The sequence below is a fragment of the Sciurus vulgaris genome (assembly GCF_902686455.1).
Source record: "Sciurus vulgaris genome assembly, chromosome: 4".
NCBI lineage: Eukaryota > Metazoa > Chordata > Mammalia > Rodentia > Sciuridae > Sciurus > Sciurus vulgaris.
The window spans coordinates 39802866-40091223 of NC_136464.1; the positions used below are offsets into that span (position 1 = coordinate 39802866).

At 37.0% G+C, this 288358-nt stretch overlaps 3 protein-coding genes across 18 annotated transcripts in view; 2 read left to right on the forward strand and 1 right to left on the reverse strand.

The window, feature by feature from the left end:
• Window positions 1–25803: 25803 nt before the first annotated feature.
• On the reverse strand, window positions 25804–95226 carry KIF20B (kinesin family member 20B). Of its 6 annotated transcripts, none has more exons than XM_079137483.1 (32): window positions 95105–95226; window positions 93363–93525; window positions 91130–91216; window positions 90921–91037; window positions 89800–89938; window positions 88752–88936; window positions 86984–87020; window positions 86024–86251; window positions 85011–85122; window positions 83837–83908; window positions 83601–83747; window positions 82778–82940; window positions 81962–82246; window positions 78788–78927; window positions 76969–77107; window positions 75830–75938; window positions 74761–74792; window positions 69064–69214; window positions 63908–65141; window positions 63455–63593; window positions 62442–62561; window positions 59040–59100; window positions 48748–48873; window positions 47385–47512; window positions 45978–46133; window positions 41022–41198; window positions 38724–38834; window positions 36661–36858; window positions 34428–34529; window positions 33868–34018; window positions 27323–27465; window positions 25804–26068 (listed from the first exon to the last, which is right to left on the reverse strand). In XM_079137483.1, exons 2-32 carry the CDS (start codon window positions 93507–93509, stop codon window positions 25991–25993), a joined length of 5214 nt encoding a protein of 1737 aa, XP_078993609.1. In that variant the 5' UTR covers window positions 93510–93525; window positions 95105–95226; the 3' UTR covers window positions 25804–25990. The 6 variants fall into 6 exon arrangements, with proteins under 6 accessions (XP_078993609.1, XP_078993605.1, XP_078993607.1 ...); XM_079137479.1 differs by having other exon boundaries at window positions 75830–76058; XM_079137481.1 differs by having other exon boundaries at window positions 75830–76058; window positions 93363–93510; window positions 95105–95169.
• Window positions 95227–95344: 118 nt separating this feature from the next.
• Window positions 95345–224383, forward strand: PANK1 (pantothenate kinase 1). Of its 8 annotated transcripts, XM_079138236.1 has the most exons (8): window positions 95394–96021; window positions 100422–100571; window positions 196731–197083; window positions 207459–207712; window positions 212888–213064; window positions 213555–213678; window positions 218137–218262; window positions 222916–224383. In XM_079138236.1, the coding sequence occupies exons 3-8, from the start codon at window positions 196748–196750 to the stop codon at window positions 222973–222975; spliced, it is 1077 nt and encodes a 358-aa protein (XP_078994362.1). In that variant the 5' UTR covers window positions 95394–96021; window positions 100422–100571; window positions 196731–196747; the 3' UTR covers window positions 222976–224383. The 8 variants fall into 8 exon arrangements, with proteins under 8 accessions (XP_078994357.1, XP_078994356.1, XP_078994358.1 ...); XM_079138229.1 differs by lacking the exons at window positions 95394–96021; window positions 100422–100571 and adding an exon at window positions 160797–161655; XM_079138235.1 differs by lacking the exons at window positions 95394–96021; window positions 100422–100571 and adding an exon at window positions 161695–162280.
• A 43694-nt stretch (window positions 224384–268077) lies between these two features.
• SLC16A12 (solute carrier family 16 member 12) overlaps window positions 268078–288358 on the forward strand; it is a 90500-nt gene continuing 70219 nt past the window's right edge. For 3 of the 4 annotated variants that reach the window (XM_079138250.1, XM_079138249.1, XM_079138248.1), the window contains exon 1: window positions 268078–269915. The gene's annotated coding sequence lies outside the window, so the exon portion shown is untranslated. The other variant, XM_079138254.1, reaches the window with a different exon arrangement.

The window sequence follows — 288358 nt, forward strand, 5'->3', positions numbered from 1 at the left end:
ATAATATTCAAAACTCACTTAGGCTTTCTTCACTCTTTTTTTTTTTTTTTCCTTTTCGCTCCTCTGACTGGATAATTTCAAATGGTCTGTCTTTGATTCAATGATTCTTTCTTCTGCTTAATCAAATCTACCTGTGAACCTCACTAGTAGATATTTCTGCTTGGTAATTGTGATTCTCAGCTCAAGAATTTGTTTGGTCCTTCTTTTAATAATTTTTCTTTTCGAACTTCTTGTTTTGTTCTTGTATTGTCTTCCTGATTTCACTTATCCATCTGTGTTCTCTTATAACTCGTCTTGCTTCCCTAAAATGAGTATTTCAAATTCTTTGTCAAGTAATTCATAGATCTCCATTTCTTCTGGGTTTCAAATATATTTTCTTCCTTTAATTATTGTTTTCTTGGTGTTCTTCATGTTCCTTGTAGGTTCACATTGTTGTTCTTACACTTAAACAATTACCACTCCCAATGTTTATAGACTAGTTATGACTAGAAGACTCACCAGTCAAAGGTGAGTCTAGATAGAAGCCAACCCCTCAAGGAGTGTACCATAAGACTGGAGCAAGTCCTCCCCTTGCTTCCCTCCCTCACTTCTGGAGAGAAGTCCTCAAATCTGTACTTTCCCTCAACCATGCAGAGCTTTGCTAGTTATAAGGACCTGCTGGCCCTTTTTCTTTGTTGCTGTCCTAGGGATTGAACTCTGTTAGTTATTCAAGGCTTGGTATGAGATGAGATAGAAACCAGCTCCACAGAGCATATCCCAAGATACTGAGGATAAGACCCTTTAACCCTTCTTTCTTCCTTCACATTAGAAAAATGTTGGTTCTATGGCTATTCTTGATCTAACAAAGCAGTACCTGCAGTAAAGGGCTCACTCTCCCCTTTCCGTCATTCCTAACTGTACCAGGGGATCCAGCTATGCAGGTCATCCAAACAAGATAGAAACATGCCCCTGAGCATGCCCTACAAATCCAAGATGGCAGGCAGCCAGATGTGCCCTCCAATCTCACTGACTCCCTTCCACCCACAAATACATAGGAGAAACCACAGACTGAGGCAATCTTCTCAGTGTTGGACTAAGCCAGTAAATGAGGTTAATAAGGTGAAATTTCTCTTCTTACTCATATAAGTGCAACTCTTCTCATTTTATGCTCCTGTAGCATAATTCTGCTCATTAACTCAATTCTGAATTCTCTTAAATGCATTTTTGTACCAATATCATTATTTGACTGGTGTTTCTGTGGAGGAATGAGAGGTTAGGTTTCCTACTCCACCTCCTTGTTGACATCTTCACAAAATAAAAACTTTTTAAACCAAAAGAATGAAAAATAACTGACTTTTGTAGGATATGAAAATGTTGACATTTGTTCAAATGTGTACATGGAAATTGTCAGTAGCAGAACACAAGGATAAAACACCAGATTCAAATAGCTTTGTGTGAGTCTAAGAGTGTTTAAGAAGAACCTTTACTAAATCTTGCAAAATATTAAGGAAAGGGGGAAAAGGACTTGACAAATATATGTATATACCAACGTAGTTGTAAAATAACCAGATCTTCAGTGACAAGTTAGGCATGGCAGAAAAAGAAGAAAGGAAAAGGTGGAAGGATTCTGCAAAGTAAGAAATGGGAAGAGTTGGTGACAACTTCAGCATATGGATGAGTGAAAATGAGAATTATGTCCAAAATGACCTGTTAGACTTCAGACCCACAGACATATCACACTGTTGGAGGTCTGCTCTTATGAATGTTTTTGAGAAAAATATTTTATGAGTTAACCATGCTAAAATTGAGCAAAGGCAGCACTTATAATAAAGAAAAACATCCCAAATCAACTAGACAGATCCAGAGATAAAAAACCAAGAGGTAGAAGATGATATGCTAATAAGTTTTAGAAGAAACTTTGAAATAAAATAAGGCTGCAATGAGACGGATGAAAAGGACCAAGAATTGTGAGTTAGACCAATGTTCACGCTTTTTTTCAAAGTTCCAAGCAATAAAATGCCTAGTATATAGTAAATCTAAATAAAGAGCAGATATAATTATATATAATTACTTGTACTCAAATTTTAGCTCACCTACTAAATTTAGAGGTCCTAATACTATTTCCCTTAGTATTTCCCCTCCCAAGTACATGGTATACTGTCCTATCCTTAATAAGTTCTCAACAAATATGTGTTAAAGAAATAAGTGAAGGTGGTTAATAATTCCATTTTATCCTTTCTAAATACCACCTTTATTAATAATCCTTTTCTTCCCTTCTCTCCCCAGTTTTTTCCACTATAAAAAGAAAAGGACAGGTGATGATTAATCACAGTCTTTATTACTCCCTGTAGAATGAATTCACTTGATCTCATAGGCTGCTGCAGGCAGAAGAATTTTAGAAATCACCAAGTCTAGGAGTTTTCAAACTGTGTTCCATTCTTCCACCTTGGGATGGGAAGTGACCCATACTCAGTCTCAATCAGAGTAATTCAACTGTTATCGGCTTTGCATATTGGGTTTTCTATTATAATGTTATTTGCATAAAGCTTTTGAAGCTAAGCAAACTCTGAAAACCGTTGAATCTAAAGCCCTTTCATTTCACAGATAAGGAGACAGCAGCTAAGAGAGGCAGAGCTGTGGATAGAACACAGTTTTTCTGATACTTTTTCCAAAGATCTTTCTGCCACAACAATCAGCCTCTAATTCAGGGTATTTTTTCATCATTTCCACATAGATTTCCCAGATACAATAGTGGATGTACAATTTAATTTTAATTTCAGATAAATAATGATAAATATTTTGTATAGGTATGTCTCAAATATAGCTGCAGTAGTTGAACTGTCCAAACACATTGGTCCATAAACACTCTCTTTTAGAATCTGCTGCAACAACTATATTTTCAGTGTATTACTATAAAGGTATCATTCCTCAACACTCAGTGTGAACTGTACAAACCCAGCCCATAATCATATTCCTGTGTTATCATGAGTCAGGATCACACAGCCTTTACCACAACTATTCTGATCACCATTAGAGTAAAATAAGAAATTTCCTTTCCAGTGTGGTTGGTGTTTCCTTAAATACAATTCCCTACACATGTTCACAGTTTAGTATTCAAGTGGATGTGCCCATTTGGAATTGATTAAACCATGTGCCTGTTTAAGTTGTAACATCTGTGCTATTGACCTATGGAGCCAATTGGACAATCAAAGCATAACCCATCAATTGTTTCCTTGTCTTAGGCATCAAACTACTCTTCTTTCCAGGTAATCTAATATCTCCTCACTTATATTTCCATTCAGGGATGAGATCCATTTCAAATTTCATTTGCTAAGTGTTTTAGTCAGCTTTTTCACTGCTGTAACTTAAAGACCTGACCAGAACAACTGCAGAGAAAGAAAAGTTTATTTGCTGGCTCACAGTTTCAGAGGTCTCAATCCATAGACAGCTGGCTCCATTCCTCAGGGCTCAAGGTGACAAAGAACATCATGGCAGAAGTGTGTGGCAGAGGGAAGCAGCTCACATGATGATCAGAAAGCAGAGAGATTGCCACCTGCCAGATACAAATATATACCCCAAAGCCACGCCCCCCAATAGCCCATGTCCTCCAGCCACAACTCACCTGCTTTCAGTTAATCCCATCAGGGATTAATTCACTGATTGGGTTAAGACTCTCATAACCCAATCACTTTTCCTTTGAACCTTCTTGCATTGTCTCACATGTGAACTTTTGGGGGACACCTCACATCCAAACCATAACACCAGGGAGATCCAAGATGGCAGACTAGAGAGAGGCTGCGTTCCTTGTCGCTCTGCAATGCCGGATTCAAGCAGAGGATATCTGTTTCTCAGTGAGGCAGTTTTTGCTGCTTATCGATCCCCTGCTCTTTACCTCATTTGTCTGCTATGATCACCTGCAATCTGCCAGCATATCGACGCCTTTTTTGAGAGCAGATTGCTCACTGTCAGGCGTCTATCATCTGCCATTTGCCTGCCTCTCTCCTGTCCATGGACTGCCTTACCCCTATCCATCACCCAACGCTCGAGGTTCACCTCCCGATTGTCCGACAGCTGCCAGCAGACTGACCGCAGACCGCCAGTGGAGAACCAGCTGCCTGCTGCTGCCTGGAAGTTTACTGTTACAGTACCTGCAGGTTTGATTACACGTGGCTGCTGCCATTTTGAGACAGGCCAGGCCCTGTAGGACCCCTGGCCGGATTGACTGCGTCCCGTCTCCAGGATCCCTCAGCCCGACCGATCACTCCCTGCCTCTGGGGCCCTCACATCCACTGACTGCTCCCTGCCGCCAGGACCCCCAGATCAACTGACTGCGCCCTATCACCAGGAACCCTGACCGACTGATTGCACCTGGCCTCCTGGATCCTACAACCACACCAACACACCCGACCTCCAGGACCACTGCCGGACCAACTGCATCCTGTCTCCAGGACCTCCAGCTGACCATGTCCACCCCTGAGCTGAAGCTCCCCATTTGCCAACACATTTGGAAGCCAGAGCAGCCATCTTGGATAATCCTGGAAGCCATAGCTCCGATCTTCGGGTGGGGCAAATCCCATCCTGAGACGCCTGCTGGAGGCTTGAAGCTCATTGTCAGGTACCTCTCATACATCAGGCTACTGAACACTGGGAGGTTTCATTAGTATATGACTGTTATACAGTAGATTTTCTTTTTTCTCCTTTTTTAAAAAAATATTTAAGTTTTTATTTCTTTACATTTCTTGCTTTCTTTCCCTTTTGTTTACCTGTTCCCTCAGAGTTGCTTTCTCCCTCATTTACATGCTGACATCCGATTTCTTTTGATTACACTCTCACCCTTTCTATTTTCTAGAACTTCTGTATATTCTTTTATTATCCCATTAACAGCCATATTCTTCATCCCTCTGCATTCTCTTTGTCCTCCATTAGAAACTGCAGACATTATTGTAAACCTGTTTGTTTTACCAAAGATAACATTTGAACTCATTTTGTTTATTATGACAATTTTGTTATTGTCCCCATAGGGGTTATTTGGTCTAGGATTGCATAGTGTCTGATTTGGGCACTGCTAATATTGATCTCCCCTTAAAGAAAGGGTTTTGGAAACCTATAGGGCCACTATAAGCCTATAGGGGGAAATCTGCAATACCCCAGATCTGCAGCGCTAGAGGGGAAGATACATGAACAACATGAAAAAACAAGGGAAGAAAATGGTCCAAACAAATCTAGATTCTATAGTAATAGGATCCAATGACAGTATGGTACAAGAAATGTCAGAAAAGGACTTCAGATTATACATGATTAAGATGATTCATGAAGCAAAGGATGAGATAAGAGAGCAAATGCAGGCAATGAATGATAATACCAATAAGCTGAAAGAGCACCTGCAGGAAGCAAAAGATCATTTCAACAAAGAGATAGAGATTCTCAAAAAAAAACCAAACGGAAATCCTTGAAATGAAGGAGACAATAAACCATATAAAAAACTCAATGGAAAGCATCACCAACAACCTAGACCACTTGGAAGACAGAACCTCAGACAATGAAGACAAAATATTTAATCTTGAAAATAAAGTCGCCCAAACCATAACACCAAGCATAATGCTGAACATAGAGATGCATAAATTAAGTTCCTGTTCTTGAAGTGCCCGTATTCAGAAAGGAAGGCAAATGCAAAAATATAAAAATAAAATGCAGTGTGCTTAATTGCAGTACATAAGAGCCACTATGAGCTTAGGAGGGAATGTGAGGCAGAAGTAAAATGGGAGTTAGAAAAAGAGAAAGGAAAGTGGGTCTTCAGGAACAAGACAGCATGATCACATTCTCATAGTCATGAGCCATCTTAGATCTATGAACAGGTTGGGAGTACCTGGTGTAAAGTTCAAGAGGAAGAAGAAAACAACCATTAAGTTCAAACCCTGGGTCGACTTTATAACACAAAATAGGAAAGCACTTAAAAAAGCATTAGGGAGGAAAGCAACATCGTCAGATCCAGGTTTTGGATAAAACTGTCTGGAGGCAGCATAGAAAAGGATGGGGTGGAGTGGAATTTATGAAAGGAGAAAATGTAAAAAACAGCATGAAAAGAGTAGTGCATGATCCACATAGAAGATGTTGATAGCCTCAACTAAGGAAGGGAAAGAAGAGATGGGAAATATTTAGGAGGTGAAAACAGGGTGATCAATTCTATATGAAGGTCAAGAAAGAGGGAAAACACCAGTGTTTTGGTGTAGATGATTAGGTGGGTAAAAATACTGCCATATTAGACATGAAGTTCTCCTGTTAGACTCAGGCAAAACCTCATGCCCATTCTTTTAAATCACAGATTGAAATTCCTGAGTATTTATGAGTAAATGTAGCATTGTACTCTAAACAGAAAACAGGGTAGAACCAGGTCTGGTTTTGCTTGTTCTCTTATTTCCAGCACTAGTACAGAGAGTGGCACAGGGTAGACATGCAATAGAGAGTGGTAAAAAAAATTACAGAATGAGAAAGGAATACACAGGAAGAAAAGACACTTCAGTGAATTCCTTTTGGGGCATGATGGGATGGAAATAATGGCAAAATCCAGGTGGAGATAAAGAGACAGCTGATAATGAGTCTGAACCCAGGGAAGAGATTAAGTTTGGGTATAAATATCTTAAAGCTAAGCATCCTGAAATAAAAGCATGAAAATAAGAGCCAGGAATAGACCCTAATGAAGTTCAACATTTAATGGGATTTTATTCCTTCCACTTCTTAGTCAATTGCTTTTGCCCTCTCCAAGTACAACATCACTGTCCCCTGGGCTGCTCAAAGGGCTGGCATGATGCAACCTCAGAAAACACATTTCTATGTTGTGTCCCAGGAAGGACCCTCTTTTGCCTTTATGACCCTTCCAAGGTAACATCATATGCCTCTCATACCTTTTCCATTTGCTAACTAATTCTCTCCAGTTCTTTAAATAGCTCACAAGTTCAGTGAAGTCCTCTTCAATGAAATCCTTCTGAGATGGACCAGAGAATAGTAATTACCCTCAATATCCTGAACATTAAATAGAAAATAACATTCTGCTTAATCAAAATGTGAACCTCTTACTCTTTCCCAGTTATGTCCAATTAGATGTCTTTGGTCTTTGTCATCTACCCTTAAAATAAATCCGGATTATCTTGGGGTTGAGGATACAGCTCAATGGTGGACATTTGCCTAATGTATGTGAAACCATGGGTTTGATCCCCAGCACTGCAAGAATGAATGAATGAATGAATGAATGAATGAATGAATGAATGAATAATTTGGCCTGTCTTAATGTAAATGCTTCATTATCTGTTGCTATCTAGCTTATTGTTTCTGTCCCACTATCTGATTTGACCACAGCAGTGATTCTGTGTGCCTTGACTTTGTGTCTACTCTGAAGAAATCACAGGCTGTGACAGGGAAGACAATGGGACAGCCTGGGTTTTCTAGCATAGTTCTGTCTAAAATATTCACTCTGTAATCAGGTGATATGTCAAACTATAAATTTTGGCTCAGAAAATATCATTAGGGCAGGAACTCTTGGCAAATTGCTTGGTGTTTATAATTAGGAACTTAATACATGCTTTTTAAGAATAACAACAGCAAACAAATAAAAGGAACTTAATGGCTAGAACATAGAATATCTAAAGTCAACATTATAAACACATTTAGAGTCTTTTAGTTTTTGTTTGTTTGTTTTGGGTTTTTGTTTTATTTTGTTTTGTTGGGGTTTTTGTTGTTGTTGTTGTTGTTGTTGTTTTGTTTTTTTTGTTTGTTTGCTGCTGTGACTAAAAGATCTGACCAGAACAATTTTAGGGGAGGAAAAGTTTATCTGGGATCTCACAGTTTCAGAGGTCTCAATCCATGGACAGTAGTCTCCATTCCTCAGGGCTCAAGGTGGGGCTGAACATCATGGTGGAGTGTGCAGTAGAGGAAAGCAGAGATGACCAGGAAGCAGAGATTCCACTCTCTAGATACAAAATATATACCCCTTAGCCGCGTCCCCAATGAACCATTTCCTTCAGTCACACCCTACCTGCCTCCAGTTACCACTCAGTTAATCCCATTAGGGATTAATTAATTGATTAGGTCAAGGATATAACCCAACTATTTCTCCTCCAAACCTTCATGCCCAATTTTGGGGGAACCACATTTAAACCATAAAATAGTGTATATGCCAATATAGTAACTTTTCAGTGATGGATCAGCTAGGAATAAATTTGTACACCAACAATAGGAAGACTGATCAACAGTGGCTTTCTTGCCTCATAACAAATTTAGGGACCGTTCCTGACTAATCATAATGGCTGTTTAGGGTGAACATCTATGGAGGACCTAGGATCCTCCTGCCTGTCCTCTCTGCCATCCTTAGTTCTACTGGCTTCTGTCCTCACACTTGCCATCATGGTGAAGCCTGCTCCAAGTTTTGGGTCCATAGAAAGATAGAGGGGGTCAAGAGGAACAGGGAATAAGAGAGATAAGAAAGTTCTTGTGGTAAGACTTTTCCATTTGATTTAGGAAGATGAGCAAGCCCCAGTGATGTCTGCCTGCATCTCATTGGCCATCTCCACCTACAAGGGGGCAGAGAAATGGAGCCTGCAGCTTTTACAACTTCTATGATAGAGTTGGGCAACAGATTGAATAAATGAAAGTACTTCAAATTTAAGAATAAATCTAAGCCACATTATTTTATCTGCATATTTACTATAATCCTACAAAGCAACATTATCTTAAGGTAATTTACTTGAGCTGATGTTGATTTCTATTTGCATGATTTTTGGAGTGATCTTATTTCAAAATTTTCCACTGTATATTAAAAAGGTTATCCTTTACTTTTATATGGCCTATTTTATCAAAATAAACTAGGAAAAACACTAAAAATATTTCTATATACCAGTTCAGGTATTTGGGTGAACAAGACATATTCTTTAAATTAGTTCCTGGAGTTTTCTCCAGTGGTGACAGGAATTCCTTTGGTTGGCAAGCAACACTATCAAAGAAAATTTTACCTACCCTCCCACATTTTTGCCCGGTTTGGTATATTACATAAATTGGAGTTGTTGCAGATGTTAAAGTCAGAGAATGAGGTTTGTTGTATGGAGCCTTTCCACTGAGAAGTGCTTTGTCTCCATCTGGTGGGCGATCTTAACTTTGCAATGTCAACTGTACTGCAGCCATTGGATGCTCTTAAGATCACCAGGGTGTATGTAAACAATCCCACAGCCAGGCCTCTCCCTAGCCCAATTCAACCAGGAGAGCTGGGAAAGGACCCAGGATTAGCATTTTTAAAGATTCATAGGCAATTTTATTATGAAATCAGGGCTATAAACCAGTGAGTTAGAAGAAACTCTAAACCCAGCAGGGTGGTGCATGCCTATAATCCCAGCTGCTCAGGAGGCTGAATCAGGTGGATAGCAAGTTTGAGACCATAATGATTTTGTCTCAAAATAAAAAATAAAGGGCTAGGAGTGTAGGTCAGATGCCCATCTTTAGTACCAATTAAAAAAAAAAAGCTAGATTAATTATGAATGTTGAACAATCATTCTTCCTATAAGATTGCCAATAAAGTGATCAAAGGATCTATGTAGGCAAATTAGGTTATCTCCCAAAGGTCCTTTTACACCTTCCAGAGTGGAAAACACCAAGGAGTTGCTGGCAAAACTAGAAAACCAAATCTGAATCTAAATCCCTTCCTGTGTGACTCTCCCTATATGAGGCAGAATGTTAAAAAAGCAATGCAAACACACACACACAATCAGACTAATCAGACTTGTCCCTAGGCAAATCTGTCAAGTAGTCAAGTAGTTTCAGTATGACTTTGGTACCTTATGTGTTTAGACAACTTTGTTACATATTTGCAGACTTAATTCTCTCCAGAATCCATTAGGGTGAGTATTCCTTCTTTCCATGTGTGCCATGGCCCTGGAGAGCCCCATGTGCCCACTCAGATACTGCTTTTTCCTTTATTTCACAGTTGGTGAAAACTTACTTTCTGGGATCTGTTTCTTTCTCACTTTTTAATTTCAACCAATTAGAGGTTAGAGGTTTATATAATATAATTAGAGGTTTATATAATATTCATTTGTCAAACACAGTTGATAATATTGAAGGGGAAATGCATCTAAGGCATATAAATAATTATGGAAGTTCTTTTATACATAGCATGAAAGATTCATTTTCTTGCTTTTCATATATTCTGAAAGATTCGTTGAAGTTTCAAACTAGTCACTATCTTCTTAAGTTTCTCAAATCAATTTTCATTGATAATGACTCATTCTTCATCGTGATACATGCATTACTGGTACAAAATGTGTGTGTGTGTGTGTGTGTTAAAAAGGAGACCAAGTTCAACTTGTGGCATTATTAGACTATGTGGTTCTGAACCCTGTCACTGAGAACAACCCGAAAAGTTATACAAACTATATACCATTAAAACAGTGAAATGACAAATCAGTGATAAATATTTGCAACACATAAATGAAAAAGAGTCCTTATCTAGAATACATGTAGTTCCTACTAATCAATAAAAGATCGGTAACACAATTTTTAAATGGGCAATTGACTTATAAGAGGATGTCCTCTTATAGATGTTCAAAAAAAACAGTAAACCTAAGGCTCTTTCATTAATAAATGAAAATTAATACCATAAATCATACACCTAGAACACCTTTCAAATAGCTAACATTTAAAAAAAAAAAAAAAAAAAACCTTACAATACCAAGTTAGGCTGAGCAACTGCAACTCTCATAACCTGCTGGTGACAATGCGATTTGGTACAATCAGTTGGAAAACTGGTGGTATTTTCTAAAGTTGAGCATCATACATATGCTCTGACTTGGCAATTTCAACTCCTAGGTACATCCATAAATATGCATAGAATGTTTATGTGGCAGCATTGTTTGTAGATAATCAAAAGCTAGAAACCTGTCCATCAATAGAATGGATGTAATGTTTAATACCATGTAACAATAAATTTGAAAAGCCATAGCTACACACACAACATAGATAAATCTCACAAGTATAATTTTACACAAATGAAGCCAGGCAATGAATGCATAGTTTTTGTATTCCATGTTGTTAGAAATCAAGATATTGATTACCTTCAGGTATTAGGGAGAAGTAATGACAGGGAAGGGGTGAATGACAATTTTTGCTTTCTGTTAACATTAGATATATTCACTTTGTGATAATTCATTGAGCCATATTAATTTTTTGTGTACTGCAGCTCTTAAAAAGTTAAAGAAAACAGTATAGTCAGAGATAGTTTTGTAAAATTGAAATCTTCCTTGTGTTTTTCACCTTACACAGGGACGTTTAATTGATGAGCACCAGCAGTGCACCTCAAACTTTACTGAACAAATTACTCACCAGAGAATCTTGTTTAAAATCAGATTTTTATTCAATAGTCTAAGATTCCACATTTCTTGAAAGATCCCAGGGGATACCAATGCTGATACTGACCACATTTTGAATGGCAAGGTCCTAAGAGTTTTCCAAGCTGTTTCTTAAGCAACAGCTTTTACAAATTAATAATTTGTGTGTGTGTGTGTGTGTGTGTGTGTGTGTGTGTGTGTGTGTGTGTATAGAGATTTAACACGGGCACTCTACCATAGTTACAACCCCAGCCCTCTTTTTTTTCCAACACGTCTCTATGTGGTTTCCTTCTTTTAACATTTTTTATTGGTTCTTTTGTTATACATGACAATTCATTTTTATATTATTACAAAAGCATGGAATATAATTTGTTTTAATTCAGTTCCCAGTATTTCCCCTCCCACTCCTTTCTTCCCACCCTATTCCCTTTCCTCTACTCTATTGATCTTTCTGCTATTTATAGTTTTTTTTTTAATTACTATCTATGAATGTACATGATGGTGATTCACTGTGGTATATTCATGAATGTACATAGGAATGTTAGGTCAGATTCATTCCACTGCCTTCCCTTCATTCCCCTTTGCCTACTCCACTGATCAAATAGAAACATTAAAAAAAAAAAAAAAAAAAAACCTTACAATACCTTTTTATCCCCCTATCCTTATTTTAGATTAGCCTCAGCATACCAGAGAAAACCATCTTTGACTTTTGGGGACTGGTTTATTTCACTTAGCATTGTATTCTCCAGTTTAACTACTTACCAGCAAATGCCATAAAATCAATTCTTATAGCTAAATAATACGCCATTGTGTATATATACACCACAATTTCTTTATCCATTCATTTACTGAAGAGCACCTAGGTTGGCTCTATTAGCTACTGTGAATTGTACTGCCATAAACATTGATGTGGCTGTGTCACTGTAGTATTCTGCTTTTAAATCCTTTGGCTATATACTCAAGAGTGGGATTGCTGGGTCAAATGGTGGTTCCTTTCCAAGTTTTTTTTAAAGGAATTTCCATAGCGCTTTTCCAGAGTGATTGTACCAATTTGCAGTCCCACCACCAATGTTTGAGTGTACCTTTCCCCCCACATCCTTGCCAACATTTGTTAATACTTATATTCTTGGTAACTACCCTTTTTTATCTTGAAAAGGGGCCTCGTTAAGTTGCTGAGGCTGCCCTTGAACTTGCGATCCTCCTACCTCAGCCTCCCAAGTCACTGGGATTATTATAGGCATGCACAACAGCATGCAACAAATTGTTAATGGCTATTAAATTTTTCATTAAAATTTACTTTTAAAAGTAATATTGTTAGGCCTGTCCTCATTTTGTGAGAATTTGATTTAAAAGTAAGTGTATGACACTTATTTAAAACACACACGGCAAATAAAAATAGTAAATGCTCAATAAATATACTGTTAACAGGTCCTGTTAACATTACCTCTTTTATTTTAGAAGAATAGGTCAGAAAGTGGAAGGAAGGATTGTATGATGATGAACACACCAGCATCTCTATTGTCTGTTGCAGGGACTGGCAAACTTTCTGTGGAGCCAGGTGGTAAATATTTTAGGCCTTGCAGACTATAGGGTTTCTATCACAACTACTCAATGCTGCCAGTAGAGCAGAGATAATATGTAAATGAGTGGGCATGGCTGTGGCCTAATACACCCCCAGTCTACTGGATCATTAGTCAACAATAAGTAGGTTGTTGTAAAATTTCCAAATTTTACTTAAGAAAACATTCTAAATCTCTTGTGTGTTTTTTCATTAAAATTTCAAAAATGAGTTTTAACTTTGACCAATTATCCTTGCATATATTATACCTCAAGAATGTCTTTTTGGTGTTTTGAGTGACCATTCATGGTTATTATTGTCAAACGTTTTAAATGGTCATCTAAGGACAAGTATTCAAAAATAAATGATATATAAAGTGATAACACAGAGAGTTTTCTTAACATAATTTCCATTCTTTGAACACAACTAGGACCCTGGCTTAACTGAGCTATAGTTTCACAGAAGTAGCAATTATCAACCTTCATATTGCTAAGTTGGTATACAAACTGCACAGAAATTATGTATCTGACTGTAGATTCCATACAGAACTGAATCATGTTGTGTTCATACCATGAGACCCATGGATTTTTACATGAATTTGAATTCTTAATACATATGGAAGGTATAACCGAGGAAAATTTAAAAGGTATTTTAAAAACAAAACACACTGATTAAACTTTTAGCTAACTACTGTAAAAAAAAAAAACTGTAATTTATATTACAAACACAATTTTATTATGCATACTAAAATAGGACATGCTAGCTCAGGCCTTAGGCTCAGAAAGTCAAAATGAAAGCTCCTGTTTATGGAAGGTTAGCCTACCTGGCCCTCTAAATTTCCTTAATGTGCTACATGTTTTGAGAAATCAGGAACTTTATTGTGTGCAAAACTCTGAAACAGAGTTCAGATATTGGTTTGAATCTGCTGGTCACCAAGAGCTTTAAACATCTAATTAGCCAGTAAGAAAAATTCTGGTCTAGTGACCAGTCTGATTTCTCTTCGAGATCTGATCAAGCACATAAATGACAACTTCTATACTTGACAAAATATGTGGAGAAGAAGGGAAAGTGCCCATCTTGATTTAACTACAACCACTACAATTACAGCTATGGTGATTGTTGGTAGAAGATGTCAAGTAATAGCTAAATGGTTTCTTTCTAGCTTGCTCCAAAGTAGTGATGGAAGGAAGATCAAAATGAGGGAGGCAGGCACTAGAGAGGTAAACTTTTTTTTCAAGTTCTGAAGGAAAAGTTTATGAAAGTAAGCATTTAGTTTTCAAAAGATTCTCAAAGATTTGAAGTTTTCTAGGCAATGTGAAAAATTATGTGTAATTTATATATGTCATGTTCAATAACAACTGAAACATTATTTCAGTTGTGTTATTTTGTAAAACTGCAAAATGTGAACAAGACATGTCCCCAGGTCACAAAGTTAACTTTCACTGTTTCATCTTCTGGCTGGGATTAAAGGAGACTTGGGCAAGCAAGAACATTTCCTATACTGGAATGCAACTTTATGACAACCAAGTGGACCAAGTGATAAACATACTGAACTTGTTTAACAAGGCCACCAATTAATGTTTTTTCCTGAATTTCTTTGGAGTTGTTCCCTTGACTTTAATATTCTTAACCTCTCTTCAATAGTAAAGACAAAATAAATACTGAAGATTAAAAAAAAAAAAAAACATCATAATGCAAAGTACAAGTTTCTTTCCATTTTAAAGTAGCCACCTCTTGGTTTTCTTCTCTTGTGTTTTTAAAACACTTATCACCACCATATTTTTTGACAAGCATTTGCTAAGTGCCTTGTAATCCTATATAGATGTAACTTCAGATAAGAAAAAATTAAATTTTAAACTTGTAAAGCAGAAAGTGATTATTCTAAGTATTAAAACTTAGACAAAAAGCATCACAGTATTCCTTTGAGTAATAATCTCCTTTAGGACATTTAGAATTAATTGCATTTATCTTACAGATCATTTTGAATACCATCCATAGAATTTCAGATCGTCTCCATAATCTATCCTATCAACCATTCCTCAAGGGCAATTGACGCTTGTATTCTAAAGTGAGTTTTGCCTGGCATGTTGGCACATACCTGTAAGCCCAACAGCTGAGGCAGGAGGACTGCAAGTTCAAAGCCAGTTCAGCAACTTAGTGAGGCCCTAAGCAACTTAGCAAGACCCTGTCTCTAAAAAAGCTGGTGATATGGCTCAGTGCTTGAGTATCCCTGGGTTCAATTCCTGAGAGGCCACACATAGATGACTCGCTTCCAAAGAATATACAAAGAAAACTTAATTTAAACTGGAGAATCCTGCAGACATGACCTTAGGTAAGTGATACGGTTAATGTTAGCAGTGATAAATTGATAACGTGTACTCTTGTGCTATGGAAGGGCACTTCACTCCGCTCTTCCTAAAAACCTGTATTTCTGGTCAAACCATGAAAAAAACATTGAGAAAACTCAAAATGAGAGAGAATACACAAAATACTGGTACCCCCAAAATTGTCTAGGTCATGAAATGCAAAGAAACCTGAGAAATTATCACAAATAGAGAAAACTAAAGAGATGGGATGACTGCTTATAATGGGTTATCCCAAATAGGATACTGGAACAAAAAAGATCATCAGTGGGAAAACTGATAAAACATAAGTTCATAATAATATGCCGATGTTTGGTTTTTAGGTATTTCAAATATACTTTGATAACGTGAAATGTTACAAAAAGAGGAAATTGAGTGAGAGGTACAGGGGAACCATTTTTCCAACTTTTCTGAAAATCTAACAAAATTTTTAAAGTTTTTTAAGAAAGTTTCAACCAAAAATAAATGCCTTGAATTTCTTTCCATTATACAATCTTATTACAATAAAGTGCATTTAACTCCATAGCAAGGAAAATAAACTTTTAAAAATATGGACTAGAGGTCAGTTTTCACTTGGTATTGTCAGATTTTGCAATTTTAGCCATTATAATCTCCATGACCCATTAATGTGTGTGAGTTTTTAACATTTTTCCCCCTGCATGGCTTATGCCTACAATACCCAGCTACTCAGGAGATTGAGGCTGAGGTACAGAACTGAAAGTTCAAGTCCATACTTATAACTTGTGAGACTCTTTTTTTTTTTTTTTTTTTTTTTTTTTTAAGTCTGGGGAATGTAACTCAGTGGTGGAAAGCTTGCCTAACGTGCAAAATCCTGGGTTAAATCCCCAGCACTGAAGAAAAGAAAAATTCCAATTTGTTATTAAGATAAAATTTCATGCAGTAAAATCATTTCAAATGGACAATTTGACTTTTAATATTCGTATACAGATAAACAAAAATCAAGACATAGAATATATCCATTTCTCTAATTTCATATTTTGATCCCATTTTCCAGCCCCAGACTTTAGCCAAACACTGATTTTCCTTTTCCCACTGTAAGTTTTGCCTTTGTTACTTTAACTTGCCTTTCTCTGATGACCAATGACTTTATCTTTTCAAACTTACATATTCAAGTCTTTCACTAGAATTTTATTGGGCTGTGTGGTTATTGCATTATAATTCTAAGAGTTTCTTACATATTCTTATATAGTCATGAATCACATAGTGATGTTTCAATGACAAGTCACATGATAGTGGCCCTATAAGATTATAAGACTGCTGAAAAATGGTTATTAACTTGTAAGGTCTTATCTGTGAATGTCATAGCACAATGCATTATTTACAAGGTTTGTGATAATCACACTGATGTAAACAAACCTTACTATGCTGCTGCCAGTCATATAAAAGTATACCAAATAAAATTATGCATAGTACTTAAAGCTTGATAGTGATGATGAACAATTGTATTACTGGTTTATGTACCTGCTGTAGTTTTTGAGTATATTTCAATATATTTTAAAAAGTTTAAGATAGTGTGCCATGTTATGCCAGCAGCAGCCTCATACACACCTCTTGACTACATTGAGGCCATGTCAAATGATTGACATCTAGGTTTTGATCAGTACTATCTACGGTGTTCATACAGTAAAAAATTGGCCTAATGAGGCATTTCTCTGAATGGATCCACAGTTCATACTTTTGCTTATATGCAATGTATTCATTTTTTTCATGTTGCTTTCAGGATTTTCTCTTTATAGTTGATTTTCAGAAGTGTAACAATAATCTTTCTATGTGTAATTTTATTTGGACTTATCCCAACTGGAATCTGTAGAACTTCTAAGTCATTATTTCTAAATGAGTTGAAAAATTAGGGGCCAATGTTTCTTCAAATGTATTTTTTTCCTGCTCTATTTTCATGCTTTCATCCCTCTAGATCCCAGACAACATCTGTTATTGATCCTTTTGGCACTGTTCCACAGACACTGAGGCTCTGGTTATTGGGTCCTCCCACCCTTCAGATTTTATAATTTAAATTGATCTATTTTTAAGTTTACCGATACTTTCTTCTGAAATCGCTAATCTGTTATTAAAGGTATCCAGGGGATTTTCATTTCAGCTACTTGACCCTTCTGTAGTAACAATTCCATTTGTTTTTCCTCTTCATACTTTCCATTTCTCCACTGAGATTCTTTAAGGTGACACTTCCTATAAATCCTCCAACATATGCATAACAGCTGTTTTAACTTAAGGTTTTGCAAAACTCAACATTTAAGTCATGTCAAGTTTTGTTTCCATGGGACTCATTTTCCTGTTTCTTTCCATATCTAGAAATTTTTTTCACTGCATAACATGCATCATAAAAGATACGTTGCAAAGAATCTGCACTACATGTTTCTCAGATGAATGTTGCTTATTTGCTTGTTTATTTAAAATATTTTGGTCCCAATAGGTATTTCGATTACTGTCTCATTAATTTCAATTTATGCAGGCTTGTTTCATGCTTTGTTAGTGTGCATCTGTAGAAAGTCCAAGGTGTTTCCTGAGTCCTTTTAATTTGTCAGTACTCCCCCTCCGAACTCTTGATTCCGTTGAGGATCTTGTTAAGGCTTGGTTTTAATCTTTATTCTGGATATAGAATGGGCATTTATTTACAGTATGAGGGCTGAGACAAGAACAAAAAATGCTGCATTGCTCAATTTCAGTTGCGAATGTGCACGTTGGTTAACTCAAAATTTTTTGCCACTCTGAACATTTCCACAAATAACCACATGTGTGCTATGAAAGTGCTGATTTTGAGGTTCTAAGCAAATTTTAGTGAGTAAGCAAACGTGCAAAGGTAGAATGCATAATAAATATTAACTATTTTTTTCTTATTTTACTTTTTTTATTTTTTTTATTGTAAACAAATGGGTTACAGGTTGTTTCTCTGTACGTGGCGTAAAGGCAAACCATTTGTGTAATCACAAATTTACATAGGGTTATGTTGTTTGATTCATTGTTATTTTTTCCCTTCCCCCCACCCCTCCCACCCCTCTTTTCCCTCTATACAGTCCATTCTTCCTCCATTCTTGCCCCCCTCCCTAACCCTAACTCTAACCCTAACACTAACCCTACCCTCCCCCCATTATCTGTCCTCATCCACTTATTAGCAATATCATTCGTCCTTTGGTTTTTTGAGATTGGCTTATCTCACTTAGCATGATATTCTCCAATTTCATCCATTTGCCTGCAAATGCCATAATTTTATCATTCTTTATGGCTGAGTAATATTCCATTGTATATATATACCACAGTTTCTTTATCCATTCTTCAATTGAAGGACATCTAGGTTGGTTCCACAATATGGCTATTGTGAATTGAGCAGCTATGAACATTGATGTGGCTGCATCTCTGTAGTATGCTGATTTTAAGTCCTTTGGGTATAGGCCAAGGAGTGGGATAGCTGGGTCAAATGGTGGTTCCATTCCAAGATTTCTAAGGAATCTCCACACTGCTTTCCAGAGTGGCTGCACTAATTTGCAGCCCCACCAGCAATGTATGAGTGTACCTTTTTCTCCACATCATCGCCAACACCTGTTGTTGCTTGTATTCTTGATAATCGCCATTCTAATTGGGGTGAGATGGAATCTTAGGTGGTTTTGATTTGCATTTCTCTTATTACTAGAGACGTTGAACATTTTTCCATATGTTTGTTGATTGCTTGTACATCTTCTTCTGTGAAGTGTCTATTCATTTCCTTAGCCCATTTGTCAATTGGATTATTTGTATTCTTGGTGTAGAGTTTTTTGAGTTCTTTATAGATTCTGGAGGTTAGTGCTCTATCTGAAGTATGATTGGCAAAGATTTTCTCCCACTCTGTAGGCTCTTTCTTCGCATTGCTGATAGTTTCCTTTGCTGAGAGAAAGCTTTTTAGTTTGAATCTTTCCCAGTTATTGATTCTTGCTTTTATTTCTTGTGCTATGGGAGTCCTGTTGAGGAAGTCTGGTCCTAAGTCGATGCGTTGAATATCTGGACCTACTTTTTCTTCTATAATCTGCAGGGTCTCTGGTCTGATTTCAAGGTCCTTAATCTATTTTGAGTTTAGTTTCGTGCATGGTGAGAGATATGGGTTTAGTTTCATTCTATTGCATATGGATTTCCAATTCTCCCAGCACCATTTGTTGAAGAGGCTATCTTTTCTCCACTGCATATTTTTGGCCCCTTTGTCTAGTATGAGAAAGTTGTATTTATTTGGGTTTGTGTCCGTGTCCTCTATTCTGTACCATTGATCTACCTTTCTATTTTGGTACCAATACCATGCCGGTTTTATTACTATTGCTTTGCAATAGAGCTAAAGATCTGGTATTGCGATACCCCCTGTTTCACTCTTCCTGCTAAGGATTGCTTTAGCTATTCTGGGTTTCTTATTCTTCCTGATGAATTTCATAATTGCTTGCTCTATTTCTGTAAGGTACGTCATTGAGATTTTAATTGGAATTGCATTGAATCTGTATAGCACTTTAGGTAGTATGGCCACTTTGACAATATTAATTCTTCCTATCCAAGAACATGGAAGATCTTTCCATCTTCTAAGGTATTCTTTAATTTCTTTCTTTAGTGTTCTGTAGTTCTCATTGTAGAGGTCTTTCACCTCTTTTGTGAGATTGATTCCCAAGTATTTTATTTTTTTCGAGGCTATTGTGAATGGGGTAGTTTTCCTAATTTCTCTTTCTGAAGATTCATCACTTATGTATAAAAACGCATTGGATTTATGAGCATTGATCTTGTAACCTGCTACTTTACTGAATTCACTTATGAGTTCTAAGAGTTTTCTGGTGGAATTTCCAGGTTCCTCTAAATATATAATCATGTCATCAGCAAACAGGGATAGTTTGAGTTTCTCTTTTCCAATTCGTATCCCTTTAATTTCTTTGGTTTGTCTAATTGCTCTGGCTAGAGCCTCAAGAACGATGTTGAATAGAAGTGGTGAAAGAGGGCATCCCAGCCTTGTTCCAGTTTTTAGGGAGAATGCTTTCAGTTTTTCACCACTTAGAATGATATTAGCCATGGGCTTAGCATAAATGGCCTTTACAATGTTAAGGAATGTTCCCACTATCCCTATTTTTTCTAGTGTTTTGAGCATGAAGGGGTGCTCTATTTTATCAAATGCTTTTTCTGCATCTATTGAAATAATCATGTGATTCTTGACTTTAAGCCTATTGATATGGTGAATGACATTTATTGATTTCTGGATGTTGAACCAACCTTGCATCCCTGGGATGAAACCCACTTGATCATGGTGCACTATCTTTTTAATATGTTTTTGTATGCGATTTGCTAAAATTTTGTTGAGAATTTTTGCGTCGATGTTCATTAAGGATATTGATCTGAAATTTTCTTTCCTCAATGTGTCTCTCTCAGGTTTAGGTATCGGGGTGATATTGGCTTCATAGAATGAGTTTGGAAGGGTTCCCTTCTCTTCTATTTTATGGAATACTTTGAGAAGTATTGGAATGAGCTCTTCTTTAAAGGTTTTGTAGAACTCGGCTACAGAACCCATCTGGTCCCGGACTTTTCTTTGTTGGTAGGCTTTTGATGACTTCTTCTATTTCAGTACTTGAAATTGGTCTATTTAAATTGTTTATGTCCTCCTCGTTCAGTTTAGGCAATTCATATGTCTCTAGAAACCTGTTGATGCCTTCAAAATTTTCTATTTTATTGGAGTATAGATTTTCAAAATAGCTTCTAATTATGTTTTGTATTTCAATCCTGTCTGTTGTGATATTTCCTTGTTCATTCTGAATTTTAGTGATTTGGGTTTTCTCTCGTCTTCTCTTTGTTAGTGTGGCTAAAGGTTTATCAATTTTGTTTATTTTTTCGAAGAACCAACTATTTATTTTGTCAATTTTTTTGTATTGTTTCTTTTGTTTCAATTTCATTGATTTCAGCTCTGAGTTTAACTATTTCCTGTCTTCTACTACTTTTGGTGCTGTTCTGTTCTTCTTTTTCTAGGGCTTTGAGCTGTAGTGTTAGGTTGTTTATTTGTTGAGTTTTACTTCTTTTATTAAATGCGCTCCATGAAATAAATTTCCCTCTAAGTACTGCTTTCATAGTGTCCCAGAGATTTTGATATGATGTTTCTTTGTTCTCATTTACCTCTAAGAATTTTTTAATTTCCTTCCTAATATCTTCTGTTATCCATTCATCATATAATAGCATATTGTTTAATCTCCAGGTGTTGGAATAGTTTCTGTTTTTTACTCTTTCATTTATTTCTAACTTTAATCCATTATGATCTGATAAAATACAAGGTAGGGTCTCTATCCTCTTGTATTTGCTAACATTAGCTTTGTGGCATAATATATGGTCTATTTTAGAGAAGGATCCATGTGCTGCTGAGAAGAAAGTGTATTCGCTCTTGGTTGGATGGTATATTCTATAAATGTCCGTTAAGTCTAAATTATTGATTGTGTTATTGAGATCTATGGTTTCTTTGTTCAATTTTTGTCTGGAAGATCTGTCCAGTGGTGAGAGAGGTGTGTTAAAATCACCTAGTATTATTGTGTTATGGTCTATTTGGTTTCTGAAATTGAGAAGGATTTGTTTGACATACATGGATGAGCCACTGTTTGGGGCATAGATGTTTATGATTGTTATATCTTGCTGATTTATGCTTCCCTTAAGCAGTATGAAATGTCCTCCTTTATCCCTTCCTGACTAACTGGCTTGAAGTCCACACTATCTAAAATGAGGATGGATACTCCAGCTTTTTTGCTGAGTCCATGTGCATGGTATGTTTTTCCCCATCCTTTCACCTTTAGTCTATGAGTATCTTTTTCTATGAGGTGAGTCTCTTGCAGGCAACATATTGTTGGATCTTTCTTTTTAATCCAATCTGCCAGTCCATGTCTTTTGATTGATCAATTCAGGCCATTAACAATCAAGGTTATTATTGAGATATGATTTGGTTTCCTGGTCGTCTGGTTCATGTTTTAAATTTTATTTATTTATTTATTTATTTATTTATTTATTTATTTATTTATTTGATATGACTTGTTTCCTCCTTTATTTGACAATTCCTTTAGGATAATTCCTCCCTTTGCTGATTTGCTTCTTTGTTTTTCATCTCTTCCTCATGGAATATTTTGCTGAGAATGTTCTGTAGTGCTGGCTTTCTTTTTGTAAATTCTTTTAGCTTTTGTTTATCATGGAAGGATTTTATTTCATCGTCAAATTTGAAGGTAAGTTTTGCTGGGTATAAGATTCTTGGTTGGCATCCATTTTCTTTCAGGGCTTGAAAAATGTTGTTCCAGGCCCTTCTAGCTTTTAGGGTCTGGATTGAAAAATCTGCTGATATCCGTATTGGTTTCCCCCTGAATGTAATTTGGTTCTTTTCTCTCACAGCCTTTAATATTCTGTCTTTATTTTGTATGTTACGTATTTTCATTATAATGTGCCTTGGTGTGGGTCTGTTGTAATTTTGTGTATTTGGAGTCCTATAAGCCTCTTGAACTTAATTTTCCATTTCATTCTTCAGATTTGGGAAATTTTCTGATATTATTTCGTTGAATAGATTGTTCATTCCTTTGGTTTGTTTCTCTAAGCCTTCCTCAATCCCAATAATTCTTAAATTTGGCCTTTTCATGATATCCCATAGTTCTTGGAGATTCTGTTCATGATTTCTTACCATCTTCTCCGTTTGTTCAACTTTGTTTTCAAGGTTAAACATTTTGTCTTCAATGTCTGAGGTTCTGTCTTCCAGGTGTTCTATCCTATTGGATATGCTTTCTATGGAGTTCTTAATTTGGTTTATTGTTTCCTTCATTTCAAGGATTTCTGTTTGGTTTTTTTTCAGTATCTCTAACTCTTTATTGAAATGATCTTTTGGTTCCTGTATTTGCTCTTTTAACTGTTGATTGGTGCGATCATTCAATGCCTGCATTTGCTCTTTCATCTCATTGTTTGCTTCCCTGATCATTTTAATTATGTACATTCTGAACTCCTTTTCTGTCATTTCTTCTGCCATGCTGTCATTGGGTTTTATTGATGTAACATCTAGATTTGTTTGGGGCATATTCTTCCCTTGTTTTCTCATGTTGTTCAGGTATCAGTGGACCGCTGAGATATTGCAGATTTCCTCTGCTGACTTATAATGTCCCTGAAGATTTCTAGTATATCCCTTCTTAGCCTTCAGTAGGCTGAAGTCTTGGAGGAAGTTGATAATGCAGTGCTCCACAAGGAATCTGCCTCTCTAGGGGTGGTGGCCTTCAGGTGGGGTATATTCCCTGCTAGTGGGCAGAGGTGTCTCCACTTGTTGACCAATGGTCATCCAAAGGGTAACTAGGCTGCAGGCTGAGGCAAGGCCTGTTTGGGCCTGTGTCTCTGGTTTTACCGTTCTTGTGGGAAAACCTCACCCGGCAGGGAAGACTCACCTGGTGGGGAGGTCTCGCTGGTCGGTTCCCCTCCTAGAGGTTCCCCTCAATCTACAACTACTGCCTAGGCTGGGCTGCCTTCCTCTGCAATGTTCCCAGGGGCCCGGCCCTACCTCCTGGGCCTGGGAGACTCACCCTTCGCAGACGAGTATCCTTAGGCTGCCTCTCCTCAGAGAGTCTGCCCACAGTCCTGTAACCTTTGCTCTGCCCCTAAGCTTGTCTCTGTGCGGCTCTTCCACCAAGAAGACTCCTAGGTCCTGGGACCCTGCTCTGCACCTAATCGCCTGGCTATGCGGCCCCTCCTCTGAGCAGCCACCTGGAGCCCCATACAATCGCTCAGAGTCCCAGAGACCCGCCGCACACCTCGTCCTCCAGACAGCCGCCCGGTGTTTCGTTGCGGTCACTAGGAGTCCAAGCAACTCACTGCTAGCCTCCTCCTCCAGCCAACCGCCCGTAGCCCTGGGCAGTCACTGCGAGTCCAAGTGACCCGCCCCATTCCTCCTCCTCCTTCAGGTAGCCCCCTGGGTGTTCTGGTCACTGAGTCACTCTGAACCCGTGAGTCCACGTGACCCGCTGCACGCCTCCTCCGGGCAGCCGCCCGGAGCTCTGGTTCGGCCACTGGAGACCAAGCGACCCACCGCGCTCCTCCTCCAGGCAGCCCCCCCGGTGTTCAGGAGCGGTCGCTTTAAATCCAAACAACTCACCACTCGCCTCCTCCTCTGAGCAGCCGCCTGGAGCTCCAACGCAGTCACTGCAAGTCCAAGCGACCCGCTGCGCTGCTCCTCCTCCTCCTCCTCCTCCTCCTCCTCCTCCGGGCAGGCCCCGGTGTTCAGGAATGGTCGTTTTGAGTCCAAACAGCTTGCCACGCAGCTCCTCCTCCGACAACCGCCCATAGCTCTGGTATAGTCACTCCGAATCCAAGCAGCCATGCTCCTCCTCCTCCTCCTCAGGGCAGGCCCTGGTGTTCAGGAATGGTCACTCCGAGTCCAAACAGCTTGCCGAGCAGCTCCTCCTCTGGCAACTGCCTGTAGCTGTGGTGCAGTTGCTCCAAGTCCAAGCGCCTCACTGCACTGCTCCTCCTCCTCCTCCTCCTCCTCCTCCGGGCAGGACCCGGTGTTCAGAAGTGGTCGCTCTGAGTCCAAACAGCTCTCCTCCCAGCCCCTCCTCTGGGCCGCCGCCCGGAGCCCCAGTGGTTGCTCCGAGTCCTCCTATTTTTTTGATATTGTATAATGAAAACATTTTGATGCCTAAGAGGTTAAGTTTTAAGATACTATTTTGATGGAAATTTTCCCTAAATATGATGTGTCACATAAACAAAACACCAAATAACTTTCCTTACTCAGTGTCATCATTACTATAAACATGTAAGCAATGCTAAAATGTAATGAAACCTTTAAGATTTTAGATGAATGTATGTTTTTAGATTAAAAGCGCCAGTTGGCAAAAATTCTTGAGTTTAGTGCCCTTTTTTTGTATTTTTAATTATTAGTTCACTAAACCTTAGCTGTATGATCTAGCAAAAGTAAAATTCATATGTCTTGGCTTTTCAAGAGCGAATACACTTTCCTCTCAGCAGCATATGAATCCTTCTCTAAAATAGACCATATATTATGCCACAAAGCTAATGTTAGCAAATACAAGAAGATAGAGACACTACCTTGTATTCTATCAGAACAAAGACTATTTCTAAGGTCAAGGTCTAAAATTCTTTTTTTCCCCCCTAATTGTCACTATTTTGGCTCCTAGATGCTATCTTTTCCTCCTTTCTAATTTTTACCTGTAATTTTCTGTGTCCTGGAAAAAATCAGGAAGCCAACATTATTAGATTATTTTTTTAAATTAAAAATATTTTTTCTAATTAAACACTTGAGATCTTTTCAAAATAATGTACACACGTTTTGGCAAAGAAAAAACATGTACATGATTATTCCCTAACTCCTAATTATAATCCAGACAGATATATAAAATCAGCTGTACATCCCAACACAGTAACATCAAACTCCTAAGACACTAAAAACACAAGTAAGCAAGCCCAAAACCTGACTTATGCCATCACATGTAGAAAAATAAACATAAATAATAGCTGCTTTCCTAGTATCTAATGCCTGAGATAATACAGAATACGTAGATTTTAAAAAAGTACACAGGTAAACTGATTATATTTATTGAACTAAAAATTATACTATATATGTAAAACAAATCTCTATACAGAGAGATTTAACACATCATAATATATGCAATTTTTAGAAAGTCAAGATGCAAGTTACAATGATTATGAATATAAAATTTACATTAAAACACTCTCCAAGTGATTTATTTGGCTGTTCTTGTTCGAAGTCGTCGTTTGAGAATCTGGTGATCACTTTCCTTCACTTTCTGATCCATTAAAATCTGAAATCAACAATTTCAGTTTTTCAAAAATTATAGGCAAAAATAAAAACATAAATGTCTATGTACTTAATTACTGACATCAATAGGAACACTAGTCTTTCTGTCCTGTTAGGCTACAGGTATCCCATCTTCCATAAAAACACATGGAAAAGAAAATAGATTTTGTAAAGGACTCTGAAGTCTTTGGTTCTAGAATTAAAATCACCAACAATCTGTACTGAATTCAAAGATAACTTCTTACTGTTTCAGTGTTATCAATACTATTATTGTGTAAACAAATGCTAGAATCTAATGGAACCTTTAAGATTTTAGATAAATAAATGTATGTTTTCAGATTAAAAGCCCTTGGCAATAATTCTACTTTGTGTTTTATGCCTCTTGAAATAATTATTATCATATCTGGAGATAAAGGCCTCAAATCAATGTGATGAAATGAACTTTTACAGCAACAAATATGTAACTTAAAAAGGAAAAAGCACATAATACTGCAACTAAGAAATAATATTCAGCCAAAGAAAGAAATTATGTACTAATAAGACAGATGGTAAAAAGTGACTAAGAGAATAGTACTTTCAACAGCATGTCCTAATTAACCCTAATTCTTTACCACTTGCTTTTTGCATGTCAATCTCATCTCTGATAGCTACTATTGCAAAAAAGGTCTCTCCTAACTCTTCTTGGCCACGTCCAGAAAAAGTCTAATTATTTTTCAACCTTCACTTTCATCCACTAACCAAATGTAAGCATGACAGAAAATTAGAACCTTCCCTGTAATAGCACAGACTGTTCTGAGTGAGGAGAATGAGTCACAGAGTCAGGGTGACAACTACCATCTCTTCTTAATAAAGCCTGGAAGGCTTAGAAGAAGATGGGAGGAAATGGCTAAATGTCAATTTTTTTTTTTTACCAGGCACACTTGGATCCAGATTTGTGCAACTCTGGTGATAAACATAACAAGGAAAAATAGATGTTAGAGGCAAATAAATTGCTAAATAGTGATAATTCTATTGATGAAATATATTCCTTGAATGAGGTTTCAAATGCAAGTGCATGGCACTTACATACAGTAATATAGCATTTGTATTTAATTACTATAAGGTTAACACATCTGATCAAAAGTTAAATATTTTAAGTGATCTGGGGTCTAAAGAATAAAAATTAAAATCAATGAAAAATTCAAATTATAATGAATGCTTCCAAATTAAAAAGAACATGAACAGTTTTATATTGATGAAAATTGAAATACTAGCTTACCACTTGGCCTGATATATCAATAGGAGATGAAATTTCATTTGTGTACAATTTCCGTTTGGCTTTTTTTGGTTGAGACACATTTTCTTTACTTGCTTCTACATTTGAGAGCTTTGAAGAGCTCATTGTTTCAATTATCTTCTTTGCTATATAAATTAAAAAGAAAAACAATGTAAAATATAAATGATGAAAGGATATGAAGAGACACTGATAAAGAAAAATGTTAAATGCTTCAGAAACAATGATCATCAGTAAGGCGGGGGAGAATAAATAAAGTAACATCTGAATAATGTGCAACAAAGTGGAAAGGTCCATAAATTATAGTACCACCAGTAAAACTCAAGTATCTTTTTCTTTCAATGACTTGGAAAAGGTTTATGCTATGTTAAACCAGAGAGGATTATACAAATAGACTGTGTAGCATTAAAAATAAGATAATGGGCCAGAAAACTTCTAGAATTCATAAATAAATTCAGCAAAGTAGCAGGATTTAAAATTAACACCCATAAATCAATTGCATCCCTATACAACAGTGATGAATCACCTATCCCATTCACAATAGCCTCAAAGAAAATAAAATATTTGGGAATCAATCTAACAAAAGAGGTGAAAGACCTCTACAATGAAAACTACAGGGCACTAAAGAAGGAAATTGAAGAAGACTTTAGAAGATGGAAAGATCTTCCATATTCTTGGATAGGCAGAATTAATATTGTCAAACTAGCCAAACTACCAAAAGCACTATACAGATTTAAAGCAATTCCTATTAAAAGTCCAATGATGTTTGCATGGAAAAAAAAAAAAAGCAATCATGAAATTCATTTGGAAAATAAGAGGCCCAGAAGAGCCAAACCAATCCTCAGCAAGAAAAGTGAAGCAGGAGGCATCACAACAACAGACCTAAAATTATACTACAAAAATATAGTAACAAACACAGCATCGTATTGGCATCAAAACAGACATGAAGACCAATGGAATGGAACAGAATACACAGACAAACCCACATGCATATAGTTAGCTCATACTAGACTAAGGCACCATACACATACATTGGAAAAAAAGATAGCCTCTTCAACAAATAGTGCTGGGAAAACTGGAAATCCCATTTCATTGAGATTAAAATTTAACCCCTATCTCTCACCCTGCACGAAATACAACTCTAAGTAGATCAAGGACTGAGGCATTAGACCAGAGACCCTACACCTACTAGAAGAAAATGTAGGCCCAAATCTCCATCATGTCGGCTTAGGAACCAACTTCCTCAATAAGACTCCTAAAGCACAAGAAGTAAAATCAAGAATCAATAAATGGGATGGATTCAAATTCAAAAGCTTCTTCACAGCAAAGGAAACAATTAAGAACATGAAGAGATAGCCTACAGAATGGGAGTAAATCTAACACCTGAACCTCAGATAGACCATTAATCTCCAGGACATAAAAAGAAAACAAAAAACTTAACACCAATTAAACAAATAACCCAATCAATAAATGGGCAAAGGAACTGAAAAGACACTTCACAAAAGAAATATGAATGAAATGAACACAAATATATGAAAAAATGTTCAACATTCCTAGCAATTAGAAAAATGGAAATTAAAATTACACTGAGATTTCATCTCACTCCAGTCAGAATGGCAATTATCAAGAATAGAAGTAAAAATAAATGTTGGCAAGGATGCAGGGGAAAAGGCACACTCATACATTGCTGGTAGGACTGCAAATTGGTGCAACCACTCTGCAAAGCAGTATGGAGAATCCTCAGAAAACCTGGAATGGAACCACTATTTGACCCAGTTATCCCACTCCTTGGGATATACCCAAAGGACTTAAAATCAACTTATTATAGTGATACAGCCACATCAATGTTTACAGCAGCTCAATTCACAATAGTTAAACTATGGAACCAGCCTAGGTGTCCTTCAATAAATGAATGGATAGAGAAAATGTGAGGGTGGCTACTGGCAGCCAAGGTAGAGGCAGCCATACTGGAATTGGTTGGGGGCAGTGGCAGATTTGGAACCTAAGTGGCTTCTTCCAAGGAAGAGTGCTAGTGCAGCCACTACTGCAATCCAAGATCTTCATCTGTATACATAGATTGAATTATTGGTGGGGCAACAATCCTCAGATACCTCACTTAGGACAGATGAGGAAACTGAGGCTTGGTGAAGTTATGAAACTTGTCCAAAGTTACATAGCTTGTAAAGGGCCCAGCCAAGATTCAGATCCAGGTTGTAAAAATTAAGATGAACAAACTATAGCAAAGTTTCAGGAGAAAGAAAGATGTTTATGTTCCAGAGGCCAGTCATCCACCTCAGTGGCAGACAGATGAAGAAGTGGTTTGCACTGGAAAATGTACCTTCTCAGTTAAGTACCATAACCGTGTAGAAGCTGATGAGACAAGAGGAATGCATATCTGTGAAGATGCAATAAAATGATTGAAAGTTGTACGTATCTGATGATTGCCAGTACTGACCTATATGCTGTCAACATCTCCTTAACATATTATGCTCAGTAGACGTTACTGACTCAGTATCCAGGAAGAACAGTGTTTCTTTCCATGAAAGATGTGGGCTTACTAAAAGAGAACTTCTCATGTTGTCCACTCAAAGGTATAAATTATAAACACCAACCTCTTCAATTTAGACCAAACTTTACCCCAAACATACTTCTGAATTATTATAATCCATATTAAACAAGTGATATAAAATTTGATGGAAGAATAATATTCTAAAAGCAAAATAAAAGTGTTCAAAAAAAATGTGGTCCATATACACAATGGACTATTACTCAGTCATAAATAAGAATGAGATTATGTCATTTGCCAGTAAATAGATAGAACTGGAAGTTATTTTGCTAAGTGAAATAAGCCAGTACCAAAAAATCAAAGTCCAATGTTTTCTCTGATATATGGATACCTACTCATAATAGGCTGGGGGTGTGGGATGAATGGTCAAAACCAGATTGGACAGGTGGGGAATGTGGAATGGGAGAAAGGGAGGGGAGATGGGAATGATGTAGAATGAATCAGACCTTAGTTTCCCCATGTTCATATATAATATATATAACCAGTGTAACTCCACATCATGCACAACCACAAGAATGGGAAGTTATATTCAGGTATGTATGATACATCCATGTACATTCTACTGTCGTTTATAACTAAAAAGAACAAATAAAAATTTTAAAAAATAAGGTGGTGGATTTAGTTCAACAGCTATTCATAAAGATGTCCACAATGAATATTTAGTACAAATAATGTGCAACTGTGAAACCTTAACTTAAAATACACACACACACACACACACACAAATAAAGGATAGAAACAAAACTATTCACAGTTGATTTCTTCTAGGAAGTAAAAGAGGAATGTTTTTAAATTTCCCACTTTGTACATAGACTTTGTTTTCTAAATGATTTCTTTTTTTTTAATTTTTAATTACAGATGAACACAATACCTTTATTCTATTTATTTATGTGGTGCTGAGGATCAAACTCAGTGTCTCACATGTGTGAGGCAAGTGCTCTGCCACTGAGCTATAACCCTAGCCCGATACTGATTTCATTAGAAAACATATTTCCATGTGGGAGAATTCCTGAAAATCTCTCTCTCTCTCTCTCTCTCTCTCTCTCTCTCTCCATATATATACTTATATATAGGTACATCTCTATATAAATAAAATATTTAAGGAAATAGATTAAATGAAGAGTTTATTTGTCAGGAGACAAGCTGAGCTTAAGAGGATTGAGATAAGCTTGAAAGAACTGAGCTTCGGGTATCCAAGTAGACATTAAGACAAAAAGCCAAAATGACCCAGGCCTTTAACCACTTGTTGCAATAATAAAAGCAAGAGGCTAGACCTGAGAAAGCACCATCTCCTACTCATTCCCTTCTAGATTATACTACCCCATGAAATGGAAGCATGACCTAGGGTCAGGTGGATCAGCACAGAAGCAGGGGTCATCTAACTGCCTAGAGAGCTCCAAACAAAAGGGTCTTGCAGTTTTATCGACCTCAGGGCTGAAGCTTGGGGTGAGGAGATATGAGTGAAGAAGTACTGAGTCACAGTGCATAAGTTTTTTCAAGGTGCCATGCCCTCTCCCTCCATAAGTTGTTTGGGAGAGGCACCTTAAGAAGCCCCAGGGAAGAGGCTCTACTTAGCAATAGGCTATGAATGCAGGTGTATATCAGAGCATGGTTGGTCAGGGGTCCTGAGTTCTTGACAGTCACTCCCTTACCAGACTATAATACATTTAAAGTACACCAGTTCTGGTACAGGAAAGGACGTTTTCTCTCATGAGATCTACAAGGTTTTTGTGATTGCACTGGTTGGGCTTGGAAAAAAAAAAAAAAAAAATCACGCATATGATTTTGGCCTGGAGCCAAACTCTATTACGTGCAAGCCACTATACCAAGTGCTGAAGATGTGAATTAGACATTTTGTCCTTGTGGAGCTTACACTCTATAGAGGAAAAGATATTAACAAAATAAGTGCAAAGACAGAAAAAAATAGGATTGAGTAATGAAGGCTGAATGAAGATAGTGATGAGGAACTTTAGTGAAAGGTATCTTCCTTCCTTCCCAAAGCAGCAGCTCTGAGTTAAAGGATGAGAAAGCAGTTATAATGAGAACACTTATGTGTACCAGATAAAAGCAAACACAAGATGCCAAAGAATGCAATGATCACAAGGAAAAAGAAGGAGCTGGCATATTTTAGGAAATGTCAGAAGTCGATATGATTGAAGATGGCCTGTCATTAACCACAGAATAACAGGAGATAAGTTGGAGAGAGGGTCAGGAACCAGGTCATGCAGAGGAATGGGAAATCAAAGGAGTAACATAAAACAAAGAAGTGACATAATTCAATTTGCACTTTGAAAATATCACTCTGGCTATCATGTACTGAATGGATAGGAGATGGACTAGACATAAAAGCTAAGAGACCAGAGATACTGATTAATGGATTAGTAGAGGTTATCAGAGCAGCAGATTTTTTTTTCTTTTTTCTCTATATTTCCAAGTGATCTCCCACAACAGATATGTATTGTAGTTATAATCTAAAATAGGGATATCTTATATTCCTAGAAATAATTTTTAAAAATATGTCCATGCCAGGTATATTAGAAGGAAAGCTATTGAAGAACTGAGTCAATCAAGTAAGGAGGTCATTACCTTATAGGTACCTCCCTCTCTTGAAAACATTCCTTTTTAATATATGATGCAAATATAACTTACATAAAAATCTTCTAAAATAAAAAGTCCCTCCTGTTCAAATTTAGATGTTTTTAACAGTTTGCTGTTTATCCCTCCAGATATTTTCTATGTTCAAACTATACATTTTGAAAATATGTATTTTTTTAAAGTCTGAAAGATTCAAATTTCAAAACTGTGCATTAAATAATAATTTGCTATCCCAAATTATAAGAGCATCTTAGAATATTTTTCATCTTCAAGAAAAGCAATAACCTTTAATAGTTTAAGGTAGTTCATGGTTTCAAAATGGTATCACATTACATTTCTTTCAATGATGACATATCTGTGCAACCTGGATTTTCAGAAGCTGTATTTTCAGTGGTTTTTTGGCCTTATGTCTAATGGATGAGGCCATTAGTTTATTCTTGGGGTGTAGAAGCACAATGAAAATAATTACTGAGACACTAAGGGCTCTGAACCAAGAAAATTTAGAAAGCTCTGGAGTAAAATCTTCACAGAATGTATTTTCACACAACATATTTGACTCAACTCAATTGTCCCCTGCTTCTGGCCCCTCTATCTCCCCCACATTCCTCATTTCTGGTCTCTAATTCATCCAACTGCTGCTACTCAAGTGATCACACAAAACCCACACCCTTCTCACCACCAATGGTCCCTCCACATTCTACATGCCAGATACAGATTGCTACCTGAAATCGCAAGAATGTTCTCTATATATTTCTAGTCCTACCTGTATAAAAACTGTTTGATATGCATGTGTGCATTTGTGCATAGGTATGTGTGTGTGTGCAGTATACAATATTAATATATACATAGGTATCAACATGTCCAGATGATAATATAAAGAAAAAAGCATTATGTGTATGATTTTTGTGAATTCAATTAATATTAAAGGAAATGTTTTTGGCAAATTACTTTTGGATAATGTTCACATATGTATAGGCCATACACACATACACAATAAGGATATACATAATAATACTAATAGTAATTATCTCTGAGAGGTATCATCCTGCCAACATTTCAATACCTATTTCCTCCATAAAAATTTTCCCAAAGCTTTCTCCCCTCCAATACCATCATGCCACTTTGCTTGGACCACTATTATATTAAGCAGCCTGCTCTATCTAGATCAATTACTTATATATAACCCTTTCTCTTCCAATACATAATGAATACCTAGACACATAATCCTTTTGTTTCTTCCCACAGTGTCTATCTGTTTAAGCATAATATTCACTCAACAGAACAGGTGCTGAGTCAGTATACCTACCAATAAGATATCAGAAAGCACCACATCTAACAGAAAGGGTCATTTAATTAATTTTCTACAAACCTTTTGATTGAAGAATTGTCGGAGAATGTTGCAAAAAGTCTCCAAATTTCTGCAGTGTGCCTTCTTTTTTCTTAGTGGTCAAGTTTACACTAATTACAGGTGCATGACTCCGCAAAGAATATGTCTTCTTAGATGATGGATGTGTGGAAACCTAATAAACAAACATTTTTGTTATTGTTGATAAGAAATGTTAGAAAGAAACAATTATGGCCAGTTAAATTAGAGACCAGTGATAAGTTATGAATTCTTGGATAAGAAACTTAGGATTAAGAATACTGGAGGAGCAATGAAAGAGCCAGAGAACAGAAAAATGAGTTTGACAGTTTGAGAGTTGAGTCAGAAGTGATGCATTGAAGTACCGCCAGCTAATGGCCAAATGCTAAAGGTTATATTCCAAGCTGATTAGATGTATAGAAAATGGAAGATAAATGAGTTATAATTGGACACATTGGATCTCTGGATAATTACTAATCAGAACTTGACATCTTAATCTCCAGCTTTTATATTTTATAAATGCAAATGATGGAAATGGTCAATTTTGTGCAAATTAAAAGACAAACCTTTTGTTCCTTTTTGACCGAAGAATTTCTATGCTCTGAAGTAGGGAACTTAGAATTAGTTCTAGGTGTAGAATTCTTCTTATTTTCAGATTTCACCAAGTCCTAAAAATAATATATTTCAGCACCGATTAATTTCTTGACAGTATTTTATCTAGACTCCCAAAAAAAAAAAAAAAAAAAAAAAATCTGTAAAACGCCGTATTATCACTTAAAACTGTGGTTCTTATCTGGGGTCAGTTTTGACCACCAGGGGACACTTGCTATGTATGAAGATATTTTTGGTTGTCTTTGCAGGGAGGAAGAGGATAATGGCAACTAGTGGGCAGAGGTCAAGAATACTGCTAAACATCCCTGCAATTTGAAGGTCATTCCCACAACAAAGAAGTATGCAGTCCAAAATGTCAAATGTGCTAAGGTTGACACACTCTGACTGCAGATATGAGTTTTTCATATATATCATAAATAATGAATTACCCAAGCCAAATTATAAACCTGGAAGAGATAACAAGTTTCATTTTAATCTGACTTTTTAAATAAAGCACAGCCAAGTTATACCTAGTTTTCCCCATTCCCAAATCATACAAGCATCTATGTTTAAGACCTCTCACTGAAATCTGTCAACATCAAAAACAAACAAACTTCACACAGGTAAAATATGGAAACTAAAAACTATTATAATCTTTCTTCTTTACTAAATAGGCATGGAATCCTCCCCTATGTTTCCCCACATAACCACACAGGACAAAGTCCTTTCACAGGTCTAGTAATTGAATTTAACTGTTGTACATCCTAGTTGTACCAAAGAATATAAGTAGGAGGGTGGGAGGTAGAGAGAAGCAGAGAAAAAATCATGTCTGAGCATTAGAATCCAAGTTACAAAGTAGAAGGCATAAGAGTCATAAGAAGCTGTCTTCATGAAAGGAGAAAGACAAAAAATCATGGGAGGCAAATAAAGACTAAAGGGCTAGGCCATCACATTCACAGTATTGAGTAAAAAGCTCTCTGCAGTCTTGACTGGATTAGAAAATTGCATTGTATAAATGATTTTTCACAAAGACCCATATACATATTACATACACATATTAAACATATATACATACATATACACACTATATCAGTGAAGCTACAGCAGCATCAGTTCAAAAATTTAAGTTTCTACATGATATATCTAATACAATCTGCAAATCTTTTCTGAAACTCGTGTAAAGATATACACCAACAATAAAATGAACAGACTTATATTTTAACCCTCAAATACTACACTATATTTTTCCTTTTCCCTTGGCGTAAAAAACTGCATCCAAGAAAAATCAACTTAACACAGATTAAAATGATACTCAAACACTAAAGGTATTACATGTGTATCAGGACTACACTTAATAATATAAACTTGGCAAATTTATTATCTAACAGAGGGCTTCAGTAATATGGCTAATACTACCTGCTCTTTCACCAGCTTGAAAATATACTACTCTTTAATGGAGTAAACAAAGCTAGCAAAAAGTAATGTTGCTAGAGTTTATAATTACTTAAATGTAAAACAAATTACTTCAAAAGAAAATGTTACCCTTTTTTATATATCTACCAAACAGAGCAAAAGCTAAGCATTTTAAATTCATTAATACATTATTTTAAAATGGAGGAAACTGAGGATGAGAAAGCTTATGTGACTCACCAGATCTACACGATTAAGATGTAATTAAAGGTTTAACAGCCCTACCATTCAGAAGCTGCAGTAAGAAAAAGTAAATAGTTTAGTCTAGCACTACATGGAGGCCCAACTTTAATACCAGTTGATGGAAAAAGAATTTCTCTTCCAAAACTTCCTAGGACCAGGTAGATCTAAGGTTTTAGTTAAATGACAAAGACTATATACTCAAGCACGTTTAGTTTCTCTAATTTCATTATCTTTTTTTCCTTCCTCTGGATGGAAAGTGATAAGTTTGAAGGAGATTAGTATATGGAAAATGACCTCCAGTAAAATCTACCATCTTGTGACCTATTACAGTTTAAATGAAACAAGGAGCAAGTTTTGTATTTTAATACTCACAGTCTTTTGTCTAAGAACTATTATGCCACAGTATTATTCTTAAAGGGTATAAAATATGCCTTAAAATTATGATTTTGATCTCCATACAAACAGAAAGGTAGCGTAGCAGAGCTTAACTATATATTAAAACATAGCTTAATAATAATATTTACTGTTAAATTTACTCATCGATTAAATATTTACCTCCTCCATTTCATTACTCTTCCTCTTCCGGGCCTTGGAAATCTTAACTGTCACTGATGTGGTACAACCAGGGTGTTTTACTTCCATTTTGTTTGGCTGTAAAGGTGTAAACTGAATCTCTAACTCAGGTTTTGGAAATCGAGTACTCTGTTCATTTTCTGTTGACACTTCACAAGAGTCAAGAACTACAGATCCATCCTATAATAAAATTAAAAATGAAAAAATAATTTGTATAGAATAAGAATTTACAACCACAAAATTCTCTCATGCCTATTAAAGACAACAAATTAGGAAAAATAAAAACTATGCTGGGACACAGAAAGGACAGCAAGACTGAGTTATCATCAACATTCTACTAGGTTTACACATGGTATGTTAAAATTGGAAGAGAGCTTGGGAGTTTAGCTCAGTGGTAAAACACATGCTTAGCATGCATGAGGCCCTGGGTTCAATTCCTATAATCAATAAAAATTAGGTGAAACTTAGAAATCAAACTTAGAAATCAGCATTCTCCAAACTTGTATGATCATGATAATTACCTAGATAGAGACCTTATTAAAGATTATAGGACCTTACCACAAACCTACTTAGTCAAAAATCTCTGAGAGAAGAGTTTGGAATATTTAACACCCAATAATCACAGGCTTAAAGCTGGCTACAAATTCTTTGCTACTCTTCTCATTGAGAAAGGAATTTCTCATTCTCCTCTTATATCTGGACTGTCCTTATGCTCTCTGTGGCAAATAAGATGGGATAGAAATAACATACAGTTGTCTAAAGTTCAATGATAAAAAGCATTCTAACCTCCATACCATCCTCTTGGATCACTAACTTCCAAGTCATTTTCCCCTCCTCAAAATTCATCCTAGAATACAGCCACTGTGTTGTGAAAAGCTCAGGGCATGGGCAGAGGCCACCGATAAGTTCAGAACCAGAATCAACTGCCAGCTATGCAAATGAATCATGTTCGGGCTTTCAGTCTAGCTGAACGTGCTGATTTCATGAAGGCAGGAAAAGTACATAAAAGAGCATGACAATATGATTCACCCAAAACTATGAAATATATAATAACTGCGGGAATAATTAATAGGAAATTGGAACCAGGAGGTTTAGGATAACTCATATAAATATATGGAGAAAGAAAGGTTCTGTTACATGTGATTGCTCATGTAATCAAGAATTAAACCTTATTTCTGGATCAGATTTAAATTTTTCCACAAACTTTTTGATTTGTATTAGTCCCTAAGATCAATACTAATTATCTGAAACTACCAAGAACTATCAAGGAAAGGAATGGATCATGTTATTTTCCCAGATTAAAATAAAATGCCTTTCTTTTCCCATTTGCTTAGAAAGCCTCTACTCACCATTAAGGTCTCTAACCTACTTCCACAATCCCCCAGGCAAATACACTGCATCTTCTGCAGAGTTATTTCCAGCGTTCACTTCATGTTTCTATCACAATACTTAGCCTATTATGTTTGTAGCCTCATGGCTTAGTACATTTCCAAACTCTGAATGCTCTGAATAAATTTGTTTAAAAATAAACTTAAAAAGTAATCTTACCTTCAAAAACAAAATGACAAGAAATTTTTATCTATTTCCTGTCCAATCTGAGAATATCTGTATTATCCAGTTATTTGCCGAAGACTCAACCAATTCACATTATAGGAAAGTCAATGTGCATTATTAATGGCTGGTGACAAAGTTATTATGTGGACGCAATTCCCAAAAACATATTATTTAATACAATGCTTACTAAAGGAACCTCTTATGAGAGCAAATAATGACCCCTATTTTATCAGTTGTGGAATTTTCTATTTCTGATCATTGAGTTTGTGTGTATTAAGAGATCTGTTTTTAAGGAGATTAGCACCATCTGGAGATTTAATCTACCAAAAGAGAAGCCTCCAGTTTTCCTTCACACAGCCCCACACACATGTAGGTAATTATGAAGCAAGGCACCTACAAGTATTGATTACATTACACTTGGAAGTATTATGAGATGACTAATGGTAGAGAAAGAGAACAAAAAGCAAAGAACTGTGTTACTGAATACTCACCTCTACTGCATTCCTGGAAATTTCAAAACTTGTTGACTGAGGTTCAGTTTCAACTCTGTCAGTATCCACTGAGGTAGTATGTCTGGGTTTGATATCCATGCTTTGTTTTTCCTAAAATAAGGAAATATTAAATAAGTCATTATATTCCATGTATGTATTATAGGTCAATTACATTCTACTATCATGTATAACTAAAAAGAACAAATTAAAACTTTTTTTGAAAAAGAAGTAATTTTAACCTGAAAATACATAAAACTGCTCACATAAAGAATACAAAATCTGAAAGACATGGCACATGCCTTTAATCCCAGCTTCTCTTGGGAGATCAAGGCTGGAGGATCCTAAGTTCTAGATCAGCCTGGGCAACTTAATCTAGATCAGACTCTGTCTCATAAAAAATAAAAAGTATTGGGGATATAGCTCAGTGGTAGAGCACTTGTTTAGAATGCAGGAGGACCTGGATTTAATTCCCAGCCAAAAAATAATAATCTCCCCCAAGAAATAGGAATATATATAAAATTAAGATTTGCATGGACCAAACAGTGAAAAATATTAAAGATTTCAATGACCACCTAACCCTCCTTCCACCTCTTTCAACCTCAGAGATTCAGGAGAGGCTCAGCAATACTTTAGCCTCATGTGAATCTAGTCTAAGGAAAATTCGTAAGATGACTTTCGCCGTCCAAAATGTTTCCTGTACACTCTCTCATTTTACTTTCATGGCAACTTTCTAGTTAGGTATAACAAGAATCATTATTCCTACTTTCCATATGAAGAAACAAAGACCTAGCTAGACATGTTAAATGACATGACCAAGGCCTGTACTAAACTGTATTTTAAACACCTCAATTACTTTTGATAACACAATTTTGAAAAACTAGTCTTTTGTGGAATGTGATCACTCAGGTAGAGTTTAGGAATAGAACCTATATTATGGGAAAATGAAATGGAAAGTGCTCAATAAGAAAAGATTTAGCTATCATTATGGCTTTCAGGCCTTAAGGTCAAAGTGATAACCTAAAGTCATAATAATTAAGGTCTTCAGGCCATAGCGATACCTACATCTTTTCTTGCAGCACACTTCTCATCCTATATTCCCATAAAGTAGGTTCACTTCCTAAACCCTATTTAAGTGATCTATAAAGAAATATCAAATAACATTTTTAAACTTGGTAAGTTCCAATGTATATGGTCTTATCACAGTCATCAAAGTTTTTAAAAAAATCAAATACACCTTTTATGTCATCTATCCACTACTGCCAAATAATAAAAACACTCTGTAATTCCTAGAGGGGAAAGCAACCAGCATGTATTAGTGTCCAAATTTTATCAGGAAATGTGATAAAATTTTATAATGCTCTCAATTAATTTCATAACTCTATCAGTTTATAACATTGTTATAAACTGTTTTAGATAAGGTTTAGAAATGTTAAATAGTGTTCCCCAAAGGTACCAGAACAATAGTAACAGCAGTGATACCTAACAGTTTTTGACTTTCAAGTCTGTGTCATTTATACGATACTACCACTTTTTAGAGGGATAGTATTTCTCTCAGAATCATTTCTTTTGATATCTCTTTCTTTTCTCTCTCTCTCAAACACACACACACATTTTTCCCTTATTGCTTAAGGCTTTAGAGAAGTAAGTGCAAATTATTTATTCCAGAAAGACTAGCTTCAGATGTACCCTGATTCCACTTAATGGCACATAGCACTGCAAAACAATTATCAGAGTTCTTACCACAGTGGAAGCCAGCGCCTGCTAGTTGCTTTCCCCATTATGAAAGGCAATCCTCTTCATTTCAGGATTCCCAGCCCCAAATATATTAATACAAGAGTAACTGCTTGAACAACTCATGATGTGCTACACTATTGTGCTTACTTTCAAAATAATTTGTATCATGGATGGCCCAAGTACTCATGGTAAATCATACTTCCATAATTTAAAGATAAGTTAGTAACAAAATCATAAATTATTGATTTTCTAATTATTCTACATGGGAATATTAACAAAACTTTAGAGAAAGTGCTACATCTCAGGCCTTGACAAATTAATCATAATGATAAACTCTCAAAACTCAAAATTCATGACAAATATCCAGATTTTTCAAACTCTGATTTTTCTCGGGTCTACTGCAATAATTTAATTGAGAGTGAATCAATTAATTTTAAATTTTTTCTACATTCAAAAAAGGCATAGAAATAACAAGATTCTAAACCCCATCAATATATACAACTATCATGCACCAATAAAACATGTAGAGGAAAAAAAAAAAAGAAAGAACAAGATTCTACTGACTATTTCAGACACTACTGATGTGATCTTTTTTAACTGTTCAATTTCATTATCTTTCTGTATGTTACTGGAGATCAGAGCTTTCAACTGTATTTCTAAAGCTGCAACCAGTTGATCCCGTTCTTCTCTCCACTTTTGAAGGTCACTATTTTTCTCTGCCAGCTGTGCTGTCAGTATCTCCTACACAATAAATAGAGAAAATACTGAACTAAACCACATGATGAATCTAAGAATGTTTAGAAACTTCTAGAATTTTTAGTATAAGTAACAATATGAATACAATGACAAACAAGATAGATAACAAAATATGTACTCAAGTGTAGATAAAACATTTACCCAGAAAATAAAATGCACGGTACTATTATATACATTTAATGTCCATGTTATAATTATCCCTATTCCATCCTCATTCAAAGAAACTGGTTTATTGGACATTTCTTTCAATATACAATTGTAGCTATGGCCTTTAATCTAATACCAGTATTTCCATCAATATTTGGGAAATGAGAGGATAAAATTATAGTAAAACAAATGACAAACCCAACAGCAATAAACGATAGAAAAGTGAAAATTTTAAAATGCTTCATTTACACTGGGTTCAAAAATTGTGAAATACTTATTAGTAAATTAAGGAAATATGTAAAAAACCTCAACTGAAAAACTATAAAACATTGCTAAAAGAGATTAAAGAACCTCTAAATAAGTGGAGAGTAAATCTGTGTTTAAGGATCAAAACACTAAATATTGTTAAGATGTCATTTCTCTCCCCAAATAAGTCCGAAGAGTCAAGGTAATTTCAATCAAAACCCAGTTGGATGGACATGTGTGAAGAATTAAAAGAGCTGATTCTAAAAGTTAAATGAAAATACAATGATCTAGAATAGTCAAAATTACTTTGAAAAGGAAGAAGAGGAGGAAGCAATCAACTATCATTTCAAGACTACTACCAAAAAAAAACCAGTGTGACAATGACATAAGAATAGACAGAAATCAGTGAAACAGAAGAAAGGGTCCACAAATATGATCAGTTGACACTTTACTGAAATGTCACAGAAATTCAACACTGAAATAACGGTCTTTTAACACATGGTACAGAAAGACTTGAATAATTAAATAAAATTTAACCAACTCTAATCTTCTACCACATACAAAAATTAATCCTTGGACAAAAGATTTATGACAAGCTGGGCACGGTGGCACATTCCTATAATCCCAATGGCTCGGGAGGCTGAGGCAGGAGGATCAGGAGTTCAAAGCCAGCCTCAGCAACTTAGCGAGGTGCTAAGCAACATAGTGAAACCCTGTCCCTAAATAAAATACAAAATAGGGTAGGACATGTGGCTCAGTGGTTGAATGCCTCCGAGTTCAATCCTCAGTACCAAAAAAAAAAGAAAGAAAAAAGATTTATGACCAAAGTAGAAGAGCAGTGGCAAACAGTTGTTCAATACTACCAGGTCACTTGGTAACCCACATTAAAATGAGATGACTCCTATCTCACACACAAAAAACAAGTCTGTCTAAGATCTAAATATGACAGGTAAAAAGATAAAGCCTCAAAACTTTCAAGAAATGATAAAAGAGAACACCTTCGTGTCCTTGAAGTTCATGAAGAGAAGATTAGGGAAATTAGCTACAATGAATTCTAGAACTTCTATTGATAAAAAGGCAATAAGAGAGTGAAAAAGCAAACAGGATACTAAAAGAAGGCCCTTGCATAACATTGGATAGGCTCCTATCCAGAAAAATATAAAGAACTCCTACAGGGGCTGGGGATGTAACTCAGTGGTAGAGTGCTGGCTTAGCATGTATGAGGCACTGGGTTCAATCCTCAGCACCACATAAAAATAAATAAATTAAATAAGGTATTGTGTCCATCTATAACTAAAAAATATTGAAGAAAAAAAAAAAGAATTCCTACAAATCAACAAGGAAAAACTAGACAATCCAACAGAAAGCCAGGCAAGGGGACTTGTATAAGCAAAGTCAATAAATAAATGAAATAATTTCAACTTTACTACTAATCAGGGAAAAGCATATTAAAAGCATAAAAAAAAAATGACAGTATTTTGTGTTGGTGGGAATATATAGCTACTGCAATACTAGTTTGGAGTACAAATGGGTACAACTATTTTGAAAATCAGGCCAGAAATCCACTAGTTTCACATATATACATACATTCTATCATCCAGCAATTCTATTTTATATACATATGCAACAGAAATACATGCACATGTGCACCAAAATACTCATAATGCTGAAATCAGAAAATACCACAAATATCTTCAACATTAAAACAAACAAATGGTGGTTTATTTCACACACTGAAATAATCAGCAGTGAAAATGGACTATCTTCAGTTGCATGTAACATGGATGATTCACTCAAATGTCATTCTGAATGAAAAACAATCAGGCACAAAATGTATTCATATCTGCCCATTTATAAAAAATTCAAAATTAACACAACTGAAGTACAGCATTAAAAGACAGAATAGTTATTCTCACTGCAAAGAGGCAGAAGACAGAGCCTCTGAGATGCTGGCAATATTCTATTTCTTGAAATGGGTATTAGTTAAAAGCGTGCTGGCTTTACAATAATTCACTGAACTAAATGCATTTTTTTTTTTAACTTTCTGTCTTATATGTTACAATCAAAAAGGTTTAAAAATCAAAAATGTACTCCTTAACTGTAAAAGGCACATACACAACTTAAGTATGGTTATAAAGAAAATGGGAGAAATAAGCAAACTGGCTTTCCCTAGGATCAAAAAACCAATGAGCAGTGGCGGGTTTACAGTTCCCAGCTTCAGGAGACTGAGGCAGAACTGCTTAAATTCAAGAGACTGAGGCCAGCCCAAGCAACATAATGAGACACTGCCTCAAAAAACAAAAAGGAAAAATTCAAAATGGGTTTTCCTGCGTATATTATTGCCCAAGGGACCATTTACTAGGAAAAGTAGGCTTTAATAGTCTATAGTTTTGATTTTACTTCTTGTCTCTTATTAATGACCAGCAAGTTTCACTGAGCTATATAGGACAGCAACAAAGAATCAGAAGCAACCTTGGTAGCATCAGAATTCTGTTCAACCCAATACTTCTTTGATATAGTTTGGATCTAAAATGTCTCTCAAAGTCCCATGTGTTGAAAGTGTGGTCTCCAGATTCACTGTTGGGAAGTGGGGAACCTTCAAGTGGGGGAGCCCAGTGGGAGATTATAGGTCATTATTGATAAGCCCTTGAAGAGTATTGTGGGACCATGGTCTCTTCCTCTTCCTTTTGCTTCCCCACCATTAGGTGAAAGGTTTTGCTCTGTCACATATTCCCACTGTGATGTTGCATCACAGACCCAAAGCAATGAGCCAACAGATCATGGATTGAAATCTCTAAACTATGAGCAGAAAATAAACCTGTTCTCTTTATAAGCCGATTATCTTAAGTATTGTTACAGTACAGGAAGCTGCCCAACAGATTCCTAGAGGTACTTCCAAACACATGGATTTGGTACCTGAAATGCAATATATGACCATCTCAGAGATACAGTAATGATCAGTAATACTCTCATGGGATTTCTCATATGACAAAAATAAAGAAAAAAGTTGATACTCTACTGAAATGAGACAATTAAATATAATGTAGTATTCTGGATTAGATCCTGAACCCAAAAAGACAGCAGTCAGAAAAACAGTAAATTTCAAATACAGTCTAAAGTTCAGCTAACAGTATTATAAATACAAATTTGTTGGTTTTGATGATTGTATTGTAATGTAAGATACCAACACCAAAAATTCTTTTTACTAGTTTGTTAACTTTTCTGTAAACAGTAATTTCAAAATAAAAATGTAATGTTTTATTAATAGGATCAAATGAAGTTTATTTTCACCAAACAACACAAAAGCAGAAAACTTCAGAAGAGACCCTGTGCTTGCAGAAAGGACAGATACTTCAAGTGCTTTCTGAGATATGGCTTCTGCTTTTTGAAGACTACATATGGTACACAATTAAATGTAGTCTGTCCACAAATCTACCATTGAGAGCTTGAGGGATGCTGATGCACTTTTGCTCTGCCTTTCTATCTATGTTTGGCAGCCCAGGGACAGAGCCAGTGTACTACTTTGTGTTCCCTTTCCACTTCAGCCCTGGATCAAATCAAAAGCCCTAAAGACCTACAAAAGCAACAAAATCTCCTCAGCATCTTACATAATGAGGGAAAAAGTGACCATTGATTTTTCTGCAGGACCAAGTGATCTTAGGATCAATGACGACTCTTCTTTTTTCTGACTATGTGTCAAATAGACTAAGTGTCAATTAAAACAGGAAAAGAAAAAAGCAGGCTAAGATGGAATCATACAAGCCAGTGAAAAACTAAACATCATTTCTACCTATGTAGTTTTCTAGAAACTATTTAGTTGACTTTTTCCAAAGCTCTGATAAAACTGGGTTCTGAAGTAACGTCCTAGAATCTGCAGTTTAAAATGTGCAAATTTTAAAATATTATAGGGAAAAACTGCAGCAGTCCAAAAGGAAGAGATTTTTAAGTTCAGTACCTACACATTGACAGACAATTTCCAAACTTGCTAAATGAACTGAGAACAGTTAGAACAACATGAGTGAACCAGTCACAGTGGTATAAGCCTGTAATTCCAACAACTAAGGAGCCTGAAGAATCCCTAGTTTGAGACCAGCTTGGGCAACTTAGTAAGACACTGTATCAAAATAAAGAATAAAATGGGTTAGGAATGTATCTCAGTGGTAGAGAACCTCTGGGTTCAACAACCAGTACCAAAGAGGGGGTTCAGGGAGGAACATAAATGAATGTCAAGATAAACAGAAAAGTTATCTTAAAAAATCTGCCTTAAGAAAAAAAGTTAACCATGGAGCGACTAGTAACCCCAGTAATAAATGTAACAAAGCAAATCAAAGAAAGCTGATGAAACATAACAAAGATATAATGGTTACCAACCACTTCATTTTGTTGCTTTAAACAACGCTCCCTATCTTCAGCATATTTTTTCATGTCTTTGTTTCGTAGATTCTCAGCCTCTTTGGCTTGAGCAATAAGCATCATTTTTTCTTCTAACCATTTCTTTCTATCATCTTTATATTTCTTCTCAGATTCCTGTAAGTATAAATGGTACAAGTTACTATCACATGCCTGAGTTGTCAGTAAATATGATTTTATAACATTTTCATGCAACCTATCACTTTGTACCTTCTTAAAAAATACAAAAGTTTTTTTTTAATTTAATAAGATTAGAATTATTATAGATTATTAAAAAATTACCTTTTTTTCCTTTATAAACTTTACTTTTCTATAAAGTCCACTTACGAATTTTATCAGTGAGTTTAATAAGAAATAATATAAATTTCTGAAAGAGTTACAGTGACTCAAGTCTTCTTGAATTCCAAGGGCAAAGGGGGCTTGGTTTGTGGTAGTCACTTCTAAAGGCACAATTTTGAAAATAAAATATTACTGGTATAGGATGCCAAATAAAGAATATTTTGTAGTAACAGGATGTTTATTAAAGGAACATTCAGAACAGCTGAACAGAAATTACAGATTAATAATTCTCCAACAGGGTTCAACAGAGTCTCTGGGTTCACAGGCATCTAAATTTTTACATTCAAATTCAAAGTAAACTCCACTTGAAACAAAAATAATATCACTTTAAAAGCATCTAAAACCATGGTACCGGAAGAACTATGGCAGTCCATTCCACAATTAGAAAGTTTATAAACTAAGATATAGGATTACATCCCAGAATAATGCAAAATACACCAACACTTCTCAACATAAATATCTTAATATGGTAGATGTACTATTTTTTATAATGTCATAGACACTTTATTAAATTCCTGGAAAAAAACTGTCCCTTCATGTTGTTTTCTACATACAGCATGTTAAAGCTGAAAAAGCAAAATATACGTAAGTACAAAATAGAATATCCACTATATAGTATGATATCATATGTATTCCAGTGTTCAGATATATGACTCTATTCTGATTAAATAATTAAACTTTGAAAAGATTAGTAGTAATCAAAATAATGATGATCATCTTCTCCATAGTGGTATTACTGGCTGAGTAAGAAATTTAAAAAGTAGAAAAATAGAAACAAAAATATTAGAAATGAAGACTTGGAAATTAAATGCATAAAATATGAAATGGAGGATCTAATAGCTGCATTTTAAATGACACTTAATGGTTTGTATCCTGGGAAATTTTCTTCCATGTCATTTCAACATGAACTGAAAATTATAGATAAACATTTCCCAAGTATTACTTCACATATATCTAGGTTAATTACAAAATATAAAATACTGAATCCTTCTCTTATTAGAAATAGAAATGAAGAGACAGAAATCATACCTGTAACTCATCTTGAAGCTTACTGAGCTTTCTACTAAGTATGTCTGGGTTATCCTCAAATTGTTTATTTGACTTTTTATTACTTGTGGTTTCCAGGTCTTTGCATTTTTCTTTCCATTTTTCCAATTCTGATTTGAAGACACAAAATTATTTTTAAAAACATACAAAAGATATACCACTTAGAGATAATATGTGGTATGGGATATAGACAAAAACCAGCAGAGTCCCAAAATATACACCAATATGAAATTGAGACTATTTTTATGGTTTTATTGGTATATTATAGTTACACATAACAGTTGGATACATTGTGACATTCAAACATATACACAATACAGTTGAATCAACCTCATTTGCCAGTACCTCGGCTTTTCTTCCCCCTGGTCCCATTCCTCTACTCTACTGAGGAACTGAGACTATTTCTAATGACTGAACTTTTAAGAGTTCTTTCCCAACTCTTAGTGAAAAGAAACTAGGGACCTCTCAGGAATTAAATGACTCATGTTCAGAATACATAGTATAAATTCATTTTACCTTTAATTCTATAAGATGTTTTATGTATTTCTCAAAAAAAACAAAAAGCTATGCCAGGGCTGTGAAAGTGACTATGAAACTACAAAGTGGAATGTACTCATTATCATTGTCACTTCATCCACCAATATGTTGTTTTAGGGTTTACAAAGTGCTCTTATATTAATCATCTTCTCTAATAATAATAATAATTGTATACATGGCATATATCAGCAGCAGCAGCATTTTACAAGAGGACAAATAGACTCAATCAGCTCAAGTATCTTGCCAAGGTCATATACAAAATGGCATGGGTAGTTTCCTCATTCTAAATTTCCTGAGGTCTGAGGTGTAGCTCAGTGGTAGAATGTATGCACAAGGCCCTGAATTTTATCCCTTGCACCACAAAATACATAAAAACAAAATAAATAAATTTCTTGTTTTTTCTGTAAGAAAAAATGTGTTAGTAAGTGTTATTTTTTTTTACATACTTATTCTGAAAGCATAAATACTCTTGAGTATTTATGAGATAAACACATACAATAACGCTAAAGGCCTTGACAGGTATGAAATTCAGTTAAAAGTTTATTCTTAATATCTAAGGATATTACAAGTTACTTGCAACTTAAAACTCCTAAATGATTACAGAGGGTCATTATTCCTTCTTTACTACATGCGAATTTTACTTAAATAAAATGATTTTCATCAAAGTGGAAATGATGAGCAATAGGGCAAAGAACATACCATTTTCCATCATGAATTATTATAAATTCCACAGTACTTTAAAAAGGGAAGAAATCTAAGAAAATAAACTGAAAGACTGTTTTGAGATATGAAAACAATACTGTTTTACCTGTGGCCAGCCATTCAACTTCCTTTAATTTAGCCTCAAGCACTTGATCTTGTTCGACCTGAGTCTGTTCTTGTTCTTCTAGTGTCATTCTCATGTCTTCAATCATTTTCTCTTTAACATTTAGATCTAAATATTTAAGAAAAATGTTACAAATTAATAACATTTTCTAAATTAAAATACTTTTATCAACTATAATAGAATAAAAATTCTATATAGTCAGACACTTTTTCTTGTTCACAGCAGTATCCTCTGCCTAGAATGCTACAGGCATCTGGGATGCATTAAATATATACCTGATTTACAGACCAACGCTTGAATGACTGCAAAATAAATGAACAGAAAAGGAATCTTTTCAGATAAAATTAGCAATTTTCAATATAAAAATATAACTATTAATAAACACAAATCATAAGAATTTAGGGAATATTTTTACTTGGCAAGATACTAATTTTTAGCAGAAATATTCTCAAGCCAAAATTAAAATCTTTACCTTCTAAAGTTAAAAAAGGCTCAATCCCAATTAGGCTTATTTTTTTAAATTTCAAGTAGTTACTTTTTCTAGAAAATTCAAAATTAAATAGTATGTCTAGTATTTTTAAAACCAGTTTCTCAGGAATGAAAGTGCTACTAGCCTTACCAAAATTGTTTCTGGACCTTGAAAAACTATTACAGTAATGACTTGTAAAGAATTCTGTTTTAGCCTGGAGTGGTGGTGTATTCCTGAAATCCCAGCAGTGGGAGGCTGAGATAGGAGGATTACAAGTTTTTAGCCAGCCTCAGCAACAGTGAGGTACTAAGCAACTCAGTGAGACCCTGTCTCTAAATAAAATACAAAATGGGGCTGGGGATGTGGCTCAGTGGTTGAGTGCTCCTCAGTTCAATCCCCAGTTCCACCACCACCACCCCCAAAAAAAAAAAAAAACTTCTATTTTAAGTCACTGGCTTACAGTGGTCCATGCCTGTAATCCTAGCAGCTTGGAAGGATGAGGCAGAAGGATCACAAGTTTAAAGCCAGCCTCTACAGCTTAATAAGGCACTGTCTCAAACTAAAAAATAAAAAGGGATAGGGATGTGGCTCGGTGGTTAAGTGCCCTGTGTTCAATCCCAGTATCAAAAACAAAAACAAAAAAATCTATTTTAACCCTGTCTGCAAGAAACAGATAAAGAAGAAAGATCAGTTCACTGCCTGTAGTGATGACACGGTAGCAGGGCTCCTTTCAAAGAACTAGTGCTGATGTCAGAGGTGGTAAAGCTAGAAATGCAAAATTCAATCTCAGGTTGCTTTCAGTGATATAAGCCCAAGGAATGGCTCCCTCAAAGTGCACATAAAGCAAACTTAAAACAATAAGAAAATTATGTAAGTAATTTTCGGTATTTCTGTCCATTTATATGTAAGTTGCAAGAAATGTCAGTAAACTCTTCCTGAGACCTCATTTTTCTTTCAAAAAGCACAATGTAAAAGTGAAAAACCTCTACAGTGAAAACTACAGAGCACTAAAGAAGGAAATTGAAGAAGACCTTAGAAGATGGAAAGATCTCCCATATTCTTGGATAGGCAGAATTAATATTGTCAAAATGGCCAAACTACCAAAAGTGCTATACAGATTTAAAGCAATTCCTATTAAAAGTCCAATGATGTTTTGCATAGAAAGAGAAAAAGTAGTCATGAAATTCATTTAGAAAATAAGAGGCCCAGAAGAGCCAAACCAATCCTCAGCAAGAAAAGTGAAGCAGGAGGCATCACAACAACAGACCTAAAATTATACTACAAAGCTATAGTAACAAATACAGCATCGTATTGGCATCAAAACAGACATGAAGACCAATGGAATGGAACAGAATACACAGACAAACCCACATGCATATAGTTAGCTCATACTAGACTAAGGCACCATACACATACATTGGAAAAAAAGATAGCCTCTTCAACAAATAGTGCTGGGAAAACTGGAAATCCCATTTCACTGAGATTAAAATTTAACCCCTATCTCTCACCCTGCACAAAACACAACTCTAAGTAGATCAAGGACTGAGGCATTAGACCAGAGACCCTACACCTACTAGAAGAAAATGTAGGCCCTAATCTCCATCATGTTGGCTTAGGAACCGACTTCCTCAACAAGACTCTTAAAGCACAAGAAGTAAAATCAAGAATCAATAAATGGGAAGGATTCAAATTCAAAAGCTTCTTCACAGCAAAGGAAACAATTAAGAACATGAAGAGATAGCCTACAGAATGAGAGAAAATCTTTGCCACCTGAACCTCAGATAGACCATTAATCTCCAGGACATATAAAGAAAACAAAAAACTTAACAATTAAACGAATAAACCCAATTTATAAATGGGCAGAGGAATTGACGCTTCACAGAACAATTCATCAACGAATACATGAAAAAATGTTTGACATTTCTAGCAATTAGAGAAATGCAAATCAAAACTACTCTAAGATTTCATCTCAGTCCAGTCAGAATGGCAATTATCAAGAATAAAATTAATAACAAGTGTTGGTGAGGATATGGGGGAAAAGGTACACTCATACACATTGCTGGTGGACTGCAAATTGGTGCAACCACTCTGAAAAGCAGTATGGAGAATCCTCAGAAAACTTGGAATGGAACCACCATTTGACCTAGTTATCCCACTCCTTGGAATATACCCAAAGGACTTAAAATTGGCATATTATAGTGATGCAGTCACTTCAATATTTTTGGCAGCTCAATTCACAACAGCAAATCTATCAAACTAATCTAGAGGCCCTTCAACAGATGAATGGATAAGAAAATGTGGTATAATACACAATGGAATATTACTCAGTCATAAAGAAGATTAAAATTATGACATCTGACAGTAAATGGAGACTGTCATCCTAAGTGAAATAATCAGTCCCAAAAAACCAAAGGCCAAATGTTCTCTTTGATATGTGGATGCTAACACACAATAAGTGTGTATGTGGAGAGGGGGGCAGAGAGAAGTTCATTGGATTAGATAAAGGGGAATGAAGGGAAGGGAGGAGAAGTGGGATTAGGAAAGACAGTACAATGAATCGGACATAACTTTCCTATGTTCATACATGAATACAATGACCAGTGAAACTCCACATCATGTACATTCACAAGAACAGAATCCTAATTAGGATAAGTTATACTCTATGTATGTATAATATGTCAAAATACACTCTAGAGTCATGTGTATCTAAAAAGAACAAATTTAAAATGTTTTTAAAAAGCACAATGTGCAAATATATTGAGATTGTACCATTAATTTTTATTTTATTCAAAGACTATCTCTCTATTTTAACTTGTAAGCTACAGACTAGGAAGAACGAATTTGCCTATCTATGTATCAATTAAGAAAGTCCCATAACACCCCTGATAACCTCACTAATGACTATCTGTTACTCAAAAGGTAGGCACACTGGAGCGGAAAAGGAAAATAGAGAATTATTATCTCAGTTGCTGCCTCTAAAAATTTAAATTTTATTTCAGGAAAGATTTTAAAAATTTCTAACAAACAAAATAGAAAATAAAGCTAAGGCTGAGATGGGTATATGTCATCATAGCTATTGAAAGATATATCTAAAGGTAACTATTAGCTATCCTAGTGAAATAAACTACTATCAAATTAACAAGCAATCAAGATTTTAACATTCAGAGGAAAGGATTCCTGAGAACTATAATGCCCTTGGAAAGTTTCAAGCAGAAAATGCTTATTAAGTATGACATTTGAGATCAGGAAGTGAAAAGAACACTATTCAAGCTAAGAATGAAAATGACATATAAAATTTTGCATTAAAGATTCTCAATTAGTAATAGTTCCAATTTATTTTAGAGTATCAGTTTAACAGAATTTAGTATAAAGCAAATACAAAAATTTTAAACCACGTGATACCTCACATTTCACTTATCACACTAGTGATATGTTTAGAGTCTGATAACAACTAATTTTGGCAAAAATGCAGAGAAATGAGTAACAGGATATTACTGCTCTGACTAGTATAACCATTTTAGGGAGCAGTTCACTATTTATCAAAATCATAAATATACGTAATTTGGGCCAATAAAAATTATTGATAGGAATATCCCTTACAAATATATTTACATGTGTACACCAAGACTGTGGTACAAAAATATTCATGGTCATGTCTGTAATAACAAAACCTCATGTCTAAAATAACCAAAATACATTTTTATCAGAAGTCATATTAAATAAATTATGATATGTCAATAAAATGAAAAAGCCTTAAAAAGAATGTGGTTTAAAAAAGAGGATTAAAAAAAAGAATAAGGTAGATCTGTGTATTATTATATGGAAAAATTTCTCTAAAGGTCCCAAATATGTAGACATGCTCTCCTGGGATCTTTTCCTGGAAATCAAACAGTTCCAGAGGAAATATGATCTTTTATTTTCTTTCTTTCTCACAGGAATGAAGGCAAAATGAACAGGGCAAGTTGGAGAACAAAACGAATTAGTCTGGATAGAACAGAAGGGTTATACAATATTAGGCTAGAAAAAGGTACGATGAAATGCCAGGCTAGAGGGGGAAAGTTTATTGTGTGGGCACTACAAAGTGAATGAAAGCATTTAATAGAAACATGGCACATGAAAGAAGAGATTTAGAAAAATTTAATCTAGCTGTATGGCTATACGAGAAAGCACATTTGACATAAGACCTGGCAATGGACAGATATGAGAAGACACTGGGAGAAAATAACAGAATTTAGATACTGTTAACTGAGTGGAAGAGTAATCAATAAGATTATTTAAATGGGCAGGCAAACATTTTCTGTGAAGAGTCAAACAGTAATCATTTTAAAGACTGTCCCACCTATTTACCTCTACCATACAGCATGAATACAGCCACAGTCAACCTAAAGACCAATGTGTGTTCCTATGTTCAAAAAAGCTTTATGTACAAAATAAGGCAGAAAGGATTTGATTTGAGGACTGTCATGTACTAATACCCTACCCTAAGCAATGGAAACAAAAGATTTCAGTAGTAGTAACTGATAATCAGAAGGTTAAGATACTATAAGCAGAATTTAACTTTGGGATTCTAAAACCAGACTCGGCACAAGAAAAGAAAGCTATAGGCCAATGTCCCTTATGAACACTGACACAAAAGTTCTCAACAGAATACTAGCAAACTGGAGTCGGGAGTGGTAGTGCACACCTGTAATCTCAGCAGCTCAGGAGTCTGAGGCAGGAGGATCAAGAGTTCAAAGTAAGCCTCAACAAAAACCAAGGAGCTACGCAACTCAGTGAGACGCTGTCTCTAAATAAAATACAAAATAGAGTTGGGGATGTGGCTCAGTGGCTGAGTGCTCCTGAGTTCAATCCCCAACACACAAAAAAAGAAAAAATAAAAAGCAAACTATACAAAACCATTATATACTATGATCTCATAAACTGAAATTTTAAGTTTAGCTCAATATATAAAACTAATCAATACAATATAATGTATTGGTAAGGAACAAAACTACACAATTATCTAAACCGAAAAAAAAAAAAAAAAAAAACATTTGACAAAAATCCAACAATCTTTCATAATAAAAACATTCAACAAAGTAGGAATAGAATGGAATTCTCTCAACCTGATAAAAGAGATCTACAAAACTCATACCTAACATTATCATAAAGTAAGAATGTACACTCTCCCTAATTTCAGGAACAAGACAAGCATGTCTGTTCTCACCACTTCTAGTCAACAGTGTTCTCCAGGGTTTAGCCAGGAAAATTAGGCAAGAAAAAGAAATAGGGCAACTAGATTGGAAATTAAGACATAAAATTATCTCCAACTGCAGATAACAGATATAAAATCCAAGGGAATACACATGAACACACAAACAACACAAATATACATACATTTCATAAGCACCCATAAACCAGTTCAGCAAAGTCATAGAATATAAGATTGATATAATTAAATCAATTTTATGCACTGGCAATGAATAATCCAAAACTGGTATTAACAATTCCAGTTTTAAAAAATGCAGAGAGAATATAGGTAAACTTTAAAAAAAAAAAATCCATCCTCAACAGACAGATGTACAAAATTGGTACACTGAAAACTAAAGACCGTAATCAAAAAAAATTACAGAAGACTTAAATGAAAAGACATCCCATATTTAAAATTAATATGGTTAAATAGTAATCTCTCCAATTAGAACTATAGACAGCATAATCTCTACTAAAATTCTAGATAGTTTTTTTGTAAATTGACAGGCAGACATACAATTCATATAGAAATGCAATACACCCCAAACAACCAAAGAAATCTTACAAAAGAACAACAAAAGTGGGAGAATTCACACTTCCCAATTTCAAAATTTACTATAAAGCTACAGTAACAATAAAGTAAAATATTAGCATAAGGACAGACTTACAGATCAAAGGAATAGTAATGAAAGCCTGGAAATAAACAATTATAAACAACTTATTTTCCACAAAGTTGTAAAGATAATGTAATTTGCGAAAGAACTGTTTTTTTAATAAATGATGCTGGAACAAATGAATATCCATATACAAAATAATGAGGTTGGAAATCTACCTCATAATATAAAACATTATACTCAAATGCATTAACTCTAAATAGGCCCAAGACAAATATAACAGTTAAAACTATAAAAGAAAGAATTTTTTTTTGTATAAAACTAGTCTTTCTATAAAAGAGCACAGGGAAGACTAGTTTCTTGGACATGACACCATTTTGACTGTACAAACAACTAAAAAAAAAATCTAGATAAATTGGACTTCATCAAAATTTTGAAGTGTCTGGGCGCCAAAGAACACTATCAAAAAAGGGGAGCAGGTGGAGCTTGGTGGTAAAGCATTTGCCTTGCATGTAAGCCCTAGGTCGATTCCCTTTCCAACCCCAAAAGAGTCACTATCAAGGAAGTAAAAACAGCACTCCACAGAATAGGAGAAAACATTAGCATATCATTTATCTGATACAGGTGTAGTATTCAAAATGTACAAAGAACCTTCATGACTCCATAGCAAAGGCACACATAACCCAATTTTAAAATGGGAATTACTCCAAAAATATAAAAATAGTAGCATAGGAGATATCCAATATCATTAGGCAAATGCAAATTAAAACCACAATGACATATCACTTTATACCCACTAGGACATCAGGCCAAAATTCATGTCCACCCATTGTGCATATATGAATATGATCTTATTTGGAAACAGGAATTCGGCGAATGCGATCAAATAAAGAATGAGCTCACACTGGATTTGGATGGGCCCTAAATCCAACAAGACTGGTGTGCTTCTAAGAGGAAAATTTGGATGGATAAAACCAACAGAGACACGACACAGATGTATACAGAGGGAAGACACCATGTGAAGACAAGAGACAGAGACTGGACTCAGGCACCACAAGTCAAAGAATACCCACAATTCCCACTAACTATCAAAAGCTAAAAGAGACAAGGAAGGAGTCCTTCCTAGACTCTTTGGACAGAACACACTCATGTCAATACCTATACTTTTGACCTGTTACTGAGAAAAAACAAATTTCTGTTTTAAGTCATCCAGTTTGTGGTACTTTGTTACAAAAGTCTATAAAACTAATAAAATCAGCATAATTTTTTAAAAATAAAAGAGTACTAGTGATAATAAGTAACTGGAACCTTCACCTATTACTGCTAGGAATATAAAAGTGGTAGTTTGTTTAAAAAAAAAAAAAAGCATTTTAGAGGGCTAGGGTTGTAGTTCAGTGAGAGTGCTTGCTTGCCTAGCACACGTGAGGTGCTGGGCTTGATCCTCAGCACCACATAAAAATAAACAAGTAAAATAAAGGTATTGTATCCATATACAACTAAAAAAAAAGTTTGCAATTCCTCAAAGTTACCATGTGACCCAGCAGTTATCCTCGTAGGCATATACCACCCCCAAGAAAATTGAAAACATATGCTTACCCCAAAACTTGCATATAAGTTAAAAAGTAGAAACAACCTAAATGTCCATCAACTGATGCATAAATAAAATGTGGCATATCTATAAAATGGAGTACTATTCATTCACAAAAAGGGATGACACACAATATGGATGAAGCTTGGAAACATTACGTTGAATGAAAAAAGTCAGACACAAAAAAGACATATATTATATAAATCTCCTTAATGTACAACGTCTACAACAGGCAAATCCAAAAAAACAGAAAGTAGATTTGTAACTGCCAGGGGTTGGAGGGTATCAAGGGAGTATGGTTAGTGATAGATGCAGAGTATGGTTAGTGATAGATGCAGAGTTTGTGGTTGGAATAAAATGTTCTGGAATTAGTGGTAATGGTTATAGAACCTTATGAATACACAATGGCCCATTAAACTTTTTAAAGCATATACAATTTTAAAGAGTGAATTTATGCCATAAGTACTATATCTTAACTTAAAAAAAAAAGAATTTAAGAAAATAGCAAAATGGAAGACATTCAGTACTTAAATAGAAATTTAGAAGGTAGGGAAAGACATGATCTAAAGATGCCATTTTTATTTCATTGTCTGTAGGATAATATCTCCTATATAACTCAAGTCATAGGAGTAAATCAAGAGAGTAAATAAAGAGGAAAAAAAAAAAGATGATATGGGCTGGCGATGTAGCTAGTGTTAGGCCATTAGCCTGGTATGTGCTATGCCCTGGGTTAGATCTCCAGTACCACAAAAAAATAAAAAAATAAATTTGAAAAAAGATGATGTATCTATCAGGAAAGTTGTCAGAGTAGTTGTGACCCATTCTGAGAAAGGTAACTAGCAAAGAACAGATCACAAAAGGTAAAGCTAGAGACTTTCAAAAGAGGGGGAGCTATGTAGTACCTTTATATTATACTCACATACCATAAATACTATTTAAAAGTGAAAATGAGGAAAAGGAAAGTGGAAAAATAACATCAAAATAACATAAGAAGTCACATAGGGATTGCAAAAAGCTAACACATTTCAAAGATGTAGGTTATAAGTGACTTGGGAGCAAGCTGCAAGAACTTGGAAAAGATGAAAGGTCATATAGTAGTCACAGTGGACCTATGGCACACTTTTCAATATTTGACAGAAAAGAAAAATTTAAATACAATAAAATTTATAGGCATCCTGCTCCAAAAAACATTTTCAAAACAGCTAATATCTATCCACATTTGCTAATAATGACAAGGAGCTAAAGTAAAAGGAAATCCTAAAATACGGAAATATGTTGAGCATGGTGGTGCATGCCTGCAATCTAAGCAACTCAGGAGGCTAACACAGGTCAGCGTTGGCAATTTAGCATGACTCTCAGCAACTTCAGGATACCCTATATTTAAATAAAAATAAAAAGGAATGGGGATGTAGCTCAGTGGTATAGTGCCCCCAGGTTCAAACCACAGTATTCCCACCCTCCCCCCAAAAAACAATTATTATTACAGAAATAGGGTCTGTTTAGGGACAAAGACCTAGGAAATACAAAAGAAAACAGGACTGTGTGCAGAGATATATTTTCACATCCATATTTACCACATCAATAGATGGCTCATCTAAATAAACAATAATCTGGTTGTCTCACTCCTATTTTTTGATCAAGTATAAATAGCATGAATTAATGAAGAGAGTCTGAGACTTAAGAGCAAAGCCAACCAAGCTTTAAATTCCAGTTCTATCACTCACACAACTAAGAAATTAAAGAATGAGTGACGTAGCAAAGAGAACTCAGGATAATTTTGATATCAGAAATGTTTATATAATCTATAAAATTTTATATTTCAAAAAACAAATCAACACAATTGAAGACAGTAAAATTCAGGACCTATGATTTGAATGAAAATATTGTCATTTTTTAAAACTCTTTAAAATTAGAAACTTTAATTTAAAAGCTATTTTATCTGATGTGTATTCTTTCCGTAATTTTGTCTAAAAATCTATTTCAATCATTGTAAACTATGTAAATTTGACAGACTTTATTTTTCACAAAATACTGATCATTACCAAGAAATCCATGTTACATTTGCATTCACTGAATAATGCATACTGTTTTATTCTACTACCGTTCTAAGAAAAAACCTCCTCCACCCCGTGATCAAACCCAGAGCCTTACAAATGCTAAGCCAGCACTCTACCCACCGAGTATATCCTCAGACCACTAATAATAGTAAACTTTGAATTACTCATCAGAATCAACGCTTTTCTCTTTTAATAAAGGTACATCTTAGGTTGTTTTTACTTCAACATAGTATTTTCAAAGGAAAATGTTAGTCACTGCTATTACAACTAGATTTTTGCAGTTATTTTAGTAGTGAAAATAGAAATTTTTTCCTGACCTTTGCACACACTCTCATATTGTTGTAGAGCTTCTTTCACTTTCTGATTATTTAACTGCTCCTAAAAAATGAAAGAATATAAATTAAATGCAAATGTAACTTCAATCCTTAACAATACTTAACAGTGGATCTTGAAATCAGGGATCAAAATTAAGTCTGAAATCAGTCTCCTAGGCAGCTGAATACTAATCTCAAAAAAAAAATGTAGGGTGAAAAGGATAACTGGAAAACAAACAAAAACACTGTATACTTTTAATTTATGACCGAGTCAACTTGTTCAATACTTTAAGTAAATGTTTTCTTATATACCACAAAACTCAGAAACAAGCAACTAGGCAGTCACTATGGACTTAATAGAAGAAACAAGGAAACCATTAAAAGTAAAGTTCACCCACAGGAAACTCAAAATGAAGGAAAAATAGAGCACTCCACCCCCTCCATTTAGATGCAAGATTTGGAAAAAGTAGTAGGAGTCTTAACAGGCAAGATTTAATTATGGAAATCCTACAATTCTAATCTGTCAGGTAATCCAAACTTCATTCCCAATTTCACCTAACTTCATCACTATCTCCTAACTTTATAAAGTCTTAGGCAGAACCAATATAAAATTTGCAGATCCCAGTCCTATTATGAAAGAACAAACAGCTATATTAAGAATACATTGTGTTAAAAATTAAAAATGTGTTTACACCAAAATAGTCATTAGTATGTTTCATTTAAAAGCAAATACGAAAAAAAAAAAAAGAAAAAGAAAAAAAAATTTTAAAAAAGAAAAAAAAAAAAAAAAAGCAAATACGGTGAAGATTCAGGCCTACTTTTTCTTCTATTTGGTGCAAGGGTCTCTGATCTAATTCCTAGGTCCTTGATCCATTTTGAATTTGGGGCAGGGTAAGAGATAGGGGTTTAATTTCATTCTAGTACATATGGATTTCCAGTTTTTCCAGCACCATTTGTTGAAGAGTCTATATTTTCTCCATTGTATGTTTTTCGTATCTTTGTCTAGTAACTGTACTGATGTGAGTTTGTCTCTGTATCTTCTATTCTGTACCACTGGTATACCTGTCTACTTTGGTGCCAATACCATGCCAATTTTATTACTATTGCTCTATACTACAGTTTAAGGTCTGGTATTGTGATACCTACTGTATCACTCTTCCTGTTCAGGACTGCTTTGGTTATTCGAGGTCTCTTATTCATCCAGATGAATTTCATGATTGCTTTCTCTATTTCTATGAGGAATGCCAATGGGATTTTAATTGGAATTGCATTGAATCTGTATAGCACCTTTGGTAGTATAGCCAATTTGACAATATTAATTCTGCCTATCCAAGAACATGGGAGATCTTTCCATCTTCTAAGGTCTTCTTCAATTTCCTTCTTTAGTGCTCTGTAGTTTTCACTGTAGAGGTCTTTCCCCTCTTTTGTTAGACTGAATTCCAAGTTTTTTTTTTTTTTTTTTTTTAGGTTATTGTGAATGGAGTTTTCCTAAAATCTTTTCTATATGCACTTCAGATAGAGCACTAATCTCCAAAATTCATAAAGAACTTAAAAAACTTTACACCAAAAATACAAAGAACATAATCAATAAATGGCTAAAGAACTGGGCAGACACTTCACAGAAGAAGATATACAGGTGATCAACAAATCTATGAAAAAGTGTTCATCATCTCTAGTAATTAGAGAAATGCAAATCAAAACCACCCTAAGATTTCATCTCACCCCAATTAGAATGGCTACTATCAAAAACACAATAACAGATGTTGGCATGGATGTGGGGGAAAAGGCACAATAATACATTGCTGGTAGAGTTGCAAATTGATGCAGCCACTGTGGAAAGCAGTTTGGAGATGCCTCAGAAAACTTGGAATGGACCCACCATTTGACCCAGTTATCCCACTCCTTGGTTTATACCCAAAGAACTTAAAATCAGCATACTACAGAGATACAGCCACATCAATGTTTATAGCAGCTCAATTCACAATAGCTAGATTGTGGAACCAACCTAGATACCCTTCAACAGATGAATGGATAAAGAAACTGTGGTACATATACACAATGGGATATTATTCAGCCATAAGAAGAATAAAATTAAGGCATTTGCAGGTAAATGGATGGAGTTGAAAAATATCATGCTAAGTGAAATAAGTCAATTCCAAAAAGCCAAAGGCTGAATGATTTCACTGATAAGTGAATGATGATATATAATGGGGTGGGGGTAGGGGGTGAGAGAAGAATGGAGGAACTGTGGATTGTGTAGAGGGAAATGAGCAGGGGAGGAGAGAGAAAAGATAGTGAAATGAGACAGATATCATCCTATGTACAGTATGATTACACAAATGGTATGAATATACATCGTGTACAACCATAGAAATGAAAAATTGTACCCCATCTGTGTACAATGAATCAAAATGCAATTTGTAAAAATGAAATTTAAAAAATAAAAATACAAAAAAAATAAAAGCAAAATGGAATACAAATATGTATTTGTTAATTGTTGCCTATCTTAATTAATATCAAGCAAAATATAACCATTTACAATACAGCAATTTTGCTTTTCAAGTGTCTTTTTAAAAGAATATGTTGTAATACCTCTGTTTCAATTATTTTTAGATTTACAAAAAGTTTACAGGTAGCAGGGAAATTTGTTGTATAACCTTAACTCAGCTTCTTCTAATATTACAACACCTGATACATTCATCAAAAATCAAAAAATTAACACTGGTATAATACTATTAATTATACCACAACCTTCACCACAATTAACCAAATTTCCCACTGTTATCTTTTTTCTGTTCTAGGATCCCCCCAAGATATAACACTGCATATAGTCATCATATCTCCATGGTCTCCTTCAATCTGTGACAGTTCTTCAGTCTTTCCTTGTTTTTAATGACCTTAATACGTTATACTAGGCAGGTATTATGTAGGACATCCTTACCTTGGGTTTGTAAGATGTTTTCTCATGAATAAACTGACAGATTACCAACTTGGGGAAAGAATGCCACAAAGGAGATATACCCTCTCACCACATCATTATCAGAAAGCACATTCACCAATATGACTTACTACTAATGGGTCTTACTCTTGAACACTTGGTTTAAGGTGGTATCTGCTAGGTTTCTTTTCCATATTCTATTTGTTACAAGCAAGTCACTATGGACTTATTTAAGTAAAAAAAAAAAATTTTAAAAATTAAAAAAAAAAAAAAACAATTTTAGGAAAGATCTGGGCTGGGGATATAGCTCAGTGGTAGAACACTTGCCTAGTAAGTACAAAGAACTAAGTCCAATCCCCAGCAAAAAAAAAGACAATTTGTTATTAAAAATGAACTTACACATTTTATCAGAAAAAAATATACCAACAGAATGCACTTAAATCATCATTAAAAAATAAAACTGTTACCTGGAGTTGCTGAATGGTTCGCTGTTTCAGATCTATTTGCTGAGAACACTGGTTTTTCTTTTTCTCCAGTTCGTTAATTTTACTCCTCAGTAATTTTTCCTCGTCACGCATTAGAGACACCTATAAAGTAATGTTTATAAAGCAAATTAAATATTTTTTTCAACTGTTACTTTTTGTTAAATTCATACCCACTTGTTCAAAATTCATGTCCTCAAAACTGCATTAGAAAAATGTATACATTATATTAAAATAATGTATACTATTAATTTTTTTTTAAGGTACCTGGGATTGAATTCAGGAGCATTTAACCACTAAGCCACATCCCCAGCCCTTTACTGTATTTTATTTATAGAGACAAGGTCTGAATTAGGGCCTCAGGAAGTTGCTGAGGCTAACTTGGAAATCACTGATCCTCCTGCCTCAGGCTTCTGAGCTGCAGGGATGTATGCATCACCACCAAATAATGTATATTATTAAGTAGAAAAAGCATCCATATGTTTTCATTTTTTAAGAAGGTAAAAATGACAGAGGGAGGAAGGGAGAAGCATAGTGAATGAAAGTAATTAGTAACATTTGATATCTTGGAGGGAAACAAGTGCTGGGAAGAATGGGAAGGACTTTATGCTCACTAAATATATCTTTGTACATTTTGAATTTAGAATAATTAAATTTTAATAAAAAACTTATTATAAAAGTCACATTACATACTTTCTTAAATATCATCTGCAGAGAAAAGCTACTTCTTAATTTTTTGGAGGGATTTGATTTTTAGCAGTCCCTAAAAGGAAAAAAAATATTCTAATTCTACATAAGACACATACTTTTCTTAATTTTGGCCTTTCTAATTTGTTAAAGTTGGCTACATTTTCCTTTATGAAATAACTGTTCTCATCATTTTAAGAAATATTATAAAGTTGATAAATGTTCTGTTAAATCATAAAATTAGTTTCTACACTTTCTATGTAAGAGAAATGATCTTCATCATTGGTCACACAACTTTTCAAATAACCTACCTCTTTCTGTACTTGCTCAATCTGCTTTTTGGCATCAGTCAGTTTCTCTTTCAGCTCAGCATAATCTTCTTCCTTCCTCTGAAGATCTGCTTTGAGATTCTGGGTAAGAGCAGAGCTTGCAAAGAGTTCCTCTTTCAATCTAAAAAACACAAGCCACTTTTCTATAGTGACACACCATTAACCACCTGGGATATCATATGAACTGGTAATAATCTTTACAAAATTACATATCTTCACAAATTTGGAATATACAAACTATGAATCAGAGAATTTTGTTATTTTTTTAATAAAGTGATCTTTGCAGATAATTTTTGCTTGTAAAGGTTTATAGGAACAGAATTCAAGTCCTTCACTTATCATACACACTATATTTGATCAGATTAAATTATGTCCATCTAATAGAAATATGAATTCTTTGTAAAATTTTCAACAGTTTAAATAATATTTACTTACTTTTCTGTCTCCTGTCTCATGGTTTCTTTTTCTTCTTCCTTTAATTGAAGTGAATGCTTCGTATCTTGCAAATTACTTGTTAATTGTATGATTTCTTCTTTCAACTTGACTTCCTTGGCACTTAAATCTTCGACGTTTTTGATAGAATCTTGAAGATTTGCTTGAAATTCCTTTAGATTTCTTTCTAGCTTTAAGATGATAGATTCCTTTTCTAAAATGTCTTGCTCTAACTTGGGTGAATGCCTACATTCATCTTTCTGAGTCTCTAAGATTGTTTCAAGTTCTTTTATTTTGGCTTCATAGCAAGCAACATCTTGTGTAAGTTCTGAAAGTGCTCTTTTTCCTTCAACTACAAGCTGTACCTGAACATCAAGACTAAAACTCTTTTCTTGCAGTTCTTCTTTCAGTTGCTTTATAAGACTTTCTCTTTCTTTTAGTAGGTCGCCTTGATTCTTCTCCTTCCTCTCCTTCATTTTAAGTTCATTGTTTTCATCCTTATAGCCTTTTACTTCTGCCTGTAATTTTTCAATTTGTTGTTCCAGTTCCTGGATCTGATGGCTTTTTTTGGAGGAGGCCTTCACTATCTCCTTACATTCTTCCCAAATAGCTTCAATACTAGAGTGGAAAGAGCTTTCCCTACTGAGTTCCTGAATACGACATTCTTTAACCTGTTTATCTAACAAAAACTCATTATCTAAAAGGTGTAACTCTGTGTTTGGCAAATTATATTCCTGAGAGCCATCTGACAGATCCCTTAGATTGAGTAAATCTATGTTTGAGATCTGGGAAATGGAATCAAATGAACGGAGTTCATCTATTTTTGTTTGCATTAATTTTATTTGTGAAACGTTGTTTGTGATGCTCCTTGTTGCAGTTTCTATCTCCTTTGATAGTTTCATGATCTTTTCCTCCTGTTCTTGATTTATTCCTTTCTGCTTATGTAATTCAGCAATTGCATTTTCATAATCTGACTGAATTTGCTGAACTTCTGTACTCAAAGTTAAACTCTTTTTTTCAGAAAAAGAAAGTTCTTGCTGCAAACTAACAATCTGTTTATTTAATTCTGTTTTTTCCTCCTTTTCATGTTTAAGTTCATTCTCAACAGTAAGTAAAAGTGTTTTCAGCTCTTCATTATTTTCTTGTAAAACTCTAATACTTTCCCCATCTCCTGAAATGGTCTGCTGCATTTCTTCACTTTTCTTTTGGTCTTCAGGGATAACTAAACCAGTAAGTCCTTTAAAAATAAGAAAATTATTATTAATCTAGCAAACTTTAACTAAAATATTACCATATAAGCCAATATTCAAACATGAAACTTATGAAAGTTAATGTTTAATGAAAACCTAAAACTATTGAAAAAAAAGGCTATATACTATAAACACATTTATAGAAAAAAATATAGTTACACAAGTTAATGCAGAGTTAGCAAAAGAGGGACAGCAAACTGATGATGGCTACCTCTAAGTAGTTACTACCAGTTTTTTTTCAGGTAACTCACCTTGTATAAGTTTCATTATTATTTAAAGTTTATACCACAAACTGTGTTACCATTATATAAGGCAGAGAAGAGGGGATCACAATGAAACACCCTAGGCAGATATCCACATCCAACTGCTTTGAAGTCATAAAGTACGATTATATCATGTAATCTACAATATTAGTGATTTACAAATTGAGTATCTTATATTTTCATAGCCAAAATCAGTGGAGAAACAGCTGAAATTCTCAGAAGTCATTTAATATAGGCTTACCCTTCACTAGCTCACCAATAAACTGCTTAATCCTATTACCATTTCTTCAGATACAAAATGGAAATAGTAATACCACCACCTAAACAAGAGTTGTTATGGAGAACGAGAAAACAATGAGATTACAACACTGTGCTTTGGATATAGTTAGCTATTAAAAGAACATGAAAATCTGCACAGAAGGGTTTGGCAAGTAAAAAATGAAAAATTTTGGGGCTGGAGAATATAGCTTAGTTGGTACAGTGCTTGCCTCCAAAGCACAAGGCCCTGGATTCAATCCCCTGCACCACCACCAAAAAAAAAAAGAGAGAGAGAGAGAGAGAGAGAGGGAGGGAGAGAAGTGTTTTGGGCCATGTACATTTCTACAATAAGGATATCTCTGTTTGCTCTACTTACTCTAAAATTAGTGCTAGGAGGTTCAAATGCAGTAATATATAAAGTAGTTAAACCTTTTTGTAAATGTTGTTCAATATTTACAGTTGGCATAGATTAAACTTTGCCCACAGTAAATGCACTACTAGCTGAAGTTTTAATTCATTACACTCATTTTGACAAATAAACCCACCTCACACAACTGTCCAATTATATATATTCCTCTAAATTTTTTGCACAGATTTTATGATTAAATCTTAAATAATACTCAATCTTTTAGACATATATTTTAGATATATAAATTTATCTGTATATTTTAATGCTTCCATACTATTTCTATTATAATAATAAGGGTCAGAAGAGTGTGTCACATCCAAGGAACTTTATTTCAAAACAGACAAGAATTTAACTCTTCCTTTTTATTTTTTTCATGCTACTTTCCTTCATGGTTTAATGTTTACATGTAAATTTTCTTCACAACATTGCTCTGTCAGACAATTCTGTATTATGCTTTTGACCTTCAATCACACCCTCACTGATCATTTATTTGCCTGTGGAATTCACCTATATTTTTATATGGTACCCTCACTAAGTAACTAGGAGACAAATTCCTCATAAAGGTCCCAGATATAACAGTAAGCACAACAGGTGCTTATCCATAAAGGCAAAAGACAGTTTTAAGGGAAACATGGCTTAAAATCTTCCTCCTTAAGAAACCTTTTACTTTCAGTTGGTAGCTGCCCACTGAATCTAAAGAGGGTATTTTTTATTTTATTTTTCTTTATAATGAGCACCTCTCCACCCCATTATTCTACACATCTCAGCTCCTTAGACTTTATTGAAACGTGTTTGTCTCTCTTAGTTATTAGACTCCAAAATTCCCTGATGGCAGACTCTCTGTATCTGATTAATCCTAAATAATAAACCTAAATGAAACAATAATCAATAAACCTAAATATTTTAAACTTAACTACATAATGTATATTCTCCTTTTCTAACTCTGAAACATATCTGCCAAAATAATCTTTGAAAATAATGTTTATATATCCTTATAAATATATGTATATATCTTTATAAACATGTTTATAAATATGTTTACAAATATATGTTTATAATCAGTAGCCTATTCTGGTTCTAGATATATGCAAAAATTCATAAATCTGACATACCCCAATTATAGTAATTTAGTTACTTTCTTATAACGGCATGTTTAAAAATTTGAGGTCCTCTCTTTAAACACTTATATACAATAGTGACTTCTAGTTTGATTGGAAAGAATTACAGAGGGTCCTTATTAAATGCAGATTCCTGGGACCACACCCCAAAGATACTGATTTGTTAAGTCTGGGGTATATTTTATATGCAATACTATGAGATCAGTACTCTAGGCATTATTTCTGGAAATTTCTTGGAAGCTGATAATCACCAATACATCTGGGATCTAAACATCAGTTGCTTCATTACAAAGCACCTATCTTGCAGCACTGCTATATGTAATTGCCCATTAAGAGCCAAATATGAAATGTCAGGTAGTTATGAGACTCAAAATTTTTAAGTTTTAGCCTGTGTCTGGCTGGGTCTTGTGCACCCTACTTGAGAGATGATATCAGCCCGTGGATGCCAAATCTGTTCCATAGAGGCAGTGGCACTTTTGAGATCATAAACACTTATTAAATTTAAATCTGCCATACTATCTGCAAATTAAAGGTTCTATCTTCCTGTAAGCTAACCACAATTGAAGTTGTGAGCTAAATAAAGGAAACATATAAGCATTTCTGAGGGTTTTCAAACACTATTATACACAGTGGAGGAAAACAAGTAGTTATTCTTAAGATTTTTTCAATCCTATAACTCCTTTTGATAAATTAAAATTCCCTAGCCCTCTCAATATACTGATTTGTAGCTGGGCCCCAGTGGTGCACACCTGCAATTTCTGGGTTCAATCCCTGATACCAAAAAAAAAAAAAAAAAAAAAAAATACTGATTTGGCCCCAGTGAGAGAATGCCCTCAGTGAAGAATCATTGCATAATGTAGGAATTTCACCTCCCTATCACATCCAAGAATTTATCCAGTTTCACTTTCAGGAGTGTATCCACCAAAAATAAACTTTAATTTTTAATTTTTCAAATATAATTCATATTCTTTTTGTTTATCCAATTGTCTAAATGTTCTTGGGCAGCGATAATCATATAATCCCATTATGAGAACCCAAGAATACTTTTCTTTAATATAGACTAATTTTAAAAGTTCATTGAACAAAGTTTTATTATAATTTACATTGTCTCTCCAGCCTCAAAGAGGAAGGGGAAAAATGTAGCATTACCCTCAGCTGAGATACACAGGATAATAGACGGGGACTCATTATAAAGAAAACAAATTTAAAAATACACTATTTGGATTGAGTGGGCAGCTACCAACTACAAGTAAAAGGTTTCTTAAAGAGGAGAATTCCAAGTCAAGCCTCCCTTGTAACTGTCTTTTGTCCTTATGAATAAGCACTTCTGGAGTACTTATCCATAAAAGAATTGAGAATTATCTTCCAAAATTCAACCACAACTTTGTGGTATAGCCTCACTTTCTTAAAAACAACTGTTAACTATTTTTTCATCAGACTGTCTCCTAGCATCTTAGTAAAATACATTTGTTTGGCAATATTTAGTTCAAAGTTTTACTGTCAAGTATCCTTTTTCTCCAAATGAATAAAGAATGCAAAGAAAGAAAACAATGTAAAGAGATTTGGGGAGAAATAGGGACTGTATTTATGAAAGTAATTTTTAATATTATGAACAGTGAAAAAGTTACAGGTGTGCAAAACAAAGTGATAAAAACATAGTATCTAAAAACATTAATTTAAAGAAAAGATAGCATTAAATATACTTATCCTCTAGTTTATGTTTACATAAAAATTCATGATATTTAGATTTTCTTGAGATTTTTCTTTAGACAAGTAAATTTTCCACTTATAGCTTTTCTATCTACTGATTTAGGAATTAGATTTCTTAAAAGCCTCCTGCTGACATTTAAAGTAGCAGTACCTTTCTTTGCTGGTGGTTCATCTTGTTGAAGTTGGTTTTCACGTAATCTTTTTCTTTGTGCACAGGTTTTAGCTGCAGTGTCCTTAGGCATTTCAACTGCTTCATTACAAGTCAATTTATTGTTTATTAAAAAAGATGTACCAGCCTCATCCTAAAGCAAAATTAATTAAATATAATTCACATACAGAAAGCGAAAATAAATATTAAAACTACATAAATTACCTCTTAAGAGTGTGCCATAAAAATTTTATTTTCAATTTTGTTGAAACATTTTCTATATTATTTCTTGTTTCACCCTAAAATAACTTATGGCTCTGGCAAACAAGTAACATTTGGGGATGACCAGAGGACTCTACGAACACTTATTCCTAAAGTCACATTTGAAATGTACTGTGAAAAGAAAAATATGAAAGCACTGAAAAAGTTGTTTCTTATACTTTAATTCAAACCTCAAGGTTTCACTCTTGAAATTCAACAATTATTTTGTTTTATAACCAAAACCTCTTAAGTAATATTGTCCTAACTTGGAGAACTCCCAGAAAAATAGTTTTAACCTAAGCTTTTAGCCTATGTATAGTCATAAGATACACAGTCTACACACAGTTTTAAAACTGCACTTCGAGATCACTTAGGTTTTTATGTATTTTACGGCAAAGAATACACTCCCTAAAAAAGACTAACAGAAAGAGTATAATATGGACTCATCCAGAAAGAGGAAGAATATCTCAGCAGTGTTGAGCAAGTCTAAAAAGTAATCAAGGGATTGAAATGGCAAAGAATCATACCAATCTACTTTGGGAAAAAGTGTAATAAAACAGAATATGCCATCTTACATCATTAAAATCAGCAAATGTCTTATTCCCAGGAGAGACAAAATAACCTCCAAGCTTTTTTAACTAGTCCATTGGTGTTACCAACACATGACAAAATCCTGGGACAGAAAACTGAACCTTTGAAAGAGTTCCATTAATAGGTCTAAGTTGTCTCCTCCCCAACTCAAGGTACCTATAATAACGTGGTCACCCTCCCTGCCCCCACTTTAGACTGCACAATTTACAACAAAAATCTATCTTCCAAAAGTCAGTTATTGAAAGGGGGGGTTTTCTGCTCATGAGATATGCTTAGAGAGAAAAAACTATGAAGAAACATTTTTTAAAGGAATCTATCCATCCATACATCTACCTACCTACCTATTTATTTATTTATTCATTCATTCATTGCAGTATTGAGGATTGAACCCAGGGTATCAGACATGCTAGGTAGGTGCTCTAGCACTGAGCTATATCCTCGGCTCTCAGAACCATCATTCAGAACAAAATAATCCTTTTCATTAATGAAGTCTACTTCACAACAAGCTCTGGTATAGTGACCCCTGATCAACAGTTAATTAGTACAGTCAGGTAAGTTTCAAATTACTTTGCATTTGTTTATATATTTATGTAAAAACTGAGCACATTGGGAGCTGGGGTTGTAGCTCAGTCGTAGAGTACTTGTTTAGCACCTGTGAGGCACTGGGTTCAATCCTCAGCATCATATAAAAATAAATTTCAAAAATAAAGGTATTGTATTCATCTACAACTAAAAAATATTTTTAAAAAACTGAGCACACTGTTTGAAATTAGTTGATAAAACAAGGTTAGAACCTATCTTATTAAGTATTTATAAGCAGGGACAAATTAAACTAGGAATAATGATTATCATTTTTCACCATTACTTATTTAAATATTGCTAACACATTGTGGTATACAAATATACTACAGAAATAAACATAATTCCATGTGAAATTACCAACAATTTTTTTTTAAGCTGTGGCCACCATAAGTAATCTATCTCTGGCATTCCTTTCTCTTATTTTTTATTTTCCTTCACTGAATCAAAGAGCAGACTTTAAAATACATAAAAACCAAGATGAAAAAAATCAGAGCAAAATCATGTAGTAAGGAACCAAATAAAATTGGTAAGTGCCTGGAGTCCCAGCAATTAAGTTACCAGAAAAGATCAGACCCCAAGTCCCAAATGCCTTACTTCCCTTATTTCACCAATCAATTTTCTTTTCCTTAATCTCTACCACCACTACCCTAAACCAAAATCCTCATCAACTATCATTTGAACTCTTCCAACAGGTAGCTAAATGATCTCTGTCTCCAATCTTAAACTCATCTCAATCCATCTGCCACATTTCCAAAAATATATTTTAAAAATAATAAATAATGCTTAAAATAACCCCTCACTGCCTAGAAAATAAAACCGAAATCCTTTAATGCACTACTCAAGGTCTTCTACTGCACACTGCACTATTGTGTTTATACTTTATCTCTCTTACGGGAGGGGAAATCATTAAGAGGAGTAATTTTCATTAATCTGTATATTTCCCATAATCTAGCACAGTACCTGGTATACAATAGATAACAAGTATTCTTGCCTGAATTAAATCATTTTTTGTCTCTCATCCCTATTCCTCCACCTTATTAAAAGGGCTATTTTTCCCAGTTCACATTCAGAAAAGTTAACACACTGAATAATGTATCTAACTACCAATAGAAAGGACTGCCACTAGAGATAAGACAATATTCATCTAGAATGCTCCCATTTGCCAGATGTGCCTATAATTCCAGTGACCCAGGAGGCTAGGGCAGGAGGATGGTTAAGTTATAGGCCAGCCTCAATAACTTAGTGAGATGCTCAACAACTTATCAAGACCCTGTCTCAAAATATAAAATGAAAAGGACTAGGGTGTAGCTCAGTGATAATGGGTTCCTGGGTTTAACCCCTCGTACAAAAAAGAAGGAAGGAAGGCAGACGGGAAGGAAGGAGAAAGGAAAGAGCGGAGGGAGAAGGGGAAAGAAAAGAAGAATGCTCCCCATTTATCCCTGCAATATCAAAATCCAACTGGACTGGGTGTGCAGTTCAGTGACAGAGCACTTGTCTAGCATGCATATAGCTCTGGGTTCAAGCCCAGCACCATAAAAAAGAAAACAAAAAAATTTTAAAGCCCATTTAATTTCCAGATGATTCAAAGAATGTTGGTGGGTTTAGGAGTCTGACAGGATACAAAGGAGCATCAACTGTTAGATCTTACAAGCTACCACTCTTACCTCTTCTGGTCACAGAACAAACATACAAAAACATATTGAAACAAAGAGGAAATGGTTAGCTATTAATTTATTCAACCACCTGGGATAATATGAGATCTGAAGTCATTAAGGTGCTAGGGACCCTACAGAAGTATCCTTTGTTCACATACTGTACACTGGTTGAGTCATAGCCCATATTTTAAAACATTAAATAATTTCTGATATACACTTATATGGTATGATTATTACATATATCTTACCATTTCTACATCTAAAAATAATTTGAAGAACCTTATAATATGGAAAAAAGGAAACAGGGAAAGAAGGAGAGGGAGAAAAAGAAAGTCAAAAGTCATTTTTCTTAAAAAAAAAAAAATTAAAGGACGGGCTGATTATCTTAGACTGAATCAAATGAATATGGAATCACATAAATTTCTATTTATGAAAGGCTAAAAACCTTTAAAGGCTTTACATGTCACAGTATATAATGTAACTTTTTAAAGAAAATATTCTTGGTAATAAGCATATGAAAAACAATGCATATTAAAACAAACTTTTAAGGGGAAAAAAAAAAACAACCTAATCCTACTGAATTTCATGTTATAGTTCCCTGATCATTAAAATCTGTTATCTAAGTACATTCAAGTTCCTTTTGTCTCAGAGTTCCCCTTTCAACTATCTGAGGTTTAAATTTCCAAGGTTTTCATATTCTTTTCCTCTTCGGTGCAAAACACTGTTAGCAGTTATGAGATGTTATGTTCAAAAAGATCAAATGCCCTCCTCTAAATTCTCAAAAATTTGAATTTACACAATAGTAAATTTAATTCAATCTCAGCATAAGCAATTCAACATTGTTAATACAAGAGTCTTGGTTGCATAAATTTTTTTAAATTATTTTACCTTCAACAAAAACATGAGCTTTTAATCTAATAACAGCTATTTTTATAAAGCAAAGTTAAATTCTTACACTGCCGTTAAATATATTTTCCTTATAAGGAAAATTTGTTGGTAGTATCTCTTTTTGATTAATTTTATATACCAATTCTTCTTTGATTCTGCACAATTTTTTTGTTTGCAAAGAAGAAAAATAGCAATGTTTAGTGAAAAAAATGTTAGGGTATCTAGAATGCAAACATGATACAGTTTTAAAATTTCTTGAAGTTAAAGGATTAAATAAAAATAATAGCAACACACTATAACATAATTGTCATTATGATCTTGTTTTTGTATCCAAAGAAAAGAGAAGTAATATGGCATATTAGGTAAGAGGAATCTGGAACCAGATTATCTGGTTCCTAGATTCTTCACCTTCAGTTTGATCACCCTAGGCAAGTCATTTACTCTCTCTATAAAAATAAGCAGTGCAGTGGCACACACCTATAATCCCAGGAGCTTGGGAGGCTGAGTCAGGAAAATCAAAGTTCAAAGTCAGCCTCAGCAACTTCGTAATGCCCTAAGCAATTCAATGGGACACTGTCTCAAAATAAAAAATTAAAAATGGCTGAGGATATGGCTTAGTGGTTAGGCACCACTGGGTTCAACCCCTAGTACCAAAATAAATAAATAAATACATAAATAAATAACATATCTACCTCAGAATTCTGAGATTTGAATGAGTTAATATATATTTTTTAAAAGATGTCCAGAAAATAGTTAAGTGCCCTATAAATTTAAATACATATAAAACAAAAGTTTGTAAGAGCTACCAATCTACTTGCTGATTTTGTTTTGTTTTAATTTAGAAGAAAGATTATGGGAACTCCTTTCTTTGCTATTTTACACACTTTAATATGATTTAACTTTTACAACTAGAATCTACTATTTCATAACTAGAAAAATAAAGAAAAAGATAAAGAATTGTCTAGATAGCTATAATGTCTTCCCCTACATTATTGTGGTTATTTCTTTAAATTTTAAATTTTGAACCATTTATATTCAATATCTTAAAATATTCAGCTCTTTAGAAGAATAAATTTAAGTTAAAATAAGAAGATGTGTGCCAAAGAAGAGTAAGAAAAGTAACAGGTTTAGAGTTCTAAATTCACAACACTTCCATAGACACCTGAAATTTCATTTTATAGATCTGAAAAAGTCAAATCCACCCTCAACCACTTGGGGTGAATATGTGATGTATAGTCATTACAGTGCAGAGGACCCTCCAGAAGTAACTTTCATTCATATTCTGTATACTGGTCAGGCTTTATCCTATATTTTAAAATAGTAATTTTAGAGAAAAATAAACACAATTTAAATATATCTAAGCAATGTCATATGCCTAATGAATGACACCTATACATGCAATATAGAATTATTTCAAGATATCTTTTAAGGAAAGAAACAAGACAAAGAACTATAATCCCATTTGTATAAAAATTTTTAAAAGGAGTAAATTTGTGTGTGTGTACTCTACATATGTATAAATCTTCTAGAACATTTGAACAAACTTTTTACTGACCATCACTGAAAAGAGGCAGAAAGGCGAAGGCACTTACACTTTTCATTTTTTTCCTCAACTACATTTACTCCTTTTTAAAAATTATTTTTATAATAAACATACAAGGTCCTAATTCATGGTCCTTCATTTACTTTAAGTTCCTTATCAAAACAAAGATTAAAATATTACCTTATTAGACATCTCAAGTTCTTGAACCAATTCTGAAAAAATAAAGAATATTTAAACATCTAAGCATCTAAAAAACTATTAAACATTCTGAACAACTATGAAACATGAGCTGCTATAGTGTATTATATTCAGGAAAAAGAACTTTTGACAGCATTAGAAGGGCATAATACTCATCTGATAATTCAACCACAAGAGGTTAATATATTAAAAAAGCCACTTGGAAAACTTTGAGCAGTCAGGTGTGGTGGTGCACACTTGTAATCCCAGCAACTTGGGAGGCTGAGACAAGAGGATTGAAAATTCAAAGTTAGCCTCTGCAACTTAGCAAGACCTGTGTCAAAATAAAAAAGAGCTGGGGATGTAGCTCAGTGGTTGAGTAACCGTGCATTTAATTTCCAGTAATACAAGAAGAAAAATAAAATAAACAAAAAAACACCTGAGTGCGAAATTTAGTGACACGTGCTAAAGAGTAAAGGAATAGCAAAACATCAGAGAAATGGAGCAAGTTCCTTTTTGGTCCACGTCAAAAAGCAGAGGCACCACTGACCTGCTATCTCCTATCTACCTTGTTTTACACAGAAAATGGTGGAGTATTTGATCTCTAGTAAAACTCAGATGGCATCAACAATAATACATACATATAAATACATATAATCCTTCAAAGATAAAGCATGAATCTAAAAGACTACTTTAAACCACTCTACCAAATTTTTAAGCCCATAGCAGAATCTTCCTAACAGAAGAATAAAATTTACACCTTTACAATTTCCTAAGGGATTTCTTTAATGTATTTATAAAATGAGTACTTTGTTTTTCTTTTAGGGCTTTTTTTTTTTTTTACTTGTTTTGTTTTCAGAAGTTTTTTCTAATACTATTAGTCTAAAAATAAATGAAAGCAAAGCTCATTTTTAACCACAGCAATACAAATGGTAAAAATATTAAAATATGCTACCTTCATCAAATAATTTTCTGGTCACTATGGTAAATAAGCTGCATAAATAGCATACTGACCAACTATACTTTTTATGTGTTTATACTGTCTAAATAGAGGTAAAATACATCCACTTACCATTTTCTCTTTTTAATAGCTCTTCTTGGGCTTTGATTAATTCTTCCTTGGTTTTAGCTAATTCAGCTTTAACTTGATTAAACTTTAGCTGCAAACAAGCAATAGCTTCCTGGGGATCAGCAAGAGATGCAATGTATAAGTGAGCGATTTCAGCCTGTTTCTTAATATCAGTGACATCATCTTGAAGAGAATCAATAATATCTTCAAGTCTTACAGAATTATGTGCTTCCTAAAAATAGCAAAAACCACATGTCTAACATTAACAGCGAGTTTAACCTTTACATGTGGTACTATTTGACTTAGTTTTAAAAACAGCAAAAAATTCACAACCTGAAATTACTTAAAACAAATTATATGGAAGCATCCCCAATTATGAAAAATTGGAGTTTCAGAATTCATTTTCTATCATATAGAATATGAATCATATTTCCTCATAGAAATGTCATTAACTGCATTAAGAGAACAATTATGATTACCTAGCTCAGAAAGTTTCACTTACAAAATCAGTTTTCTTACAAAATGTTTTTATCCTCCATTTTCACAACTCACCCCCCATCCCACCATGTCTAATATAGTGGTTTGATAATATAGTGATTTGAAAACAAGAGCCTGGACATCACTGTCCCAGGCTCTTGAACTGAGTAAGGGTGGGGTTGAGGTACAGGGTGTCAATCAATTTCAACTTCAGAGGAAGCAGCAGAAAAGGATAATTTTCCTTAAAAGTACAGAATGGTGGTTACCTACAAAGGGCCACCCTTTTTACATATAAATTTTTTTTAAATCAAAGCAATGAATAAATGATCCCTTAGTTGTTCCCTTACACCTTTCTAGGAGTATTCCATAATCAGTCGAAAAAGAATCTTACCTACTTACAATCAATACAATGATTCAAGTAAAAAAAAAAAAAAAAAAAAAAAATGGTAGATTTAATAGATATAAATTCTTCCTAATTCAAACGGTATATTTAAAGTATTGTGCTTACATTTCTAATAAAACATGCCTAATTACAATAAAGCTATATTACTGTAAATATTGTCTTAATTCTAAACTACATTAACAGTCTTCATCATTGATGTGGTTTACTAAATCTTTGCACCAAAACCTCAATAGATAATTTTAATATATATCAAGTAACATACTTCAGTTTCAACTTTCATGACACAAACTCCATTCGTTGGTTCATCATGGATATCACATTTACCAATCAAATCCTTGAAGATAGCCAAACGACATTCAGCATTTTCTTCTAATATCTCTCTTTCCTGAAGGAGTGTTTCCCTTCATAACACAAATTAATTCCATTAAGAAACAAAAAGGCAATACTTTGTCTTAAACTTCTAAAGTTAAGTATATTACACATTAAAAGCAAATTTAAATAATCATGTGTTGGAATTAGTAACACCAACTTCGAACTTTGTATAAAGAAAACTAAAATTTTTACAACTGTGGTATTTTTTTTACATCTGTTCCTATGAGAACTACTGGTCTATGATTTTGCATTCTTATAACTGCTTTGCCATTTTTAAAAAGGAAGATTTTGTGGCTGGCCACAGTGATGCAATCCTTTGTAATGACTTGGGAGGCTGAGGTAGGAGGTCAAAAGTTCCAGTCCAGCCTCAGTAATTTAGTAAAACACTCAGGAATTTAGTAAGACCCTATCTCAAAATAAAAAATAAGTAGGGCTGGGGATGTAGCTTAGTGGTAATCCCACTCCACCCTCCCAGTTTCAATACCATGTACCAAAAACCAAAAAAAAAACAACAACAAAAATCAAGATTTTGTGTTTATAATATGAACCAGGAACACATCTTCTATGTGCTGGAAAAGCTTCCATAAACATCAGTATCATTCTTCCCAGAACATTAGTAGATTCACTAGTAAAGGCATCTGGGCTTAATAATTTCTCTGTGGGAAGGTTTTGAACGCATAGTTTTATATTCCTTATTGGTCTAGAACTGTTTGGATGTTCTGTTTTATTATCTTTTGGTGGGTTATATTTTCTGAGGAATTTATGCAGTCTGTCTAAATTTTAAAATTCACTGACAAAGTTGTACTGTTCTCTTAATGTATGTAATGGCTCTAATGATACTTATTCTAATTTCCTCACATTGACCATTTTTCTACCTCTTATCTCTTGATCAAGACCTTGCCAAGAATTATCACATTTCATTAGTCTTTTAAAAGACCAATGTTAACTTTATTGATACTACATTGTAATTTGTTTTCCAACTCATTAATTTCTACCTTTAGAGTTAACAAAGTCTTCCTCATATTTTAGCCTTAACATGATCTTTTAATCTAATTTCCATGAGAGTTATTATTAGTTCCTTGATTTGAGGACTTTTTATGGTCTAATACATACATTTAAGTTTCAGAGCATAACTGGGTAAGTTTAACTATTCACTGAGATTTTCTCTTTATTTGCATTTAATCTAAAATTTGAGATTTTTTAGTTATCTTATCATCATGAATTTATACCTTTAAACATTAAAAGCAAAACAAATTTCTACATTGTCTCCATATTTTGGAGTTCACTGATGTTTACTTCAGTGCAATCGAAAGTGTGTATTCTGCAGTGATTTGTCCTATGTTGTATATAGCTCAAATAAAGTTTACTAGTTGGGCCCAACAGCACATGCCTGTAATCCCAGTGACTGGGGAGGCTGAGGCAGGAGAACTGCAAGTTCAAAGGCAACCTCAGCAACTTAGCAAGGCCCTCCGCAACTTAGTGAGAACCTGTCTCAAGATAAAAAATAAAAAGGGCTAGGGATGTGGCTCAGTGGCTAAGCACCCTTGGGTTCACTCCCTGTTACCAAAAACATAAAATTTACTAATCATGGTGTTCAGACAAAAAATATTCAGAAACCGCCCATTATAAAACAAGAAAATAAGTTTAAAAAACTAAACAAGTAAATAAAATCTTCAATTTTGTGCCAAGTCATGAAAGAAATAACTTACTTAAAGTCAGCTTCCCGTTGAGCCCAATATTGAGTAAACTCCTGGGTAACTTCTTCTCGAATTTTAAATTCCAATGTTAGCTTTTCTTTTTTTTCACTTATTAGCCTTTTTTTCAAGTCTTCTATTAAATCCAAAAGTTTCTAAAACATTTAAATATTGAAATTCTTAGAAAAGCATATCAAGAGAAATACCTTCAAAATGTTCAAAGATAAAATTATTTTCATTTAGTCAATTATAAATATACATCCTTCTAATAGTGCTAATATTCTCACTGAAAATTGTACATTTGCAGGAATTCATTAATCTGAAAAATCAAGTGGACTTCTCTGCATTTCAGAAACAGATTTATGGAAAAAATAAAATTATGATAACTCAAAGGTCTCTCTAGTTGTACTAAGAGAAAAAGTAATGCAAGATCTGAGCATGTATTATCCTTCAGGAACTATGTTGGAGAGTTCTATTTCATCCACATTTCACAGGTGGGGAAAGGACTAGATCTATCGTAAATGCTAAAGTTGCGTTTGTTATATTGTGTGGACATACAAATATGTAATAGTTAATTACACCAATATGTATAATTATAATGCATCAATTAAAATTTTAAATAAAAAGGTAAAAAATTTTTAATAATAAAATGGAAGTATCCTATCAAAGTCTAAAGACCAAGTGCTATACAGAATAAAGAAATTGTGGGCTGAGATTGTAGCTCAGTGGTAGAGTGCTTGCCTAGTATGTGTGAGGAGCTGGGTTAAATTCTCAGCACCACATACAAAAAAATAAATAAAGACTCATCAACAATAAAATATTTTAAAAAAAGAAACTGCTAAAAATACCCACTTTCCAAACATAAAAAGACATTACAAAACATCATCTTCCTAGGTTTTTAGACTATCCAGATATAAGTAACAACTCTGTAGCCTTTGAAAACACATATAATCATGTAATAAACAGTGAACAAAATGAAGTAGTCATCACTTAATATGGCAGGTATAGATTAATAAAATAAGTTACAGAACTAAGAAAAACACCTGATACTCTTTTTTAACATTTCTGATTAAATTTCTCAGTAACAAATTAACCAATAAACTCTCTTAGAGCTTACAGATCTTTCATTGTCTCAACTTTATATTTCAAAGCATTTCTACAGACATACTGACTTTGAAATTCTACTCCTAAGAACTTACACTGAGCAAATAATGATATAGCCCAGTGTTTTAGCCTGTAAGAAGGCTCATCCCACTGGTGGTGTTTGTAGTAATTCAGTTTTATTTAAATGAAGTGAAACCCAAGTCAAGAGCCAAACTTGAAGGATTAATTCAATTATGCTACTGTCATACAGAAATACCATAATTAGTAATAAAGGCCTATAGTAGTAATTTATACTTTTCAATTTTTATTTTTGGTACTGGGGATTGAACCCAGGGGTACTTTACTACTGAGATATATTCAAGAACCTCCAAACCAATTTTTTGAGAAAGGGTCTTGCTAAGTTGCCCCGGCTGGCCATAAACTTGTGATTCTCCTGTCTCAACATCCAGGGTTACTGGGATTGCAGGTGTGACTACCACTTCTGGCCACTTTTTTAATTTCTGATAATTGATCCCAGAGCCTCAGGCATGTTAGAGAAACACTCTACCACTGAGATACATCCCCAGTCCAGCCATAACTTTTTTATATATATATATATATTTTTTTTTTTTCAGTTATAGATGGACCTTTATTTTATTTATTTTTATGCGGTGCCAAGGATCAAATGCAGTGCCTCATGCATGCTAGGCAAGTGCCCTACCACTGAGCTACAACCCCAGTCTCACAACTTATTTTTAAATGAAGAAAATCAGGTTACAAAACAGTAATGTATACCACTATTCACATGAGTAGCAGATTAGAGAACTTTATACATAATTTTCTTTTATTACATTCTCCTATTAATATACTAGTACTTTAAAATGTTTAAATAACCACACACTGTCCCACTGTTTAAAACAATAAACTCTAAGGAAAAAAATGCTAAGAATTGGGGAACAAATGTGGGCATACTTAAATTATTTTAATAATTTCCAACAATTGTCAATGCTATTTTAGAAATGACTAAAGAAACATAACTCAAAGGGCTGGGGGGAGATAGCTCAGCTGGTAGAGTGCTTGCCTTGCAAGCACAAGGCCCTGAGTTTGATCCCCAGTACTGCAAAAATGAAAAAAAAGAAAGAAAGAAAAAAAGAAAGAAACATAACTCAAAAGTTATATTCTAAGTTAAGTCATAGATAAAAACAAAGTGGCTATAAAGGACATATTCATTTACCACTGGAAAAATGTCAAGATGGATGGTATGATAGATTATTTTACTACCTTAATGTTAAATTTCTTGGTCATGTAAATGGTCTTATCATCATGAGGAAATGTCTATGTTCTCAGGAAATACCTTATTTAATGTCTATGTTCTCAGGAAATACCTCATGAAATCTGAAATATTTAGTTTTAAGGTATCTTTATGGATGTATATTATTTTCAAACAGTATAAGTCAACAAAAAATTTTTAATCAAATTGCATTCTACTGTCTTAAAACAAATAATTTTTTTTAAAAAAAAGGAAAGAAAATGTGTATCTACATACCCAAAACAAATGGCAAATTCAGGTATTAAGCATTACATCAGTGTTTCTATAGGTTTGAAGTTTTTCAAAAAATAAAATGGAGATATAAAAATTTTAGTGTATTCCTGAAAAAGAAATGGAAGAATGGCACACACCTATCGACCGAGATACCCATATGGCTGAGGCAGAAGGATCACTTGAATCCAGGAATTCACAGCCAGCCTGGGCAACATAGAGACTCTGTCTCCAAAAGAAAAAAAAACCTAGCATGGTGGCTCACACCTGCAATCCCACCTACTGTAAGTAATTCCAGCTATTCAAGAAGCTGAGTCAGGACCATCACAATTTCAAGGCCATTTAGAGAGATACCCAACACTCTCCTGACCCCATCTCAAAATTAAAAATTAAAATGTGGATTCAGGATACAGCTCAGTAGCACAGCACTTCTGAGTTCAATATCCAGTATCAAACAGATAGATTTTAAAAAAGAAACCGAATAAATAAGGAAAAAAAAAAAAAAAAAAGGGAAGAGAGACTTAAGAACTGTTAACATTAGATTCATAGAAATTCTTAATACATACACTTTTCTCCTCATGGCTAATGAGAACCGTGTCTTCCTCTAATGTTTTATCTAGATTTTCATCAATAAGTTCAGTTTCAACATTTTGTTTTTCTTCAGTTTTTTCTAGATCCTCAAGTAAGTCTTCATCTTCAACTAGATCTTCTAGACTATTGTCCCAGGAAATGGTGGTTCTTTTTACATTTGATATTTTATTATCCAAATTTTTGTCTAATGATTCATCTTGAGATTTGATGGGTCCAAAAGATTTCTCTTGAGAAGAATTCAAAACATCTGGAACACAAACCTGTTAAAATATCCAATGTGACTTTAACAAAAAAAAAAAGCAAGAAATATCCACTAAAAATTAATTTTATAAATTCAAATCAAATGATAACTTGTTACAGCTCCGCAAACAAATAAAAAGAAATCAGCATCCTTAAATGAAGATTCTATTTAGAAAAACCAACTTACACGTGAAAACTACAGGTAAATCTACCTTTCTAAGTTCTGAGCAATATTTCTAACAAAAGCATTTCTGATTACCTAGCACTAAGTGAACAAGATGAATGGCAGAATAGATAACTAATTCCAACAATACTCATTAATTTATGCTTATAATTAACACTTATTACTAAAGGTCATTTTAGTTTTTACAAGGACAACTTTAAATCTTTTCCCATGTCTTCATACTGGGTCAAATATTTACATTTTTACTTTCAAGTTATGTCCTAGGCTTAAAGTAATAAATGCAAAATATTTATTTCAAAGAAAATTGTTCATATTCTAATAGTAAGAGATGGCTTCATAAATTTTACAGCAATCTGAATATATTTACCTTTTGTGCAATGGCTGAGAACTTCAATACATTGAGTGTTTCATCATAGGCAAAACAACACTGGCTGATATTGACAATCATACATATTTTCCCTTTACCATTAAAAAAACTTTGAAAATAGTGGGTCAGTTTACTTTCCCGGAAAGGCACATGCTGTTGAAACCTATGGAAAATTTTTTCAAAGAACTAAATTAAAATAAATCTCATAAAGTCAGGATGTTGATGAATTTTACAAAGAAATAACTAAGCCACCTACCATGGATATAAACTTCAGGTCAGTGAATAATTCTACCAGTAACACTGTAATAGTTCTTCTGTTTTCTTTAAATAATACTACTAACAAAAAATACTAACAATAACTGACTAGCCAAAAAGTAAATAAAACCATATTTAACTGAGTTACATCCTCCAATGTAGTTCTACAATAGATGTCATAAAACACCTTTCTAGATGGTGAGGAGACTGATTTACCATTGACTCATTTTCAAAATGCTAATTAAAGCAAAAATCTATCATATCTAGTGGAACACAACAACACGTTAGTAAGATCAAAGTGGTAAAATGATGCCAAACCAGCATCAAGAAAAACTTATCTAAATAAAAAGTATCTGCTAGTAAATATTTGCTATGGAAAATACTGAGTTTACTTGATGAGTCCCTGCATCAATTAACATTTTTTTTATTTCTATCATTTTTTTAATCCAAGATCTCTAAGTACTTCAATCATAAAGCATACATAAGAAATTTTAAAAATAGTACTTTCATAAAATAGCAAAGTTGAGTTTAAATATAACACTTAATATGCTCTTTCAATACCACTTACTTAGATTTTTCACTGTTCTTCAAAACATTAATACACTTTCCCAGAGTCAATAAAGAAGTATTTATGTTCCCAGTCTCTCTTAACCTTTCACCTTCATTCTGTGTCTTCATGCTGCGTTCTGAACCAGCAAGATCACATAGAGACAATCTGAATCAACCAAAAACACACAAAAAAGATTACTTTAAAATTCTTCAAAAAATTAAAAATAATTGCAGTTTAAAGAATGTTCAACTTACTCACTAACTCGAATAACACGAGACATTTCAGGGTCTTCAATTTGTAATATTCTAATAGTGAATATGCTGTGACTAAAAGAAATATACAAAGATCAAATATTATTTTTCCATTTTTAATAATCAAATAATATCTTTCCAAATAGTATATTTCCATTTTTGCAGTCTAAATAAAAGAGATAAGAATCATAAATGGGCCTGTATTTATACTCAAGTATTAGAGGTAGTCCAACCTGGGCATTTTCCAAATAGTTACCATATATGTTAACCCAGTGTTCCACAGATACCTATATATCCACTAAAATCATCTTATCTTTTGCCTAGCCCCAAATCCCTCGAATCTTCTCCTCTTGACATTCCAACTTCTATTAAGGAAATCATTTATAATACTGAATTTTCTTGCAAAGATCATATTAGTTAAAATATTATATATATTTTACAGCTAATATTCTTCATGTATATACCTAAAGCCAAACATACATTTGACCTTATATGGATTTATTATATAAATCATGTATCATGTATCAACCCACCCAGAACTGAATACGAGACCATGGCTCCTAAGAGAAAGTCTTTCCCCTTAAGAGAAAAATCTGTTTTAAATAACTCACTTCTGAAACATCTTTACTTTGTCTCCCATCCCCTAGCCCTTTCATCAAAAACATCCTTAACCCCTTGAAATATGGCCTAATGCAGCATATATATAGTATCCACGGGGTAAGTGAGAAAGAGAAAAGATCACCATTCTAGGCTACTTCAAAAATGAGCTAGGGTATTGACGTAAAGAAAGAGTAAAAAGACTCAGGAGGCAAGAGAATTCCAAGTTCAAGGCCAGCCTCAAAAATTAGTGAGACCCTCAGCAAGACAATGTCTCAAAATTTAAAAAGAACTGGAAATACAGTTCAATGATAAACCCTGGGTTTAACCACCAGTACCAATAAAAAGTAAAAAAGTTTGAGACTTCCTTCAAATTAGTGAACCTAATGTTAAGACAACAAATAGTGCTGATAATATTACGTGTTTTGTGCTCTTCACTCTACAGAAGTCTTTTATGCCTATGAATTAGTTTAACATATCAGAGAACTTACTGACCACTTTAATCTAAAATTAGTTGCATTTAAATTAGCACAGAATACTATGAGTGCTTCAGGATTACTCCATAAGGTTTACTCCTTACCTTCTACTGGAAGCATTGTTCAGTTTTGTGAAGGCAACACTCTGATGCTTTATCCCCAGTTTTAAAAGTCTATATGCTTCTTTGGAATCAGATACTTGAATCCACTGTAGATCTTAAAGAAATAAAGAGGATACATAGCATTTTATGAAAACACAGGACCTGCCTAAAGTTTAATCTCTTTGAAGGTATTTTCCCAGTAATATATAATGAAATCTTTCTTCTAATAAAATATTCTAGTTGGAGTGAACTCAGTTTTCCATATTCCTCAACATAAATGTTTCAGAAGAGAGATTATAATGTTATAGCATTTAAATTACACAAACATACAAAATAAATGTTCTTCAATAGAGCCTGCCCATGGGAAAACTAAAAATAGATAAATGCCTTAGAATCTGACACTCAAGAGGAAGAAAAAAAAAAAAAAGGACAATACAATACAGATTAAACCTATAAATTATGGAGTCATGGAACATTACAGATTATAATTCATCAATGAATAATGCAATAAAAATTTTTTGTTACAACCAGAATTTTATAAAATGAAACAATACAGAAAACATAATAGGACATACTTGCAGTAAGATACGCATGATTACTGAAACTTCTGAATTCTGCATATATATACATATGTAAGTACTGGGTCATGATGTTATTAATATGTATTTCTTACTGTAATGGTTTTAAAAGGTGTGAAAAATACCACTATGGTATTAGTTACAAAATTTGGTCAGTGTTACAAAATAGCAGAATAATGTAAATAACAACACATCCAGTTTTTCCCATCACTAAAAACCCAATTAAAGATACTCAAGCAAACACACTGTAGGTCTAGACCTTTTTACATTCAAGTGTAACAAACACACCAAAACATATTTCCAAAACACAAAATTCTCTTATTTTCTTAATGGTTATAATGAGTATAAAAATTCCTAATTTGGTTTGCTTTTCTGTACCTATCACAAAACCTAGGAGACAACTATGGAGCAATAAAATAAAAATACTCATTAGTATACCTTTTATAAAAGAATAGCCCTTTACATCTTGAGAAAGTCGTAGCATCTTTCTCTTTTGGAACTTTGATGATACAGGAACAAACAAGTCATAAATACATTCATTGTAAATTTCAAAAAAAGAAACCCACACAGAAAATTTTGTATTATTATCCATATTCAAACTAGCTTGTTCACAATCTTTCATGGATTCTTCAAACTCTGGGATATTCAAAGAGTTTGTTAAGCTTCCTACAAAATAACAGAAATAAAAAAGGATGAGCACAAAATTAATCAATGGACTAAAAGTGAGAAAAAGAACAACTCATGACTCCTGGACTTGAAAAAACAAGTATCCTTAATCTTCTGATCATCTACTTTCAATATTTTTTGAATTAGAGTTAGGAATAAATAATCTTTGGAATAAGTATGATTTCTTATCCTTCCTTTATTTTTGAAAATATGCTAGTGAACTAAATACAAATTAATTGCAGCAAGTATGGTGATACACACCTGTAATCTTGGTGAATCAAGAAGCTGAGACAGAAGGATCTTAAGTACAAGGTCAGCCTCAGCAACTTGGCAAGACCTTTAGCAACTCAATAAGACCTCAACTCAAGATTAAAAAAAAAAAAAAAAAGCGGGGGGCCTAAAGACATAACTCAGTGGTTAAGTGGTTAAGTACCCTTAGGTCCAATCCCCAGTAATACACTCCCCGCGAAAAAGAGAGCAATTAAATGCAAAAACAAAGAAAATTCAGAGAATCTCTTGAATTTTAATATTAAAGTTATAGCCAGTGAAAGGGACATCTGTGACAGTTAATCTAAATCAAACTTTATAGTCACTGATAACTCATAGTTATCATTTTTCAAGTACTGCTATATCAACAATTAAATTATCAGGAGTGGTTTAAAAATTAAAAGCTTTTAAAAATGTATTTCACATAATCAAAAAATAAAAGATAAGTGAGGAAGAAAATCTTACCATAGAAAGTATCATAACTGTCATTATGCATAGCAACCTAAAAAAGAAAGATTTGAAAGAGTTTAAAGACATTTTTAGTTAAGGTTAAAAAACCAAGCTATCAATCACCTACCCAAAAAGTCACTGACCAAACCACAATCTTCCATCCACTCTCTGTTCAGTGATTTGTGTTTATTATTTTTTTTCCTAGTTAAATAATAGAGTCATATAATAAATTTGAGAAACTAAAGAAAAGTATTAAACAGAATATCATCATGTATAATCCCTGTCGGCCAGAGATAATTACTACTGTACCACTAAGCTACATCACCAGCCCTCCTCTCAATGTTTCAAAGAACAAAATTTCAGCCAGGCATGGTGACACACACCTATAATCCCAGAAACGCAGGAGGATCACAAGTTTAAAGCCAGCCTCAACAACTTAGCAAGACCCTAAGCAACTTAGCAAGACCCTGTCTCAAAGTAAAACATTAAAAACAAAAAAAAGGGGGGGTGGGGATGTGACACAGTGGTTAAGCATCACGGAGTTCAATTCCTGGTATCAAAAAAACAAGAAAATTCCCATTAATATTTTGAAAATATTTATAAAAACTGCTAATAGTTCTTAACCATAAACAGAATAAATTGTCTGAAAACACCACAAAACCCAGGAGGCACAAATAGAATAAACAGACAAGTATAACTTCATAAAAAATTTTAAAATAACATCCTCTCGTGGCATATCGTATCTTTATTTCTCTATTAATTTATTATCAGTCTCTGCTATGGTCTGAAATGTTCCCACTAAAATTCTTGTTGAAATTTAATTCCCATTCTGAGGTATTAAGAGGTAGGGCCTTTAAGAGGTAATTGGCCATGACAACTCATATGGATTAATCCTTTCATGGATCAATGGACTAAAAGGTTTTCTTGAAAGTGGATCTATCATGAAAGCCAATTTAGCTCTGCCTCACAGATACACCCCTCTTGCCATGTGAAGGTCTGAATCACCTCTAGACTCTACAGTCTCCACCAGTAAGAAGGCCCTCACCAGATACAGCCCTGTGACCTTGAATCTTCCATTCTACAAAACTGTGGACTGACTAAGCCTTTGTTCTTTACAAATGACCAGTTTGAGGTATTTAGTTGTAACAACTAAAATAGTCTCCATGATGGTAGTACTATTTGTCCTCAACAGTTGAGATGGGTGCAGTGGCGCATACTTGCAATCTCAGCAGCTTAGGGGGGCTAAGGCAGAAGGATCGCAAGTTCAAAGCCAGCCTCAGAACTAGAGGCCTTAAGCAACTTAGCAAGACCCCTGTCTCAAAATTAAAAATTAAAAAAGGGCTGGGGATGTGGCTCAGTGGTAAAGCACCCCTGGCGCACACACACACACACAAAAAAAATTGAAATATTGCTGGACCAAGTAAGTGCCTTAATAAAAATTTACCAAATTAATACAAAAAAACAAGAACTGGGCACAATGGCACACACCTATAATCCCAGTTACTCAGGAGGCTAAAGCAGGAGGATCTCAAGTTTGAGGCCAGCTCAGCAACTTAGCAAGACTTTATCTCAAAATAAATAAAAAGGGCTGGGGATGTAGCTCAGTGGTAGAGAGCTCCTCAGTTAAATTCCCAGTTCCATAAAAAATAAGCAGAAGAGATTTCTACAAGGAAGATCTAAATATTTTTCTTAATAAAGAAAAACCCACCATGACCACAAAAAAGTTGAAAAAGTGTTTATGAGTCATCATTTATGTATTCTGCATACTAAAATAATTCCATACCTCTTTAATTTGTCTAAGTAATGCACTTTTGCTAGCAGCTTCTTCCTTCTCTTGGTCCGGCGATAACCGTAAGTATTCTCTGGATCTATGTGGCTTAATGTTCATCTTGGTATACAGTCTTTCCTGAAGACTATCAAATAATACATTCAAAGTTCGGGGCAAAAAGCCAATATTTTCTTCTGTGCCTGTAAAAGAATGTTTGTGTTATTTTCTCTCAAACTAGTAGGAAAGAAGAAATATTCCTACTCTAATAAAACACCATTTATACTACCAATAAGCAAGAGTAAACAATTAAAAGTGAGAAAAGCTGAGGGATTACTTTGTTATATATCACTTTGGTCTTCACTGTATTAACAGCATTTTATTGACTACTATTCTGATGCAAAACCTGAAATTTTACATTCAGACCAAGCCATAATATTAAGATTTGCAATCACTCATAAAGTAGAAGAGCAAAATGAAACATTAAGCTAAGTGCCTCACTGGTCATCCACGCTTAATTCTCTAAATTATATCAATCCTTGTTTATGAATTTTTACCATCACTTTATTCTCTATCATATAAGTAAAGCAGTTTCACAAGTGATTAAATAAATCTGAATTGGCACCAGATGCAATGGTGTATACCTGTAATCCCAGCAGCTCAGGAGGCTGAGACAGACGGATCACTAGTTCAAAGCCAGCCTCAGCAAGGTGAGGCACTAAGTAACTCAGTGAGACCCTGTCTCCAAATAAAATACAAAATAGGGCTGGGGATGTTGCTCAGTAGTTAAGCACTCCTGGGCTCAATCCCTGGTACAAAAATAAATTTTAAAAAGCCATTAGCTATGCATGTTCAACATGCTATTAAAAATGGAGGGCTGGGGATGTAGCTCAGTGTTAGAATGCCTGTTTAGCACACAAAAGGCCCTGGGTTCAATCCCTAGCACTGCAAAAAAAATAATGAAGCAAACATGTACTCTAGATGATAAAAACATTAACTACCCACAGTTATAAAAATACTGAAAGTTTTTACTTTTTCCTTTCTAGCCAAAATAAGCCATACTTACCTTGAAATGTATATGTTTTTCCTGAATTGGTTAGCCCATAAGTAAAAATCAGACGACTCTGTCCTTTCAAAAGGTCTTTTACTGGCTGCATAATACAACCCTGAAAGAATTCTTTCTGTGAAGTTTCAGGGCCAAAAACCTAAGAAAACATTTTTAAGAAAGTCTTTTTAGAAAATTCAATTTAATATTCACAATGGGTTCCACCCTCTCTCATATTTAAAAAACTTTAAAGATTGCTTTTATAAGATTTATTCTCAAAAAGGTGCTATTATCCCCACTATAAAATATATACTTAATAGATCATTTAACTACTACCAGCAAATTTAAGATGAAATTCTGACCCACTTAGTCAGTCATGTTTTCATTTCAGCTTTAGAAAGAACATTGTTGTAAATTAACTTAAAAAAAAAAAAAATTTTAAGCCAAATGAAGTAGCACATGCCTGTAATCTCAGAGGTTTGGGAGGCTAAGACAGGTGGATTGCAAATTTGAGGCCAGCCTCAGCAACTTAGCAAGGCCCTCAGCAACTTGGTAAGACCCTGTCTTCAAATAAAAAGAGCTGGAGATATAGTGGTAAAGCACCTTTGGGCTCAACCTCCAGTACCAAAAAAAAAAAAAAAAATAGGTCCATTAAGAATATTACAGGGCTACAGGGCTGGGGTTGTGGCTCAGTGGGCTTGCCTGGCTCATGTGAGGCACTGGGTTCCATCCTCAGCACCACATAAAAACAAATAAATAAAATAAAGGCATTGTGTCCATCTACAACTAAAATAAATATTTTTTTTTTTAAAAAAAGGAAAATTACAGTGATTTAACTACTTTGAATTATATTATCTTCAGACCTAAAATTTGAGTCCTACTTTTAAGAAAAATTACCAGTACCAAAGATCTAATTTCCACAAGCACAAAACATATAGTTTATCATATATGATCTTACAGCAATTTAACCTAACTTTAAAGTTTCTCTTAAGAAAAAAAAAGAGCAAGGAGGGGTGGGAACTGAGGATGTAGCTAAGTGGTAAAGAGCACACTTTATATGAACAAGGCCCTGGGTTTAATCCCCAGCATGCACCCCCCAGCTTCAACAACCTATCCCACCCCCATTCTCACAGAGTATTTACCTTGGAAAAGCTGAATTTCTGTGCCATCTGTCCAGAGCTTTTCTCACTTAACCGGCCAAGGATGCTTTGAGGATCTTTAAGTAGGATGGTCTGTGAATCCAGAACATGCACACAGCCCTACAACACATACCCACAATAAATAAGAGCAATGGCATTTTGTCTGTTTAGTGAAAGTAAAATATTAAAATCCAATTAAATTCATCACAAACCTCAGACTCATGTTCTTTTTCTGATTGTGTGAATGGTCTTATTCGAAGACAAACCTGAAGATTACCTTTAGATTCCAAAACATTTGCCTAAAGGAGAACAAAATAATTATATTTTTAAAGTAAGTAATATAGCTTTTCAGAACTCACCTTTTTTAAAAATGTTGATAGTTACATAAAAATCTGAGATTATATAGTTTCCAAGCAAACACTTTTCTGTTTTTAACATTTTTCCATTAAATGTTATTAAATTTTATTTATAAGACTCAAAAAATCTATTTTTAAGAAAACAAATATACCACAAAAGATTCACTCTCTTCTACCTTCTCTATTACTAAGTTTGCAAAAAGTCTTTCTCCATAACATTCTAATCTTTATATCTAATAACATAATAACAAGACTCTAAATCATTGAAAATAGAACCCTAGAATAAACCACACATAATCAGAATATTCTATTAACATAAATGCTGGATTTCATCATATATTCAGAATTTCTTTTTTACAATATAACATTCTCTTTGCTTTCCTTGAGAAAGAAAAGAGCTTACCTCACTTTTTAAAATAATTTTAAAGAAATGTCTTTAAAATCACTTGAAAAACAAAACTTACCAAAACAGATACAAAAACTAGAAAATCAGAATAACCCTGTATCTATTTAAGAAATTTCATCTATTATCAAAAAAAAAATAATTGCACCACCACACACACACAAATCTCTAGACTCTGGTAGTTAACTGATAAATTCTCTCAAACATTTAAGTAAATAATCATACAAATTATACATAAACTTTCTAAGAAAATATAGGAAAAGACCTCAACTAATTTTGAGTTTGACATATCCTGATACCATAATCTGATAAGGATATCTTCAGAAAAAAATTACAGAATATACCATATTAAGATAGGTGCAAAATTTCCCTAACAATGCTGGTTAGTACATAAAATGGGATAATACATTACAGCCAAGAACAGTTTATCTCAGGACTATAATGTCAATTTAAGCATTTAAAAATCAATTAGAACAATTTACCATGTTAAGAAAACAAGAAATTTTATAGATATAAAAGAAGCACTTGACAAAATTCAACATTCATGCATTGTAGAGCCTCAACAAAGCAGTGCAGAAGGAAACTTACACTAATAAAGGGCACTTAGAGAAAAACTACAGCTAACATCACGCTTGTAAAAGACTGAATCTAAGATGAGTAACAAGACAAAGGATTTCTACTTTATCACTTCTATCATACTGTACTAGAACAGTTCTAGTTGGTGTTATCAGTGAAAATAAATAAGACAGAAAACACATCCGAACTGGGAGATGAGAAAATTTTTACTAATAGACAACATGAACATCTACCTACAAAATCTGACAAATAAAAAGCTACAAGAATAATTAAAGGAGTTTAACAATGCAGCAAAATACTATGCAAAATCAAATGTTTTTCTATCACAACTGGGTACAGTTAGAAACCGATTTTAAGAAAACACCACCATTCACAATAGTATCAAAAATGCCAAAATATTTATGAATAAATTGAAACAAGAAAAGTGAAAGACCTGTATACTAAAAACAAAAAAACACTGAAGAGAGAAATTAAGAGACCAAACTAAACTCAATATTATTAAGATAGATTCTTCCAAAACTGATGTACAGATTCAATGCAATCTTAAAGTTTTTTTTTGGCAAACTTTTTTGAAGAGATGGACAAATTCATCATTTTAAAATATAGAAATGGAAAGTACAGACTAGTCCAACAATTTTGATATATTAGAAATTTGGAGAGCTAAGACTACCTAATTTCAAGATTTATTTCAATGCTACACTGACAGTTTCTTACTGGCAGAAAGGTCTACTGGTTATACAAGAATACCTCAGAGACATTGCAGGTTCAGTTCCAGACCACCACAAAAAAGCAAATGTCACAATATAGTGACACAAATATTCCATTTGTAAGTGCAATTATCAAAAAATAAAATTCTAAAAACATTTAATTTTTTTTTTCCAAATTGTAACCAAGTTAGGGCAAAAAGGGTACTTATTAGGTTGTCAAGAGCTAACTTGAAAAGAAACTTTTATGTATTTCTTTTGAACTAAGTCTGCGTGAAAAAGTTGCTGAAATACAAGGTGGCCTTAAACCTAAAAGTCTGGTAATTTTTGTTCTAGTCACATGCACACATTTCCCCTGAATCATGATAATCAATATAATACTTTTCTTATATTTATTTGTACTTACCTCAGTGTTTGAAGCAACTAAGGAAAATTCATGAGAGAGATCAAGCTTAATGCCATCAAAATTTATTTCCGAAGGTCTTACAATTGGGTCGGCACTAAAAACATAAGATGGTCTAGGGAGTCCATCTTGATCCAAATTAGATTCCATTCTGCAAGAAAAACTTCTTTAAAGAAGATAAAGAGTATCTTCTTTAGACAACTTTAGTAAGTCAATATGCAAGCCACACATGATTTTAAAAATGTACAATCCAACCCACTACTTCCCCACAAATAACTAGATTTTACAGAGGGAAAACATTACACTGTTTCATTTCTAACAAGATAACCTATGGGAAAGACAAAGGACCAAATTATATTTTCAGATTCTGAATCAAATAATATTGAACACAGCGTATACTACTGTTCATTTGACCCAACCTATACATAGATACATCCAAAGAGATTTCTTGAATAAAGAAATAAGAAAATCAAAGTTTACTCTGCCTAAATCCTCTCAGAAAGCAAATGGCAATGAGATCAGAGTGAATTATAATCTGCCATTATTTTAAGTTATTTAGTGTCTTCTGAAGAATGTCACATATTTTGTTTTAGCACTTGACAGTTAAACTCAGTTATCTGGAAAATTTATTTTCAGTCTAATTCTTTCAAGTGCACACAAAAAGTGAAATAATGTATCCCAATGTATTGAAAACAGTACTGGGGTTGGGACTGTAGCTCAACCATAGAGCATTTGCCTAACCAGCATGTGATTCTGGGTTCCATTCCCAGGAACAAATAAATACATACAAGCATACATACATACCAGGAATACCACAGGTCTTAAGTTGAACATGAAATAATGCATCAGCATTACAACTAATTAAACGTCAAATCACTAAACTTAAACTTAAGGGCAACCTTAACAGGAAAAAAAAAAAAATCAACATTTAAATATTTACTAACACATACTAGTTCCTCAGTACCAGGGAGAAAGTTCTGTTCTGTGATAAGACTATCAAACATCCAGAAAATGAATCACGAACTAGGGTTCCTGGCTGAAAAGGGTATTTAGTAATGGGCATCCACAGCTGTTTACTTCTACTTAGAACATGAGAAGTTTAGCTTTAAAGCCCTTAATTCATAAAGCAGCTAGGGTTGCCCAACTCAAATTCGTACTCAACCATTTGCTTTGAATATAGCCCAAATAAGCATTTTTTAGCCATTTAGAGTCCACCTGGAATGGCACCTTGGGCTAACTACTGAGAGGCCATGTCACCTGTGTAACAAATTGCTCTCTTCAGGGCTTCGGTAAAGTTGGTTTGATAAGAGGCTTGTTCCTCAACAACAGAAGCAACCACAATAATTAAAAACAAAAATAGTAATTGCAAAGAAGTAATATCAACTTATTATGTGCCAGCAACATTTCTAACAACTTTAAACACTATCATTTAATCTTCACAACAGCCCTAAGTAGACACTTTGATTACCTCCTCTTAAAAGAGGAGGAAAGCGACCGGAAGAGAGAAAATAAATTGACCTGCATCGCTCTGCTGAGAGGCTGCAGAGACGAGGTTTAAACCCTAACCCACAGAGTGGGGCTCAGCCCTCGCCGCGCCCCACGGCTCTGCAACCAGTTCCTGACAGGGGCGTCACGAACCCCACCAGAAACCACTGACAATGCTACAGCCGTTTACCCCGCAGCAACACATGCAGTCACCCACCTCCTCCTCCGCTCCCCTACCTCACCCTAGGTCACCTTCTCACCTGCAACATCGCCCAGACGCCCGACCCGCGTGCAGCACCGCGATGTTTTGGTTTTCAAATTCAAACAATGGCGGCCAGGGCACCGCACTGAACGCTGGGAGTGGGTGGGGCCTCCGCAGCGCACTCGGGAGTGCCGCCGGCTGCGCTGAGGGTTCTACAGCGGCTCCCGGAAGAAGCTTTCAAATCTGGGGGCGGGTCTTGGAACCCGAGGCGACCAATGGGCAGAGACCTGCTGGTGGGCGGCACCCAGGCTCTAACTTCCCTCAGGGCTCCTCGCGGCCACGATAGGTGTCACCCTCTGTTGGCTGGGACGCAGGTCTCGGATTCCATCCCTGAGACAAGAAAGACGTGGCGAAGGCCCAGAGGTGAGGCCTCTGCTGCCGCACTTATTCTCGCGCCTCCCCAGGGACGGGCCAAAGAATGGCGGGCTAGTCACCTCCGGGTCCTGTCCCCACGGGGGCCGGAAAAGACTCCTCAAGTCGGGATCCGGGGTCACTTCCCTCGCCGCGTGAGCCTACCTGTAGACAGCGTTCTCACGGACCAAACACATTTTTCCCAGAATAGATTTTTATGAGCATTTTCTTTATTTATTTTTTTAAATATATTTTTTGGCCTTTCTGAGTATAAATCAGCTACTGCTGCAAGGCGTTGTGCTGTTAGTCTTATCATAGGCATGGTCTTTGCAGTGCCCTAAATGTAAGTGCCAGTGCATCCTTCTCTGCTTCTGTTAAAATGATCCTCTTTATTTGAGTGCGATAGTCTTTACTATTACACTTATATGGCAACTATTCTTAGGCTGTCTCCTAACTCCTTGCTTTTAAAGAAAAATAACTGACATAAATTGAGCGCTTACTTGTGCCATCATGGTGCTAAGCTTATAAAATGGATTGTCTCACTGATCCTGAGAACCCTTTGAGGTAGGTACTATTATTATCCCATTTTGTAAATTCTGAGGAAACTAAGTTCACAATGTTAAGTAATGGGCTTAAAGGCAAATGGAGGGAGATTTAAATTAAGCTGAAGGATTTCAGGACACAGACACACCCTTATGTATGGTCTCATTTTCAACTATTTTACTTGGTTAGAAGCATTTTTTAAACACATAGTTTGATGAGCTTACCATTTTCCTTCCATTATCATACTGTATTTACATCTCCCATCACCTACCTTTTCCTTAACTTCCCATTGTTCTATTCAGTTTTTCATCTTTCCCCACAAAATAGTCAAATTCGAGGTGAACCAATTGAGCCTGAAGTAGAGAAGAGGATGCAGAACCAGGATGAAATTTGCACAAAGAAATGTACGTGTAAAATGGAAGAAAATAGGGGAGACAAAGTAGAAACTTTTAAATGGGCTCTGTCATATTCTCTATTGCTCCTTCAGGCAAGTCTATCCCTGAATCCCTGCTTTGTGTCTTACTCCACAGTGCTTTTTGCTAGTTGTCACTGATTCCCAACTCTTAAGCCCTCCAGTTGCTACATTTATTTATTATTACAGAAAAATTTGTTTAAAATCTGCTCTATGCTAGAGGGTAGAGTCAGTGGAGAAGGGAAACATAGACACTACCCTCAAAGCGTCTGCATTCTAATGGGAGAAGCAATCAAATTTAAATACAACAAATTGAGAAATTACAACTGTTATGAATGTTTAGGAGCTTACAGCTATACAATATTCATAGGGAAACCTGAGCAAATATTTGATGTGGATCTTTAAGGAACATTAGCAGTTAAATAGGTAAGAAAGAGAAATGAACAAGGGAAAAGAGGTACCGAAAATTCAGTGGATTTTGTCATCTTATTCCAGCTCCCAGCAGAGTTCCAGTTGAATGTTTCATCCACGCAATTAAATATTTCAGCCTTAAGACATTCTTCATTTGGTGTTGGGTTACTACTCTGCTTTTGTATTCCTCCTCTCTAGCCATCTGAGTCTCCTTCTTTCTCTCTCTTCTACCCAACCTCTAAATTATATGAGTTCTCAGAACCTGAGTCCCCTTTTCATTCCTGCACAGTGTTGCACTAGCAATCCTGTCAACTCGTGGATTTAAATAGCATCTTTATTTATAATGGTGACACCTGAATTTCTTATCCTCCCCAGACCTCTCCTCAGAGCTCCAACTAGACAGAAATATTCTAGTACTCACTTAACATCTTTAATTGAATGTGTAACATATCTAATTTAACAGATTTAGTGTGAGACTCTCAGTTTTTCACTAACAACTCCAAACCCTCTCCTCCCTAATCTCCATCTGAGTAAATGACACTACTATGTATCTACCCAGTTACACAAGTTAAAAATCATCTTTGCGTCCTCCTATTCATTTATCTTTCCATTGTGCAGAAGACCTCAGCCTTCCACTGGACAGCCAGCTTTAGGTGCTGCACCTCTCCACATTATCACAGAGCTGCCAAACTAATCTCAAAATGCAAATGATCACATCACCCCCTTGCTTAAAGCCTTTCAATGACTTTTAGAAAAAAAAAAAGCTACAAGAGAGTACAGTTTCATTTTCCAAATTTCAGTTACCTAGGTTTAACTGCATTCCAGAGACACATCATTAGAATGTCAGTAGTAACCTAATGGGACACAAGGCCTGCATCTTTAATCTCATCATGTAAGCATTGTATCATCGCATATCATCAAAAAAAGTGAGTACAGTACAATGTATTTTAGGAGAACAGACCACATTCAGATAACTTTTATTACCGTATATTTTAATCGTCCTATTTTATTAGTATTCTTAAGCTCTTACTTTACCTAATTTATAAATTAAACCTTATCACAGGTATGTATGCATTATAGTATAATGTACGTATTTTGGTTTTCATCCATGGTTCCTGACTTATAACCTCCTCCCCAAGGCAGGCCATAAAAACTAGAATTTCTTTTCCCAAAGATGCATCATAGAAACCTTGATTTTACCCCACCTCTCTGTCTGGGTGCTGGCATAAAGAAATTCTCCGACCTACTCTGTCTAATAGTAAGTCATAACACCTCTATTTCAGAAGAATGCCCAAAAGGAAGGAATGTTGGTCAGAGAGGCCAAAAGAAATGTGGACAGACAGATGTTGCTGGGTTTCCCCTACTCTATTAGCATTAGATCATATGCTTTTTGTACAATCACATATCTACACGGTTGTCCATGCTTTATGCCTATGCAATGAAGATTCCATAAACACCTATAAGGAAAGGATTCAGAGAGTTTCTAGACTACTGAACACATGGAATCTTTCAGGAAGATAAATGAAATCTCATCTATCAACTAGGAGGGTGGCACACCCCAATTCCATAGGGTCAGAACCTCCTGAGCTTGGGACTCTTCCAGACCTCACCCAATGTTTTGTTTCTTCCAGCTGGTTATTTATATAATTTAAAATGTCCTTTATGATAAACTGGTAAATGTAAATATATTGTTTCCCTGAATTCTGTGAGCTGCTTTAGCAAAATTCATCAAGTCTGAGGAGGGAGTTATAGGAACCCCAATTGTAAATGGCCAGTCAGAAGTTGCAGAGACCTAGACTTGTAACTGAATGAAATAGGGGAAGGTTAGTGGGACTGAGCCTACAACCTGTGGGATCTGATGCTACTTACTGTTTGATTTTATCAGAATTGAGTCAGAGATTGTCTAGCTTGTGTCCACACAGAATTATTTGCTTGCTTACTGGCGGTTAGAAATCCATGCACACTTTGGAATCACAGAAATGGTCCATGTTTTGAGCACATAGTAAAAGAAACAGTATAAGTTTGTTTTTCTACTTGTTTTAAACAACAACAAATAATATATATTGGCTGAAAAGTTGTTGAGAAATAAGACATTAGTACTATTTCCAAAGAATGACCCTACAGATTATTTCTTAATTGTAAGTGGAAAAGCAGTTTTGCAGTGAAGAGAGTTATTAGACATAACTTAACCAAGTGAGAATATTTGTACCAGAAATGTTTGGCATAAATCTAATAAGGAAGCAATAAGAAAAAACAACAATAATGTAGACTATTGTACAAGACAGCAATCACAGGCTCTTCAACATGTCATGACATGAAGAACAAGATGGAAGTTTGCTTTAGTTGGGAGAAAATACCAAACTGAAACTCATGTCTCTTGATTGGTTCATATATCTCCTTTTAAAGTAATTGCAAAATGTATTTCATGGACAATTGAGGAAATTTAAGCATGAACTACCTATGGTATTGGATCAGTTTTAAGTTATATGTGACAATGAATTTGTAATTATGTGGAAGAATGACTTTGTTTTTAGAATGTACTTGTTGATTTATTTAGCAGCAAAGTGTCACAGTATCTACAACTTGCTTTCAAAAGATCTGACAAAAGCCAGGGGAAATGATGCTCACCTATAATTCTAGTGACAAAGGAGTCTGAGTCAGGAGGATTGTAAATTAAAGGCCAGCCTTAGCAAATTAAGGAGACCCTGTCTCAAAATTAAAAAATAAAAGGGCTGGTGATGTAGCTTAATGGTAAGGTACCCCAGTTTAATCCCCAATACCAAAAAGAAGAAGAAAAGAAAAACAAAAGATTTGACAAAAAAAAATTTTTAACACAAAAACAAAATAGAAAGTAAATGTGACAAAATATTGATAATTGATGAATCTAGGTGAAAAGTATAATGTGAAGATTGTGTCATGCTTTCAACTTTTTAAAATAATTTTGAGATTTTCAAATAAGAAAAGAAGGGAATGAAATTCTAATTTTTACCATTGCCTATCAAGCCCTACACAATCAGGCGCCAACCACCTTCACTTCCTTCTTACTTTATGTAGTAATTTGATCTTCTCTGGGTAGTTCAAAGACTGTTCTTCCAGCATGCAAGAACTTTTTCATGGGTTGTTCTCTGTACCTGAATTCTCTCTTCCCCATTCGTTAGATGGCTCTTTCTCTTCCTCCTTTGGATCTCATGTAAAATACTACTTTCTTAGAGAAGACTTTCCTGATCACTTTATCTCAAGAGGGCCTTTTTTGTTATTTGCAGGTTTTTACTTATTACAACTAACAATTACTGTATTTGTTTATTGTTACTATGCTATCTCCTTCACCCAAAGTGTAAGTTCTGTGAGTATAAGAACTGTGTTTCTCTCAGTACCTGGTTTATCCTTCGTGACTCTGTAAATGCATTCCAAGCATGTATTTGTTAATCAGTGAATGAAGGCTGATGTGGAAACTGTGAGAAGAATGGTGAGGAATGAATTTGGATGAGCTAAGAACAGATCCAGTCAGCCAACTTACTTTTGGGATTTTATGAAATGCTACTGAACTATTTTAAAGCTGAGCACAGTACAATCCAGTCTGCATCTCTCTTTTGAAAAGGTTAATCTCCCAGAGAAGAGAATAGAGGCAGCCAAGGAGGATGCTGTTGAACCAGTTAGAAGATTTTTGCAGTCAACCCAGCAAGAGATGATGATAATGTGAACTTGGGAAATGGCACAGAAGATATAAAACAGAGGACAGATTTCAGAGGTATTCTTTCCTGCATTTTCTATTTCAGTACCAACCACTAGGTTTTGCCTTAGAGAAACAAAGCCAATGTGGCCAAGAAGGTTTTTTTTGTTTTGTTTTGTTTTTTTGACAAAAGCGAAACACAAAAACAAACTAGAAAACAAATGTAGCAGCGAGGAATGTTGACTCACACCTGTAATCCAGTAACAAAGGAGACTGAGGCAGGAGAATCGCAATTTCGAAGCCATCCTCAGCAACTTGTTGAGACCCTGTCTCAAAATAAAAAATTTTTTTAAAACGGACTGGAGTGTGGTAGAGTATCCATAGTTTCAATCCCCAGTACTGCCTTAAAAACAAAGGAAAAAAGAAAACATATACAGCAAAATATTAATAATTGATAAATCTACATGAAATGAATAATGGCATACATTGTGTCAATCTTTCAACTTTTTAAAATAACTTTGATATTTTCTTTTTTTGTTGTTTTTTTTGGTTTTTTTGGTACTGGAGATTGAATTCAGGGGCACTCAACCACTGAGTCACATCCCCAATCCTATTTTGTATTTTTTTTTTTGGCGGTGCTGGGGATCAAACCCAGGGCCCTGTGCCTGCAAGGCAGGCACTTTACCAATGGAGCTATCTCCCCAGCCCCCTATTTTGTATTTTATTTAGCGACAGGGTCTCACTGAGTTGCTAAGCACCTTGCTTTTACTGAAGCTATCTTTGACCTCGAAATCCTCCTGCCTCAACCTCCAAACCACTGGGATTACAAGTGTGCTCCACCATGCCCTGCAACTTTGAAGTTTTCTAAAACAAGAAGAGAAAGTTCCTATTCCAGAGAATTCTTTCTGTGTTCTTATAATAAACATTAGCATAAAAAGAAAATATTGATAAAGTACATCAAGCTGATTTTCTGGCCTGGTCATAGCTTCTGCTGGTAATAAAGGCATACCTTGGTGATATTGTGGGTTCCATTCCAGACCATCAAAATAAAGTGAATACTACTATAAAGCAAGTCACAAATTTTTTGGTTTCTCAATGCATATAAAAGTTATGTTTAAACCAGTCACCATGGCCCACACCTGTAATTCCAGTGACTAAGGAGACTGAGATAGGAAGATTGCAAGTTCAAAGCCAGCTTCAGCAAATTAGTCAGGCCCTAAGCAATTTAGTGTGACACTGTCTAAAATAAAAAATAAACAGGACTGAGAATGTAGTTCAGTGATAAAGCACCCCTGGTTCAATCCTCAGTACAGAGAAAAAAATAGTTATGTTTTTACTATTGTGTAGTCTAGTAAGTATGCAATAGCATTTTAATTTTTTTAAATGTACATAATTTAAAAATACATTATTGTTTTAAAAAAAATGCCAACAACCATCTGAGCATTCAACTATTTGTAATCTTTTTTGCTGGTGGAAGATCTCATCTCAGAGTTGATGACTGCTGATTAATCGGAGTGGTGGTCACTAAATGGAGTGGTTGTGGCAATTTCTTAAAGTATCAGTGAAGGGCTGGGGTTGTAGCTCAGTGGCAGAGTGTTTGCCTTGCGTGTGTGAGGCACTGGGTTTAATCCTCAGCACCACATAAAAATAAATAAGTAAATAAAGATATTGTGTCATGTATAACTGAAAAATATTTTTTTAAAAATACATCATTGAATTTTGCCACATCAATTGACTCTTCCTTTCACAAAAAAATTTCTTTAAAGCATGAAATGTTTAATAGCATTTTACCCATAGTAGAACTTCTTTCCTCAAACTCTGCCACTACTTTAAAAAATAAATTTATGTAATATTCTAATTCCTTTGGTATCATTTCAACAGTGTTCACAGCTTCTGTACCAGGAGTAGATTTCATCTCAAGAAACCACTTTTTTGCTCATCCATAAGAAAAAATTTCTCCTCTTTTAAAGTTTTATTGTAGGCAGGCACAGTGATGCACTCTTGTAACCCCAGCAATTCAGGAGGCTAAGACAGGAGGATCACAGATGCAAGGCCAATCTCAGAAGTTTAGCAAGACCCCATCTCAAAATAAAAAATAAATAGTGCTAGGAATGTAGCTCAGTGTTAAAGCGTTCTTGAATTCAATCCCCAGTACCAAAGAAAAAAATAAAGTTTTATCATAGGATTATAGCAATTCAACTACATCTTCAGGCTCCGCTTCTAATTTTATTTCTTTTGCTGTTTCTTTCACATCTGTAATTCACTTCCTCCACTGAAGGCTTGAGCCCTTCAAAGTCATTCATAAAGGTTGGAGTCTAGACCTTCCAAGTAAAGGTTTATATTTGGACCTCCCATGAATCAAATATGTTCTTTTTTTCTTTTTGCAGTACTGAATTTTGAACCAAGGTCTAGCATATACTAGCCAAGTGCTCTGCTATTGAGCTTCATCCCCAGCCCTTTTTATTTTATTTTGAGTTAGGGTCTTGCTAAGTTACACAGACTGGTATCGAGCTTGCAGTCCTCTTACCTCAGTCTCCCAAGTAGCTGGGACTTTAGGCATGTACCGCCATGCCCAACATGGATGTTCTTAATGGCAACTAGAATAATTAATCCTTGCCAGAAGATTTTCAATTTACTTTGCCCAGATCATCAAAGAAGTCTCTACCTATGGCAACAGTAGCCTTACACAATGCATTTCTTAAATAGTAAGACTTACCAGATGAAATACTTTTGATCCATGGGCTGCAGAATGAACCTTGTATTAGCAGACATGAAAACAACAATAATGGCTGGGGTTTTGGCTCGAAGGTAGAGCACTCGCCTAGCATGTGTGAGGCACTGGGTTCGATTCTCAGCACTGTATATAAATAATAAAAATAAAGATCCATCAACAACTAAAAAACATTAAAAAAAAAAAAAAAAAAAAAAAAAACAGAAAGAAAACAACAGTAATTCCATACATCTCCATCAGAGTTCTTGGGTGATCAGATACATTGGAAAGGGACTTTTTAAATTTATTTTTAATCTCCTCCTTCCCTCATAGAAAAGTGTTTTGTTGATTGGTTGGTTGGTAGTTATTGGGGGATGTGTGTGTGTGTGTGTGTGTGTGTGTGTGTGTGTGTTAGTGGTGTTGTTTTTGCAATAAGTCTCAACTATGGGCTTAAAGTATTTAACAAACCAGGTTGTAAATGAATGTGCTGTCATCTAGACTTTATTATTATCTTAATAGCAACCAGGCAGAGTAGACTTAGTATAATTCTTAAGGTCACTAGGATTTTCAGAATGACAGTTGAGTATTGGTTCCATCTGCATTACCAGCTGCATGACCAGCTGCATTATCCTCTAACAAATGAGTTAACCTGTCCTTTGGAGCTTGAAGCAAAGCATTGACTTCTCTTTAGCTATCAAAGTCCTAGATGGCACCTTCCAGTGTAAAGGCTGTGTTGCCTACATTGAGAATCTATCATTTTGGGTAGTTCCCTTCATTGATGATCTTAGCTAGATTTTCTGGATAACTTGCTGCAACTTTAATATCAGCACTTGCTATTTTACCTTACACTTCTATTTTGTGGATACACTGTCTTTCCTTAAACCTCTTGAGGCAATTCCTGCTGCTTTAAACTCTCCTGCAGCTTCCTTGCCTCCCTAGGACTTAATAGAGTTGGAGAGAGGGCCTTGCTCTGAATTAGGCTTTGATTTTAAGGGAATGTTAGTTGATCTTCTATCCATACCATTAAACCTTTCTTCATATCTGTGATGAAAACTGTTTCACTTTCTTATCATTTGTGTGTTCTTTGGAGTAGCCCTAATAACTTCCTTCAAGAACTTTCCTTTGCATTTCACAAGTTAGCTAACTATTTAGAGGAAGCCTCCTCCTCTAAGCTTTTGGCCTAGCTTGGCTTTTGACATGCTTTCCTCACAAAGCTTCCTCATTTCTAGCTTTTGATTGAAGGTGAAAGATGTGCAATTCTTTCTTTTACTTGAACATGAACGAGACCATTGTAGGGGTTATTACTTGACCTAACTTCAGTATTTTTGTGTCTCAGAGAATGGGGAGTCCTGAGGACAGAGAAAAAAGAAACAACCAGTCAGTGGGGCAGTCAGAAAATGCACATTTAAGTTCACCCATTTAGGTGAGACTTGTGGTATCCTAGAACAGCTAAATAGTAACATCAATGATCACTGATCAGATCATCTTACTACAGATACAATAATAATAAAAATTTTGAAATGGTGGGGAAATTGCACTAATAGACCTGCTTTACTCAGCATTTCTACAAAGCTTCAATTTGTAAAAATACAGTGTTCATGAAGAACAATAATGCAGAACATAAAAAAATGATGTATATTTGTAAAAGCTAACTTTCTGTGTGCCAGATATATTCTAAGCAACTTCTACTCATTTTAATCCCAACAGTAACTGCATGAGGTAATTCATTATTATTATCCCCACTTAACAAAGGAAGAAACTGGAGCATAGAGCTATTAAAGTAAAAAAAAAGTAAAAAGTATCTTCCTCACAGAGATGTTAAAAAGATTAAATCAGGTAATAAAGTTACTTATGAAAGTTGCTGGCACTTATTTAGCTGGGTGTGGTGGCACACGCCTGTACTCCCAGCTCGGGAGGCTGAGGCAGGAGGATTACAAGTTCAAAACCAACCTCAGCATAAGTGAGGTGCTAAGCAACTCAGTGAGACCCTGTCTCTAAATAAAATATCAAACAGGACTGGGGATGTGGCTCAGTGATCAAGTGCCCCTGAGTTCAATCCCTGTTTTTCCCCAAAAAAGTAGCTGATACTTATTTAAAAATAACTTGTTTAAATTTAATTAATTAGTAAATAGTGGAATTGAAATCCAGGTAGTCTCCAGTGTCTATAACATTAACCCCCTCATTCTACTGCCTCTCAGTGTTTGAATCCAGCACCCCTGGAATTCTGTCAAGAGAAGAGTGGGTTCTTAACTCCTGCTACAAAGTACCTTCAATAGTAGGATTAAAGCAATTCACTTTACATTCCTCAAATTACTGAGACTATATTCATCACAAGTTTATCAAATATACACTATGTGATAGATTTCTCTACCCCAAGAAGCCTTTAGTCTAAAGCAGCCTTCCTCAATCTAGTGTTTCAGGAAAGAACTAATCTCTAATGCCTTAATGAATCCATTGTATATAATGTATTAACTTCTCTTCTGTGCATCTAGTATAGTACTAGTTCTGCACCATCCTGTGAAAACTAAAAAATAAAGATCTTTTTTCTTTTTCTTTTCTTTTTTAAATCTTGGGTATTAAGCTAAGGGCCTGAAGCACGCTAGCATGCTAGGTAATCATTCTGTGACCAAGCTGCATTCCAGGCAACCCCCAATACCCACTTTTTTTTACTGAGTTTCCTAGACTGGTCTTGATCCTCCTGTCTCAGCCTCCTGAATAATTGGGATTATAGGCATGTGCCACCATACCCAGCTACCACACAGGGTTTTTTTTATGTCCTGTGGTCATATGATGAAATCTACACACAACTTCAAAATAATATGACAAATGTTATAGAAGTGTACAAGGAGTACTGGGAGCATAGTGAGTATAACTTAGGAGTAGTGACTCTGTAAAGTCAGACTTCAGTTTGAATAGAAGCTCAATATTTACAGGGTGTAACCCCAGGATGGATGTTAAACTTCTCCAAGTCTCATAAAGTTTCTGTGAATATTAAAATAGAATATGTGAGTTATTCAGTACAATCCTCATACATAGTAGGTTTCATAGTGGTGGTTGATTTTATTAAGATACTAAGAATGCAAGCTCAATAGTATCTGTCTTCGACTACTGAAGCCCTGACACCTAGCAGTGCCTTACACATGGCAGACATTCATTAAAAATCTCTTTATTTAATAAATGACACCTAAGGGTGTGGGGGAAGGAAAGAGAGTAGACTGAGACAAACAGTATTACCCTATATATATATGTATGATTACATGAATGGTGTGAATCTACATTGTGTATAACCATAGAAATGAAAAGTTGTACCTCATTTGTGTACAATGAATCAAAATGCAGTCTGTAAAAATAAAAATTAAAAACAAATGACACCTACCAGGGAAGATTTTTTAAAGTAGTGTGTAGACTAAATCGAATAATAGAACTTCCCAGTGAATTACAGGGAGAGACCATTCCAAACAATGGAAAGAAATGAAGCAATGAGAAAAAAGACAAGAGCTCACAAAAGCTTCCAAAATCTATAAATACATACACATACATATTTCAGTATGACTGTAAGTCTAGCTCAAGTGAATAATGGTACAAGATGGAAAAATAGCAGAACTAGATTATAAAGAGCCCTCTATAATATTTTAAAAGAGTTGGAATTAAATTTTATAAGGCATAGGAGATTTTGCCCACCAGAGGTACAGAGACAAAGTGAAAGAAGAAAAGCAACAGGAAGGTTTGGGTCTGTGATGTCTCAGTCTTACAAAATGGAAATTAAGAGATGAAGAGGAGCTGGGGATATAGCTCATTTGGTAGAGTGCTTGCCTGTCAAGCACAAGGCCCTGGGTTCAATCCACAGCACTGCAAAAAAAAAAAAAACAAGAGAGAGAGATGAAGAAACAAAATCTAAATGTTTAAGTACATTTCTTAAAGGTACAAAGGTAACTAGTAGAGGAAAAAAATATAACTATCTCAACCTAAATGTTTATCTGTTATTTTGGAAGGTAAATGGATAACCTCTATAATTGGTATGTGAAGAAATAACATTAGGAGATACTACTTAAAGATGTATACAGTAACTCATAACTAAAAACAAACTATGAAATAGTTGCCTCTGGAAAGCAGGACTACAGTTGTAAAAGGGTAGGAATTTTTACTATAAGCTTTTCCTAAATTTGTAATGAACTTGTTTTTAATTTAATTTAAAGAAGAATTAATTTATTAAGCACTTACTGTGTATTGGGCTACTGCGTACCAGGCTGTAAGACCCCATCACCTCCTCAGTGGAGACTTCTCACCCCTGAGGCTACAGAGATGGCATCATTGGCTATCTCTCTAGAACACACCAAACTTATACTTACCTGAGAGCTTCTGCACTGTTCCTTCTGTTCTTTGTATGACAAACTCCTTCCCATTACTTATCTTAACTACATTGTCTTCAAAGAGGCCATCTTTGCCCACTATTCCTGAGTCATATCTGAAGTCGTTCCCTTTACCCCACAACCAGTCACTTTCTATCACATTGGCCTATTTCACTTTCTTATAACACTTAAAATACCTGAAATTTATTTATTTATGCTGTCTTGCCTTCACAATGTAAGCTTACAAGATGAAGACCTTAATCCCTTTTGTTTACTCCTAGATCCCTAGTGTCTAGAACTATAGTACCTAGAATATAGTAGGTGTTCAATAAATATTTGTGCAGTGAATGAAGTTTTACAAATGTCATTGCACCCTAACATTCTATGACATACTTGAAAACAATGATAGTATCTCTCTTTCAAATACACACACACACACACACACACACACACACACACATACTTGTATACAACACAAGGTCTGGTTTCAAAATATGAACTAAAAATGATTTATCATTTTTACTAAGTATTGTTTGAGTGTATGCCATCTCATTTAGTATTTCCTCAGCATATACGCTCATGTATGTGCACGTGTGTGTAATACATTCATGTAACTAAGAATGGGTTTTCTGCCATCCAGATCCTTCTAAGTACCACACTGGGACTTCAATTTCTATTTAACTTTTGGCGTCCTCTGGTGGTAAAGGAATCTACATTGTTTTGAAGAAAATTGCAAGTATTAATAAGGGTACAAAGAACAGTTTGGGTGTGAACTTAGCAAAGTCTTAGGGCACCGGTGGACATTCTTCACCTGCATTAGCCAGGTGGCTACATGTAGGTGGCTCCAGTGGTGGGACAGTGATAACATTGGTACCTATGGCTTCTTGACCCACAGATGACATGCTCACTCAAATGGGATAACTTGGCTTCCAAATAGCTCTCCACCGCTAGCCAGCAATCATTTCTTCACAGGGTTCCCTATCCTACTTTACCCTTTTTAGGAAGTCATTCAGTTGAATATTAACTGTTACTTTGTCTTTGTGTCACTCATATAACAATCTGTTTTCCACAAGTTAGCACAGATGCACGAGAACAAGAAAAGCACACCACTAACATTTTAAGACCTTCTTCACTGCCCATAATATTGCAAATATGAAAAATCATATGACCCAGTAGAACTTACATTTGGAATTACCAAATTGAAAATAATTATAATCAAAAGGGCACTATTTACAGATCATGTTTTTACATTGGTTTGGAAATCGCTCCAGGTGTTGCTAGTGGACCTCACATACATATTCTTCAACAATCAGCACAGACCTGCCTATTGAATCTGTTTATTCCAGAGTTTTATATTGAGGAGCTATTTCAAGATTCTAGCTGTCTCAGAAAGAAGTAGGATCATGCCAATATGATCTTTTTATTTTAGAAAATATTATCTTTGGGACTGGGATTGTGGCTCAGTGATAGAGCACTTGCTTAGCATGTGTGAGTTCTCAGCACCACATACAAATAAATAAAGGTTCATCAACAACTAATAAAAATATTTTTAAAAAAAGAAAATATTATCCTTAGTATATGTGTTTTAAATTTCAGTTAGTAGGGAAAATAATGATGTCATGAATAAGTTGATTATTTTTGGTTAAGGAAAACCAATGAATTAATGTAATTATAAAATAATGAGACCAATTTCAGTAAATACCTCCAAAAACGTAGCCATTGCTGTATGCAAACAGGGCCTTCATAATATTGGGAAGAAGGAAGAATAGGAGGAAGGGTAGAATGAAAATGAGAAGGACAGGGGAAAATGTTTTTTGTTTCTGTCATCCATGGAAATATTTTATCAATCTTAAGTTATGGAGGTATAGAATATTAGGAATATAAAGGAGCCTACAAATGATCTAGTTCAGCTTTCTCATTTTATAGGGAAAAAAACTCAAGACTAAAAAACTAATTAACATGCCCAAATACTTATTACTATTAGTAACAGAGGCTGAGGCAAAACATAGAACATGACCTTTTTTTTATTTTTTATTTTTTTGGTGGTGATGCTGTGGTTCAAATCCAGGTCCTCACGCATACTAGGAAAGCACTGTATCACTGAACTACACCCCTAGCCTTTAGGAAAGAAATCTTATAAAAATTTTATATATATTCACCTGGGCCCATTTGGTATTCCTAAAAGTTACAGTAAAAAAAGTATCAGCATTACTACTACTACATTTTAGGGTATTTTGAGGTGCTTTTCTTTGCAACTAATGCCAAATTATAGAATGAGTATTTTCAAAATAGTTGGAAAGAATTGCTTTCCTTTAAAAAGTTTTTAATTTTTTTAACTATCTTTGTGTTGATGACGAAAATTTCTCTCTCCCGAGGATGAATTCTTTGACACTAGTCCACGAAAGCAAGAGTCATAGTCACTTCCCATTTTAATTTACAGCACCCTAGCATGGGCCAAAATACTTGGTTCTAAAGCAAAAATTTACTAATAACAGGAATATATTAAGAAAGACAAGCATAAGGGGTTTATGTGTTTGTATTAATTATTCAAGGAAGCTTCCCCAAAATCAATGATTCAAGTTGTCCCTTTGGTGGGCAACCAGATTTTTACTCCTTGATATGGTGCACCCTAAGAATATTGCGGATTCATGAGGATATATCTCTCTTTAATAAAGTGGGGGAAAGGACTATATAAAGGGAGAGGTAGGAATACAGAACATTTGCTCAAGGGCAAATTAAAGTATGCTGAAGTAAAAAAATAAATAAATAAAATGTTGTGGTGAGACTGGTGACTTCTAGGCTCTCACTTAGAAGTTTGTAATGCTGGACAAGGGCAGATTGACTCTTTGAGTCTGATACTTCTTAAGTAGTAGCCTATGTACCAACCTGGCAAATAGAAGGCACCAAATAAATGGTAGTTATTATTACAATCTAATAGAGACCAGTGTAGAAAAGTAATATGAATATTCCAACCCCACCATATATGATCTCTTCATGAATTTTACACATTTCTTATATTTATTTATTGGGTTTTAAACTCTGCTGTGATTAAGGAAACTGTGCTTGACTTACATAGACCTCCAGCCCAAAGGACTGCTCTTGCACCTAGTGGGAAAAGGGAGACTTAGGACTGAATCAGTAGTCTTCAGGCTTTAGCATTAGATGAGGATGATGAGAATGAGGAAGAACGTCTGACCTTCCTATAGGAACTCTTAAAGTAGTACATAAAATAAACCCAAACCACAAATGCTGTCATTTTAAAAATCCAGTGCATTCTGAGTTCTAAGTTAAAGGGAACATCTTATTAGAATGTCTGAAATGTGTTTTAATTCTGAACTTGATTAATAATTCTGAGTCATATTTTGGGTGTGTAATTTATAGAACGGTTAAAAACAAGCAAATAAAAAGACTTTTTAAATGCATGGATATTTAGTGCAAATTTGTGTGAGTACTGGAGATTTAACTGAAAAGACTTTACTTTCATTTTTCCTCATTACTTGTTGTAGAGCAATAAGTAACTAAACAGATAAGTACCAACCAGATGATTTGGTCCAAAAAAGAAAATCTATATTCAATTACTATAGATTTAAGATCTCTAACTTCTTCCTGTCAAGACATGTCCATGTTACCCAGCATGGGGCTCACCTACTGACTGTGTCAGTCACATAGTTAGGTTCCTTTGCTAAAATATATTCCAATTCAAATCTTTTTGACAGACAGTACCCTCCCCCCAAAAAAGTCTGTCCAGTAAAGTGGTCAGATTTGGGGGGGACTGAATATAAGCAGAACAGGCAAGTAATTGAAAAGGTCCTCATTGAGCCTCAGTCTTTTCATCATTAAAATGATATTTTTAATACAGGTTCACAATCTCTACTCTGCAATTCCAAAATAAGACAAAAACAGAAAACACTCTGAAACTCAAAAGTTTTTTGTGTGTTTGGCACCAGGACTCTTTGACAACAAAACAAACCGTGGATAAACATGACGTCTCTGTTTTCTCAGCCCTCATATCCATTCATCACACATGCCTCTGTTATTTGCTGACATTTTGTGACTTGGGAATTAATAGCATTGGAAAATGTCCAAAAGAGTTAATGATATACCTGTGGATAACAGTGAGAAGAAGAAAAGGAAGCATCTGTCTTTATCAATAGCTCAGAAAGTAGAGTTATTACAGAAGCTCGATGCTGGTGTGTCTGTAAGGTGTCTCACTGAAGAGTATGGTGTGGGGACCACCACAATATATGACTTAAAAAAACAAAAAGACAAATTGCTGAAATTTTACAGTGACAGTGATAACCAAGAACTAATGAAAAACAGAAAAACATTACATAGGGCCAAAAATGAAGATCTTGACCGTGTGTTGATTGAATGGATTCGACAACAGAGAAGCAAAGATATGCCACTGACTGGTTTGTTGGTCATGAAACAAGCTAGAATATATCATGAAGAACTGAACATTGAAAGTGAGTGTGAGTATTCAGAAGGGTGGCTGCAAAAATTTAAAAAGCGTCATGGAATCAAATATCTTAAAATGTGCGGTGAAAAAGCTTCTGGTGATCATGAAACTGCTGAAAATTACATTGATGAATTTGCTAAGATAATATCTGATGGAAACCTTAGCCCTGAACAGATTTACAATGCTGATGAAACAGCTCTGTACTGGTGCTATGTTCCTAGAAAAACCTTAACCATGGCTGATGAAAAGGTACCAACAGATTTCAAGGACGCCAAGCAAAGGTTAACTGTTCTTGGATGTGCTAATGCTGCAGGTACACACAAGATAAAACTGGCAGTGATTGGAAAAAGCCTATATCCAAAATGTTTAAAAGGTATAGGCAGTTTACCTGTGCATTATTATGCAAACAAAAAAGCATCAGTAACCAGAGAAATCTTTTCTGATTGGTTCAATAAACACTTTGTGCCAGCAGCACGAGCTCATTGCAAGAAAGCTGGACTAGAAGACAATTGCAAAATTTTACTGTTCCTTGACAACTGTTCTGCACATCCCCCTCCAGAACTTCTTGTGAAAAGTAATGTTTTCAGCATCTTCCTTCCCCTCAATGTAACATCTGTAATACAACCTTGTGACCAAGGAATTTTGCGGTCCATGAAGAGCAAATATAAACACTTTTTCTTGAACAGCATGCTTGCTTCAGTCAACAGAGGCCTGAAAATCCAGGACTTCCTTAAAGAATTTAGTCTTAAGGATGCTATCTATGCAATTGCTAATGCTTGGAATGATGTTGATAAATTAACATTAACCAATGCTTGGCACAAACTTTGGGCTACAATGATGTTTGAAAATGACCTTGCCGATGAGGATTTTGAAGGATTTAGAGACTCTAATGAGAAGATCATGATATCAAAACTTATTACTTATGCCAAAAGTTTATCAGCTGAAAGTGTAAATAAGTTAGAAGAGGCTGACATTGAAGAAATATTAAACATTGATAATGACGCACCTGTTGTGCATCCTTTGGGTGAGGGGGAAATTGCTGAAATGGATATAAATACAGATCAGTATGAAGATAGTAGCAGTAACGATGACATGAACACGGGTGAAAAAATCTCTATAGAACACCTGGTGAAAATGTGTGATCAGTTAATTGCTGGTCTTGAACAATGTGCATTTATCAGTGAGCAAGAGATCATGGCAATTTACTCAATTAAAGAGAAATTGCTTAGACAAAAACCTGTGTTAAGGAGACAGATGACACTGGAAAAGGCCTTTTAGAAAGCTCTTTGTGGTAATGCTTCTTTGTCACTTCTTTGTCTGGCTCATTATCATATATCTAGCTGCCACCTGGTTTTATAGGCAATGGTAATATTGGTGTAACCTTTTCTCCAAGATTCTCTAGGAACCAGAAGTGATGAACATTTATTGTATTGTGTTATGGATTAGTTTTCATCAGAATGAACTTAAATTTTTACTTAAAATTTTCCTTTAAAATGAGAAGTTTTATCAAAAGTAAAAGAAATAAGAAGCTTAAAGTACATATAGTCTATATACTATTTTATCTACCAGTAAGTTTATTTACCAACAAATTTCATTTACTGATAAATTCACTAATTTATTTATGTAAATAAATCATATTATTTATGGTCTTTATTCCATTTTGTATAATTTTGTGTAATTTGGTGTTGGGTATTGAACCCAGGACCTCACACTCACTAGGCAAGCACTCCACCATTGGTACATCCCCAACCCTTCATACATTCTTTACAGAAATGTATTAATATGTTTCATTACAGGGTACAATTTCATATCCACTTGGTATATTACAAACTTATATACTATATGTATTATATGCCAAAGAATTCCAATTTTTTTCTCAATTGCAAAAAAAATCTCACTTCCAAAACACATGTGGTCCCCAAGGTTTTGGATTAGAGATTATGGACCTGAAATACTAAGCCTTTGTTTTGCAGATCTGTTGAGATGATCCATGTAAAGTGCCTGGTACAAAAACTCATTAAATGAAGTTGCTATTACTATTATTTTATTATTCTACTCTTAAAATGTGGGACAAAAGACCTTTCTGATATGATAGTTAAATAAGTTAACCTAATATAGATAATAATAAGCACTCTTCAAATTTTATCACCCTAAGAGAAGCTTTGGTAATATGCTGATGATGTGTATTTGAGTATCTCCTAAATCTTCATCCAGAGTTGGAAGCATTTCCTGCATCAGAATATAAAACATGTCATGCCACATTGAATTACATTTCATGTAAATAAAATGTTTCTACTTCTAGTTTTCTCTTTTTCATCAAATAAGTTTAATTAATGTGTATCTGTCTGCTAAATATTCCCTCAGGTCATTCTGCTACAAACACCACATAAATAAGAACTTAATTGTGATCAAGGGTCCTTTACCCTCTTTGTATAACCTCCACTATCATAAGAATTTGAACATAACTGAATAAATAAAATTGGTATTCTATGTAATAAATAAGGGTATTCTCAGCCTGATGAATGTGAATTGATTCCATTTAGCCTGAACTTTGTTTTGGTTTCTTTGTAGAATTTGTTCACTTAAAATATAATATTTATTGCTTCTCTTTCATTATAAAAAACGTACATAAGAATTCTAGAAAATGGAAAATATGGTTTTTAAATAAGGAAATAAATTTATCCCCAATCTTATAACTAGTGATATTCATTCTTAGTATTTTATTTAATTTCACAGCTATCTGTTGTGTTAAACAGTAAGCCTTAGGCAAAAACCATGTCCATTCATTCCTATTCTCTACTCTGTCGTCACCTTTTCCCAGTAGCAGACATAGTAACGTTTTAAAAAATACAAACATTGACACACTTAGAAATCAAACTGTATTCACAGGTTTTTTGGTTTTTGTTTTGTTTTTTGTTGTTGCTGTTTATTTTTCTGTGTGTCTGTTTGCCAGATTACTTTTGGTTAATATTACATCATGAGCGTTTTTCCTTATCCTATTTGATCTGACAAATACAGGTTTCTACACTGCATTCTATCCTTTTTGCTTCCAGTATTTGCTACTCCAAGACCCTGGAAACATTACCCTTGTAGCCTCTCTGCCTTCTCTATTTTCCCCACTATTCCCCTGTCATAATTGCCTCTCTTATTTCCCATTAACTTATACACCTGCCCTCTGCTAGTTCCTCCCATAAGGTGTGGTAACTCACCATCAAGTGAACTCTTAGATTACCTGAATGGCAACTGGCTCCCATTCTCCACTTAGCATTGTTCTCCAGTTGGGGTGAGCTCAAATTGTACAGAATGAGGCAGGGCAGGGAAGGGAGAAAGAATCCCAACAGGAAAGGAAATAGCAACAACTCCACCTCGGTAGATAGGGATGTGAAAGCTGGTCCTTGAGTCCTCAGTATTCTTTCTAGTCTCATAGGGTCAGTAATCAAACTGGGTCCCAACTAATAAAGATGCCTAGTGTTACTATGCTCCTCTGGAAATCTCAGGCATTGATTAAAAGACAGACCCATTGATATTTTAGCCAAAGTAAACAAATGACCATCAAGTGATACTAAACTTTGTATCATGAGCTGGATCCTAGGAAATGGTCTTACATAATTGAATTTTTGGAACTAATTTACTCTGTTATGTCAGGCTTTTCTGTACTTTTTCCAAAATTCTAAAGATAGATAATATTTCTCTTCCAAGTAATATGCTTTACTTGAACTGTTCATTTCTTTACCTAGGGAAAAGTATCATCCACAGTGGGAATTCTAATAGATAAATAATGACTGCCTAAAGCACAAGTTTGAGAATTCAGAGCCATGTCCTGGTTCAGTCAGTCAGTGTATGGTGATCATCTATTGAAGTTTGCCATTGGTAAAGAAAATAGAAGGGAAGAATATGTACCATATACCTCTCGTAGGGACCTTACATCTTTCCCACTCACCTCTGATTTGGGACCTGCTACTTTGCTGAGTTAGTTTATAGGTGATCTCACAGTCTTGTATCCTTAATCCTTATTCTGCATTATATTGCTCCATATGTAGACAGGATCTCCTTTCTTTACACACACACACACACACACACACACACACACACACAGCCTCCAGCCATTTGCATTTCTTTTTTTTTTTTTTTACTTAAACAGCAGGTAATCTTTTATTTCATGCATAGTTACCATGCGCTATATTTTGAATTGATCCTAATGGCCCTAAGTACATTTTATTTTTTTGTTTTGTTTTGTTTTTGTTTTTTATATTCTTTTTTTTATTGTAAACAAATGGGATACATGTTGTTTCTCTGTTTGTACATGGTGTAAAGGCATACCATTTGTGTAATCATAAATTTACATAGGGTATTGTTGTTTGATTGATTATTATTTTTTCCCTTTCCCCCACCCCTCCCACCCCTCTTTTCCCTCTATACAGACCTTCCTTCCTCCATTCTTGCCCCCCTCCCTAACCCTAACTCTAACCCTAACACTAACCCCTCCCCCCATTATGTGTCTTCATCCACTTATTAGCGATATCATTTGACCTTTGATTTTTTGAGATTGGCTTATCTCACTTAGCATGATATTCTCCAATTTCATCCATTTGCCTGCAAATGCCATAATTTTATCATTCTTTAAAAACTAGTCATGGTTACTTCGACATAAACCAGAGACTTTAAGACTTAATACCTTAAGTCTTTAAGACATTATAGTCTTTAAAGGTTTAGCTAAAGTGAACCCTGTGGTGTTGAATCAGAATCTAATGTATTAGTAACTCATTTTTAATATGTATACACAAGTAGATACAGAAATAGATATGTTAGTATACATACACATGCGTTAGTATACATGCATATATGTTCACCAAGTAAGCCAAGTAACAATTTCATAGTACTAAAAAGCACACCAGGCACCTAAATTTAGTTTCTAAATACCATTCTCCAATAAAAGGAACTAGGGTTGGGGGTGATTAGTTCCAGCAGAACCAGAAAAAAACAAAGTAAGTCTGAAAATCTTAAGAGAGAAATTTTTTTTTTCTTAAAGTGAATCTAGTCTAAGATACATAAGAATCAACATAAAGAAGCTCCTAATGATCAAAACTGAAACAATTTGAGCAAAAAAGTAATGATCATATTGCCAGGCACAGTGGCACATGCCTGTAATCCCAGAGGCTCCAGAGGCTGAGGCAGGGGGCTCAAGAGTTCAGAGCCAACCTCAGCAAAATCAAGAAAGTCATCATTAAGCAAATAACAGTGATAACTGCTGCAGATATGATATAGTGATGGATGCTAAAATTAGTGCATGAAAATTTGAGAAGAAACATACTTTGCATAGTCTCAAATTATCTCCAATGCCACCTTTGGAATTCAGATGTAACTATGGTTGGCTTGGGTTTTAAATAACATTTGTTTTCTTTCTTACACTCCCAAGTTTGAAAATTCCTATGAGCCTATGTATTTGTTTTCTTTAAATGTCTGTGGGCATTAACTCTGAATCTTGATATGTCTAAAATTGTCTTCATTTTATGCTTTTTCTTTGAAAATATTGTTACAGTGTCTTCAAAGTCTTCATTCCTTTGTTAATAACCTGGTTTTGGTTTGGTTTGGTTTGGTTTGGTTTGGTTTGGTTTAGAAATACTAGGATTTTTCGCTTCATCCTTAGTTTTCTGAAATTTTACCAGTCAGTGCCTAGGTATCATCTGGGGTTTTAAAATTTGTTTTTCTATTCATTCTAAGTAGCATTCACAGGCCCTTTCACTGGAAGTTTCATGTCTTTTTATTGACAGAGATGTTTTATTCTGTTATTTCTTTGAATATTTCCTCTGGCCCACTCCCACCATTTTCTCCTTCTAGAACTCTTCAATTTTCCTAATATTTGGTAGTTCTTGGTTGTGTCCCTAATGTTTGCATTTCCCTTATCTGCTCAGCTTCCTGTTTGTTTGTGAGTGCTTATCTGTTTGTTTTGTTTGGCTTCCTGTGATTATAGGCAGAGTTGCTCAGTTGTACACCTGGACGTGGGAACTATTGCTTCCTTTTGGGGGTACACAAACCTCTTGGGTACTGCCCTGCTTGTAATAGCCAAGTGTTACCAATCACTGAAATTGTTTTTGTGGTTTCCTTCCTAGCACAGTGGAAGAACAAAGAGAGTAAGTGTAAAAGAGCCTGAGTGTAAAAGAAAAATCACACTGAATATTGATTTGAGACTTCCTTCTGGACCCCCTATCCATTTTCTTCAAGCTTAGAGCAATACCAAAGCCTGTCTCATAATTTATAGATACCCTCTTTGCAAGTTTGGGGTAGTTGCTCCTTCCTTCATTGCTTCCCTAATTCTATTTTCTGTCTTTCATCAATTCCCCCAAATTTTCTGGTCCATTTAAAGCAATTCATTTTGTAAATCAGCAAGGTTATCAGATATCTCCTTTGGGCTAGTTTTAGAATTTGGATCAAGAGAAGGTGGCAACTAGATAAACTTGTGTTCATTTATATTGCCATTTTTTTTTTTTTTTCTTTTGAAAAAAGAAATTGAACTCAGGGATTGAACTCAGGGTACTTAACCACTGAGCCACATCCCCAGCCTATTTTGTATTTTATTTAAAGATAGGGTCTCTCCAAGTTGCTTAGCACCTCACTTTTGCTTAGTCTGGCCTTGAACTTGTGATCCTCTTGCCTCAGCCACCTAAGCTGCTGGGATTACAGGCATGCGCCACCATGCCCAGCTTATATTGCCATTTTGATCCAATATTTCTGAAGAAGTTTTTGGACTTTTTTAATGTACTACTTTTCAGGAAAAAAAATGTTATGTAGAGGATTACTGTAATAAACAGGTAAGAACAAAGCAATCTGGCTGAAGCAGAGAATACAGTCCTGAACATGAATTGCATGATCTCTTCTTTGCACTCCACTGCAGTTCCTGAGACCTTCCAGCGGTTCCTAGAACTCTACAGAACAGTTTAGAAACCACTAGCAGAATTTATAGCTCAGAGCTCAGGAGTATCTGTCCATAATAAATTCTTTATTTTTAAATTTTTTAATGTATTTATTTAGTTGTAGATATCATGATTGAACCCAGGGTTACTTAATCACTGAGCCACATTCCTCAGACCCCTTTTTTATTATCATTATTTAAGAAAGGATTTTGCTAAGTTGCTTAGGGCTTTGATAAATTATTTAGGCTGACCATGAACTTGCAATCCTCCTGACTCAGCCTCCCAAATTGCTGGGATTACAGGAATTTGTGTGCCACAAGCCCTAATATGTTTTTTACTGCCCCCCCCCTTTCTCTCTCTCTCTCTCTCTCTCTCTCTCTCTCTCTCTCTCTCTCTCTCTCTCTCTCCCTCTCCCTCCCTCCCTCCCTCCCCCCCCCCTCCCTGGATGTAGATCAAACCCAGGGCCTCACATATGCTAGGCAAGTGCTCTACCCCTGAGGTATATCCCTAGCCTCTAATAGGTTCTTAATATAGAGGGAAAAGAGGGATGGGTAGGGTGGGGGGGAAGGGAGAAAAAATGGCAGAATGAATCAAACAACATTGCCCTGTGTAAATTTATGATTACACGAATGGTATGCCTTTACTCCATGTACAGAGAATCAAAATGTAGCCCATTTGTTTACAATAAAAAAAAAAAAAATAGTAGCTATACATATGTGTTTGAATGTGTATTTGAGATGGGGTCTCACTAGTTTGCCTGGGCTGGCCTCAAACTTGTGTTCCTCCTACTTTAGCCTTCAGAATAACTGGCATTACAGGCATGTTCCACCATGCCTGACTCCTACAATTGTTATTGTTACTATTGAAATATTGCCCCTCAACCTTAGACTTGCCTAAGTCCTGAGATCACCTTCTGCTACTCATTCTTAGGGTCCCATATTAGAGAATTTTGTAAAAAATTTAAAATAACAAATGGCAACTGAGAAACTACTAAATATGCCTAAGCACTCTCCCAGACATTTAACATATCACCTTGCATAATCCTCACATTGATGGAATGAGGCAAGCATTTTGATCTCCAGGATGTAATGAGGAAATAGAGGTTCAGAGAGGCTTGGCAGAAATGTGCACAAATCAAATGTGTAAGAAATGTCCAGATAGTCCATTTCCTTAAATTTAATTAAAACCGAGTACTGGCATGATCCCATTGGAATGGAGGAAATGACATCTCAGCCATTCAATGTCTTTCCTATGAAAGCTTGACTCCAATTCTAGGGTCTTGCCCAGTGTGGTAAAGCATGGGGAGGGCCGTCCTGTCACTTCCCTTCTATCTACACAGCTCTGCTAGATGCCCAGAAAAGCATACTCTACATTGCACCAGTCAGTGGCTTCTGTGTGACCTGTGATGACAGGAACTTTTGAGGTTGGAGTCCCACTATCTTCAGAATCTCAAGATACACTCCACCACACAGCCATACTCTGCGAGCACCAGCTTCCCCCTCCAGCCACTGCACCAAGATACTCAAAATCTCAGGAATCCTTTTACCCCTGTCACTCACTTTTTAGTGTCAGAGACTTTTTTGTCTCCTATTTCTTGCCCTCAATTTTTTTCCTTTCTCCTCTTCTCAGAATAGCTAACAGAATCTAACAGAGTTTAAGCTTTTACAAGATAATACTGCTTTGTGGAACTTTCTGTTTTGCTTTTGAGGGAAAAAAAAAAAAAACAGAGCCAGGTCCAGTGGTGCATACCTGTAATCCTAGCAACTCAGGGCTGAAGCAGGAGGATCTCAAGCTCAAAGCCAGCCAGTCAGTCCTAAGTAACTTAGCAAGACCCAGTCTCAAAATTTAAAAAATAAATAAATAAATAAAAATTTAAGGGCTGGAAATGTGGCTCAGTGATTTATCACCCTTGGGTTCAATCCCTGATACCAAATTTTAAAAATAAAAAAATAAAAAATCTGAGGCATGTGGGTGAGGGTGTAGCTCAGTAAAGTGCATGTTCAGCATGTGTGAAATTCTAGGTTTGATCCCCAGCACCACAAAAAAAAAAAAAAACCTACAGCAAGAAAATACCAAATCTTCTGTTGGATGGTAAGGGGCTGGGGATATAGCTCAGTTGTACAGTGCTTGCCTCACATGCACAAGACCCTGGGTTCAATCCCCCAGTGTCACAAAAAAATTTTAAAAAAAGAAAAGAAAAAAGAGGTGGTGAGTACAGAATATGGAGAATATTAATTATGGCAATAAATTTTTCTGCCGTAGAATTTCAGTTACTGATCCAAAGCCCTCCTACATTAGTAAGAAACAGAGTGACGATTCAAAAACATTCTTCTAATTATGCACACCATCTAAATAGAAACTCATGAAGATCAAGCTCCAGTTGTTGCAGAACAGGTGCTTCTGAGCAAGGGAGAGCAGCAGCTGCAAATTCTAGCTGAGCTGCCCTGTGGCCGTTCATTGAAATGGCAAATGGGTGAGACCCAAGGATTTGAGTCTTATCAGGTTTGCAATCCAAACCCAGAACTATCTCACCTATAACAATACATTCCATTATCTTACACTAGATAAATGCAGTATGTCCCAAGGACAGAATGTAAATCATTCTCATCATACAACTTCCACATGATTTATGCTTATATAAAGCTATGCTTGTCAGAATGAAATGATAGTACTATTAAAGAGCATAAAAATGGAATAAACCCAGTATGTAAGGGAGAGGTAAAATGAAGTGACTTTTCCACATAGATGTACTTCCAGAAGATTTTAAAATTATGTACTTTTCAACAATAATTTCACATTTCTAGATAGAAGACTTTTCTTTAAACTTATCTCAAACAAAGAACTCCATTTTGTTCTAAATTAATTTATCCCCTGCAATACCATTATCAACTTGATTATTCAAAATGAAATCTTAAATTACTAAGGAGTATAGCACTGAGAAAACTGAGCCATTTAACTTTGGATCTATCTTTATATTTACCAAAGTACTTTTTATATCTCAATCAACTGTTGAAAAAACATTAACTTTTTTTAATTAGATGGGGAGGTAGAATGAATCCTCTGAACAGCCAAAATAAGAGATTTTAAAATTCAGGTTTTCATAAGTGAGATTTTTGAACCCACAGTATTTTGTTTACCCAGTTTATTTTTATCTTAATAAATACTTTAGACATACAAAATATGAAGAGAAAAACAAGAAAAATTGAAAGTAGAAAGAAAAATTCTTCTGAAGATCTACCACCCAAAAGCCACTAACATTTTTATTTATTTATTTGTTTGTTTGTTTATTTGTTTATTTATTGGGAATTTTATATATGTGTATGTTCCAATATTCCCACTATTGTTATTATTGCTATTTCTTTTACATAGTCGTCAACAGTATTTTCATTGCATTCCCTCTATTTTTTTTTTACTTATTGTAAAATAATTTCCTTCATTTTAATCCTTTTTAATGACTATCTAATAGACTATCATGTACCTTCATTTAACTAATTCCCTATCAGATACGATACAGAAGAATTTTCTGATTTCTATACCTGCCTCTTCATCTGGCATTGTTGTATATGATGGTGCCTAGAGTTTCTGGGTACCACAGGATAAACATCTTTGAGTAATTAATTTTCCACAAAATTGAAAGATAAGGTTCATTTTAAAGTAAGGCTACCTTAGACATATTATCAAATGTAATTAGAGGACTGGGGATAAGCCTATGATAGAGCACTTGCCTAGCATGTGCAAGGCCCTGGATTCAATCCCCAGCGGTGCAGATTATTAACTAATTAAAAATTTTTAGAAAGGAAGTCATAGAAATATTAGGAATTTTTACAATAAAGCAGGAAAAGGATTTTTAAAACTAAATGAAATGTGATTAAAGGGAATGATTTTGTTCAGATACTTGTGAATCACAGATAAAACCTGCACTGTAGAACTGTGCAATGGTCTTTTGTGATACTTAATTTTACATCTTCTGTGCAGATACACAAGAAAGCAATCTATGTATAAATACGTAAGAAAACAAACTAATTAGTTAGATTTTCCCTTGCTTTTACTGAAGGATTTCTAGGAGTCTGTATGTTTCCATGATCTGTTTTAAGTACGTTTATCCTTTCCCTATATTTGATACAATAAAATAAGAAAAACAGCCCTTTCTTGTTAAGTGTTTGGCATTTTTCTAATTTTTCTTTTTGCATTATATGAAGTCAGTTTTATTCCTTTAATGTGTCATTTTCTTTCTTATTGGAAACATTTTATGTTTAAAAAATGAATTTACAAAGGAACTTTTGTAACTCATTTGTTCCAAATTTAAAATATGTTGTGATTTAAAATATAAATTTTACTCTCTTAAACATTTTTAAATGTGTTCTCTTCAGTAAAGTATATTTGCATTGTCATGCAATAGATCCAGAACTTTTTTATCTTGCAAATCAGAAACACCATACCTATTAAACAATCCTCCTTTTCCGCTTCCCCCAGTAATCATCATTATACTTTCTATTTCTATAAATTAACTCCTTTATATACTACAGTCCACCCTTATGCATGGTTTCATTTTCTGAGGGTTCAGTTTCTCAAGGTGAGTTCAACTTTTCATTGCTATGACAAAATACTTCAGAAAATCAATTTTAAAGGAGGAAAGATTTATTTTGGCCTACAGTCACTTGGCCTCATTGCTGTGGGTTCGTGGTGAGATAAGAGTATATGGTGGAGCAGAATTGTTCACCACATGACGACAGAGAGAGAGAGAACAAGGAAGGGTTTGGGAAGAAAATATACGTTTCCCAGGCATGCCTTCAGTGACCTACTTCCTCCAATTTGGCCCCACCTTTTATGCTTTTCCACCACCTCTCAATAGTATATTCATTATGAACCTATAAGTGAATTAATCCACTGGTGAGATCAGGGCCTTCATAATCCAGTCATTTTTCAAAACCTCTCCTCTGAACATTGCTGCACTGGAGTCTGCCTAGGCCTTCAACACATGAACCTTTGAAGGACATTCCAAATCCAAACTATAATACAAAGTCAAGCACAGTCCAAAATTACTGAATGGAAAATTCCAGAAATTAGCAATGCATAAGTTTTACATTGTGTGCCATTCTGAGAAACATGAAATCTTGTGTCATATCTCTCCCTCATGCCCAGCACATAGATCATCTCTTTGTCCAGCATAACCACACTGTATGCTACCAGCCATTAGTCACTTAGTAGCTGTCTCAGTTATCAGATCAACTGTTGTGGTATCACAGTATTTGTGTTCAAGTAACATTTATTTTATTTAATAATGTCCCCAAAGTGTAAGAGTGGTGATCCTAATGGAGGAAAGAAGGACTGTATAGAGGGAAAAGAGGGGTGGGAGGGGTGGGGGGAAGGGAAAAAATAACAGAATGAATCAAACAACATTACCCTATGTAAATTTATGATTACACAAATGGTATGCCTTTACGCCATGTACAAACAGAGAAACAACATGTATCCCATTTGTTTACAATAAAAATAAATTAAAAAAAAAAAGAGTGGTGATCCTGGTAATTTCAATATGCCAAAGAAAAGTCAAAAAGTGCTTCCAGATGGAAGTTCTTGATTTAATAAGGGAAGGAAAAATATCATGTGCTGAGGTTAAGATCTATGGTAAGAATGAATCATCTATGTATGAAATTGTGAAGAAGGAAAAATATTCATGCTAGGTTTGCTGTCACAACTCAAATTGCAAAAGTTACATCCACAGTGCTTGATAAATGCTTAGTTAAAATGGAAAAGGCATTGAATTTATGCAAATATATATAGAAAAAGACAGTTTATATAGTATAGCAGTTAGTGTTGTGTTAATTGCTGTGACAAATTTCTGAGAAAATCAATTTAAAAGGAGGAAGGATTTATTTTGACACAATTTCAGAGCTTTCTGTCCATGATCTCTTGGCCCTGGCACTTTGGTCCTGTAGCAGGACAGTAAGTCATGACAGGAGCACATGGCAGAGGAGAGTCTGTTTGCCTCATGGCAACCAGGAAACAGAGAGAGAAGAAAGGGTCATCAGGCTCCCAATATTCCCGAAGTCAAGACAGTCCCCTAATGACCTAACTTTTTTCTAGTAGACCCCACCTCCTAAAAGTTCTGCTACCTCCCAATAGCACAACAGACTGATGCCCAAGCTGTTAGCACATGGGGCTTTAGGAAACATTGAAGATCCAAACCATGTAGTTTCATGTATCCACTGGGAGTCTTAGAAGGTATCCCACATAGATGAGGGACTGCTGTACCTTATATAAGTGCATCCATGCAATATTTGTCTTCTTGTAAATGACTTCTTTCCCTTAGCACAGTGTTTTCAAGGCTCATTCATGTTGTAGCATGTGAATGGACTTTCTTTTTATTCTATTCCATTGTGTATGTATTTCACATTTTATTTATACATTCACCTAATGAGGGACATTTGTGCATTTCCAAATCTTTGCTCTTGTGAATAGTGCTGTGATGAACATGGGTGAGCAAATATCTCTTCAAGAACATGTTTTCAATTCTTTTTTTTTTTTTTGAGAAATAATTTGCAGCTTTTATTAACTTTGAATTATGTTGTCTTTCATTAAGTATTTACCTTAGTCTTAGACTCATCCAAGGAATGAATAAGTAGGGATTCATCTTAAGTTTTTAATTATTTATTTATTTTTGAATATTTTACAGACTGCTTTTTTTTTTTTTTTTTTGCCATGCTGGGGATTGAACCCAGGGCCCAGTGCTTGTAAGGCAAGCACTCTACCAACTGAGCTATCTCCCCAGCCCCCAGACTGCATTTTGATTCATTGTACACAAATGGGGTACATCATTTCATTTCTATGGTTGTACACGATGTTGACATATACTCAGAAGTGGAATTGCTCAATCTTGAAGTGGTTCTATTTTTAACTTTTTAAGGAAACTACATAGAACTCATTTTAAAGAGAAATAAAGACAATAAAGATATCATCAAAATATCCTCTTATGGAAATCATGTTGGACCAACACTCCATACTCACAGGGCAGGAATTCACTTCCCCAGTCTCTGTTGTCCCCATTCTTTTCCCTGAAAATGCCCTGGTTTTCTTTAGGTATCCACACTTCCTTCGGAAGGCTCTTGACTCAAAGGAATTCAACCTCATACCCAGCTTTGGGAGTATATCTTGCCTACTCTAAGCCATTCCTGGTGATCCCACCATCTAGCCAGTGAATGGTTTGGAAACTCTCACTTTAGGCATTCAGTTTATGACATCCCCCTGGGGACTATTATTGGTAGAGGATTGGGCCTGTAACCTAAGTTGACCCAACCAGACTGAAGGGAAATATTTCTATGGTATGATTGGGTGGAAGATTTCCTATAGAACATGAACAAATAAATATATCCCTGTTTGCTGCTGAAAGCCATTCTTAATAGTAAGAGCCTTAGACTAAAGATGAAGCTGTTATATAAAGGATGACCACACCAAGATACTATCAAAGAAATGGAATGAAGCCCTTATAGCATTGGTCCTGGAGACCTTCTGAGCTCTAGACAGCATGTTTATAAACTTCATTGTTTAAGATAGCTTAATTTGGGGTGGGGGTTGTAGCACAGCGGTGGAGTGCTTGTCTAGCATGTGTGAGGCACTGGGTTCAGTTATGAGCACCACTTATAAATAAACAAAATAAAGGTTTGTCAACAACTAAAAAAATTGTTTCAAAGATAGTTTCATCTGAATTTTGTTACATGTCAAAGAATCCCACCTGATATAATGCTCTGCTTTTCAGGAAATTTTGGGTAAAGCTTGAGAATCATCTTTCTTACAACTCTGAGGTCTAACAACAGGCTCCTGCCACATTTTCTCTTCATGCATGTTCAATATGGTCTCCCCACAACCAACCTGGGGATGTTACTCCTCAGGACTTGTTTTGCTTTGTTTTTATACTGGAGATAGAACCTGGGGCCTCCTGCGTGATAGGCAAGTACTCTGCCACTGAGCTATGTCCCCAACCCCAAAGAGCTTTGAAATTCTGAGAGAAGTTTTCAATTCTGTTGCTGAAAGAGGAATGAGGAAAACCTTACCAGGAGATAGTCTGATTAGATCTAATCTAGAGGAAGAGAGGTTGTACCTCATGGTGGCCATGGGGGGAAATGCAGCACTGCCAACCTATACAGTTCCCCTATTTGCTTTATTTGTTTATTTATTTGGTACCAAGGATTAAACCTAAGGACACTTAACCACTGAGCAGGAGTTTTGCAATCAGACAGATCCAAATGCATGTATTATCTCCCATGTATATTGGTATTCATATTTAAAACTCCATATAGATAGATAGATAGATAGATAGATAGATAGATAGACAGACAGACACACACACACACATATATATATATATATATATATATATATATATATTTTTTTTTTTTTTTTTTTTTTTTTGTAGTACTGGAGATTGAACTCAGGTCCTGTGCATGTGAGGCAAAACCCTACCACCTGAGCTATATCCCCATATCCCCAGCCCCAGTATGGGATCTTAAGTAGATTGACTTCCCTAAGGATCAGTTCACTTTTTATGGAGCCTACTTTATGGAATTTTTAGTATGAATATGTAGCACTTTTCAGTGTCTGGCATAGAGTAAATACTCTGTAAATTTTAGCTATTATAATGATATCATTATTTTATTGTAGCAATCTTCAGCAGAAAGAAGACCCACAGTTACTTGTATAGTTATTTATGGAAAAAAAATCTTTTTTTCTTTTTTTTATCATCTCTCATAAAATATCCTGGGAAAAATCTTTTTTTTTTTTTCAATACTGAGGATTGAACCCAGGGCCTTGTACATACTAAGCAAATGTCCCACCACTGAGCTACATCCCCAGCCCTTTTGTTTTGTTTTAAGACAAGGTCTTCCTAAGTTGCCCAGGCTGGCCTCAAATGTGTAATCCTCCTGCCTCAGCTTCCTAAAAAGCTGGAATTATAAGTATGTGCCACCAAACTCAGCAAGAACGTACTTCTGATGTACTAGGTAAATGGGAAAGAAATTGGATTGAATATGCACATGTGTGTGTGCACACACAAACATAATATGTCCAGTATTTTAGGCCTGATGACAGGAAAAGAGACTAATTGAGATATATTCAATATAAAAATAGTATTTAGGAGTTGAAGATGTAGTCCAGTGGTAGAACACTTGCTTAGCATAGCATGTCAAAGCTCTGAGTTCAATCCCCAGCACCACAAAAATAGTAAGAATCAGAATAGTAATATTAGGATTATTGAGAACTGTAGCAGATACTCCGAGTTTGTTGTAAGAATTTTGGGGTTTCTTTGTTTTGTTTGTTATTGTTGTTTTATACCATAGCAAACAAGATGCTTGGAAATGTGCCTAATAGAAAAATAACATTTATTTTCCCAAGTTCCCTATCAACTAGTGGTGACTACTATAGCTAACAAGTTAGCTAATAAGTACAAATCTACTAAGTGTGTCATCTGGGAAAGCTATCGAATTTTTATAAAAGAGACATACTCCCCTGAAATGTGTCTTTTAACCCTCATTAGTCTCCCTTCTTCCTGCCTGGAACTCAGAAACAATGCTTGAGATGCAACAGTCTCCTGTCAACCAAAGGACTGAATACCCTACAGTCACATAATAATTGATATTTCTTGCTAGTTTTTAAATTCTAGGCCTGAATTCTTAAATGGCAACAATGAACTGGAGCTCCCCCCTCCCAGTATACCATTCCATTCTATGCCAGAGTATTTGTTTTAAAATGCTAGTGTTTGGATCTTGAATATCCTCCACGGGTCCCCAGTGTGGTGTTGTTGGAAAGTGGTAGAACCTTTAAGAGGCAGGGCCTTATGTTATGAGGGAGGTTCTTATGTTGTTGGGGGACATGACCTTGAAGAAGACTGTGAGACTCTCAGCTCTCTTTTTTCCTTTCTCTTTCACTTCCTGGCCATGAGGTGAGTAGTTTGCTCTGCCAAGTGCTCCCTGCCAGTGCTATCCAGCATCCCACCAGAAAGTCCTAAAAGCAATGGGTCTACCCTTTTATGGACTGAGACATCTAAAACCATGAACCAAAATAAATATTTTCTCTTTATAAATTAATTATCTCAGGCATTTTGTTATAGTGACAGAAAGCTGACTAACATACCAACTATCAACTATTTCTTATAATAGAAAAATATTTTATTTCTCTATCTAAAACAAATGCAAATGGATAGAGCTACCTGTTTCTTAAACCTGTCCCACACAGTCATTTTAGTTATACACACAGAAGCTTAGAATTTGAAAGAAAATTGATACATGCTTCCTTAATCTGTATGCAGAATAACAACCCCCCTAGCTCATTCACAATTCTCATACTTCAGTATATCAGCAAGCCTTTACGATAACTATTAAAGTGTTAGCATTCTCCTTGGGATGCAAGAAGTTAGGTGATTTTTATGAGATTTTGTTATTCATTCTAAATAATTGTGTGGTTAAAATTTTGACTACTGTTTTGTTGATCTGCAAAACTGTTAGGTTTGAATTTTCTTTCTTGGAAAACTGAATAGGTAGAATAGGAAAATCAATGAACTTCCTCTGGCCTTGAACTGGTGACCTAACATAATCACCTCTTCACTGCATTGAAATTATAAAATAAGTTAACATTATAAAATTCCTTGTCATTATAAAATAAGCTAATGTTATTGAGCACTATGTGCCAGGCACTGTGCTAAGGGCTTGATGTCCATTGATTAATTTAGTCATACCAACACTATCAACTATGTTCAAGAATAATTTTTTTTCAAATGGAATCATGATTCACATGCAAATATAAAATAAACATGTCTATGATTTTATTTAACATATCAACAAATGATGAAATCAGTTAATATGTTTTACCAGCTACAATGAAAATTCAAAAAGCAGACAAATACTTTAATCCATTAGGAATCCTTCCTTATTGGGTTCAAAATGTTTCATGGATGTTAATTGCATTATTATAAACAAAGGAGTGGATTAAAATAAACCAAAGTAGAAAATGAAAAATGTATCCCATCAAAAGGACTGAAGGACTAGACTTTAAGTGGAGTTTCCAAAAATCACTCCCAGAACCCTACATAACAGACCATATGAGGAAACTCTATATGGAAGACCAGACAACTGAATTCAAAAATATCTCATTATATATCTGAGCTAAACATTGCAACTTCCGTATTACAACTTTGAGTTAGTCAGTATGCTGTTACTATAACATATCTGAGATAATCAATTTATAAAGAAAAATTATTTCTTTTGACTCACAGCTTTAGAAGATTTAGTTCATGACAAGTTGGTCCTGTTATTTTAGTTCTGTACTGAGCTAGCACATCATGGTGAGACCACATATCAGAGCAAAACTATTCATCTAATGACTGGGAAGTGAAAGAGAGAAAGAGGAAGCAGATGGGGTCCCAGAGTCCCTTTCAGGAGCACGGCTCCATTGACCTAGAGACCTCCCACTAAGTCCCACCCCTTAATGATTCCACTACATCCCTAAAGTACCATGGACTGAGGACCAGTCTTTTAACACATGAGAATTTGTGGGATATTTGAGATCCATACTGTAGCAAACGTCTTATCCAGAAATCTGAAGAATGAACACTGGAGGTTGCTGCTGCATAAAAATCTGCTTTTCATGATGTGCTTGCCAGTAGAAAGCAGCCAAAATGTAGGAAGATAGTCTTTGCCTCATTTCTTCCTCCCAGACTTCATTTGGGTATATTCAACTGACAGAACCAAATTAGTACAACTAAATTAGCACGAGAACTCTAGCTGCAAGGAAGTCCAACAAATATAAATTTCATCTTCCTAGCCTTGGAAATATAGAAAGAAATACCAGAAAGGTAAAATGGAAGCTGAGCAAGCCAGGTATTTGTATCTGTGGCAGAGATAAAGCTGGGTTTTTATTAAACTCATTTCATTTTCTTCTTAGGCATATAACTAAATTTCCCAATCTCCCCTGAGGTGCCCTATAATTCATTCTACTAAATGAAGTGTGTGCAGAAATGATATGCTACTCATAAGCCTGGCTCCTAAAATATGCTCTTCCTCTCCTACCTGCTGACTGGTTGTTGATGCTCAGAGAGTTGAGCATGAAAGATGATAGAGCCTCTGTTAGCTTAGGCCCTGCTTGACCACGGACAGCAGACTTCCCTCTCTCCACCTTCACTCCTACATTGGACTATAGAGTAAGAACTATAATGTTTATTGTATTAAGTCACTGAGATTTGGAGGTTGTTTTTAGCAGTAATGCCATGACTAAAACCACAAATGGAACCTTGGAGTAGAGTGCTCCTAAAACAAAACCTTAAGTAAGTGGCACTAATTTAGTTGTGAGAAGAAAGGAAACTGATTCCAGAAGCAGAAAAGATGACACTCAGAGATATGCAGTGGCAAAACATTTGGCAAAAATCCTCATGTATAATAACTTAATAGGCAGGCCATATGCTTACTACTATGTAAGCTCCAAGAGAAGCAGTTTGAGAGAACCAAACTGTTAGTGTATTTTGGCTACTATTGGCTGGCAAGTATTGGCAGTTTAAGAAATGAAGGAAAATTACATAAGTGTGGTGTTTTAAAGTAGACTATTTCTAGATCTCAAACAGTAGGAAATGAAATTGAGAAAACTGAGCAACAAAAATACCTGCTAGATCACTACCTTATGGCAAAGATCTCATTAAATTTGTGACCTCCCCACTGAATCCTGACAGCATCACACTGGCTGCCACTAGCTAGCCCTTGAAAGAGGCATAAGGCTAAGGAAAAAAAAAAAGAGAGAGAGAGAGACAAAGAAGATTGAGAACTATATCAACAAAAAATTGGGAGTATACTTTGTGGCAGAGGAACTATTAAGAAATCAATGAGAAACCCATTAAGTTTCTGAGGAATTATAATTTCTAAAGAAAACAAAAGTCTGGGACAGAGGATTAGTGAAGGCATAAAACAGCTCTCAACTGTCCAAGACCAGGAAGCAGACTCCAAAATCTACATACCCCAAAAGAAAGCCTACTCCCCATTACCTTCTTCAGATACCACCATGAAAAATAATGAACAATGAAGAGAATACCCAAAGAGCAGAACCAGGGTCACAAAAAAAATAGACAAAGTAATTTCTGTAATAGAACAGAAATGGTCCAATCAAAGAATTTTGTGGTCTAATTGCCTTCTGGTCTGAGAATTTCACAAGACCTACCTGACTGCTTTAGGCCAGTGACAGCTTTGTGTCTTTCATTTTCCCCTCTCCAAATGGGACACCAAAGTTGTCTCTACTTACTACTGCATATTTAGAGAAGGAAAAGAAGAGCACTTCTTTTTAGAAAAATTACTCAAAAAGAACCCCTTCTACATTAAATACATGACTGAGTATCACCCAGGGCTTTAAGCTGAATATAATTACTTAGAATATTCTCCCTAGTATTTTGATGGGGGAGTATATTCTGTGTAAGGGAAGAAGAATGAAATGGAAATTAATTGACCAGGAAGAAGTGGAAATTTATTGGCAAACTAGCAGAGACTAATCATTTATCTTCCAAGCTCATTTCTTTTTCCTTCTGGGCATTAAGTTATACTACATTTCAGATAGAGGTCCATGTAATTGGGTTCTGGTCAATGAGATATGGATAAAGTTGATGTAAGATATTAATCCTAGTCCTTAAAACATCCCACACAATCCTTGATGCTTTCTTTTGCCCTTAATCTATTAGCTGAGTGTCTATAACTAAGGTTCCTAAAGTATTGTGGGGAATGGAAACCCCTAGCTGACCACAAGATGTTTGTGAATAACCAAATTTTTCCTGTATTAAGTCACTAAAATTTTGGGTTTGGTAGAGAAGCTAATGTTTAAGAAGAAAAAAAAGAAAACTTAACCATACAAATTTAACATGCTAAATATTATATGATAAATGCTTATTATATGAGTTTACAGATGTATAAATATCTGTTAGATGATTACAGACCAGCCTAAGACAATCAGGGCACTCCATGAAAAACAGGATCCATTTAGAATAAGACAGTAAACCTCTCAGCGGGGAATGACACAGCCAAGGTAGCTCTAGTCTTATGGGGTTAACAGACATACCAGAAAATTAGGAGTTAAAAAGTAGACCAGTCTTCAAGGCTATAAAATTAATATCACACAACGGGAGATGGAAGACTGGGAAGACAGCTCAGTCTGCAAAGACTATGTTCTCATCCAAGATACCAAAAAACCAGAGCCAAGAAAAATAAGATTATTTAAAACATAAACTCACTGTGGCAGGTCAATGGCCTGTCATACTCCAAAACCCAATTAGGAACTTTCCCAGATGATAGGGAGCAAAGTCCAGGTGGTAAGAGACAAAGGTATGTATAGAATAGTCACTAATATAACCTGCTGTTACCTCTACTTTGTTAGTATGATAAAAATCAAACCCTGAACAAGAGACTTCAGGTGGTAATGAGACACACATCACGTGAAAAGACATGGAGAAGATAGGCAGAGTGCAACTAAGGTCCACCTCCACATGTAATGACATCAAGGGACTGGGACCGTGTCTACCCTGCCTTTGTCCTTTGTTGAGTCACCTTGAGATTTCTGTCCCCAATATGCTGTCTTCCTTCTGCTGGAGCATAAGAATAGTCTTGTTCCTATCCCAGTGGTGTTTTTATCTGATTCTTGGGATAGAGAGCACATGACCAAACCAAGTCGGTGACAAGCTTATTTGATAAGTAAATTTTAATTTTCTAAGGGTTGCATATCTGACACAATTATACCCACTCATAATGGAATATTGTATGTCAGATATAAATTTACATGAGTGGTAGGCCAGAAAGGGATGCCATTGACATAAGCAGTTAAAGCCTAAAAATTATTTGGGGTCTTCGATATGGTCTTAGGCTCAATCCTTAGTTTACATCATAAACAGTCTATCATTCTAGGTCCAACAAGGAAAAGAAAAGCACCCTGGGTATTCAGAAGAGGAAGAATGCAAAAACTGAGGATGAAGGAAAGAGGAAAAGACAAAAAACTGATCAGAAGATGGTGAAACCCAAACATTAACAACAACAGGAAGCCATCTCTACCTTTATGTAGGCAAGACAAACAGACAAGATGGTATAATCAAAGCCTAGGAGTTAGAAAGACAAATCAAGGTAAATATATGCTGTAGTTACTGGAGACCCCAGAAGAGGGGTAGCAGCTGTTGGTAATGTCATCCAAGGCAGTGAGGGAAGGAAAGAAACTCCCTGTTATTTTTCTGTATTGTTTTCTATATTTTTCTGTAATGTCCTGTATTGTCCCTGTGTTGTTTCTTCCGAGTGCCTCCCATTGGCTAAAGCTAGCTGCAAAACTACTGACATTAGAGACTGAGAAACAGCCTGTGAGAGCCAGCCCTCCTTCCTGTACAGAACAGGGTGAGGGCAAGCAAAGGCTCTCAGCACATATAAGTGTAGGATCAACAGAAACTGTAAAAACAGGAAGCAGTATATACCATTCTATCAAGAAAAATCAAAGTTCAAATGTTTGAGCAACTTAAAAGAACATTATAATCAAAGGTAGGACATTTTAAATTTTTCATGCTTTTAGAGGACTTATTCTAGTTTGGTGATTTAAATTATCACTGTTTTCATTTTTATTCTAGGCTGTGGAAGAGCCAGTATGTGGGGGAACAACTTTATTCTTGTGTCCACATAATGAAATCTATATATAGGTTTAGCTTCTTTCTCTTTCAACCTTAGCAAGCAATTTTGATTAACATTTGAAAACTGCAGAGGGACAATTCTGCTTCTGCCACTTAGCAGCTCTTCAAACCACACCCAGTAATGCCTTTGTGCTTATCTTCTGGCTTATTTGAATGATCATAGTTTTTGCTTATTTCAATGAGATAAAGTGAAAATAAATGGCATATGGAAAACATTATATACTGTTAAATTATCATACATATTAACGTATTTCCAAATCATCTCCCTACAATCCAATCCTTTATTTTGGGGTCAACTTTACTGAGGCAAAATTTCAAATGCAATACTTCATTATAGAGGGCTTTTGTTGTGGTGGTTGTTGTTTTGGGTTGTGTGTGTGTGTGTGTGTGTGTATGTGTGTGTGTGTGTGTAAATGGGGATTGAACCCAGAAAGACTACCATTGAGCTACATGCCCAGATTCTTCTATTTTTTATTTTGAGACAAGTTCTCACTAAGTTGCCCACACTGGCCTTGAACTTGTGATTCTTGTGCACGAGACTCCTGAGTAGCTAGAATTATAGTCATATGCCACTGTGCCCAGCTCATTTTAATTTTAGTGTATTATTTTTCTCTTCAAAGTTATAAGAGAATGTATATGAGCTAAAACAACATGAAAATAGCACCTATATCTTCACACTCTAAGAAATCAAACTGATTATTTCTTGTCTCTAGTCCTCACTTCATGTTTGAGTATTTTTGCTTGGTTTCTAGTCATAAATAATATGTACACCACCCTTCTTCCACTAGTTAATATCAGATTGTGAACATTTTTCCATAATGCTGCGTTGTCTTCAAAATGATCATGGTGGAGACTATACAACATTCTGAATCTCTAACTGCTTTTATATTTCTCCATCAGCTCAGGTACCCAAGCAAAAAACCTGAGCTGTGCCTAGGTTTCTCCTGCTACTACTCCAGTTCTGAACAGTATCCTCTCTTGCCTAGATTACTACAAATGTTCCCTAACTGATGCCCTTGCTTTCTGATGGTCTTCTAGCAATCTTTCATGCACAGCACAGGGCAACCAGGCCCACAACACATTTCTTCAACAACTCCAGACCAACTATTCACTAGAGGGCAAAGCACTTCTAGTGACTTACACAGACCTTCAGATACGTGCCCTTGCCTACATTTTCAGCCTCATTACTGCTCTCCTTACCACCATCTCACTTTATATTTTCTGTTTCCTAAAAAAGTATACAGGATAGTGTTTGAGGTTTACTCTACCCAGAGTAACTCTCCTACCCACCCCTCCCTTTTTCCTTCTACTTGGCAAACTCCTACTCATCCTCTAACATGTAACAGTTGTAAGCATTGCCTCCTCTGGGGAGTATCATCTGTCCTTCTCAGAAGGATGGACGTGCTCCCACTTCCACATTAGTAGAATATTTCAACACATCTTCATTTTATTCTGTATTTCCCATGCATGCTCTATGCTTATCTCTCATCATAGTAGGCATTATGTTCAATTCAGTTTATTATTTCTAGCACTCCAATATCTGGCACATAGTAGGTACCCATAAATATTATTTGAATAATTTAATAATTGTAATTACTTTTAGGCACTATTTTCCTGGCACTGTTCAAACTGCATTTCACATTTGCTCTCAGTCTTCTCAATGGTCCCAAAAGATAGGTATTGATATTCACCATTTTAAAAATGAGAAAACTGAGGCACAGAGAAGTTAGGTAACTTGCCCCAAGTCATCTCACAGCTAGTAACTGAATGACAAGACAAGGATTTGAACTCATGCAGTGTGATTCTGATTCTGGAGGCCATGTTTCTAATCATTATACCGTACCACACACAGAAAGACACACAGAAAGCATTCCTTTATTGCCTAAAACATGGGTTACTTATAATAGCGCTCTCTCTCTCTCTCTCTCTCTCTCTCTCTCTCTCTCTCTCTCCCTGTTTCTATCTCCTTCCCTCCATTCTTTTGAGTTGGCTTAAGATAATTTCCCATGAGGATTCCTATGATGTACCTGTACAATGTTACTTAACATGATATAACTTTTCCCAACAAGTTGAAAGTTTCATGGCCATGAGACATCCTAGGCTATAAGGTGTAATCAGACAGACCAAGTAAAGACTGTAAAGATGGCTACAAGACAAGTACAAGAAAGTGCAGGCTGGCATGATCCCTCCTTGGCCAGCACTAGACCTAGCTTCTCAATACAGCTTTCAATATAATTTTAGGATGAAAGAATGGAAAGCACTTCCATGGTACATCTTCTCAAAAATGCCCAGTGTTAATGATTAATGACTGAACTAGCACAATTTTCTCAGTGTAATTCTTTTATGCCATAATGTAGGTTAATCTTAGCAGTAAGAATATTGATTTTTGAAACCAGCTCCATATACGTCTATCCTCCTGAAGATACTTGCCATGCTTTGAAGGAACCTAAACTAGCCAAACAAAGATACCATGTGAAGGGAAAATGATAACCAGCTGGCCCAAACTGTCTAATCATTCCAAGCTAGATGTCAGACATGGAAATGAAGAAGCCATCTTATATACTTCAACTTCAACAGACATGATAAGAGAAACCAAGAAACCCAACTGAAAGCCAGAATTAAGGCTTCACTATGGCCCTTGTCCCTTTGGAATGCTATAACAAAAATAATATAGACCAGAGAGTTTATAAACAATAGGAATTTATTTCTCACAATCTGAGGCTAAAAGTCAGATCACAGTGCCTACATAGCCAAATATGGCTAAGATCCTTCTTCAGAGTTGCACGCTACCTAATTTCTCGCTGTGTTCTCAAGTGTTGAAAGGGGCAAGAATCTCTCTGAGTCTTCTTAAAAGGGCACTGATCCTACTCATGAAGATTCCACCCTTATGATCTAATCACCTTCCAAAGGCTTTGCCATGTTGGAATTAGGATTTCAACATATGAATTGAGAGGGAGCAGGCACAAATATTCAGACCACAGTAGATATGTGATCCCAGTTGACTGCCCAAATATTTATAGCCATTTCAGCCATCCCAGCCATCTAAGTCATCATGGAACAGAAGCTAAACTATTACTCCTGAGCCCTGTTCAAGTCTAGATCCACAGTATAAGGACTATATTAAATGTTGTTTAATGCCACTAAAAAATAATAATAATTTTTTTTTTTAATAAAAACTTTTTTTCCATCATAGGATTCAGGTTTGGTTTTTTGGTTGTTTTTTTTTTCAATGCTGGAGACAGATGGAGCCCAGGGCCTCATACCTGCTAGGCAAGTGCTCTACCACTGAGCTAGTCCACAAAAAGCCTATTTGAATGAAAAACACTGAATGAAAATAAGTTCCATTTTTGCTCTTAAATTATAGAAGGTCATTGTTTTGAACTAAGCTCCTTGCACTATGCCCTAACTATGCTAAAAGTCATAATCAATTGAAAGTTCCAAGTCACCAAACTAAAACTAAGCTGTTTATCTGACCTTTTGATAGAAATCAGGATTAAAGAGATAACAGCCAAATTTCCCAAACAGGCCAGTTTTAAATGGCATGATAAGGAAGTTCCTTCTCCCTTAGCCCCTTCACAAGAAGAAAGCTAATTGACGTAACCTGATATTAACCAGTTATATTTTTATTGTTCAATCTCCCTACCCCTGCCTAAAGAGGAAAGTAAATCTGAAATAATCAATCCACTTTTTGTTTTTCTGATTTGTTTTTCTGCTTTCTTCATCCATTGTGTGTTTAAAAAACCACTTTTTATCTTAGTACATCAGAACACTTGATCTATTTTATGGAATGAAGTGTTGTCCAATTCTAGAACTGAAAATAAACCCTAATATTGTTAAATTAAGTTGTTACGATTTTGTCCTTTGACACTACCCTCACAACTGAATTGGCTCCCATATTTTTTGTTTTTGTTTGATGAATTGATTGGCTGGTTTTTTGCTCTTATGTTAAACAGCAGTTGCTCACCACTGGCACTGATTTTGATCTCAAGTCTGTAGAGCAACAGCAGGGATAGCAGCTGAAGGTTTCTCCTGGCAGAGTTTTCTTCAGATGCTTTAGCCTGGAGGGCCAGGGTGATCTGTGAAAGCTGACCTCCCACTGCCAGATTCTAGACACTCTGAAGCCTGATACACATAGTTTTATCTTAGCCTGCCTGGTATGATAAAGAAAGCATTGGCTTTAAATTTAGCATAATCTGGGTTCAAATCCCAGCTCTGCCACCTAAATTGCATGACTCTGGGCAACTCAGTGAAGTTGGGGACTTATCTTTACAGTGAAGGTAGCTGGGCATGGTGGCACACACCTATAATGCCAGTGTTCAGAAGTCTGAGGTAGGAGGATAGCAAGTTTTGAAGTAAGCCTCAACAATATAGTGAGGCTCTAAGCAACTTACCGAGATCATGTCCCAAAATAAAAAATAAAAAGGGCTGGAGATGTGGTTCAGTGGTAAAGCGCCCCTGGGTTCAATCCCAGTACCAAAATAAATAAATAAAATGAAGGGAGGGTAGCAAACTTAACTTTGTAGGCTTCTCTCTGATAATACCTAGGTAGGTGTAAATAAGCCTTACTTTACCTAGCATTCAATAATAGCAATAGCTAATGATTACTGAGCATTTCATAAATGATGTTAAATTCTTTATTACCATCCTCAAAAGGTTATTCAACACTCCCTTATAAAAGTAAATTGATGTCTAACTACCTCATACCCTTCCTCTTTCCTCAAACCACCCCCTACCCTCTTTCTCCTCACTCTAAACCGAGGATCTCGCCTCATATTTCACTGATCAAAAAGAAACTACTTTATATTTCAGTCACTAAACTGAGACTTCTACCTGCATGTGCATATGCTCCTCCTTTCCTCTTTCAACAATGGAAGAAGTGTCCCTCCTTCTATTAAAGTACCAGTTCTTCCATTTGTGTTCTGAATCCCATACCTTCCACCCTCTCCACTGAATCATTCAAATTGGCATTCAAATAGGTTCCCTTCTCTCTCATCTTTGGAAATCTTACCTTGACACTAATCGCCTTCCAGCTGTTGCCCTGTTCCTATGCTCCCTTCAGTAGCAGATTCTCAAAAAAAGTTTCTGTACAAGTCATCTCTACATCTCCACATATTCATGCTTCAGTTCCCTCAGATTTGGATGCCAACTCTACCACTGTTCTGAGGTTGTTTTTGTCAAAGTCACCAATGATCTTCAGATTACAAATTGCAGTGTATCCTTTATTGTTCTCATCTTATTCTGCTTCTCAGCAGCACGTGCTCACTGGGACTCTGTGAAACATTCTTCTCAACTTCTGTGACACCTCACTACCTGATTTTCTTCACCTTTATGAGAATCTCCATCTTTGGTTTCTTTTCCTTTCTCACCACCATATGTAAATGATAATATTTCTCAAGATTGTTCCTGGGTCCTCCATACCTATGCATTTATCTAGATGATTTCATTCATTGCAAGTTTTAAATACAATATTGTATTATTCTGATAGCTTCCAAATGTGCACCTACAGTTCAAGCTTCTCTTATCATCTCTAGATACACATATCCAATTGCCCAATTGACATAGACATTGAAATGTCCAACTGATGTTTGAAGTTTACCTCTTCTGATTCTGTTTTGTATCTAAAATGAGAAAACAAAGTCATCCCTGACTATTTACTTTTCTTACTGAATCTTCCAAGTTTGTTTAATATTTTTTGTTGATTTTATTTCCAAAATTGGTCTCAAAACTGTCTGTCTCTGGGGTTGGGAGTATAGCTCAGTGGTAGAGTGTGTGCTTAGCATTCATGAGACCCTGGGTTCAATCTCCATCACCCAAAGCAAAATAAAACAAAAAACTGTCCACTTCTGTTTATCTCCTATTGAATAGCTACCTTTGTCTGGTGTCCCCATGCTTAACCTATTGTGCCTGCCCTAGTCCATTCTCTGTGTAGTAGCCAGAGTTATCTTTCTAAACACAAATAAATTGATTCCTATCACCAGTCCACTTCACAACTGTCAGCAGTTTCTCATTATGTTCTGAATAAAATCTGCTTTCCATGGCCCACCATGTCCTGAGCTGTTAAGTGCCTGCTTACACCTGCAACCTCATCTTACCTTACTGTTCTCCCTCATGATGTTCTAGTTACCTGGGCCTTCTGTGAAGTCCCCAATTCCTTTCTGTCCCAAGCCTTTTGACTGTGGTGCCCTCTACCTTACTCTTTGCCTAGATTGTTCCTTTCCATATTTTGGATTTTAGCTGAATCAGTTTTGAACAGCTTTGTTTGCAAATAAAAGAAACCTGATTCAACCTGGAAGTTTGTTTGAGTCTTATAACAAAATTTCCAAAGTAGGCATCCTTATTGGTCCCACATGTCTTGCTGTCTGAGATCATGAAAGGGATGTTGTACTTTACTGCAGAAGGGGAGAATGGAGGGGCAAAGATCACTTTTTATGTTTTTATTATGCCAGATTTCAAATATTAAAAAAAAGAATACTACTAGCAGCCCTTAATGGATCCATCATGCCACTACAATAATTTCCAACTGGTGGCCACTCTTGTTTTATCTGTTACTGTTCCCCAGCTCTCCCTCTCCCCTCATTATTTGGAAGCAAATCCCACATATTCTGTCATTTTTTCCTCACGATGTTTCACCATGTATCTTCTTTATTTTTTTTTTTGAGATCAGGTCGTGCTATGTTGCCCAGGTTGGCTTCAGACTCCTGGGCTCAAACAATCATTGTGCTTGTTTCCAAAGTAGCTGGGACTACAGATGCACACAGCCACCCTGCTTCACTGTTCTGAAATACAAGACTCTCCCTTTTAAACACAACCACCATACTATTATCACAAAAGAGAATTTCTTAACTTCATCAAATATCCTGTACTCAAATTTCCAATTGACTCCTGAAAGTCTTTATTTATGTATTTATTTATTTTGTGCTGGGAATCAAATCCAAAACGTCGTATTTTTTGCAGTTTAAATTATCCAAATAAAATAATTGCAATTCATATATCTTTGAAGTTCCTTTTAATCTCCAGGGTCTTCTTTTATTCTTATTTATTTATTTTTTATTTTTTTGGTACCAAGGATTAAACCCAGGGGAGCTTAAACACTGAGCCACATCCCCAGCCTTTTTATATTTTTTTTCATTTTGAGACAGGGTCTTGCTAAGTTGCTTAGGGCCTTGCTAATTTGCTGAGGCTGGCTTTGAACTCACAAGCCAATCCTCCTCCCTCAGCCTATGGAGCCTCTGGGATTACAGGCATGTACCACAATGCCCAGCCCCTTTTACTTTTTTCCCTCAGTTTATTTTCGGGAAAAAAAAAAAAAAAAAAAAAATTGGTCTGTAAAAGTTCCCACAATCTGGATTTTCCTGATGGCATCACTATGGTTTCTTGTGCCCTCTGTATATCTTGTAAGTTAATAGTTGGATCTACTGACTTGGTTATGTTCAGATTTGTATTTGTTGTTCCTTTTTTCTTGGCAAGATTATTTTATAGGAGATAAGGGGAAATACTGGAGAGGGATATTGGCCAAATTTTATTGTTATATTGTGTGCATGTACAAATATGTAACAGTAAATCTCATCATATGTGCAACTATAATACATCAATAAAATGTGGAAAAAATTTTAAAAATCTTTATGAATTCAAGAATTTAAACTTATTTGATGTGTTTTAATACATTGCAGCTATTATTTTTATTGATACTCAGTTGTGCCATCCTTGGCCATTGAGAGCATCACCAATTGACTCACTAGTTTCCATTTGACCAGAAAAATAATTTGTGTGTTTGTGTGTGTGTGTGTGTGTGTGTGTGTGTGTGTGTGTGTGTGTGTGTCTATGTTTTACAGGGGTGCTCTACCATTGAGCTACATCCCCAGTCCCTTTTAAAATATTATTTTATGACAGGGTCTACACTAATTTGCTCAGGCTGGCCTAAAACTTAAAGCCTCAGTGTTCTGAAACATCACTTGACTAGTTTACACTTTTATGTCCCTGACCAGAATTCATGGATTTAAGCTAATTTGATGCATTTTAATATATTGCAGCTATTATTCAGAGTTGTGGATGGAGTTTGAGTCATTCACCATCTCTCAAAGAGGCTTCTCCTGAAGTCCACATGAAGAATGCTCCCTGTATTATTCTGCAGGACACTGTTCTGTTTACCTATACTACTAACCATAAACTATAGTTAATTGCATTTGTTCACTTGAGTGTCTAACTGCCTCACTGAACTGTAAGCTTCATGATGTTTTTCCTAGCACAACACCTCTGTGTATTTATTGAATAAATAAAACAAATGAGGTAGACAGCACTGTTATCTCTATTGATACAGCACTGTCCTCTATCTAAGATGGTAACAGCACATTATTTAAATGTAAATTAATTAAAATTAGATAAAATTTTTAAAATCTAGTTCCTTAGTCATATTAACCTCATTTTAATTGCTCAAAGCCTTGTGTAACTAGTGATTATCATATTATATAGTGAAGCTCTAGGGCATATCCCTTATCTCAGAATTCTACTGAGAAATAGGGTGTGGTGATACATTCCTGTCGGCCCAGCTACTCAGGAGATGAAAGTGGCTAAAATGGAAATTAACTTTATCAATGTCACCAGGTTACTAGGGTCACACAGCTACTGAGTGGAGAAGCTGGGATTCAAACCTCTGTCAGAGTGACTTCAGATATAAAACTGCTAGTATCCTAACATAACTATTGCTATTATTACTTGCTTAATCTTGCTTTCATTTCAGTTCCTCTGGAGGAATTTACAGGGAGCTTTAAACCTAATGCTTCACAGGATAATAAGCAACTGCCCTGGTTTGCCTGGACTAAGGAAGTTCCCAGAATGCAGACAAGCCCAGACACCATACTAATTAATTATCAAAATTTTCTATTATAGGGCTGGGGAGATAGCTCAGTTGGTAGAGTGCCTGCCTTGCAAGCCCAAGACCCTGGGTTCAAACCCCAGCACCAAAAAAAAAAAAAAAAATTTTTTTCTATTATAGTTTTTGGCAGGTAAATAGATAGGTTCACTCAACTCCATATCAACCACCTACAATATGCTGTATTGAATGCTAGAAATGAGAAAGTTGATGACTTCATGTCCCAGGCTTCCTTGCAGTTTGGGTCATGTACATGGGCTAGCTTTGCCAAACAGATGCATTTGGGTAACATCTACAAGACCAGATTGAGGAGGAGGCTGTAGTTCTGCTGCTTCATCTGGAAGGTAGTACAGTAGCAACAGAGATCTAAGTGTCCTGTCAATCATAGATTCGGAGAGACAAACTACAGGGCTTGCATTTTGCAGGGTAGTACAACTAAGAGGTTATGGAAGCTCTTCCACTTTTCCCCTGCTCAAGCTCTGCACCCCATACCTTGCCCTGTGTACCTTTTCCTCAAGCTGTTCATCTGTAACCTTTATAATATCCTTTACAATACATGAATAAACATAAGTAAAGTGTTCCCCTGAGTTTTGTGAACACTTCTAGCAAATAATCAAACTTGAGGAGCAGCTCAAGGGAACCCTAATTGATTGGGCAGAAGTACATGTGACAAACTTGGACTTGTAGAATTGAATCCTTAAACTATGGAATCTGACATAACTGCAAGTGGACAGTATCAGAATTGAATTGAATTGTAGGTGTACCAATTGTACCCAGTTGTTATCTAACAGATAGTTACTTGGTATCTGAGTATGTGTCAAATATATGATACATTTTGGTCACAGAAGTTGTTCTGTGTTCTGATAAGTATAAAAATAGAAAGGAGAAACTGTTTTTTCCCTTAAAAGTAGTTTTAATTATATGCAGTAGATAAACCTCCACTATCAAGAGGGGACTTTTCCTAGACAAAGCAATTATAAGACAAATCTAAAAGTCCAGAATGCTAGGGTTATGATATACAAATCTCCCTGTTATAGTTTGAATGTGAGGTGTCCCCCAAAATCTCACATGTGATACACTGAAGGAAGGTTCAGAGGAGAAATGATTGGGTTGTAAGAGTCTTAACCCAATCAGTGAATTAATCCCTGATGGGATTAGTTGAAGTGGTAGGGTGTGGCTGAAAGAGGGGGAATTGGGGTGTGGCTGTGGGATATGTATTTTGTATCTGGAGAGTGGAGACTCTCTCTGCTTCCCTCTGCCACACTCTTCTACCATGATGTCCTGCCTCACCTCGATACCCGGAGGAATGGAGCTTGCTGTCTATGAAACCATGAACCCTCAAACTTTTCCTCCTCTGCACTTGTGATGGTTAGGTCATTTAGTCACAGAAGCAAAAAAGCTGACTAAAACACTTCCTATCACTTCTATCATTTTTTAAAATACTAGGGACTGTACCCTCGGGCACTTAACCATGGAGCTACATCCCCAGTTGTTTTTATTTTTTATTTTGAGACAGGATCTCACTAAATTGCTTAGGGCCTTGCTAAATCACTGAGGCTGACCTTGAAATTGTGATCCTCCTGCCTCAGCCTCCCGAGTTGCTGGGATTACAGTCGTGCAGCACCAAGCCCAGCAATCCTTTCATTTGCTTATCCCTTGGTTTTTCTGGTGATTGGTCCCTGGGGCCACACCCCAAATCACCTCATTAGCATAAACTCAGTTACAATCAGAAAGGGTCCATTATAAATAACAGAAGACAATCCTTTCACTCAAGAAATTTCAGAGGTATTAGGAGCTCTTTGACAGGAACTGGGGACAAAGACCAAATATATTTTACATTATACCACAACAGATTCTGAGGCTATCCAGACTTGAGTTTGAATGTCATCGACACCATTTTCTTCTCTATGAACTTGAATAAGTTAATGAGCCTCTTTAAGTTCCATATCTGGAATGTAGGAATAATAATAGTACCCAACTGACATGGCTATCTTTATTACAAAGATAACAATATGCTTAGTACAGTATATGGCACATGAGGACTCAATAAATGTTAGGTAATATGACAATTATGATTTTAGTGAAGCAGCTCCATTCTTGAAATTATACCCAATACTTGGGATAGCTTTAATTTTAGCCTATTGTAAAAAATAGAAAGTCAGGTGGTCCGTTTTTAGAATATAGTGTTTAGACTTAATTGGGATGTAAGATCCAATGGCAGCCCTTTTAACTATAGACCTTTCCTTTGCCAATTTTAAAATTAGCCAGTCATGTAAATTGTTAGCCAGAGCTCCTCCTATCAGAGCAAGGAGCAGTGCTGCTTAAGGATAAAAACAGGCAGACTGTCCATGCAAGTGTGCTTGCTTGCCAGACTGTTCAGTAGGGCATTCTTTTGTAGAAGTAAAATTGACCTTGCTGAGCTACTTGTGAGCAAGTGTTTGATTCCTTTTAGCAGCGCCCTGGAATTTCTGACACTATCAAATTTCTATGTGGCCACATTTCATCCCCCTTGATATCCTAATTAATAGGTACTCAAAAATTATTAGTGACCAACAGGAAGTTTGTTTGTGAGGGACCATGTTTTATTCCTGCACACATAGTTGTTAACTGGCAAGTTACCTAAGTTCTACACCAGAGACCTGACTCTGAGGATCCAACAAATCAGGTCTGGCAACTTTCCCCAAAAACCAAAGAGAAAAAGGTAATGGTGAAAAGCATGGAAGGAAATGTAATCGTTGTAGCTACACAGGGGAAAAAAAAAAGGGACCCATGTCTTTAGCTCTATTTTCCAGGGACTGACAGTGACTTTAAAGTTTTATAGAAAAGATAATGAGGCCATTATCCTATGTAAATATATTGATTACATAAATGGTATGCCTCTACTTCATGTACAGAGAAACAAGATGTACCCCATTTGTTTACAATTAAAAAAAAAAAAAAAAAAAAAAAAAAAAAGATAACGAGGGCAATGGTGGCAGCTCTGGATAGCCAGAGGAATTGCACAGCTACCAAAGCAGATGATCCTGTTCAGACATGGTCTTTCCATCATATATCAGAATAGGAAGGCAGGGCCTTATCCTCCATAAAAAAGTTACTATTCCCTGCGGGTAGTTTCCACTCATCACAAGATGTTTATCCCATCACATCTTGGATTTTTTGTTGTTGTTGTTGTTGTTTTTGTACTGGGACTTGAATGCAGAGACTCTTTACCACTGAGCCATATTCTCAACCAACCCTTTTTATTTTTTATTTTGAGATAGTCTCACTAAGTTGCTGGGACTGGACTTGAACTTGCCATCCTCCTGCCTCGGTGCCCTGAGTCACTGGGATTAGAGGCATGCACCAGCACACCCAGCCAGACATTGTTCTTGTAATCCCAGGTGACTCAGAATCAAGGAGACAGATGCAAAACGGAGACAGAGATGCCAAGTCTTTAATCCTGCTTTTAGCGACATATTTTTATGGAGTTTTATGAGCAAAAGTGAAGAATCTTTTTTTTAATTTATTTTTATTGTAAACAAATGGGATACATCTTGTTTCTCTGTACATGAAGTAGAGGCATACCATTTGTGTAATCATACATCTACTCAGGGTAATGGTGTTTGATTCATTCTGTTATTTTTTCCTTCCCCCCCCCACCCCTCTCACCCCTCTTTTTCCTCTACACAGTCCCTCCTTCCTCCATTCTTGCCCCCCTCCAACCTCCCATTATGTGTATTGTTGCTTGTATTCTTGATAATCGCCATTCTAATTGGGGTGAGATGGAATCTTAGGGTAGTTTTGATTTGCATTTCTCCTATTACTAGAGATGTTAAACATTTCTTCATATATCTGTTGATTGCGTGTAGATCTTCTTCTGTGAAGTGTCTGTTCATTTCCTTAGCCCATTTGTTGATTGGGTTATTTGTATTCTTGGTGTAGAGTTTTTTGAGTTCTTTATATATTCTGGAAATTAGTGCTCTATCTGAAGTATGAGTGGCAAAGATTTTCTCCCACTCTGTAGTTTCTCTCTTCACATTGCTGATAGTTTCCTTTGCTGAGAGAAAGCTTTTTAGTTTGAATCTATCCAAGTTATTGATTCTTGCTTTTATTTCTTGTGCTATGGGAGTCCTGTTGAGGAAGTCTGGTCCTAAGCCAACAAGGTGAAGATTTGGACCTACTTTTTCTTCTATAAGATGAAGGGTCTCTGGTCTGATTCTGAGGTCCTTGATCCATTGTGAGTTGAGTTTTGTGCAAGGTGAGAGATAGGGGTTTAGTTTCATTCTGCTGCATATGGATTTCCAGTTTTCCCAGCACCATTTGTTGAAGAGGCTATCTTTTCTCCATTGCATATTTTTGGCACCTTTGTCTAGTATGAGAAAATTGTATTTATTTGGGTTTCTGTCCATGTCCTCTATTCTGTACCATTGATCTACCTGTCTATTTTGGTGCCAATACCATGCCGCTTTCAGTACTATTGCTTTGTAGTATAGTTGAAGGTCTGGTATTGCAATACCCCCTGTTTCAGTTTTCCTGCTAAGGATTGCTTTAGCAATCCCAGAATAGGGTTTCTTATTCTTCCAGATGAATTTCATGACTGCTTGCTCTATTTCTGTAAGGTACGTCATTGAGATTTTAATTGGAATTGCATTGAATCTGTATAGCACTTTTGGTAGTATGGCCATTTTGACAATATTAATTCTGCCTATCCAAGAACATGGGAGATCTTTCCATCTTCTAAGGTCTTCCTCAATTTCTTTCTTCAATGTTTTGTAGTTTTCATTGTAGAGATCTTTTACCTCTTTGGTTAGATTGATTCCCAAGTATTTTATTTATTTTTTTATTTATTTTGATGCTATTGCAAATGGAGTTGTTTTCCTCATTTCCCTTTCAGATGTTTCATCGCTTGTGTATAAAAATTCTTCAGATTTATGCATGTTGATTTTATAGCCTGCTATTTTGCTGAATTCATTGATGAGGTCTAGAAGTTTTCTGGAGGAGGTTTTTGGATCCTCTAAATATAGAATCATGTCATCAGCAAATAGTGACAGCTTGAGTTCCTCTTTTCCTATTCATTTCCCTTTAATTTCTTCAGTCTGCCTGATTGCTCTGGCTAGAGTTTCAAGGACAATGTTGAATAGAAGTGGTGAAAGAGGACATCCCTGTCTTGTTCCCATTTTTAAAGGGAATGGTTTGAGTTTTTCTTCATTAGGAATGATGTTGGCTATGGGCTTAGAATAAATAGCCTTTACAATGTTCAGGTATGTTCCTACTATCCCTATTTTTTCTAGGGTTTTGAGCATAAAGGAGTGTTGTATTTTGTCAAACACTTTTTTTGCATCAATTGAAATAATCATATGATTCTTATCTTTGAGTCTATTGACATGATGGATTACATTTATTGATTTACGGATGTTAAACCATCCTTGCATTCCAGGGATGAACCCCATTTGATCGTGGTGCACAATTTTCTTAATATGTTTTTGGATACGGTTTGCCAATATTTTGTTAAGAATCTTTGCATCTATATTCATCAAGGATATTGGTCTAAAATTTTCTTTCCTTGATGTGTCTTTTCCTGGTTTGGGTATGAGGGTGATATTAGCTTCATAGAATGAGTTTGGTAGAGTACCCTCCTTTTCTATTTCCTGGAATACTTTGAGAAGTACGGGAATGGGTTCTTCTTTAAAGGTCTTGCAGAACATGGCTGAGAATCTGTCTGGTCCTGGGCTTTTCTTGGATGGTAGATTTTTAATGGCTTCTATTTCATTGCTTGATATTGATCTGTTTAAATTGTGTATGTCCTCCTGCTTCAGCTTGGGAGGAGCATATGTCTCTAGAAATTTGTCAATGTCTTCGGTAGTTTCTATTTTGTTGGAATACACATTTTCAAAGTAGCTTCTCATTATGTTCTGTATCTCAGTGGTGTCTATCATGATATTTCCTTTTTCATCATGAATTTTAGTAATTTGAGTCTTCTCTCTCCTTCTCTTTGTTAGTGTGGCTATGGGTTTGTCTATTTTGTTTACTTTTTCAAAGAACCAACTTTTTGTTTTGTCAATTTTTTGAATAGTTTCTTTTGTTTCAATTTCATTGATTTCAGTTCTGATTTTAATGATTTCCTGTCTTCTACTACTTTTGCTGTTATTCTGTTCTTTTTCTAGGGCTTTGAGCTGTAATGTTAGGTCGTTTAGTTGTTGACTTTTCATTCTTTTTTTGAAAGCGCTCCATGCAATGAATTTTCCTCTTAGTACCGCTTTCATAGTGTCCCAGAGATTTTGATATGTTGTATCATCATTCTCATTGACCTCAAGGAATTTCTTAATCTCCTCCCTGATGTTTTCTGTTATCCATGTTTCATTCAATAGCATATTATTTAGTCTCCAATTGTTGGAGTAATTTCTGTTTTTTATTTTGTCATTGATTTCTACTCTCTGTCCATTACGATCTGGTAGAACACAAGGCAGTATCTCTATTTTTTTTTTTTTTTTTTTGCATTTCCTAAGGGCTGCTTTGTGGCATAACATATGGCTATTTTTGAGAAGGTTCCATGTGCTGCTGAGAAGAAAGTGAATTCACTCACTCATGGATGGAATATTCTATATGTGTCTATTAAGTCTAGGTTGTATTATTGAGTTCTATGGTTTGTTTGGTTTTTGATTGGAAGATCTATCTAGTGGTGACAGCGGTGTGTTAACGTCACCCAGAATTATTGTGTTGTGGTCTGTGTGATTCCTGAAATTGAGAGGGATTTGTTTGATGTACAGAGATGCACTGTTGTTTGGGGCATAAATATTTACTATCATTATGTCTTCCTGATTTATGATTCCCTTAAGCAGTATGAAATGTCCTTCTTTATCCCTTCTGACTAACTTTGGCTTGAAGTCCACTTTATCTAATATAAGGATGGAAACCCCCGCATTTTTACTGAGTCCATGTGCGTGGTAGGTTTTTTCCCATCCTTTCGCCTTTAGTCTGTTCATGTCTTTTTCTATGAGATGAGTTTCTTGCAGGCAGCATATTGTTGGGTCTTTCTTTTTAATCCATTCTGCCAGTCTATGTCTTTTGATTGATGAGTTTAGGCCATTAACGTTCAGGGTTATTATTGAGAAATGATTTGTATTCCTAGTCATTTGACTTATTTTTGGTTTTTAAGTTGGCTTGGTTTCTCCTTTGAGTGCTTTTTCTCTAAGGTAGTTCCTCCTTTGCTGACCTCCATTGTTGTTTTTCATTTCCTCCTCATGAAATATTTTGTTGAGAACATTCTGTAGTGCAGGCTTTCTATTTGTAAATTCTTTTAACTTTTGTTTATCATGGAAGGATTTTATTTTATCTTCAAATCTGAAGGTTAGTTTTGCCGGGTATAGGATTCTTGGTTTCAACCATGTTCTTTCAGAGCTTGAAATATGTTGTTCCAGGCCCTTCTAGCTTTTAGAGTCTGGGTTGAGAAGTTGGCTGCTATCCGTATCGGTCTCCCCCTATATGTAATCTGATGCTTTTCTCTCGCAGCCCTCAAAATCCTATCATTATTTTGAATGTTAGGCATTTTCATTATAATGTGCCTTGTTTTAGATCTGTTGTGATTCTGTGCATTTGGTGTTGTGTAAGCCTCTTGTATTTGATTTTCCATTTCATTCTTCATGTTTGGGAAATTTTCTGATATTATTTCATTGAATAGGTTGTTCATTCCTTTGGTTTGTATCTCTGTGCCTTCCTCAATCCCAATAATTCTTAAATTTGGTCTTTTCATGATGTCCCATAGTTCTTGGAGATTCTGTTCATGATTTCTTACTATCTTCTCTGTTTGGGCAACTTTATTTTCAAGATTAAATATTTTGTCCTCATTGTCTGAGGTTCTGTCTTCCAAGTGTTCTAGTCTGTTGGTGATGCTTTCCATTGAGTTTTTAATTTGGTTTATTGTCTCCTTCATTTCAAGGATTTCTGTTTGGTTTTTTTTTTTTTTTTTTTTTTTTTTTTTTTTTTTTTTGAGAATCTCTATCTCTTTGTTGAAATGATCTTTTGCTTCCTGCAGGTGCTCTTTCAGCTTATTGGTAGTATTATTCATTGCCTGCATTTGCTCTCTTATCTCATCCTTTGCTTCGCGAATCATCTTAATCATGTATAATCCGAAGTCCTTTTCTAACATTTCTACTAACATACTGTCATTGGATTCTATTACTATAGAATCTAGATTTGTTTGGATCATTTTCTTCCCTTGTTTTTTCATGTTGTTCATGTATCTTCCCCTCTAGCAGTGCAGATCTGGGGTATTGCAGATTTCCCCCTATAGGCTTATAGTGGCCGTATAGGTTTCCAAAACCCTTTCTTTAAGGGGAGATCAGTATTAGCAGTGCCCAAATCAGACACTATGCAATCCTAGACCAAATAGCTTTTATGGGGACAATAACAAAATTGTCATAATAAACAAAGTGAGTTCAAATATTATCTTCAGTAAAACAAACAGGTTTGCAATAAGGTCTGCAGTTTCTAATGGAGGACAAGGAGGATGCAGAGGGATGTAGAATGTGGCTGTTAATGGGATAAGAAAAGAATATACAGAAGTCCTAGAAAATAGAAAGGGTGAGAGTGTAATCAAAAGAAATTGGATGTTAGCATGCAAAAATGGGAGAAAGACACTCTGAGGGAACAGGTAAACAAAAGGAAAAGAGAGCAAGAAAAGTAAAGAAATAAAAACTAAATTTTTTTAAAAAGGAGAAAAAAGAAAATCTACTGTATAGCAGTCATATACTAATGAAATCTCCCAGTGTTCAGTAGCCTGATGCATGAGCCTGACAATGAGCTTCAAGCCTCTAGCAGGCGTCTCAGGATGGGATTTGCCCCACCCAAAGATTGGAGCTATGGCTTCCAGGATTATCCAAGATGGCTGCTCTGGCTTCGAAATGTGTTGGCAAATGGGGAACTGCAGCTCAGGGGTGAACGTGGTCAGCTGGAGGTCCTAGAGACGGGATGCAGTTGGTCCGGCAGGGGTCCTGCAGTTCCCATGTGTTTGGTGTGGTTGTGGGATCCTGGAGGCCGGGTGCAATCAGTCCGTCTGGGTCCCGGTGATAGGGCACAGTCAGTTGGTCTGGGGGTCCTGGCAGCAGGGAGCAGTCAGTCGATGTGAGGGCCCCAGAGGCAGTCAGTGATCGGTCAGTCTGAGGGATCCTGGAGATGGGGCTCAGTCAGTCCGGCCAGGGGTCCTATGGGGCTTGGCTGTTGTCTCAAAATGGCCAAAAGTGAAGAATCTTAAGCCCTTATTACAGTAGTGGCAACTGCTGATGCTATTTTTATCATCTCTGTTGACCCAAACAGACAGCAACAAAAAACCCAAAACTTAAATAAGCAACAGGAGGATGTTGAATATAAGTGTTTGCAGAAAATAGTCCATCAGTAGAGAGAAAAGCAACCATTATAGAAAAACAATAAAGAGAAAAGAATTACTCCTGTGTGGTTAATTATTGTGAAAGGCTGATAACCAGGGAAATTGGCCTAAATCCTCTCCAATGGTTCCTTCTGGTGAATAATTTTCCTTACACTTAATTTGCCCTCTTGAGAGGGATAGGGCCAATTCATTTTTCAAAGCAGCAAGTAGTCTATGAAGTGCCCACCATATTTATGATACAGGATAGACTGCGAAAATCTCTACATCCACATCCACCATAGTTAACTTCTATTCAGTATTCAGAACTTAGTTTAAATATTTCTCTTCTGAAAACTGTACTAACCAGGTCACTATAGTTAAGTATCCTCATAGCGCTAGGAACATCATTTCTTTGCACCTTGCAGAATGCACTGTCAGAGGACAAAATTATAACAATTTAGTTTAAAAATCTTAATTGATTATTTTCTAGAGATGGGCGGTGGGGTGGATGTTGGTGGTAGGGTGTTGTCTCACTTTGTTGCCAAGACTGGTCTTAAACTCCGAGGCTTGTGCAATCCTCCTCTCAGCCTTTCATGTAGTGGGGACTACATGTTTATGCCACTGTGCCCAGCAATTAATTTTTGATTCTAGAATCAGGCAACACTTTAGTTCATAAAGTAGAATAGATGTTTCAATGTATTCAACTTAAGTTGTTTTTTGTGGTGCTGTGGATTGAACTCAGGACCTCCTATTTGCTAAGCACACACTCTATTACTGAGCTACACCTCAAACCTTACGAAGTTGGTTTTATAGACCAGGAACGGCTGAAAAAAGCAGAAACAATAAAAAGCAGACTGGTTATTTCAAAGTTACTTTACTTATAAGGCAGGAACAGGGAAATTAAAGAATAGAAAAAGAACTGTTGGTTAACATCAGGTTACTTCAGGTTAGCTTTTTTGTGTAAGCATTAAGGCAGAGGGAACTTCATTATCCTGTCAATGAAAACTGGCCTGTTTCCATTGGAAATTTGGCTTTATTTCTCAGGATTTCTGGGAAAGTCAGATAATAACTTAGTTTCTGTTTGGTAGTATAGAACTGTAGCATCAGTGACTCCATTTTTACTTTTAGTCTGGGTTATTGGGGTTTAGTGTTAATATTTTAGTCCAAAATAATGGCCTCCTGTAATTTTTATTTAATGATATTTACCGTTTAGCTTTTTGATGATTGTGTGCTTAAGACCTGTCTTCTCTGTTGTCTAGATGAGGGCAGGACTTGTTTTTTCTTGAGATTATAACCTACTACATAATAGTTGCTCAGTTCTGAAGAAAGGAAAAGTGAGAAGCTCTGATGGGTAAGTGGGTCATCAGAACATCACTGTAACATGGCTTATTCACCACTGAAAGCATAGATGATTGCCCCTAAAGTACCTGCCAAGCAGCTAACAAATGTAAACAACTTATACTTTCCTCCCCTACATTTTCATTATAAAAATACTCTTAGCTCTAGGATTAGTGGATATTTCCAACTACTGTGTAGGCTTGCTGTTATCTGTTGTTGAAACTTGTCTTAGGATCTGGTCCTTTTTCTGACTGGTATCAGTACCAGCTCAGTAAATCCTTTTATTTCAGAGATCACATGGTCTCAAGAATTTTGATTTAACAAAACTATGTCTTTGTGTGGGGGTGGGGGGTGGGGATATTGGGAATAGAACCCAGGGCTTTGCCCTTGCTAGGCAAGTCTTTACTATTCAACTTTACGCCCCGCCCCCCCCCCCCCAAAAAAAAAAAAAAGAATTTTTTAAAAACTTTTGCTATGGGGTCTCACTGAGTTTTCCAGGCTGACCTCAAACTTGAGACACACCCCCCCCCCCCCCCGCCTCAGCCTCCCAAGCGACTGGGATTACAGGCATGTAGCACTAAGCCTGGCCAAAATTGTCTTGAGTGTACCCTTTCTCAGAGGCCCACACTAGAGCTGATGTAGTTAAGTGAATAAAAACTTGAGCATAATATTGTTATCAGGGGTTGAGAGTCAACTGATGGGTCATTAGTCCTTGGGTGTAATTGTCTACGTTTAGCCATTACCCCAGTGCAGACACTGAAGTATACAATGAGACAGAGAAAACATTTAGGGCAGGTTTACATAAGGTAAGGGAAAAGCAAAAGGAAGTGAGATAAACCTTGGAAAGAGGGATGGACTCCAGGAGGGACCTAATTGCCCTGAAATGATTAGACCTTTTGTTTTTGTTAGGATGCAGGTAGAAGCTTGCAGTAGCTTAAAGTCTTGTCATGCTTCTTTGGCCCCAGTGTGTGTGTAGTGATGCTTGTTTGGGGGACGTCTTAACACTCGTACCATGTGAAAATTGAGGGCGTGCACCTGTGTACTTGGGTCACTTTGACCTTTCCGACTTAGCACCACTGGCAGAAGGTCACATTATGGTCAACTGACCCTTGGAACAGCTTCTGGGTGCATAAGTGACTGGGAACATGATGTGTGCCTCTAATCTACAGGAGACAGTGTAGGGCCTCTTTCTGAATGTAGAAAGAACACTGGTACCTCTGGGTCAATTCCTGGTCAGGCAGGAACCCTTTTAGATTTGCTCCCCTCTTCTTCCTATTTCTTCTCCCATTCCTGCTGATCTACAGCCAACTACCTATGCTAATGGTTTGTTTCCATTTCTTTGTTTTGTTTTCTTTTTGTTTTTACTTTTTTGTGGTGCTAGGGATTGAACCTTAATTTTTATTTTTTTTTCACCTGGTGAAGGCTGGACATATTTCATTTTATTATAACTTATGCAAGTATCTAGAATTTCTACAGTGATAATGTGTAATGATGACATAGTGAATGGGTTTTATCTGTGTGTGTCTTCAGAAAATAAAAGTAAATTACAACTTTGGTTTCAAATCATTAAAAACCAGTTTACTGGATTGAGGGTGTAGCTCAGTGATGGAACACTAGCCCAGCAACTAGCCCAGCATTTGGGAGGCCCTGGATTCATCCCCAGGACTGCAGAAAAACAACAAACAAAACCAAACCCACATGGCACACTTCTTAATCCAAAGACATTTCTCAGAACTCCACCCCTAGAAGCCTTCCCATGGTAGCTCATTGGCCAGGCAGCTTCTAAGTCAATCATAGACTTGTGCCAATCAGGATTGTGCTTCTGAGTATGGGAAGCCCACCTCCTCAGAAAGTTCCACCACCCAGAAAACAAAAAAGAAGACCCCTGTACCAGTAAGGAGTAATGTGCTCTCCAGATAACAACTGGTGTCTGCGCTCTACTTTCACTCTGCAGTCTCAGTTTATTTACTTGTACTTGTAGGAAACTGCATCCTTCATTGTTTCCACCCACATTTCTTCAGCTCCCATTTTTGTGCCTGGTATAGGGTTGAGTCCTGGGGATTCAACATTAAGATCTTCTACTTCTTAGCCCAAACTTTTAAGAGAAGACACCAACTGATCAAAAAGGACATATATTGACTAAGAGGGGGATTTAGTTTTTGTTTGTTGATCCTTGAGGAGATAAGAAAAGAAAAAAAAAATACTGCACTGAAATATGGTAAGTGTTGAATTATACTGAGATAGGGAAAGAGTGATATGGCTTTGCCAAGAAAAAATATAAGGCCAGGTGCAGTGGCACCCCGGGTAATCCCAGCACCTTGGGAGGCTGAGGCAGGAGGATCAAAAGTTCAAAGCCAGTAGCCACAATTAAGCAAGGCCCTAAGCAATGTAGCAAGACCCTGCCTCAAAATAAAAAATAATAAGGACTGGGGATGTGACTCAGTGGTTGAGTACCCCTGGGTTCAATCCTTCATACAAAAAAAAAAAAAAAAAAAAGCAAAGAAAAATGGATGGAGTGGTGTTGTTTTGGTGCTCGAAGTCAGGAGTCCTTGTTAAATCTGGTCTCAGATCCACAGCTGAACCTTTGAACTGGGCTGCAGACACATTCACTCCCAGATGCAAGTGGACACAATCACACAGAACCGTTGAGGAACAGTAGTTTGTGTAGTTTCACAGAAGCACAGGCTATGAATAGGATGGCAGGAGATAAAGGCTGGGCAGGCAGGTCTTGAAGGACTCATGTGCCTTACTAAATGTATTATGAATTGTGCAGCATCCAAAAGGAATTTAGTGCAAGAATGTCATGATCAGATCTGTGTTTTTAAAATTTATTTATTTATTACTGGTGCCAGGGATTGAACCCAGGGCTTAATACATGCTAGGCAAGTACTCTACCACTGAGGTATATGCCCCAGCCCTCAATAAAATTATTTATTTATTTATTTATTTATTTATTTATTTATTTATTTATTTATTTATTTATTTATTTATTTATTTCTACTGGCGATTGAACCCAGGGGTGCTTTGCCACTGAGTCACATCCCCAGCTCTTTTTTCCAATGAAAATTTTAAAAGAAGGTTGAAGATGTAGCTTGGTGACAGTACTTACCTAGCATGTGTGAACCCCTGGGTTCAAGCCCCAGAACTGCAAAAAAATTTTAAAAAGGAGCCAGGAGCAGTTCAAATTACTTGGCAGGCTGAGGCAAGAGGATCTCTTGAGCTCTGGGCAACAAAATAAAACCCCATTTCTTTCTTTTTAACATTTTTTTTTATTGTAGTTGGACCCGATACCTTTACTTTTTTATTTTTATGTGGTGCTGAGGGAACCCAGGGCCTTATGCATGCTAGGCAAGCGCTCTACCACTAAGCCACAAACCCAGCCTGAAACCCCATTTCTTTTTTAAAAAAGAAAAAGAAAAAAAAGAAAAAGAAAAAAATTAAAAGGAAAAAAAAAAGTTATTCTTTGTGGGGGGTCTATTAGGGATTAAAACCAGAGAAGCTTTACTGCAGAGCTACATTCCCATTCCTTTTCATATTTTATTTTGAGATAGGGTCTTGCTAAATTGCTGAGGCTGGCCTAGAACTTGTAATCCTCCTGCCTCAGTCTCCTGAGTCACTGAGAATATAGATACGCGCCATGGCACCTGGCTCCTAAATTTTTCTTCTGTAACATTGATGTTGGAAAACTAATGATATTTTCTGTCTCTCTAGTAAGTTGTAAGACCCTTGAGGGTAGTGAAGGCATCTACTTTGTCTTTGTATTCCCAGCATGTTTCAGTGCCAACAATGTAGTACACACTTAATAGAAGATTGATAGATTAATGAAGGATGAAGAAGTGAATTGGTTTTCTCCTTCCTTAAGATCTTCCAAAGATTATTTGTTCCCCTCCTGGAGCACATGGTAGCTCATACCTCAAAGTTACCCCCTTACACACCTCCTGTGAGTAAACTTGTGAGATGCAATCTGGCTTTCTCTCTACCACATTCAGTGTGTTGATGCAGGGCACCAGATTGAAAAGGGTGAGAGAAAGGACATAGGTGAAAGACGTTCTGTTCCCTGTACCAGTACTTCTGCCCTGCCTGGGTCTGAGCCACTTGGCTCAAGCCTTCCTCACCATGTCTGGGAATCAAGCTGGAGAGAATATGTCCTTGGAGGTACCGCAATACTAAAGCTTCTATTTGCATCTCTGGTGTTAAGTTGCTTCCCAAAGGACTCAGTTTTATGATGTAGAAATTTGAAAACTATGTTATTTATATATTGACAAGTGGTAAGAGTGATCTTTAGCAAGTTTACAGTAAAAAGTGAGAGGGAACCCGGGTGGAATACCACCTAATTCCCTTGCTCAGTCACAAGTTATTACCAAGAGCTTTCTACTGATTCAGTAATGAACAACAACAACAACAACAACAAAAATCATCTACCTTAATGGAGCTTACAGGAGGGGGAAACAGCAATAGAATAAAATACAGTTGTTTCATAGAATTTATAATGTGCTAGGCACTTTATATATATTAATTCATTTCATTATTATAACAACTCAGTATTGTTCTATTATTATTACCATTTACAAATGAGTGAAAGGATATATTTTATAGTTACAAACTGATAAGGAGACATGCAAGGAATATAGGAGCTTGGGAGAAAGTACAGCAGGAAGACCTAATATAGTCCTAAGGGGTTATATGAGAGGTGGAAATGAAGATCTAAGTGATGAGTAGGAGTCTAGCAGACAAAAATGTCTGAAGAGACATAATTGCAGGCAATGGAAACAGCAGATGAAAGATGTTCAAGGAACTGAAGGGAGAGAGAGCCTGGGATGAGGCAGGAGAAGTAGGCAGGGGCTAGATCCCTTAGGTTTATTTCTCTATGTCTTCAAATAATATAAGGTTAGGGAAGCAGAGAGAGCCGAGATTAGAGTTGAGTCCCAGCTTTGCCCTAAATAACCTCAGTCATTTCTCTGTGGCCATTCCCTTTATCTGAAAGCAAAAACAAATAAACAAAACCGAGTTGATGGACCAGAGCACTGTAGTATCCCAGTGGTTCTAAAGCTCTGATTCTAGGTCTGCTATTAGGAATTGCCATAGATATTGCTGAATGCACTGTCTTAGAGCCCAAACAATCCAGTGGCCAGCTAGTCTTTAACAGTCTGACCCCTCTGTAGATTAAGTATAAATGACAGAGAATATTACACACAATGAATATTGCTGTGAGCATAATCTGTTCCCCCAACTTGAAAGGAAGTGTGGACTGTTCAAATAAGTGAAACAAAGGTAATAACTATCTATTGTCAAAGGACAAAACCGTAACAATTTAATGATTTATTTTTAATTCTAGAATTGGGCAACAGTTCATTCCATAAAGTAGAATAGTGTTCAAATAGGCAGGGCAAAGGAAGTTGGTTCTATAGAGAAGGGCTTGAAGAAAGCAGAAACAAAAACTAAAGTAAATAGCTCCTTTCAGTTATTTTTCTTATAAGAGGAGGACAGGGAGAAAAACTACAAAAATGACTGATAAGTCAAAATCAGGTCATTTTAGGTTACTTATTGGGCTTTAGGTTACTTATTTAGTTTATTAAGGGTTGGAGGGGATTTCACTATTGACAATTAAAACTGGCCTGTTGGGTTGGGGATGTAGCTCAATGGTGGAGCACTTCCTAGCATGTGCCAGGACTTGGGTTCAATCCCCAGTACTGCAAAACAAACAAGCAAAACCAAAACAACAACAAACAAAAACAAAACAAAACAAAATGGGCCTATTTGGGATGTTTGTTATCTCTAATCCCAGATTCCTAGGAAGGACAGATAAACAGCTTAGTGACCTGAACTTTAACATGAATGACTCCATTTTGATTTTCAGCCTGGTCTGTGCAGCAGGTTAGTTTAAAACAATGGCCTCCTGTAATTTTTATATAAGTCTTTGGAGCATTTATTGTGCTTCAAGATTGTACCAGGTACTTTTAGGCATATCTCCTCACAAGTGTCCCATGTTACAAATACAAAAGTAGAGGCCTCAAAGGATTACATAATTTTTGAAAGATCCTCTCCATCCAAATTTGTCCTGTCTACCGAGCATTCCCTGTTGGGTTTTCTGTTGCCAGGTGTGTTGAGTCTGTCTGGGTTTGCTCCGTGGTTGAGTTGGAATTGGAATCCAGGGTTGACTCCAAAACTTGTGTTGATGACCCTGTGATGCTGCCTTCTCTTTTTAAAACAAGAGGCAACTCCTAACTCTATAAATAACATGACATTGTCTCTTGAAGTCCTTTCTGGGTGAGGAAAGTGCTTTTTATAGCTTGGGATTGCTTCTGTTTACTTGGTCTCTTCCAGCACCAGTTAATCCTGCCCAGTTTTGTCCTTCACTGTCCTTTCACTGACTGTATTCCTAGTTTTCCTCCTTGCTAAAGCCAACTAACTCCATGAGACCACATGGTATTGGTGTGTGTGTGCCAGCAAGGAAATTTCACTCCTCTCCCTCCGCAAGTCTGCCTACCTTTCTATAAATAATCGTTCTCTTCCCTCAGGCCTTTGAGTAGTTTGGTCATTTAACGCAGGCGCGCGCACACACACACTCTCACGAGCGGCGGGCGGGGGTGGGGGTAGTGGCAACACAAGTGACCTTGCAAAGGTATCTAGCCCACTGGGGACAGAATTAGCAAACCTGAAACCTCTGCAAATATTTGGCTTCCTCCCACATTCCTCCAGAAGCTGCTGAATCTCTCCCGCTAGCCTCACCCAGTACCCTTTTAGTTCGCTCGCCATACAAAGCCCAATCCGCCCATCTCTTTGCAAACCTAGAGAACTTCATTCCCCATGTTGAAACTCGGCGGTGGCGGTGGCGGGCAGGACTGGGCATGCTCAGTGGCAGGGACAGGTCTGGGAGCCGAGGAGGCTGCATTTGAAGTCGCGCGGCCAGGGGATCAGGGGGAGGTGGGCGGCTGGGGGCCCGGCTGGGGGTGCACGGAGACCCCAGATTCGGTGCCCAGGGCCAGCATGCTCCAGGCAGGCGCGGCAGGGCTGGCGCACGGGGGGAAGGGCGCGGAGGAGGTGGGGGAGTCCGCGGGAGGAGGGGAGGAGCGCTGGGTTCGCCATCCCCGGGCGCCGGCTCTGCGGCTGCTGAATCGGAAGCCGCAGGGAGGATCGGAGGAAATAAAGACGACCGAGAATGACCTCCAGGGAGGCCGCTTGAGTCAGGGCCCGCGCGCTGTCCCGCCAGCCCAGAGCATGGGCGACCGCGGCGGGCAGCCGGAGCGTTCAGCCTCGCACTCCCCAGGGGCCCCCGCGGGCACCAGCGCAGCCCTGGTGAACGGGTTGCTGCACAACGGCTTCCACCCGTCTCCAGTCCAGCCGCCGCTCGTCTGCAGCCGGGGCCCCGCGGGCGGCGGCGACGCGGCTCCCCCACGCCTCCCGCTCCTGTCGGAGCTCCAGCCGCAGCCGCTGCTAGCTCAACATGACTCTCCGGCCAAGAAATGCCGGCTGCGGAGGAGGATGGACTCCGGGAGGAAGAACAGGCCGCGTAAGTCCCGCCCGGAGGGGAGCATCAGCACGAAGTAGGCGCAGCGCGCGGGGACCGGGAACGGCGGGAGCAAGCACCACCGCGCACTCTGTGCGCCCCAGCTCCTGAGGTCCAGGGAGTGCACGGAGGGAACGCTCGGGACTGATTCTTTTCCCCAGGGGCGCCAACCATTCACTGAGCCTGCTCCTTGTTTGGTCCTGTCCGCATAATGGACCGATTGGACACGGATCTTGAGCTGGTCCTTAGGTCCCTGCTCTATAAAAGGCGAACGCACTGCCCACCCTTCTAATTGGTCGCTGGGAAAATGCACGCCTGTGAGCAATTGGTGGGGTCCAGGAATGGGGTAGAGCGGGCAGCATAGCCGAGGCTGACCGCTTCCTTTTCAGAGCGCATCTTTTTGGGATTGCAGCTCGGGCTACCAGCTTGCCCTTTGAATCGCAGAATAACCGCCAGTAACTTGGGTCCCTTGGCGAGCTCAAATCTGGAGGCGTGGAGTTGAACAACCCCCTCCCCCCAAATCACAGCCTATTAAACACTGTTCACAGCCAATGAGAGGGCCTGTTGGGAGGGACACACCCACTGATACCATGTGGGCCGGAACTATGTGGACCAATGAAGATTGCAGGTGTTTTTTTTTTTTTTTTTTCTGGGAAGCAGGGGCGTAGAGTTCTGGGTTTGTAATTGTAACGTACCGTGCAGAAAGCCGAAGTGTGTTATTTCACAATCTGAAACTTGTATATATAATGGTAGTTTGTAAAGGGTACTTTCCCCTCCGAACGTCCTGGGATGTAAATTTGTAGGTCGAGATTACGACTTTTTTCTTATCTGAGCCGAACCTCATTCAACTGGTTACCTCTTTGTGTCTTTAATGAAGCTTATAAATGGCAAAAAGCAAAGTAAGTAGAATGCATGCTAGTAAATTATTGCATTCAAACTTTCATCTTTTGCATATGATTATTCTTTGGATGTAGGAAAATTATTAAGTAGATTTTTGGATTTCTGTAAAAGTGTGATTTTTGATAAACAGCACAACACCTTCACTTTTCCCGGTTTATCTTTTATTATCTCCTTTCTACTCAACTTTTCTGCATTGAATTAAAGTTTCTAAGACTCTGGGAAGTCTTTTAACATGACTTTGGGTGAATCCAATGCTTGTATTTTGTAGATCTGAAATGTTAAGGTTTTGTGTGGAGCTTTGAAACCACACAACAATTTTGGTTATGGTTTTAAGAAAGGCGTGTTGCACCTGGAGTTTTAGTTACTTTGTATGTTTTTGGTCTTTGTTAGAAAATTATTTTCTTTTTATGGACCTAATATCGATTGCCTGAGATTATTAATCTGATTTACTTCTTTTGAAACCACATTTTAGTTATTTCTCTGATCTATATTAATAAATACAGAGGATTGCAACAAAAAAATAGCTAAAATATAATGAAAGAGAACTGTACTGAGTTTTTGTTTAGTATTATCAACTTGAATTTTTTTGTTTTTGGTAGTGGGGGTTGAAACCAAGAATCACATCCTCAGCCCTTTTTTATTGTTTTATTTTATTTTATTTTATTTTTTAATTTCAAGACAGAGTCTAGCTTAATTGTTTAGGGTCTCGCTAAATTTCTGAGGCAGGCTTTGAACTTGGAATCCTCCTGCCTCAGCCTCCCCAGCCTCCCGAGTCACTGGGATTACAGCGTATACCACTGCACCCAGGTCGAATGGTGTGTTTGAGGATACAAGACCTCTTAAAATAATTTTTAAGGAATTTAAAGTACGACATGAACAATAGCTTGTTGATAAAAAAACTAACCTGATCCTTAACTTGTGCTTTAAACCAATAGGAATTATTTTAATATACAAGAAAATATAACTTATTGGCTGTGTGCTTTGTGTCAGAAATTAAAGTGGTGTATTACAAAAATAAAAATCTTAATTCTTTTAAGTAGCCATGAGAGTTATTTTTAAGGTTTTAAAAGGATTCATCAGATTGGCTTTTCATTATCCTATCATGTTTTCTTTTCTCAGGATTTGAACAAACATTTCTAAAATAAATCTTACAGGGTTATGGGTTTTCACTACCAGTATTTCTTTGTTAATATTGGATTTACATGTTTGTAATCCCAGTAACTTGGAGGTTGAGGCAGGTGAATCACAAGTTTGTGGCCAGTCTTTGCAATTTAGCAAGGCCTTAAGAAACTTAGACCACGATGCAAAATATAAAATAAAAAAAGACTGGGCTGTAACTCAGTCATAGAGTGCCCCTGGGTTCAATCCCCAGTACTGTAAAAAAAAAAAAAACTGGGTTTAATATTTTTGTACTTTGCGTATTAACATTCATATATCTTTTTATAAAAAAGAAATACTGCTTAATCAATTGGTACTTTGGTAAAGAGGAGTCTATTTAGACTTAAGCATGTTTCTATTTTCAGATAATTGAGAAATTTTAAATGAACAATTACTGCAAAAAATAGTTGGGTCCTTTCAATGTGAACTTTAAAAGTATGCGGGTGGTAAAGCATCAAGCTGGACAAATAATTTTCACTTACCAGTTTACAACATGAAATGCCTACCCCTGTCCAAACTAGAGTTATTAACATATATGTGTGTGGATAGGTGTATTTCTATTTGTCACATTTTGGGTAGAGTAGAACATATTAAAACATTGCATTTGTGAAAATAATGAGTGGAATAATGAAATAAACAGTTCTGTATTTTTAGATCATTTAAAACATTTAAGCTTGATCTCTCAGAGGACTATTCACCATTCTGTAATCTAAAAATAAGATCAGGAAGCTAGAGGTATAGCTCAGTGGTAGAGCACATGCTTAGCATGCAGGAGGTCCTAGGTTCCCCAGCACCCCTCCCGATAGCAAACAAATTAGAACAGTTGCAGGTTGATTTTGCTAAACCAAGAAAGGAGCATAATGATTATTGTCCACTATTCTACAGTGGCATCACCTTACTCTCCTCATCCTTGGAAAGCTTTTACAAGAAAGACTAACTGCCTCATTGGTATTTCTTAGTTACTTTGCCTGCCTCTCTTATTTAGTAGGGATGTTACTTCAACTAGGTTACTGGCTGTTACCTTGAAGTAGCTGGAGTTGAGCTAGTGATCTCCAAGTGTTATTTTTCTTGTACCTTCAGAATTATCTGATATTTAAAGCTGATAGTTCCTCCACATGATCTCTACACTTAAAGTGAATCCAGTCCAGTCTGCCACATAGACTCAATATTTAATTATGCTTTTTTATATGGGTATGTGGTGCTGGGGATTGAACCCAGGGCCTCACAGGTGCTAAGCATATGGTCTGCACCTGAGCTATCCCCAGCCCAGCCCTTATGAATTTCCCCCCAACTCATGCTTATTGTGCTCCCCACCCATGAGTGAATAGTCTCCCCAATTAAATTGAAATTCTGATTATAGATGATACGTTTTTTCTCATATGCCATGCAAAGTGCAAGGTAATATGAATATATGTGCTTGATGTCACAGAAAAAAAATGTTACAAGTGACATTTTTATCTCATTGAAATAATTGTTTCCATTTCTACAGTTGACTTTGGCAAAGGACTTTTCATGGAGTTTCTATAAAGTATTAGTAGGGAGATTAGTTGGTCTACTTCTTGTACTGATTCTTTGAGGCACACCTAATAACACCTCATGGGTCAGTTCATGTGCCAAATATTTTGAAACTATGATCGTCCTAAGATGCTGTGAATGCCTAATGTATGGTATTTAATTCAGCTGCCAAAAGGGCTTGGATTTGAATCTCAGCTTGATGATCAGAACCTGCTATTTGACCTTTATGTTTGTTTCAGTGTTAATAATGTGGAGATAATAATGCTACCTCGTGGAGTTGATGTGAGACAAAACTAAATAATATATATTAAGAGCTTAGATTCCTGTGTGGGATATAGCAGTTATTTATATAGGTCAGCTGTCATCACCATCACCACACTAAATATTGCCCACTGTTAATCCATAGAACAAGACAATTAAGCTGGCAGATATAACCTTCAACTGACTTTCTTTTCCTTTTTTTTTTTTTTTTTTTCTTTTTTTCTTTTTTCGCATTGGAGATGAAGCCCAGGGGTGTTTTACCACTGAACTACATCCCTAGTCCTTTTTATTTTTTTAAATTTTGACGCAAGAGCTCACTAAATTGTTGAGGCTGACCTCAAACTTGTGATGCTCCTACCTCAGCCTCCCAAGTCACTGGGACTACAGGTGTGCACCACCATGCCTGGCTATGCACCCAGTTTTTGAATTACTAGTTCAAACATTGTATTCTTGATTCTTGATTAGAACTTGGAATATTTTACTGTATTAGAAAGCAATTTTGTACATAACTGTTCCTAATAAGTTATTTTCTAAGATAGATGAATACAGTTGACCCAGACAAAGGTCAAAAATATTTAGAAAAGAAAGTGCATTTATATTAAATGTGCAGATTTTTTTCTTGTCATTATTCCGTAAACAATGCTGCATAACAGCTATTCACATAGCATTTGCTTTATGTTAGGTATTACAAATAATCTAGAGCTGATTTAAAGTATATGAGCCAGATGCTTTGGCACATGCCTTTGATCCCAGCTACTCTAGGGACTGAGGCAGGAGGATTGGAAGTTCAAGACCAGTCTCCACAACTTAGCGAGATCCTGTCTCAAAATAAAAAATGAACAAGGGCTGGGGATGTAGTTTGGTGGTAGAGTACTCAAGGGTTCAATCCCAAGTACTGCAAAAAATAAATAAATAAGTAAATAAAAATAAAAGTATACAAGAGGATGTGCATAGTTTATGGGCAAATACGGTGCCATTTTATTTAAGGGACTTGAGCATTCAAGAATTTTAGTATCTGTGGGGGAGTCTTGGAACGGATTCCCCCATACAAAAGTATGACTTTAAATACTTTTTTTTTTGGTGGGGGAGGACAGAGATGACACAATGTGTCTTGAAATCCTGGACATTTTAGACACCAATGATGCTGTTTTAGATAAAGCACAACACTAGTGGAGAGATAAAAAATGTGAAGGAAATAGTATAGTCACCCATTCCAAGTCTCCAGAAAGGCAGACATCTGAGCATCTTCTGAAGGACTGAAGAACATGCTGCCCTTTCTTTGCCCAGCACATGGCTACAGGCAGGAATAAAGGATGGTTGTGTGCTGTTGACTTTCTGGAAGGAAGTTCTGACTTAGAACGTCATCCATATAGAATATCCAGGTAGCAGAAAACAGGTGAGAGTTTATGATGCACAAACATATGGGTACAAGATGAAGAATCCCAAATTGGTTACAAGTTTTGGCCATTGTTGTAATAGTATTAATCTTCCAGTTTTTAACTGGGATACTAAACTTTGATGCTTGGACTTTACATTACCCTTAAATCAGGCCACATAGAAGAACCAGGTTGAACAATAGGGAGAATTTTCGGGTTGTATCTGCATAGAATGTGGATATATATATATATATATATATATATATATATATGCCTTTTTTTCTCTTCTTTTGACATAATCAAACTTCAGGATAGAAAAGAAACTGCAAATTCAAGAAAAAAAATGCTAAAATGTAAAGTAGGAGCACACTCTAATATTGTAACCTTCTGGGATATATTCAAATTTCCAAGTTTGTCAATTAAATTATGAATTGTACAATTCACATTTGAAGTAAGGATCAAGAGTTTAAGGCCCAGGTGTCCAGTGTCTAAGTGGTTAAAGATCAGGATTCTGTTAAGCATGTGAATACCACGTTTCCTCCAAAGACTAGTAAATGATTTTCAACATTAATATAGAACATATTTTATTTGGCTTGGTAACCAAAGATGTAAGTAATGCTGTTAATTCTTAACATGTGGAACATTTAATAAGTGAGCAAAACAAAACTCATCATAGTTTTGGAGACAGAGTAGGTAGGGAAAGAAAGAAGTATTGGTTTTAACTGACAGGTTTTTGTTTTTGTAAACGTCTGACTCTTAATATTTTGTTTGTGATACATGGATGTGTGTGTGTGTGTGTGTGTGTGTGTGTGTGTTAAATACAAACAAATTACCATAAATAAACCAGTGTTTGACTTATATTTAATTGCATGTGCTTTAGCTTTAATATGTAAGACAGAATTCACCCTAGGATAACAATATTCTGAATCAGACATGGAAACTGGTGTACCCAGTGTGGTGTACAGAATTTTTAAGTAGACCTTTTCTCTAGATAGTGCAGCTGTCAAGATTGGTGTCTCATTACTTAATTCATGGCATCTTTTAGATGCTTGGAGTTTGTTAGTCACCTGTGTGCATGTGTGTGAGTGTGTACATGTTATATGTATTTTCTACTTGGTAATGTATTTGAGAGCAGCAGATGATTCAGAAGGGTGGGAATGAATTTTTAGAGGCGGTTACAAATGGGCTTCTAACACATTTCTCTATAGTTTGGAAATAGGATGGAAACTCATGACAATAGTTGACCCTTCTAGTAATAGCTTTGATTTAGGGAGTAATGTAGGTAGCTATTATTGAGCAATCACCGTGTGCCCCTTGTTCTGAATGTGCTTTTACAAACATATTTGTATATTCTCATTCTATTTATTTATTTTTGGGTACTGGGGATTGAACCCAGGGGCACCTCACCGCTAAGCCACATCCCCAGCCCTTTTTAGTTTTTATTTTGAGACAGGGCCTCACTAAGTTGCTAAGCCTGGCCTCAAACTTGGCAATTCTCCTGCCTCAGCCTGCCTGTGACACACAGTCACATTCTCCATTTTGCAGGTGGGGATAGAGAGGCTCAGAGAAGTGAAGCAACTGCCTGAAGACCTGTAGACCGTGACTCCTAGGGCCAAAAAAAAATTTTTTTTAATTGTGGGGATTGAACCCAGGATGTCTAACCACTGAGCAACATCCCTAGCCCCTTTTTATTTTTTATTTTGAGATGGGGTCTCACTAAGTTGTTGAGGCTGCCCTCAAATTTGTGATCCTGGGATTAGTCACTGGGATAGTCACTGGGATTATGGGCTTGTGCCACCACACTTGGCCAGTAGGATCATAATTTAAACTCATTTCCACTGCCAGCTGACTTTTATACCACAGTAAGACTGTTATTTATGTTGGGAATAGGAAATGTGTTCTCTAAGACATTCTGAAAAGATAGGTGTACGTAATCTGTACAACTTTGGCAACAAGCTTATCTATGTGTCTATGGGAGTAACAACCACCAACATTGAGAACTTAACTTGTTATGTGCCAGGCACTAAACTAACCACTTTACATGGGTTATTTAATCAAATACTCCTAATACCCTGTGAGATACGTACTATTATCTGCAAATGAAGAAACTGAGAACTAAGGATTTTGACTCTGCTTGTTAGGACCCAAGTGAGTTCTAGTGAGGATGTAAGTTTTCTGCAGCGGAAAGGTCTTCGGAGCCATCAGAGCTGAATTCAAGTTCTCATTTCAGTACTTACTAGCAGTATGACCTTAGGTGAGATACTTTCTAAAAGGAAGCTTCCCTAATGCCTGCTGATGTTTCTAGAAGCACAGCACAGGGCCTGTGTCATAAGTCTTGATCTTGTCACATTCATGGATTATTTCATTGCAAGTCAACTTAGTCAAAAAGAAGACTGTGTAATTTATTTGACTGCTAATTTAGTGTCAGGACAAAGTTAATTTTTATAAAAGGAAGTGCCTTCCTTTTATCTTGACTGATACCCTTGCCCTTGAATAAGGCAAATCTTAACCACAAAGTGGCACAAAGGAGATGAAAAGGATTAGAAAAATGAGCACTTTTCCTTTTTAAGAGTCACATGAATTGAACAAGACTTCAGAATTCAGAACGTCTGCAATCTAGTTCTTGGGTCATTTTTTAAACCTATTCTCCAGGGATTGAAAAAAATGGGCTTGCAATCTTCTTTCTGGCAGATGATGGATGAGACGGATATTTCTGTTTGTTGCCTTTAGAACTAGCAGGTGGACCTTCTTGACCCTTTACTGAATCTGAGACTATAGAGACTTTTTAGATAGTGGGGGTTCAGAACAGATGACCTGCATGAACCTCTGTGAACTGTGGCCAGCTCAGGCAGTGCCAGTTACTTGGAGACTTCTGGGGCTTCTGCACTAACAACTTCTTTATAGCCCAGATAGGTTGTCTAGGTGTGAAAGAGGCAGGGATGGATTTAGTTGACCTCAAACCTGATATAAATCAGCAGTACAGTGAGGGTTGGAGCAAAATGGAAGTACTGCTAAACATTAGCTATTGGTATTGGTGGTGGCATTAGATATTCTTACTTATACTACGGATCTGCCTTGCTGTAACTTCTGCTCTGTTCCTTGAGGATACAATATATCTGATCCATCTTTTACATGATAGCTCATTAAATATTTAGCAATAACTTTTATCATAACTCTTCCTCTGGATCCTACCCTGTGAAGAGTCAAGTCCTATACACTTGCTTGCTAGACTCCACTTACGTAATCCATAGTGGGTTGTATTACGTCACTGGCAAGTTTTTGTTTTTTGTTTTTTTTAAATGTGTGATTCGTTTACTTACCAGTTTTTGAGAAAAAGAAGTGTTATCATATCACCCAGTGACCCTCAGTTTCTTTTAAAATATCATCATAGATATGCTTATTCCCCTGATTTGATCATTTCACAGTATATACATGTGTCAAAACATCACATTGTTCTCAATAAATACATACAATCGTTTTCGATTAAAGATAAAACTAAGAGGGGCTGGGAGTGTAACTCAGTGGTAGAGTGCTTGCCTAGCATATACAAGGTCCCAGGTTCCACCTCCAGCACTGCAAAAGCGAATTCAAAATTAAATAAAACTTTTAAAAACCATATGATCTCATGACTTTAAACATATTTGATGATTTTCAATATTTTGCAATAGTTATTCTTATTTTAGATCAAATTATCCTATATTTGGCCTCTTCAGGTCAGCACCTGAGGTCTTTGAACATGACCTAAGCAACCTCTGATATCTTCCTGCCATCTGGTGTCACAAGAGGGAATAGGTTCCAGGGGCTTCTGAATCAAAACATCTTTTATAGTTTGCCCAATTACATTCTTCCACAGTGTGACAATTTACTAATGTTTTAATGACATACCTCATTATCCTTTAATCTCTAACACGTTATGCTAAGTGAAAGATGACTGGCAAGTTTAAAGCAAGACTGGAAGAGGGCTTTTTGGAATTGTAAAGGCGATCAAGGAAGTATTGACCTAAGTGTCCATACATTCTGAGATTTAATCATTTCTTATGGAGTCTACAGACTAATGAGATTTTACTCCTTTGGGTCAGGCATGGTGCTAGACTCTGGATGTGATATTCAGTTTCATGAGACTCTAGAGTGTAACCTGAAGCCAGTTGCCTAATTTGATTTTACTTAGCTGCCACGGCAGTTCCAGAAGTCTTGAAACAGCATGGGAGAGGCAGGGTGAGAGCATTAGTTTAGTCTGTTTGCTATTCATACTTCCCCAACTCTATACTTTTTAAATTTTAATTTTAATTAATTTATTTTGAGAGGGGGTCTGGCTGTGTTGCCCAGGCTAACCTCAAACTAGTGATCTTCTTGCCTTAACCTCCCAAGTAGCTGGCATTACAGACACACACCAAACACACATTTGTCCCCAAATAGTACCTATTTTTGATGAAAAAATAAAATTGATGTTATATATTTAGGATATTATATGCTAAGAAGATAGTATAAATCTGAATGATCCTTTTCCTTTTGCAGAAAGTTTTTTCTATAAGAAAGGATCCAAATGTGATTTATTCTTTGGGGGTAACCACATATTTCATTAGCATTTTTTAATAGTAGTAGGGGTGCCATAATTAATTATGCCAGGACCACAGGCATACACTGGGATTATCCTGGGCAAATTAGGAATTCCAGTGATATGCTTGAGCCAATTTATCCTGGTTCTGGGAGCTGATTGTACAGAAGTTTTCCCAACTCTGAATTCAAGATCTTTGGCCATGGACTGAGGCTTTAGCTCACTGGCAGAGCACTTGCCTAGCATGTGTGAGGCATTGGGTTCAATCCTTAGCACCACATAAAGATAAACAAATAAAATAAAGGCATTCTTTCCACCTACAACTACAAAAAAAATTAAAAAAAAAAAAAAAAAAAAAAAAAAGATCCTTGGCCATGCCCGACATGGTGCTGCATGCCTGTAATCCCCACGTCTGGAGGCTGAGGCAAGAGAATCACACGTTCAAGGCTGGGCTCAGCAACTTAGCAAGATCCTGTCTCAAAATAAAACATAAAAATGTTTGGGGGCGTGTAACTCAGTGGTAAAGCACCCCTAGGTTCAATCATCAGTACCAAAAAAATCAATAAAAAAGATCTTTGGCTATGATGGGTATGTTTACATCATGGAAATTGGCAAACAACTGAAAATCAAGGCTTTATTTTCATTTTCTCCCCAAAGACATGGACAGAAGCTTATTTAGGAAAGTAGGTACATATTCAACACAGAAATGGGACAATCTCAAGAGAGATGCCTTTATGGTAAAGCAAGGAAGAAGCATTCGTGCAGACTATCTCCAGAGGTAGAGACAGCCAAGGGTTTTATTTTCAGAGATCTAATTGTTATGCAGTGACCAGCACACAGTGACTGGGATACACAGTTCACAGACAGGCTCAAAGAATAGTCCTAGAGGGCATCAGTAATACCAATTGAATTACTGAAGCAGTTGAGGTAGGGAATTGGAGGAAAGGTCAGTAACATGTCCTTTACTAAGTTACTTTACTGTGCCAGAAGATGAGAAGTTAAATGAGGTAAACTTTTTTTTTTGTTACTAGGGACTGAACCTAGGGTCGTTTAACCACTGAGCCATATCCTGGCCCTTTTATTTTTTATTTTGAGACAGGGTCTCACTAAGTTGCTTAAGGCTTTGCTAAATTCCTGAGGCTGGCCTTGAGTTTGTGATCCTCCTGACTCAGACTTGTTGGGATTACAGACATGTGCCTTGACACCTGGTGGAACCTAATTTTTAAGAAAGTAAGTATTCTACCTCTACTTGAGCTCCCCCACTACGGCATAAAGGTAGAATTTCTTCAGAATCATATTATCTGCCTCCCATTCTCCCTCTTAAATTCCTACCCCAGATATAGTTGGACACAGCACTGAATTAACCAGTAGGTAGAGCAAACAGGTATTAGTGTGCTATACACGTTAAGAGTGGTTCCAAAGAAAAGAGAAAAATATAATATACTATACATGTCTTTTTAGTTTTTAGTTTTTTGTTTATTTGGTTTTTTTTTTTTTTTTTTTTTTTGTACTGGAGATTGAACCCAGGGGCACTTTACCACTGAGCTACGTCTCCAGTCCATTTTTATTTTTCATTTTGAGATAGAATCTCACTATGTTGCTGAGGCTGGCCTTGAACTTGCAATCCTCCTGCCTCAGCCTCCCCAGTTTCTGGGATTACAGGCATGCTTCACCACACTTGCTGTGAATGCCTTAAATTATTTTCAGTTACTTGTTCATTGTGGTTTGGGGAACACCAAAATTTTGTCTTTAAATACATCAATATAAGTCTGATCCCAATTAGGCCTTTCTAGGATGATTTATAATTATTTATTGCTGCTGAAATGTCAGGGTGGAGTTGCTAGACTATCTTCATTTCATGTTTCTTATTAGGGCAGGCAGGTTAAAATTTGTCCTAGCCAAGCTGAAAGGAGCTTGATTTGTTTGGCTCCACAAACAGATTTAGGAGGCAAAATAGGGACTTCCCCAGTTGAGACCTGTTTGAGTTTTGCTTCCAAAGTAACTGATTCTGTGCCACTTGTTTTTTCACTATCTTGAATGAGTATTTGAAGAGTGTTTGTTTATATTTTTTTTCATTTAAATAAATTTTAAACATAAAACAAAACTAGAGAACATAATATAACGAACTGCCAAGTACTCACCACTTAGCTTCTTTAATTATCAAGTCATGTTTGATCTTATTTTATTTCTTCTGTTAAATGCCCAACCTCATGGACTGTGGCTCAGTGGTACAGCACTTGCCTAGTGTGTGCTAGGCCCTGAGTTCAATCTTCAGCACCGCCAAAAAAAAAAAGGCATAAATGCCAACCTCCTCTTTTTCCAAACTGTATGATACTGAAGTAAATCTCAGCAATCATCTCATTTCAAATTCAATGTTTTTTTATATATTTCTAAAAAAAAGAACCTTTAAAAATAGATCCATAATCTGTTATTTGCTAAAAACAAATATCAGTATTATATCCAGTTAAGATCATAGCATTTTATAATGCCCGATTAGATGAATAAATTCTGTTACCTAACTACAAAGTTGTTACAGCTTACTTATAAGCAGATAAATGAAAACTTGATGGTTGTGTTGCCCCCAGAGAATACCTTTGTTTGCTAGTACCCATTATTGTTTGTATATAACTAATTTTTAACCATTTTTTCATGGTCTGAGATTTGAAATTTCATTCTTGGAATGACATAGCCCTGTGCCAAAAAAACTGCTTTGGGATCACCCCAAAATCACTGGACTAGAAATAATATCTTCTATTGTTAGGGAATATGTAGATTTTGTCTTGACATTAAGAAACCAGGAACAATATTACTGTGGTGGCACATACCTGTGATCCCAGCTTGTCTGGAGGATGGCAAGTTAGAGGCCAACCTGGGCAATTTAGTGAGACATTATCTCAGAATAAAATAAAAAATGGTGGGGTTTTAGATCAGTGGTACGAGTGCTTGCCCAGCATGTTTGAGGTCTGGTGTTCAATTCTCATTACAGGAGGAAAGGAAGGAAGGAAGGAAGGAAAGGAGGGATAGAAGGATAGAAGGAAGATTTTAAAAGAGCTCCACCCCTCCTTTCCTCTGAAGCCATTAGAATGGGGCCAGTGGAGCAGGCAAAGAGACTATATTAATCAAGGACTATTAGGATTCAGGGCTAGGCTCAGGTCCCAGGATTTGGAGTCCCTGGATTCAGAGCTGAACTAGGGTTAATAGGAGGGGTGCTGTTGAAATCTGTGAAATTTGTAATACCAGGCAATTTTTGGAAATATGACTCTGTATTTCAAAGTCAAGCACAAAAACAAAGACCTTGAGTCTATTTAGGATCAGTCTGTTTATCAAACATTCTTGGGGATCGAACCAATTAAACATCAGCAAATCCTTATCTGTGTAAATACCAGACTGGGTTTGTCAGTTTTATGAAAATGTGCTTCAACTTTACTTTTATACATTCCTGCTGTTTTTGACAGAAGGAATATCATTTAATGTATTTCAGTAATTTAGAGACATCATTAATACCAGGTTTTGTTGTTTGTTTTGTTCTTTTGTGGTACTGAGGATCGAATACCAGGTTTTGTTGTTTGTTTTGTTCTTTTGTGGTACTGAGGGCTTTGTGAGTGCCCCGCAAGCACTCTACCACTAAGCTCCATCCCCAGTCCTGGGTGAATTCCTTTAACCTCTGTGAATTCCAGCTTTAAATATGCCTTGGAATGAGTTTCTTCTGAATTGCTCAAATAGACCATTCTTTGGCAGATTTGTGGCTCTGAGGTCTCTCTTTGTGGTGTTGGGGATAGAACCTAGGGGCTTATAAATGGTGGGCATGTGCTCTACCACTGAACTACACCCCAACCTTCTGTAGGTACATGTTCACAAAAAATGGCATGAGCTCTGGGACCACTTCAACACACGTGCACCAGACTCAACTAAATTTTAGTCAAGGCCTAGATGTATTTGCTTGGCAACTTCTCTTACTCTGGCTGAGGTCAGTTATGTAATAACAAGTAAATGGGTAACTGTCAAGCCCTTGCTAAGCTCTCTTAGCATTTTTTGTAATTATTAAAAGGTTTGGATGGGGCTGGGGAGATAGCTCAATTGGCAGAATGCTCGCCTTGCAAGCACAAGGCCCTGGGTTCAATCCCCAGCACCACAAAAAAAAAAAAAAAAAAGGTTTGGATGATTTTTGCTTGGTTTTTATGTTCATCACAAAGTGAGGAGTTGTTAGATATTTAATATTAAGCTTGTGTGAAATATTTTCAGCAATTCTTTCCAATCTACTGAATCAGTTTTGATTCAAGAATTCCTGCAATTGCAAGAAAAGCTGTTCAAAAAAACAGCTATGATTTGCATTTGTTCTGTGACTCAGGCTTTTTTTTTTTTTTTTTTTGGTACCTGGGATTAAACCCCAGGGCCACTTAACCACTGAACCATATCCCCAGCCCTTTTTATTTTTTTATTTTTTATTTTTTGAGACCAGGGCCTCACTAAGTTGCTAAAGGCCTCTCTAAATTGATGAGGCTGAGTTTGAACTTGGAATTCTCCTGCCTCAGCCTCCTGAGTTGCTGGGATTATAGGCATGAGCGACTCTGCCCAGCTGAATCAGGCTTCCGTATTGTGTTAAGTCAAACAAAGCACAAAAATAAATGGGTGCTGAAGTTCATGCAACTGCAGCTTTCAACCATAAATGACAATTTCCAACCTTTATGTTGATCAAAATATCTTTATTGTTCTTATTAATTAACTTTACATTGGTGTGTGATGATTTGTAAAATAAAATGGTGCAAAAAAGATGTCACTTCTCTTTCTTTCACATGTGGGTTTCAGTGTTAAAAGGTAATTAAGAAAAAGATTCCAATGCTAAAGAGTCTGAAAAATCTCTCTTAATGATAGAAAAGGGAGGGCACCATACCCTCAAATTAAATGGCCCCAGATGAGTAAAATATCTTTTCTCTATCAAATGTTACATCTAGCTGTGCCTTTGTTAAAAGTTGATAAAGTAAAGCCAGGTGCAATGGCACATGCCTGTAATCCTAGTGGTTTGGGAGCCTGAGGCAGGAGGATTGCAAGTTCAAAGCCAGCCTCAGCAACTTAGAGAGAACCTAAGCAATTTAGTGAGAACCTGTCTCTAAATAAAATATTTAAAAAATGGCCGGGATATGGCTCAGTGGTTATAACTTCCCCTGAGTTCAAATCCCTGTACCTAAAATAAAATAAAATAAAATAAAATAAAATAATTAAATGATAAAATTTAAAAAAGCTGTTCTAGTAGAAAAACATTTACAACATTTACTACCAATGATAATGACCATCACATTTGGCAACTTGCCAGTGATAACCCAGAAGGCAGCTGAGAGCTGGAAGGAAGCAAACACTTGAACAACCAAGACCAGTGTTCGAAAGTAAATGAAATGAAACTGGAGATGCTTAGGCTTCTTATACTTGGAAATGCCTCTGTGCTCTCCCTGAGAGTCTGTTTACTCTTCACCAAAGTAACCTTTTTCTTTAAAAAATGTTTTTAATGGTATGGAAAATCAATTCTAGGGCCTTGTGCCTGCTAAACAAACTCTCTACCACTGATCTACACCCCCAGTTCCCAAAGTCACATTTTTAACAAACTTGCTTTTCTAGTTTCTCTGCATTCATACAGCTTAGGTTCTAGAAAGACACATTGCAGTAACACTGGCTGTGGCAAGAAAGTTAACACCTTTAGTGGACTGAGAAACCCAAGTTTTACATGGTTCCTGAGGGCATCAATGGGTGGTGGTCACAATAATTAACTCTCATTTGTCCCTGACTCATCAGAAAGAACTAAAATATTATTCAACCTATTTTGTTTAAGAACATGGGAAATTGGGTCATGCATTTTGAGAAGATTTTCTTCAGGAACAATTATAATTAGGCATTTATATTTTAAAATTTGTTAACCTCTACAATGAGGTGATTAAGATATAATCTGCATACCATGCAATTCATCTATTTAAAGCATAAAAACCATGTTTTTTTAGTATATTCAGCATTGTGCAACTATTACCACAGTCAATTTTAGAACATTCTATTGCCTCCCCCAAAATACATTAGAAATTTCTTCCCCTATCTTCCTACGATGCCAAGCCTGAGGCAACCACTAACCTGCTTTCTGTCTGTATAGATTTGACTCTTCTGGACATTTTATGTGTGGTCTTTTGTGATTGGCTGCTTTCACTTAGCATAGTGTTTTCAGGATTCTTAGGTATGATAGCATGTATCAGAATTTTGTCCCTTTTTGTTGCCAAATAATATTTTATTGTATGGATACATCTTGTGTTATTTAACCATATTCATCAGTTGATGGAAATTTTGGTTGTTTTCCCTTTGGTTATTATGAATAATACTGCTATAAACATTCAGATATGCAGACATATATTTTCATATGCCTAGTAGAGGAATTGCTGGGTTACATAGTAATTGGTTAATCTGCTGAACTGTTTTCCAAAGTGATTGCACTCTTTAGCATGCCCACGAGTGGTGTATGATTCCTGTTTCTCTACATCCTCACAAAACTTGTTTTTCTTTTCTTTTTATTAACGCTATCTTAGTATTTTGAAATGATAGCTTATTGTGATTTTATCAACGTTTCCCTAATGACTAGTGATATTAAGCATCTTATATGCCTATTGTAGGCCTTGTCCCTCCAACACTAACAGACTATGATTTTCAACTTTTCGTGAGTTTGATTCTCATGTGCAGCTACATTTTAAGTTTTTTGAATGCCTAAAAGCATCAGATTTTGTGTTGGTTGCTGTGCTTAAGAGGGTGATCCGAATAGAGCTGCCATTAGCAAATATCAAAGGATTGTTTTATTTAAGTAGTTCTGGGGCAATGTGAACTTCACTCCTTTCCCGACTATTTTTTTTTAAGAGTATTATAGTTAAACATAGTAGGTGGATTCATTTTGATAAAATCACACATGCATGGAATTTGATTTGATTTCCTCCATTTCATTCCCATTCCCCTGTCCTTTGCTCTTCCTCTCCTCCTTCCTCCCCCATGCTGCTTTCTCTACTCTAGTGATCTTCCTTTCTCTGTTATTTATTTATTTTTGGTTGGTAATTTCTACATATACAGAAAGGTATAAATCCCTGTGCTATATTCATATATGACATGGCATTATTTTGTTAAATACATTCTGCATATCCTCCCCTTTCCTGTCCTCCCTCCCTCTCTCTTGATGTCCTTCTACTCCACTGATCTTTCTTATATCTTTATGAGTTCCTTATACATTTATATATGATTCCCCCCCCCCCCCAATTTTACTCTTGCTTCTGCATATGACAGAAAACATTCAACCCTTGATTTTCTGAATCTGGCTTATTTCACTAAGCGTGATTTCTCCACTTTCCATCCATTTACTGGCAAATGCCATAATTTCATTCCTCTTTATGGCTAAGTAAAACTCCACTGTGTATGTATACCACATTCTCTTAATCTGTTCATCTATTGACAGGCATCTGGACTGGTTTCACAATCTGACTATTGTGAATTGTGCTGCTGTAAATATTGGTGTGGTTGCATCCCTCCACTATGCTGATTTTAGATATTTTGGATAAATACTGAGAAGTGGGATAGCTGGGTTATAAGGTGGTTCCATTCTTAGTATTTTAAGGAATCTCCAAATTGTTCTTGATTCTTGTTCATCCATCCTTGTGGACTAGAATGTAAGTGCCAAAGGCAGGTACACTGTTGTATCTCCTTTCTGTTTACCGTGGTGCCTCATGTTGTCTAGGAACAAATAAATACCTGTTCAATTAGTGAATAAGTAAGAATGAAGTTGGTCTCAGATCATTTGAGGTGGGTGCTTATGACCTTGTCTTATTTCACTTGCACTTCATGTGAGCATTTGGCCCATCTTTCTTCTGTTCCTTCACCATTCTAGCTCCACTTTAAAGATTTACCAGTCTTTCACAGTTCAGGCCGAAATAAATGAACAAAACCATTTCTGGTAGACCTTTTGTTTTGTAGTAGTGCCACCTAGCAATGCTGTTCTCTCCAAAGCCTCTTTAATTAACTATTCCCTGGCATTAAATTGCCAATAGCATCCCTAGAGAAAGCAAGCATGCTCTGGTGGCTTGTCAAGACAGAAAACTAAACCTCTTGGTGGTTTAAACTGGGATTTGCTTAAGCAAGTAATGAGATTACCATCTTGAGCTCCAGTGCAGGGTATTAGGAAGCTGGAGGAGCTGTGCCTGGGTGGACACTGACCAGTTCTGGTTGCAGAAATGGTAGCCCTGGAGATAATCACAGAGGTGCATAGTTGTCAGGTCCCTTAGTACACTTGGGTGTGGTCAAGAATTATGGAATATTCTTTTTCATGCAGGGACTGTATTTCTGATGAACAGTGTAGTGTGTGGAATGCTGATGACCACATGGAAGGTTGATATTTTATCTTCTATTACCTTTAGATTGGGCAGAATCCATAGCTTCTTGGTGAGAAGTAGGGGTGATGATTATGGCTTTTGTAATTGTGTTTTCTTTACACCTCCTCTGGACAGCCTGGGAAATTACTTTGGAATGGGAACCAAATTTCATCTGTCTGACATTTCCCCTCCTCGAGACCTGGAGCAGAAGAAACACAGGGCTTGACTGCAGGGGTGCTGTGGAGAAGTATCACTGGAGTGACACTGCTCTTTCTGTTCCAGTGTATCTTGTAAGGGTGGCCTGAAAAGACTTCAGGACCTTGGGAAAGAAGCTGTACTCTCCGAGCTGCTCAGGAACAGGTGGAAGAGACTGAAGGGGAAAAGTTCTTGTAACCTCATGAGTTTGACATTTCTTCAGAGTTTTTTTTTTTTTTTTTTTTTTTCTATTTTTTATTGATGCATGTTATGGTTTGAATGTGAGGTGTCCCCCAAAAGTTCACATGTGAGACAATGCACAAAGGTTCAAAGGAGAAATGATTGGGTTGTGAGAGTCTCAACTCAATTAGTGAACTAATCCCCTGATATAAGGATTAACTGAAGGTGACTGAAGTGGTAGGGTGTGGCTGGAGGAGGTGGGAATTGGGGGCGTGGCTTTGGGGTATATATTTTATTAGTATCTGGAGAGTAGAGTCTCTCTCTGCTTTCTGATCATCATGTGAGCTGCTTCCCTCTGCCACACTCTTCCACCATGATGTGCTGCCTCACTTTAAGCCCTGAAGAATGGAACCGACCTTCTATGGACTAAGACCTCTGAACTGTGAGACCTCAAATACACTTTTGCTTCTGTACAATTGTTCTGGTCAGGTCCTTTTAGTCACAGCAGCAAAAAAAACTGACTAAAATAATGCATTATGATTATACATCATAGTAGGATTTGTTGTTACATATTCTTGCATGCACACATTGTAATAATATAATTTGGTCAATATAATTTCCCCTTTCTCGCCTCTCTTCCTTCCCCTTGGTCCTTTTCCTCTAGTCTACTGATCTCCTTTCTATTTTCATGAAACCTAACTTTCTTCTTCTTCTTCTTTTTTTCTTTTCCTTTTTCCTCTCTAAATTCCAAATATGGGAGAAAACATAGGACCTTGACTTTCTGGGTTTGGCTTATTGTACTTAACATTAGTGGTCTCTAGCTTCATCCATTTTCCTGCAAAGAACAATATTTCATTCTTCTTTATGCCTGAATAAAACTCCATTGTGTATAAATATATGTATATGATATATATATATGTATATTTTCTTTTTATGTAGATGATATGTATTTTTTTCACCATACTGAGGATTGAACCCAGGGGTCCTCTACCATTGAGCTACAATTCCAGCCCTTTGTGTTTTTTTATTTTGAGACAGGATCTCTCTAAGTTGCTGAGGGTGGTCTTGAACTTACAGTCCTTCTTGCCTAAGCCTCCCAGATCTCTGGGATTACAAGCATACGCCACCATCCTGGGCCTATATACCACATTCTCTTTATCTGCTCATACATTGACGTACATCTAGGCGGTTCCATAATTTGGCTATTGTGAATTATGCTACTATAAACACAGGTGTAAATGATCTGTATAGTATGCTGACTTTAAGTCTTCAGCATAAATACTGAAGTGGTAAATCTAGGTTATGTGGTGTTTCCACTCCTAGACCTGAGGAATTGCCATACTGATTTCCATAGTGGTTGTACTAATTTATACTCCCACCAGTAGTGTAAAAATGTTTCCTTTTCTTAAGACAATTTTTTAAAAAAATTGGAGCATTATAGTTATACATAGTAGTTGGGTTCATCTTGACACATTCATTCTTGTGTGGAATTTAATTTCAGGTCATGTTCCCCCACTTTTCCTTTTCCACCTCCCTCCCCAACCATTCTCCTTCTACTCTACTGATCTTCCTTTCACTCATCTCTTTGTTTATTTCTGATTATTTCTTTCTACTTACACATAAGGAGAAATTCCTTGTGGTATACTTATATATGCATATAACATGATTTTAAAAAGTTTATTCCATATTTCCTCCCCCTTCCCATTATTGTTTGTATTCTTGCAGACTGCCATTCTGGCTGGAGTGAAATGAAGTCTCAGTGTATTTTTGATTTGCATTTTCCTAATTGCTTAGCTGTATTGAACATTGTTTCATATATTTGTTGGCCATTTCTTCATTTGAGAAGTGTCTGTTTAGTTCATTTGCCCATTTTTTGATTGGGTTATTTTTTTTCAGTGTTAAGTTTTTTGAGTTTTTAATACATTCTGGTTAGTAATCTTCTGTCAGAAGGGTAGCTAGCAGCGGGCTGGGGAGATAGCTCAGCTGGTAGAGTGCTTGCCTCGCAATCACAAGGCCCTGAGTTTGATCCCCAGTACCACAAAAAAAAAAAAAAAGGGTAGCTAGCAAAGATTTTCCCATTCTGTAGGTTCTCACTTCACATTCGTAATTGTTTCCCTTACTGTGCAGAAGCCTTTTAGTTTGATGTCATTCCACTTGTTGATCCTTGGTATTATTTCCTGAGCTTTAGGGATCCTTTTGAGAAAGTCATTGCCTGTGCCTGTATGGAGTGTTGACCCTACATTTTCTTTTAAGAGTAGAAGAGTTTCTGGCTTAATTTCTAGGTCTGTGATCCATTTTCAGTTGACTTTTTGTGCAGGGTGAGAGGTAGGGAACTAGCTTCATTCTTCTACATATGGACCAGTTTTCCCAGCACCATTTGTTAAAAAGTCTCTCTTTCCTCTCTTGTATGTTTTTGGTTGCTTTAGGGTTTGACATTTTGGGGCCCCCTCATCTCTGGCTCCATCTTGTCCCTGCTTCCTCCTGGCCCAGATCCAAGCTAAGAATACACTTACTGGTGCTACCAGAATGGTGCCTTAGTACATGGCTTCCTTTGCTCCTTCAAGAGTCGCCCCACCCCCATCATAACTTTAAAACATAGGTTTTATGTTGGTGTTTACGTTTCTTGTTTTGATTTATGTGGTTCTCTGTGTCAGTGTCAGCCATGTGGGTTGCAAATCAAAGAATGACTGCATGACCTAAATACGTGAATACTGTTGCCAGAGTTAACTTTAATTGTGGAATGCATGCTTACCTTTAAAATGACAGTCACTGGGAGAAAAGAGCTCATCAATGGAATTTAATTATAAGTGGACTTTCTAAATCACAGCCATGGGGTTTAATCATGCATGGGATGATATCGAGAACTGCAAACACTGTATTTAAAATTTGAAAATCACCTGTGGCACTTATGGTGTAACTTGTCCATAAATAATTTCATTAACAAGCAGTTAGATATGTTCTGGGAACAGGAGTATCTGCTAGGTCATTACCGTGCATTGCCCTCAGCTATCAGCCAGAGAGTTCTGCCCTCCCAGTTGCATGCAAGAGCAACTCAAACTTCCCTTTCTAAGTTTGATTTTAAGACATGGTCCAGCTATTTATTGCATTCATTTGGATTCAACTAGAATAGTAGTTCTGAACTCAAAGCAGTGAGAATTATAGTGTCTCTCCTCGCCACCTGCCTCCACCCCGAGTGCCCTGTTCAAAATGTTTTCTGGCATCATTCCAGTCTCATGGAGTCAGAATCTCTAGGTGACTGGTGATCTGTATTTTTTCCCACAGTGCTGGAACTTGAACTCTGGGACTTGAACATGCTAAGCAGATGCTCTACCACTAATTACACTCCTAGTTCTACAATTCTAATTGGTATTAGGGATTGAACCCAGGGGTGCTTTATCACTGAACCACATCTCCAACACTTTATTTTTTTATTTTGAGAGAGGCTCACTAAATTGCTTAGTGCCTTGCAAAGTTGCTGAGTCTGGCCTTGAACTTACCATTCTCCTGCCTCAGTCTCCCCAGTAACTAGAATTAAAGATGTGCAACACTATATTTGAGCCATATTGCTACATTTTCTTCAACCTAAAAGTTTATGTTTTCTTCTGATTTTAAAAGAAATATTTTCATGAGTAGAATATTGGAAGTCCTAGCATTGTGCCTATTGTGACTGATAGATAAATTGGCTTTGAGTGACAGAGGTGAAGCCCCGACTCTCCTTTTTTTTTTTTTCTTTGCTGACATGATGACATTTCTACTTGCATCAGAAGTTCTAAAAAGAAAAAAAAAAAAAAAATCCTTCCAGTTTTCTTCACCCCTCTAGTTTTTGAGAAGATGAGCAACCCTTTTGTTCCTACTCTTGTTGGGGTGAGAGGGAGAAAGCGGATTGGAAACTGGGACTGTGACAGTGAGAGAAGAGTTATTGTCACACAAGGATGTGTAACCTTTCCCACAATGATCCCTTCCTACAAACTTGCCTGTGTCCCTTTTCAGTGTAGTTTGAATTGCCAAGTTTAACATACACTTTTTTTTTTCTCATAATAGTGTAGATAGATGCCATGGTTTGCATATGGTTCATGCCCATCGAAACTCATGTTGAAAGTTGATTGTCAGTGTGGTGGTACTGGGAAACGGGGTCATAGGAGGTGATTAGGTCATAGGAGCATTGCCCTCATGAACGGATTAATGTCTTTTTCCATAGACTGTGTTAGTCCTCTAAGAGTGGATTGATTCTTAAGAGAATGGGTTGTTACACCGCTAACCTGACACTCTGTCATGATGTGATACAGCATGAGGTCCTCACTAGACGCTGAGCAGATACTGGTGCTCTCCTCTTGGACTTCCCTGATTCTTAGAACCATGAGCTAACATAAACAATTTTACTTTATAAATTATCCAACCTCTGGTGTTTGGTTCTAGCAACAGAAAAGGACTAAGACAAAGGCAAATCAAGCTTTTTCCAACCCTAAATCTCTACCTGAAGGAATCTTTGTTTTGACAAGTGCCTAACTGGTTGAACAACTTGCTCTTGAGGATCAGTCCTCCCTACTAGTCCCCTTTTGCAGGGGGGTGCTAAGTTTTGAACCATTGAGCTATATCCTAGCCCCACTCCCTACCATTGTTTTATTTATTTATTTTAAAATTATGTATAAATTATATAAATTATGTAAATTATGGATAAATTATTTATGTAATTTTTGGTGGTACTAGGGAGTGAACCCAGGGATGCTTTACCACTAAATTGCATTTGCAAGCCCTTTATATTATTCATTTATTTTTATTTTTAACTTTTTTTGCAGCATTGAGGATCAAATCCAGGGCTAGGATCACACATACTAGGAAGCATTCTACCATTATAACCCCATTTTTATTTTGAGACAGGATCTTGTTAAATTGCCCAAGCTGGCCTTGAACTTGCAATCCTTCTGCCTCAGTTTCATGAGTTGCTAAGATTATAGCTGATGTTAGATATGGTAGTGTGTTGCAACAGAAGAAACTGGTGAGGTAGGTATGTTGTTTTTCCTGGGCAAACCACAGATCTGCTATCTGCTTATTGAAGCAAAGTTAAAAGAGTTTCTTTTTCCTTTGCATCATTACAGAGAAACTTTTAAATGAGAGTTTAAAAGTATCTCAGATTATAAAGCTTCAATGTGTTGATTGTAAAAACTTGAATGAGAAACATTAGAAAAAGCCAGAAGAAGAAAATAATCACCCCCAATATATGATCCAGAGGTAACAGCTGTTAACATTTTGGCCTTAAGTTTCTAGTCATGTTTTCTGTCCAAGTAGCAATTTGATTTTTAGACAAAACTGTCATCATATGAAATGTACCATTTAATCTTTGTTCTTTTTCACATGAACATTCTCATGTTGTGAAATGCTGTCCAACAAAATGATTTTAATGGTGATATGTTGTTTCATTATGTTAGTGGATAATCGTTTATTTATTCTGCCTTTTTATTATTGGATGGTAAATTAGTTTTCTCATTATTATAAATAAAACTTAAATTTTTAAGCTAAATTATTTGAATACATACATAATTATTTCTTAAGGGTAAAGTAGAACCAATATATTCAGGGGGCTATGAACCTGGCTTTTTAGTATGTATTTCCAAAGAGCTCCATGGAAAGATTGTACCAGGTTTCACTCCCATTGGTAGTGTGTAAGTGCTTGGACCCCTGCCAATACTGGGTTTACCACATGACTAAAATTCAAACTAAGGAAATCTGGTATGCATTGATTTGAAAGAAACCATGACTGTTTTCTTTGCATGGAGTATTTAATGTTTAACAGATTGCTCCATGTGCAATAATTATGGGTTTCTTTACAGTGCAACAGAAACCCTTTCATTAAATTTTTCATTTACCACTTCAAGGTCCTTAAATAGTTCCTAAGTTTTCAACTCTTACATTTTCTGCTGTTAAAAGTGTAGTTTTTGAGGGTGTGTGTGTTTTTGGATGATGGAATGTGAGCACCAGACAGAACTTTATAACAGGTTAATCTAACTCCATTTACAGATTGGTAAATAACTCAAATAAGAAAAGTTCCCACAGATTCTCTACTCAGCTCAGATTGGGCAAAATGGGAAACTTCACTGGTTCATGAAACTGTAAATTGGTTCTGATGTCTGCTGTCACTGACCTTGGACAATTCCTTGATCTTTCTAAGTCTCAGTTTTCATATCTATATACAGGATTTTGAATTTGACCTAAGGTTCCTTCTACCTATTAAGGTTAAATGTTGGGGCTGAAGTTGTGGCTCAGTGGTAGAGTGCTTGCCTGGGATGTGCGAGGCCTGGGTTCAATACTCAGCACCACATATAAATACATAAAATAAAAATATCTATTGACAACTAAAAAAATTTTTTTTAAAGTTAAATGTTTCTGTGTATAAATTACAAATAATTACACCATGCTGTTAATCAAATTTACACACAGTGACAGGAAGGCCTTCCAAGATAAGAAAAAGAAAAAATTCTTTTTTAGTGTTTGGGATCAAACCCAGTCCCTCATACATGTTAGCAAGCACTATATCACTAACCTACATCCTCAGCCCAAGATAAGAAGTTTAAAAAGAAATACAATTTTATTGCACACCTGGATGTAAGTTAGCAAGGTCTTTTTATTTTTTTAATTAATTAATTAATATATTTATTTATTTATGGGGGTGGTTAACTGGGTATTGAATTCAGAGGCACTTGACCACAGAGCCACATCCCCAGTCCTAGTTTGTATTTTATTTCATTTATTTATTTTTTTCTGAAGCTGACTTTGAACTCTAGATCCTCCTGCCTCGGCCTACTGAGCCATTGAGATTACAGGTGTGTACCACTATGGCCAGCAACAAGGTCTTTTTAACCTGTAGAAGCCCTTAGGCAATTTGAACATAATTACTATTAACAGTGTAAAAATATCTTCAAAGTACGTAAAAATTTTTTTGCTGTTGGTTATACAATACTCAAATATCTTTTCCTCATACTAATTTGTTTAACAAATCTTCACAAATAGTGGAGAAAGAAATTTCAATTCTGCTGCTCCCTGGTCAGTTATTATAGCTAATTCTAATTTAGCTAATTCTTAAGAGAATTATTACTCTCTGTGGCAGTAATAAGTTGTTGAGTCAGACCCATGCCCAAAGGAGTAATTGAACACTCAAGTGCGTAATTTACAGTCACCCTTTGGTTAGCAATGGGATACATTCTGGTGATGTCATGTTTGGGGCCGTTTTATTATTGTGGACACCTCAGAGAATGCACTTATAACCTAAGATGGCTGTGACATCACTGGGCCATATGATCTTATGAGACCACTGTCATATATGTGATCCATCGTTGACTGAAATGTGGTTGTGCTGCACATCACTGTGAGCATTAGGAAATCTTTCCTCACCAGGAACACTTCGTAAAGCTCTGTGACTGATAATAGGGAAACTCAGATTTTATACTTAGTCCTCTACACTGTGAAATCAAGAGTACAACAATTTTCTCATGACAGACTCTTTTAGCTCTTTAAAATTGTTTCTGTGAGGCCAGATATGGTGGCATCTACCTGTATGTAATCCCAGCTACTTGGGAGCCTGAGGCAGGAGGATCACAAGTTTGAAGCCAGGCTCAGCTATTTAGTGAGACCCTCTCTCAAAACAAAAATAAAAAGAGCTGGGGATGTAGCTCAGAGGTTGAGCACCCCTGGGTTCAATCCCTGGTCTCGGGGGTCGGGAATATGTTTAAAAAACTTTCTGTGACTGATAAGAAAAGTTTCCTGGTCCTCCCCTCACATCCCACTCCTGTGTTTTTGCTCATTTTTTTTTATTATGGAGTTCACTGTGTACACTTAAGATTTACTGCAGGAAGCATAAATGCCTCTCAGAAACTATTCTTGTGTTCTAAAGAGTCTTTAAGAAACAGACTTTGTTTTAAAGCAGTCTAATCAATAATACTTTTAAAATATTGTTGTTGCAACTTTTGAAGTGCAGATTCATTTTTATAGTTTTAACTACTACCATATTGACAGTCTTAGTTTGCTTTTGGAGGAAGATTCAGAGAAAAATAAATATAACAGGACATACATACCTTTTTATAAATACTAAGCTACCACATGTTTTATCAGTAGTAATAACAGCTCCCACATATGGTTCTGTTGGACAGAGAGGATTCTGGGGAAATAAACAGCTAAAGACTTTGATGCAGGATATGTTACTCAGCATAGACAAGTGCTATGATTTATATATGTGTCTCCCAAGTGTCCATATGTTAAATGTTTTGGTCCCCAGGTGGCCCAATAGGTGGTGAACCATTAGGTGGGGTGTAGGGGGAGGTCCTTAAATCATTAGGGGTGTGCCCTCAAAGGATATCGGAAGACCCTAGTGTCTTCCCCATCTCTCCTGTTTGTTTCCTGGCTGATGAGGGGAGCAGATTTGCTCTACCTTATGTTCCTGCCATGATGTGCTGCTTTGCCATAGATTCAAAGCAATGAGGCCACTTGATCTTAGACTAGAATCTCTGGAATCATGAGCCAAAATAAACCTTTTCTTTATATAAGTTAATTATCTCAGGTATTTCATTAGAGTAATGCAATAGTGAGTTTATCTGACAGGAACAAATAACTCTGAAATCTCAGTGACTTAAAACAACAAAGGTTTATGTCTCAACACAAACCCATTGAGGTGCAACCTGGGGCTCCACTATGGCTTGTCTTCCTTACTCTGAGACCCGGATGATGGAACAATCATTAGCTTAAATTTTATTGGTTATGATAACAAAGACAGAGTTCTAAAGTGTCCCACTCCAGCTGGAAGTGCTCTTGCCTGCAGGTGATACACATTCTTTCCATTCATATATCACTAGCCAGATTAGGAACACTGCCCTGCTTGGTTTTAAAATATCCAGGAGTTGCAGCCTGACCCCATGGGCCTGGAAGGAAGAGACCAGAAATATTGGCCAGCAGTAGTAGTGACTATCACAATTTGCTTTTCTGATGATCAAATATTTGATGCATTCTTATCTTATAGGTGAGATCCTTTCTCTAAAGCAGACTATCCCACCATCCTACCTAGTCAAAGCATGTGGATGGTGCAGGATTTAGGCTTTTAGTTAAGGAGTGATACAGAGTCATTTCTTTGTCAACTGTAAATGTGGTTCCTCTTGAGCTAGAGACCTCAGAACAAAAAAGATGAGTTATCTGCTCTTTATTCACCCCCCAACACAGGCTATATGCTAATATAGCAAAATAAAGATTAGAAAACTTAATATACAATGTCACCTTTCTGTCATTGTGACAAATACCTGAGAAAAACAACTTAAAAGTAAGAACAATTTATTTTGGCTCACAGTTTCAAAGGTTTTAGTTCATGGTCATCTGGCTCCATTGCTATTGGCCTGTGTGTCAAGGTAGAACATCATGGTGGAGAGTGTGTGGTCTAGCAGAGCTACTCACCTCCTAGTGGCCAGAAAGCAAAGGAGAGAGAGATAAAGAGAGAGGATTTGGGGTCCAGGACAAGATATACCCTTCTAGGGCATGCCCCCAGTGACTTACTTGCTTCAATTAGGCCCCTATCTCTTATAGTCCCTACCACCTCTCAATAGTCCACTTAATTATGGAAGTCTGTTGTTGAAATCAGAGCCCTTCAGATCTAATCATCTCCCCAAAGCCCTATCTCTGATCATTGCTGCATTGAGACAAAGCCTTCGACCTGAGTTTTTGAGGGACATTCCAGATCCAAACCACAATACACTGCCATTCAGAAAGGGGTGAATGGGAGATACCAAGTAGTCACTCATCCTCATTCTAAAATACTAAAGCAGTTCTGAAATCCCTCTGGGTTCCTTTTTTTCGGTCGGTAGAGAATGTTGCTTTGGGACCCCGAGTCTCCCTGGGAGGGCTTCCAAGTCCATTCTTTCTTCAGCCCTTGACTCAACTCTAGGGAGATCTCTCCTTTTCCAGTAGCCTCCTTGATCACATCTGTTCAATAAAAATTAGGAGAGTCCATTGTTTTGGACTCAGATCCTGCATCGTGTCCTAACAGAGCCAGCTAACAATCAAAATGGAATCACACACACAAAACTTCAATGTCACCAATCTGAAACTGAGTAATTTATGTAACTTTTTAAGAAATCAAGATTAGAGAGATAACAAACAGCCCAGTTTCTGAAATAGGCCAGTTTTAATTGGCACGATAGTGAAGTTCCCTCTGCCTTAGTCCATACGCAGAAGAAATAATCAGAAGTAACCTGACGTTAACCTGTCATTTTTCTATTGTTCTATCCCTGCCTTACATAAGGAAGGTAACTCTGAAATGCACAATTAACTTTTTGTTCTTGCTTTTTTATGACCTCTGTCTGTAAATCCAAATTCCTTTGCTCAGACCATTCGAACACTTAATTAATTAATTAATTAATTAATTAATTAATTTTGGTACTGGGGCATGAACCCAGGGGCACTTTACCACTGAGTCGCATCCCCAGCCTTTTCTTTTTTTTTGTTTTGTTTTGTTTTGTTTGGGTTTTTTTGAGACAGGGTCTCCCTAAGTTGCTGAGGCTGGCCTCAAACTTGTGATTCCCCTGCCTTAGCCTCCTGAGTCTCTGGGATTACAGGCCAGGGCTACTGTACCCAGCTGGGACACCTAATCTATTTTATGAAATACAGTGTTGTTCCGTTCTAGAATTGAAAATAAAGGCAGGCTGGGAGTAGAATGTGTGCTTAGCATGTCCAAGGCCCTTGGGTTGATTCCCAAGGGGTGGGGAGATAGAAAATAAAGTCAAAACCAAATGGTTGTAATTTTGTCTTTTGACAGATGGCAAGTGAACCCTGAAGGCGTGCTCTTCTTAGAGGCTAAGCAGCTTTCTCATCTGCTTCCTCATTTAGAGAATCAGGGCTCCAGAGTTCTTTTGGGTCTTGAACTGTTCTCCTTGCATTTTTAGACTCAGGCTCATGGTTTCCTTGACAGGGCACTTTTCCAAAGGATATAGGTTTCTTGTCTATTTGATTCCGGTTTTTTTCCATATGCCTATAGCAAAGCCCTCGGTTCTTTTCTAGGCTTTCTGGTATTTGCTGTATGCCCTTGCGTTTTTGCTTTCATGCCTTTCCTTGTTGACTTAATGGATGATACTTTGAACCAGTCTGGCTTTGTGGGGTAAGCCATACCTTTAGTCTCTCAGACCAAACTGAGGAGCCACAACCTTAACTGTATTTTTTACTTGGAAACAATTTAACCCTTACAGAGGGTTTACAGTGGGTGCAATGGCCAGCAGATTCTCTCCCTTTGAGAATGAAAGTACAAAAGCTGTGTTAAGTGCTAATTGACTTTCACTCAAAGGCTTCTTCATTTTGTTAATTTTTTTTATCTGTTGGGAAAACAAGTAGCACTTTTTCCTACCCTGCTAGTCTGACTTAATGAATATGATGCCCTTTGCTTTTTGTTTGTAAACCAGGCAGTTATTTCTGAGCTAATTCTCTCTCAACTTTTAGAATGCTGCCAATAGTGGCCAATAATAGCCACTAACATTTGACTTTCGAACTCTTTCACTGGGTCAACTAATTCTTTAGGCACACTACCTGCCTTCTAAGTTTTCAAAAACGATTGTTTTACCAAATGCTGTGGCAGTCTCCAAAATCTCCTCCCTTCCTCCTTGTTGCCTGACCCTAAGCTGTTACCACACTCTACTTCAAGTCTTCAAGTGTCAGAACAGAGAGTTCTATTGCATTGACAGATGGCACCCAAATCTCAGTGATTTAAAAAAAACACAGGTTTATTTATTTGTGCTGTCAAAGGATAAATTATAACAGTGTAGTTTAACAATCCTAGTTGACTTTGTTGTTAATTCTAGAATCAGGTAACACTTCATTCCATAAAACAGAATCAGTTTTCCAATGGGCTGAGCACTCACTCATCAAAAATAATTTGATGATCAAATTACTTCTTTTGCATAAGGATTAAGGAAGAGGGAACTTCACTCTTTTGCTAGTTGAGACTGACCTATTTGAAATGAATTCTTGGTGAATGAACATTGTTGATGCATATTCTGGAAATTAAGAATGACATCTTGTTTAGGAAGAGTAAGGGGTGAATATCAGTATTCTATGTCTAGAACCAGCATCCCTTCTGGCAAAAAGAACAACCTCTTGATCTTAACAGTAGCTCAGCTGAATTAATCAAAGCATCTGAATATCCTGGGTTCAGTGACCAGCATGAGTCATGGATGGAAGAACTCAGATGTTCTTCCTTCCTTTTCTCTTCTATCTCCATCCCCAGTGTGTACATGGGAACCTTAGATTAGGCAGATCATGATATCAGGAAGATGAATAAAACTGTACATGTGAAATATGACAGTAACTAGAGAAAGCATTATCATGTGAACAAAAGAGCATTATCTTTTTCATGAAAGTAAGAAATGAACATAGGTTGCCAGGCATGATGGTGTGAGCCCCTAAACCCAGCTACTCAGAAGGCTGAGGCAGGAGGATCGCAAGTTCCAGGACAGCCTCTGTAACTGAGCAAGACCCTGTCTCAAAAGAAAATAAAAAGAAAATAAAAATGACTGGAGATGTATCTAAGTGGTACAGCACTTGTCTGCCATGTGGGAGGCTCAAAGTTTAATGCCTAGTACTGGGGGTGGCAGGGAATGAACATAAGTTAATAAAAGCGGCTTCTTTCTTTCTTTCTTTTCAGTGCTGGGGATTGAACCTAGGGCCTCCACATGATTGGCAAGTGCTCTGTCACTGAGCACTGAGCTACATCCCCAGCCCCTAAAAGTGATTTCTGTTGCCACTTAAACTAACACAATAATTCTAGTCCTTATTCCCTCTTACCTTAACTCAGACTGCTGGTATACATTGAACTGAATTTTTAAAACCTGACACCCCTCCCTTCTGCCATTTAGTTGTGTTGCCAATAGACTCTTTGAAATAGCTCAAAAATGACCAGGCGGTAAAGCAGGAAGAAACTGGTTCTAAATAAGTTATAAAATGTTTAGGTGTCCACTGCAATATTTTTAAGAGTGAGACCTCTTTTCAGTTGCTGGGTTTTAGCAAGAGCCAACCAAATAAAAGATTATGTGAGGTCTCTTCCTCTTGTAGGAATACTGGGATTCTAATATAGAACTGGATTATTTGTATAGGTTTTACACAACTTGGTTTGTCTATAAATGCTGAGATATCCTCTGTTTTGCATTATTGCTGACTTTTTAAAAATTTCTGCTTGTATGACTGTTCTAAGTATAGAATTTTCCCACCCCTTCCCTTGGATCTCTAGCTTCCACACTCACAGCCTGCTCATTCTGCTATCCCCTGGCCATATTAACACATTGGGGGCCTTCTGTACCTTTCTGTAGACTCATATAATCAACACGTAAGAATAGTCTTTCTTTCCTCCTTTTTTCACTCCCTCCTCTCACTCCCCTCCTTTTTTCTTTTTTGTCAACCCCCCACACACACACACCTTTTCCAGGCATTTCTTACATTTCTCATTAATGGAAAGTTGGAGGAAATCTTTTCCAGTAGTGGAATAGATTTGCTCATTGTTTTAACAGTTGCCTAATACTCCACAGTTTAGAAGTCATACACTTTATTGGTAAAGAGCATGCCTTTTGTTTCTGGTTTGTTTTGTTTTTGTTTTTTTGACAACTCTTGTGCTTGATATTTGAACATCTTTGCATTTAATTCCTGGAATATTTGGGCTTTTTAAATTATGGTCCAGGAAAAGGGGTTAATTTGATTACAAAAATAAGTACAAAATTTAATAAATTTTGCCAGAATTTTTCCAAAATGGTTATGTTACAAATATTGGAGAAAACCCTTTTCCCATCCTGTTCAAGTCACAAGTGTCTTCCCTGCTTTGATAAGAATGGATTATAGCTGTAGTGCTGGGTTCATCACCTAGGTACCTGTTAACATGCCATGGAATGTTTCCATGGACTCCACTGAGAAAGACTGTAGTTAACCCTTAATTAATTAATCAATTTTTAATACCAGGGATTAAACCCAGGGGTGTTTAACCACTGATCCACATCCTCAGCACTCCCCCCTTTTTTAATCTCCTTTGTTTTTTCCTTTTTTTCTTTCTGTTTTTATTAAAATCTTTTTTATTTTTACAGACTGCATTTTGATTCATTGTACACAAATGGGGTACAACTTTTCATTTCTATGGTTGTACATAATGTAGATTCACTCCATTCATGTAACCATACATATACATAGGGTAATACCGTCTGTTTCATTCTACTGTCTTTCTGTCCCCCACCCCCTCCCACTCCATTTTCCTCAGCACCATCCAAAGTTCCTTCATTCTTCTCTCCCCCCCACCACCCCCTTTGTTATATATTGTCATGCACTTCTCAGAGAAAACATTTGGCCTTTGGTTGTTTGGGCTTCGTCTATTTCACTTAGCATGATATTTTCCAACTTCATCCATTTACCAGCAAATGCCATAATTTTATTCTTTTTTTATGACTAATATTCCATTGTGTATATATACCTCAGTTTCTTTATCCATTCATCAGTTGAAGACAGGCTCTCACTAAGTTGCTTAGTGGATTGCTAAGTTGCTGAGGCTGGCTTTCAACTGCCTCCCAAGTTGCTGGGATTATAGGATGCACCATCACATCCAGCCTCTAGTTAGTCTTTTTGATTGGGAGTGCTTGTGTTTTTTCTTTGTGTCTCTTAAAAAATTCACAGTTTGTAGCAGGGAAGAAACCGGAAGCCAATCTAATGCAATGCATTCCCTTCAGAGATAAGGAAATTAAGATCCAAAGAGGTGGAAGACATTCCAGTGGTTGTGGCTGTTACTCCTGGAGTACATTTATTCTGAATTTTATTTCAAGGTTTTACTTATAACATGATGCTGCTCCTATTCTGTGAGCCACACTGATGATGAATTTTAGAGAACAGAGCAACAGACTTCATCTGTGAACTGAATTGACTAATGGGAATGTACTATTTCCAGTTTTTTGTTATTTCCTACTAGGACAAGCAGGTTTCTTGACTTACCCTGGGCCATGTGGGATTTGCTTTGAAAACTTCTGAAAAGATAAAGTGTTTGTTAACCTGGTCCTGTCAGTGGGATTTGTTGCTCCTAATATTTTAGGGACTTGGAATTTTGTTTCTCTATAGTATTAGAATTGCTACTTACCAAGTATGGTGCAGCTGACTTTTGTCATAACTAAAATAGCAACTGTGAGGTGCAGAAGAGATTTTGTTTGTAGGAATGATTTCCCCTATGCACCCTTCCCAAATCTGCTTGAATAGAAAGCTGATAAGTAGGGAAGCCTAGAAAAAAGACCTCTGTAGGCCCCACTTCTGTTTCTGACCATGTATTATGCACAATTTGGCAGTTGTAACGTGCACAATTTAACAGGGGCTCATGTGGATGCTCCCTAGGGTTGAAATCAAGGAAACTTTGAAAGAAGACTGAGACTCCCATCGTCTTTAAATTCATTTTCAATATCACAGTTCAGGTTTAGCTAATGGATTCTGCTGAGGGAAATGAAAAGGGAGACTCCAACATTTGAATTCCCATTTGGGTTCACTCTGTTCACAGCAGAGCATTTGACAGCACAGCATTAATTTTCCAGAATGTCTCTAAATAAAATCAGCCTATTCAGGCAGCTCAGCCCTTTCTCTTAACAGCAATAAACATAATTGTGACAGAGATTCATTTACTCTCAGATAAACATCTCAAGTAGGTTAAGTCTTCATACATCTAGAGTCGTGCCTTTCCGTTTCGGTCCTGGGCAGGAGCTGTGGTTATATGTGAATCTGGCTGTCAGAGGCCAAGGTTTTCTGGTTTAGTGGTTCCCACCTCTGCAACTGAAAGACTGGGGAACTTTAAAAATATTCTTATGACTGGGACCTAAGCCTGTATTAAATTAGCACCTGTGGGAGAGGAGACCAGATATGGAATATTAAAAGCTTCCTCAGGTGATTTAGACATGTTTGGCTTAAGAAATTCTGGGCAGGCTATTTGGGATGGAGAGAGCATCTCTGTCTACTGCAGAAAGAAATCAAATGTAATATGAGCTGTTCTTAGAATTCTACCACCCTACAGATCATCCTTGCTCATCATCTCTCATAGTCTACTTTCTCTCTCCCTTGTCCTTCCTCCGTATTGGGTAGTCACATCTTACAAGTCAGCTCAGGATGCAAAACATGAATTGTTGAAAAGTGCACGAGGAAGGCACCATGTGGGTTAAAGACTAATGTACCCTCTCTTGATACACCCAGCATAATCAGTTCCTTTTCTGGACCCTATGCAAAAACAACAACAAAAATTACTAAATATTGAAATAGCACTCAGTCTGGTAAGATACTCAAGCCCTAGGAAGCCCCAATGAAACTGGCATAGGGAACGGCAGAATCCTATTTCTCATCTCATTCGATTCTAAGGTCGACTCAGTGGAGTGTAGGCAGTCTTGAGGACCTCTGCAATTGTGAATTTCTCTTGATGCCCTTTTTTTAGGCACATATAGTCAAATTCAAGAAAATTGAAGTTAAATGCGTTCCCTTATTGAATAATCAAAAACTGAAACTTTTTTTCATATATAGGATTCAGCAGGACTCTTTCTCTCTGCCCTCTAGCATTCCCATGGTTCGGCATGGATATTGGTGGAACTCTGGTTAAGTTGGTCTACTTTGAACCAAAGGATATTACAGCCGAAGAGGAACAAGAGGAAGTGGAGAACCTGAAGAGCATCCGGAAGTATTTGACTTCTAATACAGCTTATGGGAAAACCGGGATACGAGACGTCCACCTGGAACTGAAAAACCTGACCATGTGTGGGCGCAAAGGGAACCTGCACTTCATCCGCTTCCCCAGCTGTGCCATGCACAGGTTCATTCAGATGGGCAGCGAGAAGAACTTCTCCAGCCTCCACACCACCCTCTGTGCCACAGGAGGCGGGGCCTTCAAATTTGAAGAGGACTTCAGAATGGTAGGTCATGCTTGTTCTTGTTAAAATAACCAAGCTTGTCACATGTCCAGTCATGACATCTTGTGCCTAAAAACTAGACTGCTAACCTTGGGACCTGGGCAGATTCACTTTATCTCTGTGCCTTAGTTTCTTTACCTCATGGAGTTGTTACAAGATGGATTAAATGAGATAATTTGTACCTGACAGGAAGTGCTTAATATGTGTTAGGCATCGTCATTTTTTCTGTTACGATTACTGCTATGTGATAATGCTAAGGGGATAGAAATTCCCTTCTGAAATACATATTTCACTTAGAATTTTCCACAGACTCTTACTACATAATCATGAGTCCAATGTTGTAGATGTATAAACTGAGGCTCACAGGAAGGCTTTCTATAAGTCTTACTAAGATTATTATTTTTTTCTACCCATTTGTTCTTATAAGTGCCTTTTTTTGTTGTTATATGAATGTTATTCAAATAAAAGTGAAATCTTTATATTTTTATATTATTTATAGAATTATATAATTATGTTTATATTGTATAAGCATTGTATAATATATAAATATTACTATATTAATATTATTTATAGGTTAATTCCTTCATTAATGAATACCATTTAAGGTTATGGTTTTGCATTATAGGAATGATGCTATATCCTGACAGGCAGTACATACCACCTCTGCACCTGCCATTTAAATTTGACAAAAGTGGCTAAAAGTAAGCTATGGACAAGAAAAATGGAGTCCGAAGTTTTTCTTTATGTAGTAATTTCTTAATATCTACACATTCCAATTTCCCCATCTTATTGAGTCAAGACAATAATCTCTGTATTGTCTAGCCTCATCTCACAGAGTAAAATGAGCATAAAGTTCCATAGTAGATGTAGGAGATATATTGGAAAATAAAGGGAACTAGACAAACAAAATGGATTGAACAAAAAGAAAGGGCTAGACAATTTTAGGGTTAATCTTACCACAATTGAAAAATCAGGGGCTGAATTTGTAACTCAGTGGTAGAGCACTTGTCTAGCATGTGTGAGGCACTGGGTTCAATTCTCAGCACCACATAAAAATAAATAAATAAATAAAAGTCCATTGACAACTAAAAAAAATTTAAAAAAAGAAAAATCAGTGAGGTAGTTGTAAAATGCATTTTCTCAAAGCATGTAGTGCAAACCACCCTGTTTTGTCATGGAGCTAATGTAATTTACGCTTGCTGTAATGTCTGTCATTAATGAATAATGGATCATGGAAACATTATTCCTAGTATTTAATAAGACTAGAAATGCAAATTTTATTTATGTCTTCGAAAGTAACACCATTTACCTCTTTAATTGTACCAAAGGAGCTGGCAACAGAGTCCTAGAGCAATGTCCTAAGCAAAACTGCTTGTATGGAGATTTGGGCTTTTTTCATCTGTGTCCCCTTTTCCCATCCAGCAGTAAAGTTCAATACCACTGCTTACTTAAATGACCTATGAAATCTTTCCCACTAAAGGGACTCAGTGACTAACAGTTTGAAAACTTAAAAGGTTAAGGTCCATTGACATGAGAACTAAATTTGAGTCCATAATGAAAAACACATTGAACCTAAATGCTAGTCCTGTTTCTGCATTTTATCAGCTGGGTGACTCTGGGTGAGACATGTTCTCCCTGTGGGTCTCCGTTTCATCATCTGTAAAAAGGCAGTAAGGTGAAGAGGGGAGGAGGAGTTTCTAGTATGTCAGAACTAGAAGGGACCTCTAGAGAAGAAGTAGTATTGCATTCTTGTTAAGTGACCTGGAGATGAGGGAGACTATGTGGATGAAGAAACTAAAACTTAATGGGCATTTAAGAGGCTCTAGTAGAGTCGTGCTCTTCTAGGTGACATCTGGGGCTTTGGCTCCATTCCGATTCAGAAGTGGGTGGAAATGCTATGAGCTCCCAGGTCCCTCAAGGACACACCATCTTCCCTCTCCACTAGAGAGCCTGACATGAACTTACACAACCTCTATCAACACCTCCCTCCCTCCTTAGGGGTAATGTACGTCCTGGGAGAAAGTTACTCAATACATACTGGTCATGAGCAAGTGTGTTTCTCAAGGTTCTGAGCTGAGAAAGGTCAGATCCTCTTTCAGGCAGGCTTTTGGAGCCTAACGAATAGACTGGAGTAGGGAGCAAATCTGGAGTATTTGCTAATAAATAACCTGGCCAGGCTGAGATTCCATCTATAAAAGAAAATTCCATGGGCTGCCTTCTGTTTCTATGCTCAGTCTCGGCCCAATGAAGACAGAATTGAAAGACAGAGTTCTTCCTGTAGCCTGTTTGACTGTACACTAAGTGATGTGCCCAGATTTGTCCAGAGTTTATGAGGACAAATTGATTTTACCATCCTTTTTCCTAAGCATTCATTCACTTATTCTACAAAAAATTTATCATGCTCCTTCTGTGTGCCAAGTCCTATTGTGAGAAAAACAAAGCTCCTTCCATCCCCTCTTGAACTTATATTCTGGTAGAGTAGAGGCAATAATTAAACAGGTGAATATAGAATATATCAAATAGTAATAAGTGCTATGAAGGGAGAAATAAGGCAGAAGGATATGGAGTCCTGGGAAGGTCTCTGTGTGAAGAGGTAACAGAAATCTGAAGAAGTAATATAGCAAGTGATGCAAATAGATATCTGGGGAAGAACATTTTGGGCAGATGGAGAAGCGAGTGCTAAGGTACTCAGTTGTCAAATTCACCCTCTTCTTTCCTGGATGGAAAATTAAAGATGCTTATTTTTAAATTATTTTCTTGAAGTGCCAGCGATGGAAACCAGACCCTCTGGCATGCTAGGCAAATGCTCTACCACTGAGCCATATCTCTAGTGTGAACATTTCGCTCAGTTGAACAGGATCAGTATATACTTCTGTATATATTAAACAATTTGACAAATAATAAGGTAGTGCATATACATACCTGTAAAGCCCTGTTATTGTATAAAATCATTGTTTGGGGTATAATAAAATTTTGCAAATAGGAGTTTTAAAAATCCATCTGAGTAGTTAGGGCTAAAAGATGTTTAGCAAAGCTGGGGCTGTAGAATGTTTATCTAGAATGCACAGAGGCTCTGGGTTCAATCCCTAATACCCTAGTTCAGCAGACTAATGGTTCAGGAATTGTCAGATGTGATGACTATTCTTGTGTGTGTGTGTGTGTGTGTGTGTGTGTATTAAGTATACTTAAATCCTTAGGTAGAATGATTTTTCTTCATAAAATTTAAATGTATAAAAATAGAATCCTGTGTTGAATATTTTAAATTGGACAAAGCTGCATTTGATTCTTCCTTTTCTTTCCTTTATTCCCTTCCTTTTTTAATATTTAAAAAGTTTCCTTCTTTTTTTAACATTTTAAGATCACTGTCAAGCAAATTCTAACTGGCTAAAATTAGTTTTCAAAAGTAATTGTTTATCAAAATGAAACACAATAGAAAAACTTAATCTAACTTCAAATGGTCTAAAACATTTGATAATCCAATGAGGAATCCCACTATTTAAAAAAAAAAGACCCTCCAGGTAGAGAATCCTGCATGGCTATAGGCTTCAGTTAATTTTGTGTTTATTCCTACTATCTCTCTCTGTAGGTTTTGTTGTTTGTTTTTTTTTTTTTTTTTTTTTTTCTATATGTTGATAGACCTTTTTTTTTTTTTTTTTCATTTATTTATATGTGGTGCTGAGAATCAAACCCAGTGCCTCACACGTGCTAGGCAAGCGCTCTACCACTGAGCCACAATCCCAGCCCCTCTAGGTTTTGTTTTAAAGAGCTCAGAAGACTATTTTATTTACCAATTCTAATATTTTTATCTACCACCATACTTCCTAATTTCAACAAGAGTATTCTCAAGAATTAAATTAAATTAGGATACAGTGGGGTGCATCTGTAATCCCAGCAACTCAGGAGGCTGAGGGCAGGAGGATTCTGTTCAAGGCCAGCCTCAGCAATTTAGCAAGACCCTGTCTCAAAATAAAGTCAAAAGGGCCGTGGATGTGGTCAGTGGTATGGTGCTTGCCTTGCATTTGGGAGACTCTGGGTTCAACCCCCAGTAACACACACACACACACACACACACACACACACACACACACAGTATTCCTAATAACAGAAAATATTTGTAGAAAAAAGTCATCCTTTTTGCCCATTTTACTCTTTATTACAATAGATAATTGTGAGTTTAGTTCAGTCCATGGCTAACATTAATGAGAAGTTGGAAAAGACACTTTTAGTTATATACTTAAACAAAATAAGAACTATCCTTTTAATAAATAGGATATAACAATAATTTTATTTAGTTGATGTAAATTTAAAATAGAGGAAAGAATTTTCTTATTCTCTCATTACATGTTTTTTAATTTTTAAAATATTTAATTTTCTTCTTTTTTTCTTTTTTCTTTTTTCTCTTTTTAGTACTGGGGACTTTACCACCCATCTACATCCCCAACCCATTTTATTTTTAATTTTGAGACAGTTACTAAGTTACTGAGGCTGGCCTGAACTCGTGATCTTCCTGCCGCCTGCCTCCTGCCTCAGCTTCCCAGTCCCTGGGATTACAAGCAAGCGCTGCCATACCCAGCACATGTCTTTCAATTTTAAAAACATCCTTATGCTGGAAACTCTAAGGAATAAGTTTTAAAAAATAATGGTAGAAAAATCATCAGGAGAAGGTAGTAATCATGGATATGTGGAATCTTAAGTGGACCATTCAAGCACACTTATAGCTTGGTTCCCATTACTAATCCAGGGACTGATTTGTGTTACTGCAAGAGCATAAGGTTTGGTAGACATTTGCCATTGCCTCCTGGCTTGACACTTGACACTCACAGATGCCCCTTTCATGCTTGCGGTGGGGAGGTGGGGAGGAAAAGCCATCTTTGAGGTTTTGTTATATTTCTTCCTCACTAAACTGCTTTGAAATTCGCCTCTCTCTTAGGTCTCCTTTGATTGTTCTTTATGAAAAGAAAAGAACCCTAAGTGTAATTTGTAATTCAGAATCAACTATTTTATTTATGTGCAGATTGTTCTTGCTTTAGTAAGATAACCTTTTCTGCCACTTCCAATTTGATTTATGGAGCCAGTGTCAGCCAGAACACCTTGGGAAGTATAATGTATTATACAGATTGGTATTTTACTCATTTCTGAAGCACAATTTGGCCCTCAGTTCCCTACCACAGATAAATGATATAACCGATTTGGGTAGATCCAAACTCTTCCCAGGGAGTAGTTATGAAACCTCTTTTGATAGTGTTTATTTATTTGTGTATTTAACTATTTAGTTATTTTTGACATATGGAGCTGAAGTATATAAGTAGTTCCTCTATAAAATATATCCTCAACAAGCCTGTGTTAGCATCAGTGTTTTTTCTAATACCAGCATATAGGGAATTCTTGAATGTTCTCCAAAAAAGTCTTCAGATTGGAAATGGTGCTTCCAAGAGCATTTCACCTTGAGATAAGAGCTGAGTTATTTTACTTCTCATATGTATAGTAATTACAATTCATATGTGTAGTATTTTATAGTTTCCAAAGCAGCTTCAAACAACCATCTCATTTGATTCTTAAAAACATCCCTGTGGATTAACTAGAACAGATGCTGTCAGGGAGAGAATGAAATTTGGTCAAATACCTGTACTGGGATTGGTAAAGAACTCAGTTTCAGCTCTTTATCCAAATGTCCGAGGTACTCCAAGTGCTCCTCCTCCTATCTCACTGGATCTCAAGTTGTGGTCCCAGCACCAACAGCATCAGTAGCACCTAGATATTGCTAGAAATGCAATTAGAAATTCTAGGGGATTGGCTCAGCAACCTGTTTTAACAAATCCTTCAGTAATTTGCTGCACTTGAAGTTTAAAGGCCTTCTGTAACCATACTTGCTTTAGTGACTGGTACCACGCGAAACAATGTTAGTTTTTCTTAATTATAGTTTGAAGGTGTTTTGTACCTTGCCTCTTCTACTGGTTAGCTTTGGGATCCCAAATAGGTCACATAACCTGCTGGCCCCAGTGATTATATTTTATTTCCAAAATAGGTCATAAGAGTATCTTCCTTGCCTAAAGTTCTACAAATGGTGTCTACATAGCTCCTTACATAGAATTTGAGTCTTAGGGCAAGCCTAGGTTTGCTGTTTTTAAGTTTGTGGATTGTGGTTTAAATTTAACTTAGTAATTTGGGAATTCACAGAACTCTCCAAAAGTGCTAACAGTTATAGGTGGCGAGGATCTGGAGCCTCCTCCGACTGGCCTGTTTAGTGACATCAGGTTAAAAGCTCGAAATTGGCCATGGAGAGGGTGATTATAACACAGAATTTAGTAATTGCTACAAACCAGGACTTCTGTTCCCAGAGAGCTGGTTGTTAATATAAATCAGCACATCTTGGTTACAAGGTTATGTTCAAATTAGCAGAAGCTTTACCTGCATGTTTGCTGGATCTGATATTTCAGATTTATCATCAGTTAAGGCCCATTATAAAGATCAACATTAGAATATATATAGTTATGACTTCATAACATCATTTTGTTCAATAGCAAACCATTTAAATAAGTTTACTTTATGATGTTTGCTCAGTAATGAAATCATCTAATGAGGTATTTCAGAATGCATGCTCCTCATTAAGCTATGCATGACTTGTATTAGTAAGCTTTTCGTTACTATTATAAAATACCTAAGACAACCTAACTTTATAAAGAAAAGAGATTTCTTTAGATTCAGTTGTGGAGGCTGAAAGTCAAATAGCAAGACACAAGGCTCTAGAGGCCACCACTTGGTGGAAGTAAGGGGTCATATTTTGAAACAGGAGAGACTCAAGGGTCAGGTTCTCATGAGAACTCACCCCAGGAGACTAAGTATCCCCTTCTTAGGATAGCACCCTAAGACCTCCCACTAGGCCCCAGCTCTTAAAGGGTTCATCAACTCCCACATCTCCACACTGGGAGCCACACTCCCAACACACAGAACTCTGGGGAACAAACATCCAAACCATAACAACCATATATAAAATTGATGATATGGACTAACAGCCGTGTGTTTTGTTGGCCTGCAGTAGGTAAACTAAAATTATCAAATTAACCACCAACATTTAAAAATTAAAAAGATTTCACATAAAATCTGAATTTATGGCTCTTGAAAAAATACAGTTGTCTGGCAGCATTGGGGCCCTTTACCACTTAGCGGCAATGGGCTGTAAGTGAATTGTAAATACATACAGACTGTTTCGTTGACACAGTCCCGTTGTTGAGTCACTTTCATGTAGACCAGGGCTTTTCTCTTTTCTTTCTTTTTTTTTTTTTTTTTGGTACTAGGGACTGAACCCAGGGTTGCTTAGCCACTGAGCCACATCCCCAGCACTTGTTTTAAGACAGGGTCTCACTAAGTTGCTTAGGGCCACACTAAACTGCTGAGGCTGGCTTTGAACTTGCAGTCTTCCTGCCTCAGCCTCCTGAGTTGCTGGGATTACAGGAGTATGCTACCACACCCAGTTTCTTTCTGTTTTCTTACTGCCACCTTTAGGCATATGAGCTTCCTGATATAAAGAAAACTTTGCCTAGAAAGAGTGTTTCTCCTTAGATGAAATCTTAAGAGCCTGTTTTAAGCCTTCCACAAAATGAACTCAGGTTTACCAGCAAACTGCAAAATCTGAGGATTAATTCCCAACTTGTTTTGAATTTCAGATGGCCTGTTTGAAAATCTGAGTAGCAATTTGACTCATTACCTGAAACTGGGAGCCCATATTTTTTCCTATAGTTCTCCAAGAAAGTGACAAACATCTTTGTTTCCTATTTGTCTGGGGCTGCATGACCTCAGGCTCCAAAAATATCCATCCCTCAGTAAAATGTGTAGAAGAGATGTTTGTTTGCTACTAGCACTTTATTTGAAAATCATTTTGAGGGGAAAGGTGAGATAATAAAATTCCTTTCAGATTGAAGTTGTACGTGCTCAGTTTATTTGTCTTGACAAGTTCCCCCAACCCCCCACCCCCGATATAGTTTCAGACTGTCCAGCTGGATGGACTGTGTCTTTGTCCATGTTTATGATATTGGTTCTGGACTTGGCTGTCAATATTGTGGATGAACCTCTGATTAATTTTTAAGCAGGTTAACCTATGGTCCCTAGACTGGCTGATGAAATAGCTACTTTCCAGCTTGGGGTGATCCATGAGGTGATAACTTTCCCTGTTCCATTTAATAAATGTTTATTAAGTATGATTAGGGGCAGGCCTTTCAGCCAAGTGTTGAGGAACCTGAAAACCAGCCATATTGTGACCAGTGCTCTGTAAACACAATGGACGGCTGTGGAATCAGGCAAAACAGAGGAGATACTATTTACCCTGCTGTGTCCCCCTATACTCTTCCAGGTCTCCAAATACTTCTATACTAATAGCAATGCCCTCTTAAAATGTATGTCATTATACGCATCTCATTCAAGAGTTTCAGCTGATAAAAAAATGAAACGTTTGGAACCATTTATGAGCTATATTACTTCATCACTAATGATCATTTAGAATGTTTATTTCCAAGTATGAAGGATACTTTCAGGGGCTGCGGGGTAGCTCACTGTTTGCCTGTCATACACAAGGCCCTGGGTTTAACTCTAGCACTGCAAAAAAAAAAAAAAAAATAGAATACTTCTACCACCTTGCTGGTAACCTATTCTAATTCTTTGCAGGTATAGATTTAGCCAATTTTTGTTAAATAGGAGCCTTAGATAAGTAACACTAAGTGAAAAGTGTTCTTGTTAACTTTTATAATGAAGATGATGTCTCTTTTGACAAAATATCAAAGTCTAGTTCTTGTATAGGTTGTTTCCAGACCCCAGAAACAGTATCCATTATGGCAGTGAAGATAACAGAACAGGGAGTCACTGGTAGCTATTTTCTAGTTGTGTCACTTAGGCACCATGAACCTTAACCACATAATAAGGTTAATAATATCTACTTATAGGGTTTTTGTGAGAATTGACCCATACCTTCTTTCGTTGGTTGGGTTTTATGTTGGTGATTATTAGTCATTAATTTTTGTTTTTTTTCTGGTCCATGGAAAATGATTATCAACCCAAACCTTTGGGCCAATGGTATATTCTTGAGGATAATGAATTAAACTTTTGAGGATGCATAGTGGCCACTAACTTCCAATGCTAGCCCACAGCCAGCTGGTTGTCCTTAGATTTTCCCCCCGTACCTAAGAGAGTACATTTTTATGTCATATAAACATTTTTATGTCATATAAACATTAAAGGACACTCTGGCTACCCCAGCTGATAAGCCCTTTGTATATGCCAACTCCTGGGTAAGCACATCACATATATTATTATCATATAATCTTTACAGCAACACTTTGTAGTAGGCATTATTATCCTCATCTTACAGGTGAGGAAACTGAAGTTTGAGAAGTCACATAACTCACCTTACATCCTTTAGTCAAGTCAGTTTTAGAGCTAGAATTCAAAGTACGATCTGTTTAACTTCAGAGCCCAGGTCTGGGAAAAGGGTAGCTGAGCTTTGTGAGCTCAGGAGATTCTCACCAGTTCCCAGGCCTTTGGGATCCATGCCCTGACAAGGAAGTGTAGGAGTGTAGGATTCTCATGATTTTCTGAATGTTCTCACTTGATGGCATGCTGAATTTTCCACAGTCTCTGTCAACAAGTGATCACAAACTTAGTGACTTAAAATGTCAGATATATTTTTGCTCATAGGATTTTTTTGTTTTTGTTTTCTTGGTGGTACTGGGAATTGAACCCAGAGACTCTCTACCACTGAGGCACCTGTCTGTTTTATTTTGAGACAGGATCTTGCTAAGTTGCCAAGGCTGGCGTCAAACTTGGGATCCTCCTGCCTCAGCCTCTTGAGTTGCTGGGATTACAGGAGCATGCCCCTGAAGCACAGCTTGCTCATAGTTCTTGAGGCTGCACTTCCATCAGAGGCTCTTGGGAGGATTCCATTCCTTGCCTCTTCCAGTGTCTGGTAGCAACTCTCAAATCCCTGTCTTCTTCCTCTCATGGGCTCATCCTGTGTGTCTTTCATGTTTTTCCTTTGTGTCCTTTATAAGGACTCTTGTCATTGGCCCACCCAGATGATTTAGGATGATTGCTTCAAGCTCCTTAACTTAATCACATCTGCAAAGACCCATTTTTCAAACCACATTCACAAGGTCATAGACAGGGACCACCATTCACCCCACTATACATGCTTTTCCAGGCAAAGCGCCTGTCCTTTAGCACAGCTGCTTTTCCAGGGGACTGATTGAATATCAACAAGATTTCACAACTTGGTATTTCAAGAATGTTTCCCTACTTTTAAAGTGAATGACCCAATCTTAAATCTAGCTAAAGCTTCTGGGGTTTCTTGCAAGGTGGTTCATGGCATCTTACAAGGTTTTTTCTCTTTCAGATTGCTGACCTGCAGCTCCATAAACTGGATGAACTGGACTGTCTGATTCAGGGCCTGCTTTACGTCGACTCCGTGGGCTTCAATGGCAAGCCAGAATGTTACTATTTTGAAAACCCCACAAATCCTGAATTGTGTCAAAAAAAGCCATACTGCCTTGATAACCCATACCCTATGTTGCTGGTTAACATGGGCTCAGGTGTCAGCATTCTAGCAGTGTACTCCAAGGACAACTATAAAAGAGTTACAGGGACCAGGTAAACATGTTTTCCATTAGGAGAACCTCTCTGTGCTTAAACCCAGGCCTCTTCCTCAATGAACAGTGTATAATAAACGTTATTTGTATTGAATCCATTTTTAAAAGAAATGTCTTGGCCTTCTTGGTCAACCAAAAAGAATTTATCAAGCGACATGTTAAGGGAGTGAAAGGGTGATTTTTATAAAGGTTAATAAAACCCAGTCTTTGTCTTGCTGGAAATTATGGTCAGATTGAGGGGAGAGGATTGTGTGCAGCAGAAGATTGCCAACAAGGTGGTATGTGTTAAATGCCAAAAGAATGGTAAGGTCAACAGCCCAACAGAAGCCAGATAGAAGGGTGCTTGTTATGGTCATAGAAGGCCTCAGAGAAATCTTCTATTGGACTCATTGGTGCCTAGCACAGGGAAAATAATACACCATTTCAACCAGCAAACAAAACAATGTTTACAAAGAATTTGTCTCCCCTCTTCAGGTAAATATGCTGACTGAAAGCTAGAATCATCTGCATAGCCCACAGAGAATTTTGGAATGCAGTAGACAGGAAAATAGCCCTATAACCACAGTTGGTCAGAGCGCCTTGATTTTTAGTACACCTCCCACCCCAAGGCCCCATGTAAGGGCAAATGAGCTCTGATGATGATTCAACATAGGAAATGGATCTCCTGTCAAATATTTTTAAGAACCTCCAATGTAAACAAAATTAAACAAGTTTTCCTTACTGATCTGGTAAGAAGAATTCTTCCAACTTATTGTACAGCAGAGCTCATTTTAAAGGAACAATTTAAGGAATTAGTGCCTTGTAGAATATGCTTCAGGACATGGTGTTGAAACCATGGTTTTTGACAGATGAAGCTATATTCTCTTGGTCTTGGTATCCTCATTTCATTTCTACCATGAAAGCTATTGCTACTTAGGCTATTTCTGCAGGCTTTTCCAGCACTGGAATTCAGCAGTACTGCTCACCCATTAGGAGAAGAGCTCTGCTTTTCCAGTGTATTTTCATGAATTGTGATGGATCTGTATAAATCAGTGGTTTCCCCAATGAAGAGGGGAAGATTTAGCTTCTTCCAGGAGGTGTTAGACAATATCTGGAGACATGTTTTGAATGTCCTCACTGGAGGTGGAAAGTTACTGGCATCTAGTAGGATTGAGGTTGGGGTATGCTAAATCCTACATCGCATCGGGCAGTTCCCCTAACAACAAAAAATGTCAACAAGCCTCAAATGTCAATAGTGCTGCTTCTGAGGAACCCTGCAGTCCCACCCTGCCAATTGAAGCCTTCATGGGTCCAGAGCTTAGACACTGTTGTGTCACTCAATTGCTACTAGGTGTACATTTTTTCATTGAGATTCCAGAAGCTTGCTTGCTCACACAAGAATCAAAACTGACCCTATGGCCTTAGTAGTACTGTCATGAGTGTCAAAGACATGGATGTTTCAGCTGAGTTAGTTTTACCTTAGAGAGTAATCTGATAAAGGTATAATTTTTAAGAGACTACAGACTTCCTCCTATAAGGAGTAATTGAATCAGTACAGCTAGTCCAAGGAACAAGCTAAATATTTTCCACAATTACAGATACTTACAGTTTAGTTGATGAATACATAGCAGTTTGCGAATTATATAGCAGGTGCATTCTTAAATGTGGAGACTCCAGGGTTCTGAGTCATCCTGAATAGCTGCTCAGGAGCTAATTGTGGTTGATTTCTCTCACATGTATAACAATGCCTATAAATTCTAGTTACTGGTAAATTCCTATTAAAGACCAGTGTTATGCAAATACCAACATAACGATGTCTGGATCTTCAAGCTGCCCTGTAAGCTCTCTCTTCAATCAGCATTTTGGAAGTGTACTACAGGAACCTGCAAATTAATAGGGAAACTTTCAGGGGCTGCCAAGTGTAGTGGAGGGAAATGGAACCTCGTGTTTGTGGGGCTTCTGATCCCTGTCCAGTCAGAGTTGTTCTGCCAAGGGTTTCTTTGATCCAAGTCACAAAACCCCAACCTAAACTATTAGAGTTAGCAGTGAATATCAGCTTGTGGAACATACTTTTGGGAATTGCTGATCTAAACAAATGGTTTAAGCTTTAAAATTTAATACTCCTTTTATGAACTGATAGCTGTAACTTTAGGTTTTTGTTATTGTATTATCCCCTACTTTCCCATAAAGCATTTTTAAGAGACCATGCCATTTATTTTGGGATATCAGTTTTCTTTTAAACATGGTTATGTATGGTTATGTATAATTTTCCCAGTTTGAGTAGCAGTATTTTTTTATAGTGACACAATTCCGAGTTTAGTGTGAAAGTCAGTGGAAAAAAATAGTACTTTACAGCGTGTAACCTGTTAAAAGAGGAATGTTAAAAAACTGGCAAAAGTAGCAGTACATTTCATCCAATCATTTGGGAATCTGTTTTAAGGGTAATGCACACTAATACCTATTAAAGACCAGCATCCTGAAATTATCAACAAATTGGTTACTGAAATGAGCAACTGAAGATTTCTTCTTCTCCCAAAGATCTTTCACTGTTTCATGAGTAATGATAATATTCAGTGGCTTTTTCTAGCAACATATTTTTGTCTCTGATATACTGAGGGTTTTACTGTGTATCTGCCAGAACAAACAGGTATATCTGACTGTGAGTGAGGAAATCACTCAATTAAATAATGGTTAGCAGGTTGAGGGATATTAATAAAGTGCTAGGAGATTCTTGGCTCTTCTGTGACCATGCATTCTTCTCTCCTATCTGCAGTGTACCAACTGTGCCCATGCATGCTTGCTTTCCCCATTCAGCTTTTTATCTGGAGTCACCTGCCATTTTCCAGTTGTATTTGCCCCTTTTCACTTTTACCAACACATCCGTTGATGAGTTACCTTCTTTCTAAGTCAGCCAATGTCTTCAGTTGCCTACATTTGGAGGAGGTTATTCAATGCCTTAATTAAGATGAATCCCTAATATTTGGAGAAAGGTTCTTAGGAACAAAAGGTAGTGAGAGCGGCTGGGGTTGTACCATAGTAGTAGAGTGCTTGCCTAGCATGTATGAGGCCCTGAGTTCGATTCTCAGCACCACATATTAAAAAAAAAATGAATAAAATGAAGGTCCAATGACAACTAAAAAAAAAAAAGTATGTATATTTTTAAAAAGGTAGTGAGAATGTAGAAATGTGAGCAAAGAATTCTTTTAAAAAACATACAGGGAGAAAACAAAACAAGTCCAGATGACTCACAAACCAAAGAGTATTACATTAAAATACACTAGTGGCCAGATGTAGTGGCACACACCTGTAATCCCAGTGACTCAAAGGCTGAGGCAGGAGGATCACAAGTTCAAAGCCAGCCTCAGCAACTTAGTGAGACCCTGTCTCAATATAAAAAATAAAAAGGACTAGGGTGTAGCTTAGTGGTAGAACTCTCGCCTGGTATGCCTGAGGCCCTGGGTTCGCTGCACAGCACCACAAAATAAAAGCAAATAATAATACCCACAATAACTTTGTAGGGTAGGCTGAAACCAACTGTGTAGCATGACACACCATGTTAAATGCATGTGAAGACAAACTCTTAGAGGAAATCCAAAATTCCTACTGTGACTGAAATATTGATGCAACAGTGTACATAGAACTCTTTGTTTCCTCATGGTATTGCCCCTACTGTTTGGGTAGCTAGCTACTACTAGTGGTGCTTAGCTATATCATTCTCTATGAAAAAGAACCCATAATTTCATCAAAGATGCATTTTTTTTAAAAGAATCATAGTTTAAGAATATTATATAGTTTTGCTTTGGATGCAATTTAAAGAACTATGTGCCTATTTACAATCTTGTATCTCCTTGTTAGCAGTTATTGACATTGAATATCATTTCCACTGAATTTTCTTTTTTCAAATTTAAGGTTAAAATAACCTTAATTCCAGCTGACCCTCTTGGCGCATGCCTATAATCCCAACAACTTGGGGGATTGAGGGAGGAGGGTCTCAGTTTGAGACCAGGCTCCATAACTTACAAAATCCTGTCTCACAATATCAAATAGAAAGGACTGGAGATATAACTCATAGATAGAGCACCCCTGGGATCAGTCACCAGTGCCAAAAATAAATAAATAAATAAAACCTTAATTCCAACTTAATTTTTTTCCTTAGAATTAAAAGCAAGTGCAAACATACAAATTGGGTTCCCAGAGCTAGTGGCTTTTGGGGGCTTCTGAATCAATTGATAGGAGCAGCTCTCTCATGTTTATTTTTTCACATGGTAAATGAAGAGTAAAACCTATGTACAACTGTTTAGGAACCAGCTCCTTTTCCTCGGAGTTCCCTGATAGTAGCTTTAACCTGAACCTGCTTTTCTTTCCAGCAGGTAACTTTGATATGAATGCACATTCGAGTTTGTCCTCACCTACTATAATTTGTTTCTGATTTTGTCTAAAAACTCAAACTTAGAGGAGTGTTTCCCTAAATGATTGAAAAAATTTTAAAACGTAATTGAAACATTGGAATGATTTTGCAACCTTTGTGACTAGTTTTTAGTCTTGGGTGGTAAGTAAAATATCAATAATCAAATATCCAAAGCCTACCAGGGAAAACAACTTTAATATCGGATTGATCTATGGATCTAAGATGGTAGAAAGAGATTATTTTCTGCTAGGAAAGCAAGGTCATTTGAAAGATAACCTTTGGACTGGTGGCTCCTGACTGAGTCCTGGGTCAGTTTTGTCGCTTGAGGGTTTAGCTCCATAGTTAGTTGGGAATTATATATACTTCTTTTTCTAAATATTTGTATTCAGCTGCTCATGGTTTTAAAATATCAGTTGTTTCTCTTATTTGTTGCTTTCAGACCACCCAATTAGAAGAGGTCATGATTTGGTCCCATTTCATAGGTGGGAAGATGGAAGAGTTAGGTTAGTGGCTGGTTGAAGGTCTCACAACGGAAATCAGTGAGAGTCTTTCTCTAGATTTGTTCTCAAATTTAGGGGCAAGTTTTCCCTTATTTTTAATTTCAGCCTCTGCCCTCTTTTCTTACCCAATCTACCCCAGAGTTCTTTTGCACTCTAGCACTTTAATTCAAGTGCCCCTTTGCTTTTCTTCTGTTTTTCTTAACCCATATTAATAGTCTTGATGTAGTTGGGGACTCGGATGGGCATAACTTAAAGTAAAATTTAAAAATAAACCTTATTGTTCCTTCAGTCTTGGAGGTGGAACATTCCTAGGCCTATGTTGCTTGCTGACTGGTTGTGAGACCTTTGAAGAAGCTCTGGAAATGGCAGCTAAAGGCGACAGCACCAATGTTGATAAGCTGGTGAAGGACATTTACGGAGGAGACTATGAACGATTTGGCCTTCAAGGATCTGCTGTAGCATCAAGGTAGAGACTAAGTAGCTAGGAGCAGTAGTGACTATACATGAGGCAGCCTCTCCACCCTGGCCATTCATTTATTTTTTCAAATGTCAGCCCACCAGCCTGGTGCAAATATCTATCATATCAGATCTCAGACTTGATCTCCTGTCCTTAATGAAGCACTGAGATGTTTAGCCCTTGGTACTTGTGCTTAAAATAAGGCAACTTTGAAAGAAGGTTCTGGAAAACTGCAACAGTTATCCCTCTTCCATTCTTGTCCAGATATCTAGAAGCATTAAAAAATTTCCCCACATTATAACCATTCTACTTTGTCCCTATTAAGAAAGGGGCAACCAGCCATTCATACTGTAATCCTGTCTGCTTATAAACCATGGTAGTGAAATCAGGTAAATTGAGTTTGAACAGAGATTCATAGAGCCTTCCACATTGCCTTGGTGGAAGCCCAGGTCCTGCCTGAGGATGATTTTGAACGCTCTCACTAATATTTCCAACATAGCTTTGGCAACATGATGAGTAAAGAAAAGCGAGATTCCATCAGCAAGGAAGACCTCGCCCGGGCCACCTTGGTCACCATCACCAACAACATTGGCTCCATTGCTCGGATGTGTGCACTGAATGAGGTAAAAGCCTTAATCTGGGGAAACCCATGTGTTTTTTTTGTTTATCATAGGGTGATAACTGTTGACTCTTAAGAAACTTCATATCCTTGGGAAACCTGCTCTTCATTATATAGTTACTCCTTAGAGAACAGGAGGTGTGCTTGTGGGGGAGGGGGAAGAGTATGTGTTGTATTTTTAAGTAGACATGAGGTGACAGATGATAAACCATCCAACTGTGGAAACATGGTAAAATTGCAACCCAAGTCACAGCCTCTCTAAACATCATTCTTGCCCTGTGTTCACTGAAATGTGAGGAAAAGCTTTGAGCATCCTTGCAAATAATTGCAGATTAAGTGCTTCTACTTGCAATATCCGATATTCTCTTTGCTTTCAGCTTCTTTACAGTGTTGCCTTGTGGCATGGAGTTCAAGCAGCATTGTACAGGGCTATCAAAGCACAGAGAGCTTTCTACAGCAGAGGCTAGCCAGAGCTCCAGGCACAAGAAGGGGTGGAGCTGGTGACAGAGAAAGCTTTATTAACATGTCTTGAAACACTGCAAAATGGAACCCTTTTCTGAAATACAAGATTTGTATAGTAGAACAACTCTCTCTTTCACCGAGGTATGTCAGGAAGACATGAAAAAGAAGTTGGGGTGTGGGACAGGTAGTAGGAGAGATATTAAAAGAACAATAGTAAATCAGTAATGGAGTTTTCAAATATATAATTATATGACATACATATAGAAGAGGGCTCAAATTCTAAGTGTATAGCTCGATAACTTTCACACAGACACACACACACACCTGTGTAGTCACAACCCAGACTAAGAAATAGAATGGTACAGATACTTACAAACCCCTTCCTGGCACCTCCCAGTTGAATAGTGGAGGGTCAGGATATGGGGCATTCTTTGTAATGGGTGGGAGCTAACTTTACCTTTAAGCTTTGGGATTACAAAAGAGACACTTCTTTTATGACACTTGATAAAGTATTTTGCTGACTTGTGGGTCAGGTCATAACTTTTTGGAAGTCCTCAGTTTGAATGGGGATTAAGTGGGAGGCTGATAATTAGGTAAAAGTGTATTCCAGAGATATGCCCTTTTAAAGTCCACTTTGGTCATCAGATTCTTTGTAACAGGGATTATTTTTTTGGCATTAACCTTTAAAGGGTGTTTATCCAAGTAGCTAAACAAGCTCCACGACTAATATGTGTGTAGCTGTCTATACTCAAAGGCTCCCAAAGGTCAGATACACAGTTACATCCCTTGCCACATACAGCAATACCTGCCCTTTCCCCTACTTGCCACAGAGCTGCCTCTTCCTTGCACTTCTGGCTGGAGTGAGCCAGCAGGTCTTTTCACAGGTATCATAATCCCTTTGGGAGAGAATAATGGACTTTATTTTTCACTGGGTGAAAATGTAGTCATGTTGTATACTGGTTTGGGTAGGATGTTTCTGTTGGAGTTTAGTGAATGAAGGCACTCAACCATTACCCAGGGGCCAAGGCTCCGTTAGAGGTTATTCAATCAGTCCTGGCTCTCAAGGGACACACTAGCGACTGGCATTGTCCCATTGCCCTGTGAGCCCAGTAACCAAAGTCTTCAATTGTTGCGTTGCTCTCTGGATTCACTGATTTCAGAATCTTTGACTTCAGCCATGTTTACTAGGTCTGAAACATTTTTGTTGTGATGATCGGAATGCTATAAAACACTTTTCCATCACTTTAAATTTTCATATTTCTGTTTTTTAATAGATCATATAAGCACAAAATGCAGAGTTCTAATGACAGCAGAACAGACATACAGGGAAGCGAGTTACCATTTCCACCCTATCACTTGATGGGAACCTCACTAGATAGAGGCAGCCCCTTGTGTTAGTCTTTGTTTGTTTCTATGTGTATTGGTGACATTTGGATAAATATATCCTTCCAAAGATAGCAAACTACATAATATTCTTTTTTAAAATAACAGCTTTGCTCAGATATAATCACATACCATACAATTCACTCTGTACATACTATTCTACATATTGCTTCATTTATTACCTTTTTATTATGAAAATTGGTAATTATGCATAAAGGAAAGACAACAGTTCAAAGAACCTTTACTCTCCAGTTATCAAGACTTTGCCATAATGCTTTATCTATTTCTCTCTTTCTCCTTCTCCTCTCAGGTCCTTCTCTTTTTTTGCTAGAATATCAGAAAGCAAACTCTAGCCATTATTATCAGTCTTCATGTACTTCAGTGCACATCTCTCAAAGTACTGCCTCTTGCTTCTTTACATAACTCACTTGAGATTGTTCATATCAGTGTCTTTTCAACTTTCATTTTTAATGACCATATAGCACCCTAACATATTGATATGCAGTTATTGATTTGGTCACTTTTCTAATGATATTTGTTTTATTTCTAGTCTCTGAAAAGCCTGCACTGTATTTATGTATAGTATATACACATATATGTACACACACACAGGTTTGCATGCACGTTAGTATATCTGTCTGTTAAACTCCCAGAAGGGAAATTGCTGAGTCAAAGAATTTGTTTAGTATAATTGTGACATATTACAAAGTTCCCTCTAAAAAGTTGTTCTAATTTATATTCCCACCAAGCAGAGTATAAAAGTACAAGTTTCTTTACCCATTTCTATATTAGATTGTTGACTTTTTTCTTATTGATTCATAGGAACTCTTTATTTGATAAAAATACATTTTATGTGACATGTACTGAAAGTATTTTCTATTTATTGCTTTCCATTTGGATTTGCTTGTGGTGATGTTTTTCCTCTGAATAAGTGTTTAAAGTAAATATATAAATTTTTAATGGATTCTTAGTATTAAACCCTTTCTACTTCAATATTACTTTTAGAAAGAATTCTCTCATGTTTCCTTCTAATGTCTTTTTATTCTTTTTCTTTTTAAAAAACATTTCCAATTAAAAAAATTTAGATGTAGAAGGATGCAATATCTTTATTTTATTGATTGATTTTTATGTAGTGCTGAGGATCGAACCCAGTGCCTCACACATGCTAGGCAAATGCTCTACCACTGAGCCACAACCACAGCCCAAACATTGCAATTTTTCATCACCTGGCACATATTTGAAACATGGAATGCTCATTGGTTTGTTTTTGTTTTTGTTTTAAATACTGGGGATTGAACCCAGGGGTACTCCACCACTGAGCTACATTCCCAGCTCTTTTTATTTTTTATTTTGAGATAAGTTCTTGCTAAATTGTCTAGACTGGCCTTGAACTCGTGATCCTCCTGCCTTAGCCCTCCAAGTAGCAGAACTTACCCACGTACACCACCCCACCTGGTGTTCAGCAGCTTTTAATGCTACTTCTACTCCTTCTGGCTTCTACCAGGACTGGGCTTTGAGCAAGTCCTACACTGAGCTCTAATTTTAATCAAATTCCTCTTTAATCTGAGTTTCTTACTTTGAGTGTTCCTTGCCACTTCTTAGTCTGGCCAGTTTGTGACTACAATTCTCCTTCTAGTAAAAACTTACTAAAATTACCCTGACTCCTCCATTTGTAGAAAATTATCACTGGCTAATGGCTTCATGAATGTGCATTGTTAAAACTTGAGATAGTTAAAGGGTGATGCTCCCAGACCTTAATTACTACTGATAGACTGAGCAGACAATAAGGGCACCTTTAAAGACTCTCTTGCCTTTGATAAGTACCCATAGCGACTGGTTCTGTGCTGAGTGAGTGGTGAGCAGGCTCTGCATGGCAGACAGGTGGAGTTAAGGATTAAGCTTAAGAACAACCTGGGAAAGTGGGAAGGGCTGAGTACAGCTGGAACTGAAAGCTTGTGGGATTTGAAGCATGTCTGCATGGACAGGATAGGAGAGGAATATTCCTAAGTGTGTGTTTAGAATGCAAATCTACATCCATGGTCACAGAAATACAAATGGAGTTTTGGGTACCTTGTTTTAACCCATATGTTGACCAAACAGGCTGTTCCACTGCCACACCCTGAGGGCAGAGATGGAGTGTTGTTTCCTTTTTTATCCCCATTGTTCAGCCTAGAGCAAAGGGGGAAGTCCTTTGATGAATCCACCATGCCATAGCCATTTCTTTTGTGAGTTAGTTGTATTTGTATTTTATACTTGAAGTTTAGGGGATTAAAGAAATGCACAAGAAAATTTAGCTAAACTTGAACTCCAGTTACAATGTTATATATGTTTATATATATATATTGGGAGCTGAATTACATGTTAGACCTAACACAATCTGACATAACACCTACAAACAAGCCCGATACAGTTTCTGCTTTTTCCAGGGAAAATCTCCCTCCTGTCTTTGTGGAATGTACTGTGAGGTTTGCTCAGCTTCCTTTTGGATATACTGAAGTGGTTCTACTTAAAGAATTCACTGCAGGTTTCTGAACAATGACATACAGAACATCGGGGTCTTTGCTGAATAGTATTTTTCTGCCACAGTTCAATTGTTTTTCTTTAATTTTTTTTCCAGAATATTGACAGAGTTGTGTTTGTTGGGAATTTTCTCAGAATCAATATGGTCTCCATGAAGCTGCTAGCGTATGCTATGGATTTTTGGTCCAAAGGACAGCTGAAGGCTCTGTTTTTGGAACATGAGGTGGGTTGAGCTTCCACAGACTGACTTGTGTTACATGGAGTATAGGTTGACTGACATATGAGTGGGTCTCTTTGTTTTACAACTGGTCAAGAAGAAATGTTGCCAGTTTAAACTTTGTGTTTATGCAAAAGATAACAAAGAACTATAGAAAAATTTGGGGGACAGGGTATTGGGGATTGAACTCAGAGGTTCTTTACCACTGAGCTGCATTCCCAGTCTTTTTTATTTTTTACTTTGAGACAGGGTCTCCTTAAATCTTTGTGGGTCTTGCTAAATTGCTGAAGTTGGCCTCAAGCTTATGATCCTTTTGCCTCAGACTCCCAAATTGCTGGCGTTACAGAAATGTGCCTCGTTTTGGTTAATTAAAAAAAAAAAAAAACTAGAAAACTAAATTAATATAACCATTGTGGAAAACAATATGGATGGCTCAAAACATAGAACTGCCCTACAACTCAACCTCTGGGTATTTACCCAAAAAAGATTTGAAATCAGTATGTTGAAGAGATGTCTGCCTGCCCATGTTGATTGCAGCATTATTCACAATAACTAAGAAATGGAATCAGCCTAAGTGTTCATCATCCTGAGTGTTCAGCAACACATGAATGAGTAAAGAAAATATGGTATCTAATGGAATACTACTCAGCCTTAAAAATGAAAGAAATTCTGTCATTTGCAACAATATGAATAAAATTTGAGAACAAGATCCTAAGTGAAATAAATCAAGCACAGAAAGACAAATAGCACAAGTTCTCACTTAACATGTGGAATCTTTCTTTCCTTCTTTCTTTTTTTTTTTTTTTTGGTACCAGGTATTGAACCCAGGGGGGCTTAATCACTGAGCCACATCCCCAGCCCTTTTTCATATTTTATTTAGAGACAATGTCTCACTGGGTCCCTAAGGGATTCCTGAAGTTGCTGAGTCTGGCCTTGAACATGTGATGTTCCTGCCTTAGCCTCCCGAGTGTTTGGGAGTACAGGCAAGCGCCACTGCTCCCAGCACATGCGGAATCTTAAGGAACTGAACTCACAAAAGCAGGCTGGGGGTTGGTAGGAATGAGGAGATGAGGGTCATAGGGTATGAAACCTCAGGAGGAGTAAGTCTCTTTTGAGATCTAATGCAGTGTGGTGAATAGTGTATTTTATATTTCAAAATTGTCTTGAGTAAATTTCAGATATTTTTACTGCAAAAAAAAACAGTTAAGTATTTGATGTGATATGTTGGTTACTTTGATTTAATCATCCTACATTGTATCAAAAAGTCATAGTATCATTTTTGTACCCCATAAATATATATAATTACTAATCGTCAATTACTGATAAAATTTCTTTCTTTCTTTATATGTTTATTTGTTTTTATGGTGGTAGGGATTGAGCCCAGGGGCACTCTACCACGAGTTCCACCGTCATCCCTTTTCACTTTTTGAGACAGGGTTTCGCTTAGTTGCCTAGGCTGACCTAGAACTTGTGATCCTCCTGCTTCAGCCTCCCAGGTTGCTGAGATTGCAGGTGTGCACCAACATGCCCAGTTTAAAATTAAAATAAATAAATAAATAAATAAATAAAGTCAGCTAAAATAGGTAATCATTAAAAAAATCTCCCTACTTTAACCATTTTAATTTTAAAATGCATAAACGTGCATCTACTTACCAGTCTTCCACTGTAGGACCAAAAGTCCATTTTTGAGAATGGTTTATATTGATTAGAGCACTACAGTTTCTTTCTTTCTGAATCTGTAAGTATTATGTACCTTCTTGGATTTTCAATTTGTTTCTTTGAGGTGAATCAGGAAATTAAAGATACTGTGGAGCAGTTTAGTTGCAGAATCCTTCTAGTTTTTTCCTCTTTAATGTTGTGGCATCCACCTAAATAAAGAGCAATGACTTGAGGCTACCTTTTTCAGCTTTGCTGAATTTTCATAAAACTGATCATCATTTTGCACTTGATTGGTGTATATGGTCATAATTAGATTGTTACCTAAACAATGAAACCGTTAAAAACAACTGTGAGGTCAGCACAGCTGACTCTTGGCAGCTCCGCTAGGGAGAACAGAAGTTCTTAGGCTGCTAAGAGGAGCCTACCAGCCTTGAGAAGTCATTGCGCCTGGCTGATAGTGACACTGATTAACATGAGAAATAGCACCAGTTAAGACAGGGCATCTTTGATAGGGCATGTCTACTGTAAGGAAGAGCAAGGTTTCCCAAGAGCAAGTGGGGGATCCTCCTTTCTCCTGCCCGTTGCTTCTGTCACCCTTTAAAACCAGTGCCGTGTAGAGTCACAAGCAGTACCTAATGTCCTGTGCATATTGCTGCAGAAAAAAATTTAAGAAAACTAGTATTATAAATTTCAGCTATAATGAATAACTACTATGGCATTTTCTTATCTCCAAACTGAATTATTTATCTAAAAAGCTGATGATAAACTTAGAAGCTATTTAGAGCTCTTTATGTCCATATTTTGTTTTCTTAACAGATCTAAAACAATAAGAACTTAAATACTAATAGGTTCCTATGATAGAAATTAATACTGAAAGACTTTTTTTCTTTTCTTATTTTTCTTCCTTTCTTTTCTTTTTTAAGCAGGATTAAAACAGTTATATAATTTATTTTGGTTGAGGGAGAGTAAGATCCCAGAACCTTCATTCCTTTGTCCCTCAAACAGAACACCTCTGATTCTGCTTATTTATGAAGTTTCCATGATGTCAGGTTTTGTTTGAAAAAGAAAAAGCATCACAGCTTTAAAAAAAAAAAAAAAAAAAAAGTAAAAGAAAATAAAGAAAACTACTGTTCTGGTCTAATACAGTTACCATATTTAGCACTAAAAATTGCAGGATGCCTGATTATTTTATCTGGCATTTAACTCTATTTTATTGGGCAACTTTCTGTCTAGATCTTCTTGGCCTAATGTAGAGAACAAAACCTAGAAGCTGGCAGGGATACGACATCATCTCTAAGAACATACGAGTAGTTGGTAGTAAGATAGAAAATGAAATCTGACGTTTTGGGAAAACTCAATTCTGTAGGTCAACATGTAGTCACTATATCACTGCACGATCCCAAACCATTGTGGACTGTAGATTTGGTTTATTACAATACATCATGACTCAGACTCTCCTGCCAGTGAACTGCTTGATTTATCCCTTAGAAAATTCTCTACATTCTTAAGCCTTTCCAGAGACTATTATGGAGGGATAACATTTGGGAGGCTCTGGTTTGGTTGGTGGCTTTCTGGTCACTTGCCTTGTCATTAAGAGTCTTAACTCACTCAATTTCTCTTTTCATTCAACTACTATTATGGAACATCCCTTAAGTAGTATAGCCAAACAGTTCAGAGCACAACCTTTGATTGACTGTGAAATCTTAGATAATGATAACTCTCCATCTCTGTTTTAGCATTTATAAAATGAAGGGATAATATTTGTCTCATAGAGTTACTGTGATGATTGAATCACTACATCCACATAAAGTGCTTAGAATAATTTCTATCATGTTGCAAGGCCTCAGCCAACCTTAGCTGGAAGCAGCAGCAGCAAAGGTCCTGACACGTCCTGACACGTCCACACCTATCTCTGTAGTAACTGCTGAGTCGTGCAAGTGCCAGCAGGGTGGAGTCTCCAGATTTTTTGAAAGCAAGCCAAAACTGAATATCTTTGTGTTGTCCCTCCCAACCCCAATTCATCTGTTTAAATGCTAATCTTCCAGAGGATGTAATTAGGAGGTGGGCCTTGGGGAATGGTTAGATCTTAAGGGTTGCACTCTCATGAATAGGATTATCATCCTTATAAGAAAGGCCCAAGAGAGCTGCCTTTCCCCTTCTGCCATGTGAGGTTACAGTAAGAAAGACAGCAGTCTATGAAGAACTGGCCCTCACCAGGCACCTTGATCATGGACTTCCCAGCTTCCAGAAGTCTAAGAAATAAATTGCAATTGTTTCTGAACTGCCCAGTCTTTGGGACTTTATTTATATATAGCAGCTCAATAGACTGAGATGAAATTTGCTAAAATTTCTGGGTTTTAGTTCCTTTCGTTTTCACAGAAGCATGAGCTTAGATTTGCAGATGGGCAAAGTAAGGCCTTAGCTGACTTAAGGGCCTTCCTCAGCTTTTCTGAGGAAAGTTTAAGGTTTTCTCCCTTAAACAAGTACTGATTTGATGTCAGACAAATCTGGGTGTTGAGCCCTTCCACAAGTCACGTAACCTTGAAAGGATAGTTTATTACCTTTCTTTTTTCATCTGTGAAATAATACTATGGATTTTGCTGTGCCAAAGGTTAAAATGAAGTACAGCTATAATACTAGCAGTATCCAACACTTAGCACATAACATGTGCCAGACATTGTTCTAAACACTCTATGTTAAACTATTTATTACATATAAGCAAGTACGCATTCGAATAAATCATTGTTGCTATTCCACCATGTTTCATAGCAAAGAGTTGGTTTGTTTGTTTTGCTGTACTGGGAATTGAACCCATGACTTTACGCATACTAGGTAAACACTCTACCACTGAGCTATAGCCCCAGCTTGAGAATTCAGTTTTTTCATTTTCTCTTTCTTGTATAAATTTAGGGGGCAGCATTTCTAGAAGTGTGAACAATAAAAGGTCTTTTGGCTAAGGTTCCAAGACATTCCTACAGAAGTTTTCCATTGTTTTCGTAGGGTTATTTTGGAGCTGTTGGGGCACTATTGGAACTGTTCAAAATGACCGATGACCAGTAGAGATGAGCAGTAAAGGGAACAGCTTCCTGTGAGGACAGAAAACTGACAGGTACTGCTGGAGAAGGAGAAAATCGCTGTGGGATGGAAGCCAAGCCATTATGGCAGAGGAACCTGCTGGATTTGTAAATAATCTAAAATTCTTCTAGCTGATCGTTGACTCTTAGGTTTTGAGCTTATGATTCAAACTGGGGAATATAAGAGTTTTTTCTGTATATTGTATTTTTTAAAAAAAATATTTGTGCAGCGTGGCCAAACCCACCAGTTTTATGCATTAACTTTGAAAAATTGTACAGTGTCTAAAAAGGGCCTGAAATGTAAGCGCTGTTCCTTTTTCTTCTGGGGTTTACTGATCAGTGTGGTAATTTTAACTTCATTTAGTAATTACTCTAGGAGATTTTACCTTTACTTATATTTTTCATGACATTTCATGATTTGCTGTTGGTTTCAAATGAAACTACAAATCTGGCATGTTTTACTGTGAACACTTTTTTGTTTTGTTTGTATGCCATTTTTTTTTTTGTCCATTCTGTTCAAATGTCTTATGAAAAAAAAAAAATGAGTCTCTCCCCATTTTTGTTATCAGCTGATCTCCCTATCCAGTACACAATCTTTCTTTAATGTAATTGTTCATATCAATCAAGGTGCTAACCAACTCAATACAAAGTTAAACACACAATCTAAAGCTCTCAAAAGTGCCCACAAGGAGAGGACTCTAAATGTGTTAATGAATTTAATGAGTCTGGCAAAAGTTGAAAATGACATGCAATTTTATCTTATCCCTTATCAATATAGTGATTCTCTGGATTTATTTTATGCTGTGTTATATTAAATCAAGCTATTCTATGATGAAATGCCTTCATCCCTGTAATCCTTATGCATGAGGTTTGGAAAGTATTGGGAAAAGCTTCCCAGCAGATGAACTGTCTGTATCACAAGAAGGGGAAGTCATGGGTTGAGGTGTCAGGTAGTAATTTTAATAACTGTTTTGTATGTGTATGTACTTAGAAGCTTTGTAACAAGACATCTTAAATAATAATGTTAATTTTTTCATTTTTAATATTTTAAACTGAAAATTGTACTTTAATCTCAGTTTCTAAAATTAAAAAATAATTTATAATACTGATCTATATATATTTTTTCTTTTTGAGAGATTCCGTTAAGAATAGTGGGTAACTTTCAAGTGAGGGTCTTGTACACGCATTGGAACACATGAGATCTTATGATCTTTTGGGTTGAGCCTGTCAATGAAAGGGATTTTCGAAGAGCAGAATAATTGCTCCATGAAGAATGTTTCCTTTTCCACCTTCTGAGCACCACCTTTAATTTTAATATCTTTAAATCTTGAGGAAGTTGATGCTACTTGAAGAATTCACTTGTCTGGTTGAAATAAAACCCATTTCTGTTGTGATGTTTTCAGTGTATATGTTATTTTTGTTTCTCAAACCTCATCTTCGTATTATCTACTTTGTACCGTAAATGACTCTATGTTGTATTTTTTGCTCTACATTTCATAATTTGAGGCTTTCCCTGAGTGTGGTAAGACCCAAAAGTGTCTTCAGTTGAAGCTGTAGCCCCTATACAACTGTATTCCAAAGGAGTTTGGAATTTACTCATCACAAATACTTTTTTTTGTAGGGGTGGTTACTGTAGATTGAACTCAGGGGCACTCAACCACTGGACCACATCCCCAGTCCTATTTTGTATTTTATTTAGTGACAGGGTCTCACTGAGTTGCTTAGCACCTCACTTTTGCTGAGGCTGGCTTTGAACTGGTGAGCCTCCTGCCTCAACCTCCCAAGTCACTGGGATTACAGGCATGCACCACTGTGCCTGGCCACAAATACATTTTATCAGCTCCTGCCAGAGTCAGCGTTCTTAAAAATGATATTATCTAAAATTAGTGCCTTTTGTCTCTTCTATTCTTTCATCAGGAAACAACAGACCTTGGATCTGCAGATCATGGTTCTACAAAGGAAATCAGGGCAAGTTAGTGTGACTCTGTGTACTTTGGTTTTGTTTTTGATGCCAGGGGCTGAACCCAGGGACATGTGACCACTGAGCTACATCTCTAGTCCTTTTTATTTTTTTATTTTGAGGCATGGTCTCACTAAGTGTTTGAAGAGCTTGCTAAGATGTAAGGCTGGCCTCCAACTTGGAATCCTCCTGCTTCAGCCTTCCAAGTTGCAAGGAATACAGGCATGGGCCATCATGCCCAGCTGACTATAGTACTTTTAATTACTTAAAATCATTTGATCTCTCATTACAAACATTTAAAAAATGGTTTATCTGAAGAAATAAATTATTTCATTTTACAAATATTAGTTAAATGTTGGCTACATATAGCCAGCCTATTTTTACAAGAGCTACTTATAGCCTGAGGATTTTCACATTCACTCAAATCACAGAAACTTTTCTTAGAGTCAACACCACAAAGAAATTTGGCAAAACTAAGAATTTTCATCTTGTGCTGCAGGAAGTCAGGTTGATCAGATGGTCCAGATCATGGCTTTTTATTGTGATACAGCTGTCTTATAATATTGTTTGGATCCAACTTGGCCAGTTACTAGCTGTGCAGGCAAGTTGCTAACCTTCTCTCTAAACTAGTTTCCTCACCTGTAAATTAGGACAAATAGTCATTTCATACCCACCTTTAAGGAGTACCAGAGTTAACCCACAATAAATGCTTCGTTCGTGTTAGCAGTAATAAAAATATATAGACATTTTAAACTAATGCATTAAGTCAGTGATTTCTTACCTTCTGGGATGTAAGGAATCCATTTTAGCATGGAGCCGCTTCACAGATATCCACATGCCAGTACCTATCCTCGTTGCTCAGTCACAATTCGAAAATCCCAAACTTTTAATATTTACCTTGATAACCAACTTGGTAGCAAAAACTGACTTAAGCATTATCTATCACAAGTAATAGGACTTTTCCCATGTTTTGTTGTTGAGTTACTAATGTATTCGATTAGAGGGTACTGACTCTGCATTCTAGGGGTATTAAATAATGAGTGAGTCTGACTTGAAAACGTATCTGGACCTAAGAATTTCAGTTAAAGGAATGTAGCTTCTGCAGTACATATAGATTCAGCGTCCCTTGGTTGGGAGTTACTGCTATGGGTAATTATACTTAATGTCATGCAGCTATCCAAGGAGTATTAAGAAGTTACTCTGTACCAGGAAGGAGATGGAGACCAAGAGAAATAGGTTACAACCCGTGCCAGGAGAGGAAGACAGCAGTCTTAAGCCAAAGCATATTAATAGCTATAAGTGCCATTCATTCATTCACAAATATTTAAGACAGTAAATGAAATGAAGACTCACAGTCACAGAACTTGCATTCTAAAAGGGAAGATGAACACATTACTAAATATGTAATACAATGTTAGATCAATAATACAAAAAAAAGTAAACTAGGATACAGAGGTAGAAAGGGGATTACTACTGAGGAAAATGAGAAATTTCTTTGGTTTTGTGGTTAAACATAACCTCTCAGAGGAGGTGACCATTGAGCAGAGTTGAATCAAGTTGGGAACACACTGTTAAGACCTGAGGAAACATTTTTTCGCTCACAAAAAATGGAAATGGGAGTTTGGAGGATCTGCAAGGAGGCCAGTGTCGGGTAAAAAATGGGAAGAGTGGTGGGAAATGGAGTTTTAGGAGTAGCCATGGGCCAAGTCCTATGGTAAGTCTGTAAGGGTAGAGAGTGGCACTGGAAGGAGGGATTTCTCCTCGTGAAGGGTGATAGAAAAGATTTCATGGAGTCTTATGCAATGAACGGGCGCTATCAGATGGACCAGAAGGGGAGGGCTTCCCAAGCAGAGGAGGCTGAGTTTGCAAAACTCTGAGGGAAGAAACAGCCTGGCTTCCTGAAGGAACTTGGAATGGCATGCTTCAGCTGGAGCCTTGTTCATGAGGAAGAAAGCAGAAATAGGAGAGAGGAAACCAGACCAACTACAGAAGGATTTGTGCTCCATGCTAAAGATATTGAACTTTTCTGTGGTCAGTTTGAAACCATCAAAGGGTTTCAAATAAAGTGAAAATGGAACTATTCTGGCTTTAAAGTGAGAGAACAAATTGTCCTCTTGAGGCAAATGAGTAAACCAAGCATTGTCATTTTGAACACAACACTATTCAATTATCAGGTCTTTTCCCCTATTGAGCTATATACCTCATGCAGCAGCTACATTGTGGGCCATGTTTTCTTTGTAACTGAGGTTATATGAGAATTTCCCAGGGGACAAAGACTGCTCATAGCTACAACTCTACTATGAGTATAATCAGTGAACAGGAAAGCTTCAACACCAGGGATCACCATAAATTCTTATCACTTGCAAAAATCATTAAAGTAAATATGATTTTCCTCTCAGTGACCAGAAGATGTCCTAAATTTGTGAAGAATATTTAATTAATGCACATTGTTTAGTGGGTTTATCAGTACTCATTCATTTCTCTTTTTTCAATGTTTAGTAAATGTCTATGACATGGGAAGCATTGAGTAACATTCAGGAGGCATTTGGTTGTAAAGAAGTCAACTGAGCAGGTTCCTATTTTCACTGGGCTTATGTTCTGGTGAGAGAGAGAGACTTTAAACATCGAAACAAAAAAATAAACAAGAAGACTCCAGGGAGCCATTAGTGTTACAAAGAAAAGAGTAGGGTTGTGTTAGGTTTTCAGGCATTGTGACCAAAATGACTGATAAAAACAATTTAGAGGAGGAAAAGTTTATTTTGGCTCACAGTTTCAGAGGTTCAGTTCGTGGTTAGCTGACTCTATTTCTCTGGTCCCAAGGTGAGGCAGAACATCATGGTAGAAAGATCTGGTGGAGGAAAGTTGCTTAGTTCATGACAACAGGAAGTAGAAAGAGAGAGAGGAAAGGGCCACAGGAAAGATGAGCCCTTCCATAGAGTGCTCCCAGTGACCCACCTCCTCCAGCCATGCCAGGTGCCTACGGTTGCCACCTGGTTAGTCCATTCAAATAAGGATGGACTGATTAGGTCACAACTCTCATAACCTGATCAGCCCACCTCTGAATATTCCTACATTAACACAGGAGCTTTTAGAGAACACCTCATATCAAAATCATAAAAGGCGAAATGATAGGAAGAGGAGGGATTTCCACAGGCAGATGGTGTTGGGATGCAAATATGATTAAGTCATGGTCTCAGTTTTTGAGGAATGACAGGTTCACTGTGCTTTCATTCTTGCTACCTCCTCAGTGAAAAGGAAAGGTGTTTTCAGGAAACCATTTTATAGCTAATTCATTTTCTTTTTATTTGAGTTAGAATATTTAGTTCACATACACATTTATAACCAAGTATGATATCAATTTAGTAATACACCTATTTTTACTACTCATTTCATGAAACAATTTTATTTGAATTGTTCATTTAAATCTTCATTGTTTGATGACTTAATCATGATCAGAGTCATTTGAAAGCACAAGTTTAACGCTTTTGGAATCTATGTATGATATGTCAACCTAATTTTTTTCCAGCAAAGCCACAGACATTTATTCTCCTAATGAGCTCAATTATTTCATTTTCCAAAAGGTGTCTACTGGCAATTCAGGGTAACATTTATGTAGAGCCCTTTAAAATCAACTTTAAAAGGCTAGTTTACAAGCATTCATCACATGCAATACAAAAATAAAAACAATTTGCATTAAGTTTTGCTTCTTTTTTATTCACTCTTAACAGGTACCCACTAAACATTCTAAACTAGAAACAATTGAGATGACTTAATCTTTTCACTAGAGAACTCTCAACCAATCCACAAGGAGTATTCATTTTCTTTTTAGATTTGAATTTTTTAAATTATTTTATTTTTATTTTTATTTTTTTATTGTGGCCCTAGGGATTGAATCAGGGCCTCATATATGCTAGGCAAGTGCTCTACCACTGAGCTATATTCCCAGCCCCAAATTTTCAATATTTTGTGTTTATATTGTTAAAAAAAGTCAAATAGTTGCATAAGACTATGAACAATAGGAGTAACGAAGTTCTCTTTTTACTTGTTTCATTTCATTTTGAGCATAATGGCTTCCCAGGAAAGTGTAAGATGATAGAGGAAAAATGTGTTGAAGACCTACATGTCAAAAACATTTTTATTCTACCGTCATACCCAATGGACAGTTTGGCAGGTTATAGAATTTTAACTTAGATATTTATTTTCCCTTGTGATTTTGAAAGCATGAACTTATTATCACCAAGCTTCCCAGATTGTTGTAAGAAGGCTTTCTTCTTACAAAGAAGTCATTCTGGTTCCTAATCTCTTTGTGGGACAGTTTTTCTTCTTTCCCTTGGAAGTTTTTAGAAACTTTTCAACTTCCCATTTCAGTTTCAACATGTAAAAATTGAAATTCATCTCTCCCAATTTTGTAATGAAAAAGCTGAACAAACTGAAAACCAGTGACTTTTCTTTGACCCATCAGAGAACTGAAATGGCAGGGACATCTGCCACCCAGAAATCTGAAGAGATCACAATACAAAGAAATCACAGCTGAGATCAGTTTTCCTACCCAAACTGATGGGACATTTATTTTATTTTTTGTGTCTTACATACTGATTTATTTTAAAGCATAATATATGATCCAAAAGTATTTGATAAAAAAGTTTGAAATACAATTTTTAAGTTCTAAAAAAGTCTCTACTTAGAATAAATATGTGCATTATTAGCCATAAAAGTACAGTTTTAAGGGCAGATTTCAGACTTCTTAAACTATATGATGGCTAATACTTAAGGACTTCGAAATATACAAATAACTCAATTTTTTAATAAAAATTTGAGGAAATTCATTAAAATATAAACATCTTGGGTAGAACATTTACACCATAATTTTGATGAACTGGTGGAGGCTGAGTGTGGACTATCTTAAGAGAGAAACTCATGAAGGCTGTTCTCTTAGGGGAGGGTCTCCCACACTTTTGTGGGTTATGCTTCCAGGAATCCTGTCAGGTTCTTATGGTGAAGAGTCAAGAAAAATCCCCTCAAGTCTCTAGCAGAAAGAAAAAAAAAAGATTCATTTTGAAATGTGTCTGAGTGTTCTTCATGAAAAAGGCTTCCTTCTCAGGGGAAAAGACTATCAGAAGCATCTCACCTTGTTGGGAGGGGCAATTACCCAACTTTCCGCCCTCATCATCCTCTCTGACTCATCTGAGGGGGTGGAAGAAATGCTAAGAAGCATTGTGAAGATTTCCTCTCAGGCATTTGCTGGTACATGGACAGAACTGGAGAACGTTATGCTAAGTGAAATAAGCCAGATTCAGAAAGTCAAGGGTCAGATGTTTTCTCTCCTATGTGGGAAAAGAAAAGGTGGGAATCACATGAACACAGACATTAGTGAAATAGAGGATTGAGGGGGAGGGAAGAGGAATGGGAAAAGGGAAAGGTGGAATGAATCTGACAAAACATTCCTGTGTACATATACAAATATACCACAGTGAATTTCACATTTATATATATATCCAGAATGTACTAATTAAGAAAAAAAAAACTTAGTAAATAGAAGAAAGATCTGTAGAGTGGAGAAAAGGGAACAGGGAGGAAGAAAGGAAGGGAAAGAGCCAGTACTGAGGACTGAATTGGAATAAATTATATTCCATGCTTGTATAATTACGTCAAAATGAACCCCAACATTATGTATAACTGTAGTGAACAAATTTTTATTTTTATTTATTTATTTATTTGCGGTGCCGGGGATTGAACCCAGGGCCTTGTGCTTGCAATGCAAGCACTCTACCAACTGAGCTATATCCCCAGCCCTATGAACTAATTTTTTTTTTTTTACAAAAAAGGGTTGCGCCAAGGGATACAGGGCCACTATAAGACTGAGATTTAATCATAACATTATAGACTGCTTCCCTTCTCGGCTTATTACCACCACATCAACGGGGCTACAGTAAAATAACAGTGGATTGCAACTGAAGGAACTGTAAGATTAGGACAGTTTAAAAGAAGTTATTGGGGTTACCCAAGGCAATAAAGTCAAAAACACTTGAGGAATTTGTAATCTATAAACACAGCCCAACTCCTGGTCAGGAGGTTAACTTAACTCACACTGAAGTCTTTTTACCTGTTTCGATTACTTAGTACATCACATCTAACTTTTCTTTGCGGCGGGGGTTGGGGGGGCACGGGGATTGAATCCAGGGGTACTTAACCACTACGCCACATCCCTAGCCCTTTTTATGTTTTATTTTGAGACAGAGTCTCGATCAATTGCTTAGGGACTCACTACATTGCTGAGACTGGGTTTGAACTCACGATCCTCCTGCCTCAGCCTCCTGAGCCACTAGGATTACAGGCGTGCACCATAGTGCTTGGCCCATCTGGCTTTTAACAAAAGATTACAAGACTTGCTAAATGACAAGAAAAAACAGCTTGAAGAGATGATAATGTAAGTATTGGATCTAGATTGACGAACACAGATTTTTAAATTGCCAGCTGTTGAATTTTAAGTAAGTATGATCACTTGGGTGCAGTGGCACACATCTGTAACCCAACTACTTAGAAGGCTGAGGCAGGAGGATCACAAGTTTGAGTTCAGCTGGGTCCAAATAAAAACTAAAAAGGATTGGGGATGTAGTTCAGAGGTAGCGTGACCCTGGTTTCAATCCTCGGCACCACAAAATAAATAAGTAAAAAAGAAAGAAAATAATTATGATTTATATATTAACATGTCCAAACAGCTGGGTAAAGTAAGTAAAGATGGAAATTCTAATTAGGAATCAAAGGGAAATGTTAAAGATAAAACCACAGCAAACGAAGGATGCTTTGGACGGGCCTCCTGGTTTGTGGATGTTGGATCTTCTGTACTGCTCCTCTAATTTTCATATCCTTTTTCTTCTCTTTTCTTCAGTCTTTTTTGCTTTATTCAACCAGTTTAATATCATATCAATAATGACAAAAGTCACATGATCCTATCCAAAGATGCAGAAAAGGCATTTACAAAGATTCACCAAAGGGCCAGAGTTGTGGCTCGGTGGTAGAAAGGTTGCCTGGTATGTGTGATGCCCTGGGTTCAATCCTCAGCACCACATATGCATAAATAAAATATAGGTCCATCCACAACTAAAAATATATTTTAAAAAATTAAAATAAAATTCATCAAATTTTCATGGTTTAAAGGAAAACAGCACTCGACAAACTAAGAATAGAAGGAAACATGTCCACCTGATAAAAGGCATCTGTGAGACATCATCTTCAATGATGAAGACTGAATGCTCTCCTGCAAAGATCAGGACTACAACAAAAATAAAAATTCCTGTCCCTACTACTCAGTGTTATGCCAGAAGTTCTAGCTGGGATATTAGGCAAAAAAGTGAAATAAATTCACCTGGATTGAAAAGGAAGTAAAGCTATTTCTATTTTCAAATGACATGATCTTGCATATAGAAAATTCTAGGGACTCCACTAAAAACAAACAAAACAAACAAACAAACGAATACCTTAAATTTTAAAAACAGGGTTGCAGTTTACAAGAATAAATTGTATTTCTATAAACTAACAATCAACTGTGAAAATAAAATTGTGAAACCAATTGCATATACAGTATCGACAAAAAGAATAAAATACTTAGGAATTAAAGAACTGCAAACTTGTATTCTTTCTTTTTTTTTAATGTATTTTTGTGTTGGAGATTGAACTCAGAGGTAGTGCTTTACCACTGAACTACATCCCCAGTCCTTTTTAGTTTTTTTTTGAGACAGGACCTCACTAAGTTGCTGAGGCTGGTCTCAAACTGAGATCCTCCTGCCTCAGCCTCCCTAGTCTCTGGGATTATAGACGTGCACCACCACGCCTGGTCAAATTTATATTCTTGAAATCTACAAAGCATTATTGTTCAAGGAAATGCAAGAAGACAAATAAATGGAAAGACTTAATAGTATAATATAAAGATAGCAGTACATCCCCAAAATTATCTACAGATTCAATGCAAATCTCATCAAAATTCTAGAAGCTCTTTTGTTGTTATTTTTATTGCAGAAATTGAGGATTCTAAATGTCATATAGAAACTCAAGAGACCAGAAGAGCCAAAACAATCTAGAAAAAGAATACAGTTGGAGGACTCTTAACTTCCTGAATTCAAAACATATTTCCTGATTTCAAAACACAGCTACACTAATCAAGACAGTGGAATGCCGGCATAAGGATAGACATATATAGGCCAATGGATTAGAATCAAGAGTCCTAAATGATTTTTCCCACAAGCCTACCAAACAGTTTGATAGAGCACAGTTCGGGGAACAAACCAGGTTGGCACAACTGAACATTCAAATGTAAAAGAATGAAGTTGGACCCCTTTCTTATATCTTACACAAATATTAAAAATGTATCAAAGATACACAGAAAGCAAGAGTAGGTGCTAATGGGAATGAGGTTTCTTTTAGTGGTGATGAAAATGTTCTTAAATTGATTGTGGTGATGTTTATATAACTCAATTAAAAGTCGTCAAATTGTATACTTGAAATGGATTAATTAAATGTTATGCAAATTACATTTCAATAAAGTTGTTTTAAATAAGCAACCTAAATCAGAAGACTGAAAAATCTTTTGAATATAGCACACAGTGAAATTACATATGTTCATCAGATGTCCTTGTTTTTTCAACCTGACTGGTATCATTTTCAATTTGTAAAATATTCTACTTCTTGCTTTTGCTCTTCCACCTGTTTTCCCCTATATGTTCCTTGAATTATCACAACATTTTCAATCACTAAGTGCATTTTATTAAACTAATGTGGCCAAAATTTGGTGTGGTTGACAGGACACTATGCTATAAATTCAAGTGACTTCAGCTCTAGTTGCACAGTTTCTTTCTCTCTTTCTGTACTGGGGGTTGACTCCAGGGGTAATTTATCACTGAGTTGCATCCTCAGTCCTTTTTTGCTTTTTGTTTTTTGTTGTTGTGGTTGTTGAGACAGGGTCTCACTAAGTTGCTTAGAGCCTTGATAAATTGCCAGACTGGCCTCAGAACCTGTGATTCTCCTGTCTCAGCCTCCAGAATCTCTGGGATTGCAGGCAGGCACCTTGGAGCCTGGCGTGATTTCTTGCTTTTTTTTTTTTTTTTAACAAAAGGATTTCCTTTTTAGTTTTTGCAGTTATAGCTTAAGAAGTTTTAGTGCTTGCCTCAAGGCCCTGGGTTTGATCTCCAGCACTGCAAAAAAAAAAAAAAAAAAAAAAAAAAAAGAGTTTTAAATTTTCTCTTAGACTGTAAAGCAACTAGAAGTAATTGGGTTTTTTAAAAATTATTATTAGACTTTCCTCTCTTCTCCCACTCACATGGTTATGAGATGTATTGTTTCTATACTAACCAGGTTTAGCAGTTAGAGAATTTTTGCAATTTGACTGACAAGACATGGCTATGAATTATGTCACATTTATTGAGGGAGATGATCCATGTTTTCTTGTGTTTTAAAGAGAATTTAAATTTTACAATAATTCTTCCTTACGACTCAAGTTTGTTTACCCTGACATTAAAAATGTATTTCATAGTCTGCTTTTCTAGCATTTATGGTGTGTGTGTGTTTGGGTGCATGTGTGTTTGTTGAATATCCCCCAAAGAGTTAGACCCCAAGTTAATCCTACAAGTAAAGGATATAGAGTTTATATTTAAACTAATTCAGGCAGATCATACTTTTAAATTTAATACTTGAATAGTTTGTCAAATGTCACATTATTTTAAATGTATGCCAAGAATATTTTTGTATTAAGCTCCTTAAGTGTGTGGGTTGAAATTAGGTAAGTTAAATGTTACTGTGAATTTTAAAATAGGAACATTTTTAGGCCTTCTCCTTTGGGATTTGATTACTATTTATGTTGAATTTATAAATTTTAAAGTGAGCAGTCACTCTTCTGACTGTTAGTTCATGTGCCAACATCAATATTGAATTTATCTAGTAGCTATTTATGCAATGTTTAGACAGGCAAAATGAAATGGAGAAGTGAGGCAATTATCTGTAGATCCTACCCACACAACTGTCAGCAACTGCAGAGAAAATGGTTGGTTGTCCAGAACAATTGAGTTGTGTTGACTGTGCTCTGAACATTTAGTTAATTGCACAACTCTTGATGTCCTTTAGCTGTGTTTCTGCAGTTTACCTCTGACCTCAGCTGTTCACAGCAGTCTCCGTGGTCGTTAATTACGCATGAGGATTGTCTCCATGAAATCAAACTGGGGATCTTTGTGCATTGTGAAGCTTGCTCTCAGAAAATTTTAAGGGTGATTTCATCAGTGGCATAATCTCTTTTAATGGCCATAGGGAAAGAGATTATCAAGATATAGCCTCTCTTGGATATAAGAAATTGACCCTTTAAGAAAGGCAGATGGCATTAAGATTTGAATTTTCTTTATTTTTTTTTTAATTATATGGTGCATAGTTTTTGTATACCAAATTCTAAATACACTGCTGTGCAAAAACCTTTTGAAGAACTGCCAGACTATTTTCCAAAGTAACTACCCCTTTTAAAATCCCATCCACAAGACATGGGGTCTCCAATTTCTCCACTTCTTTGTTAATACTTATTATCTATGCAAACTTGAAGACATGGAGATTTAGTAATTCATAGATAGTGTGTTAATTATTGAGTAATTGCTGCTCCTATTAGTCGGCTTTGACTCATTGGTTCAGTCCTGCAATTGGAAGCAATACCTGAGTCTTACATTTCAACTCAGGAGAAGTTAATTTTGATCACTGAGGGGTGAATTGCAAAACTGTGCTAAAGGTCTCTCCCAAAGTGAAGCTACTAAGTATGAGAAAGGGAAATGACATGTTTCACTATTGTTCTCATTTTTCCATTCCTAAATAAATGCTGATTGACCATTGAGAGGGTTTCAGTAAAGAAGACGCCTGTGTTGAATTCTCACAGGTTCTGACCTGCCCCTGGATGGAGAGGTAGGACTTACTAGAGATGACCTTTTAATGTCCTTCCCAACCTTGAATTTCTGTGCTTTCAAGATAGGGGCATTAAGCCTGTCCTTTACAAATCTACCACACAGGAATAAAAGATGTTTACACTAAAAGGAGTTCACAGTAATGACAGCTCTGAGGGGTTAAGCCTTTTCTGTGCTTGGATCCATGTATATAACCTCCTTTAATTCACCAGGATAATGAATGAGGTGGAAATTCTTATCCCACCCCCTCTCCCCCAGGCTAGAGATCAGACCCAGTACCTCTTGCATACTAAGCAGGTGCTCTACCTTGAGTTACACCCCAAACCCTCATCTTCAATTTACAAAAGAAAAGACCAAAAGTTAGAGCGGTAAAAGGACATGTCATGATCATAAGCCAATACGCAAGAATCCCGAAATAGCTTTCTGGGAAAAATTAGGGCTTCTATTGTCACTGCACAGGGATCCAAGGAAATTCCTTCAAAGAGGAGAATAGGACCTTAACAAAGTCTAGGGGAGTTCTTGACTTTCACCACTGAAAAGCATTCCAGGATGTGGCAAAAGAAAGGCACAAGCCAAGATTTAAGGATCCCAAGGAGTACACACCCGAAGGCAGGGTGCAGGTGTCCCTCACCTCTCAGAGAAGAGAAGACAAGCGATGTGCCCAGGGTTGACCCCCTGACCGTGATCTACATGGGAAGAAAAGTGCAGGTTCTCAGGCAAACTTCTTTGAAAATCAAATCCCATGACAATCATTCTATATTTGGGGTTCTGAATGTTTCTTTTTGGTTAAGCAATCTAGTCATTTGTGGACACATTGCGTAAGTCTTTAAATCTGACGATGTTTAAATTAATTATGTTTTTGTTCTAGTTGATCTGTTATAAGCATACGCTGGAGGTTTTGCTAAAGGGACAGACTTGATGGGTCATGCTTGTAGATCCAGGTCTCTGCCTATCTTGCCTTTTTTTTTTTTTTCCCTCATTAAATTTTGTTTTAATGGGTCTCAAAATTCTTCAACAGATTTTTAGCCAAGTTGTTTTCCATTAAAAAGTACTAATTTTAGGGACCAGGGATGTAGCTCATTGATAGAGCACTTAGCCTGGCATACACAAAGCCTTGAATGCAATCCCTAATATTGAAAAAAAATACTAATTTTAAAAACTAATCACTTAAAAATGCCCCCCGCAATGGTCCACGAAACATTCTCCTTTCCTTCTGAAGTTTTACGATGTGTTGTTATCGTTAACTGGTCTTTTACTATGACACACAAATGGCCAATTGAGACAAGCTCTCCTGAGACAATTGTTCCACCACTGATTAAGACTGGAGTGGCAGATGTTAGGACTGATATTCACTTAGCCTTCTGAGCTTTCTGGACAGACTTGGTGGCCTTACCAGCTCCCGCAGTCTTCTTGTCTACTGCTTTGATGGCACCCACAGGAACTGTCTGTCTCAAATCACAAACAGAAGACAACCCAGAGAAGGATAGTGAGGGAAGCTCTTCCCACATGTGGGCTGGTCTGGAGCCATATCAATGATGGCAGCATCACCGGATTTCAAGAATTTAGGGCCATCTTCCAGTTTCTTAACAGAATGGTGATTACTCTTTTCTTTCAACTCAACAAACTTGCAAGCAATGTAAGTTGTGTGACCATCTAGTATGGGACGTAGCCAGCATGGATTTATTTAGTCTGGATGGTTCAGGATAATTGCCTGAGCACTGAAGCCAGCAGCTTCCATTGGTGAGTTATTTTTTCTGTTACTTGTTCTGAAATCAGAATAAATGCTACTGTGTCAGGGTTGTGGCCAATTTTGTTAACGTGGGTGCAGGTTTCCTTAGTGATTTCCTTCTATCTCTTCTGGCTGTACGATGGCTCAGAGAAATACATTTTGTTAACACCAGTGATTAATTGTTTCACACCCTCTGTGTAAGCCAGAAGGGGAAGGCTCCTGGGTTTGCCCTTTCTTGGAGATGGTAACTTCAAATTCACCAATAAAGAGAGCAACAATTAGGATGCACAGTCAGCCTGAGAGGTGTCTCTCATCATGCTTTTGATAGCTTCTCTGTCCTAGAGCATCAACGATAATTACATAATATTTGCTGGTCTCATATTTCACAGGGATGCCAATGGTGATGCCAAGTTCACGCTCAGTTTTCAGTTTATAAGAGCCAGGCAAAATGACTTCATGACTTTTGCCAACAAATGAATGGAAGTGGAGGCTATCATGCTAAGTGAAATAAGCCAATCCCAAAAAACCAAATGTCGACCGTTCTCTTTGATATGAGGATGCTAACACACAACGAGGGGTGGGGGAGAATAGACGATGAGTGGATTAGACAAAGGGGAATGAAGGGAAGGGAGGAGGATGGGAATAGGAAAGACGGTAGAATGAATCGAACCTAACTTTCCTATGTTCACATATGAACACACGACCAGTGAGACGCCACATCATGTACAACCACAAGAATGGGATCCTAATTAGGATATGTTATACTCCATGTACGTATAATATGTCAAAATACACTCTACTGTCGTGTATATATAAATATATATAAAAGATCCGGTCATACTTGAAGGAGCTCCTTCCCATCTCAGCAGCCTCTTCAAAATTTTCAATGGTTCTTTTGTCCGACCCACCACATTTGTAGAGGAGATGGCCAGCAGTGGTAGACTTGTCCAAATCTATGTGTCCAGAGATGACGATGTTAATATGAGCCTTTTCCTTTCCCATTTTGGCTTTGATTTGGTGGTGGTTTTCACAATACCTTTGATCTAAAGATAAATCATTGTGAAAAAATAAGCATATTAAGACTTCTTTGTAACCAAATGATCCAGAGATTTGCCTCCATTCTCCAACAGGGATTGCATATAAAACCAATAATGTGCATGTGTAACAATCATTTCTAGCATTCATCGAAATTTCTGCATGCCCACGCTCAAAATGTTATATTGGCTGGTCCGAGGTTTTAGCTCAAAAACCTTCTTCTATTATTCAGTTAATGTTACTATTCTTCCATCTGGCTCTCTTTATTTTCCCCCTTGTCATATTTCCACCACAGTCTGTATAAACATTAATGATAGACTTGTGTATACCAGAGTATTTATAAAATAAACAAAAAACCAATTTATTGACTAAACTTCTGTGTGGCTAAAATCATATGCATTCAGTTTCATCCCAGAAGAAATACTTGCATTGATTGTGAAAACCCATGCCAAAATTATTTTTGAAAAATAGAATAATAGTTGATTGCAAAATCAATTTTCTCAATTATTATTTGAAATAAATATTTCCATTTCATTCAATTACTTGCATTTCTTAGCTCCACTGTTACTTTTGGAAATTTGTATCTGATAATCAGTTTATCATGAGGTGACTGTTTTCATACTTTTAAAAATTCTTTTTTTTATATTTTTATTGTTTTCCATTAACCTTTTTTTCCCAATGGCAGAAATGTTTTATTCCATAATTATTATGTAAATGTGACAACGAATGAATATTAGTTAATAATGTTGTAATTATGGATATATATCAAACTTTCTAAATGTATACAATATAAAAATCAAAACTGTATAATAAGAAAAAATTTAAAAGATAAATTAACCTATGGGTAAAAAATTTATTTATAGCCAATGAAAAGGAATTCATAACTATAGAATATCCAGAGTTTTTACATTATAATAAAGCATAGAAATATATTTACGGTCCATTAACTTTTTTTGACAGTGATAAATATTTTTTAAAACTTTTTTATACATATATATAGGGTAATAATGTCTGTCTCATTCTATCCTACCCATCCCCACTCACCCCACTCCTCCGCTCACTGCCCTCTGTACAATCCAAAGTTCCTTCATTCTTCCCTACCCACTCCTCACTATGGATCAGCATCTGCTTATCAGGGAAAACATTAGGTCTTTGGTTGTTTGGAATTGGCTTATTTCACTTAGCATGCTCTTCTCCAGTTCCATCCATTTACCTGCAAATGCCATAATTTCATTCTTCTTTAAGGCTGAGTAATATTCCATTGTGTATATGTACCACATTTTCTTTATCCATTCATCTGTTGAAGGACATCTAGGTTGGTTCCATAGTTAAGCTATTGTGAGTTGAGATGCTATACATTGATGTGGCTGCATCACTGTAGAATGCTGATTTTGAGTCCTTAGGGTATAAATTGAAGAGTGGGATAATTGGGTCAAAAGGTGATTCCATTCCAAGTTTTCTGAGGAATCTCCATATTGCTTTCCAAAGTAGTTGCACCAATCTGCAGTCCCACCAACAATGTATGAATATACTTTTTCACCCACAGCCTCACAAACACTTGTTATTGTTTGTATTTTTGATAATTGCCATTCTGACTAGAGTGAGATGAAATCTTAGAGCAGTTTTAATTTGCATTTCTCTAATTGCAAGAGATGAACATTTTTTCATATGTTTGTTGATCAATTGTATTTCTTCTTCTGTGAAGTGTCTTCAGTTTCCTAACCCATTTATTGATTGGGTTATTATTATTATATTTTTTGGTATTTGTGTTTTTTGAGTTCTTTATATATCTTGGAGATTAGTGCTCCATCTGAGGTGAAGATTTTTTTCCCCATTCTCTCTTCAAATTATAGATTGTTTCCTTTGCTGAGAAGAAACTTTTTCGTTTGAATCCATCCCATTTATTGATTCTTAATTTTACTTCTTGTGCTTTAGGAGTCTTGTTAAGGAAGTCAGGTCCTAAGCCCACATGATGAAGATTTGGGCCTACTTTGTCTTCTATTAGGTGCGGGTCTCTGGTCTAATTCTGAGGTCCTTGATCCATTTTGAGTTGAGTTTTGTGCACGGTGAGAGACAGAGGTTTAGTTTCAGTTTGTTACCTGTGGATTTCCAGGTTTCCCAGCACCATTTGTTGAATAGACTATCTTTTCTCCAATGTATATTTTTGGTACCTTCGTCTAATATGAGATAACTGTATTTATGTGGGTTTGTCTCTGCGTCTTCTATTTTGTACCATTGGTCTGCAAGTCTGCTTTGGTGCCAATACCATGCCATTTTTGTTACTATTGCTCTGTAGTATAGTTTGAGGTCTGGTATTGTGATGCCTCCTGCTTCATCTTCTTGCTAAGGATTGCCTTGGTTATTCTGGGTCTCTTATTTTTCTAAATGAATTTCATGATTGCTTTTTTTACATCTATGCAGAATGTCATTAGGATTTTAATAGGGATTGAATCCATTTAACACTTACCGTAGTATGGCCATTTTGACAATATTAATTCTACCTATCCAAGAGCATGGGAGATTTTTCCATCTTCTAAGTTCTTCTTGAATTTCTTTCTTTAGTGTTCTGTAGTTTTCATTGTAGAGGTCTTTCACCTCTTCTGTTAGATTGATTCCCAAGTATTTTATTTTTGTTGAGGCTATTGTGAGTGGGGTAGTTTTCCTAATTTCTCTTGCAGTGGATTTTTCTCGTATGTATAGAAATGCATTTGATTTATGGGTATTGATTTTTTATCCTTCTGCTTTGCTAAATTCATTTATGAGTTCTAGAAGTTTTCTGGTGGAATTTGTTTGGATCTTCTAAATATAGAATCATGTCATTGGCTAATAGTGACAGCTTGAGTTCTTCTTTTCCTATTCATATCCCTTTAATTTCTTTGGTCTGTCTGATTGCTCTGGCTAGGGTTTCAAGGACGATGTTGCATAGAAGTGTAAAAGAGGGCATCCCTGTCTTGTTCCAGTTTTTAGGGGGAATGTTTTCAGTTTTTCTCTATTTAGAATGATGTTGGCCATGGGCTTAGCACAGATAGCTTTTACTATGTTGAGGTATACTCCTACTATCCCTAGTTTTTCTAGTGTTTTGAACATGAAGAGGTGCTGTATGTTGTTAAATGCCTTCTCTGCATCTTTTGAGATAATCATATGATTATTGTCTTTAAGTCTATTGATGTGATGTATTGTGTTTGTTGATTTCCATATGTTGAGCGAACCCTGCATTCCAGGGATGAATTGATCGTAGTGCACTATCTTTGTAATATATTTTTTGTATGCGATTTGCCAGAATTTTATTGAGAAGTTTTGCATCTATGTTCATGAGGGATATTTATCTGATGTGATTTGTTTCATATTTTAAAAAAGTTAAAAAAATTTTTAGTTGTAGATGGATATAATACCTTTATTTTATTTATTTATTTTCATGTGGTGCTGAGTATCAAATCCAGTACCTCATACCTATGAGGCAAGCACCCCAGTCCGGATTTAAATTTCTTAAGGATGATGCAATTTTTGGTTTCAGCAAGCAGACCTTTCAAGTACCAATTAATTTTTTAAATGACCTATCACTTTGTCCTGTTTATAATTTGTATTATGAGGAGCTTGTCTCCTAAATCAATCCTTCCAGATGTTTTAAAAAAGAGTTATTTTTATTCTTGTCAAATTTCTTTTTGTCCATAGAGATGATGTAGGTCAAAGAGAGTTTTCATTTTTAAACAGAGTTCATGTTCTCATTGCTTATGTAAACTCGACATCTCCAACATCAGTGGCTTTCATCGAAGGAGGTTTTGGTATTACTGAGTACCTTCAAGTGTGTTTTACGTTGACTGTTGAAACTGGTTTGGCAAACACAGTTTTGTTATCCAGACTTCAGTTTCCATTCTGCTCTTACATTTTTCTAACATCTCCTTTGGTGTGAGAAGGCAGCATTCTGAGTTTAGTTTCCAGGACAGAAGGAATCTCTTGGTGGGACAGTTACTCTGCTTGACACTGACCTTCATCTCAGGTGAGCCACTTTCCTCCCTTCAAACATGAAGTAACAAAGACAGCTTTGCTGATCAACCTGCCCTTACTGTTGCTGTCATTTCTGATTGCTAAAGAAGAAAAGAAAAGAAAAAAAGAAACAAAACAAAACAAACAACAAAAAGACCCAAACCACTGCATTTTTTAAAAAGTGCCCTATAATCACACTTTCAGTACAAATGGAAAAGAAATTTGAAGATTCTGTTTCTTCCAACAGACCATTATACTGAATGGCAACCATACAATTATTTGGGAGTATAGGAAAACAAAAACAAACCTGTCTTGCTGACATACATCTCTTCTGCATTTAGGGAACTCCAAATTTTCCTGACAACAAGAGAAACAAAATTCTGTGATAAAAATCTCAGTTGTCTAAGTCATGTTTATAAAGGACTTTATGACCAAAGTTAAGCTGCACCCCATTGCTTGTTAATCTCCATTGCATGAAATTCAATAAATATTTATTAATCACCCTTTTATGAGCCTAGCTCTGTTTTCAGTCCTTGATTTTGCCAACCCAGAATCCAGGGCCCTCTGAGTATCTTAAGAGCTCTTTTATATTTCCCACAAATTGCAACATAAATGTAATAGCAAATCATTGATTATTAAAAAAAAAAAAAATGTTCTCCATGAGCTGACTAGAGAGAGCATGCTTTAAATTCTTTAGGCTCTGGAATGTCAAAATTCCCAGATGACTGAAAATCACTAATTCATCTAAATATTTAGGCAATCTTTACAAAGCTTATTCACATTATTGATACCTATATCCTGAAACCATGTTAGTTTGAAAGACCTGTACATACTGAATATTATTAAAATGAGCATATCGCTCTCAACTTTTACTGTGTAATTGTTAAGGTTTTCCTCCCTTTGATTTTATTTATCCAGAATTAGAGACACATTTTCCCCCACTTAATGAAATGAAAATGAAGTTACAAAATGTAAGAGCACTATTTTTGGTTTTGCTCTGTATATACTATATTATTCTGAGAGCAAAATGTCATAAATTTGGAGGCTTAAGCTGCATGAATCATTCCATCATAAAGGTATGTACACATAGGTCTGTGCATATAGTTGTTTCATGGACTTAGTTGCAACATGTGTTCATAGATTGCTATTTAACTATTATCATTAATAAACATAAAAAGTTTATTTAAAATAAGATTTTATTAATTGTAGTTTTTCATGCAATTATAACCTCTTATTGCTTCTTTGTTGCACTTAAACAAAGACTCTGCAGGAGGTATACAAAATCCCCCTGATGATTTTGACATTTAAAGTAATCACATCACTTGAATCAAGACTCATTGTTATTGGAAATCACAGCTGGGTGTTTTAAGGGTTGGCTAACCACAGACCCATTGAGGAGAGGTATTTAGAAATTTGGGGTACATTTTCTGCTTTCAGAGAGTCAATATCATATAGCAATTATAATTATTTTTTGGTTCTTCTTACCCTTAATACTATTTTCTTTTCTTTCTCTCTCTCTTTTTTTTTTTTTTTTTTTTTGCGGTGCTGGGGATCTAACCCAGGGCTTTGTGCCTACAAGGCAAGCACTCTACCAACTGAGCTATCTCCCCAGCTCTACTATTTTCAATAATTGTCATTATCTTCAAGGTACTGTTAGGAGGAGTAGGATGGAAGACAGAGACTTCTTTCAAAAGTTAAATTTGTAATGGCACATGCTCATAATCCTAGTGACTTAGGAGGCTGAGGCAGGAGGATTGAAAGTTCAAGGCCAGCCTCAGTAACTTAACAAGGTCCTAATCAACTTAGTGAGACCCTGTCTCAAACAAAAAGATAAAAAAGGGCTGGGGATGTAGCTCAGTGGTTAAGTGTCCCTGGGTTCAATTCCTAGTTATACACCCCCAGTCCCTGGCAAAATGTTAAATTTGGTGTTTTAATCAACACAAGGCTGGGACCACAAAGAACATTCTGATCATATGACCACACCACATGTTTGGTTTTAAATCAAGTCAGGGTTATGGAGGTGATTAATAGAACACATTGACTTGAAAGTCAATTGGCATAATTATAAAGGGAAAATTCTTCTGGCTTTGGTGAGGAAACATAATTGATCTTTACATTCCATTCTACTTTAAAAAGACTTTCTAGCCTTTTAAAAAAGTCTTCATACTGGGTTACATATTAAGCTTGGAATTACATGGTTTAAAAATGTGCTATGAACACAATTTCATCTTGGCATAAGTTTTCATCAAATATTTATTTAAGAATATGTAGCAGTTATGGCAGTCATAATTTAACACAGATGGCAAGACTACACCAGCACCATGTATTAATAGCAAAAGTAGTCTATTTGAATTTTCTTAAAATTTTGCTGCTTGGAAATTTGAGGGGACCTAAATCTAATTTACTTTGACTCTATTCTTTGTGGAACACACAGAAGGTTTGGGATGCTTACTCAGAAGTAAGGACTCGAAAGACAGGCACAGCTGGCCAGGACAGCGGGAGTGAACTGCCAAGTGTCCACCAGGCAGACGTCAGGATTACGCCTCCATCCTCTTCTGGCTCACTGACCTGTCCTCTCATTAGGACGCCTACTTCATTTTCTGGCTCTTTGGAGACTCAGTGTTGGCACATATTCCCACACCAAGACAATTCACTTTCCTCACCAGAAAAGATGAGAGAAGGAAGAGAAAAATGTAGGAGGGCAAAAAGCAGGTTGCCCATATTACCCTCTCTGACCTTCAGTTCTGAAAGACCAAAAAGTCTATTTCTTACTAGAAAGTTAGCGACTCTAGGATTTAGCTTAGGGCCTGGTGCATAGTAGGTACTCAGTCTTGAATAGATGCATGATTCCTCCAGTTAGACTTTTCTTACCTCGGAGGGACTCACTAATGATTATTTTTATTTGTTCCTTTACTTATTGATCCATCCACACAATACATACCAATGGAGGACCCATGGAGAACCCACCACAGTACCAAGGACTGGAAAAATAGTTCACCTAGACACTTGATTTCTGTCCACAAGATTGTCTTGTAAAAATAAACATCTTCTTTTCAAGCACTTTTTTTCTATTTGGTGTTCAGTAGTTTTCTCACAGCACAGGAAACTTTTTTTTTTTTTTTTTTTTTTTTTTTTTTTGCCATCTATGTCAAGTCACTTGATGTCTTCCATCAAGTGACAAGTCAGTCTGTCTAAACTTTTGACCTAGGAGGTAGTTATTAGTGAGCATAGAAAACACTTGCAGGGCCTGTAAAAATGCAAATTTCTTAGCCTTGTCTGCAAGAGATTCCAATTAATTTGCTGGGTGAGAGGCCGGATTTTCGATATTTTAAAAAATCTCCATAAATCGGTAAACACTTAGTGAGAGCTTCTAGCTGCAGGGCTTTGGGTGAAGGAAGCTATGAGTTTTTCTGAGCAGGATGATGTGATGAAACCAGGTTATTTTTGTTTTTTTTCCAACTTAAAAGTTATAAAAGTAGCACAAGCACTTTGTAATAATTCAATAATAACATGTCAAAAGACCATCACATTGTCTTCTTACCCTACTCCCTCTTCCCTGAAATAAGTACTCATGTCATTTCAGAATATATTTTCCAATTTTTAACTACTTATTCGCATTTTCAGGTATTCATGAAAATACAGCATTTTAACGCCATAGATTGGGTATCTGTGGATTGATACATACTTACATATTAGAAGTATAAAATCACACATGAAATAATGAAAAGGAAGTTCAAGGTAAGGTTCTGAGAGGAGCAGAAAAGGTAGGAGGTAAACAAGAGGTAGCTTCATCGGAGGAGAAATAAACTGAATTTCAGGTAGACCAGTGTTCTTTATGTTAAACTTCTCTAAATGCATGACGTATAGTAGAGATTTATGCTCTTATTTTGTGTCAATATACATGTTTTTCCAGTACTGGGGACTGAACCCAGGGGTGCTGGACCACTGAGCTACATCCCCAGCTCTTTCTTAATTTTTTAAATTTTGAGATAGGGCTTCACTAAGTTGCACAGGCTGGCCTCAAGTTTGTGATTCTCCCACCTGAGCCTCCAGAGTCGCCAGGTTTACAGGTCTGCGCCACTGTACCTGGCTTGTAATATATTTTAAAATCTAGTTTTATTTTAGAACAGTTTTAAATTCAGAGAACAACATGAACAGAGTTGCGTCCCTGTCTATACTGTGTGTGCTAGTGTTCCCTATCATTAACAGCTTACATTATCATGGTTCATTTGCTACAATTAATGAACCAATATTAGTACATTACAATTAATTGAAGTCCATATTTTATTCAGATTTCCATGATTTTTACCTAGTGGCCTTTTTCTGCTCCAGGATTCCATCTAGGATATCATTTTATGTTTGGTCGTTGTGTCTCCTTAGATGTCTTTTGGCTGTCACAGCTTCACAGACTCTCCTTATTTTTGACGACTTGGCAGTTTTGAGAAGTACCGGGGGAGCGGTTTGTACAGTGCCTCTCCACTAGGATTTGTCTGATGTTTTCTCACGATTAGGTTGAGGTTACCTGTTTGCAGCGAAAGGTCACAGAGGTGAAGTGCCATTCTCCACCCCACCCCCTTTAATACTGGCGATTGAATTTACCACTGGGCCACGTCTTTAGCCCTTTTTTATTTTTATTTTGAGACAGGTTCTCACTCACTTGCGTAAGGCCTTGCTTAGTTGCTGAGGCTGGCCTCAAACTTGTGATCCACCTGTCTCAGTCTCCCAAGCAGCTGGGATTACAGGTGTACAATACCATGCCAGTCTAAAGTGCCATTTTCATCACATTATGTCAAGGACTTTCACAGACTTTCACAACCTGACTTGTTGAGAAGATGTCGACCTTGATCACCTGGCTGAAGTAGTGTTTGTCAGTTTCTCCACTGTAGACTTTCCCTTTTTAATGCCTTTTGCATACTATACTCTTTGGAAATCTCTATGTGTGGTCCTCGCTAAAGGAGTGAGGAGTTATGCTCTGCCTTACACGATTTATTTTGAATTCTTGTGTACGGAAGGACTCCACAGATGGCCCCGAGCTCTCAGTCAAAGCAGCATGATGGGAATTCACTTCTAGATATTTGCCAAGAGTCCCCAAGGGCTCTTGAATATTGATGCCCAGATTTCTCTGCTGGAACAGGCAATAAAATGTATGCCACTGTGCTTGTCGGGCTTTTCTGTACCCAATGCGTTGGTTCTCATCAAGATCCAGATCAGAAACCACCTTCTCCACACCCTTCCAGCAGGACCACCCTGTCTGGGCCCCTACTGAGAAGTGTTGCAGCCCTTGACTCCTGTGCCCCTTTAGCACGTTCTAACTTCTAGTACTGTTATGTACAAAGCTTTGCCATTAAACTATAACTTCTAAGGAAACTGGCTTTCACATCTTCATCTTTTTGTAGCACCTAGAGCATTCCCTCAGTGGACAAACAATGGGACAAATATTGTCTACTGTATGCTTTGCGTAAATGTAGATATTACCAATTAATATGCTCTGTACATTTATTGCATTTAAAGCTAGCAATTCAGTAGCATTTAGTACATTCACAACTTTCACAATATCTAGAACATTTGGAACGTCTAGTTCCAAAATGTTCTCATCACTCAAAGAAAACCTCACACTCAATAGCAGTGACTCCCCAGGCCCTGAAAAGCATTACCATGTTGTGTCTATGGATTTATCTATTCTGGATATTACATATAAATGGAATCACATGCTACGTAACTTTTTGTGTCTGTTTTCTTTCACTTAGCACAACGCTTTCAAGGTTCATCTGTATTTGGAGCATGCGTCAGTAGTTCATTTATTTTCATGGTTGAATAATGAAGTATTTTGTCTTCTACTGCAGGTACAATGGTTTTACCACTAGATGGCATCACTTTCCTGGGAATTTCCTGGTCGTTGCTTATGTTATTTAGTGAAACTAACCAAACTGAACTGAAATTTTGACAATTCAAGGAATGTTTTCATTGCAAAGCTGACTGATGCCTAATAAACTAGACATTGTGGGTTCTTTTATGCTCCAGCATACAATATGCCACCAATCTAATCATTATATGTGGATTATAGGCAACAGTGATCTCTAGAATGTAATGTTTTTCAGATGTGTTTAAAAATATTTCTTTCATATTGAAAGAATTATTGTACCACAAATATTTTATTAAGCTATAAATGAATAATATTCCTATCAAGATTGGAATAATAAAATATTATAGGGAATTTTGTAATGTCCTTGCAAAATATATGTGACTTGATTTGGAGAACCTGATTTAACTCATTAACTAAAGGACCCTAGGCAACTTACTCAACCTTACTAGGTTTATTTAATCCTCTGCAAAGGAATGAAAATAACTAACACTTCTTTCTGGGTTTTATGGGTCTCAAAGAAAATAATGTCTGTGAAAATGCACTATAATCTGAGAAATATTATGTTAACTTTGAATATTTAAAAATTTACTCATTTTGGTATTTATGTATTAAACTATTAAGGTAGTTAGTACAGTTAAGCCCAGGACTTATCAAGAATTTCAGCAATCTTAAAAACAATTACATAAAGAGCATCTCTCTGGGATTGCCATCAGAGAGGGTGGTTTGATAAGATTCTGTGCAGAAATTCTAGAAATTTGAACTTAATTACAATACATTTTGGTTTGAGGAACATTTGTCCTGTCTGGTGACAATAGTTCACAGCCTCTTTGTCACTATAGTGCCCAACATGGATTTGACATATAATAAACCTTAAAGAAGTATATAATGTGCTGAGCATGGTGGTGCACACCTGTAATCCTAGCAGCTTGGGAGGCTGAGACAGGAAAATTGCAAATTCAAAAGCCAGCCTCAGCAACTTAGCAAGGCCCTAAGCAACTTAGCCAGACCCTGTTTCTAAATAATATAAGGTCTGGGAATGTAACTCAGTGGTTGAGCCATCCTGGGGTTTAATTCCTGGTGCCAAAAAAGAAAAAAGAAAGAAAAGAAAAGAAGTATACAATGTGAAACAATAAGCGAGTTCCATTTCCTGTATTTCTCCCTTAGTTGACCAAGTTTTGCTTTAGGGTAACAACAGTTTCATTGTTTATTAAATTCTTCTTACCTGGCCCTTAAAATACAACAAGTGTTCATTGAATTCTTAAATGAACAGAAAAAAATATTACTACTAAAATGCAGAATGTTTAGGTTTAAGACAGTTTAAGTTTTATTTTGAAATTTTTACCAGCCTGTTTCAAAGCTGTGCTGTTAGTAGACATAGCTGCTTAATTAAAGTTGTCCAAGAGGTAATCAATCATCTTTTGACGGGTGGTGTTCATAGCTTAATTTATTCAAGTGATCTAAATTTTCCAAAATACAGAGCTCTTTTTGAAACAGGTCAGGCAGAGGCATGGATTAAATGAGATGATCCACACAAAGATTTCAGTTGGCAACTTTGGGCTAACAATGTAAAGACCTCTGGGCAGACGCAGCCCTATAGACCCACTGTTTGGCAAGTTGGGTGGGGACTGGATCACTATCCCCATGCACCTCCTTGGGCAGCAAACTTGCTCAATGAACCACTTGCAGAACTAATTTCGGAGGCTCTAGTGCCACTGTTGTCACTTACAGATGATGGACAGAGTGGTCAGAATGCCTCCCCTGCTTATGAGCCGATGCCTAGTAACGCTCATCTGGGCCTTGGCTTCTCACTTGTATAAGGAGACGATATTTTCTATTGGTGCATTATTATTATACATAATAGTGGAATTCATATTGCCACATTGGTACATGTGCATTCTCTTTCCCTCCTCCTCCCTCCCCCGATCCTCTTGCTCAACTCTACTGATCTCCCATTGATTTTTTAAATTAGTGCTTTATACTTATATGTATATAAGCAGGATTCATTGTGGTATAGTCATACATGGACACAGCATTTTTTATTTTTTATTATTTTTATTTATTTGGGGTGCAGGGATTGACCACAGATCCTCAGGCATGCTAGGTCAGTGCTTTACTTCTGAGCTACATCCCCAGTCCCTCATTCCTAGTCTGCTTTCCAAAGTGGTTGTACCAGTTTGCAGTTCCCCCAACAACGCACGAGTGTACCTTGTTCCCCATATCCTCACCAGCAATTATCATTTGTATTCTTGAAGGTTGCCATTCTAACTGGGGTGAGATGAAATCTTGGGGTAGTTTTGATTTGCATTTCCCTGATTGCTCAGGAGACTGAACACTTTTTCATGTATTTGTTGTTTATTTGTATTTTTCCTTTTGAGAAATAGCTGTTGAGTTCCTTCACCCACTTTTTGCCTGGGTTATTTGTTCTTTTGGTGTTAAGTGTTTTGAGTTTCCTATGTAGTTTGGATATTAATCTCCTATTGGAAGAGTAACTGGCAAAGATTTTCTCTCATTCTGTAGATTCTTTTTGCATGTTCTTAATTGTTTCCTTTGCTGTGCAGAAGTTTTTTAATTTCATGCTATCCCACCTACTGAGTTATAGTTTTCTTGACCTTTAGGTGTCTCATTAAGGAAATCGGTGCCTGTGCCAGTATATTGGAGGGCTGGCCCTGTTTTCTTCTAGCAGTTGCAGTGTTTCTGGTCTAATTCCTAGGTCTTTGATCTACAAGAATTGGTTTTGTGTAGGGCGAAAGCTAGGGATCTAGTTTCATTCTTCTATTTATGGATTTCCAGTTTTCCTAGCACCATTTATTTAAAAGACTATTTTTTCTCCAATGTATGCTTTTGACACCTTTGTCAAGGTTCAAGATGACTGCATCTATGTGAATTTGAAGAAGACAATATTAATATTCACTTTGTTGTGTGAATATTAAGACCAAATGAGTAGATGCTAGCAAAATGCAGAAAGATGTTTGGCAAATGTATATATTTCCAGAAAATCTTAACTATTACCAATATTTTCCAGATAGTTCTTAAATGATAGACAAGGCAAAAGTGCACATATCGATCCTTTGACAGTCTTGTGGGGTGACATTCAGGAAGGTCGTTCTCTGCCCAAAACTCTGACGAGAACACCATGGCCAGAGAATTATGAGCACTTAAAACCCTGTTGGAAATGTCCAAAGCTAGGTGAGCATGGAATTCTTTCTAACTCCACAATATTATTCACTACCTCTGTTCCAATGCCTTCCATCTGGGTGTTCAGTAAATATTTGTTTGGTGGGCTTATGCAATCTGGGAAATGTCTACAATCTTTGCTCTTTGTTCATCCAGACAGCTGATTTGTTAGGATTGCTAGTTTGTTCTGAAATCTGAAGTCAGATGAGGCAGTTTTTATAATCTCTTCTTCAGAAATAATTACTTGTATTACTTTTTCAAATACTAGAGCCTCCTAAAGCATGATTTTCTTTATCACTTGGATTTGCGGTCACCTGCCTTTTATTATTATGTATATTTCTGTTCCCAGGATCATAAGGAATATGAACAAGCACAAGAATCTTCAGATTGCATTCTTCTGGAATTTGAATACCAGATTTTCTCACCATAGACTTAAAAAAATTAATAGACTTCATCTTTAAGGATATTTTAGGTTCACAGCAAAATTAACTAGAAAATACAGACGATCCCATATGCTCTCCCCTCCAACATCCTCTCTCACAATCCACATCCCACTCCAGAGACACATTTGTTACAGTTAAACCAAAATTAGCACATTCTTATCATCCAAAGTCTACTGTTTGTATTAGGGTTCATGCTTTGTGTTGTGCATTCTGTGGGTTTTAATAAATGAAAAGATCATGTATCCACCATTACGGTATCAAACAGAACAGTTTTCTTTTTCTAAAAATGCCCTATGTTCCACCTATTCATTCCTCCTCACCTCTAACACCCCTGCCTGAAGCCCTGTCTCTACTGCTTTGCTGTTTCCAGAACACCAACATAGTTGGATTTATACAGTAGGTAGCACTTTCACATTGACTAGTTTTGCTTAATAAAATGCATTTAAGGATGGGCCCTGTGGCACTCTCTTTTTTTAAAAAAAACAATGAAATGCCAGCGTGGTGGCATATGCCTGTAATCCCAGTGGCTTGGGAGGCTGAGGCAGGAGGATTGCAAGTTCAAAGCCAGTCTCAGCAACTTAGTGAGGCTCTAAGCAACTTAGTGAGATGCTGTCTCTAAATAAAATACGTGGCTCAGTGGTTAAATGCCTCTGGGTTCGATCCCAGGACTGCTATGAAAAGAAAAAAAAATACAAGTTTCTTGGGTGTCCTTTCATGATTTTGATAGCTCTTTTTATTTTATTTTATTTTTTATGTTTTTACAGTACTGGGGATTGAACCTAGGGCTTTGCACATGCTAAGCAAGTGCTCTACCATTGAGTAACATCCCCAGCCCGTTTATTATTATTATTAGTTCTTTTTAGTTATACATGACAATATAATTCATTTTGATATCATTATATAAGCATGGAATATAATTTGTTCTAATTCAATCCCCAGTATTTCCCCTTCTCCTCCTTTCCTCCTACCACCTGTTCCCTTTCCTCTATTCTGTTGATCTTTCTGCTACTTACTTGTAGTTTTTTAAAATGAGTGTTGCTTGACTGTACATGATGGTGAGATTCCCTGTGGCATATTAAAATGTGTACGTAGGAATCTTAGGTCAGATTCATTCCACTGTTTTTCTCTATCCCATCCCTCCTGCCTTCCCTTTATTCCCCTTTGTCTACTTCACTGATCTTTCTTCTATTCTTTTTAAAAATTTCTTCCCCCCTTATTTTGGAGTTTGACTTGTGTACCCTTAAAGTGGCTGAGAATGTTGGCATTGTAGTCTCCCTCACCAACCTTTAGTTCTGTGATCTTCTGCAAGTATTTATCTACATATCACCTGCCTGTAGTTTTTGAGAATATTCGTGGAAAAAATGCATGAAAAGTGGCTAGCAAGGTGCCTGGGTAGAAGACCCTCAATAAAGGAATCTATGTTATGCTAATTATCTCGGGAGGCCAGGGATAAAGCTAGATTGTTCTCACAGCACCATGTGCTTTTCTCCAAATGGTTATTGCAATTGGAATTCCGTATACCCAAGTGATTATGTCATTGGCGACAGTCCCCCTCTCCTTCTTCCCCCCTCCCCTCCTCTCCACATGGCAAGATCCCTGTGTGTTCTGCTGTGTTATCAAACCCGGTGCCCTGTGCAGGCACATAGGTATTGACTGGTCACCAGACGATAAAGGAGTCGGAAATTCCAACTGTGAACACAAGGGGGCGGTGTTTTGTCATCTTTCGGACCCTGGCTCCGTTCAAAATCCTGGGTTTTTAAACCTAGCATCAAAGAAGCAAGTTCTTTATTCCATTTGATGCAGGTAAAATATTTATGCCTAAGAAATTTACTGGGTAACATAAGGCATGGCAATATGATAATTAAGGGAACAGTCTGTGCCCTCTGAAATACTAATTTGCCTTATTAATCTCTATGGACCCCTTTCAGAGGTAACTACTAACCCTGAACACTTCATTCCACAAATATTTACTGATTGCTTTATAGGTGCTGGGATTTTCTGGGATCTACGTGGGGATCCTCATGTTTAGCCTGGTGTATCTTCTACCAGGAGAAGGTCAGGGGCAGGATAGACCTGCTTGCACTGTTTGACAGCCTTGAAATGTGATCTTGGTCATTATCTTGAAAATGTTTAGATTTATGATGATGAAGGGGAATTTGGAAATACCTAGTGGAAACTGAGATGCATAGAGGGACCAGGTGAGCACTGCCATTAGGTGAATGGCAGGTGTTATGGTTTGGATGTGAGGTGTCCCCCAAAAGCCCACATGTGAGACAATGCAGGAAGGTTCAGAGGAGAAATGATTGGGTTGTGAGAGTCTTAACCCAATCGGTAAATTAATCCCTAATGGGATTAATTGAAGTGGTAGGGTGAGACTGGAGGAGATTGGATTTGGGGTGTGGCTTTGTCGTATATATTTTGTATCTGGAGAGTGGAGTCTCTCTTTCTCTGCTTCCTGGTGATGCTAGCTGCTTCCCTCTGCCATACTCTTCCGCCATGATGTTCTGCCTCACCTGGAGCCCCGAAGAATGGAACCGGCCTATGGACTAAGTCCTCTGAAACTGTGAGCCCTCAAATAAACCTTTTCTCCTCTACAGTTGTGCTGGTTGGGTCATTTAGTCACAACAATGAAAACGGCAGGTGTCTGATGTAAAGACCTATTCTTCCAATCTGCTCACGTTACAACAGACTACAATTTCTTCTCCTCCTTCTCCTTCTTCTTTTTTAAACCAAAAACAAACCCCCCTTCACCACCACAACACACACACACACACACACACACACACACACACACACACACACCTTATCCTAGACTCACCAAACGGGAAGTATTGCCCTGAAAATGCAAATTCAGAGGACAAGAGGAGTGAAATGACAAGGCAAACTACTTTGTTCTCTTCCATCCACCACCAACCATTTCTAAAAAACAAACCTCAATGAATATTCACCTTAAACTCTAATATTGAACAAGGAAAGACCATAGTATGAGTTAAGTAAGCAAAGATAGGGTACAAGTGGGGTCTCTTGTTTTCCTGTTTCCTCACAGAATTTTCTAGACTAATAAAAGGGCTTCCTTTCCTGCACCTCGTTCTGTCTCCTGTTCGGTTTTACCATAACAGAGCATGGGGCATGACCATTCTCAGGTACTATCAGAAGAGAAGTGAGGTAAGTCGTGCCTTTCTTCCTTGACATTTGTGAATAGGAGAATATGCAACCCAGGCAAAGAGTCTCTGAGACCCGATTTTTCCAGGTAACTAAGATTTTGATTTTTTAAAAGAAGCCAGGAATCCAGACTTTCATGGAAACTCTCCCAATTTAAAAAGGTTATCAATGAATGAGGATTTTGAAAATGCTTTGAGGGTCAATCCAAACACATTGGAGAGCTACACTTACTCTGTTGTCTAGAAGTTTAACTTCAACCTAATTCAATCCCTTAATTTTACAGATGAGTGGTAGACCCAGAGAAGTTAATGACTTGCTCAATGTTATTGCAAAATCTATATTATTTTATTTAGTCATAAAATAGCTACAAAAAGTGGAAAACATGTCTGATAACTACTGACCCAACTATTGCTAACTTTAAATAATGTGGGATTGAAATGATCCTTGCTCCTTGGCAACATTCATGCTAAGATGATTTAAAAGTGTGTGATTCATACAGTGAGTGTACTGTGGTACCTAATGTAGAAAATGATGATTATTGTAGCGAGGCTAATGAGAAGACCAAAGACCTGCTACCCTGGTTGTCCTGGGTTACGAGCAGGCATCAGGATGGTGCTGTCAAATGTGAATTGTTACCAACACAACCGTGTGTTGGAAAACAGATATAGGATAACGTCACAAGAAGTTCTGGGCGAGGCAGACATTATTATGTTATGAATCTAATAAAAGGAGTACATACAGATTTTACTATTAAATTAAAAAGAATGGTTCAATATTATATAAGAAACAATAAATATGTGGATTTGAATGAGTGGATAAAGGAACATTCAAGTGCATTTAGTAGGAACTGCAAATTTTGGGTCCATTTCAAGTGCATTAAGTGTTCATTTCATGGAACAAGGGACTGAAAATATTTTTTTTCAAAGAAAATTCTATTTCTTTGAGTGTTTATTATGCATGGCTAATTTGGGGGTCAAACTGAAATTCAAAGAGGAAAGCCAAGGGCAGATGTCATCATCCACTCTTGCTAAGTTTCTAACTTGTTTATCTCAGGGACTTTCACATCTTGAAAACTTTGGATTCTTTCATTCATTCGTTCATTCAGCTAGTAACTGAGTCCTTAATATATACCAGGCACCACACTAGGTGCTGGGAATACATGACAAATATGACGGACACCATTCGGTTCTCATCAAACCAGATAGTTTAGAACCAAACATGATTGAGGCAAACAGCAACCAAAAAACTCAAGTGGAGCTGGATGTGGTAGCGTACACCTGTAATCCCAGAGGGAAGCTGAGGCAGGAGGATCACAAGTTCAAAGCTGGCCTCAGCCACTTATCGAGGCCCTACGTAATTTAGGGAGACCCTGTCTCAGAATGAAAAATTGAAAAAAAAAGGGGGGGGTGGGGATGGGGATTTGGCTCAGTGGTAAAGCACCCCTGGGTTCAATCCCCAGTCCTTAAATAATAGATAAAGAAATAAAGAAATAAAATAAAATAAAACTTCAAATTAAATGGAAAATACCCTAAAGCCACTTACATGCAGTTTACTATCAGATTTATGGTTTCTTTTTATAAACTTTGTAAAAACAAAAACAAACTAGGATTTTTTGTTCATGTTATGCTTCTCCACTCTTCACATTCTATTAGAATAAAATATAACTAATGATAGCTATTATTTATATTACTAGAAACTCCTTGAGTGGTTCTTCCAGTTGCTTGAATGAATTGTGGTTTTTTAACTTAATGATATCATCATAGTCTTATCTATAACCATAAGAACTAATTAAGATGAGCATGTAAACATGTCTCAATGGAAGGAAGCAGACACAGTGGTATCCTATATGTGTAATTTGGATAACACATGATGCACTTAGAGAATAGACACTAATGGGAATTTGGCCAGTGTTCATTTACCTGGATGCCTTATTTAATTGTTTTGGCTTCATCCTGATCAAATACTTTCTTCAATTTGCACTTCCTGAGTGAATAAAGGTGAAGTAGAAACTTGCTAATTAATTCATTAAGAAGATCAACAGAGAGAATCAGAAAAGGTAAATCAACCCCAAACAAATCTGGCTATGTCCCTTTTTCAAACAAGTCTAATTGATCTCCACTTGGGTTTCTGTTATTAGCAGATGTGTAGTTCAGTAGGCACCATCCCTCCCTTCAAATGACTTACAAAAACGGTCTGGTCTTGCCAAGCACAGTGGTGCTCGCCTGTAATTCCAGGGCCTGCAGAGGTTGAGGCAGCAGGATAGCAAGTTCAGAGCCCGCTTCAGCAACACAAGGAGGCCCTAAGCAACTTAGGGAGACCCTGTCTCAAAAAAACAGGACTGGGGATATGGCTCAGTTGTTAAGCACCCCTGGGTTCAAAAAGGTCTGCTCTTATGAGCATGTCTTGATCCTTATTGATCAGGGGCAGAGAGATGTGAGGGGTGGGAACATGAGTTTAAGGGAATAATTCTATAAAATGGGCCCACTGTGCTGACCCCCACGTGCTTTCTTTTCTAAGAAGAAATTTACTTGCAGCACTCCGTGTCTTAAGTGGACAAGATAATGCCACATTTCTCAGCAAACTACCTGTTATCTGCAGGAGAAATGAAGGCCCAGAATAATGTTGATAAGAAGAACCCAAATACCCTGAATGAAAAAACTTTTGTGACCCTTTTAACAGACCAGATCGCAGAACTTAGGGACATAAGGATAATTCCTCCTAACCATAAAATCTTTAAGAATTTATGTTTAGAATCCAATTAGGACAAGTCAGCATGGACCAAAGTGATCTAAAATGTAATAGCAGTGGGGAGTTGAAAGTCTGATGTCATCCTGTTGTCAGTCAAGTCAAGAGGTGGACCTGGGTGGGACTCTCTGGAAACTTTTCTGGGATCCCAAATAAAACTGGAGTACGGGAGGGGCATACTGTCCTCCTCTTGGAGAGGACCCACTCTCTCCTTTGAGAGTGTTCCCTTTTCCCCTTTCCCATCCCTTCTAATAAACTGTTACTCGAAGTGACCTGTCTGAAATCTTTCTGACTTGATTGCAAGAATTGGGGTTTGGGGGGGGGGCATCTTCACACTGCTTCAGTTCCCTGGGAGGCCCAACCCTGTAACACTTATCACTCATTCTTTCCTTGAAAGAGCCTTTGTTGGCAGACAAATGGAAGTGTGGGTGATGGTCGGAGACATTGCAGCCAAGCTGGGAACTGGGGACATGGCCAAGAGTGACCTCAAGATGGTGCAGGACCTCACCCTGGTGGTGCAGCAGACACGAGAAAAATTTCAGATCCCTACGATCACATACTTGGAAGAATTGACGGTATGAGTAGTCACAATGATGATCTGAAGAGAAATATCACAGACCTCCTGACCCTGGGCAGGGGTGGAAGAATTGGAAGGTGTGGTACCTGCCACACAAAAGAGCTGAAGGTAACTAATTACACTGGAACACCTTTTTCCAAGCCAAGAGAAGACAGAATGGCATTTTTGCAACTAACTACTATGTGTAAACAAGTTTTTATGTTACAATGCATTCTCACCACATACTGTATAGTTTTTAGAATGATCCCTCTCCTCTGTCCTACAGTTTTGGGACTTGGTTAGTTGTGCTCTTTGGGATTAAAGACTAAAATTTTGGTGGTTCCTGTGAAGGAAAAAAAAAAAAAATGAAGAAGAAGGAAAGAAACTGTTTGCCCCTTTGCAAGTACACGCTCCTCTCCCTTCTTTGGGATTATCACTCTTACAGAAGTCATGTGGCACTTGTTCCATCTTATATCTTCCTTATCTCCCTCACTAGACCTTGCAGGTGTTCCCCAAGGGCCAGTCCTTGGCTTAGCTGCTCTAACTTCATCTCACCTCTGAGGTACTGAATGTTTTCTGCCCCAGACTACCCACCCCGGTGGCCCCTAACCTGAATTTTCAATTGCTAGCTGGGTATTTCACCCCGACTCCCAGCCCCACATGTCCATATTGTATAGTTCACAAGCTGTTAATGATCACCTTCTTCCTGGGCATGAGACCTAGGGGCTTCTTCCAGTCTCTTCCACTCGATATCTAATCAGTCACTTTGTCCTATTGATTTTCCCTGTTCTCATTGAAATGGCTTATTTACTTACTTCCAAATACACCTTGCACTTTCCCATGGCAAATAGGATTGCCTGCAGTTTTCCCTACCAAGACTGCTTTCCTACTAGCTTATATATATATACATATATATATATATATTTTTTTTTTTTTAGTTATAGGTGGACACCATACCTTTTATTTATTTATTTATTTTTATGGGTGCTGAGGATCCAACCCAGTGCCTCACACAAGCTAGGCAAGCGCTCTACCACAGAGCCAGGACTCCAGCTCCCCTACATGCTCATTGAAATGCTCCAAGAAGGGGCACTGGCCCCACCTATAGCTTTCCAACGTCTCTCCCAAGCAATCTACTTCTCTTCATTATCCCAGCAAGGATTGACTTCTGTCACCAAAATGATCAAGTACTCTTATAGTAAGAAATCCTTTATTGCTCTTGAAATCCTTTATTGTTATTCAACTACTTCTCATTTGTATGGCTACTTATAGTTCCACTTAAGGTATAGATTCCTCAAAGACAGAAATCAGGTCTTAAAATGCCATTGTACTGTGCACAGGGCATCTACAGACTAGATGCTTCAGCATACTGGTTGGTTGGTTTGCACTGGATTTATCTAGTGATAAAAATGGAGAACCACTCACTGTAGTTCAGTATGTGATTTAGTTGCTCATTAAAATTTCCTTCTATAATGATCAAAATTATCATAAGATGAACTCCAATATAAGAGGTGTGGAAATGGATCCTCCTGTTGGGAGGAGCTACAAAGTCACTTTTCAAAGGAAATGGAAACAGGGATGATGGAGAATCCCAGCTATTTTCACACTCAATCTATCCCAGAATTAGACAGACCTGGTTTTATACACCAGCACCATTTACTAATTGCATAACACTGGATAATTTCTTTAATCATTCTGAGTCACTTTTTCCTCACTTGGAAAACAGGTATTGTGAGGGTGGAATAAAATAACACATAAGGCCTTGGACATGATAGGAACTCAATACATATCAATGAATTTCCTCACAACTCTTTCTCCAAGGGATTGCTCTTAACATTAAAGAAATTAATTAATTTTATTTAAATAAAATTTGGGGAAACAAAATGATAAAATCAAACAAATACTTCTGTAAAAAAAAAATGACATAAAAGTTGGAAAGAATACATTAACTGGAAAACAGCCTGATGTTAATGAACCTAGAAGAAGTAAAAAAAAAAAAAAAAAAAAAAAAAAGCCCACGTGATGATCCAATGAGATCCAGAAAAGGCAGGTCAGAAAGTTTGTGAGTCAGACCTTGGTAAGTTTATCATTTTCCTTTCTTCTTATTCCACAGCTGGTTGGAGTGAGATAGGGATTTGGGGATACAGAAAAAGGAATGAGTCTCAAAAGAGAAGTGCCCTTGAGCTGTTGGAATTCAGGAAACACCAATGAATCTTTGAAATGCAAAATAAACATTCCTGAGCAACCCAGCATTCATCCTCAGCCTGTGCCGTGGGTTGGCACCCTTGACTTGCCTACAAAAAGTAACAGGAGGGCAATAACAAGCCCAGGAAAAACTGGCACGAAATTATGTAACTCCCCTCTGACCCACCTCTGGTCCAGCCCCTTGCTACTGTCCTACAAATATCAATATCCCAAACCAACGGGTTGCTGTCTCTGCCTCTGAAGATGGTCCATTCTGCCTTGAATGTGTTCCTTGCTTTACCCCAAAATATGTCTCTCCCTTGTGATAACCTGCATTCTCTCCTGAATGTGTATCTGCTTTCCTTGATAAATTTGTCTTTATCTCTGACTGGCACACACCAAAATTCTTTTCTGTCACATATGATAAGGACCTCACTTGTCCTGAATCAAGGTTACCTTCTCCTGAAACTCCTCTGGTGACAGGAGGACTAGGTCAGTCAATTTTCTCCATCTCTCATTCTTCAGACATTTATTCCTATTCTAGAGGTATCCTCAGAAAGGTCTTAGATTGGTCAGAGAGCGCTTCAAACTACACAGTAGCACTCAGCTAGGACACTATTGATAAGAGGGATGGAGTATTGGGTTACATGTGGGGTCTTCTAGTGGTTGCTGGCTTTGTTCATGGTAGATGCTTCATAAACCCTGAGCGAATGGATCTATTAGAGAAGAATAACAGAGGTGATCAATGAAGGTGATACATAATTGACATTCACTCATTCTGCAAAGATTTATTACATTTCTACTCTGTGGTCCTTTAGGGAATGGTAAATGGGATAGAAGATTCCTGTCATCAAATAGTTTATTCTCTGTGTGTTCAAGGGAAGAATTTTGTATTTTCAGCTAACATTTATTAAGTATTATGCTTCAGCTACTGTGCTAAGCAGTTTGCAAGTTTAAATCCCATTGAGTCTTCCCTATGGTCTTATGAAGAAGGGAAATAAATGAGGTAACTCCAGTTCTGAGTTGTTAAGTAACTTGCTCAAGGCCATCCAGTTAGCAAGAGATAGAGCTGAACCTTGAACTCAGATCTGATGCCTAAACTTATGTTCTGAATGACTATGGCTAGATTTGCGGGGAGTGGAGCTTTGTAGAAAAATTGGGATTTGGGGGGCTGGGGAGATAGCTCAGTCGGTAGAGTGCTTGCCTTGTAAGCACAAGGCCCTGGGTTCGATCCCCAGTAACCCCCCCTCCCCCCAAAAAAAAAGAAAGAAAAATTGGGATTTAATACTTTTTATTTTCTTATTATTTTAATTTTTCTATTTCTTTTGATTTTATTTTGACAGTTTGAAACAGAAAAAAAATTGGAAAAATTACACTGTGAATACTTCTATGTTTTTACTTAGATTCTAGACCAGTATTTTACTAAATTTGATTTACCACATAGCTATCTCTCTCTAACCATTGATCATCTTATATTTTTGATGCTTTTCAAAAAAAGTTGCAGACATCAATAGAAGTTGAGATTGGAACTGGACCTTGAAGGATATTGTCAGGTCTCTATAGGCAAAAGAGAGGGAAAGGAAGAGGCCACGCAGGCCTGAGAAAGAATGTGGGTAAAACCCAGGCATGGTGATTTCATGGAACAAGAAGGTTGTGAACAAAGGGTGACGTTTGTGTCCAGGAACATGATAATAAAGATGGTTGGATGAAAGGGGACAACCAGAAAACCAGTTCCATTTTGATGAAGTAAATATGGGAAATAGGAACCACCAGAGTTTCTGGTAGGAAGAATGTAGGGCACAGTGTCAGGAAGGTTAGTTGTGGAGACAGGCTGGGAGAGACCAAAGTAATGGAAACATGACCATTCTAGTCTCGAAACATGAGGGAATATGAGCCTGCAGAGTCGTATCAATAGACAGGGAGATAAAACTATTAAGAAAATGTAATATAAAAGGTGTAGTGATATTTAAATTAAAGAATGATGACCAGAGCAGTCCACCAAGTCATCAGCTAAGAAATGGTGCGGGTGGGAATTAAATCACTGGCATTGTGTGTGAAGAGGGAACAAATTCAAGAGTGAGAATAAGTAAACTAGAACAAGGGAATCTACTCAACTTGATGACCATCTGAACATGGGCGGAAGAGGAAGTGAGAAAGAGGAATGAATCCAGAAAGAGGGGTAGTAGTTCACTTTATAAGTTTTTGTTTGTTTGTTTGGGGGTGCTGGGGCTTGACCCAGGGCCTCATACATGCGATTCGAATGTTCTCTCGGAGCTACAACCCCAACCCCAAACTTTTCAAGTACTTTGGAGATGCTTGTGAAACATGGACAAGGAGAGGTCATCTAGGAAGTTGGAAGTACAAACAATGAGCTCAGGAGAGAAGGGGCTGGAATCTCCCCTCTCTCACCCAGTTATCAAGAGTTCTAGAGAACACTAACATTTAAAAGGTGTGTTCGAAAAAGAATTCTTGAAAGATACTGAGTAGGATGACTTGCAAGGAAAAGCCAAACCTGGACAGCATTACAGAAAATAAGTGATAACGTCCAATAATGTCAAACGACAAAGGTTTAAGAGGAGCCTGGAAATACCTCCGAAACTTGGCAGTGAACGGAAGAAGATAGAAGTGAGCCGGGTGGATATTGGAGCACGTTTACATTTGATAGCAACCAAATATAGCAAAAAGAAAAAGGAAAATTACATGGAGCTTTTCAGCAGTCCAAGAAAGATGAAGCAAAATATGGCGCTGGGAAACCAGAAAACAGAATCTTGCTTGGCAACAGTGATTCTGACAGTCAAAAGGAAGACATGGCTGAAACTACACTTGTAAGATTAATCAGAGTAAAAAACTTTTATGATCCTCTCTTTTCATCATCTGACTCAAAATTGAGGTCTTTTTAAAAACTCTTTTTCTCAGGATTTTTTCACATATCATCTTCCATATGTACATAATGATGAAAAACATTCCAGTAAGAAATATAAGACCCCCAAATCATAATAGAAAACAAGGATAGCAACAGGTACCAAAAAACAAACAAACGAACAAAAAAACCCAGCTTGATGAACATGAAACTGAGAAAGAGGAGTGCATAGGAGGAATTCATTTAAGAAGCACAAGATTTGGTAGTCGTTGTTACCAGCTTCCCTTTTACAACTGCTTTCATTGGATCAGGGGAGGGAGGAGGGAAGGCAAAATAAAAGTAAAGGGGAATAAGATTGATCAAAATTTGTCATATGCATGTATGTATCTGCCATAATGAAACCCACTGTTATGCATAATTGTTAATGAGTCAATAAAATAAAACAAAATATACTGAAAAAAAAGAATGATATTTGCTAACAAATAATATTTCAAAATAATACAATCTAAATTTTTTTTTTCCAAAAAATGTTCTTATACCTGTGATTTTCAGAGAATACACTTTGACAGAGATTCATGAACCAGGAGTGGACGTGTGTTATGGTTTGGATGTGAGGTGTCCCTCAATAGCTCTTGTGTGAAACAATGCAAGAAGGTTTAGAGGAGAAATGACTGGGTTATGAGAACCTTAACCCAATGAGTGAATTAACCCCCTGATGGGATTAACCGAGTGGTAACTGAAGGTAAATAGGGTGTGGGTGGAGGAGGTGAGTCATTGTGGGGTGTGTCTTTGGGGGTATGTATTCTGTATCTGGTGAGTGGAATCTCTCTGCTTCCTGATCATCATGTGAGCCACTTCCCTTCACCACACTCTTCTGCCATGATATTCAGCCTCACCTTGAGATCTGAGGAATGCAGACAGATATCTATAGACTGAGGCCTCAAACAAACTTTTCCTCCTCTAAAAGTTGTTCTTATCAGGTCTTTTAATCACGGCAGTGAAATAGCTAACTGAATCAACATCCATGTCCTTCAAATGATGGCACAGGTTAAGCAAAGGTCACTTTCCCTTTGTCATCTCTGGGTTCATCTCTGAAGCACCCAGAGAAGAAAGCACTGTGTCTCCCTCCAGTGTTGCTCTCATCCCATGGGAACATTTAGCAGTGTCTGAGGGCAATTTTGATTATCTTGAATAGGGTGTTACTATTGGAATCTAATAGGTAAAGACCAGGGATACTGTGGAATATTCTACAATGTACAGGGCAACCTCATAGCAAAGTAATCACCAAGGCCAAAATATCAATAGTGCAGAGGTTGACAGTACTTAATTAACACAGAGGCTGGGATAAGTTGCTGCTCATTCAACATTTTTCGAGTGATAATAATGGCCTCATTTTATGGCTGAGAAATCTGAGGGTCAGATGGGTTATGAAATTTCCCAAGCTCATACTGCTGAAAAGTGGTAGAAATAGATTTTTATTTTGGTACTCTGATTCTAAATTCAACATCTTCCAGTTATACCACGATTCTAGGAAGAAGAAAAATGGATTGAAATGATTCCATGACTTCAAGTCATAGTAAATGAGAGAATTTTAGCACCACAGACCAAGACAGTGAGGTTGGAAAGGAAAAACTTGAGAGAGTTGTTGGGGAGATAAGAGAACAATGTTGTGATATCTTCAGTTCCTGACATTCTAAAATTTGAAGTGATGTGGTGGGGAGAATGCAAGTGAAAACATCCATTGGGTGTCTGGTGACAAGAACTGGAGTTCAGAGGGAGGTCAGAACTGGAAATGCGGTGTTGCTGACAGCAGGTGTTAACCACAGTCATGAGTAGGGGGAATGGAGATATGTGTCAAGACAGGAAAGCAGGGGCCAGGGTTGTGGCTCAGTGAGAGAGTGCTTGCCTGGCATGTGTGAGGCCCTGGGTTTGATCCCAGCACCACCAAAATTAAGAAAACAAATAATAAATAAAGGGAAAGTCAAGAAATAGGGGCTGAATAATGCTGATAAGAAATGAGTGGTAAATGAGGAAGTCAAAGAAGACAATCAAGAAAGTGGAGTTGAGGGGCCGGGGTTGTGGCTCAGTCGTAGAGCAGCTTGCCTAGCATGTGTGAGTCCCTGGGTTCGATTCTCAGCACCATATGTAAATAAATGAATAAAATAAAGGTCTATCAACATCTAAAAAAAAAAAAAAAAGTGGATTTGAAAGGGGTCCGGAGGCCATGATGTTATGAAAGAAGTCAGCTGAACAGTAGTCCAAGAAGACAGTTATTCAGAAATCTGTGTTTCTTGATATTCAGAGAAGAGTTTCACTATGTCCATGTATTGCCCTAGTTTGTGTAGCTGACAGCATAACATATTTATGCTGTTTGCAGTTATTCTTAAAATCTTTATTAGTCTTAAAAATGAAATTTCAAATTCCATGTAGGCAAAAGCCTCAAGTTTTCATTCCCAACCTCCAACCTTTTGGTAGCTTTCATTCTGATGTGAACCCTCCAAATTCTCCTTATCTGGAGCCAATGTTCTTTTTTCTCTCTGCTGAGTCCACACATCCTTGTTTGACCAAATGACAAGAACAAACAATTCCTTCCATAATGGACATACCCTACGGTGTCATGCTTCTCAGAATCTCATCTGAAAATGAATTCCCCTGAACTGTGGTACAATAGGATTTTAGCTAAGGCACTTGTTATTTATTGCCTGCAAATGGTAGGGCTTTGACCAAATATGCTATGCCTCCAGGCTAGAATAGTACAGGTAGCACTCAACTCTGGTGAGGAAAGAGAAGGGAGGGATTCGGAGCACAGCTATTAATGGCAGCTGAGGTGCCAGATCAGCTGACTATGTCAGCCAAAGGTTATTTAATTAATAATGATGTGACTATAGTACCACGTCCCCTGTTAAAGGAAAAAAAATTATTCAGTGACACTTATTAAACCACCATAAGGAAGACTATTCAGAACCACTGACAAGTAGAGGGAGGAATCACTACAATGGAGTCTTGCAGTAGAGGAGAGTGACTGGGCTCCACTCCAAAGACAGCATGGGAATTTACAGCTAAGGAAGAGGGGGAGGGGCAGAGGATGGAGAGTGACTGGAAGAAACATCAGGGGTAAAGGGAGATTGTGGCAAAAGTGACCTAACAGGATTCTTGCTGAAGGTAGGTCAGAGTGATCAGACATCACACGGTGGAGGATAAGGAACCTGGACAGATGTCCAGGGTGATCAGATATGGGGCAAAGGGGGTCTTGCTAACCTGACTTATCAATTTTTGTAGATTTTGTAGGGAAGTACACAGATGGCCTAGAGAAGGTTAGGAACTAAAGTTAGACCAAGCAAATAATCTTTGTCACCCTCAACTTTTATTTTTCTTCAATTTAAAAAGACCATTAAGTATTAGTATGGGTTAATAACTTGAACACATTTACTATGTTTAGGGCATTGCATTTAAGTACATTCTATGGATTATCTCATTCCAACTCTCACAAGGGCTCAGCAGTTCAGATTTAATTATTATTCCCCCATCGGCCTTTGAACAGATGACTAGGTCTGGAAAAGCTCCTTATCTGGGCTCACCTCTCACTAAAATCCTGACCTGTAAGCATCATTGTCCCATAGAACTTGCTGTGAGGACAGAAATGGTTTATATGCTGCTTAGTATGGTAGATGCCAGCCACACAATGGTATGGAACCCTTTGAAATGTGGCTAGTGCAACCAAATAGCATTAAGAACAAGCAAACAAAATACACACAAAAAAATATTAATTTAAAGCTTGGTGTTGTGGCGCAGGGTTATAATCCCAGTGGCTTAGGAGGCTGTGGCAAGAGGTTCACAAGTTCGAAGCCAGCCTCAATAACTTTGGGAGGCCCGGAGCAACTTAGTGAGAACCTGTCTCAAAATGTTAAATTTTAAAAAGGGCTGGAGATATGGCTTAGTGGTTAAGCACCCTTGGGTTCAATCCCTGGTACCAAAAACCAACCAAACAAACAAAAACAAATAGCAACAACAACAAAACCACCCCAAATTTAATTAATTATTTAAGTAAAACATAGATGTAAAGAGCCACATTGCAGAGCTCTGTTGGACTGTGCAGATATTTTCATCACTGCCGAAAGCACTATTGGACAGTACTCTTTAGAAGAGATGCTGCATCTTTCTTCCTGTCTGGTTGGATTCTTGGGTTCTACCTTTGCTTTTCTCCCACTGAGGGTGAGCTTAAGGGCTTTCTTCATCCCTTCCCAGTTCCTTAGTCCTCCAACCTAAGAGAAAGGAGATTCCTTTCCTCTGTCCACTTCCATTGCAGCAGTATTTTGACAGCTGTTGTGTGGGGGACCCCATAGGAAGTGAACTTTCTCTATCAGGCTCTGCCCATCCCCTTTATCCTACTCCTTCTTTTCTTCCTCCTCCCCCTCCTCCTTTTTCTCTTCCTCCTCCTCTAACAATCAAACTCTTAAAGGATGAAACTCTTTCTGTCAGAGACAGAGTTGGGCAAAACAAATATTAACACTCTCAGAATAAAACAACAACCATACAGCACTTAATGGAATAAGCAAAATATTTGCTTTGGGCTTTGTTTGAGGCCCTGCAAGTGGTGACTGGGAAGGAAAGCTGTGAGTTTTCTATCCTTAAAAAACCAAACCAAACAAACAAACAAAACTTGTGTCCTACATCATTTAAATGGAAAATGGAACTTATTTACTATTCAAAACAATGTTTAACTGAGAAAGGTGTTTTTATGAAATGCGAAGGTATTTTATGAAGTGCAAAGGCTTTAACCTAAAGACCTTGACAACTGAGAATTCAGGGCTCAAGGTTGCCCTGCTTTAGAGTTTCATTTTAAATGCTAATGAATTCTTTCACTAGCTGTAGTCTTTCCTTCTTACGTGTATTTTAAACAATATGGTCACTAGTCCTCACTTAGAGCTAATTTAGAATTTTTTTTTTGCAAGTGAAAATAAGACTTAAATTCAGATTTATAGTTAAAGGGCAGGAAAGAGAGGAAAGGGGAAGAGACAAAATGGTCAGAAGGAAAAAATGAGAAAGATGATTATTAGTCTTTTTTAAAAACACCCCAAGTGGGGTTGAGGATGTGGCTCAGTGGCATGCACCAAGCACTGGGCTCAATCCCCAGTGCAGCAAAAACAAACAAAAACCCCTAAGTGGCTAACAGTGCTAGTATCAGTGACTTCCTATTTCCCTTCTCAGATTTTCCAAAAGTCAAATTTATTTAGAAACTTCTATGTACATCTGAGCCATTAGGAAATCTCGTTACGATACAGATTCTGATTCAGAGGATCTGTGGTGGGGTGTTGTTTGTGGACCACTCTATGAGTGGCGCCCAAGAAGTTGCATGTTGAGCCCAAGAAGTTGGAATCAGATCCTATCAGTTCAGAGGCTTTGCTTCTGACAAGGAGAGTGTTTTACCGAAAGGTTAGTCTAAAATCTGACTATATGGAGTACCTCCTGGCAGACTTTAAGTTTGAAGTCTACATTGACTGGTTGTACTGGACGCCTACACCTCATTCTCCTCTTAGCAACCAAGTAAAGTTAGCGCTATTATTTTCTCTTATTGTTCAGATGAATAAACTGAGGCTCAAAGTTGAAGGGATCGCCCAAATTACGTGCTTGTTGGCAGAATTGAACTTAGGTCTATTCGACGCTTTTAACTAACACTGGCACCTTAGTTTTCTGGACTGTGAAGTGGTTAGGGCTGGCTGGCAGCATCCAGATCACTGCCAGGTACACTAAGAGTACCTGTATTGCTTTTCCCGATCTTGCTCTTTGACCCCTCAGGGGAAAGTTCATTTTGAGAATAGAGCCCCCTTGACTAGTTTAGGTCAGGGACACGCACGGTTGTTCCGGGGAGAGTCGGGCAGTCCTGGAGCGAGCTGGCTCAGGACACAGTGAGCTGATGCATTACATAACCACGAGCCCTCCCTCCCCCCCGCGCCCCTCACCCTTGGCGGAGCCCCAGAACAGAGAGCGGATCCGAGTGATAAATCCCTTTTGGCCGCCCGGCACAGTTCCCGGCGGAGCTGGCGGGTCTGAAGCAGGCAGTGCATTTTGGGCGCTGAACAGTGGGATTTACCCCGCGCCGCACTCCTCCCCCGGCGCTGCGCTTCCCGCAGGGCTGGGGCCCCAGTCCCGCCGGTGCCTCCGCCCTGTCAGCTTCCCGCCCCTTGGAAGCGCGGACCGCGGTGCCTGGGGCCGGGGAAGAGGCCACCGCGCAGGGACGCGGCACGGCTGGTGCGCCCCAGGGGCATGTCGGCGCTCCACTGCCGCGGCTGCAGCGGTCCCCGCGAGGTGAGGCCGCGGCGGGACCCGGCTGCGGGCGGGCGCCGCAGGAGATCGGGTAGGGAGTGGGCGGTCTGCACGGTCTCAGGGACTCTGGAGTCTGGCCCCACCGGGCTGTCCTGGAGTCAGTCTTGCGGGCGGCTTGGGTGTCTGGATCTCTAGGACCGGGGCCGGGAAGCTCCCTGCTGCGCTCACCCTCTTCGCCCTTCGGACTCGGCTGTGCCAAGGGAGAGGTGGCTCAGGTGACGCGGGTGACAGAGTTGCCGGGTGGCGGGACGGTGGGGTGGTAGGGATGGGCTTGGAGCTGGCGGAGGACTGGGACGCTCCATTCTTTCTCTGCTGCCCCAGTGCCCAGCGCGCGCCGTGAGCCGCCCACCCCAACTTGGGTCGCACCGTACGCCTGTTGGGTCAGGACTGAGACACGTGCCCACTCTTGGTGTCTGTTCCCTGCCGCGCTTTGGCGTAATTTCTGCGCAGGTGACTGGAGAGGGAGAGCCTTTGGTCTCCACACCCCGCGGTTTACAAATGCAGACTTCCCCGTACAAAAGAGAACGGCTCTTTCTCGCATTCTCTGTTCACTGCAATGTTTAACCATCACTCCCTGGTAGTAATATTTATTTACCTTTTGTGGTGCCTTAAAAATACACCGGCCTCCAAAATTTTGAATGGATTAAATGTAGTTTCTCCAGTTGCTTCCTATCCAGGGGGTGGGGGGGATTAATGATACTTAGCGATGAGAACTCAACAACTCAGCGTTTTAAACCGAACACTTCCATTTTGAAGGGTCTGTGTTTCGTTTCCCCTACCTGATTCTTTGCTGAGATCTGGTCGCTCCAGCCTCTCAGCCAGCTTAACCCAAAAGGAAGATCTTTAGGCCTGCCAAAAGAAGAAACATTGTCTCCAAGGTATTTGGGCTTCCTCGCTTTTAAAGTCAACTGCGGGCTCCCTACCCTTCGCATGATTTGTCTCCCTGCCAAAAGCATGACGGACTAGAGCTAATGGTGTCTAACCTGTGTCTGTCGAAGGAATGAAGGGTGGAAAAGAGTTACTTAGTGATAGGGCTTGATCACCTATAATCACAGGATCTTAGAAATCAAGAGTTTCAGAGATCATCATCTCCTAGATTCAAACCTTCATCTTTCACAGTGCAGGAAACAGACCCAGATCTCCAGGGTAGGCTAAAGTCATATGTTAGCTAGACAGAAAACCAGCACTTGAATCTGGGCCTTCTCATTTCCTTCTTGTTCTGTTTTCCAGGCATATTGCCGTAGGCATTTGAACGAAAATGATATCACTACAATCACCTAATCATATCATTTCCGTGTCCTTGTCTTTTATTTATCTTCTTTTTGAAAAGCCGGTAGAATTCTGAAATAGATAAGAGAGATTGAATTAGTCAAACTGCTTTTGTAGCATAATTTAAAAAAAAAATAAGGATCCTTAATTCTAAGTAATATTTTCAATTCTTCTTATATGAAGATGAATATGCAAATATATCCCGGGTGAACCCTACAAGAAGAAAAATAATCAAAATAGAGGAAAGTCTACCCCCATCTGTCCTTGGAGTTTCTTCTGATTCTGTGCTCTGGATGGTGATGTTTGTTTAGAGATAAAGACATGATTTATGGTGTTGGAACTGACTTGAGAAAAGTGGCTTGTAAGAGGACCATTTATTATGATTAATACCATGACCTATAACAAGTTGTGGTTTAAAATTTAAAGAAATTTAAAACTGACTTTTCTAGTATTCTAGCATTGTATTACACTGAATATTTTTCACATTTTAAAATTTAATTCAAATTAACAGATATTTATTGAGTCCCTACTATTTGCACAACACTCTTCTGCACATTTGGGATGTGTCAGTGAACAAAACACAGAACTTTGATCCTGTAGAGCTCAAGTTATAATTCATTCTTTAGAATTTTTCCAGAATTTTGTTAGGTAGATAGAAGAGAATTTTAGTTTCACCTAAATCAGGGAAATGAACACAGATGTTCCAGTCTACCTTCCTCCCAATCTCATGATTTTGTTGATTAATCATGGGAAGCAGAAATAAAAACAAACAAAAAAACTCAGCTGAAGTTGTTTTGACTTTGACAAACTGACTTGCTACTACCGTATATGAATAGCAGAGCTCGCCTTTGGTTGTTTAAAGTATGTTCATTTGGAGTCTTTTTCCTTTGTTGTAGGAACATCATTTTGGTGACTTTAAGACTAATGAAGCATGGGAGGATTAGTTTTCTCAAAAGTGTGAGTGCTACCACGTTACTGTTGGAGACAGTAATTGCATTAGCTTGCAGAATGTAGCTGGGTTTTTATTTATTTATGAAGGTGGCATTTCAATTTTATTTTGTCTCACTTTACATTTTGTCCCCCTCTCTTCTCCGTTTTCATAGGCAGCACAGTGTTGACTTATTAGTAAGTCCGTTACTGTGGTTATTTCATTAGACATTCCAGTTTTCATTATTCTCTAATTCTCTCAATTGTATTTTCTTCAAAATGGCATGGTTTGCAAGCTCAGGCATGTTTGTTGTTTTTAACAAAAGCTTATCAAAATGAACTTGGCAATTTTTTCATCATATACAGCCAAAAAAAAAAAAAAATCAGTGCAGCATTTGGGGTTGTTTTTGCATTCCTCACCTAACCAGTTGCTTTGCCTTTAAAAATTGCCTAATTAGAAATTACTTTCTTATGAGTTCTCTGTTAGTATATCTAAAAATTCACCCACAAAGTGATTTAATTTTACTGAGAAAAACCAAATCACAGTTGAAGGCTGAGATTTTGAACACAAAGATCTCTGTTAAATTTGCTCTACATCAAAGGACATCAGAGGTGTTATTAACTAAAAGTGTCCTGTTTAAAGGTGGTCTCTGTTAAACGCATGGAGTCACAATTTCTGATTGAACCCGTGGAAATTGATTTTTATCTTCATTCACCCATCACTTTGTCCCATCAAATTCTCATTCTGCCACCTTTTTTCTGTATTGATAAAGGACATGAGTTGCTGTAGCCAGGTAGAAAATTGCATGTCATTAATTAATTAATTAACTTATTAGTTTATTGAACTTGTACCACATTTTTTATTTTTTAATTTTTTATTGTAAACAAATGGGGTACAACTTGTTTCTCTGTTTGTACATGAAGTAGAGTCACACCATTTGTGTAATCATACATTTACATAGGGTAATGGTATTTGATTCATTCTGGTTTTTTTTTTCCTCTCCCCCACCCCTCATACCCCTCCTTTCCCTCTATACAGTCCCTCCTTCCTCTATTCTTGCCTCCCCCCCCCATTATGTATCATCATCCACTTATCAGCAAGATCATTCATCGGTTGGTTTTTTTGAGATTGAAATTTCATCACAGTTGATAGAGTGCTTGCATTGCAAGCACAAGGCCCTGGGTTCAATCCCCAGCACCACAAAAAAACAAAAATAAATAAATGAAATTTCATCTATTTGCCTGCAAATGCCATAATTTTTATTATTTTTTATGGCTGAGTAATATTCCATTGTCTATATATACCACAGTTTCTTTATCCATTCATCGATTGAAGGACATCTAGGTTAGTTCCACAATCTGGCTATTGTGAATTGAGCAGCTATGAATATCGATGTGGCTCATCACTGTAGTATGCTGATTTTAAGTCCTTTGGGTATAGGCCAAGGAGTGGGATAGCTGGGTCAAATGGTGGTTCCATTCCGAGTTTTCTAAGGAATCTCCACACTGCTTTCCAGAGTGGCTGCACTAATTTGCAACCCCACCAGCAATATATGATAGATTCAATGCAATTCCAATTAAAATCCCAATGACCTCACAGAAATAGAGCAAGCAATCATGAAATTCATCTGGAAGAATAAGAAACCCAGAATAGCTAAAGTAATCCTTAGCAGGAAGAGTGAAGCAGGGGGTACTGCATACCAGAACTTGAACTATACTACAAAGCAATAGTAACAAAAACAGCATGGTATTGGCGCCAATTAGACAGGTAGATCAATGGTACGAATAGACACAGACACGAACCCAAATAAATACAGACATACTAGACAAAGGTGCCAAAAACATGCAATGGAGAAAAGATAGCCTCTTTAATAAATGGTGCTGGGAAAACTGGAAATCCATATGCAGCAGAATGAAACTAAACCCCTATCTCTCACCATGCACAAAAATCTACCACATTTTGAGCACCACCTCTTTTCTTGTGCTGGTGGCAATAAGGGGTATAACAGTTTTTGGCATGGTAGCTTATGGCATGGTATGGAAGAAAGAACATTCTATGACTAGTGGTTACAACTAACATAAGAGATAGGTAAGTACTTTCAAAACTAAAAGGAAGGGAGAGCATGCAGGCACTGTGGGGAGTTGAGGCTTAGGGAAGACTTTATAGAGAAAATGTCTGTGCTGCTCCTTGAAAAACAGTAGCATGGTAAAGCTTTCATAGTGGTGAAAGAATAAACTGTCTTTATGGGAGCACATCCTTACCTCTCCTATTTCTTTTTTGGGTGCTGGGGAAGAACCCAGGCGCATATACATGCTAGGCAAGTGAAGTACCACTGAGCTGCAGCCCCAACCCCCCTTGCTTCTTTTTGAAGATAGAAGACTTCTTTTTAGGTACCAGTTGAGGTTGTATTGGATTGTCTAGTAGACACTTACCACTTCTGCACCTTTCTGCACGCATCCCCCTCCGTCCTGGGTAATGGACCATTGACCAACACCAAAACAACTCGTTGGGCTAACCCATGTTCTCCTTCCCCTCTGAAACATGCTGATTGTTATTCAGAGCACAGAGATCATTGTAGCAATGGCAATCATAATAAATTGGCTTAGTTTTTCTCTTTACAGCTCAGGTACATACTTAGGGCAGTGTTTGGTCACAGACCTGTTTATGCCAATTATATTTGCTACTATAATTTTTAAATTTAATTAAATATCACATAAATTTATTTAATGTGAGTGCCAACAAATAATTTGTTTCCATGAAAGCTAAGTCAATTGGCATATGGGCCCATCTGTTTGTTAGTCAGCTTCTGGTTGCTATAATGAAATACTTGAGATAATTAGATTAGCTAGAGAAAAGGTTTAATTTTGGTTCATGGTTTTGGAGGTTTCAGACCAATATTGGTCAAACCCATTGCTTTTCACCTCTGGTGGGAGTGCTGCATAGCAATGGTTGCGTTGTACATGGTGGAGAAGACTTTCACTTTATGGCCAGAAAGCAAAAAGAAAAAGATGGGTGGGATCTGACTATCTCCTTCAAAGGCATGCCCCTAATTACATCAGGACATCCCTTAAGGCCCCACCCACTCAAAGATTTTACCACCTCCCAATAGCACTACCTTGAGGACCAAATTTTTTAACACGTGGAAATTTGTGAGACATTCAACATCCAAACTGTAGCAGCCCATGAATGTAAGCCATGTTAAAAAAAATCAATAAATGCTGTGCCATGGATGAACCTTGAAAGCATTAAATGAAAGAAACCAGATACTAAAAGACCACATATAGTATGATTCCATTTATATGAAATGTCCAAAAGAGGCAAATCCAGAGAGACAAAATATGAATTAGTGGTTGCCAGGAGATGGAGGGAGGTGGGGGAACTGGGAATGACAGATAATGGCAAAGGGTTCTTTTTGTGTGTGTGTGATGATGGCTAGTTTCTGGAACTGGATAATGGTGATGGTTGCAGAACATTGTGAATATACAAACCTCACTGAATTGTACACTTTAAAATGATTGAACTGGTAAAATTTATGTTATATGAATTTTATCTCAACCAAAAAATACTATCAGGCTTTAAAAAAAGCAACATGAACTAACTACTGCTACTACTTAGTCATAGAATAATACACATCTATAAAAGGTTGGAAAAGGACAGTAAAAATCTAGAAAGATTTTGCACTCAGGCATTTTATAGCTATTTTTATGGTCCTGCTTCACTTTTAAGAAATGGGAACGAGAAATCATGGGTGTGGTTTAACCAAGAAAGGCAGCTTAGAACTCCAATTGTGACTCAATATCCAAAGATTAGTGGATGCATTTGTGTTCATTTCTCTGACTAAAGTTGAAACAAAATGTTTGAAATTTGTTGATCAACTTTCGACTCTGTTCTAGTAACTTCTGATTGCTTCAGTTAAGAGAGCCTCAATGTTTCCAGTATGTCCTGAAAATAGCTCATCTCTCTGCATCTGGCTAGAAATTCCCATTTATGAGCCTCTTGGGAATATAGAATTAGTCACAAGATTATAGAGGAGACTTGAACTTAGTTTTCAGGTTTCCAAATCCCTATAAAAAATCAGCAACACTTTCCTCTCAAAACTCTTGTTACAACTGCCTGCTTTGTGTACGTCAACAGAGTAGTGACATAAACTGTTAACTATACCAATACTTCAAATTTGTCACCCCAAACATTTGTAGAGTATAACTTTTCAAAATATTCCTGAGCACAATTCACCATCTTGTGGTTTATTTAACATATTACAAACGATGAGTATAATTACTTATTTTGGGGACAAACTGGTATTGTTTTTGTAACTCTGCTTTACTTGATGAAATACTTTCCATGGAAATGAGCTCATATTTATCTATTGAAACCAGCTGTATTTCTTGAAATAGACATTTCAGCTCTCTGAAATCTGTAACTTCAAAAACAACCACATCATGGCCCATGGAGGAAGCACCAAAGAAACAAAAACTCACACTTACAATCAAGTTAAATCTGTTTAAGAAAGAGCAGTGTTGCTTCTTCAGTCAGATATGGGTCAGCCAGACAACTATCCCAAACCAGGCTAAACTACCATTATTAAATAGTTATGAATAGGGGTAGTTCGAACTCAAAGGAATAACTGGTATCCTTTGTTTGTTCGTATGAATACCTGATAACTTAGTATTCAGAAATCAGCTGACTCAGTAGTTCTGGATGCTGGCTACTCCTTAGAATCACCTGCGAAGGAAAAATATACTAGTGCCAAGGCACAAAAATTCTGATTCTGTAGGTTTGAGACAGGGCATCTGTATTTTTTAATGCTCCCTTGTGAAGCTCATGTACATCCAGGGTTGAGATCTACTTAATAATTTTAAGCTTCTTCAGAAAAAAATTTAATTGAAACAAATAGTTATATTTAACATGTCTCATGAAAAAATTAAACATGATACTTTTTCTCTTACTTTCATTTTTTTGCATTTTCTCTACACAGTGCCCATTCAGAATATAGAAAGCTTTTCCCAATGGTTAAATTAATTTTTACTGATTTTTTACACCTTGTGGAATTTACTAAGTGTACAGTGTCAAAACAATCAAATCAACCTTATTGGTCTGTTTTCTATTGCTGTAACAACATTCTTGAAACCAAGATTTTTTTTTTTTTTTTTAAAGGAAAGAGGTTTATTTAGTTCATAGTTTTAGAGATCAAAAAGTCCAAGATTGGGTAGCATCGTCTCTTTGGCTGCCAGTGAGGGCCCCCTTGGCTGCATCTCATGGTGGGAATGTGTACTAGGGGGAAAGATCACATGGAGAGACAGAAAACCAGAGAAAGATTCAGGCATGCCCCCCCCCCCTTTTTTTTTTTTTTAACAATCAACTCTTTGAGAAATTAACTCACTGTGTTAGACCTGCCTTAATACTTTCCAAGGGGGATGCCCTCAATGACTTAACCACCTTTCACTAGGCCCTATCTCTTTAAGGTTCCACCACCTCTTAACATTGCCATACTGAGGACCGAGCTTCCAACGTGTGAACCTCTGGGGAACAAACCACATTCATACCATAGCATCAACCAAATTGGCTTAGTTAGAGTCAACCAACAACGTTTTTCATGTTCTTGGTGATTTTGATATCATATAAGCAAATATTTTGAGGACAATAATTTGACCTTTTGCTCTATAACAACAATCTATTTCCTTTAAGATAACATAGATGTGTTTTCTTAAATTGAATTGTCAACCTTAATGATCAGACTGCTTCTCATTTAATTGTATCAAAAAGGATTTCAAAGTATAAAACTTTTATATAGAAAGTTATTAAAGAGGACTGTTATATAAGAAGAAGCTTAAACCTTGTCCTGTGTGACTTCAAGAAAGTCTGATTGATTTTAGGTTTTTCCTTGTCATTAGTATTTATTGTCTTTGAGAAAATGTGGCAAGGTGATTGACAAGGAATCTGGAAAAAACCAATCATGAAGAATCTTGCTCACTTTTACCAGGTAGCTTTCCCAAATTGTGCTTTGACTGTTAGTTTTTGTATTAAAAAGTGGTGTCTTCTAATTAAAAAAAAAAAAAAAACCTATAAGTAAATAACAGAAAGATCAGTAGAGTAGAGGGAAGGGAACGCGGGGAGGGTAAATGGGAGGGGTAGGGGAAGACCTGGGGACAAATTAGAGCAAATTATATTCCATGCTTTTATAATTATTCCATGCTTTTATAATTATGTCAAAATGAATCCCACTGACACTTATAACTAAAAAGTACCAATAATTTTTTTTTTTTTTTTTTAAAGTGGTGTCTTCATGGATCTCGACTCGTAGACTTCTGGGTGTTTCAAGGGGTCTTTCAGGGGCTGTTACAGGGGACAGGGAAATGGGTAAGTGAGGGGAGGGATTTGGCTTCCAGCTTAGACCTTCTTTTTGGTGGTTTCCCCGCAATGTGAGTAGGTGTGCTGTTCTGGATTTCACATCATGGGTTTCCAAGTAAAATTTTATTTGAACAAAGAATTTCTTGGCTGAGACAAATTTGTTACAACTGGGCTATGTGTTTCTGACTTTCTGATTCCCTTGCCCTGCTGAATTTGGTTTATGTCCTGGCAGCCCCTAATTGTCTATAGCTATTGTTGTACATTTATATTGAAAAAGCACAGTGAGACTTTGGTCTTATTTTCTTTATAATTTTGGTGCTTATGGTGTATTATGGTTTGGATGTGAGGTGTCCCCCCAAAGCTCACTGATGAGAAAATGCAAGAAGGTTCAGAGGAGAAATGATAGGGTTGTAAGAGTCTTAACCCAATCAGTGAATTAATCCCTAATTGGATTAACTGAAGTGGTTGGGTGTGGCTGGAGGAGGGGGGGAATTGGGGCTTGGCTATTTGGTATAATATTTGTATCTGGCAAGTGGAGTCTCTCTCTTTGCTTTCTAATGATGTGAGCTGCTTCCCTCTGCCACACTCGTCTGCCATGATGCTCTGTTTCATCTTGAGCCCCGAAGAATGGAGCTGGCCTTCTATGGATTAAGACCTTTGGGACCATGAGCCCTCAAATAAACTTTTCCTCATCTATAATTGTGCTGGTCAGATCATTTAGTCACAGCAGAAAAATAGCTGACTAAAACATGGTGGGAGAGAGCCAAGTGAGCAATTAGATATTCAGAGAAAGAAATGTAGATTGGAAATTATCTGTATAAAGACTCAGCTCAAGTAGTTTGTCTTCCTGGAGGGTGTCAATAGAGAAAGGTGATGACAGATCAAAGATAAAATCCCAGGGAATGGCCTGTGGGGCCAGACAACCTTCTCTGTACTCACATGAACCCAAAGCACGTTTTGGTCAATGAAGTTCTGTTTTCATGGTTTAATTTTATATTTTTTCCCACATGCACCTGCATAGCTATCAAAAGAGTTGGAGCATGAGTGTTTATGTGTGTGGGTCAGGGTGGAGGGTAGTCAGGTGGGATTAGATTAGAGGGCTAGGATGTTTCTCCTTTTTTCGAAAACCTTCTATCCTGCACACATTTGTGGGGCCCTTCTGTATGCATACTGAAAGGCAGAACAAGAAGATAAACTTGAGTGGTTCCTTTACGGATTTGCCATTCAATCATTGTGGGGTTCTTTAACATAAAAATGTTTTTAAGAAATATTGTGGTACAGGGCTGGGGATATGGGGATATGGCTCAGTTGGTAGAATGCTTGCCTTGCAAGCACAAGGCCCTGAGTTCAATCCCCAGCACTGCAAAAAAAAAAAAAAAAAAAAAAAAAAAAAAAGAAAGAAAAAGAAATATTGTGGTACAATACAATGAATCAAAATGCATTCTGCTGTGATATATAACTAAATAGAACAAACAATAACATAATAAAATAAAAAAAGAAATACTGTGACTGGTCTGTGTGGTGCAAGCCTAAATACCAACCATTCAGGAGGCTGAGGCAGGAGGATTTCAAGTCCGAGACAAGTCTGGGCAATTTAGTGAGACCCTGTCTCTAAATTTAAAAAATAAATAAATAAAAAGAACTGAGGGTGTAACTTGGTGGTAGAGCACTTCCGGGTTCCATTGCCAGTATATGTTTCTTAACTTTCAAAATACAGACATCACCCCTGGGTTTTAGTTCTCCCCTGAAGAGCTAGAATGGTGTCTGCTGGTTTCTGGGTGTGACCCCACAAGGTCCCAGAGCTAAGTCCTGGTTCCACATGAATCTGTGACTTATTGTGCTTCATTGACCCATTACCCACCCTCAATGCTGACCAGCTGTCTGGCAAATTTAGTTACAAGGATCACTAGGCAAAAGTATATTAACTAAATTTAAAGACTCATAAACACTCTTAGAAAAAGCTAAAGTACTCAGGTAAAGAATAAATAAATGCTCATAAATATGATACTTGTTAACAGTATTTTACCAGTGATAAAGGGATTGAGGGATTGAGACAGGGTCTTGCTGTGTTGCCCAGGCTGGCCTTGAACTTGTAATCCTCCTGTCTCAGCCTCATTTGAAATTTTAATGATACCTTCAGCTCTAATAAAATTAGAATATTCAGTTCACTAAATTATAAATATAGTATATATGTATAATCGTGATAAAGGGATAAAGGGATAAATGGAGTATAATTTCTCATTTTTCTGATTGTACATATTGCAGGATCACATCGGTCAAGCAGTCATCTATGTACATGAGGTAATGTCTGTTTCACTCTACTATCTTTCCTACCCACATACCCCTTCCCCTTCCTTCACTCCCCTCTACCTAAAGTAACTCTATTCTTCACTAGCTCCCTCCCCCAAATTATTGTGAATTAGCATAACATATCTGAGAAAACATTCAGCCTTTAGTTTTTTGGGTTTGACTTATTTTCCTTAGCATGATATTCTCTAACTCCATGCATTTACCAGCAAATGCCATAATTTCATTCTTCTTTAAAGCTGAGTACTATTCCATCATATATATATATATATATACATATGTGATATATATACATACACATATGTGTATACACATTTTCTTTATTCATTCATCTATTGAAGGGCATCTAGTTTGGTTCCATAGTTTAGCCATTATAAGTTGAGCTGCTATAAACATTGTTATGGCTGCATCACTGCAGTATGCTGATTTTAAGTCCTTTGAGTATCAACTGAGGAGTAGGATAATTGGGTCAAATGGTGGTTCCATTCCAAGTTTCAACTTAGTTTTTAATAGTTTCAAGCAGAAGCTACAGAAAAGACATTTGAATTAAATTTAATTATCTTTAAAGTTTCTAATATAAATGCTGGGATTAAATAATGTTAAAATAACTCAGTGAGTTTACCTCTTCACCAGGCAGGTGTTTACTGTGTGTCGCCACCTGTTAGGTGCTGTGCCTGCAAACAGTAGGTGGACCCTTTCTCGGAGGTTTTCCCCCTCCTGGAGAGGGCAGGTGTGTGTTCAGAGAAGCACAGCACTGCGAGGAGTCCTGTAAGTGACCATGGCCGTCAGGGTCAGAGGCACTCAGGCTGCCTAGGTGGAGAGATTCCTGAGGTGAGCATTCTAGGCAACAGGAATGACAGGTACAGATCTGCTGAGGTGGGGAAGTGCTCTGGGGTTGAAAGCACGGCAGGTTCTTCACAGTAGTGCACTGGGCTGACCTGCAGGGGACATAGCTGGGGTGCTAGATGACACCAGACGATAGGCAGGAGCTGGAGCTTTTAGCATCTTGTGTATTACACTACGGACTTTCAATTTTGCCTTGGCAGCTTCTAAACAGCAGGAGTTGGGAGGCAGTAGGGGTTTGGTGATTACCTTAGCTGTGTTTCAAACAGATAACTCTGAAGGAAGTTTGAAGACATGAACTAAGGGTCTGTTGATAGAGTGCAGGTGGGAAATACAGGTAGTGCCTCCCGGTAAGACGTTTATTTATAGTTACAGTCTTGATGCTTGGTATGCTATAGGGGCTGTCTGATAGGCTGTTTGATTTTCTGGGTAAGAAATCAAAAATTGGAACATCATCTGCTAATGGAATCAGTTGAAATCACATGTCTGGATATAATTACCTGGGAAAAAGTGAAAGAAAGGTATGAAGCAGGTTAAAAAATTAAGGAGAGTAACCAGGCTGTGCTCATGCTATAACCAGGGCATATCTTGGTGGTATGGTTGGGATAAGAGGTGCCCCGGCAAAGCTCATGTATTAGAAAATGCAGGAATGTTCACAGGTTAAGCAATTATATTATGAAAACTATAATCTAATAAGTAGATTAATTTCTTTGATGGATTAATAATTTGAATAGATGATGAGTAGTAACTATAGGCAGGTGGGCAGTGGCTTGAAGAAGTAGGTTACTGAGGGTGTGCCCCTGGGATTATATTTTGCTCCCGGCTCCTTTTGGTGCCATCAGCTGAGCAGATTTCTTCCATCATACCCATTTCACCATGATGTTCTGCCTCACCCTGGGCCCAGAGGAATGGAGTTGGCCATTTATGGACTGAGTCCTCCTTGAAGGTGTTCTTGTCAGGTATTTTGGTCACAGCAATGGAAATTGACACACTTGGCTCCTGTGTCTTTCTTTTTATACTCCAATTGTCTAGCTGTGTGATAGTCTTTTTCACTGGGCCAACTCTAAGTACAGGGGCTGTGTCGTATTCACAGTGTGCTGCCATTGTGCTATTTATACGTCTCTGTCTACACTGTGAACAGTACCTTCTTGAGTGGCACTTCAGCTATTCCTGCTTAACTAATTCCAGCAGCCATCATGGTACCTGCTGTAGTTTGGAGAGGGTTTGTCCACTCTGAAACTCATGTCGAAAACTAAATCCCCACCATGAGATATTAAAGAGGTGGAACCACATGGCACCTTTAGAAAAGGTGATTAGGTTTCTGCATTCAGGAACAGATTAATCCATTCATGCTATTAATGGATAATGGATGAATGAGTTATCTCAAGAGTGGGTCTGCTCTAAAAGCCAGTTTAGCTAGATCTCTTGCATACTCCCTGTCTCTCCCATGTGATGCTCTCTGTGGCCCCAGGATTCTGCCACTAAGAAGACCATCACCAGATACAGCCCTTTGACTTTGGTCCAGAGTCGTGAGCAAAAATAAATCTTTTCTTTATAACTTACCCAGTCTATACTATTGTATTTTTAGTAACAGAAAACAGACTAAGACAGTGCTTGCCATATGTAAGTGTTCAATGTGTTTTTTGAATAAATGAATAAATGATACATCGTAAGTAGTCAGAGGAAGAGAATCTAGCCCAAGGAAGAATGAGAGGCCCATAGGACTCCTGTCATGGAGATGCAGGGAAGAACAGTTCTGATCATGAGAACGAGGTGAACTTGCCAAGTGCCACAGAAGGGTCAGTTAATGAAGGGTGGCAGAGTAACCACTGGAAATGAGGAGTCATTGGTGATAATGTCAAAAACATCCTGAGTGGTGCCTGAGGGCGGGAGGAGGCAAATTCCATTCCACTGAGGTGGAAGCGAGGAGCAGGGGTGAGGAAATGGTGTAGACAGGTCCTGAAGAGGCTGGGTTTGTGAAGAGAAGAAAGAAATTGGTGGTAGCAGAAAGGGTGGGGAGGCCGGGGGGGATTTCTCTCTACTTTTCCTTCTCTTCTCTTCTGTCCCTCACATTCTTCCTCCTACTTTTAAGAAGAGAGACACTTGGGTAAACTTATAAACTAAGAAGACCCGGGGAAAAGTCTAGATAGAAGAGGGGATACTACTGGAGAAGTTAAATACAAAAGGACATATCTTTTTTTGAGGTTGGAATAAAAGAGAGAAGAATGCAGGTGGATATGAATAAACTAGAGGGATAAACTGAAGGAAAAGAGATGAAGGAGAATCCCAAAGGCCTCAGTTCTGTCTGTAAAATAGTAACTAGGATGTTTTGAACACTTTCAAAGTCCTGATCATTGTTAAAATTACGTATGTAATTTTTATGTAAAATTACATATGTAATTCCTTTTGATAATCCTATGAAGATAGAATTATTATCTGAAATTAAAGTCAAAGCAACTGAAACACAGAGAGATTAAACAACCTGTGTGAGGTTACATAGCTATGAAGTGGCAGAACCAGGTTACAGAGCCGCTGACCATCTTGCTATGCTGCTGAAAATGACAAGTACACAGAGTCCTTAGGACTTCAAATAACCAATGTGCAAGCAACAGGTACAACATATTGCTGCTGAGTCACACTCAGAACTTATTTCTGTTGGGGTTCATAATCTGCAAGTTTAGGAGGTTTCCTCTAGCAAAACTTGCCTTACCAGTTACAGGAATGGAAATTTTGGGATGTTTGGATTGATGTGGAAATAGGGATTGGTAGTGGGGGGTAGAGGTATGTCTTAGTCAGCTTTCTGGTTGCTGTGACTAAATGACCCAATCAGCACAACTGTAGAGGAGGAGAAATTTATTTGAGGGCTCATGGTTTCAGAGGTTTTAGTCCATAGAAGGCCAGGTCTGTTCCTCGGGGCTCCAGGTGGGGCAGAGCATCATGACAGGAGAGGGAAGCAGCTCACATCATGGTGATCAGGAAGCAGAGAGAGAGAGACTCCACTCAACAGATACAAATATACACTCAAAGCCATGCCCCAATTCCTACGTCCTCCACCCACACCTTACCTGCTTCCAGTTACCACTCAGTTAATCCCATCAGGAATTAATTCACTGATTAGGTTCAGACTCTCAACAACCAATCATTTTTCCTCTGAACTTTCTTACATTGTCTCACACGTGAACTTTTGGGGGACACCTCACATCCAAAACATAACATGGTGCCAATGAGGGAGCAATTGAAGTGATGGCTGATGAGCTCTCACCTCCAAAGAGACAAGAGAACAAGCCATTAGGATTGGAGAAGATGGAGCAGCAAGGGCCTGGGTGCTCAAGGAGATTGAAAGTTAAAGGTGCAACAGGAGTTAAGGAATTGGAGGCTTGTGGAGGATAGAAAGTGGGGTTTAGAGAGGGATGCTTAATTTTCACAACAACCCTAGGTTTCAGAAGTGAGGGCTGGCATACTGTGATAGGTTGATGGCGTGGTTTGGGGATGGCATGGCTGAAGTGGGTTGCAAGTGAACCTGTTGGGCCATGAGATAGATCTCTATTATGCTCTGCCTGTCTTTGGAAGATAGTTTTTGGTGGCCCTAAGGGCTAGTATGAACTTTAGAAAATGCCAACTCAAGTGTGTATGCACAAGATTAGCTGGTATCTGGCAGTCACTAAAAAAGTACCTGATGGTCTCAATAAAACATCGTCAAAGAACAGTTGAAGAGCTCTGCCCTGTAATTTATTTCTGAAAAAGAACTGGAAGTGTGAACTGGCAAAACAAACAGATTTCACAGGTAACTGGATGCTTGAACCAGATCATCATTATTGCTCTGGGAGGAAAAGACAACATGATCTAATGAAATGTCCTCCTCTTCCTTCCTCCCTGCTTTCTTTTCCCCTAATAATGTGCAACATAACACTCTCTGGGCAGAGAGAGAAGCAGCTGAAGACCATCAGACCTCCAGATGTGGAGCTTTGTTATGACTTGAGGGGGTCGGGGTCATGGGAAGCTTGGGTGGAACTCAGTGTGGTGTCCTCTGCTTCTATAGTTAGCCATGTGATGGGAAACCAGCATGTGTGCTGACCCGTACAGCTGTACATGCCAGCATCTCCTCTCCTCTGCCCGTGTAGGATTCCAGGAAATTGGAATTAAACCCGACATAAGCTTAGAAAGCCACTTGTGGGAAGATACAGAGCTACCAAGGAGGGAGAGCATATGTGTGTACCTAGTCTGATATATAAGTGGAATGAGTGGAAATGCATCCGTTGGATATTTGGGGATATCCAAAACAGAGACCTGACTTTGGACCGGCTTCCATAGTAAGGAAAGTATTTCCCTATGTCATAGAATGTCCAGAAGCAGAATGACTGGGCTCTAGCTTTGCTTCTGTGTAATCTCTTGGCTTGGTCCCTGCCATTTGTGGATTGGCTTCTCAACCTGATCCTACCCATAGTCCCAAGATGGCTCCAACAGTGTGAAGGGTCACCCTGAGCTAGGAAACGTAGAGTGATGGGCAGAGGCCACTGCTTTGTGTCTCCTCAGCAGTGAGGAAGCCTTTCCTGGACACTCCCAGGAAGACGGCTTTTCCTCAAATCATCAGTAAGGACTGGGCAACTGCTCTTTGCTTAAATCAGCCCATCACCTACAGGGGGACCAGGATTACCATAATTCTTGATTAACCATTTTGAGTGGACTGGAAATCTATGATAGAGGGGACAAGGGGACATTATTGTGATATTCCAGCAGCCTTGTGAAGGGGAAAAAGCCTCACGTGGCAGTCAAGGCCCAGCTTCAGCATTTGCGAGCAGCATAAACTTGAACAAATTCCCAGCTTCTGTGTCCCTCGGTTTTCTCTTCTGGGATAGTTGCAGAAACTGCAAGCGCTTTACATAAACTCTAAGTAACTCTACAAATTATTATTGAATTATTATTATTGTTGTGAATTATTCATTTAACAACAAAAACAATAGTAATAATAGCAACACCACTTCCACTACCTGAGCACTTGGATGTTCTAGGCACTTGGCTACAGGCTTACCTGCACACTCTTCATTACTCACTCAGCATGTATAGAGCATGTATATATAGAGCATGTATAGAGCTGTGACCATACTTCGGTTCTCTGCTACATGCTTTATTTCCTATCTCAGTGACATGGAGACCTGGGTCACTAGGGTAGGGTAGGGGCAGAGAACAGGTGTAAGCTTGGTTTCATCCAGTGGTTCTGTTTTCTTGCCTTGTGTGACAGCACAGTGACATCTGGCCATAGGACCTCAGATTATTGCTCTTTTTTTCCTGCTTCGGATTGTGTTATTCACCAGTCCAGGGCTTGCTGCACAGGGGATTTATAAAACCTAAATAGGTATTCGCTTTTCAATCACTCAATGCTTTTCTTTCCATGGTTTCTTTATTTTCCCAAATATGAAATCTTTGCATTTTTCTGCTTTTGAAATAGAAGAGGGATTTACAAATGCTTATTAATTTCTTGAATATTTCTTGTCTCAATTGAACCTCATAAAGAAGTCAGACCTGAATTTTTATCGTATTGAGGCTTAGTGGCCATGGAATTTACCAATGAGGTAAGAAGTTTGGAAGTAGGGGACATAATTTTTTTGATGTTGCAAATTGCCTTGCTTTGAATATCCTTGTGACAGGAAATTCTTCCATATGTTGGTTCATATTTATATGATACCTTCCCTGAAGAAGAACACCGAGGTGAAAGGGTTTGAACTTCTTAAAATATAGATTGCCTGACTGTCAATGGAAGCTTTTTGAATGGCCACACCTGTAGTCCCAGCAACTCAGCAGACTGAGGACGGAAGTTTCAAGCCAGCCTCAGCAACTTAGCAAGGCCCTAAGCAACTTAAAGAGACCCTGTCTCTAAATAAAATACAAAAAAGGGCTGGGAATGTGGTTCACTGGTTAAGCATCCCTGAGTTCAATCCCTGGTACCAAAAACAAAACAAACAAACAAACAAACCCCCACACTTATAGTGTTAGTTTGGGATTATGCATTTTGTCTTTTTATGATGTTTTATATGACTGAGACCCTAAAATATTCCCAGAAAATTTGAATTATTTTCATATCGTATAACCTACTTTTCCCCAGAGCTCCCTTGTAATTATAGTCAAAATTGTTTTTCTATGAGTTAGTCTGTACTAGATTTTGAAGGGACCCAGCCCATAGCAACTCCTCCCTCTTAGTCCATCAAGTCTTGAGAAGAAACTAAACTTGTACATCTTAATTTGTCCTCCCTTTGTGTGAGTCACTTCTAATGAGGCTTCTGATCCTGTGTGCACACAGACTCCCTGTAGGCCTATCTCTGACACATCTGCTTGCCATTCACAGTTCTGGCCCTCACACCAGGACCCCTGCTACACACTTAAACAATTTGTGAGTAAATTGGTAGGAAACATGATGTGGGAGATACTAGGTTTTTGCTGACCCGTATGAATATGGGCTATTTGTTTTAGAGTCGTGGTAGAGATGAAAAAAACTTTTTTTCATTCATATGACTTTATGCTCCAGGTAATTCTTTCAACAATTCCTAAAATACCAATTCTTTCTATACTTCCTCACCAAGATATATTGATGATGAAGCTATTGGCAATAGAAAATCAGAGGCATGAACTGTCCTTATTCTTAAATGAATTTTTTTGAATGATAGTTGTGACTTTAGTATATGCAGAGTAACACCCATTAATATTTTAATCACCTTATATGCTCGATATGATAATA

Coding starts and splice junctions, on each gene's coding strand:
- KIF20B (XM_079137479.1), bottom strand. CDS start 93,509: ATGGAATCTAATTTGGATCAAGATGGACTCCCTAGACCATCTTATGTT. Junction 82,247..82,777: donor TCTCAGCCATTGCACAAAAG/GTAAATATATTC, acceptor ATATTTTAACAG/GTTTGTGTTCCAGATGTTTT. Junction 36,859..38,723: donor TTTCCAGGAATGCAGTAGAG/GTGAGTATTCAG, acceptor ATTTTATTATAG/GATGGATCTGTAGTTCTTGA.
- PANK1 (XM_079138229.1), top strand. CDS start 160,953: ATGTTGAAACTCGGCGGTGGCGGTGGCGGGCAGGACTGGGCATGCTCA. Junction 161,656..196,730: donor CGGGAGGAAGAACAGGCCGC/GTAAGTCCCGCC, acceptor TCTGCCCTCTAG/CATTCCCATGGTTCGGCATG. Junction 197,084..207,458: donor TTGAAGAGGACTTCAGAATG/GTAGGTCATGCT, acceptor TTTCTCTTTCAG/ATTGCTGACCTGCAGCTCCA.